The 218,675-nt window shown below is 45.5% G+C and overlaps 4 protein-coding genes across 4 annotated transcripts; 2 read left to right on the forward strand and 2 right to left on the reverse strand.

Moving 5' to 3' along the window:
- Positions 1–2,180: 2,180 nt before the first annotated feature.
- Positions 2,181–120,408, forward strand: PITPNM3 (PITPNM family member 3). The gene is made up of 20 exons (XM_055001601.1): positions 2,181–2,247; positions 42,278–42,370; positions 56,180–56,287; positions 67,144–67,191; positions 84,229–84,305; positions 85,801–86,036; positions 95,374–95,563; positions 97,046–97,165; positions 99,279–99,460; positions 102,615–102,787; positions 106,891–107,061; positions 107,487–107,675; positions 108,754–108,902; positions 109,471–109,587; positions 112,048–112,164; positions 113,511–113,659; positions 116,450–116,599; positions 118,794–118,977; positions 119,331–119,459; positions 120,075–120,408. Exons 1-20 carry the CDS (start codon positions 2,223–2,225, stop codon positions 120,381–120,383), a joined length of 2,916 nt encoding a protein of 971 aa, XP_054857576.1. The 5' UTR covers positions 2,181–2,222; the 3' UTR covers positions 120,384–120,408.
- A 9,752-nt stretch (positions 120,409–130,160) lies between these two features.
- LOC129345000 (C-C motif chemokine 14-like) lies at positions 130,161–134,281 on the reverse strand. The gene is made up of 3 exons (XM_055001947.1): positions 134,047–134,281; positions 132,426–132,528; positions 130,161–130,499 (listed from the first exon to the last, which is right to left on the reverse strand). Exons 1-3 carry the CDS (start codon positions 134,117–134,119, stop codon positions 130,394–130,396), a joined length of 282 nt encoding a protein of 93 aa, XP_054857922.1. The 5' UTR covers positions 134,120–134,281; the 3' UTR covers positions 130,161–130,393.
- A 48,026-nt stretch (positions 134,282–182,307) lies between these two features.
- On the forward strand, positions 182,308–184,747 carry LOC129344699 (C-C motif chemokine 4-like). The gene is made up of 3 exons (XM_055001537.1): positions 182,308–182,453; positions 183,655–183,769; positions 184,363–184,747. The coding sequence occupies exons 1-3, from the start codon at positions 182,375–182,377 to the stop codon at positions 184,448–184,450; spliced, it is 282 nt and encodes a 93-aa protein (XP_054857512.1). The 5' UTR covers positions 182,308–182,374; the 3' UTR covers positions 184,451–184,747.
- Positions 184,748–200,487: 15,740 nt separating this feature from the next.
- LOC129344738 (zinc finger and SCAN domain-containing protein 20-like) lies at positions 200,488–211,886 on the reverse strand. The gene is made up of 5 exons (XM_055001597.1): positions 211,772–211,886; positions 206,121–206,806; positions 205,699–205,782; positions 204,653–204,739; positions 200,488–203,379 (listed from the first exon to the last, which is right to left on the reverse strand). Exons 2-5 carry the CDS (start codon positions 206,602–206,604, stop codon positions 202,925–202,927), a joined length of 1,110 nt encoding a protein of 369 aa, XP_054857572.1. The 5' UTR covers positions 206,605–206,806; positions 211,772–211,886; the 3' UTR covers positions 200,488–202,924.
- Positions 211,887–218,675: the final 6,789 nt, after the last annotated feature.

The raw sequence follows: 218,675 nt of genomic DNA on the forward strand, positions 1-218,675 counted from the left end.
TTGCGTGAATCCTACTTGAAAGTGCAAACAGTTACTGGCGTCCCTGGTGTCCACTTAATTGTGTCAGATTTTAATTTGAAGGCTGCAAAGAGGGATTGCGACCTTGAGGAACAGAGTGTGCGGATGGGAATGGCAACATCACAGACAAGTTAAACATGCAGCCCTTCCCTCTTATGCCCGAGTCTTATGAATACACGAAGCTGCCTTATACGGAATCGGACCATTGGCCCATCAAGGTTAGTTTTGTCTGCTGTGCCCGGCAGCAGCTCTCCAAGGCTTCAGGTCAAGGTCACCTCACCGGCTGCTTGAGCCTTTCAAACTTGGAGATGCTGGGCTTTGAAGGAGAGCCCTTCGGCATGCAAAGCAGAGTCTCTCCTGAGCCACCGTGGGTTCACGCCTGTCTCCCTTGTAGTTTTGCCAGGCAAACTATTGACAGCGGCAGCCCCTTTCATGGCTATATATGGGGTTTCTGAGTCAAAGCTTCTCCCCACCTACATGTGAACCAAGGAGACTGTTTCGACACACTTTTGTTTGGCTACAGCTTTCTTTTGATGGCCTACCTGCTGCCAGCAATTGGTGTGCTCTATAATGATCAGAAAGAGCCCCCCCCCTCATTCAGGCCTGCCAGCCGTATAACTTCCACCGGGGCAAGCTCAAGGTCTCTTTCTTTCCACTCCAGCAGTCATTCGTGGTGTTGCCTCTGACTGAACAGCAGGCTCTTTATTGCCTCCGTCCTCCGAGGTATTAAAGCATACTGTCTTTCTCAAAGGACACCAGCATCTGGTTTCTCCAGCCAACTTGCTATAAACTACGGACAGTCATGTTCAGAGTCCGCCACTGCAGGGCAGACTGCCGGGGCAATGTTTTCGGGCGAGAGCATTTCCCTTCCCCCCCACGTCCATGCATTTGCTCTCAGTACTGCTTGCTCCAAAGGAAGAGTCGGGCTGTGCAATTTCCGTCACCCAGCAGGCCTCCAAACTGTCGGTCGAAAGAGTCCTCTGAAATGCTCAGGCGCATGATTGCGGTGGGACCAAGAGACCCATAAACTCCCTCCCCCTTTAACACTTTCTCCTGCTGTGTTTTCCCTTCTGTGTAATCAGTTCTCCCCTACCCATTCATCATTGGTGGTAGTGGGAAGGATATGTCCCTTTGTTTTAACAGGTCTTCCTTTAATATCCAGGGTTGTGGTTTTTGTGGTGGTTCTTCTGGTGGCTAGGAACTTGCCCTGAGCTCCCTTTTGGGCTCTGGGGGCGGGCATCACTTCAAAGACACATGTAACCATGTTTAACCAAAGGGGGGATGGAGTCTTCTTTGATATGTGCTTGAAGAGAGATTGAATTGTGTTGGGAAGGGCAGATGGTTCTATACACAGCTCTTACGGTACTTGCTTTGGAGTGGCGGCCTTCGCTAGCACTTCAGCAAGGAGGGAGGGATGTTTAAATTTCTAAGATGTTCTTTGCACTCTGCACATGCTCCTTCCTTTCTCCTCTGGCTTATGAAGAGGTCTCTGGCTGCAACTTGGTGCAGAAAGCTGGGTTTGGGTAGGGAAAGGGAGAAGATATATAGAAAAAAAGATTCAAAACAGGGTTGCCAACTCTGAATTGTGAAATTCCTGGAGATTTGGAGGTGAGTCCCGGGGCAGGGTTTGGGGCAGGGTTGGACCTCAGTGGAGTGAAATGCCGAAGTCCATCCTCCAAAACAACCATTTTATCCTGGGGAACAGATCTCTGTAATTTGGAAATCAGTTATAATTCTGGGACGTCTTCACCTGGAAGTTGGCAGCCCTAAGAGAGACAGATGCCCTCCGCATATGGCTTTCCTCAGCAGATCAACTGCGCTTAACAGAGGCGTGACAGGCAGAAATTTGGAAAGGGGAGGTGCTGGCACACCACCGCCCCCCCACCGCCCCAGATTTCTGCATAGCTCTCATAGACCAGTTAAAAGGAGGGGGGAACGTACCCCTTTAGCCACCCCACCCAAGCGGAGAGACAAGTGCGCCCACCGGCCGTGTGGGGCGGAGGGCTGCCCGGCTAACTTTGGGGAGGGGGCTCTGCCCCTCCCCACGCTTTGCCCCCTCCCCCTGGAGCGAATTGGCCGCGGCGCCTTTAAAGGAGGGGGAGGGGGGGGCGGCTCTGGCAGGCCAAGCGAGACGCAGCTCCGGAGACGGGCAGGGCGGCAGCTTGAGCAGCCCGGGCCGGCTGCGCCGCGCGGAGCAGGAGGCGATGGCGACCGGACCGCCGCCCCCAGGTGAGTGGCAGCCCGCCGGCGCCGGGCCTCCGACGGGACGCACGTGCCCGGCCGCTCGGCGTGGCCCCGGAGCCCCTTTGCAGCGCCCTCTCGCTTCGCGGGCTGCAGCGTTTTTGTGCAAAGCCAGGAATGCGCCCCCCATCCGCCCCCAAGCCGCTTCGCGACGGGATGTAGGCGTGTGGGGTGGGGGAGGTAGATGCCAATCACCTAAGCGGCCCCTTTTGCGCTAGGGAAGCAGCCCTCTGAACATGTGCAGAATGCCAAGGGGGCGCGCCGCACCTTGTAGGCGCATAGGGAAGGGGGCGCCGGGCTTTGTCCTGGGGGAGCGGCCTGCTCCCCCCGCCCCGCCCAGCTCGCCCGCCCGCTGTTGCGCGAAGGACGGGTCTGCGCTCCCTTTCTCTGCGCTCCGGTGCGGGTTGTATTTTTGGAAATGCTTGCCCTCCGGGGGCTTTATCCTGGGCTCTGCCGCAGACGAAGCTCTTTTGCACCGCCTGCCCTCACCCCTTCAAAATCCAAGCCTTGTGCATTTTGCATTTTCCTTTTGGGAGCGAAAGAAGTGCCTGGTTCAATCCGGGAGAGGTCTCTTGGCTTGGCTTCTGCCAGCGCGGGGAGAAGCCCCCAAAGCCTCTCGCAATCCAGTTAGATCTGGGTTTCCAACGCAGTGGAGAGGTCACCCCTCCCGCTGCGGAAGAGAGGCTGTGCCAGAGGCTGAGACCTGGGGGGAGGTGACCAGATGTTCTCCCAGCGGTTTGCCAGCGTTGTGGCGCTTTGGGGCAGAGCTGCCCCAGGTCCAGGCCCCAAACGGCGCTTGGCAGATGCAGGTTGACTTTTTCCAAGGGGGCTCTCGCTGTGGGTGGGGCGGCTGCACTCTAATAGGGACAGAGCCAGTGGGGTTCATGTGAAACAGCTGAGAAAGAAGGGGAGCAGGCGGGTGCCTCCAGATCAGGCAGGTGGTGGTCTGGGCACCAGCTTGCACACTGGCCTTTCCCTGGCGCTGACAGCATAGCAGTCCAGTTTCTGGATGGATCGTGGTTTGAGCCTGCAGCGTTCCTCTCTCTCTGGCCATCTTTGTGGATCTCCCTTACTTTCATTGGATCAGTAGAAGCATGCAGGTGTGAAACCTGGCGGAATCCCCAGGCTGTCTGGTGGCTCGGTATATTTTTGGTATTGACGTCTTCCTCAACAGACTGATCAAAAATGCTTTTCTCAGCTTCCAGCTTCCGCTAACCGGGGAGAAGTTTTGGAATAGCTTCAGGTTTTACTTTTGAGGAGGGAGTGGAGACTTTCAAAGGTGTTTTCGCACTTACAGAGCAATCCTACGGTGAGTTACTTTAGTCTAAGCCCATTGAAGTTAATGGACTTAGACTGGAGTAACTGTCCATAGGGCTGCACTGTTAGTTTTTGTAGCAGGTGTGGTGCTGCGGAGTATGAGATGATGGGTCCCTGCCTTGAGGAGGGACCCATCATTAAGTTTAAAGACTAGAGAGGGATAAACAGGAAAACCATTCTGTGTTAATTCCAATTGCAAATATCCAGGCTCAATAAGGAAGGGGGAGGCTGATGCATTACCCCCAAATTTTCACAGAAGGGGTAGAAACAGATAAGCAACATCACCTGGGAAGCAGTGCAAGGCACTGGGCACTGAAAGGGAAAGGGTGGCGGGAGCCTATTCAGACAGCTCAGGGTGGTGGAGGTGGGAATAAATGGGAAGAATCTGTGTTTGAAGGTCACCAGCTAGGCTAAGGCACGGAGAAGGAAATATCAGTTTTATGATCAGGTGGTGGTATTTATTGTCTTTTCAAATATGCACGCTGAGTAGAAATGGAGACGAATGAGCTCCTGTCGCAGCTGGCAGCACAATTAGCAATTGTGCTCCCCTTCCCAGGAGTGCACACCCAAGGATGCTTCTGCCAGCTAACTGCTCTGGGTCTCTTTCCAAATTCTCGATGCATCCCATCCCCTTCTCACTAGCTGGGGGATGTTGCCTGCTGAGCTCGGATTCCCAGATTCCAGACCGATTACTGCTCGTGCTGTAAGATAGTTTCAGGTGGATAGCCGAGCTGGTGTGCAATAGAAGAGCAAGATTCGAGTCCATTCACACCTTAAAGACCAAGATTTCCAGAGTATCCACTCTCAAGTCCATTCTCTCCTCTCCCGGGGTATATTTTGCAAGTCACGTCTCCAAAAACGGACCCTGGGCAACAAGACTGGCTGTGGTTGTCCTGCTCGGGGAAACTTAGCTGTGTATTGAGCCACCCTGGAACTGCTTGTGTTTCCACACCGGTGCGTGCTATTTGCACTCCGAGGGTCTGTCTCCAAACTGATTTTCGCTGTGAGAGCCTGGCCGGATCGGAATCCTGTGGGTGTTTCCCTGAAGAAGGAGGCCCAAGAGAATGGAGGAGCTGCTTGCCCTTTGCCCTGTCATGCAAAATTTTATTTACATCGTCTATAATCTGCCTTCTCAGAGGGACTCAAGGTGGATTACGCTGAGCAAGTCGATACAATGAAGAGGATGGGACATCCAGTACACAATGCGATAGGATTTGGATTGTAAGAATAGGACCTTTTTGGGTTTCTCTCTGTGCTGGGCCTTCAAAGATCAGTCTTCCGTTTGTGTCTCTGATTTTCTTCTTGATTTTAAGGGCCCCTCTTTGCTTGTTCCACCTAGCTGCTGTCATGCATTCCCCCAAAGGAAACACTTCTGTTAACAGGGAAGCAGAAAATCCCCAGTACCCCTTTCAGATGCAAAGGAGGGTGCCCTTTTGTTCCCCCGGTGGAATGCCAATGCTGCAGTTGTGTAGAACTGAGTGGACACAAGTGTGTGTCAGGCCTCTTCTGTTCATGTAACTTCAAAGATGAGGAACTGCAGCCTCCCTACCCTGTGCCTGCACTGAAGAGTAGAAGAACTCTGCTCCCCACAAGAAGCATGTTTAATATGAGAGGACAGGTCTATTGGCCTTGGCAGCTACATGGAGCCTCCATGTACAGAGGCAGTGTACCTTTGAATACCAGTCGCTGCAGAGCAACAGTCAAGGCAAGCTGTTGCCTCCCAGTTCTGCTTGTGTGCCTCCTGGAGGTGTCTTTTTAGCAAAGTAGCAAACATGATTCTGTGCCAATAAGGCTTTACAGGGCTTTTTTTCTGGGAAGAGAGGTGGTGGAACTCAGTGGGTTGCCCTTGGAGAAAATGGTCACATGGCCAGTGGCCCTGCCCCCGGATCTCCAGACAGCGGCAGGGAGTGCAATCTCAACTCCCCTCTGTCTGGAGATCCGGGGGCGGGGCCACCAGCCATGTGACCATTTTCAAGCGGTTCCGGAACTCCATTCCACTGCATTCATGCTGAAAAAAAGCCCTGAGGCTTTATCTTAACAATTGGGTTAAATCCTTGTTTGTTTACCTTTTCCTCTTTGGAGGGGAGAGCTTCCTGCTCTAACCCTATAAAGGGGGGGGGTTCATCAGCAAGGCTGCCTCTTTTATGCCATTTCCCAAGTCATTTGATTTTTTAAAGAATAAAAATCCTTCTTGGACAGTGATATTCTTCTTCTATGTTTACCTATTTTAATGGGGTGACTGGTTCCCTCGCCTCCCTTCTCTTGACTTCAGGAACAGCTTATAGTGATTCCTGCCTGTTTTCTTGGATACTTGAGACAGAGAGAGAGAGCTTAGGAGATTCTTTATGTAACAGAAACAGCCGTTTTGTTGCTTTGACATGAAGCCCTCCCCACAGAACAGGAAAAACAACTTTGTGCGCTAACTTTCCTAGGGGAAACGGAGGGAGGTTCCTCCAAGGTAGGGTGTATTAGGATTTCCTGCCTTGAGGAGGTTCAGTATAGCAGTAGGGAGGGATCCATCTATTTTCTGTTAATTTGGACAGAGATGAGTCCTTGCTGCTTCAATAACTGACTGCTAATAAGATTAAATTTGGGAAGCTTGTAGGAGGATTGCTGGGTTATTGAGCTTGGGGTGGGAACCACAGCCAAACTCTGTGACTCATTTCTACACAGCCGCACACTGACAGCTGAAGGCTGGTCTCCAGGCTCCAGAACAGAGCCCTATGCGTTGTTACAGGTCTAAGGCGTACATAAGTGCTATAGGCGTAAGCCTTGCACCTATGTTTGGGAATCGCGTTGAGGAGATCTCCAAAATCCAGAACTGTATTCATGCTAGTATTTTGGGCATTGCCTGTCTGAAATTCTGGCAAGTTTTCTCTAGAAACGCAGGAGGTACCTTGATAGCAGCTGGTGCCCTCCTGGCTTCCGTTGGCTGAGTGGCAGAGGGCAGGCGGCCCTGACCTGGATAACCCAGGTGAGCCTGATCTCACCAGATCTCACACGCTAAGCAGGGTCGACCTTGGTTAGGAATTGGATGGGAGACCTCCAGTGAAGACCAGGGTTGCAGAAGCAGGCAATGGCAAACTGCCTCTGTTAGTCTCTAAACCCCACCAGGGGTCACCATAAGTCAGCTATGATTTGAGGACACTCTCTGCCACCAGTGGGCAGGTGGGTGTTCTTCCCTTCAGATTCAAGGCAAGTCTAGGCTATGAATCTGCATTGGAAGGACTGGTGTAGCTTTCCTCCAAGGACTGTGTGTCGAGCTCCGAGGGACCTCAGTGACTATTTTCTACTCGTCCATGGAACTGCAACAAATTCAGGGATGTTGCCCCTTTATAGCTCTATAAGAAAAAAGAGCTAGAGACTTACTGTTATGACCTTTACTTTCTTTGTGTAGATATTTCTTTTAATCTTTCCCTTAACACCCTCTGGGTAGTTTGCTGCCACCAGGGATATTATATTCCAATATATTTTATTTAAGTTTTCCCTTTGGTAATGTTCCTAAGCGTCAGGCTCCTTCGTGGTTCTATGTGGCCCGGAGGATAGGAATGGGATAAAGCAATGACAGCTACTCTGGGATATAACAAAACAAAATAAACTTTTATTTAGTCAAGAAGCGTATCAGTTTCATAAATGTGGTTCTCGGTTCTTAAAGTTACTTCCTATGAACTCATTCAGACAGATCTCTTCTAAGGCTTCACACACAGTTAGCCTCCTTCTCTAACTCAATATTTCTCTCACAGAAATGCTCGAACTCCTCAGGCAGCACACAGCCAGCCTCTCTTTCTCTGACTCTCATTCACAGAAATATGAAACCTGCTCAGGCAGCACACAGCTGGCCTCCCTTTCCCTGACTGAGTGTCCTTTCACAAACAAGCTCAGTTCAGGTCCCACACAGGTTATATTTCTGTCATAAATACTTCAGTATACTCAGGCAGCACACAGCTAGCCTGCTTTCTTCTTACTGAAACTTTTCTCTCTGCCCTGTCAGTCTCAAACTGCATTCACTCTGCCCACATTCTCAGTCATCAACCAATCGTATCATTCACTCATCCCTCTCTTTCACCCCCACTCTTCACCTATCTCATCAAGCATTTAAAGATACATGCACACATTTACTTGAAATCATTACACTTACCTTTTGTTTTAAAAAGGAGTGCTGGAAATTCAGAACATGGGCATGACATATGGGGGGGGCGGGATTGTCTCCAAATGATATCCCCTCCCCACAACAGACAGGAGCAAGTTTCCTTTGAGGCATCTGACCCGCCATGTTTGGGGAAAGGGTTCACAGCTTGAGAAATGAGATCTGGTGAGTCTTAGGAATAAGCGCTGTGTGTTTGGCACATTGCCCAATTTCTCTACGTTCGGCTGTGCTCCTTCCGGATCAGGGGCACCACTTCCAGCTTGGAGAACCGTTCTACGTATTTTGGCAACCCCAGGCTCATTACATTAGCCAAAGTTAGGAAATACACTAGCAGAGTTCCAAATATGTGCACGTGGTCCTGCCGGCGTTCTCTGGTTGCTTGTGGCTTCTATGCCACAGAGAACCACTCCGTTAGCTGTTTGTGCAGCAAAAGGGAAAACTCGTGTGCTATGATCTGAGGCTCTGGGCAACTTCTGCAAAATAAAAGTTTAAAGCGAATCCCTCTGCGTACTTTTGAGGCAGCGTGCGTGGGCAAAGGAGATAAATTGCTGTATCGATCTATTGGGAAATGTCTTGTCTTAGCTCTTGCTAAATCTTGTGGGTTTTCTGCTTAAGGAAGAGAAGTGTGAGTTCACAGCTAGACTTCTGAGAGCAAAGGAATACTGAATCTAAGAGCGGTTTGATCCTTACTGGTGTGGTTAGAGAAACCTATGGTGGTGGAAAGCGCTGACAAGTTGCAGCCATCTTATGGCAACCCCACCAGATTTTCAAGGCAAGAGATGCTCCGAGGTGGTTTGCCATTGCCTGCCTCTGTGTAGCAACCCTGGGCTGGAATTCCTTGGTGATCTCCTCTCCGAGTACTAACCAAGGCTGACCATGCTTAACTTCTGAGATCTGATGAGATTGGGCTTTACTGGGCTAGCAAAATTAGGGCAGAGAAACCTACACAGAGATAAGTCTTGGACTTCTGAAATTGCAAAAAAGGAGCTGCAGAGATCCCATGGCCAGCCTAGGAAGAAGTTGCTGTTTACAGCCCTCCTGAATGACAGGCTGTTACTCTTGTTGTTGTTGCTATTGTTGGCGTTAGCTGAAATGGAAGCGTTTGTACAGTCTCCACTCTGAAACATACAACTTGGAAAGGCCAGTTCCATCTTCTGGGGCGTGTGTGAGCTTGCAGTAAAGTTCCTTCCCTGACTCTTTTTTCCTCCACTGAATTGAGAATGCAAGTGGCAGCAAACCACTGCAGGGCTTGTGCCAAGGACGTACTGGGCTTGTTACAGCAAGCTGCTGATTAGGTAAAAGGTGATGGGCTCCCCAAACCAAAGCCTTTTGTAACCTTGCTCTTTAGCTGTGGGCATGCCCTGGCATTGACATCGCTATAGGGCAGTGCCAGAAGTTGTCAGGGGTGCCCATGCTGATTGCATGCTGGCATTGAAGTGTCTGCCAGTGCTGCGGGGATCAGCTCAGGATGTTCATGTTGAGACTTGAAACAAACCGGCTTGTAGGATCTGAGCATGACGGCTAGCTTGGGGTAGCTTGCTGGAGTTTATTAAGGATCTACCTGCCCACCTGCTTTTCCTTCCAAAGGAAGGGTAGCAAGCCGAGCCAGGAAAACCCTAACCACACTGTTTCTAGCAATGCACATACAAGATGGATTATAATACAGGCTGGATTGTAATACTCCATGAACCAAACTGGACTTTAGACATGGACTTCCATTCAAACAAACTGCTCTCCTCCAGCAAATTGGGGGAATTTAATAGCACTTAGGCACCTGGAATGGGTGATGGTGGCCAGATGTTCAAAGTTGGATTTCTCCCAGTGTTACTGCAAGCCCTCTTGGATTGTAGCCGTAATACAATGGATAGTCTTTGGGATGCTGAAGTGCTATGACTGGTTTTGGGCACAACTTGGGATTTGTAGCAGGGGCTTGCGGGTGGGGCTGTGAGATTCTAAATATGGTCAGCAGCCAATGTGAGGGGTCCAGAGCAGCCAAGAGAAGTCCCTGAGGGTGCTTATGCCCCCATTGCAAATTCTTGCATAAGGTCTGCGGGAACAGAGCCACGCTCTTAGGTATCTTGGAGCCATCTGGTGAGCCAGGCAATTTTTTAAAGGTGGTGAGTTGTAGCCTTTGCTTCTAATAAGCTACATCAACATAACTTATAAAAATACAAGAGAATTAATAACACTTGCTGCTAAAATGAATGACCTCATTGGATATGTAGAGATTTAAGGCTGTAGCTCCCCTCCCAGTTCTTCCTCCAGAGCATACAAAGAGGTGCAAAGGTTGCCCGCTATGGATGAATTTTACTGATGGAAGTCCACATCGAGGTCAGGAAAGGAGTCTTTCACACAATTCGAGTCTGGCTGAGCTTCCAAAGGTTTCACCTTGCTCACCTTATAGGACCAGGATTTCCTCTTCTTGGTATTTCGGCAGTGGACTGGATTGTACACTAAACTTCAACAGGGTGTCTGGAGGTGGCTTCAGATTAACAATTCTGCCTTTGACCTGTTTCAGTCTAACTTCCCAGCTCTCATTCGGGAGTTGAGACTGAAACAGCCCTGTTGGCCTTGGTTTGATGGTCTCTGTCTAGAAGTGGATAAGGACAATTCATCACGCTCAGTACTGTTAGATCAATCAACAGCATTTGATACAGTTAACTGATATTCTGGTGGAACAACTGCATCCAGTTCTTGGGATTTATTTATTTATTTATGTATTATTTATTTATTATATTAGACTTTTAGTCTGCCCTCCCCTCCAGGTGGGCTCAGGGCTGAGCACAACATTTTAATTTACATAAAAGCAGATAAAAACATTACAATAAAATTAAAAACGCTACATACAATAAAAACTTCTCAGGTGGCAATGGAAGAGTTACTTCATTTCAGACGTGGCCCATATATCCATATCTATAGATATATATAGGGTGGTGGACAGATCTTTTCAAGTCAAATGAACTACGGCTGGCAGGGGCCCAGCCTAGCTTCCGCCATATGCCTAGTGGAACATATCTGTCTTACAGGCCCAGCGGAAGGATAATAAATTCTGCCGGGCCCTGTTTTCATCAGATAGAGAGTTCCACCACGCCGGTGGCAGGACCGAAAAGGCCCTGGCTCTAGTCGAGGCCAGGTGAGCCTCCCTAGAACTGGGGACCACCAAAAGTTTTTTGTGTGTAGAATGAAGTGTTCTCTGGGGTATATATAGGGAGAGGCGGTCCCACAGATATGCTGGACCCAGTTCGCATAGGGCTTTATAGGTCAGCACCAAAACCTTGAATTGGACCCGGTACTCAACTGGTAGCCAATGCAGCTGGTGTAATATAGGTGTTATATGTTCCCCTATCAGGACTCTTGCAGTCACCTGCGCAGCTGCATTTTGAACCAGTTGTAATCTCCAGATCAAGCCCAAGGGAAGCCCCATGTAGAGCGAGTTGCAGTAGTCTAATCTAGAGGTAACCGTTGCTTGGATCACTGCTATTAGGTCGTGGGTCGACAGGTAGGTGACAAGCTGCCGGGCTTGTCTCAGATGGAAAAATGAAGACCGAACAACTGCTGCGATCTGTGCCTCCGTAGTCAAGGAGACATCCAAGATCACCCCCAGGCTCCTCACTCTCGCACATGGCGCAAGCGGCGCTCCATCAAGAGTGGGGAGCCAGAGTCCCGTACCCATGGACCCCAGACCCACATGCAGGACCTCCGTCTTTGTGGGATTTAGTTTCAACCAACTCTGTTTCAACCACCCAGTCACAGCTTCGAAGGCACGCTCCAAGACATCCGGGGCAGTCGGGCCGTCCATCATCAGATATAATAGGGTGTCATCGGCATATTGATGACACCCAAGGATGAAAAGGACAGCCCTCTGTTGATTTTGCACTTTGCTTGTTGGTAGGAAACAAAGAGTTTTATAGAAGAGGCAGAATCAGCTAGTTGGGATCTGGTGTGTGGAGTGCCTCAAAGGTCCATTTTATCTCCACTTCTTTGTGTTAACCTTTACGGTAAACTTTTGGGTGAAATGATCAGGAGCTTCAGAGTGGGTTGTCACCAATAGACAGATGACACCCAGCTTTGTATCTCATAAGAAGCAGCCGTGACATTTTTGGGCTAGAGTCTTGAGTAGGGTGGCCAGGTTGCCTGTTCCATTAAGCGACCTCCTGTCCTTGGCCTCTACCTCCCACACACACACACTTAATAGGGCAGTGAGGGGGGAAAGTAGAGGAGGTGAAACAGTGGCCCATAACACTGCAGTGTTACTTACAGCTCCATAATCGGCAGTGGTTTTTACCATAGAGTTTTGGGGAAATCTTACAGCGTGCTGCAACACTGTGATGTCACTTCTGAGTTATGCAGTAGGGAGTGACAACATGGGACAGGATGCCGTTTTGGTTAATATTCACCCACCCAAGGGTCTGGCAACCCTAGTGTTGAGACTATGATTGAGGGTAAACCTGAAGTTTAATCCAGACAAGATGGAGGTGAGGATGGTTGGGAAAGTGTTTGGCTGGTACTGATTTACTAGTCTTAGATGGGGTTAAAGTCTTCAGTAGATCTTGGAGGTGCTTTTAGACCTGGCGTTGATGGATAAACAGGTTGGCATTGTTGCTAGGTACATCTTATATCAATTTCATCTTGCTTGTAAACTGGCATAGTGTTGAGCTCTGAATTAATAGGATGCTGCTTTTAATCTTGTGCCTGCCATCAACTCTCCAAGTGGTTGTAGACAAGCTACATTATCTGCTTCAGCTCCAATATGGGGGATACTGATATTGGCCAAACGTACGAGGTTGTTGTAAGACTTACAAATAGATAATGCCCACGAAACACTACAACTGCTGAACATGCCACATCATTGCAATATTTATTATTATTATTATTATTATTATTATTATTATTATTATTATTGGCCATTGTGAACTTGTCTGATACTTCCATCGGGGCGCAGCAGGTGGTGATGTTGCCTGGCACCATATTGTTTCTTGGTTTAAGAGCAAAGGATCAACTCTTGCCGTTGCAGTGAACATGGGGGAGGCATCGGCACTCTAGAGATTCTTCCCAGCACCCTCATACTTGAGGACAGCAAGAAACAGGCAAGATTTCTAGAGCTTTGCCTGACATCTCCCAGTTGAAAATGATGAAGAGTGCCTGCTTTCCTTGCAGGGAGGTCCCTGGTGCAATCTCAGGTGGCATCCATGGCTCAGAGGTTTTTGGGCTTTCTCTGCCTAACACCTTGAAAAGCTACTACCAGTCAGAGGAGGGGGGAGCTGACATGGACAGACCAGAGGTCTGATTTGGTATCAGTCAGCTGCATTTATTTTGGGTGGGGTCTGTAGCTTGGTGGTTGAGCATCTGCATTGTGTACAGAAGGTCCCAGATAAAGGACTCCTGGTAGCAGATCTTTTTCTGCCTGAGAACCTCGAGAGTTGCTGCCAGGCACAAGAGACAATCTTTGGTTAGGTGGGATAATGGTCTTGCTTTATATAAAGCAGCCCCATCCATTACAACCTTGTTTCTTAGCACCAGGAAGAGCGTGTCCTTGCTTTCTCCCTCTTTTCCACGCAGACCTGTTTTGTTTGGTTTAAGGTTTGCCTGCTCTAATCCACATCCTAATTTTGGAAAACTGCTTCTTGTTGATCATTTGAGGGGCAAATTTGAACGCCTATTGAAACACTTGAACAGAAAAACTGGGTCTTCTCCCCCCCCCTTCCTTTGGCAGCAACAGCATCTTGAACAAAGAGCTTTGTAGATTAAAGCGCAAGGCATGTGTCGGCTGAAGCTTCACGTTGGCAGAATTTATGGGAATGAGATGCACATGACGAAGGTTGCATGTTGATTAGATGACATGTGGGGAGCAGAAATACATCCTTGGGAAGCCAGAAAAGAAGGTACTAGGAAGTGTGGAATCGTGTGTGTGTGGGGGGGGGGAGTGATGTAACTTTGGGGCCCTCTTGGGAGTGTTGTCCCTAGAGGGAATACTCTCATGAAACAGGCTGGAAGAATCTAGGTATGTATGCTACAGAAGAGCACTTTCATAATCCTATTAAAACAGATTGGCTGATTTACTAGGGAAATTGCATACTTAGCTGAAGCTATTAATCATGCAGTGAGGCAGTTAGTGTTTGATTCTTAATAACGGCCCTGGAAGAGATGCCAAAGGGGACATTTATACATTGCCAAAAATATTTGGGTGCTTCAGAAGTTTGCTGTGAATATGGATTGCATTTCAGGGTGGCAAATGAGACCATCAGTGTTTGCCATTCCCCCTTCCCCAGCATAGCCACCAGCTAGGCTATTTTCCACAGTTAACTTGGGTCCTCTGTTCTCACCCAAGAGTCTATGTTGGTGACTCTGTGTCAAGCTACCCTTAAGTTGGCATCATTTGCGTTGGAAGGAAGGGAAAGCTTGGAGACGATTTAGCCACAGTCCTCTTTGCTCTGAGGTGAGGGACAGACAATATTTGAGCGCTGAAAGTGGCTTGAGAGAGACTTCTCTTTGAGAGCTGAAAGTGGTTTGAGAGAGGCGTCTCCTTCCATGATATGCACCTATTTCTTTTGTCCCATTGTTAGCTTCTGGTAAAACAAGTCTGGTGTGTTTTTGGCACATCACAAAAGCCTGACCTGTCTTATCGAGGTCAACAGTAGGGTAAGCATTTAAACCACAGTTGTCTGCAGTCTAACACAGCCTCCCACCAGTGCTGCTGTGCGGTTAGGGCTTTGAAGGCCTGTTGTCAAGCCCTGGATCCTTCGCTTGGAAAGGCTTTGAGAAGGCCCCAGCAACTTGGGCCCTCTGGGGCCTGTGTCCCATTGCCTTAACTGAGCCAGAAAGTGGAGGGAGGCATGATGAGTCGTCCTGAGCCTACTGCTAATGGAATGGCAGCACAGTGGTTCCCATGGCAACTGCAGGCCGGTGTGAGATCTTCATAATGAATTGTGGAGATGCAGTTTTGTTTAGGTGTGGGGGCCTCCTGTCAATTGGTTTAAGCTCTACGAGGGGACAAATGAGATTTGGCTAGGGTTACCAGCCTCCAGGTGGTAGCTGGAGATCTCCCGGAATTACAACTGATCTCTAAGTGACAGAGATCAGTTCCCCTGGAGAAAATGGCAGCTTTTGAGGATGGACTCGATGGTATTATACCATTCTGAGGCCTGTCCCCTCCCCAGAATTTGCCCTCTCCAGGCTTCACCCCCGAATCTCCAGGAATTTCCCAACCTGGACCTGGCAGCCCTAGATTTGGCTGTAGTAGTCTGCTGTGTCAGAACTGGGTTGCCAGAGACTCCCCATAAAATAGACTTAAAGATCTAGATCTGTGGTAAATTGGAAGTATATAATTCCTCTATATCACCTCAAAACATGACTGTTATCGGTATCTCCACACATCCGCTTCCACAGGCTCATGTACAACAACACATAATAGGATGGATATTCAATACAGTAAGATATAATCATTGTTATGATCGAATGTGAATTATAAATATATGCTATTTATGAATATATGAATGTATAGTAATTTAGAAAACATATACTGAATGTAACAATTGTTTATCGATACCTATCCTTGTCAAAGTTATTTGTATCATTGAGATTTTGAAAACAATAAACAGAATTTGGAAAGAAAAAAAGGATGAGTATGAGGGACAGTTTAAAGTGACGTAGAAGTGGGGGAAGTACTGTACTTTTTCTCCCCCCTGCCCACAACACTACCTCCTATCCCCTAGTAGCAGTTACTTCCCACCTCAGAACCCCAACAGGAAAAGTGCACAAGAGAAGAGTTCTGCCGGATCAGACCATGCTGGGGGGGGGGGGCGGTCTTCCAGTAACTGGTTCTGTCCAGCTTAGCCATAATTTAGAATGCCCGTAAGCCTCCTTTTACAGCTGGAAAACTCCCACCCCGGCAGCTATAGCCTAAAAGTATTTAATTCCTAAGCTGAGGTTTTGCTCTAGGGAGGTGGTTTTTAGCCCCTAAATTTGGGAGCTTTGTATGTTTCACCTCTGCTTGCTTCTCTGGAAGCCAGAAACGAACTCAGTTCTGGGTGGACCCTTGGCTTCAGGACAAAGGTTGGAAATGTGTCGGTGGATCTTGACCGAACGTCCGGCATGTTTCTTTTTTGAGTGCAGTCAGTTTATTTTAAGATCGGTGATCGTTTTGTTATATTTCTTTCAGAACAGTAGTGAAGCAAGGGCTAGTACTGGGGCAAGAGGAACTTTGAGGCCCAAGCTGGAAGTCATCCCAGGAGTTTCAAAAAGGAGTTGTCAGTTTTGTTTTGTCTCTTCCTTTGAGTCCTGTCGCTTGTTGCTATAAGTGACAGGGAGAGCCTTTTTGATCGGAACAGATGGTCTGTTTTTGGACTGCTGCTGGTTGGAGTGGCAGGATAATCTTCCCCCACCCAACACAGACTCTCACAGTTTACGTAAAAAGCGACAGCGTTTATAACTTGCATAACATAAGATGGATGAGGCTGGAAGCAGAGAGATCAGGGATAAAGTTGAGCTGCAGAGTGGAGGATGTGTTAAAATGTGAGGTCGTCCTTGGACCCAAATGCTGCTTCGTACTGGGTTTTGCAGTAATTCCAGAGGGAGTCGCCTGTCAGTCTTTTGCAGGGAAAATAAATTGAGAGCCCTGTGGCAATTTAATGACCAACAAGATTTTTTTCCAACATAAGTTTAAAAGCTAAGATTTTCTTCATCTTTAAGGTGCCAGAAGACCCCTGTTTTATTCTGGACTTTGCAGCGCTTTCTCCTGGGGTGGTTTCAGCCTTCCTTCAGCTCAGCAGAGTGGCATGTGGTCCTCTGTGGTCCTCCTCCGCTTTTCCCCACTGCCCCATTTGTTTCTTGCTTTTCACCCTTCTGCTCCAGCTCCCTGTAATCCTTGAGCTGTCTCCTTTTTGGCTGGCAGGGCAGCCCAGAGATGGATAGCTGAAAACCACTCCGTTGCCATTTGCTACTGTGTGTCTGGGCTCCAGCAGCTCCGTAATGTTTAAACAGCAGGCTGCGTGCAAGCGTGTTCCCGCACAGGAGAGAAAATAGCTCTTGAAAAATAAATATTATTTCAGGGTGTTTGAAAGTCTTGCTGCTTGGTGAATGCCAGAGGGATGCGACTTCTTGCGTGGCAGACAGCAGCGGATGCAAATGGGTGGCAAGCCTTAACGAGGCTCGTTGTCTGAGAGTATGAAACGCACGATGTGAACTTTTCAGAGGCTCTGCAGTGACCTTCTTGGTCTCAGAGGAGGTGAGGGGAGAGACAGGCTGTTGTTTAAATTGCCTGCTCCCTTTCGTTCTATGCAAAGGGTAAGGTGGGATACCATCCATCAGGGGCGGGCAGCAATTTTCCGCTTGTTATACCACTTTAATCTGTGGAAGTCTCCAAATGCTTAAGCCATCTAGCAACTTGCTTTCCAATTTGAGCATGCAGACAAAACAGCCTGCCTCTCAGTCAATGGCAAGAATGGTGATACTTCTGCTAGACTGCTGACTCGGTTCACAAGTGTAAGACCCACCACGGTCTCTTCCTGGGTTGTTTCAGACCTAAGTTACTGAGCGCAGTTGTGTTCGTTTTTTAGTACCCTGTTCAGAGCAAAATCCATCTACATCCGAGGCCAATCAGAGCAGGCCAGATTGTGTTGCAGAATATCATTATTTACTTATTTGAATATTTATATTTCTGCCTTTCTTCTGAGCAGTCAAGGACCCACGGCCGGGTAGAAAGGTACCTGCAAAACAAATACCCTCGGGTGTTTGGTATATGGAAGCAAGCCAAGCCACCCCAACCTTTTGCAGCTGCAGAGGCTTCATTTATTTTGAAAGTTCATATCCTGTCTCTCTACAAGAAGATAGTTAAAACATCTTATGCAGTCAGAATATAGTCAAGTCAGTGAGTGCAGTCAGAAATGTATTGGCTTATGCAGTCAGGTATCAGCATCCATGAGGTTTCCAGAGAATATATAGATAATACTTTCATTCATTTGTTTATTCATTTATGTCATTTATAGTCCGCCTTTCTCACTGAGACTCAAGGCGGATTACACAGTATGAAATTAGTACAATCAGTATCAAGTACATTTCAATACAGTATCAAGGACATTTCATAAACAATACCGTAGGGTAAATAGATACAAGTTTAAAAGACATAGTATTAGCAAGAATCCAATACAGAGTAGAAAAAATGCTGAAGCAGAACATAATCAATTCGACCAACAGGGCCACCTCCTTTTGCATCTTTGGTTTTCAGATCTTGAACCTCTGGGCTCACTCTCCAGGTTAGCAGCCTCAAGGTGGGGCCTGGAGTTTCCTCAGAATCACTACCAATCTCTCCACTATAGAGATCAGTTCCCTTGAAGGAAGTAGCAGCTTCAGAGGGCAGATTCTATGGTATACCATAAAATCTAAGAGAAATGGAAGTCCTAGAATGATATCACATCTCCACTGAGCTCCTGCCTCTCTCCAGACTCCACATTCCCTAGACCCTGCCCCCAAATCTCTACAAATTTTCCATTTCAGAGTTGTCACTTTATCACATCCTTTAAAAAAAAAATCACCTGATCACCCAGCTTTGGGCCTCTGCTGAACCTTTCCCTGCCACTCTTTTAGTACTGATGCCCAAAAAGTCAGAGATGCTCGTGTCTGCTGAGCTTACCAGATCTGCTTCACTGGTTGCCCTGGAGCCTATTTTGAGTACTTTCCCTTTCAGGGGGGAAAATCCCCAAGTGAATTTATGTCTTCGCTGTTGTCCATACTATGGTGGCTTTGTTTTTTGGTCTGCGTCACGCAAAAGAGATTCTGATATATGGGCCAGCTTTGCGCTCTGTGTACCCAAGTTGTGACCTGTAAGTGACAGAACTGGAGTCGCAGAGTTGCATGCTCAGCAGAGTACGCCCGTCGTTCAGTGTGTTTTGACTCTTCAGTAGCCATCGTTGTCCTGCCTGTTGCTGAGCTGTCTCTGCTTCCACTGGGATCAGAGTGTTAGGTTTGAGTTGCACAAGTGGGAAGCTGAGAGTTATGAACTACTGGTAGAACCCCTGCTATTGGCTGGCAGTAAAAAGCCCAGGGATTGGCCAAACCTGGGAACTTGGCTTTCTGCTTTTGCCTAGTCAACAGGACCGCATCTTCTGCCTCCAGCATGAGCCCCTGATGTTGGGATTTCATGGGTTAGATTTGAGTGTGGCAGCCACAGTCCAGTGCTGATGGTCCCATTCCTGGCAGAACCCCAACTGGAGCAGTAAAGGAAGCACTTTGGCCCCTTGTGCCGTAAAGGTAAAGGTAGTCCCCTGTGCAAGCATCATTACTGACCCATGGGGGATGTTGCATCATGATGTTTTCTTGGCAGACTTTTTACGGGGTGGTTTGCCATTGCCTTCCCAGTCATCTACACCTTACCCCCAGGAAACTGGGTTCTCCTTTTTTCCAACCTCGGAAGGATGGAAGGGCCATAGGAACACACAAAATGTCTTCAGGTCTGTCTGATCTAATACTGCCCAAGTCTCAGTCTTCAGGAGCGGGGAGAGGGCTTTTCAGCCCTGTTACTCAAAAGTCTTGTTACCTAGAGGTGGCAGGGATTGGGGACTGCCACATGGTTCAAAACGCTTTGGGGAGTAACTACTACCCCATTAAGCCAGTGCCCTAAATTCTTTGCCTCTGCTTTGCTAAAACAGCACACTGTTCGTCATTTCTTCCCATCCCTTCAAAGGCAAAATAAGACTCCATCTTCTCCAATGAAAGAAATGTTCCCTATTTCATTATCTGCTCCATTTTTAATCCCGCCCCTTCCAGCAAGGTCCTATGGGCAGAATACATGGGTCTGACCTCCCCAATTTATTCTTACAACCAGGGCTTTTTTTTCTGGGAAAAGAGGTGGTGGAACTCAGTGGGTTGCCAGCACAGGGGGCAACTCGTGGCGGGAGGTGGTGCCCCTGGTACCACATGTGTGTGCGCAAAAGTGCACGCATGCTCCCAGGGCCAATGACATCACTTTGGGTAAACTGGAACAAGGGGGGAGTTTTTAAAAGTTTAAATCACCCTTGGCGAAAATGGTCACATGGCTGGTGGCCCCGCCCCCTGATCTCCAGACAGAGGGGAGTTTAGCTTGCCCTCTGTGCAGACGCAGAGGGCAATCTAAGCTCCCCTCTGTCTGGAGATCAGGGGGAGGGGCCACCAGCCATGTGACCATTTTCAAGAGGTTCCGGAACTCCATTCCACTGCGTTCCAGCTGAAAAAAGCCCTGCTTACAACAACAACCCTGTGAGGTAGGCAAGGTGGCCCACCCTCACCCCAATGATCTTGTTTGGCAGAGTGGTGATTTGAACTCTGCTCTTTCCTGAGCATAGTCTGAAACCCTAACCATTGTACTATGCTGGTTCTCTGGCATTCTTTGTCTACTAACATGAACGTCAGCAGGAAGATAAGAATTGTACAGTTTGGAGGACTGGGTCTTCTTCCACACTTCCTGCCTATATGGAGATGTGGGATTCTACTTTGCAAGAAGTCTCACAATGAATTTGGCACATGTGTTTAGTGTGTGCCAATGCATGAAACAGTTGCGCATCTGGAGGTTGCTAATGCTGTGGTTTCCCATGCAGGAATCCTAGCTTCGGAGTTTAGAGGCTGAATTAATGGTGGGGGGGGGGTCAACTGAAAGCTTACCCCCCTTCTTCCTTCCTCTTTGTAAAGCTGACCTTGCCTGCCCCACCTCCTTCCTGAGACAGAGTGGAGTTTGCATCTGCAGCTCTCGAATTAGCCCCTGATGTCACACTGAAACTTGGCGTGCTTCGGTACGCAGCCGCTTGCTTGCGTCAGCCGGAGCTCATTGGCATTCTCTCCACTGCTTTCTCTCTCATCAGCATGCGCCGTGTGTCCCTGCAGTGGGTATTTTTAGCTTCCAAGTTTGAGCAGAATTAAGACTCGCCATCACAACTTCATTTTCTTCTGCTTGCATAACTTTTCTTTCCCCTTTTCTAAGCCAAAAAGGAAAAAAAACCTGGCTTAATTAGCATTCTCTGAAGGTAAATTGTGCATTGTATTTTGGGTTGGGAGACTAATTGGCAGCAGGACTCAACAAAGCACAGCTGGGGAATGGCACCCTTGAAGTAACAATAAATAGCAGAGTCACCCAGAGCATGTACAGAGAGCATTTCCCTCCTTTCTTAAGGTTAGGAGAAGGCACATCTGGCTTGAGACCCAGGCCGTCTTCTTCTAGAAACTAAGCTCTGTTGGGTTATATTTTTTGTTGCAAGCTTCATTCCTTGGAGAAACTGAAAAGGTCGAGAAGGGGCATTATGGTCCCTGGTGCGTTTTCTTTCTACATGGAAACAGAACAAGCTATTTTTGCATTTCTTCAGAATCTAATTGGGGTTTAGCACAGCCAATCCACTGGGTTTTTTTTTATTGGACCTTTGTGCCATCTGAGGAAGAAAACGTAAGACCTGCTGCAAGTAGCATATGGCTTGTTAACTGAGCTTCAGATTCAGGCTTGATCGCAGCTAACAATCGGGCTGTTCCTTTCTGCTGTCAGAGGTTGTGGTCAAGGTCTTCAGCAATTGCAGGGAGGGGAAATAGCTTGTTTTTCGTAGACCTTGGGAACCTGTGGAGCCAACAACTGCTTCAAAAGCTACAAACCCCTTGCGTAGAAAGCATGAATATGCACGCCGTAAGTGGTAAAATTTCAGGGCACACAGCTGTGCTCCAGGTTCAAGTGTTTTCTGTGAGAATATAATTGGCAGCAATAGGGCACATGTAAATATATCCAACATGCCAGAGATTCATCAGAGTCCTCACAGGATAATGAAATAAAAGCAACCTGGTTTAACATCCATTCCCTCAAACACACCCTGTAAAAAAATCCAAACTGAAGAAGATAATGGTGTAGCTTGGAAGCTTATATCCTGCATCTATTTTCAGGTGGGTAGCTGTGTTGGCCTTCAGACAGCAGGATTTGAGTCCAGTAGCACCTTAAAGACCAACAAGATTTTCAGGGTCTTAAGCTTTCAAGAGTTTAGCTCAGGAAGCAAACCAAAGAGCCTGACTAGTGAACGCTTGTACGCTGGAAATCTTGCTACTGGATTCAAATCTTGTTATCTTAATTACAGCAGTTCTACCCCAAATTTACAGTCTCATTTTCCTTGTGTCTTTCTGTCTCTGGTATGGCTTCTAAGAGTTTGACCTGTACAATAAACACTGATGTCTCCCTCTTGGGCTTAAAATCGTGTCTGTGCTCCAACACTAATCTGTCTTGATTTCAAAGCATGAAAAGCCTTGTGTACCGTCTGGAGGAAATAATGGGAAGGTTTGGAAATAATGTTGGATCGTTTGCAGAGAGACTTTTTTTTCAGAAATGTGTCAGCCAGCTACCTGAGCTTAATGGTCAGTGTTTAAATAAAACCTGGCAGGATCTTGTTGCTTTTGTCTGTTCAAAAGTAATTGCACCAATGTGTTAGAATGCAGCCGGCACATCCCTTCTGGCGTGTGCCTCCCTTTTCGGCAGTCAATAGACTTCTTGTGTTTAACATCCAGAAGCTTTGTCTATTTGAAAGCCTCCACGCTTTGCACCCTGCGGCAGTCTGCGGAAGCAAAGTGTGCCCTGTGCGGCAAACGGCAGCTTTAGGAGGAGATGTTCCATTGACGACATCCAGCAAAGTCCTGGCAAAATCCCATGGCAAGTTGTAGCAGGAGATTGATGTGCCAGAGTTGGCAAAATACCTTTTGGGACTGGAGGTCAGAAATCCCAAATATCACTCCTTCTGCTTCTAATTAAAATGGGATGTTATTTCCCAGGAGGGGCCTGGCTTCTTCGCCAAGCCCATTGAAATGAACTAAGTCGCAGAATAATAACATAATAATAACAACAGTATGCTTATATACTGCTCTTCTAGACAAACTAGTTCCCCACTCAGCAATGAACAAAGTCAGTGTTGTTATTATTACCCCCACATCTGGGGAGCTGGAGCTGAGAGGAGTGACTTACCCAAGGCCACCTGTTGGTAGTAGTAGGATTTGAACCAGCAGAGCGCTGATTTGCAGTCCAACCACTTAACCTCTACGCCAAAACAGAGTGTGGGGAAGGAGGTGGGTGCAATTGGAAAATTTGGAGCATCAGAACGGGCTGATTTGCTGAACCTAGGGGAGTCCCCTGGGGAAAATAGTTTGTGGTTAGGCCCTTTAAGGTGCTAGCTTGTTTTATCATTTTGTTAAGTTTTATACAACCCTTTGGATGGGCAAATTCTTGTTCATACTAGCAGCTGCGTTAAGCCTGCAGGTGAGAGGTCAAGATCATGTTAGTTTTACGGACTGGAAAGTGGAGGGGTGGGTGGGATAGTGGCCGTCGTCACACGGGCATCTGCTCCGTTAAATTTACAGCACATAGCGTCATCGCTGATATCGGCACAGTAACGTTTCTTTGGGTCACCTCGCGTTTCTTCACGCTCCCAGCTGTCCACACCTAAGCACTCTGTTCCGTTCTCTCTAATGGGCGCAGAAGCAGCTCCCCCCCTTTTTTAAAAAAAAATTTGGCGTTTAATTCCGCTATAACGGAATAACATTAATGTTAAAAAAAAAAACGGAAAATGACTGAACACGGCCATTTTTAGCAAGGTGTGGTTTTGGGTTAAAATAAAAATTTCTCTAATGGCAGTTCAGTCATTTTTACTTGTTTTCTTCAGCAGAAAATTTTCATTGTGTGATGTCGTTATAGCGATATAAGGACATTATTACAAAAAAAAAGAAGAGGGAGTCGCGGGAGAAATGGATTCTGGGATTGAGGAGAGAAAAAAGGGTGGGCCTATGGCATGGTGAGGCGAAAAACGTCGATGTGAGGCATTCACACTGAGGCGCAATATATTGTAACTATCAAGCAGAAAGCAGACGAGAGAAAATCGCATCAGTGTTGGAATAAGGTGGGTGTTTGCCGGGAAATTGCGCCATTTTCGCGCTAAATAGAAGCCCGTGTGACGACGGCCAATGAGTCAAGGGACTTACCCAACTTTCCAAAATTGCCTTCAGGGTCTTTGTTTTCACAAACGTGAAGGAGTAACTTTGTATCTAGACTGAACCATTTCATGGCTGATTGCCCCTCTATACCATAGAAATTCTCTGCCTGTATTTATGTGTTTCATTTATATCCTGCCTTTCTCTCCAAAGTGGCTTACATCATTCTCCTCGCCTCCATTTTATCGTCATCTGCGAGGCTGGTTTAGAGCGAAAGCACGTGACTGGCCCAAGACTGGCTAGAAAACTAGCTGAGGTGAAGATGGTTGGATGCATGAAGCTGTCTGACTCTCAATCTGTCGAAGACCAGTCTTGTCTTCTCTAGTAGACTCAGGTAGTGAAGGGCCCTTCCCGATCCCTGCCTACCTGGAAGCCATTTAACTTGAGATCTTGCCAGGGGTTGAACCCAGGACCCCCTGTGAGCAAGCCAATGCTGCTGCGCTCATGAGCTTTGGCCCCTTGCCAGGTTCTATCCTAGCCGTCTGTGCATGGGAGAACATTCCACCATGCCAGCCCTCTTATGCAGTCCAGAAACAGGATTGCCAATATCATCTGCTAGTTGTGGTCTGTGACCAATATGATATCTCCACCTGTCCAACATCTTTCCTTTATAAAGAGTTGGCTCACAAACTTTGCCTGCAGGTTCAGTCTCCATTTAAAAGATTCAGGGAGAAGTTGATGTGAAAGACCTCTGCCTGAGACCTTGGAGAACTTCCCGAAGTCCGAGTAGACAACGCTGAATGCGATAGACCAATAATAATATAAGGCAGCTTCAAGTGTCCTGTGTGTGTCACGTGTGTAGAGGGGGGGAAATGTAATGAACAATCTTGGTTTGTAGAGAACTGACTGCCAAAAAAACTAGTTGCAACTGGCAGAAGCTGAAGTCAAATTACCGGCACTGAAACTTGTTCCAAGGTCAATGAAGGCTTAATTGCCTTTGGAAAGAATTGGGACGCAAGAAGAAAGCTTGCCGACAGTGTCTATCGGATGTTGAGTAATTGGTTTTTAAAGCTTGTCTTTCGGTCCTGCCACTGATTGCTATCCAGGGATTGTCTTTGGGCACTGGCCTCATTGCCTGAAATATTTTGGGGTTAAATCCTACTGCTTTCAGGTGGGCCATGTTAAGTTTGATATGTGACACCTAGTTCAGGGGGTGAAGTTGGAGTGGGGGCTCCAAAGCAGACAGCCTACTTTGTTGACTTCTTTGGGCAGGAGTCAGTCCTGCGTTGGTTGTGTGTCCCCCCCGCCCCCCACAAAAACCACCAACACGTTGAGAACTTGTGTTACTCTTTACAGTAATTAGGGGGGTACGCCTATATTTTTTCCAATCCCACATTATGTAATCTTGTCCTTGTGTTTTGTTGGAGGTGATGGTGGTCTGATTAAGCCGAACAAAAAAATTGCTTGGATATACTTCGTTTGAGCTATTAGGCTATCTGGTCTTGAAGGCATGGAAGTGACTCTTCAAGAACATGAAAACCAAACAGTTTCCCTGTGAAAACAGACTGAGGAGGCCGAGCTCTTACCATTGTGTGGAGTGGCAGGATTTGAGTCTAGTGGCACCTCAGAGGCCAACAAGGTTTTCCGGGTAAAGGCTTTTGAGAGTTAACATTCCCTTCTTCAGATACTAAAGGTGCCACTGGACTCAAATTCTGCAGTTCTTCTTCAGACCGACACGTACACTTATCTGAAACTCTCACCATTGTGTGGAGAGGTGGTAGTTTTGGGACAGGGTAGCTTAAGTTTAGATGTCTTATCCATAAGGTGGCAATTTCAAATGGTGTGAAGGTGGAAGTATTTCTGTCTGTTGCTTGACTTACAGCTCAGTATGAGGACTTAGAAAATATGTACATGAAAAAAGTGTTTAATCCCGTGGCACAGAGTGGTAAGATGCAGTACTGCAGCCCAAGCTCTGCTCATGACCTGAGTTCGATCCTGGTGGAAGCCGGGTTCAGATAGCCAGCTAAAGGTTGACTCAGCCTTCCAGGGTCGGTAAAATGAGTACCCAGTTTCCTGGGGGTAATGTGTTGATAACTGGGGAAGGCAACGGCAAACCACCCCATAACAAAAAGTCTGCCAAGAAAACTTCATGATGTGACATCCCCCCATGGGTCAGTAATGACTCAGTGCTTGCACAGGGGAGCACCTTTACGCCCCCCCCCCAGCTGCCAGTTCAAACTATTCCTTGGGAAAAATCAGAACAGAAAAATCTTGCACAGCTTCTGGAAGATGCTTTGGTTCAGACTTTGACAAATATGCACAAGGAGGGAGATCTATAATTGGCAGCCATCCAAGAAGAGTGTTTTTCCATCCGAGTTATCTGGGAATGGGGTAGGAGTTCTACTCAATATCCTCCGTACGGACTGCAGTGCTACCAAGCTACCACCTCTGTGGGCCATCTTATCTGTTTCTGATCTTTTATGACTGGGCTAGATGGCAGGATTGGCCTCCTATGGATGACGTGGCTGGGAGTCAGTCGGTCTCTTTGGGATCCTTTGTCATTCAAATTGCCATCTTTTGTCCTCAAAACTATGGATTGAGGAGGACACAAGGGATCTCAATTCTGGGCAGTTTCTAACCCTTTCTTTCTAACTGGCTATTATTTTGCATCTTGCTAGCGTAGAAAGTAGGATGAATCTGTAGAGACTATTGGTTATTCTTTAATTTTTGCAGGGAGTTTAAAAAGGGTGCGGACTCTGTACTAGCATTGGAGACCTTTCTTTTCCTTAAATACACAGAGATGAACAGCTGCTAAAATGATGATTTTGGTGAAACTGGGGTGGGTGGGTGCTAGTGCTGGTTTTTAAAGATGCATGGGATGGGCATTTTATCCCCGACTTGTTAAATGGCCAAAGATGTAGCACAGCAGCTATTGAGCTGGCTGGCTTTCTAGCTGAGCGGCTGAAGGGGCCTTCCCAAGAGGGGGCAGTTTGTAGCCACAGCAACATGGGATGACAGTTGTGACTTCCTCTAGTTAGCATCACTATTTCAGGGTTTGCTAGTTTTCTCTGTGGTAGTATGTGTGCATCTTTTCATTTGTGTTGTCAGCATCAAAAGAAAAATACGATTTTCTCAAGCATTTTGGCCGTTTTGGTTGCTAGTCAGTTAACTGGTCAAATATTCCCTAAAGTCAAGACTTGACTTTCTTTCCAGTGGTTTCCTGAGGCCATCTGGGAGCACAGGTAGGAATCAGGGCCCCCAATTTTTGAGTCCCTTACCCCATGAGAAACCCACAACTGTGTTTAATAACTGGCATTCACATTTCAATTACAGCTTATTTTTAACTGCGATGAGAATATAATAATAATATCTGTGCTGATATACCGCTCTTCTGGACAGATTAGCGTCCCACTCAAAGTGGTGAACAAGGTCAGTGTTGTTATTATTCCCACAATACAGCTGGGCAGCTGGGGCTCAGAGGTGGCTACCTGCTGAGCTCATGGCAGTAGTGGGATTTGAACGAGCAGAGTGCCAATTTGCATCCCAATCACTTAACCACTATGCCGAATTGTTTACATCGGTAGAAGTGTAATGTGTGTTGGAAAGAGCTAGAGCTAGATCGCAATTGTTTGGATTGTGTTGTTTCATACAGAGAAGTGCTACACTCGGTGTGTAATTCAGTTGTGGAATTTACGACCAGTGGATGTAGGAATCTGCTACTGCAGATGGATTAAAAAGGAGACCGGACAGATTCAAGGAGGATAGATTTATCAATGGCTACTAGCCATGAAGTCTAAAGAGAACCTCCATATTCAGAGGCAGTCAACCTCCGAATGCCAGCGCTAAGAGACAACATCCACTGTACTTGGTTTGTTGGCCATTGTGCAGAACAAGATGCTGCATTAGATAGACTTGTGGTCCGATCCACCAGGGCACTTCTTATGTTCTTACAAGTAAACGTTTTTTTCCTCACTGGCTCAAGTTCCTCTCTCTGTCACACTTCTAATTGATCTGTGCTGTAAAAATATGTGTCAAAATCTAACCAGGAAGCTGGGCAAGTCTTTGCTCGGACCATGCCATTCTGCAAAGGGCTTGCCAGCACATGGAGTTTGCCTTTCAACTGGGGTTAGGCAAAGACTTATTGAGGAGGGGCAGGCTCCCACTCAGGGCTCATTTTGAGGGGGAATGCGCAGGAACGCAGTTCCGGCAGTTCCCGAAAGAGGTCACATGACATGTGGCCCCGCCCACCTGACTCTCAGCCATTTTGGCACGTTACAGCTTGGATTGGGGCCGAAACGGCCCAGATCGGCCTCTGACGGGTGGTGGATCACTCTCCTGCTCAGCAGCGGCCCAATCCTGACCATTTTGGGCCCCTTTTCAGCCATTTTCAGCCCCTTTTTGCTGTTTTGGGCCCAATTTCGGCCCTGAATGGCCAGGATTGGGTCCAAAACAGCCAGGATAGGTGATGTCAGGGGGTGTGGCATATGCAGATCAGCTATACTAATGGCACACTTCTGATGATGTCAAGGGGGTGTGGCATATGCTAATGAGTTCCTCTAGCTCTTTTTCTACAAAATAACCCCTGCTTCCACTAACCATTTTCACAGACTTGGATGCTCTCTTGCAAGGCCAGGTCTCCAAACTAGGTCAAAAATTACATATATCTGGGGGAGTGTGAGAGAGGCAGACTCTAAATAATGTTAAAGACTTAAATTTTTAAGAGGTATGCGATAGAGGTATGCTGTGTGCTTTCCTTCGAATTGCCGTCACTCCTGTCCTGTCTCTCTGCACACACCCTGCTTTTCAGGGGGTCCTGAAACATTTCTAGCTAGAGGAGGGAGGGCAGTGCCCTTTGGGGACAGGTGCTGATCCACTTCTGTGCTCTGTCTGCAAAAGGCCCCTCGGAAACTGGCTGGAACTGCTTTCCAGCCCTGCAGTGCTTTTGCTCAGTCAATGGAGTTCATGCCTGCAGGAAGTTCTGGTTTTCTCTCCTGGCCTTGCTTCTGCGCTGAGCTTGTTCTGCCCATCAGGGGGTTGGAGGCGTCTCTCCCAGGATCTAATTTCTTACGTTTTAGCTGCCAGAGAGAGAAAGAGCGCACAAGCCCTGTTTGGGATGAGTCATCAGGAGAGCAACTCTGAAGCAGCCCTCTTTTCAAGAAGATTGCATCTGTGATTCCCGGGACTGCGGAAGGTGAATGCCGAGTCTGAGTGAAAACCCATCAGGGGAGAGCGAAAACCCATCAGGGGAGCCTTTCTGTGCCATGGGGATACAGAGCATTAGAAAATTTCCCTTTCTGCCTTCAGGAAATTGTGGGGAGGAGGGGAGAAAATGTGGTTTTAAGACGTCAATTTTTTTTTGAAGGAGAAAGCAAATATTGAATCTCAGTAAACGCTATTGTGGCCCCCTGAGAGAAGGGGCGAGGTACGGGGGGGGGATACTTGCATTATTACGCCTTGAATGTCACATATGAGCTGTCCTCTCTGAGAGTCTGTCAACACGAGACATCTGACACGTGAAGAACACATGAGGGGAGATGCAATGGTAGCCAGGAAGGGTAGTTTAAAAAGACAGAGCTGGCAGCAGGGCAAAGGCTTTGCTATACACTGGAGCTGTGTGAAGGGGCTGTGGAATGCTGGAAGGGAAACTTCTTCCCTTTATAACCTCTCCTGGTCCAAGCTTGGCTCTGGAGGGCAGCTCCAGCCCATTTCCATTCCTCACTGCCCTTCCATTCCTCCCGCACAGTTTTGGACTGGAGAAGTAAAACTGACAGAGCCTTTGGGGAGGCGAAGATGAAGTTAACAAACCCTCTGAGGAGCAATTCCCCAGCTCTATCTTTTAAAACTATACTTCTCGGCTAACATTGCATCTCCCTACACTGGACGAACACACGCCAAGGCGACTCTAAGCTGCTGATGTTTTTGCTACACAAATACTCCTCTCCCCTTTTTGCAGATCCATCCCGCTTATTGATCAAGATACCAGCACCGTAACAGGAGGCCCAAGGTGCTATTTATTTATTTATTTATTATTTGTTATTTATTGTTTGCCTTTTTCATTGAGACTCAAGGTGGATTGCACAACGTAAATAATGCGATCACCATCTGGGATATTCAGTAAACAGTGCTATAGGGTATGCAAATGCAAAATTTGCAGAAATTCGAAAACAAGTAATCCAATATAGAGCGGAAACAGTGCTGCTGAAACAAAGCGTTAGAACAGTGACATATTAAACTGCACAGAAACCATCCGCCAAGAACATACAGCAACAGAGAGTATACAGTAGTTTTAGGTGGATAACCATGTTGGTCTGCAGTAGAACAGAAAGATACGAGTCCAGTAGCAACTTAAAGACCAACAAGATTTTCAGAGTATAAGCTTTCCAGAGTCAACACTCCCTTCGTCAGATACAGATTATGCAGTATAATCTATCGCAGGGGTCATTTCGTAGAAAAAGAGCTGGAGGAACTCATTAGCATAATTCATCAGCATATGCCACACCCCTTGCCATCACCAGAAGTGTGTCATTCGCATAACTGATTTGCGTATGCCACACCCCCTGACATCACCTATCCTGGCTGTTTTGGACCCAATCCTGGCCATTCAGGGCCGAAATTGGGCCCAAAATGGCAAAAAGGGGTTGAAAATAGCCAAAAAGTGACCCAAAATGGTCGGGATAAGGCCGCTTCTGAGCGGGAGAGTGATCCACCACCTGTCAGAAGCCCGATCCAGGCCATTTTGGCCCCAATCCAGGCTGAAACGGGCCCAAAATGGCTGAGGGTCAGGTGGGCAGGGCCACCTGTCATATGACCTCTTTGGGGAACTATTGGAACTGCATTCCCCCTCGAAATGAGCCCTGATCTATCATCTCTATTTCTTCACCAATGAATCTCTCTGCACCATTTCCTTAAAGTCCAGCTCTCCTACCCATTAAAAGAGCCCTCCTGAATAATTCAATTTTGCACAGTTGCCGAAAACCAGGACAGTGGGAGCCCTCCTAACCTCATCAGGTCGGCCATTCCATAAGTTGGTAGCCATCATAGAGAACGTGCACGTATGGGCAGTTGTTGATTTTGCCCACTTACAAGATGGCACCTGCAGATGGCCCTGTTCAGATGAGCAAAGCTGCTCTGGGGGAGCATAGGGAGAAAGGCGGTCCTGCAGATATAAGGGACCAAGGCCATGGAGGGCTTTCATGTGATACCCAATACCTTGAATTTGTAGCCTATGTTGCGACTGCTGGCTCATATGCTCTCATTAGCTCTGGCTGTTGGTTGTAGGAAGAGAATATTGCTGGTTTCCTAGCAACCTGTGCTTCCCAACTGGCCTGTGTCCACCTGAGACTGTGCTGGGTTTCCTATATGCCTCCAGAAGTTTTTTCTGCACCGACAGGTGTGGGTGAACCTTCAAGGCTCACAAATGAGGCCATATTGAGGTTCCATTGGGTTCCAAGTGGCACTCCCCCTACTTTTCTCTCATGTTTGAGTCTGTCCTTTTTAATAGAGTTGGAACATAAGGGCCTAAGAACAGCCCTGCCACATTGGTCCATTTAGTGCGACATTTCCCCCCCCCCCCACACAGCTGTCAGATAGATGCCCCAGAAGGCTGATAAGCAGGCCACGAAGACCTGAGCCTTCTGGTGTTGTTCACCCCCAGCAACTGATAGTCACAAGATCATCGCCTCTGAATATGGAGGAGAGCTGCACGTTGGCTGTGGATTTTGTCATTTTAATGAGTTTTACCAATGTTGTTGGATTTGTATGACCATTTTCATTCCCCCCCCCCTCCCCAATCTTTTTTGTTCTTTTGTATGAAAGAATGTGTTTGTCCCACCTTTTCAGTGACAGTCCTGAAATATTCTTCTTGGCCTTTGAGAGCTGGGTGATAGCGTTAAGTCCAGCAGGTGTAGCTTTTTGTTGTCTGGTTGAGCAGGGGAAAGTGACATTTGTTGAGTTTCCCCCCATCAAATGAGAACCGGTAGCCTAATTCATAGGACGTAGGGAAGATGTAATAGGATGTGGTAGTAAACGCTAGTTAGCATTAAGATGTAGCAGCATATAAAGGGATTGCCCACAATTTGAGATGTCCCAAATATGTGTGTGCTTAGCTGATAATGAAGTGTTACGTATAATTTTACTGGTGGAGATATGTAGAACATCTTCTCTAATGGGTTGGAATCCCTCCCCTTCTCTTGATAATTTAAGGAGGTTTCTGTTGAATGGGTTTTGCTAATCTTAGTTCATTGATGACGGCAGCTATTGACAACCTTGTTGGTAAGAATTCAGAATACCATCTTCTGTACTTTTCTGGCATTTCTCTCAGCAACTGGGGCAGATAACCTCTGCTCCTCTCCTGTAGTGGTACTACAGATCACATTCTAGTGGAGTAGGGCACACCACACCAGGCATTTTGGAAGCCGCCTGGGTTGCCCCACGTCACATTTTGCAGTGCAGTAATTAGCATGCTTTCTCTCTGTTATCTACCTTGCAAATCTGGAATGTTGTCCTTTGTTTAAAAAATATAAAACCCGCACAACAGGCAGCTATACCCAACATTCAACTGTACCCAAAGAATTCTGGGAATTGTAGTTGGATGAGGGTGATGAGATCCCCGCCCCCTTTTAACAGAACTGCAAATCCCGGGATTCCTTTAGAGAGAAGCCTTGGACTGCTTCCACATCAAGGTGATTTTCTGTGGTAGTTTAGTTGCTGATGCGATTCTGTGCAGTAGTGATTCCAGACAGCCCCAGGGTAATTTGTCTTCTCCCAACTTTTAGGAGTGGTTTCCACTTCAAATCTGATGTACAATGGAAACCGCCTCCCCGCCGCTATGTTGTCATGTGACCCTTAGGATTCGCCACTCTGTTTTAATTACTTTTGTTTTGTGGAGCATGGATAACACAACACAGCATAGAAATAAGGCAATCACTTTTTTAAAAACTTAACAAAAAACACGAATTTGCAGATACCACTGACAATCTCTACCTTCCCCCTGCCTTAAAGGCAGGCGGAGCAATTCTGATTTTTTAAAGAATGAGCATGAATATTGCCGGATAGGAATAACACAATACCTTTAACATCCTTTTAAAAACCCCTAGTATTTGTGGAGCTTCCAAGGATCCCTTCCCCTCTGTCTAAAAAAACGGGATTCTCTTCTATTATGGTTTTAGGTGTATAGCCTTGTTGATCTATAGTAGAAGGGAAGGTGTATAGCCATGTTGATCTATAGTAGAAGGGCAATATTCGGCTACTGAACCTAATTCATGCTCTTCCGTTATGCTAATTGCTACCTGGGACAAACTGCTTGCTGTCATCAAAAGATGAAAAGTGTAATTGACGATTAATTGACTAGCTCTTCACAGAAGTCCAGCAGATGCACTGTTTCAGAGACAAGAAGGTGCTCCTGCCCGTCACTAGTTTTTTACAGGTTTAAAATAAAACAGATTTTGTGTGTGGAAGGCAAAGGATGTTAATGATCTGTGCACAAATACAGGATGACAGCATGTGTAAATGTGAAAGAAAACCACACTAGTTGGATGGTTGAAATGGAGGAAAGTCGTGGTGAGGAAGCCGCCTTGGTTATCAAACCATTGCATCCGTGGTGTGTAAATGGACCTCTGTCTTGGCTAGCCCGGGCCACAGGCTCTTCCTCCTCTCAGGTGTGTGGAATGGCAAGCATGTGGAGAGAAAAGCTTTTGCCAGAGTGTTTTTGGCTGTCTCTCTTCTGGGGTTTCCGGATTTGAATCCTTTCAAAGACCCCGTTTCCCAAGAGCTTGTGATACTGAAAGTCAAGGATGAATAAGAGCATGTGCAGAGTACCTCTTCTTCCTGAGGACCAACAGCCCCACTCATCCATGCAAGATCCCCTGCAGTGAAGGGCAGTATGGCCCGTTCCCAGGGCTTTTTTTCTGGGAAAAGAGGTGGTGGAACTCAGTGGGTTGCCCTCGTAGAAAATGGTCACATGGCTGGTGGCGCCCCCTGATTTCCAGACAGAGGGGAGTTGAGATTGCCCTCTGTGCTGCAGTGCAGAGAGCAATCTCAACTCCCCTCTGTCTGGAGATCAGGGGGCGGGGCCACCAGCCATGTGACCATTTTCAAGAGGTTCCGGAACCCCGTTCCACCACGTTCCTGCTGAAAAAAAGCCCTTCCCGTTCCTTTCCTTCTTCTCCTCCCCCCTGCTTCTATACCCCCCTTCCCCATAACTCTCTCCTCACAGCTTCCTTTTATCTTGCTGTTCCTTCTGCCTGCCGGTTCTTCCCAGATATTCCCTCAGTTCAGCTTAATTAAAACCAGAGCTTGGCTTTTCACAGAAAGGGCCGTTTGTGGCTGATTAATTTCTATGAATTAATAGGCACTTTAAGAAAAAAAATGCAGACACTGAAGTGTTCAGATTTGCTGCCAACCTGGTTCTGGGAATAAGGTTATCAGCGTGCCGTTGTGACAGACCTGCGGAATTTAACGCACTTGCCTGTGTGTTGGTGGGCAGAGGAAGGATGGGGTGGGGGCTATATTTGTAAGTCTGTAACGATAGAACTGCGATCCTTAATGGCTACTCCTCCCCTTCTTAATAATTAGAAAGGAGTACTAATGTGTGAGTGTGAGATGAATGGTTCTATCCTAGCTGGATGAAGGGGGGAAGCTGTTATCAACTGGAAGATTTTTCAGGTTATTTATACCTCTATTATTAGGCTGTTATTTGCACTTCAGGGTTATGATTCTTGATATCCCAGGGCCAAATTGCTCCTCCGCCTGGAGACACCAGTGGGGTACGCTGAGTTCACATACTGGTCAGGTGTTAGGATGAGCACTATCGACTATATTATGGTGTCTGAAGATATGGTCCAATACATAGAGTCCTTTGAGGTGGCTCCATTCTGTGACAGCGATCATCTCCCCCTTGTGCTGAAAATAGATATGCAAAAGGCTGATTTCTGTGTGGCTAGACCCACTGACCCCTATGTTGGCACCATAGAAAGTGTCAAATATTGTTGGCCCAGATGGAAACCCTTATTGGAAAAAATTCTGGCCAAAACCCAGTCAGAGGCAACAAAAGCCATTTCTTACAGACTAGTGGCAGCAGATAATATAGATTCCTGCCTTGGAGAATACGAGCTGATCCTGGAGGAGCTCCAAAGGGTTTTGCAATCTTCCAGAGCTGGGCCCCCAGGACCTGGACCAGACAACCATAGATCTTGGTTTGATAAAGAGTGCACCAGTGGGGTAAGGCCTGGTTCCAGGGCTGGAAAGAGGTATTAGAAAGCACCCCCCGCCCAATGCCAGGTCCCTCATCACGCCCAAGCAGAGGCAACTCCAGTCATTTCCCGCCAAAGTGTCCTTCTCTCATGCCACATAGTAGAGTTGCTAACCTCTAGGTGGGTCTGGAAACCTGGAATTACAACTGATCTCCAGACTACAGAGATCAGTTCGCCTGGAGAAAATGGCTGCCTTAGAGTGTGGACTCTATGGCATTATACCCTGCCGAGGCCCTTGCCCTCTCCTAAAACCCACCCTCCCCAGGCACCACCCCTCAGGTCTCCAGGAAGTTCCCAACCCACAGTTGGCAACCCTCTTGGACAGTCTCCAGAGGCACTATATCTGCAGCCCGGCTTGGATCCCAGCCAGCCAGAGCTGTCCCTGCCGATCTGCCACCTCAAGGGGCCATTTGGGCGTTTGGGATGTTGAACCAGCCCTGCCTCCAAACTGCAGGACGTTTCTGAAGGCTGCTGACATTCACCTGCTGTCTATAAGAGATGAGCTTCCCCGGCGTTAATGCCCATCTGCTCCCCTTCTTTGCAGAAGGCAAAGCTGCTGGTATCATGAGCAAACTGACTTGGACCGGTTCTCTGTCTGCAAACAATTGTCTAGCTACTGTGTAAATGACACACAGCTATCCTCGCCCACAAGCCACTGATTCGACCGTCATCAAGGGGGGGGGGCTTCCTCCCCTCTGTGCAAGGGGGGCTGGGAGCGTCTGCCCGCTACTGGATGTTGGGTGGGTGATTCAAGAAGCAATTACGCTCCTTGATTGCCCAGAGAACCCAAGGGAAGGCAAGGCTGTCCTCACTCCTTTCTTCTGGGCTTCCGCCTGACTGGTTTGTGTCTAATTTATTTTGTGACTTTTGTGCCTGAATTGAATGGCATCTTTTAACTACTGGTGTGCCTTGCTTTGGCAGAGATGGGGCCGTGAATGAAGTGCATGCTACGCTCTGTTGCTCCCCTAAAGTTGGAGGGGTCCCTCTTAAGGGTGCAGAAGCCAAATACAGCCGTGGATTCAAAGGGGGTTAGACAGATTCATGGTGGAGAAGCAGAGTCGGCCTTGGCTAGTAATTGGATGGAAGATCTCCAGTGATGACCAGGGTTGCAGAGGCAGGCAATGGCAAACCACCTCTGTTAGTCTCTTGCCTTGAAAGCCCCAACAGGTATTGCCCTAAGTCAGCTCTGACTTGATGACACTGTCAACCACCAGCCCCGTGATTTGGAGAGTGGTGACTGAGGGCTAGGGCCTTTTTGGTGGTGGTCCCGCACCAATGGAATATTCCACCTTTGTGGTTCTCCTACTGTGTTTAAGTACCAAATGAAACTGTTTTTTTCTGCTTATGTTTCAATTTCTTGGTTTTTAACTTACTGTACTTACTGTAGCTGATTTTGTCTTTCTGCTTCACTTTGATTCTTTGGACTTGCTGAGGCCATGTGCTGCTGTTGTCTTGGGTTTTAAAGATCTGCATGCTGCCATGCATTAACAGCTGCTCTCTTGAACAGATTTTGAGTAACTGTTGAATAGTATTGTAGCATGGATACTGAGAGAGTTGGAGACCTTTTGGATAAGAGGACATTGGTGGCTTTGCTTTGGTCGCCAGTATACTTTTACGTGCTCCCCATTTCTCCAAGCGGTGAGAAGTTTCAGCGGTAGTGCCTACCTTTGTTCCCTTTGGAGAAGAGAGCTCTGGGTGCTTATGACTTTTTGTGATATTTTCTTTATTTATAAATATAAGAGAGCACAGGTGGAAAGGCAAAGAGGCACTCCTATACGGTATCGAATATCGAGAGAGAGATTGAGATCTTGTACCCCCCCCCAGGTATTTCGGCCCTCTCCCAGTGGTGTCTGTCTACCAGAGTCTATATGATTTTTCTTCACTCTCTGTTTCAGTAGGAAAAGTCGTATGCAGGTAAAAAACTACACGCAGCCCTGATCCATTTCCCCCCTGACCAAGCTGTGGCTGCTTTTTTAGGCACATTGAGGAGCCCAGTAACAGACTCTAGCATCACATGTGCTTTGACCCTCCACCTCTTTCCAATTGCTGTTTCTCTGTACATGTTCTCTTCCCCCTTCCTGGCAACACGTTTCTATTGAGGACACCTCCACAGCTGTTAAAAAACATTCCCATTGTCCTGGGCTTTCATCCCCATCAAGCGTCAAACCCCCAAGTAATAGACCTATTCAGGGCTTTTTTTCAGCGGGGACGCGGTGGAATGGAGTTCCAGCAACTCTTGAAAATGGTCACATGGCCGGTGGCTCCGCCCCCTGATCTCCAGACAGAGGGAAGTTTAGATTGCCCTCCACACCATGTGGCACAGAGGGCAATCTAAACTTCCCTCTTTCTGGAGATCAGGGGGCGGGGCCACCAGCCATGTGACCATTTTAGCCAAGGGCTATTTAAACTTTAAAAATCTTCCCCCTTATCCCAGCTGACCCAAAGTGACATCATTGTGTGGTCCTGAGTTCCACCACCTCTTTTCCCAGAAAAAAAAGCCCTGGACCTATTCATAATAACCAGAAAGCAAACTATTAAAAAAACCCAGAATGTAGTATTTTAAATATATTTAATAATGAGAATTTCAAGTCTAGAAGGACAGTAGGGTAGAAGGAGCAGTCAGAATGAATGTGGGATGCTCAGTGACCTTCAGAGCTGTTGTAATGGCTGTAACCAGGGCTGACAGGGTATTTGGGGAAGAGAAGTGAGGGTGTTTCCCAACCAAGACAATTCAGTAGGCCAGGCCAGACAGTAAATTTCTTGCCACACTGTTCTCTTCAGATCCTTTTTTGGACAGAACAGCACCTCTGTCAGAGATGCCAGCTTTCTGAGATGAGGAAGTCTCCTGGAGGTAAATCCTGAATATCCTCTTGCAAAACCTGCCGACAGTTTTCAGACACAGTCCTGGGCTGGTCGGGCCAGCAGGGGTGGCCTGATCATTGTGTCAAGGAAATACGGATTAGAGCACATGATAGTTAGTGATACACGTGTGTTCTAGTGAACTCTGTATGAACTTTACGGTAGGTTATTTTCTAGCATGTCATGTAACTACACAGGTGCTCCTTCATCTTTGACAGCCAATTAAAAATAGTGGACAGCATCAGCTAAATGTACTCTGATTGTTAGAATGGACCTGTGATGATCTGGTCACTTAACTTTTCTGGTCATCTTTAATGATTTATATCTCTTATCTTGCAGCTGGACTTTTTGGCTAGGTTGAATGTCAAATGATTGAAAATATGAATAATTAATTAAATCTCAAACCAATTGTAGTTTATGCTGTCACATGAAAAATATCTTAGATTTTTGCATAAATAACATATAAAAGTGTTAACCCACATAGCAGACCAGGGTTTTGGCTGAAAGAAGGTCTCATGAAGTTCTAGGTGAGAAACTTACTTTTGTAATATGTATTATGGGAACTCAGTGCATTTCATAGTACATTTGATTGATTTAAACTTAGATTTAATTGAAAAATGTTAGGAGACTTAATTCTTGTTGCCTTTATCTGTTCCCTCTTGGTAGGCTTTGTTGTAATAAGCATTTATATTTCAATACCTTGCTTTATTAAAAATACTAGTCTTTATTTTAATAAAAGAAATTAAATTAAACCCTTAAGATGAGTCTCTGTGTCTTGATGGGGAGAGTAAGAAGAACCCTATACGTTATTTTGTACTGACAGTTTCTCTAAAAAGAGCAAAATTTGTTTTTAGGTCTCATTTCAAGGACTGAACACTGCTCAGGATATAAGATAAAATCCTTAAACAGTTGGGAAACAATGCAACGTGGATAAGCATTCTATGACGATGGAGCTTACAGGGAAAGTTTGTGATAGACCGCTGCCTTGGAGGACTGCTGGCTCGCCTGGAGTAAGCAGAGCCCAGCCCTTGTAAGAGCCAGTTTGGTGTAGTGGTTAAGAGCGCAGGACTCTAATCTGGAGAACCAGTGCTGTTTCCAGGTGGCTTACCTGAAGCCGCTCCATGCCGCAATGTTGTGGATCGGGCCGGGGAAAACGCGAAATATCGTGTTTTCTCATGCGAGTTTTGCATAACGTCGTGCAAAACTCGCGCGAGAAAACGCGATATTTCGCGTTTTTCCCGTCACGATCCACAACATTGCGGCATGGAGCGGCTTCAGGTAAGCCATCTGGAAACGGCCCAGGTTTGATTCCCCACTCCTATGCTTGAAACCAGCTGGGTGACCTTGGGTCAGTCACAGCTTCTAGCTCTCTCAGCCCCACCCACCTCACAGAGTGTTTTGTTGTGGGGATAATAATAACATACATTGTAAACCGCTCTCAGTGGTGTTAAGTCATCCTGAAGGGCTTTATATAAATCGAATGTTGTTGTTGTTGTTATTACCAGCACTTCATTTGGTTCAGACCTGTAACGGGCTATCGTATCTGTACCTTACCAAAGATCCTACTATCTCAAAAGAAAGATTTATATTTTACTCATACTATCTGAATTTGCATGTATTATAGGTTATCTTATGCAAATATCTAAGATACTGGCTGTTTCCACACTACTCACCTTCAATCGGAACACTGCGGAACGTTGCGAACAAAACCCAGAAGATAGCATTTTCTCGCATGAGTTTTGCGTGATGTCGCACAAAACTTGCGTGAGAAAACGCTATCTTCCGCGTTTTTTTTTGCAACGTTCCGCAGCGTTCCGATTGAAGGTGCGGAAACGGCCCATGTGATAGCATAAACAAACTATGATTGGTTTGATGCTTCATTAAATATTCATGATTTCTATGTATAACCTTCTAATTAGCCAAAAATTGACGTTATATCCAACTTGCAAAACAAAAGTATAAATCTGTGGAAAATTACAGAAAGAGTTAAGTTGGTAGATCACCATTGGTTCATTTTCTGATAGAGGAACATTAATCTAGATAGAGTCCACTATTTTTAATTAGCTATCAAAGATAAAAAAGGCACCTATTTTGGTTTCCTAACATTCTGAAAAGAACCCACAGACAGTTCATGCGAAGTTGAGAAGTTCGCCCAGAATACTAGTGTATTGCTTTATACTGCTTAGTATTGCTTACGGCAATGTGCTTTTAATCTGTATTACTGCAACAACCCTTTAGAGGCTGCACTGATTAGTATCAGCTCACTGGTTCTCCTTCCCTGTCACTGGTCAACAGTGAGTGAGCTGACACCCATCACTGGTGCCTCTAACGGAATCTGAGCCCCAGTATGATGTAGTGCTTAGCGTGTCAGACTACGATCTTTTAACCTCCACTTTGCCACAGAAACTCATTGGGTGGCCTCATTGGACCTGTTGCTCTCTGCTTAACCTACCTCACAGGGTGGTTGTTGCAAGAATTAAATGAAGGAGGGAAGGACAATGTTGTAAGCTGGTTTGGGTCCTACTGGGGAAAAAAAGAGGGGTATAACTATCTAAATAAATAAATCAGAATTGAGTGGCTTATGCACTGCTGCCTTGTGACAGCACCAGCAGTGTTCAGTTTGGCTAGGTATTTTTAACTTCCCAATCTGCTCCCTGCTTGCAAGGGATGCCCCCCCCCCAAGCACAGACAGCGTCTAGTCTGTACTAACTTTTTGCCTAGGCAGCAGTTTGCATTGCATCTTCTACTGTCTTTTTTCCCTTCTTCGCACCTGTTCCCTATTTTGGGTTCAGCTTTGGCTGCCATAATCCACCTTACCATATTTCCAAAGCAAAGCCTCGGATTGCTGAATGTGGAGCAGGGCAAATACTTGCCGTCTGCCCTGCAGGGGCATGTGCTAGTCCGGTTTCTGTCATTCAGGGGAGGGCAAGCAAAACGGTGTGGGCTGCTGCTTGTTGCTAACAGTGTCAGATCAGGCCAGCCCAGTGCTCCCGGTGCTGGCATCAGAGTTAATTGGTTCTATCGCATTCACCGCTTGAAATGCAAGAGGCCGGGGAAATGGCTTGCTTTTAAAGCTGGAGATGTAAAACACCATCCTTCGGGCGGAAGTGAGCCTTAAACATTTATCCTAATCAGACGCAGCACTCAATTAGCGGAGGCTTCGTCATCTTCTCCAGCTTAATTTGAAGGGGCTCGCGGTGTGTCTGTCAGCACTTAGCGCTGAGTGGACTTTATTTAATGGAGCCGAGCGATTAGCGTTCCCTGGGTCCCTCGCCCGCTAGGCAAGGCAGCTGGAGGGATTGGCTTCCCCGACTGCCGTGGTCATTAGCAATAAGTGGATATACTGTCCATCGTGGCCAGCTGCAGGTGCGTTAAATGGGCTTACCAGGAGACATGGGAGCAGCATGGACTTGGCAGAGGGGATACCGCTGAGCTGTTGCCTGGGAAGAGCAAAGTGGAGCAACACAACAAAGAATGCTACTTTGCAAGTGTGAATGGCTTTGAGGTCATGTCCCTTCCTCTCTAAGAATCTTGGGAACTGTAGTGTCAGGAGTAGACATGGGCACGAACTGCATTACGAACCAAAAAAACCCATGAACCGCCTGATTGTTCGCGAACCGGCAGTTCGTTGAGAGTCCATGGCCAACGAACCAGCATTCGTTGGAAGCCTGGTTTGTAGCGTTCGCCCATGGTTCATGAAGCCAGACAGTCAGGCACCATCAATCAATTCCCTTGGAAATGGAGCTGGGGGAATGCCTGAACTCTGTCTGCACTTCTTCTATCGCCCTGGAAATCCGAATCGAAGCCCAGCTTACCTTGATCGACAGGTCTTCCTTCCAACCATGGAGCTGCAAATTGGTTACAATTGGTTACATGGGAGAAGACACCCGGGGGGAGGGAGAGGGAAGGGGGGTGTTCTGTAGCAATGGGCACTCCAATCTCATCCCTGCAAACCCTGATAGGCAGTTCCCTATTGCAATCTTGACCAAACTTGAGTGCTGGCTGGAGGAGAGCCTGCTAAACACTCCTTGGGAATACGGGCTCTCTAAGTCCAACGGGGGCTGTTCTGATGCCCACAAACCTCGAACCGGTTCGTCAGCGGGAAATGTTCATTGCGGTTCGCTGGTTCCGGTTCATTGTCAGCACCGAACCATGAACCGCTGGTTCGTTAAATTTTTTTGGTTCATGCCCATGTCTAGTCAGGAGAGTGCCTGAGTGTCGGAGTGAATTAGCTTCACAGTTGGGCCACTGGTTGTGCTTAGGTCTTGGGGCAGAGGTCTCTCCCAACCCTACTCACTCAGATCCTTTTTTGACCAGAAGGGCTGAGGACTGACTTTGGGAAGTTCTGCATGTGATCTGTCCCTGAACTTGCCAAATCCTTCCAACATTGCAAAGCCTGAGAGTCTAACCACCGCACCACACTGCCGCTCTCTTGCTTTGGCAACGGGCGTCTAAGAATGGTGATTTCCTAGGGCTGAGTTTTGGAGAGTGCACCAGGCACCTTCACTTTAATAACACCATTTTCTCCTTTCTGTTGCAGTTGGCCTACGTAGGTTCAGCGCCCAGTGGCACATGCAGGGCATCCTCAGCGATTCCGTGGAGAGCTCGGATGATGAATTCTTCGATGCACGAGGTTTGCAAGGTTTCTGGTTTTTTTCTTCCCTGTTGAAGTTAATTGAAAATAATTTCTCCAGGGGGGTCCTCTGCCTAATGACGACTTTGTAGAGAGCGGCTGGCAGCAAATGTTGCTCCCGCTTTTCATTTGCCAAGCATTTTTAATTTGCAGATGCTTTTGATAATCTCTGGTGTGTGTGTGTGTGTGTGATACCAGTTAATATCTTAGATAGGTGCTGCGGGGGGCATAACTTCCTGGAAGCCTCATTCTCTGATCAGGAGGTCTAGAGATTTTGGTCTGGCTGTGCTTTCTCAGCACTGGGAGAAAGGACCTCTGCTGAATGTTTTGTGTTTTAAAGGCAAGTAAGGAATTAGAGTGAGGTGGGAGAACATGTGGCTCTGCAGAACCTGCAGCTTTGCATGTTCCTCTGCCAGCTCCGTGGTAAAGGGAGATCTTCTCTTCCCTGCAAAAGGCACAAGACGCATTGCAAAGCGTTTGACTGAGTGCAGGGACTGCTCCGCACGAGTTTGGACTTCTTAGAGCCCCTGAGAGCAAAGCTAGGACCTTAGAGCATCGTCAGCCCCTGCCTGTTGATAACAACCCTGCTCAGGGACTTGGGATCCAAGAACTTAGCTTCATGTGGCAAAAAAGAACTGCAGGCTAACTTCTTGGGTGGTTTTAATGTTGTGCTTTGTCTAGATAAGGCAGAAAATGGGGGATCTTTCTCTTCAGTTTATTTCTGCAAAACGGAGGAAAAGTGTAGATTTCAAAGCAGGTGCAATGTCTGTCCCATAAGAAAATCAAAAGTGCCATGGTGATACTTTCTCAAGAAGCTAGCTAGTGGATCTGGGAGAGAGGGATAGAAAGAAGCCGTGTTTTCTCTTGCCTTTGATACCTTTGATCCTTCCTTTTACTCTAGGTTGGTAGGGGGACCTTCCAACTCATCTCTCTTTTAAATAAAAGCAGATCATGGGCAACAGATCTTGGGCAATGTTAAAAGGTGGCATGGTGGGAGATGGACCAACTTAACCCAGGGGCACAACCCTTTGGGATTATTTCCCACTGAAACAAATAGGAGTGGCACACATTAGCAATGCCATTCAGATTTCCGTCTGGGGGAACCCCCAAATGTCTTGGGTTGGCCATCTTGAGCATCTTGCAGCAACCCTCTGGCAAAGTGAGTGGCCAGCCAGGTTCCTCCAGTGTAACATCTCCTGTGCTCATGGAGTGACTGAGAGCTTCAACCTCTTGGCCCATAGAATCCCCATTCTGGTCTGGCCATGATGGAGGAGTGGAGAGCAGCATTTGCCATGCAAAGCCTTAAGGTCATGACCTTCCTTCCTATTGCAGTGCCTCCTAGCCATTCATTAGGGATGTTCAGTGTATCAGGATAACTCCTGAGTGTGGAGCCTACTGGAGCCTTTGCAAATCTTGGTTTCCTCTCTTTCCCATTTCCTTCCCTAACAAACATTGGGGTGGGGGGGAACGGGGGGTTCCTCTGCAGATGCTTCTTGGCTGAGTTTACTGAAGAACTTACCCGGCCATCTTTTTTTTCCCCCTCTGGACATCTCTGCTGCAAAGTGTGCAGCAGCTATTTCTGGGTTTGCTCAGCTAGATCTATAATTTAAGACCTGAGTGGCATCTTTTGCTGAGATGGAGGCACCGCTGCTCTCTCCATAGCAACTTTTGCGTACACAGCGACAGTAACAGTTGCAATATTTTGATGTTCAAAACACTCTTTCTTTTTAAAAAAATTGTTACACTAGATCAGCAACAGAGAATAATTATATTAATAGGAATGATGCATGATGCAGGATTCCCCATTGTCTTGGTAGGGGCAGGTCTTTGTTTTGCAGAGCTGCATTTGATCTGCTGAGAGCAAAGGGCTTAATGCATCAGACTAGGATGGTTTATTCGCCAAGACCCCAATTCCTGTTCTTGATTCCCAACAGGGTGTTCTTTTAAAGACTTGCCTGTGCAAGTGATGTGTCAAAGTTCTTTAAACCACCCGTTAAACAGACACCAAGATTTGCATGCAATTGATAGGCATGGAGCTTCTTATTAGGGGTGTGCAAAACAAAACAAGCAGGCTGGAAATGCAAAGCAGGGAGGAAATTGCTGTTTTGTTTTATTAAAGCAACTTCCCAAATAGTGAACCGAATCTGAGAAACTAAGTTATAATGACACCCTTCTACTGAAAAGTTTGTGCGTTTTGGTTCTTACTGTGCAGCAGTAGCAGCAGGCAGGCAGACGCTAGACCAGACCAGCAGCTTGTTTTCCTTATGGGCATTGTCTACCAATCAGATCCCAAGGGGAAGAGATCCCTTATGTTGTTGTTATAAGCCAGGATTCGAAACTGGAACAAAATTTTTTTCTTATCCCCCAAATATTAATTGCATGCATTTTAGCTGAATTCAGTGTGCTTCTCTTACGGTTTCATTCTTTGCTCTCCATTTCAGTTCACTTTACAGTGTGCTGGGATGGAGTCAAAGCCCATGTATTTCAAACAGAGTTCTTTTTTCTGATCATGATGGACACAGGAAGCTGGGCTCTACAAAGTCAGACCTTTGATTCATCTACGTCAGTATTGCCCACTCTGATTGGCAGCAGCTCTCCAGGATTTTTAGTTGTCAAGAAAATCTAGTGAGAAAGACATTAAATAATCAGGCTCAGGCCAGCTTCTTCTTCTATTACGTCGGTTCACAATGTGCCAGGATTTTTCCAGCTGACTAGAAAGGGAGGGGATATCAACCACTGGCTCTGATATTCTTCTGTTTATCATAGCTTCAGGTAGGTAATCATGTTGGTCTACAGTAGAACAGCAGTATTTGAATCCAGTGGCACCTTAGAGACTAACAAGATTTTCAGGATATAAGTTTTCAAGAGTCATTGCCCCCTTCTTCAGATACCTTCAGGTTAGAGATGGGCACGAACTGAAATACGAGCCAAAATTCATCACGAATCAGCTGGTTTGTGGTTTTGTGAACCGATGGTTCATCAGAGCCTATTTCTGACGAACCAGCACGAACTTTAGACCAGTTCGTTTGTTTCCTTTTTCGGTTAGTCACTGCAGACAGCCTGGCACCAATCAATCAGTTTCCTAGGCAATGGAGGAATGGGCTTTCTGCAGACCTTCTGCTAACCCGGAAGTGACCTTCTGTTGACCCGAAAGTGCTGTTTTGCTGACCCAGAAGTGACATTTTCACGAACCAAATGAACCAAGGCAGGTTCGTGAAAGTTCGTGGTTCATTTGATTCGTGAGATGCGACGAACCACGAACCGTATGGTTCTTTTTTTCACTTCGTGCCCATCTCTACTTCAGATACATTTGACTCTTGAAAACTTATTCCTTGAAAATCTTGTTGTCTCTAAGGTTCTGCTGTACTGAAATCTTGCTGTTCTGTTTATCACACTTACCCTAGAACTAAATTCTGAAAGAGAAGGAAACAAATTCTTCCCCAGTGGCTTGTCAGTGCCATTGGGAAAGAAGCAGGGAACTTGCCTGGTGTTTTGTCATATTTTTAAAAGGTGGCATAAAATGCTCCTGATGGATTAGTGCCGTGGTAGATGTTCTTCTTCCATATAGGGAGACGGAAACAAAAACCATCTAGAAATGTTTCTTTGAAATCTTTTTCATAATGGTACAGGCATTGCAAAGGAAGAGGGGGATGTTTGATTCATGCCAAGGGACGTAATGGGCACTAGCCAATAGGTGCTTGTGACTATCTCGCAACCACAGTTTGCAAGAGGGGACAAGGTCACATTTCTCTAGCAATCAGATGTTGTGGTTTATTGATGAGAGGCACAACAGGACAACAATCTGTGGTAAATTGTGGGATATTCCTTGCATAGTAGTATATTATCTGGATTTTTAAGGAGGCCCAAAGCTTCCCTCAGATGGTTGGGCCAGTTGTTTGTGTAGTCCTTCTTGGCTGATGTCAGTTGCATAATTTTTTAAAATCTGAATTTAAAATCTGAACCTCACAGTTCGTGAGAAACAGAAGGACTTGTCTCCCTGCCTTGTGTTGTCACTGCTGGAGAAAAAGTTCCTCTTCGAAAGTGGTGTCTGTTGCTTTAAAAACAAACTTAGTTGGATTTATAAACATTTGCCCCTTTGGTTTGATCTTTACTAAGCATTTGAACAGAAAGGGGAAGGAATGCACATCTGATGTATGAGTGAGAAACTGAAATAGTGATCATTCAGTGAAAAGCATATGTTTTGGAAAAATTGCTTGGTTCATATTTGGAGTTTGCTGAAAGAAGGCCATGTATCTTCTTGTATCTGCAGGGGTATGCGTCAGTATACTGGGAAGGCGGGCGTTTATTTATTTATTTATTTACTTACTCCATTTATCATCCGCCTTTCTCCTTGAGACTCAGGGTGGATAACAGAGTTTATAAAGACAATGCAGTAAATATAGTATAGTGCACACTGTGAGCAATGCAATAAAACCGGTTTGTGTGAATTAAAGAGCAATGAAATGGCAAAAGTGTAATACATCACACAAGCTGGATTTCATATTTAGCGAACCAAGATCTAATAAAAGCCAAGATCTCCAAAACTGAGGATGCTGAACTGCAGATGCAGAAAGCAATGCAGTGTAAAAGGGTGGGGGGAGGAAAAGAAGGCAGCCAAACCAAAACATAGGCAATTAAAATTAAAACTTTTATTACCTACACAGAAATTACACTCCTGCAGAGTTCCATTTTTCTACATCCCTCTTTCCCTCTGTGCAAATACCCTCTGGAACAGCTCCATTGTACACATTCTGCAAAATAATAGAACTGTGGGAGCAGGTTATTCTACAAGGTGATGTATAAACCTTCTGATACGGCTTCCCAATGCCCCATGTTTTACAGCCCTAATCCTGGTTCTGACCTTCTTGCAGCCTTGGTCAGCATCTAGTTTTGCCAAAGCCAGCTTTGCAGAGGGGGCAGGCACCAGCCTTCCTACTTCAGGGATCCGCTGCCGAGTCTTTAGCTGTCTATTTTTCTGCACTGTGTTCTTCTCTGTTTCCCCTCCCTCGGCCTAAAAAGGGATTGGAGGAGGTGGAGGAAGAAGAGAAACCGGGGATGGGAGGACTGGGGGCCACTTTCAAATTCTTTTCTGTCTCAAAGTGGCACCAGCCAAGACACCGGAGATGCCAGTTATCAGCGCTCTCAGCTGTGTCTACGTTTTTTGTAAATATGAGCCCTAGGGTTGCCAGCCTCCAGGTAGTGGCTGGAGATCTCCTGGAATTACAACTGGTCTCCAGGCCACAGAGATCAGTTCACCTGGAGAAAATGGCTACTTTAGAGGGTGTGTGTGGACTCTATGGAATTATGCCATGCCAAGGTCCTTCTCCCCCCAAACTCCACTTTCTCCAGGTTTCACCCCCCAGATCTCCAGGAATTTCCCAACCTGGAGGTGGCAACCCTAATGACCCCGTATCTGATCTGCTGGACCATGCTTCTGGTGTGGAAGGAAGGGGGGAGTAAGCCTTCTCCCCTGTGTTGCTTTCTCAACCTGAAATTAATCCTGGGAAGCCACAGAGGGTAAGATGCACTTTGCAATTAGACTTAGAGGGGGATACCATAGCCCAATGACGAAACATCTGCTTGGCATGTAGAAGGTACCAGGTCCAGTCCTTTGGTACCTTCCATGGCTCTCCAGTTAAAACAACCTGGTGTTAGGTACTGTACAATGACCCTGGAGAGTCACAGCCTGTCTGAGTAGGCCTGACGAAGAGAGCAGTTGCTCTCGAAAGTTTATGCTACAATAAAGTGGGTTAGTCTTAAATGTACTACCAGACTCCTTACTATTTTGCTACTACCGACTAACATGGCTACTCCTCAGTATAAAGCAGGGCTGCTTCTAGCATTCGAACTGGTCAGAGCTGCTTGCGGCGCCGTCATGGGGAGACCGGCTTTCAAATCTCTCACATCTGGTGGTGGTGGCTTCGACCCAGGCGGCATTGTGTCATGGCCTCCTCTGTGAGCCGCCAGGCCTGAAGGCAATCACAGTGCTGTAAAGCCTCATCTCCCTCGCAGGCACCTCCAGCAAGGCATCATTATCTCGGGTAGATAAGGAAAAGCAGGTAAAAGAGCCACAAGTCTCTGAGGACGCAGAGGAACAAAGGGAGAGGGAAAAGGCCACCTGCGGAGAGGAAGCGGGCGAGTACAAGAAAATGAGAGGAGGCTTATCGGCATGGATGGGCTCCTTTGCAGGAGGAGATGGCAGTGTCCCTAGAGCTGGTGGGGCAGGAGGGCTCTTCGATCGGTTGCCTTCCTTAACCAAGGCCTTTTGCAGCCAGAGCAATTTGGGCTGTGTAGGGTGCAGATAAACACCCATTTTTTTTTGCTACTGCAGCACTCTTAATTAGCAAAGGGCAAGCTTCCTCAAGCTTGATTGGAATCGGTCTAACAATTTATGAGTATCCTAGGAGTATGTGAGGGAGAAGGAGGCTGTGTCAAGGAGAAATCTTTTCCCAGGAGCTCTGAAATTACTAAGCAGTTTTCAGCCTCTCCCCATGAATCCAGCCCTCCTTGTCTGCGATGGTTTGTGGTTTCTCCAGGTGGTGGTACGAAAGTGGAGGGAGGGAAATCTCTTCCTACCCTGGGCATTGACCACTGCCAGGAGGGCTGAGCTTTCATCCTCTCCTAGCTACTGCCTGGCACGCTGCTATGGCAGCAGACAAGGCTTCCTAGTGGCTGGGAAATGTAAGGCTACCCTTCCAGGTGCTTGGTGTCCAGCCAGAGAAGCACTTAGGCAGCATGAAAGCTGCCAAGGTTCATCTTGAGCATGCATTTCAGTGGCCTTGCTAGTCTTTAGCAGAGTGAGGCCTTCCAGGACGCTGCGTGGAAGTCCCTCTCTTCCTGTGCCAATGCCCACTGGTGGCTTTTTGCCAAGTGCATCAACACTCCCTTATCTCCAGAAAAGAGAAAAAAGTATATCATAGAATCATAAAGTTGGAAGGTACCTTATAGATCATCTAGTCCAACCCCCTGCCCAGTGCAGGAACAGCCTAAAGCATCTTTAACAAATATTCGTCCAGCCACTCCTTGAAGACTTCCAATGAGGGGGAAACCCTCCCCCCCACATCCCTAGGCAGCTGATTCCACTGCTGAATTAGTCTTAATGTGAAGAGATCCGGAGGAGTTAGCCATGTTAGTCTGTAGTTGCAAAAAAGTCCAGTAGCACCTTTAAGACTAACCAACTTTATTGTAGCCTAAGCTTTCGAGAACCACAGCTCTCTTCATCAGATGGGGCAGGGGCACACCACTACAGCATGATGCATCTGACAAAGAGAGTTGTGGTTCTCGAAAGCTTATGCTACAATGAAGTTGGTTAGTCTTAAAGGTGCTACTGGACTCTTTACTATTTTCTTAACGTGAAAAAAGTTTTTCCTAATGTCCAGCCAGTACCTTCTCTCCTGTAGTTTAAACCCATTGTTTCAAGTCCTATCCTCTGTTACCAACAGGAACAGCTCCCTTCCCTCCCCTAAGTGACAACCTTCTAAATATTTAAAGAGAGCAATCATGCCTCCCCTCAACCTCCTCGCCTCCAAATGGAACATTCCCAGGTCCCTCAGTCTTCTGTTGTAGGGCTTGGTCTCTCATGTGGGGTGATTGCTTGTGATTTGGGGCAGGGGGCACACCACTACAGCACGATTATCTGGGTTAGTTTGCCATGGGCCCTGGCAGAGGGTAGCCAAGCATTTCAGAGACCCCTATTCTTGGCAGCGCCGCAGAAAAGGGAAGTAAGCTGACCCATCTTGGCAGCTACTAGCTGCTGTTTGGCCAGTTGTGCCTTTGAACAAACCCAGTACTTTTGTTCTTCCCATTCTTCAAAGCTGGGGGCAGAGGAGAGAGGCAATGGTGTGCTGGTTAAGTTCAGAGCCAGGCTGATGGGCAGAGAAGCCGGTTCGAATCCCTGCTCTGCCACGGAAACTCAGTAAGTTGACTGTGGGCCAGTGATTCTCAGCTGAATCTACCTCGCAGGGCTGTTGTTTGGAGGATAAGATGGAGGCGTAGAGAATGAATCTACTTTTGATCTCCATTCAGGAGAGAAGTGGGTATAATAAACAGAAATAAATGGAGTAGGTTGGTTTGTCAAGACATGGAGAAAAATGTCCTGTCCCTGTAAATAGAGGCTGAATGAGTAGAAAGGGGAAGCTGAAGCTTTTCATGGCATGGCAGTAAATAACATCACCTGGTAAATAACATTTATCCTCTGTTAAAAGGACAGGACATTTCCTCCCCTAGGCAGTTAGCAATCCTAGGTCTGTCCAGAAGAAGCAGAGAAGAAAATGAATTAAGAGCGGGGAATCTTGGGATATTAATTTTTGGAAGAGGGAAGGGGAGGAAAAAAATGGGTGGATTGCTTAAGGAAACTACTGTGGGAGGCATCCCCCCTCCCGCTAGCCAGTCAAATGCCCCTTGAGGTTCTCAAGCGGAGAGGTCCTTTCTTCGCCCTCTTGTCGGTCTCCAGCACCCGAGGTTCAGCAGTTTACTGCTTGTGGATGTGGAGGCTTTATTTAACCATTGTGGCTAATGGCACTGAACAGATCTCCTTTGTCTAAACCTTTTATCTTTTAAAAAAAAAGTTATTCAAGGTAGTTACTATCACCCCACCTTGTGGCATTGGACCCATTGAGTTGTACTGCATTGTGAAATGGCTCAATTTGCTTTTTCCTTTTTTCCTGTGCAGACGTGGGAAGCGTGTGGTGGAAGGAGCAAGGGGCATCACAGCCCTGCAGCAAATGTGGGGAGAAAAGTGTGGTTTGACACTTGGGCCCAAGTCCCAAGACCCTGCTTTTGCCCTCCGGCTGAGGCTTTTATCTTGGGAACATCTCTGGCCTCTGTCTAGCCTGACCTGGGCCATTTCCACATGGCTTACCTTGTTCCGGAAAACAGCGAAATCTCGCGCGAAATTGCGGAACAAGGTAAGCCGTGTGGAAACAGCCCTGTTCTTAAGAGCAGTCTGTTAGATGCTTCCAGAAAGCTCATAATGAAGGGAGGGAGGCCTCTCCTGTTGTTTCCCTCCATTGCTTGGTATTGACAGATATACTGCCTCTGAACATGGAGGTTCTGTTTCACTGTCATGGCTAATAGGAGAGTAGAGCTGAGATGGAGCACGGGGAAGGAGTTAGAGGTGAGTAGAACTGAGGGAAGGTGTAATGGAGAGCTGAAAGGGAAAATGAAATGTAACAGAGGGCATTTAGAGCAGAGTGGCAGAGTTGTCGTCTCTCTTCCACAATGAGCTGAAGAGTGGAGTAGGACAGTGGGCGCAAATGGCAGAGAAAAGTAGGCCCAGGAGCAGCTTGGGTTGGAAGGGATTGCCAAAGGGCAGGGCAATGTAAAGGGTGGTGGTAGCTCAGGGCCTGCAGGGGCCAGAGAGACGAAAGAGGAGGTGGATGGGTCGAATGAGGCAATTTTCACATCTTGGCTTGAATGGAACAGCTACGTCGTTGCTGAAGGTTCGGAATCAGCAATGATTTCACCCAGGCTAGCTGCTGACTCTAAGCGTAGGACTTTGGAGCGTATTGCGAGCTGTGGAAACGATGGCCAACAATGCAAGGGAAAGAGAATCTGATTCTTCCCCACCCTCCTTCCCTGCTGGTAATAAACTCTCGCAGCATCTCTCATCAGCAGGCGTTGCAACCATGCGTCTTCGGTGAATCCGTAGCAGCCGCCTGGCATTAATGAGCGTTACGATGCATGCATTTCAGCACACGGTCGATACGAGTTGACCTTGGTGTTGATAGAAGACACCGTTTCATTCAGTGAGCTCTCAGCATGGCTCCTTACAATTTTTTGCTCCCCTCCCCAGCCTGAGAGGCAAGGACAGAGTGTGGGATTTCGTGCGAGAGGGATTAAATTATTTAGGACCGACAAAAAGAGGACGTACTTCTTCACCAAATGCATCATTTAACTTGTGGAACTTTGCAGCCAAAGGACTCAGTGATGACCTGGCTTAGGGGCAAGGGGGGACTGGGAGGGAGGAAGGGCCCTGACCGCTATCAAAAGTGGGGCTGGTAGAAAGAGGATTGCTTACAGTTGTTCCGACACAGCTGGGACCCCGGGCTCACAGCAGCGACAGCTCACACCTGCCCTGTTTGGGGCAAGGTGTAAGAAGATAAATTCTTAATACTTAAATTAGCAGAAATTGTACGTTGGATTGAATGAGAACAGACACACACTCTAACTCTGTAAGAATACTTTACTATATAAAGGATAGAAATAGGGTTACATTGGAAGAAAATAAGAAATTGCTAGCTGACTACATCTTTGCTAGACAGAGAGCAGTCTTTCTTCAACAACAAAGAGCAATAAAACTTCAGTATGTACTTTACTTAACCCCCCCCCCCCACCAATAAACAGGTTGCCCAATAGAGAATCCTAATTCTACTTCATTAAGCTTAGAGACTCCCCTTTCTTTGGGGGAATCCTTACTCCAGGCCTAAGTGGTTACATGCAAATAAGTTTACTAAGTAATACAAACAGTTTAACTCTTTCGTGAGTGGAATGAAAACACTTGCTAAATCCTAACACAAGGGCTACCTCTCGCTAGATGTTGGGGTACCCCTTTTCGTCATTGGCCCCCCCTCTAGACTTTTCCAGGTGGCCTTGATGACCCATCTCCCTGTTTAGATGGTCCTAAAAAAGCAATTCACCTCCAAATATCAAATGTCATAGTCCCACTCTGTGTCCCACTTGTGGGTCTTCTGCAGCACGGGTCGCAGACTTTTTCTTTACTGAGAACTATTTCTGAATAATGAAAAACATCCCAAGCTAGTTCTCCGCTACATGTTACCAAGTTTTGTTTTGCCTTAGAAACAGAATACAGATTTGGAAGAATACCAGAAATGTAGCTATTGGCTAAGCAGAGAAAAATCCTGTGTGAAGTACAAGCTGTTTTTCTTTTAAAGTCCAAAGCAGATCTTATTGCAATCTTTTTCTGAGTCTTCTAGGGGATGCATGAGCTGGTGAGCTATGGGTAGCTCGCAAGCTCCCTATTGGAGACCCCTAGTGTATCTAGCTGTCTACCAGGATGCCAAATTTATATGGAAATTTGGTCTAATCCAGGAAGACTCTTCCTGAGTGTTTTTAATGCTGTTCACCATTGTCGAGGATTTATGGGGCTCCAAAAGGGTCAAATCAGTCCCACCCAGGCTTCCGGGAGTATAGCCAAACCATTTTGATCACTGCAGTGTTTGAACTTGAGTGAAATTGCTTTCTGAGACCAGAGGTGACATATGTGTAGAATGGGCTTCATAAATCCCCTTTGTGGTCACCTGCTGACTTCGGGGCCCCTGTCTTTGGGTCTTTCTCAGAGTACCTGTTCATGTGCTGGTTCTGCTTGTGGCTGGATGCTTTGGATCTGGCCATGCTCATGGCATCCAGGTTGCTTGCTGCAAGGGAAAGGCACACGCTCCCTTTTGTGGAGCTGCACAAACCCGTTTGCAGGAGCTCACAACATGGCAGCTGGTGCTTGCAGAAAATGAACTCGCCTGCTTGTTGGCTTTGAATATGCCCATCTCCAGCTGGAACACAAATGCCAGAGTGGAAGGCGGAGTTCTGCTTTGGGAGCCAATAGAGACACCCGCAGGCTTTTGTTCAATGGCCGTATTTTGCTCTCTTCCTTTTCCAGCTGTGAGGCTTCATCTGCACCAGAGTTCCAGAAGTGACTTCAGTAGGAGGGCTAAGCCAAGATTGCCTTTGAGCATGTGCCAAGTTCTTCCTCACCGATAGGCATAACCAAGTGCCTGGGTTGCAAATTCTTGGTAGGCCAGCTGTTTTCAGACAGAGAATTACTTCTTCCCTCCTCTCTTGGTTCCTCAGTTGGGGGGGGGGGAATTTAAGGAAGAGGAAAAGGATCTTTCTCTCTTCTTAACATTTTTCTAGGCCAAGGCAAGTGGGAATGGCTGGCTACTGCCCTCCTGTGCATCACCTGGGCAAAGAAGCAGCTTGCCTTGTGTATTTTTTTCTGAAATGAAAGAAAGGCCGCTGTTGTTCAGAGCTGAAACCCAGGACTCGGATGACCTTTTGTTTCCACCTGAGAAGAGTGGAAGGTTTCTTTTTTTAGCCAGCTAAGTGTTTTCTTTGTGGAGCAATGATGCTGTGAGAGAGGAGAGAATTGCAGCAAGGATTTGGAGGAAAGCTGAGGTTTTGCTGCTTGGAAACATGCCTGAAGCCTGCTGCTAATTGTTTGAGGAGGGCCCTAGAAGGATAGGGGGAAAAGGTGGGGGAGGCCAATGGGACCCCACTGAAGTTCAGCTGAAGTTTTATAGAAGCAGTTGAGGGGTGGGCGTGCTTTGTGGAGTGAATCCTCCCTCCATGTGCAGCCTGCCTTCATAATGCAGCTTGAGGTTTATCCTGAGGATCTGGAGTCTGCCAGGCCACAAAAATTGTACCCATTAATAACATTAATAATAACATTCAATTTATATACCAGCCTTCAGGACAACTTAATGCCCACTCAGAGCGGTTTACAAAGTATATAATTATTATCCTCACGACAATCGCCCTGTGAGGTGGGTGGAACTGAGAGAGCTCTGAAAGAGCTGTGACTGACCCAAGGTCACCCAGCTGGCTTCAAGTGGAGGAGTGGGGAATCAAACCCGGCTCTCCAGATTAGAGTCCTGCCGTTCTTAACCACTGCACTAAACTGGCTTCATCAGTATTCTGTTCCGTCAACATTCCAGGCTCTTGTGTCTTCTGCAATCATAACCAACATCTGTATTCTTGGGGGGGGGGGGCGCTGCGCTGTTCTCCAGACAGTGATCTTTGCTGTGGAAACTGATCCTCCCTTCCACATAGTTAGACTTGGCAGTAAAGTTGTATAGCTCTGTAGCCATCAGGGCTCCACAGTTCTAAGGCATGGGCTCAGCCTGAGACCACTGCTTGGGAAGGGCAGGGCAGGGCATGTGGGCAGCAACTAACCTGCTTCTCTCTCTTTGGGGCTGTGGGACAGCTAGGGATTTGCAAGACAATAACATCCAAATAAATGTTGAGGTCACCTGGCAAGGGAGCTGATGACCAACAAGGGCAAAATTATTTTCTTCCTTTCCATGGTATCTGACGAAGGGAGCTCCAGCTCAAGAAAGTTCACATTGGAGTGAATTGTCTTTAAGGTGCCACTAGACTTTGGTTTTGTGTAGCAAGAGATTGTCTGAGAATGTAAAGAGTGGTAAACTACAGATTTGGCCTTTTATACCTCGGGCGACATCTTAATAAGTTAACGCAAAGACCATCAAATGTTTTTCTGGGTTCTTTTCCGAAAAGGAATTTTTAAGTCTCACTGATTTAGAGAGTAATTTAGAGAGAGATCATTGTTGGGATTTGTTAATGCTGATGGAGTTCAATTGATGCGTTGTCCAAAAGTGCCGGGTGTAACTTGAAGCCAACACCATTAGAAGAAGCATCACCCAAACTCTTTTTCATCACATCCTGAGGAATATTCCATTCTCATGTGTTTTTGGGGGGACCTACACAGCTGCTAACAATTCCTTTCTGCAATAGCCATGCCGTGGGATGACCTCTCCAAGTCAAGACTACTGCTGTGTGTTCTCAGAAAACATTTTTGGCCAAGCTACAGGAACTTGCACTTCCTAGGAGAGGCAGCTGTGGCTCAAACTCCACCCCCTCCCCCATGCAAAAGCCAACGTGTAAATGCAGGGTAAATGCAGGTGTTTTAGCAAAGCCTTCTGGGAGAACCCCACCTCTGCAGCCCCATGCACTGTATTCCCTTGATGGGCTGTCTGATTTCTCTAATGATAAAGAAATGCTTTTGGCTTTGTCCCCTTGGCTGTCTGTTGAAATTGGTGCTTGTTTCTCTTGCTGCAGAGGAAGTGCCAGAAGGGAAGAATGCTATTCTCCTAGGAATGAGCCAGTGGAACTCCAATGACCTGGTGGAACAGATCGAGACCATAGGGAAGCTGGAAGAAAATCAAGGTAATGGTCAGCATGTGTGCAAACAAACTGACACCCTTTTGCATTTATCCCTCCCCCTAAACATTTATTATGGTGGTAGTGATCAGGGCTTTTTTTCAGGGGGAATGCGGTGGAACAGAGTTCTGACACCTCTTGAAAATACTCAGCAATAGTGCTTGAAAATAATATTATTTCAAAGAATCCCATGTGTTTCTTCCTCATTTCCCTCTTGAGAGTTCCGCCACCTCTTTTCCCAGGAAAAAAAACCCTGGTAGTGATGGAGAGTGACCTCAAGTCATAGCTGACTTATGATGACCCGTCGTGGAGTTTTCATGGCAAGAAACTAATAGAGTGGTTTGCCATTGCCTGTTTTTGCAACCCTGGTCTTCATTGGAGGTCTCCTATCCAATTGCTAACCATGGCCAACCCTGCTTAGCTTCTGAGATCTGACAAGACCAGGCTCACCTGGGCTATCCACTGAACATTTATTATCCTGCTTTGCAAAATGTCCTTCTAGGCACCTTCCCAACAAAAAAATTAAAACTGCATTAAAAATATTAAAAGGCAACAAAGGTAAAATATTAAAAGGTAACGAAGTGAAATCCTGTAACAGTCAAAGATAAAACAGCAGGCAGTTAAATCAGATAAAAAAGCACAAAACAAAGTCCTTAATTAAATGCTTGAGCAAAATAAAACCTCCACCTCAGTAAAGAAGGTGCCAAGCAAGCCTCTTGAAGAGAGAGTATGCTTGAGTTGGGGCACTACCACTAAAAAGGCTCTGTCTTATGAACTGATCCGCCTGGTTTCTGACCACGTCAGAGCATTTCTGCATGCCCAAGTCCAAGAATATTGGTGGTTCTAGTCCTTTGGAGTATCCCAGACAGCTACTTTGGATGCTTACAGAGGAGAGGGCATGTGCATGTGGGTATGTTGCTCTTGTGAAAGAATGTGCATGTTAATTCTCGGATAGCAAGGGACTGGAGTTCTTTCGGTGAGAGCAGAGTGACATGTTGACCGCATAACCCAAGTGGTGTCTCCAGGACAGCTGAACGGCTAATTGGAGAGGGGAGGGGGAACTCTGTGTTTTACAACTGCCCTTGACAGTGACAGAAAAGGCTCCCTCGTGTTCCCTGTTAATTTATTTCAATCAAGAGGTGATGATTCAAAGGGGGCCGCAGGAAGACGTCCTCTGAATTCTAAGCATCCTCCTCCTGATGACAGCCGAGGCAGAAGCAGATCAATCCGACCATTACAGAACCTTCAGTCAAAGAAAATGACTGGGTAGTTGACGCAGAGAGAAATAGAAGGCTTTTTGATTTATCCGATTTAAGGCCGAGTTATTCTGCTTAAATGGAAGCATCGTGGCGGATAGAAGTTTCCATCTACTAGTCCGCCATTAATTTTTGTATCCCAGAACATGTTCCAAATTTGACTTCTGTGAAATTTTTCCCGTGGAGTTTTAAATTCAGCTGCTCAAGTCAGAAGTGATGTTGCAGATGAATTTGAATGGAAATGAAGAAGTGCGGGAAAGAGCTTTCCAGCCAAACAAATCTTCAAAACCTCTCGAGTAACAGGAGATAAGAAGAGATCTTTCTCTGGTTGTTGTGGGTTTTCCGGGCTGTATCGCCGTGGTCTTGGCATTGTAGTTCCTGACGTTTCGCCAGCAGCTGTGACTGGCATCTTCAGAGGTGTAGCACCAAAAGACAGAGATCTCTCAGTGTCACAGATCTTTCTCTGTCCAGTACTTTGGAGAGCCATTGCCAGTTGGAGGAGAGAGCGCTGAAACTATTTGTTACTTAATTTACTTAGGGAATGTATATACCACCTCTCCAGAGTCCTGCTTAAAGCAGTTCACAAGTAAAAACAATACCATAAAATCATTTAAAAAAAATCCTACATTACTAATGTAAAAACAGAACAAGCCCTTAAAAACAAGCTATGGATATAAAAAGAGCGCAGGACAACCATTGCACATCCTAAAACAACAAAACAAAACATAAAACAAACTAGAAGCAGGCCGTAAAGCAGCTAATAAAATAAAACGCTGAGGCTGAAGAAGAAATGTTTTGACCTCACACCTGAAAGACAGTATGGTAGGCACTGTGTGAGCCTCAAGGGGAAGAGCATCCCCAAAGGTGAGGGGCTACTGTTAAAAAGGCCCTTTTACTGGTTACTTCTTGACCCACCTCTGAAGGCAGGGGCGCAGACCGCTTGAGAGGCAGGTTAGAAAAGCACAAGTGGAGATAGTCCTTCAAGCACCCCAATCCAAGCTAGATCCAGAGGAGTTAGCCGTGTTAGTCCGTAGTAGCAAAATAGAAAAGAGTCCAGTAGCACCTTTAAGACTAACCAACATTACTGTAGCATAAGCTTTTGAGAATCACAGTTCTCTTTGTCAGATGCATCTGACGAAGAGAACTGTGATTCTCGAAAGCTTATGCTACAGTAAAGTTGGTTAGCCTTAAAGGTGCTACTGGACTCAATCTAAACGAGGTAGACCAAGAACTCATTTTAGTAGAAGGTACCTTCCATGCATTCACCTGACTGTAGTTCCAATCTCTTCTCAGTCCCAGAGCTCAGCTTTGGCAGCCCTGTGCCAGTGAGCCGCGTCTCTCCGCTCAACTTGTTTTGCAGATTGCTGCAAAACAGATCTGAGAATGATGGACTAGGGAACTCACAGTGAAAGCCTAAGCAGAGTTATACCATTCTAAGCCCATTGATTTCAATGGGCTTAGACTGAAGTAACTCTGCTTAGGCTTTCACTGTCAGTGTAGTTTCTTCTCCAGTGTAATTGAACATTGCAAGCTCCAGAACTATTGAGCATCTGGAAAGTACTGATATCCTTTCCCATTTTTTTGTGTGCACATCATGGAAATCACCTGCCCGAAACATTGATCGATCTTGTCGCTGTGGTTAATCATAAGGTGTTTTGGCTGGCAACAGAATCACTGATTTAGCCAATGGCAGCCTCTACTGTTTGGCAACACACTCTTCATTAAAAATGCAGTCAGCAAGGCTGAGTGGCTAACAGTGGGGTGGGAAGGTATTGTGTCTCATTCTTTTCTGAGTTTTGCAGCCCTTCTCCATTTATGTATTTTGTTGATTTAGATGAGAAACATAAGCGAAATTAAGTGTGTGACAAAATGTCAGAATTCCCCCCCTCCCCACTCGCGATACTAATAAGTAAAGTAATTATAATTGTTGGAGTGGCAGCAGCAGTGCATGTTTTTTGTTAGCTGTTTATGTGCATTATGCAGTATGCAGCTGGGAGCTGTGTGCGGCCGGCCTGCCAGGTGTACAGTAACATAAACATGCTTCAAGACTGGCTCTGTCTCAGGCCCCGTGTTTCCAGGAACTGGTCCCTTCCAGGTATTCAGTTGACAAAGCAAACCAGTGTAATTGTATCTAGGGTTGGGGGTCAGGCAGTCAGACTAGCATTGACACTTATTTTCAAGAGCGAGCCTTTCTCAGCCTTAGAGGGAGGATCTAGCTCTTACCCCTGTGAAACAGGCAAGGACCTTGGACAGCTCCTTCCCAGCAGGACAGCAGCAGCCACATGCTGAGTCAGACGGTGGACCCATCTGGCTGCCTTCTCTGGCTGCCAAATTGTGCATCACAAGGGAGATTTGGGAAGCTGTCTCTGGGACGCATGTTTGGCGTACGGTAAGGGAGGGAAATATTTAACCCCCTACCCTGTGGTCTGTTTTTCTGATCTAAATCTCCCACCCCTAGCAGTGAGGGAAAAGATACTGAACTCATACATACACACACACACACACACACACACACACACACACAAAGCAATGCAGTTCAGGGAGATTGTTTTTTATTTAATATGAAGGTATTTATACCATGCTTTTTTCCCCCAGTGGGGACTCAAAGCATCTTACCACACTGTTCTCCCTTCCTCCGTTTTATCACCAACAAACAACTCTGTGAGGTAGGTTAGATTGAGAGAAAGCAGCTAACCCATAGTCACCCAGAGAGCATCCATGGTGGGGATTTGAACTTGGGTCTCCCAGATCATGGTCTGGCTCTCTAACCCCTGCACCATGCTGGCATTTTTAGTAGGACATTTATTTCTTATTTTTATTTTACCTTTCCTTCAAGGGGATCAGGGTGCTTTTCTTCCATTCTGTCCTCAGAACAATCCTTTGTAGTGGAGTGGGCTGAGCAAGTGTTTGTGTGTGTGTGTGTGTGTGTGTGTGAGAGAGAGAGAGAGAGTGTGTGTGAGAGAGAGGGAGGGGTGCATGGGTCCAAGGTGAGCAAGAAGCTTAAGTGCTGATTTGGACTTGTGTCTTCCTTGTCCTAGTCAGGGGTCATTTTGTCGAAAAAGAGCTGGAGGAACTCATTAGCATAACTCATTAGCATAACTCATTAGCATATGTCATGCTCCTTGAAATCACTGGAAGTGTGTCATTAACATAACTGCTTTGCATATGCCACACCCCCTGACATCACCTATCCTGGCTGTTTTGGACCCAATCCTGGCCATTCAGGGCTGAAATTGGGCCCAAAATGGAAAAAAGTGGCTGAAAATGGCTGAAAAGAGGCCCAAAATGGTCAAGATTGGGCCGCTGCTGAGCAGGAGAGTGATCCACCACCCATCAGAGGCTCTATCTGGGCCATTTTGGCCCCAATCAAGGATGAAACGGGCCCAAAATGGCTGAGAGTCAGGTGGGTGGGGCCACCTGACATGTGACCTCTTTGGGGAACTCATGAACTGCATTCCTGTGCATTCCCCCTTGAAATGAGCCCTGGCCCTAGTCCAGAGGAGTTAGCCCTGTTAGTCTGTAGTTGCAAAATAGTAAATGATGCATCTGACAAAGAGAGCTGTCGTTCTCAAAAGCTTATGCTACAATAAAGTTGGTTAGTCTTAAAGGTGCTGTTGGACTCTTTACTATTCTGTTCTAGTCCAACACTCATAACACCATGATGGCTCTCGAAACAACTCGCAGGGTAAAAGCCAAGCAACCAGCAGTACATCTGGAACTGGTAGAGCGGGAGAGGCTGTGCCTCGGTGACCCAATGCTGCTTTGCAAGCAGATGGGTTCAGATTCATTTAAATAGCATTTGCAGTTAAGAAGGTCTCAGGGAGTAGATGCTGGGAAAGTTCTTTCTCTGCCAGACACCTTGCTGTTCGGAGAAAGCAGTGCCAAGCTGATGAATGGAGGCTCTTCATAAGAATCGTCGTGCATTCATGGCGCTTGGTTGCTGCAGGGGTGCGCTGAAAATGTGGAGGTTGTCCACCAACCACTGAACATAAGTGGCTTTTTAAAAAAGGGTTATAGTGAGTTTGGGGATGGTAAATCTATTGATGGCTATTAGCCACCTCCGTGTTCATAGGCACGGATGATGCCAAGGAGGGCTAGCTCCCTTGTGCAAGCCTTCATAAAGGGTCTGTACAGTCAGTGTTCTTCTGCGAGCCCATGTTGTTCAGATACTGGTTTTGATTGCCTGAAAGCCATTTGGTTCTTTTACTGGAGAATTGTGTGTTGTGTTGCTGAAAGCACAGCTGGTGTCCTGTTTTCTGCAAAATATAGCCCAAAAGGCATTCTGGGGAGCAACAGGGCTTGGCCTCTGAGATTCTTCTCAGGCCCTTTGTTGTTACACAAAGCTGGCAGTCGCCTGCTTTCTCACAGGCTCTGCAGTAACTGCACTTCAGAATATATGCTATGGCAACATGCAGAGTTGCGCTGTGTGTTTTTCTCTCTGTCTGTGTGCGCGCGCACGTGCACACACTCTCCTCTCTCCCTCTCTCTGCCTGCTGGTTTGACCACCAATTAGTGTGTCTTACACAATGATTAAAAGCGCTACATCAAAAGATGAAAGAATAAAATAAAATAGCTTTCTTTTAGCCGTTAAGCTCGCCCACAGGAATGTTTTTCTGTGTTTGAGGGGAGACCTGACCACAAAAGGTGCAGTTGCATGCTAACAGGCTAAATTCTTGGCAATAGGTGGTGTTTAATTGCCAAACTGAGTAGTGTGGGGATCCGAGTTGCTCCAGTCTGTGTATTTTATACTGGCACTGGCTGCTTATAGGTGCATATAGGAGAGGGACCTAACCACAAGGGAGAATACAAGTGCTGATGGAGCATTAATGCCTTCCCCAACATGTGTTTCACATACATTAATCCTTCCAACAAGTCCATAAGGTGGGCCGGCGCTGTTATCACCAAGATGCAGATGAAACAGGCTGAGAGATCAGTGACTTGCCCAGGGCCACATTTGCAAATTTTTTGTGGCTGGGAACATTTGAACTCGGGACTTCCTGGCTTACGGCTCATTCTCTTAATTATCATGCATGCTCCCGAGCCTGGCTGACGAAGGGCAATTGGGGCCAAGCACAAACGAAGCTGCTTTCTACTGACTACTCCAACTGGCAGCGGCTCTTCAGGGTCTTTAGAGGATTTTCATGTCACCTTCTACCCGATCCTTTTATCCAGAGAAGCTGGGGATTGAACCTGGGACCTTCTCCATGCCAAGCAGGTGCTCAACCACTGAGTTACTGTGTTCCCCAGATGGAGCCCTGCAGTCAGAGTAAGCATCAATTCCAACTGTTTCTTCGTAAAGGCCAGTGTGGTCCACACCTCGCCACGTATGGGGTCCCTGATTGCTCCTCCTGGGTTTTGGATGAGTTAGTCTGTTAACTACAGAGTTAAAGACTAACCATCTTTACTCCAGGAGAGCTAGTTTGGTGTAGTGAGTAAGAATGGCAGAACTCTAATATGGAGAGCCAGGTTTGATTCCCCACTCCTCCACTTGAAGCCAGCTGAGTGACCTTGAGTCAGTCACAGCTCTCTCCAAGCTCTCTCAGCCCCACCCACCTCACAGGGTGATTGTCATGAGGATAATAATAACACACTTTGTAAACCACTCCAAGTAGGCATTGAGTTGTCCTGAAAGGCAGTATATAAATTGAATTTTGTTGTTGTTGTTATCATTATTATCCTAATGTGAGGATAATAAATAAATATATAAATGTATATACAATATAATTTATATATTATATGTATAATTTTATATATAGATTTATATATTATATATAAATTTATATATTATATATACATGTATATACATCTAATGTTGTTATTATTATTATTCCAGCATGAGCTTTTGTGAGTCAGAGTTCATGTCATCAGATGTGTTGAAGTGTACCTAATGGTGGAACAGACATGGTACTAAAATGGTTGGGCATAAACAAGCTTGCCACATGAAGCAGACGGCTAGGGTGATTTGCTGGTGAGCTGATCCATTCCCAGGAAAAGGTGTCTTTTCAGGGAACAAGCTGGACAGATCCCTCTCTGCCTGTTACTGTGCCTAAGATGGAAGATTCCAGCTTGCCTTTTCCTTCCTCCCAAGCAGTCCATGGTCCAGCCAGTTTAACTTAGAAGAAGAAGAGAGACAGCATCCTTCTCCGTCTTCCCCACCTGCACAGTTAAAATGGACTAAACCAGAAATGTCCTGTTGCTCTGAATTTTAGCAGTCCAAGTCCCAGAGCCAGCCTGCAGATCTACTCATAAGCAGGATTCCTAGCTTATTCCTTGGCATAGCAGACCAATGCACTTGCTCACCAGTAATCCCCATTCTGTTCTCTGTGTGCACGAACAGCGCATTGAATAGGGACCACAACTCCAAGCTTAGAGTACCTGTTTTGTATGCTGAAGGCGGGGAGGGGGAAGATCCATGGCTCAGTGGTACGGCATCTGCTCAGCATGCCAAACATCTATATGAAGCTGCAAGGAATGTTCATCCATAGATTTGGGCTGAGTTGTCACCAATATGCGGATGACACTCAGCTCCATCTAACGCTTCCAGCAGATCACAGAGAGGCTGTGCGAACCATGAACAGGTGCGTGGAGACAGTTTTGGGATGGATGAGGGCTAACAAGCTGAAACTTAATCCTGACAAAATGGAGGTGCTACTGATGGGGCCAAAGTTTGACCCAGGAATGGAGATATCTCCTCATATCTTAGGGTTGCTGCTGGACCCAGGCCTCCTGTTGGATAAACAGGTGGCAGCAATGGCCAGAGGTGTGTCTCAGCAATTCCAGCTGTGGCCCTTCCTGGCAAAGAAAATTTTTGACACTGATAACATCCAGATTAGATTACTGCAATGAGCTTCATGTGGGGCTGCCCTTGAAGACTGCCTGGAAGCTGCAATTGGTACAGAGTACTGTGGCCAGAGTGTTGACTGGAATGAGTCATAGGGACTGTCTCTCAAGCCTTGTTCCATCTGCACTGGCTCCCGATTTGCTTCTGGGCCCAATTCAAGGTGCTGGTACCGACCTTTATTAAGCCCTATACTGCTGGAGTTCAGCATACCTTAAGGACTGCCTTCTCCCATATGAGCCTACCAGTCAACTCCAATCATCTTTGGAGGCCTTGCTTCAGACGCCCCCGCCACCTGAGGATAGATGGGTGGCAACCCGAGAAAGGGCCTTCTTGGTCATGGCACCAAAACTTTGCAACTCCTTCTCCAGGGAGAATTGCCTGCCTCCCTCCATCATTGTCTTCCCCCAGCAGATGAAGACTTTTCTGTTTTGCTTGGCATACCCCCAGTAGCCTCGTATCAGCCTTCTTCCCTGGCTGTGTGTGTGTTTACACGTCAATAGGTTTTTACTGTATTGATATATGTATTTTCACTGTAATTGTAATGCTTTAATTATCTGTTGTTCGCTACTTTGAGCACCCCGTTTTGGGTGGCATGGCAGCATAGAAATATTTTAAATAAATAAATAAAGCTTGTTAAAAAGAAGGTTGTCTTCAGATGGGCCTGCGTCAACCTAGGGGGCTTCTAGCGACGGTGATAACATGTAATTTCCTGCCCTTGCAGCTAGCCTCAAAAGCCACTAATTTTGTGGCCTCTTTTTCACATCAGACATCCTTATTTCAAAAGCTAACCTGTTAATTGGTTCTAATTAAAGTAACAGGCATGTGACATGTGCAGCCACGCTCTGGATTGGAAAGGCCGCTCTCGCTGGGAACTTAGTGCTCTGTTGCTGAGAACAGCACAGGGCCTGACTTCTAAAATGGCACTTAGTGTGTTTTGTGGTTTGGGCTCTGCTCGGGAACAATGCCGGCACTGTTGCACCCCCCAGGTTGCTGCTAAAGCTGCAGACAGGGCAACACAGGACACATGAAGCTGCCTTATATTGAATCAGATAATTGTTCCATCAAGGTCAATATTATCTACTCGGGCTGGAAGCGGCTTTCTAGAATCTCACGCAGAGTTCTTTCATATCACCTACTACCTGATCTTTTAACTAGAGATGCTGGGGGTTGAACCTGGTACCTTCTGCATGCCAAGCAGATGCTCTTCCTCTGAGCTGCAGCCCCTCCCCACAATAGCCTCTCTTGCAGATTATCCCAGCACTGGATCCGTTTTTTCTTCAGGGTACAATTCAGGTGCTGTTTGTTTTTAAACCTCCAAAAGCCCTTAATAATTTGTTCAGGGACTGCAATATTTCAAACTGTGTATTTCAGGGACTGCAATATTCCTTAGTTCCACCAACTCTGATCTGCTGGATCAGACCAAAGGTCCATCTATTCCAACATTCTGTTTCCAGCCAGCAGGAATGAGCTAAAGTTTTCCCCAGATTTGTTTCTTTTCTTTTTTTCCTTCAGTCCAGGAGTCCAGTAGCACCTTTAAGACGAACCAACTTTATTGTAGCGTAAGCTTTCAAGAGCCACTGCTCTCTTCGTCAGATGCATCTGACAAAGACAGCTGTGGCTCTCGAAAGTTTATGCTACAGTAAAGTTGGTTCGTCTTAAAGGTGCTACTGGACTCTTTACTATTTTTTTTTTTATCGTTGCCTTTGTAGATTACTGTGTGTGTGCATTTTTAAATGCAACTTAAAAATGAAAATAAAATAGCAGCTGTGTATAATATTTTATAATCAAATAATCTTTTAAATGGATCTGTTTTATGGGAGGGTGATTTGGTGCAAGGAAACAGTGTGCAAATAAAGAACTGCAGGTCCAGCGCTTAGAAGGGGAAAGATAAAGTCGGTATGGCATCCTTCAGGTTAAAGCAAGAAGAATCACAGGTTTGAAATCATCCCTAGCAGTAAATTACCTAGAAGCTCAAGAGAATGACAGGAAGGGCAATGGCCTTCGTGGGTTGTCCCCAAATCTCCACACTTATCTATCAGAGATGATAGCCATTGAGATACTAGCCTTCTGTGAATTCCTCTATCACTTTTTCTTTTTAAAAAACTCCATCCGTGCCAGTAAGACTGTTTGTGGCCATGAGTTCCACATACTAATCAGGCATGTGTACAGTTGCAGAGAGGCCACGGCATGGCTGACAGCACCTTTCCCCAAACACGTTTCTTGTTCCCAGAAGGGCACGCAATCTAAATGGTCTATAATAAATATAATACAGATCCAAGGCCCAGAGCGCCGTCACCAGAACACCTGTGATTGCATCTCTGGAGGTAGCTGAGATTTTCACTGCTGCATCCCAGAATTGCCTCTCCTTTTCTGCAGCAGCACCAGCTGTCTGTGGAACATCTTCAGAAAGCTGCTGTGGGGTGTGGTCTTGGTGGAGACAGAGCTCGTTCCTGGCAACGGTGTCTCTGGGACTCTCTAGGGGAGAGGGAAGGAGCATTGCTGTCTGCGTCCTCTTTTGCCCCGTGGTTAAGAGTTGTGTGGTTTGATAAGTTTACAAATGCTACTGATGTGGCCACAAGGGGCAGCATCGCTGAGGTGGAAGACGGAGGCTGGAGAAGGCCATTGGTGGACCAAATCTGCTACCAACCTCCAAAAGCAATGGGGAGGGCAGACGATGGGCCCTTTGTTATGCAGTGGGCAGAACCAGGTGACAGTTGGCGCCTTCAAGGAGATGCTAACCTTGCTACCCTTTCTCCTTTCGGTAGGCGAAGACCCTTCGTTTTGCTCATCCGGTGTTCTGCAGGAGAAGCAACGTGAGTCTCATATTTCCTTTTTTGGCGCTTGTCGTTCTAACAGAGCCTAATGCCTGAAAACACAAATACCAACTGGGTTTAAATCCTCCGTAATGCTCTTTTCTGAGGCCATCTGGAGGCAAAAATCAGGCTTGGTTTTAGTCTTGTCTTTGGGGATTATACAGTTGATTATTTATAGCGTTGCAAACGTTCTCTGATTTACAGATTTGTGTTCAGTCGCTAACAGGTGACCATGAATGTCTTTTTCTCTTGCTCCTCTACACTCACTCTGGTAATACTCAAGTGGCCATCAGAGAAATGTCTTTCCTGTTTGTCCTCGCATGGGTTAAACTACCAGGGAAGTCAACGGGGCAAAGGGCTCCCAGACCAATCACTGACTCTGAAATCTCAGGGCAGGTACCAAAAGGGTGGTGGGGTGGGCGACCCAGCAGAGCAAAATGGAAGCCTCATCATAGTCACTGAAATTCCTCCAGCCTTCCCTAAAGGAACGTTGGACCCCATACAGTTATTATTTCTGAAAGATGCTGAAGCTTGCACCTTCAGTGGGAGGGGAGATCCGTATCTTTGCAGTCTCCCTTCTCTTTCTGCCTGTCTGTCTGCGTCTGGTGCTATAATTGAGAAGGAAGAGGCCTTGGGGGTTCTCTGGATTTCCATTGCTGCCGTGAATCATAGTCGAGCCAGGTTCAAAGGCTCTTGATTACATGTCAGTCACGCTGTGATAAACAAAAGTGGCAGACAAAACTCCACTTTCTCTTATCCCGCAGTAGTGTTTCAAAGCTCCATAGAAAGCCCGTCAGGGCCCACTGTGATACCAAAGGCATCTCTGCAGACACAGTCAAACCGCTGGCCCGTCAAGCTCACTACTATCTAACCAGTTTGACGGGCAGCAGCTCTCCAGGTTCCCCAATGAGTTCTTCTCATCCCTTGCTCTACTTTAGCCTTTTAACTAGAGCTGCCGGGGGTCGAACCTGGAACCTTCTGCATGCCAAGCAGATGCCCTGCCATCGAGCCGCCACCCCCCCCCCCTCTCCTGTGTCTAATTTTCCTCTTACATCCCTGCATCTTAGCAGCCAGCAAGTGTCTCAGCCTTTGGTTAACTTTAAATATTCTTTTATAATTTGTTAATAGAAAGCATATGTGAGCAACTGCGTGCAAGTTTATTTCTCTTTGACAGATTTGTTATTATAAACAGCCTGTAACAGTGCAACAGATGGTAGAAAAGCAGGCTGATTTCTTATGGGAATGTGAGAATAAGAGGAGTCCCTTCCCCGGAATGAGGCTGTGATGTGGTGGCTTTCCTCTATAATTTTAGCATGCTTTAAAAAAAAAAAGTTAGAATGATAGAGCTGAAAGGCAACCTCATTGGGCATTGAATGTGCACCTTCCCGCAAGCCAGAAGCTGTTGATTCCCTTTATCAAAGAATGGGGGCACTGTCATCCTCCACTGCTGGGCATGCTTGGACATACCATCTGGCAGGGGCTATAGGGGCCAAGTTACATGTGGTGGAAACCCATAATGTGAAACTTGGCTGCAAAAAGTAGCTACAGGTGGGCACGGAGTGCTAGAGTGATCAACTGGGACCTCAACGCTCAGCAAAGGAAGGCTTAACTCCTTTGTTTTAGCCTCAACATAGAAAAATATTTTTTAGTTTCAATATAGAAAAAAAGACAGGCACAATACAAGCACTTCTTTTTTTTTAAACCTACCTGAGCTAAAAGCCCCTTGTGGGAATTTCTGATTAGGAAAACAGTGCTGAAAGGACAGCTAAATCTCCCCCTTCTTTGCTAGAGCCCCGATCTGTATCATAGCTCTTCTTCCCGCTCTCCCCAGCTGCTTTTTGTGGTTGAATTGTATGTTCCAGTGTAGGCCAAGTGTAGTTTGAGTCATCCTTCAGTCTTGTCTTCTGCTTTGGGGTCTGAATCAGTCTGAACAGATTCGACCAAATGCTCTCCTAGACTCTCAAAAAGACCTCAAGCAACAAGAAGGTCTGCCACGTAACTCTTCTTCCAAATGGGCACTCCAGATCTTTTCGGGTAGAGCCTCCTCATTATTGCCTTGTCCTCAAGAATGGCAGCAGCTCCTTGCCATGCTGAGTACGGTAGTCCTTTGCGGATCTGAGCATAGTTTTTATCCAGGCCTTCCTGTTTTCCAAAAGCCCCGTTTTTGCTTGTATATGTAACTACAGCAAGCTTCTGTATATCTAACCTTAGAGAGATAAACTTCCTGGTCGAAGATTTGCAACTTTTCTAAAAGTTTGAACCTCTTCGGTTTTACAAACTAAGCATTGCGTAGTTGGTACTGGAAGGATGTGAAGGGCATAATTGAAATCCGCACGACAGAGCTGAACTGATTGAATAGTCATTCTGTCTTCCCAGGGAAATTTGGGAATTGTAGTTGGGAGTGGGGGAATGAGCAAAGAGGCTGAGATTCTCCAAACTGCAGTCCCTGGGATTATTCGGGAGAAGTTCAAGTGCCCTGAAACCAGTATTGGCTTTTAGCATAGACAAGCCCAGGGCAAATTGGCATTTGAAAAGTCTCTGCTTTCTCCTTTCCTGCCCAGAAATGAGAAATCTTAAAAGATGAAAAGGCCTCCTTGCCCTCTGTGTGCCTTTGGGCAATTTATCTCCCCTTTTGAAGAAAGCCTCCATTGCACTGTTGATCTGTTGTGGAGGCAAAAGTACAGAGCTGTCTGGCTGTGCAAGCAGCATGAGGGCTTTGAAAAGAGCCAGCTGGCAACTCAGTGGAAAGTTTTTTCACAGCTTAGGAAAGCCAGTTTTAAAGAGGCTTTTCGGGGTCTTTGGATTGCATTGTTGACTCTTGCAAAATCTCTCTGTACTTTCTGTTCCCCAGGACTCGACTTTGATTCTATGTTCTCCCCGCTGCCTCTGCGGCCTTTTAATTCCCTCTTATGGAATGTGTGACTCAGCACAAAGGGACCAATGAGTTCTGTCCTGGAGGTAAAGCTGCTTCCTCTAGGCTTTGTCCCTTCCATCTGGCCAAAGTGTTGGTAGCACAGAAACAGCTATTGCTGTTCAATCCTTCGGCTGTCAGTGTTTGGCCCCAAGATTTGCCTTCCCCTTGAGAACCGTGTTCCCGATCATGATCCCTCACTGATCTTAATTCTGCTTTTACTTATCTCTGGACTGTCTCTCATGGATCCTGGTTTGTCAGCTTGAGCCAACGCTGCCTCGGCCATATCTTCCAGAACCGCTGCCTGCTTCTGATCCGTTCACCTGATCTCTGGCCTGACACAAGTGCTTCTGTTCTGCTTGAAGTGCTTCATACCTCATAGTTTACACGAGATGTCTCGGCACATGTTCGTCAAGTGTAGGGAGACACGATGTTAGCTGGGAAGCATAATTTAAAAAAACAGAGTCGGCGGAGATCGCTTCTCAGAGGGTTTGTTAATTTCATCTTCGCCTCCCCGAAGGCTCTATCAATTTCACCTCTCTAGACTAAAACTGGGAGCGCAACCAGAGGGCAGAGAAGGGTGGAAATGGGCTGGAGCTGCCTTCCTGAGCCGGGCATGGACCTGGAGAGCTGGGCTGAAGTTTCCCTTCTGGCATTTCACAGTCCCTTCACACAGCTTCAGTGTATAGCAAAGCCTTTGCCCTGCCATTGGCTTTCAGGTCCAGTAGCACCTGAAAGACCAACAAGATTTTCCAGGGTATATAAGCTTTTGAGAATCAAGTGCTGTATCTGACAAAGGGAGCTTTGACTCTCAGGAGCATATTCCCTGGAATTCCCTGGAAAGGTGCTCCTGGACTCGAACTTTCCTCTGGAGCTGTTTTTCCCATAGCTTCATCTTGTTGTGCTGCTATGGCACCTGAAGTCTGAGAAACATATGAGCAGTCTGTTGTATGGAGTATCCCTTTGAAAGGCGGTTCCCCACAGGCTTGCCCTACCACATGTTGCTTCCAAATGCTTGAGAGATGGAGGGTATGAGCACCCCATCCACCCTTGCCTCGGCTGCCCCTCTTGCTGCCTAAGGCTTGGTCAGTGGTGACTGAACCCAGTGGCAGAGCCAGTGCGCACATTCCACTGTTGCGTATACTATAACCAGGGATCATTTCATAGAAAAAGAGCTGCAGGAACTCATTAGCATAAGCCATTAGCGTATGCCACACCCCTTGACATCACCAGATGTGTGTCATTAGCATAACTGATTTGGATGTGCCACACCCCTTGACATCACCTATTCTGGCTGTTTTGGACCCAATCCTGGCCATTCAGGGCTGAAATTGGGCCCAAAATGGCAAAAAGGGGCTGAAAATGGCCGAAAAGGGGTCCAAAATGGTCAGGATTAGGCTGCTGCTGAGTGGGAGAGTGATCCACCACCTGTCAGAGGCTTGATCCAGGCCGTTTTGGCCCCAATCCAGGCTGATACTGGCCCAAAATGGCCGAGAGTCAGGTAGGCGGGGCCAGCTGTCATGTGACCTCTTTGGGGAACTGCCAGAACTGTGCGTTCCCCCTCAAAATGAGCCCTGACTATAACAACAACAACAACAACAACATTCGATTTATATACCACCCTTCAGGATGTCTTAACACCCACTCAGAGTGGTTTACAATGTCATTATTATCCCCACAACAAAACACCCTGCGAGGTGGGTGGGGCTGAGAGCGCTAGAAGTTGTGACTGACCCAAGGTCGCCCAGCTGGCTACAAGCAGAGGAGTAGGGAATCAAACCCGGATCTCCAGATCTGAGTCCTGCGCTCATAACCACTACACCAAACTGGCTCTCCGTAAAATGTGCCCCGTGGGAGCACAATCCCATGTTTTAAAAATGCATTGATCACGCTCTTGATGAGGAGCCATTGGTACACTCAGTGGCAAGCAGAGTTTGCCACTTTGTAAAGTGCGAAACACTACCAACACAGGCAAGGTTGGATACAAATGGCCTTGTGTCTGCTTCCCTTGGAATTCACACCTTAAGGGATTGAAACAGTCAGGGCTAAAATGGCTATCAGGCATGCCCGCACCCGTCCTACAGTTCCTGTTATTTTAGCCTCACTGCAAAATTCTCTTTATCTTCTGTGGCTTTGACATGCCAGCTTGAAATCCAAAATTGTTGTAGAATTCGGACCTCCCAACAATCCCCCCCTCTCTGAAGTGTTTTTAAACCCTCTTCTTTTAAAGGGTTTCTAAGCCTTCATGACCGCAATGCACGGACAGGACGTCAATGTCCTATCCTGCAGTATTAGGGTCCGTTTCCCATGGAACGTGCTGTGTCCGTTTTTCTAATCTGAGGAGTCCTTCTCGGTAAGCTTTTTGTAAACCAGTTCTGAAATTGTTTCCTGCAAATGTAAATGAGGAAATGCTGTAAATATCCGAAGCTCCATTCTTCATGTGAGGATTAGCATATTGTTTCCTCTGCTCTGTGGCACAAATGAAAGCCTGTTCATTCAGGCAGTGAGTGTTCCCCCCCCCCCTGCTATCCCACCTTCTCTGATCCACCTGTCTAGGTCTGTCTCTCCTCACCCTCCTGGATTCATCTAACGAAAGGGCTTATATTAGTGCCGAAACCCCATAATGCATTTGCATAACAGCAGTGGCTCAACATTTAATGCAAGAGATGTCCTCTTGAGTAATGCAGGCTTCCAAAGGAAGGCCACCATCTTTTGGTAGCTTGAGTCTGTTCTGGAAATCTGGACCCCATCTGATAAACGGTAGCTATGACACAGCTCGCTATCTACAACTGTATTAGGAAGCACTCCGTGCGGGGCTCCTGGAATGCAAAATGAGGTCTGCGCCTTGGCTTCCAATTAAAAGAGCTGTCTTCTGCCTTCACAGTTTACTCATATGTTCCCTTGATGGACAGGGACGTGCATACGGACTAGGAGGAAGCTTCGCTGTTACCACTTAAGTAGTCTTGGTGGTGTTGGATTACTCACAGAAATGATTGGTTGCAACTCTGTTTTTCTAATTTTTGGCAAGGTTTAACACCTCTGGTAGGTGGCGTTTTGGTTTCCCTAGAGGAGCACAGTGATCAGTAAACGACCCCGAGCAATCAGGAAAGGCGAGCCTTAGGACAACTGTGACTAGCTGAGAATGGCTGCAGTCTGATGGTAACTGTAGAATGTTGATTGTGTAAACAGATTGTCCCTAGATTATCCCAAAGGAACTCCTGTCCAGGCAGAGCCCTGCATTCCAATCAGTGTTTCCATCTAAACTTGGCCTTGAGAAACGGGAAGGTTTGCTGCTTGAACAGCTCACGCAGCTCTTTCTTTACATCTTCCCGAGTTCAGCTTTGCAAGGCTGTTCTTTTCAGTGAAAGTTACTACACAGAATGGCTTGTGAGTTTGTGGACAACTTTTTAAATGCCTCTGTGTGTCTGTGCATGTTTGTTAAACAAGACAAACCCACACACATAAAGCATTTCAATATATAATGTAATTTTCTTTCTCATAGACTAGTTGGGGGGAAAACAAACAATGTCTTTTGGGCCCCAAATGAAGAACCACAGGCAAGGATGACTCCATCTGTTTTGTAGCTCCAGGCCTTGTTTTGGAACTCACTTGTGCCATTTTCTGTGGAAGGCCCAGGGCTTTTTTTCTGGGAAAAGAGGTAGTGGAACTCAGGGGGTTGCCCTTGGAGAAAATGGTCACATGGCTGGTGGCCCCGCCCCCTGATCTCCAGACAGAGGGGAGTTGAGATTGCCCTCCGCGCCAGCACGGAGGGCAATCTCAACTCCCCTCTGTCTGGAGATCGGGGCGGGGCCACCAGCCATGTGACCATTTTCAAGAGGTTCCAGAACTCCATTCCCCCGCGTTCCCCCTGAAAAAAAGCCCTGGGAAGGCCCCACCACATCTGTGGGTTCTCATTGACAGGGTAGGATTTGGAAATTACTTGGGATTCCCCCCCCCCCAGGCTGCATAATTAGCACCAGAACTGAGCTGCTGTTACTGATACGAGCAGCCTTCATAGTTGATCAATCCCTCTGCATGTTTTCCCTTAATGTGATTTCATCGCCCGTCCTGTTGCACCATTTCCCTGTTCATTTTACATCTTGAATTCCTTTGGCCATCTGGAAAGGCAGATCACGAGAGATGCCCAGAGTTTTTGTTGAAGGAAGGGGGGCGGTTTCTGTAGTGTTCTAAAGAGGAATTCAACCAGAGGTGAGAGGTAGGTAGAGCAAAAGGGATGGTGTGTGTGTGGCAAAAAGCCTGTCCACTGTTCTTAAGCTACAGGGTAGTTGGGTATGGTTGCCAAAATCCAAGTGGTGGCTGGAGACACTCCAGAATTACAACTGATCTCCTGGCCACAGTGAACACTTCCCCTGGAGAAAATGGCTGCTTTGGAGGGGGACTCTATGACATTATACCCCACTGAGGTCCCCAAGCCTGCCTTCTCCAGGATCTACCCCCCCCAAGTCTCCAGGAATTTCCCAACTGGCAGCTGGCATCCCTAGAAGTTGGTGATACTGTCAGTGGATGTTGAAGCATGTACAATGAGAAAGAAGGCTTTAGATTGGTGGGAGGGGGGAGGTGAGAAATTCTGTCTTGGACATACTGGCCTATAACCTCCCAGTTCCACTGAGCAAAGTTTGAACCCCTTTCCTCCAACTTAAAGGGCTCTTCCTCCAATGGGAATGGATATACAGTTCTTCTAGGCTAGAGGAACTTTTCCCAGTCTAAGGCAGGATGCAAGCACTAGCTTTGGGATGATCATGGAAGAGATGTAAAAGTGGAAATAGCAGACGGGGAATTGGAGATGTGTGGGCTCGGATGAGACCACCCCAATTGTGAAGAGGGGATAGAAGGCAGGCAGGGAAAGATGATTTAAAAAACTAACATACATCTGGAGTGGAGAGTGGGGAAAAAAGAACAAACGAGCATTTGGAGAGTTTGAACCTGTTCTTCCCAAGAGCAGTAAGAGCCTTCCCTCTTTGACCTGCTGAGCTTTTGGGGGGGAGCCAGTCTAGTGTAATGGTTAAGTGTGGCAGGACTCTAATCTGGAGAACCGGATTTGATTCCTCAATCCTCCACTTGAAGCCAGCTAGGTGACCTTGGGTCAGTCACAGCTCTCTTGGAGCTCTCTCAGCTCCACTCCACCTCACAGGGTGATTGTTGTGGGGATAATAATAACATACTTTGTAAACCAAAGTTGTCCTGAATGCCGGTATATAAATCGAATGTTATTATTATTATATTGGCCTCGCTTGGCTTAGGTATTCTATACCCGTTCTTCATGCAAAGCACAGAATGTGACATCTGGCATGAAGGATCCTACCAGGGAGGTCATAGGATTGTGAAACTGGCAGAGAGGCCTTTTCCATCTGGCATTTTCAAGCTTATTGCAGACCTTGCAATCCTCCAAATGCTCGTTTGTTCTTTCCCCCCCACTCTCCACCCCAGATGTGTGTTAGTTTTTTAAAAAATTTAGGAGCCCCCCAACACCATCTTTTTTCATAACTGTGAGCTATTATGCTTGCTGAATTCCACCTTCTGTAAGGGATTTGATTTGACCCCCTTTGTTACCGTAGTTTGCATAATGATGTAATTAGCATAAATTGCTGTAATGATGGTATAAGTAAAGATTGCCAAGGAAAACTGGTAAAAAGCAGTTACCTCACCTGGGAGGTTCAGCGAGTCCCGCTAAGCCTCGTTATAATTTTACCTCATTAAAGCTCCTCCGGTAAATAGAAAAACACATAATTTCCCCTGTAATCAGCTCCATTTCAGCAGCTAATGAAATTTCTCTGTTTTTCTGTACAATCCTCTCTCCCTTCCCCACAGAGCTCAAGGCCCTTCAGCGGCTCTCATTTTATTGTGGTGCCATCTGTGGCTGGAAATATTTTCTCTCCATTCGTACCTCCAGCATCAAGGTGGCAGTTGGCAGGATCTTGTGTTAGTAATGCTCCATACAAGGGCTCAAAATCATCTTCATTTTCTTCTTAAGAGCTTGCTTACCTGGTTAATCAGCCCAGCTCATCATGGCAAATGGTGCCAAGTTATGTAGCAAGATGTTCTTCTGAGAGGCTAACCATTTCTTGGCTTGTGGTATATTTATTTTGCTGAAAAGGGCTCTGAGGACAGTTTCCATTTCTAGATCCACAATTAACATCCAGCTTCAATGCACTCGTTAACTTGAGAGCTAGTTTGGTATAGTGGTTAAGAGCATAATCTGGAGAACCGGGTTTGATTTCCCCACTCCTCCGCTTGAAGCCAGCTGGGTGACCTTGGGTCAGGCACAGCTTCTCGGAGCTCTTTCAGCCCCACCCACCTCTCAGGGTGATTGTTGTGGGGATAAGAATGACATATTTTGTAAACCGCTCTGAGTGGGCGTTAAGTTGTCCTGAAGGGTGGTATATAAATCAAATGTTGTTGTTGTTGTTGTTGTTATTAATCTGATCTTCAAATAGGCTTTCTGGTCTTGGTCCCCCCCCCCCCCGCCCACTTGCTTTGTGTCAAATTCTCCTCATTCTTAGAGATTCTACCGAGTTGTTTTACTACCTAGCATTTAAGTCCTTCGCCTACCGTCCTCTCTCGCTTTCTCTCTTTAACTGTTAGTGAATATGTTTCTTCTAGAAGGTCAGCTTCGATCTTCAACTCCTTAGTTACCTCACATCCTCACATCACATCTTCCATGACAACTGCTAATGTCTGAGAGGTTCGCTTTGAAGCAGCCATTCACTGGAAGCAGTCCCAGCGTTACTCATCTATCGTTCTTGTCTTGGTGGTGGAGAGTGTCCTCAAGTCATAGCTGACTTGTGATGGTAAAGAAAATGGCTTTTCTGATTCAAACTGTAGCCGTGTTTGAAACTTTGGTTCAGGAAGAAAGGCCTGAGAAAGTTTACAGAGCTTGCTAGCAGCGTCAGTACACAGCAGCCTTGGAGATAAGAGCCTCCATGGTACAGCCTTGAGCCAATTAACATTCCTGAACTCAAAGCGAATCTCACACCTGTGGGAAAGAGGCTGGGACCAAAGCTGCAGATTGGTTTCACTTCCGTCCACCCACGTGTTCACCCTAGCAATGGTGACATCAGTCTTTGAGGTCCTGATTGGCTAACAGGCCTGAGCCAATTAAGTCCCCAAACCCATGAAATGTGTTAGCAACATGGAGAGTCAAGGATTCTGACTCTAAGTTAGCTCTCGAGTCTTCTGCAGGATGGCTGTCCCTCTGCAACCATCCTTGTGACTCCTGTCATGGATCTGAACAACAAAGGTCCGGTCTGTCTCTATGCAAGAAACTGTTATTTGCACCTGTGCCTAACTCGTGTTTTGCCTTCTGGAACTACTGGTACGTACAAGAGCTTAAAAGCTAAGGTTTTGTTATTTTTATCCCCACTACCTTGTCTTTTTGAATATCTTTGCACCTTAGATAAATAATTATATTTTTTATCTTGTATGGTTCTTGACCAGGGTTGGATCAAGGGGGGGTAGCCTGTCCCTGGCACTGCCAAAGAGGGGGTGCCGGGCGCGGCTGCCAGCCGCCCGGGAACGTGCGGTGGCTTGCCGCGAGGCTGAGTGCAGGGTTGGGAGACCCTCGCCAGCCCCGCCAATGGGGCAGCTGGCTTGCCGTGCGTGCAGGACCTCCCAGCCTTGTGCTCAGCCACCAGCATGGCAAGCCAGCTGCCCCAGCGCACTCCCTCGCTGCTGCCACCAGCTCGGCAGCTCACCGAGCGCTGGAGTGGCTGGCTTGCCACGCGGGCGGCACAGGGCAGCGGGGCACGCGAACAGCGTGGAGGGCCTCCTAGCCCTGCGCTCATGGCAAGCTGGCCGCCCCAGCTCATGGTGAGCCACGGAGCTGGTGGCGGCGAGGGTGTGCACTGGAGCAGCTGGCTTGCTGCGTGGGTGGCTGAGCGCAGGGCTAGGAGGTCCTGTGCATGCGGCAAGCCAGCCGGCTGCCCCAGGGCACACCCGCGCCGCCACTAGCTCCACGGTTCACTGGGCGCTGGGGCAGCCAGCTTGCCACGCAGGTGGGCATGCCTCCTGCCCTGCGTGATGACGTCATGAAAGTGACATCATCACACAGCGCCAGGAGCATGTGCGTGCTGTGCACAGAGCGCCTGGGCAAGGTTTGCACCGGGTGCCCATGCCCCTAGATCTGGCACTATTCTTGACTCTGAAACCTCAAAAGGCTAAATTGGTGTCTTGACTCTTGAACCACCTACCAGTTACTCTTGGTTTAAGAAACTCTGCTTGCAAGTCACCCTTGCAAGGTAGACCTTCTGTTTAGTTCCCTGATGGGCCTGGGGATTTGTCCTTTTGTTCCTATGCCTTGGGATAGATTAAAAGGACTGGTGGCAGCTATTGAGACTAATGTGAGAGCAGTCTCTCATTGACAGTTTTGTAAAGTTCTGTTTAACAAAGATGCGGAGCTCTGTGCGTGTTTCCCCCCTGCTGTGGGCGGAAGCGGCAGACCCCCCCCTCCCCGTGCTTCTTGATAGTGATGACCCCTGCTGCAGTTTTCAAGGCAAGAGATTAACTGAGGTGGTTTGCCATTGCTTGCAACCCTGGTCTTCACTAGAGGTCTCCCATCCAGTTACTAACTAAGGCTAACCCTGCTTAGCTTCTGAAATCTGATGAGATCAGGCTTACCTGGGCTATCCAGGTCAGGGCAGTTCTTGTCTTGCCCCAATTAAATCTTGAAGGTGGCTGAGGAGGAGGCTGGGCTGATGGAAGGCTGAATTTAATTTTTTTTTAAAACAACACAGAACTGGGAAAAAAGGTAAAACTTGATCCTAAGATTTAATTGTCAGCAACAGTAACACAACCAGTTGCTTGCTGTTAGGAGACCAGTCCTTCTGCCAGCATTCTTCAACCCTATACATCCAGAAAGTAGGAACAGCAATCTTACATCCAGAGAGACAACCTTTCCTAATATTAAGCTAACCTGAAGGGACATACCAAAGAGCAATCTAATGTCAACCCCCGAAACTGATATCCAGGCTTCATCCAAGGGAAAATCCCTTTGGCTGCGCCCTTTGGTACCTGGCCTCTAATGTCAGCAGCATCTTTCATTCATGTCGTTTCAAAGATTTCAGCTCTGATGCAGGAAATGACTCTCTGTAGCTGGATATCAGGGCCTCAGTTGACAAAGGTGGGTGTATATTGGGCAGTTGCTGCAAACTAATCCCTTTTTCTTCAGTAAAGAAGCTTGGGAAACTGATACGGCTGAGGAAGCCCAAACCCTCTTTGAGTTAAGCAACAAGTCTTACCTAGCTGGGGTCTGCTTCACATCGGAAAGGTAGCAGGTGAGAGTCCAGATTTGCTGGCCTAGCTCAATGAGGAAAACATAGACGTCCCCTCATAAAACCAAACAGAAGGGAACATGGTGATGTTGGTTACCATCTAGGTAGTCTTAACAGAGCTATTTAAAGTAATTGCTAATTATTTTTTCTCTGCTGCTTTTAAAATGTTGACTTAGCAGTTTGTGAAATGCTTTTGTACAAAAGCCAAACATGGATCCCGCCGAGTTTAGAGCTGTATCTACCTTAACATCTCCTTATTAATTTATGGTTGCTAAATTGTAAATAGTATTATGACAGCTGGTAAATTAAATGGGATTGTATCAAAAGGCATAGAGTCTAGATCAGATGAGTCTGGGATGAAATTAACCAGCGATGTGTGAAATGTGATTAATATTACGAATTATGGCAGTAATTGAAATACATATAGGACATTCTTTAATTGTTCTAAGTGTTTTTGCTGCACAGTATCTCTTGGTAATGCTGACAGTAACCCTGTAAGGAAGGCCAGTATAGTTTCCTCACACTATCCCAGAGGCTTGTGACAGAAAGGCAAGATTTGAATTGACGGCTTTCATCTCTCAGCATGCACCTCTCTCAGTGCAATCCTAAAAACCATTTCCTGGGAGTAAGAGCCATTGAATAGACCAGAGGAGGATTCTGGGTAGACCTGTTTAGGATACCTCTTTAATCACTCTGTTCTACCTGTTCTATGACTGATGCCCAATGAAATAATGGAAGTCCTTCTTCTTTCAGTTAGTACTCACAAAGCCTTTGGCCAATGTGATCAGAAAACTTTTTTAAACACATGGGAATTTAAATGTAAATCTCTCTAATCCTAGTCGGATACTCTAACCACTAACTCACGCTGCCCCTTGTCATGCATTTGACGAAGAGAGCTGTGGCTCTCGAAAGCTTATGCTACAATAAAGTTGATTAGTCTTAAAGGTGCTACCAGACTCTTTACTGTCCCATATGCATGTGTATAGGTCTGTCCTCAGACAGAAGCCACTGGAACCCAGTCCATGAGGTCCATTGCGCAAGCTGGCATGGTGTCAGCATACAAACGGGCTATGCAGACAGGTGTGGAGGGGGAGGGGGGCGAATAGTCCTGATTGCTGTCCTAAGTAAATAAGACACTCATGTCTTACCCATCAGATTCCACAGCTGTTTCTTTGGCAAAAGACAAGTGTGGGGAAGAACTGAGAAAATCATGGCGCAAAGGCCAGGGCAAAAGGAACCCCACATCCTGCATGTTCTTAGCCTAATGGAGAAAGAATGTTGGGTTAATGTGCGCCCGCTGACTAGGCCAGTGGAGGGCCAGACAAGGATGCGCCTGTGTAACATAGTGGAAGCAGGTGCCTTGCTGGTAACACGTGGCTTTGCTTTGGTGCTGCCAGTCAGAAGCAATGAGGCCAGGCAAAGCAGCCATGGCCTATCCTTACCTCGCCCCGTTCCCACTGACCAACCCAGCAAGTGTAGAGAAAGGGGTAGTGTGGGGAAGAGGAGTGGCTAGCAGAGGAAGACATGGTACCAAAGGGGAAAGGGAGGGGCCCCAGTCTACATTCTGACCCCACAAAAACCCGGTATCCGCCCTTTGCTTTGGTAGAACCTAGGGCATACCCAGGATGAATATAAAGTGTAGTTAAGACCTCAAGAGATTGAGAGAATTTTAATAATGATGGGTTGGTTTCCTTTGGAGTGTGTTTTATTGGGCATTCAGAGTCTTCGGGGCCTTGTGTTGATCATTCTGGCCATTTGATTGCAACTTTTGATGGAGTTTTCACACATCCAGTGACAATGGATACTTTACACCAGTTGTTGCGCAACATTTATCTTTAGAATAACATTGAGCAGAACACGCAGATGTGCGGGTGAAGTTGCCATGAGAGTCCATCCATGGTGTCATGTATAAACCTTAAAGTAACCACGCATCATTTAAGAAAGCAACACCTGGTTCTTCATTTTGTTATTGGCTTACTATATTCCTGGATATGTGTGTGTGTTTTTGTATATTATTTATTTTGTATAAATATTGCATTGACCACTGAGGAAGGCCTTTAGGGGCCAAAACGCATATGGTCTGTTTGTTATTGGGTAGTCCATCGATTGTTTGTGAGATTTTATAAATCTGTATGTACTTATTTTTGGTCATTGGGTAAATCTATCATTGTATATGAAATATTATAACCTGCAATGTATTTGTTATGCAATCTGATATTCAGACTTTAAAAAAAAATTAATTGCTGTTCATGTGTACAGTCTATAATGAATATTTGTCATTTTGTAATATTTTGGTATAGTTAGCTTGACCCTCTCATTTCACTCACTATTTTGGGCTGAGTCCCCCCCGCTTTTTTTTCCGTTTCATTCTGACAACACTCCTATGAGGCCAGACAGTCAGAAACTGATTTGCACTGTGCCGGAATTCTGTCTGTTGCATTTTTACCCCACCTTTCCAGTAAGGAGCTCATAGCAGCGTGCCTGGGTCTCCTTCCCAGTTTTGCTTCCTAAAAATCTTAATTTCGCTTCTTTTTTAAAAGCACGTTAGTCACCCACATGGCTGCCTGAAAATGCTTTGAAAGCATGTGTCTACTGAAATCTCGGAAGCCAGACAGATGGTGAATATGGTTGGGCCCTGGATAGCTCTTCCCTAGCAAAGCCAGAATAAATTATGCAAAACAGTAAAACAAAATCGCAGTGTAAACCACATATCTTTCCTGCCTTTGATGACCTATATAAACTGCTCAATGAGATTTTCTTGGCCCAGAATCTGTATTGCTCAGGTGCAAATCTTTTAATTTGTGTGTGTGTGTGTGTGTGCGTGCGTGTGTAAAGGAGTGTGTAGCTGTACCCATCTGGCCATTCTCAGGTGTTAGGTAAAAAGGCATACCTTCCTTCCTCAATTTGTCCTAATATTGGCCAGTTTGGGGCATTGAGCTCCAACCCTGGGGATCTTTGTCTTTTGAAATGAACCCTGGGCACAGTGCAAAGCTGAGATTGTCACTGAAAGGGACGCTCACCTGGGAGCCCCACTTGTTCCTGGCTAGCAAACACATGTGAGCTTGTTGCGCACATGTTTGCAAACACTATACTGTGTCCCCGCTATTAATTCATACTTCATATTTTCATGGGTGTACTTCCAAGAGACATAATTGTGAATCAGCTCTACCCTGTCGAGAGACCATGCCTGTCTCTTCCCTTAGTGCTGTCTCTGTTGTACACATTGGCCGGAGCACTAAATAGAGAAGCCATGCGCAGCGGGGAACTTACTGCCTGCCAGGCATCTTAACATCCAATTTGAGTCTGCGCTGCTCGACTGATGTGCTGGGGGAAAGTCAGATTCTAGTTTTGATGCCTTGTCCCTACATGCCGATGACAGAAAGCCAATGTCCTTTTCCCTAAAAAAAAAAATGGGGCACTGATTTGAAACGAGGGCTTGCCTGTGGGGCTGTCGTTTCCAAGTGGCTCAAAACGGCAGTTGGAAGAGCCTGTTTTCAAAACAGTGAGGCTGGAGTTCTTTTTATATTGATTCCTGCCGCGTTTGGCTTCTGTCTGCTTGCCTTTCTTGCGCAGTTTAAAAGCTAGAATTTTAGTTAAGGGAAACTGAGATGATTTTATAGTTTGACTGTGGAGGACCTGATTTTTTTTCTGAAAGCGCTGACTAACTTCAACGTGATTTTCTTGGGGATTGGCTGCAGTGCTTGAGCAAACTTGGCTTATCCAAACATCAGAATGAGGTGATAAACTTCTGTGGCATTAGCTACAGGGCTCTCTGTCATTTTAGGACTGTGAGGGATGGTAGCCCCATTTTGAAGGCTACTAAATAAAACATTCCCTGAAAGGAAAAAAACTGTCACCTCAGGTTGACAGGTTCTAGCCCAGCCCATTCCCTGATGTGCTCGTTCTCTGTTTGCGTGGATTTTTAAATGAGCCTTTAAAATGGCGTTCCCCAGTTGTAGTCTGAAGTAGTACATTCCATTCTAGCATTCTGGGATTTTATCAGCTCAATACAAATATTGAGGACTTTATTAATATTTATATCTATTACTGTTAGCCTCCCTTGGTAATCTAAGATTTAAATCCTTGAAATAAGCAAATCCTATTGCATGCTTGTGAAGGTAGCAGATTTTGGGGGGTGGGAAAACTGCACAGGGGCAAGATTTAAAAGCTCCTCCTCTTCCCACAGCATTTAATGTTAATTTTAAGACTTATTTTCAGTCACAGAATAACATGTGACATGTAGTTCTCACTAGGATTGGAAAACACATATTTGGGAAGGGGCAGGCTCCGTTTCTCAGAAGCATGTCAAGGAGTGGATCTCAAGAGGAGCTTGTGTGAGCCCAGCAACAAGGTGAAGGGTCAAAAGATGGAGGCAACTATATTAATTCTTCTGTGGTACACAGCTCTCTCCTTCCCCACCCTTGCTGAGGGGCTATCAGGAGAGAAAGGAAAACAAAACACAGCCAAAGACAGCTACAGTATTTAGAGAAATGGCTTCTGAGGCAAAGAAAAGCTTGTGCAAAAAATGAAACATTTACAATTGCTTGCAAGTATGCCTTTAAGACCATACAGCTTTGCTTTAAAATGCACTTAACATTTTTTTTTTAGAAAAACAGACTCTCTCCTATTTCATTCATTATGAAAAGAGCCTTTACCTGGCTATGGTCATGCCGGTGGAAAACCGACCAGTTACCAACCCCAGGCCCCACTCTAAAAGAGAATGGAACAGCCTGTCCTGCGGGGTTTTGCAATGCTGGTGCTGCAACCAGATGTGATGAAAGGGTTTTTAAAAAGGTTTTAATCAATACAGAGTTTTCTCTCTCTTTTTTCTGATTTCAGGAGAACTGTATAGGGCCTCTTTAAGGAAGCAGCGGTATCCTGCTCAAGGCAGCATTGAGATTCATGAGGACAGTGAGGTGAGACTGTTGCCCCGACATGGTTCAGGCAGCTGCTGAGCCAGCGGCAGCACTGGGGCTTTACCAAGGAAGTGACCTCAAATTCTGGTATATGCTGTAGGATTTGGCATGAGAAGGGATTTCCATTGAAAAACTGGCGAGGTGATGTCCATATCACATTTGAGCAGTGCTGTCATTTCTGTAGTTGCGGATTCCAGTTCGCATCCTACTCTTGGTGCGAAGCGGGAGGGAGCAGGAATTTAAATCTGGGTCTCCTTAATCCCAGTCTGATTACTGTACCACCCTGTCTCTTGTAGAGATGTCTAGGCTTGGCTTCAGTACTTTCTTTAATTTGTTTGATTACCCACTCCCACCCTCGTGCCTTTTCAACCCATAATAAACTAGGATTGCCAGGTCTGGGTTGGGGGAGATTTTGGGGGTGGAGTTAGGGGGAGGGCAGGGTTTGAGGAGGGGAGGGACCTCAGCAGTGTTATAAATGCCATAGAGCCCACATTCCAAAGTAACCATTTTCTTCAGAGGAATTAATCTGTGTTGCCTGGAGATCATCTGTAATTCCAGATCTCCAGCCACCACCTGGAGACTTAAACGTAACAGAATATCATGAAAACCTAACGAAATAAAGTATTCATACAACAATTACAAAGTCATTGACTCATTCTTATTATACCAATACACAATTCACCATCAATAACATAGACCATGCAATCATCCCACCCTATAGACCTATACATAAAGTGCTGGTGCATACAGTACAGTTGATGTACAATCATTTAGCACCATTCAATCTTCCTTTTATGAACAATTTAAAGTGCATAAAGTCCATCAATATCAGATAAAGGTCTGGTTGTGTAGGATGAAGGAGAAACCATCTAACAGGCAGACCGGTTCACTGAGGGTCCCATTTCTGTTTTGTCAAAGATGGTCAAGAGAGCCGACGTCAGTGTCACCATTCCTAGGCCGTTTTCACACGCTCCCTGGGAGATTGTGCAAATTCACAGCATGAAGTGTCTTCCTAGCATGATCTCCCGGCACAATCCCCTTTAATGGCCTGATGACGTCAGAAAAAGGGCCATTAAAGGGGATTGTGCCAGGAAATCACGCTAGGAAGACATTTTTATGCCGTGAGTTTTGCGCAATCTTCCGGGTGCATGGCCGTGTGAAAACAGCCCTAAAAGATCCTATTCAGCCATTGACAAACCAGACGTCAAATAATGCTCCTAAGGAAGGCTGAATATTGCTAAATGATTGTTCTTTGACTAATTGTAATTAGTTGATGAAGTAATTGTTGTATGAATACTTTATTTCGTTAGGTTTTCACGATATTCTGTTACATTACTGTTCCTCGTGGTTCTCTCTGTACTGCCACCACCTGGAGACTGACAACTCTATGAACTCACACAAAATCCCTCACACACAGCCCACCATTTCCCCCCAAATCAGTCCCAGGATGCACGGCTCTTTTAAATACGCCAGTCAGTTCTCTTTCTCTCTCTAGGAAGGAGGCCAGCAAAGGAGCTGCAAAACTCACGTCCTGTTTCTTGTCCTCCATGGGGGCAACATCTTGGATACGGGAGGAGGGGAGCCGAGTAGTAAGACGGGAGACGTCAACACTTTCACGGCGGTGTTTGAGAAGGTGACGCGAGCCCATTTCCCCGCTGCGCTTGGCCACATCTTAATCCGGCTTGTCCCCTGCCCAGCTGTCTGCTCAGAGGCCTTCTCTCTCGTGGCCAAGTGAGTCCCGTGCTTGCTTGCTTTTGCCTGCTTTGCTCAGTGGATTAGACTCGACTGAGGAGCAGAACTATCTGAGGGAAAAGGTGGCATGAAGACTCCGGGTGGAAATGTTTAGCCTGTTGTATTATTTATTTATTTCATTTATAACCTTCCTTTCTCCCCAGTCGGGACCCAGAGTGGCTTACATCGTCCTCTCCATTTTATCCTCACAACAACCCTGTGAAGTAGGTTAGGCTGAGAGGTTGTGAGTGGCCCGAGATCACCAACCAAGCTTCTATTGGCAGAGTGGGGATTCAGACCTGCGTCTCTCAGACTCTAGTTTGACACTCTAATCGCTATGCCATGCTGGCTTTCTTAAGGGCTCAGGGGACAGATGGACTGTTTTGCCCTGGGCAAGCTGCTCTCTGCCTCAGTTTCATAGATGGGAAATGGAAATAACCCTCAGTTGTTCAGGAGCTGGTGGTGGTGGAGGAAAGCAGAGGAGGATTGTAGAGCACTCACAGGCCTACATGTGCTGGCATTAGTAAATTTAAATAATAGCAACAATCTGAAGCAGTGACTTATGTGCGTAAAAGATGACTTAACAAGAGCGACATTTTAACAGACGGCTGGAGCCAAGTCAGATGGCTTTTTTTTAATGCTCTGGCTTTCTGAGGCTCCTGAAGGAAACTTTCTGAGCCCAGATTTATGGAAGTACAAAAACTGTCACTATGGCATTTCAACTGAAGAACGAGTCTCTGTGAAAATGAAATGCCGCTTTTGAGAATAGGAATAGTCAGCCTATTGCACAGGAGGGATTGGTTTAGTCTAATATTTACTGCTGTCTGGAAAGCTCGAGCATGCGGCTTAACTTGACGTCCTTGGCTGGGCATGGTCGGGAAGAGGGGAAGGTTCTGAGTGAGCAATGCAGAAACAGGGGTGGGAGGAGTTAACAAAAGACCCCCGTTTCCCCTGGATTTGAGTTGATGTTATGGGGGCAGTCACTGCATATGGGGAAAAGAGTGGGGAAAACTTCAAGAGGTACAGTTGGCCAAGGCTACTTTGTCAGATACATGAAGTGCACTCTACGGAAAAGACATCTGGTTCACAGCGGAAACACAGTTGGATCCTATGACTCCCTTCAGCTAAGATGGATTGTAGGACTAAGTATACCTTCAACAGAAAAACACTTCCTCCAGTAGAGAATTACTTTTTTCTAATAGAGAAAAGTCTTTGTTAAGGCATGTCTTTGGAGGAAAGCTTGGGGGTGGGGAGGAGTTACAGGATCCAGCTATGTGGAAAGGAGTCATAGGGTTGGATCCAGCCACCTTTTTATCTGGTGAAAAAAGCAAGGCATGGTCCCCTTTATTCACGCTAGGGGCCATACAACCTGCACAGACAAAAGCCATATGGGATTGGGAGCTGTAGTAAGGAGGAGAATTGGGCAAGTTTGAGTGCATGCTGGGTAGATCCAACCTGTAGGATTTGACCCATAGGGATTCATCACTTGCTGTGATGTTGGATGTCTGTGAGAGCCAGAGTAAATCAGGCACCCCTGGAATCAAGAGGACGCAGGCAAAATGCTTTCGCCCGTTTATGTTTCACTGGGGATGAAGGATGCCACACACTGTGGAAATTGCCTTGGCTATTTTATACTGCACAAGATGGATTTTTGCACCTTGTTAGAAGCTGCAATTCTGTCGTCAGCAAGATTTCATTCTATGCTGGTGGAGGAAGACTGGGGAAGGAGGTGGGGAACTGGTCACCTGACTGACTCTCTTTCCCCACTTCCTGGGATTTATTTTTACCTTTCTCTTCCAGTTCTGCATCCCTTCCCTTGAGATGCTTAAGCCAGAAGGCATCCCAGCATTTATGTAGAGTAATGGTAGCTATAATTTAAAATCTTAGAGCACCCTTTCAGTAGTTGTTCCATATGCTTTACATTCAGAAATAAAATTAAAAACTCTTCCTCTTCTCCTCCCCTCCCCAGCAATCAATCTCATCGATATAATTGGCAGTTAGCGGACTCTTGTGTCTAAATATACCTCCTGCTCTAATTGCTGTGTTGTGTCACATCTCTGCACCAATATTAATTTCTCCAAACTGCCAGGGAGATAGTTGGATTTTGCCGGCTTGTTCCTTGACGTTCTCTGTGTTCAGAGATTCGTCATCCAAACAGTAACATGTCCTGGGTCAGTTTGACCGAATGGCCGAGAGAACATCGGCCTGTGTTCTTTCAGGGGCAGAAACAAACGCTGTCAAGCTTGGGAAAGGACTTTTAATTGGAACCACTCTATGTCAGGAAAATTTGGGGCTGTCCTGGCAAACATGTCAGTGAGGGCTTGTGAAAATGCTTTCCTTTGAGGTCTCTTGCTCCTTTGGTCAACATTTGCCCTCAGTTATAATGATGACATCACAAACTTGAATCTGATTAGCTACATATGGTTGTGATGTCATCCCTTTTACTACATGAACCCATGAGTAGTTGACACTTTTCTTACAGTTTCTCGGTGCAATAATGTGGTCTCCCTCCTCCCCCAACTAAAATAAAACCAGTGCGTCATTTTGCACACATTTATTTCTTGGAACAAGCCAGAGAGGAAATGAACAAAATGGGGAAAGCGGCAAAGAAAATAGGTGGGATGAAAACGTTCTCAATAAATATATATAAAAACTAAAAGAAATTGCACACTTGTACTTTGCTACTATAATGAAGGAGCTGTGGGTCAGTGGTGGAGAACCCGCTTTGCATGTGACCACATTAGAGCATGTTATCTGACTGATATCACAGTCTGTAAGCTTAGGGTAGCATTTACGTCATTACACTTCCAGTCTATGCCAACTGAGATGCTACTTGGGCGATTAAAAAAAAACCCATCGATCAGCGGATATGTATCTGTGGAACCTCAACTGAGGACTTACCACACTGTGTTTTAAATTGTCCCTTATACCAGGAACCAAGGGGAAAATTTCTTGCGAATATTTTATCTGGTCTTCATCTTCTGTCTGACTTTGATAAATTAAATTTTATTCTTTCAGATACAGACTGTTTTATTTCGAATAGGATGGCCCTCTGTGCCCTGGCTGCTAGGAAAATAGGGGCAAATGTGGTAACCAGGAGAGTAAACAACACATGACATAGATTAGAAACCGTTCAGTTTTAATGTTGTTTAACGTTTACATTTTAGGTAAAATGCATTTTGTAGTAATTTTATTTATATCTATTTAACTATATCTGTATTCTTGTATTTTTTTGTTCTGTTTTTAATGAATGGTTTTAGATTGTGAAGGCCTATGACCACATATAATAAATTCGCATTTGCATGTAGAAGGTCCCAGGTTCAATCTGTGACCACATCTCCTGTTTTTTAAAAAATAGCCTTATGTAATAAGTGTTGGGAAAGATTTTTCTCTGCCTGAGAGCCTCTGTCTATTGGAGGAGAAATCGCAGTGCTAAACAGGGCAACCTTCTGACAGTACATGTTCATATAAAGCTCTTGTTAGCTTCCTGGACTCTCTGCCACCGCAACATCCTTCCAGAAATAGTTCTTTGTCAGATCTCCCTAAGACATAGTTACCTGGCCGAGTAGCTCCTCAGCTCCTTTGGCAGTCCTGCTGTGGATATTGCTTCTTGCACTAACAGTCCTGCCTCAGCAGTGAAGCAGACACGGACAGTCCATGCTCCTTGGCACCGGCATCAAGAACAGGAAAGGTGGTCTTCTTTGTTGATGTCTATGAAGCATACCCTCTGACAAGTCTCCTGCTCTGCTTTCTAAGAGAGAAACGCCAAGGATCTCAGGAAAGTTGGAGCAGGCCGAAGGCTTGATAACATTCATGGGCAGCCGTGAGGGAAGGAGCATGCTTTCCTCTTCAGAGAGGGTCAGTTATTCCTCCCAAACCTTGTGTCTGAAGAAAGGAGCTCTGACTCTCAAAAGCTTATACACTGAAAATCTTGTTAATCGCTAAGGTGCCACTGGACTCAAATTCTGCTGTTCTACTGCAGACCAACATGGCTACCTGCCTAAAACTATCCTTCCAGGAAGCTGGAAAGGGTCCCCTTAGCCCCTTCAAGGATTTCAGCCCTTCATATGACGTTATTGGTGAGAAATGGGTGTCCATGTCAGGGAGTCTAGTGTTTCAAGAGGGATCTTTTGGCACACGGACTGTGTGAATGCTCAGAGCCTTCTTTGGCACTAGGCATAATTTATGCGCAATTTCAGCTCCTGTGATTGATTGGCAGTGTGAAATGTCTGGATTGGCTTGGCCTGGTACCAATACACAGAGCTTGGCCTTTTCCCCTTGGTTGGTCAACAGACCTTCTTCTGCCTGCTACACTTCAGGCTCTGGTTCCAGCCTCTGCTCTCAGGGAGAACACCTCCTCTGGGTTGTGGTTTGGGTGCTGCCACCGTTGGCCCAGGCTGGCCCTGACAGGCTGTTCCTTGAACATCTAACAATGGGTTTCGTGAGTGAAATGATGATCGTTTCTGTCCCGCTCACGGCTGAGGCAGTATGTCGAGAGCAGCCCTAATGCAATAAAATGGGAAGAGAAATGTCAAGCTCTCAGCTGCTTCTCAAGATACCATCTTATTTCTTGTGCACTGCTGAGGGAAGTGGCTTCCGGAAAGGCTTATGGCTCTGGAACTTGACAGCAATGTGAGAGCTTCTAGATGAGGCCTGCGGGTCTCATCCTCTCTCCTCCTTCCCGCTCCTGCTGTCACCACTGATTGTCACCTCACTGAACTGTACAAAGTCAACCCCCAATTAGAGGGCAACCAGCTTCACCCTTAGCTTATCAATACTATATATGGTGAAGTGCCAGCAGGAGGAAGAACGATGGGGGGGCTGGCATGATGTCTGAAGTCATGTCTGCACTGCTGGTGCCAGCCGGTTGCGGTCCTGTGGCTGGATTGAGATTTGAGTCTCCTTAGGGCATAGTGGTTAAGTAAGAGCGGAACTACAAGTGACAAAAGGCACAGGTTGGACACTTGTCAGCTTCCCTCAAGTTTTGATGGGAAATGTAGGCATCCTGGTCTTGCATCTTGGCTCTCTGACTGCTGTCCAATGGACTTTTCAACTGTTGCTTGTCCAACATTCCTCCAAGCTGCCTACATTTCCCATCAAAACTTGAGGGAAGCTGACAAGTGTCCAACCTGTGCCTTTTGTCACTTGTAGTTCCGCTCTAAGAGCCCTCTTGGGGGGTGGGATGGAGTTTGGCAGTGGGAGATCCTGGGTAGGAGTATGTTTGGTATTTGCCATTTTGCCACATTCTACCTTGTTCCATGTGCGTCTGACTCATTCACAGCCTTACACGGCATAGCTGAGCCCGTGGCAAGGCTGTGGATGTTTTGATGTTGTGTGGCTTGTAGTCTTATCCCAGTGGGAGAGCCCCTTGATCAGGACCCTGGCCACATTTTGCCTTTAGCTACAAGCCACAGTTGGACGTGATAGACTGAACTGCATCTGTTACTATTAGGTCTCTGCTCCATCTCTCCATGCCACTTTGTAGTCAGTGATCAAAATTTGTAGGCTAACTGGGCCTCTGAATGTGATTGGATTAATTGCCCTGATGTCACAAAGGGTTGAATTTTTTTCTGGCTGCCATTGGCTGAGCTGCTGTGTTCTGAGACAGTGACAAAGAATGCAAATAACACTGGCTGCCGCAGCTAGCACCAGATGATGCTCACAGCAGAGGGTGCTTTTTGAGGGGCTACAGTGAGGTGGATCGAGACCCAGTTTGGTGTAGTGGTTAAGAGCGTGGGACTCTAATCTGGAGAACTGGATTTGATTCCCCACTCCTCCACTTGAAGCCGGCTGGGTGACCTTGGGCTAGTCACGGCTCTCTGGAGCTCTCTCAGCTCCACCCACCTCACAGGGTGTTTTGTTGTGGGGATAATAATGACATACTTTGTAAACCACTCTGAGTGGGTGTCAAGTCATCCTGAAGGGCGGTATATAAATCTAATGTTGTTATTATTATTATTATTATTGCTTGTACATAGGGCCTGGCTAATGCCCAATGGACTGCTCTCCCTGATCAAAGTAGCCTGGCTTAATTGTTCAAGCCAACGGCCCTGTCTTTCTGCATTGCACCTGCCCTCTGCTTTGCGCCCATGGAGTCTGGATTGCTCAGGTTGGTCATGGGACCTGCTGGCCTCTTAAGCATGCCGAAACTCCTTGATTCTCTGGGATCCCAGTTTCTGTCTTGGAAGTTCTGTGCCTGAATGCTTGCTTCATTGCCTTCTATGCTTGCATAGTGTACATGAATCATGGTCTTTTTCATTTTCCCTGTTGAGGGGTGTGTGTGTGTGTGTGTTTAAAATGTTTTCCCAGGTTCCATAACTATTACCCAGAGATTCTTTCTGTGTTTTGTATTTTGATGGCCTTTATGAAGCGGCAAAGTCATTCAGTTGGGAAAATGATAGAGCCTGCAGGAAAACAGCTGAGCTCCAGGACATAAAAGCTGTTTTGCTTCCTCGGGTGCAAAATGTTGTTTGGACAAGCGCCGACACAGGCAAAACACAGGACGGTTTTTCCTCCCCTTCAAGACAAATTCAGCACTGCCTACCCCCCACAAGGACTGAACCATTTACCTGACTGCTACCGAGATCAGCAGCCAAATAACGGAGAGCCCAGGGTGGGTTTTAGCACAGCCTGTGGGCCAAGACCCTTTCTGTTGGCTCCTGGCAGCATCTTACTGCCACCTTGTGGCTGCTGGCTATTCTGATGGTGCAGTGGGCACAACGCTGCTATTCCAGGGGGAAAGCTGTGATGCAATTGTGTGATGGCAAGGAAAAAGAGAGAGTAATCTGTATCTGCCTCCAGGTAGCTAGTAGTTACCAATATTTCATTTTAATGGAAAGTGATGGCTACAAGATGCTTTCTTAAGTGAAGACTGATGGCTGGTGGCAGCCAGCTACACAATGACACAGGAAGCTGCCTTATACTAAATCAGACCTTTGGTTTATCAAGGTCAGTGTGCCTAGTCTGACCAGTAGCCCCTCTCCAGGGGTTCAGGCTGAGATCTGTCATATTACCTGCTACCTTATCCTTTCACATCGCTTACCGTTTAACCCTTTCAACCGAAGATGTCAGGGATTGAACCAGGGACCTGCTGCATGCAAAGCAAATGATCTGTCATTGACTCGCACCCCAAGGTTACCAGATGCAGAGCTGGAGAGCAGCTATTTGGCAGGAACTAGCAAAAGATGCAGAATTTTGCAGATCGCTGACGAGGGCACTCAAAGTATACGCTGCTTGCTTTGGGAGAGAACTGATTCTGCTTTCGGGAGCAGCCTTGTTTCCCCTTCCTTCATATTTATTTTTATATTCATTCATTTAAATGCCACCTTTCTCCCCAATGGGACCCCCAAGTGGCTTATGTCATTCTCCTCTTTTCCATTTTTTCCTCATAACAAACCCTGTGATGTAGGTTAGACTGAGAGCTTGTGTGACTGGCCCAAGGTTACCCAGTGAGCTGTACTGAGAACCAGTTTGGTGTAGTGGTTAAGAGCGGCAGGACTCTAATCTGGAGAGCCAGATTTGATTTGCCACTCCTCCACTTGAAGCCAGCAGATCTTGGGTCAGTCACAGCTTCTCGGAGCTCTCTCAGCTCCGCCCACCTCACAGGGTGATTGTCGTGAAGATAATAATAACATACTTTGTAAACGGCTCTGAGTGAGCATTAAGTTGCCCTGAAGGGCAGTATATAAATCGAATGTTATTATTACTGTCCAGTAGTGTCCCTTTCTAGCCAAGATGGGCACAGGCATGGAGAGGAGAAGAGGAAGTATAGATTTCACTGTCTCCTTTTGCCTCCTTTCCCCACTTCTGCTTGTCCTCCATCTCCCCCTCCTCTCAGCATTCAGCGATACTTCTCTGAGGTGGTGCACCATCACTACCCACCCTTAATTCTGCAGGAACTTTTCCTGCTATGAGTGGACTTGGATTTCTCCAGCATGTTGACTTCTTACGGTGGCTGTACATTGGTGGAAGTAGTTTATTTCAGCAGGCTCTGGAGCTAAGTTTTGTGGTTTAGATAGTCAAGTCCAGCTGGTGCGGCGGGGGGAGTGTTTGCCATCAAGGCTGTCATGCGTTCGACTCCATCAGGCAAAGTCTGGAAACATACAACAGCTGCCAAGGCTGAGACATGGTGAGACGAGAGGTGGAATCGTCTGAATCTGCCCTCCAAAGCAAGTTTCTTTCTTAGTCTCTGCTTTTTCTGGAAGAGTAAATGCAAGGACAGCAGGATTTTAGCGGTACCTTAGAGACTAACAAGATTTTCAGGATGTAAGCTTTCGAGAATCAGAGCTCCTTTCTTCAGCCATGCAAGAAAACATTCCTCTATGACCTCTCAAGCCAAGCCAGTTTCTCCAAAGAGAGGGTCTGTTTTGACATTTGGGGATGTGTCTTTGAATATCTGTTCTGAGAGACTCCCTCTTCCACCTTTGAGATTGTCCGAACAATGACTGAAAACCGGGAGTAGGAAGCTGTTAAGAGCATTCTTTGTAAAGTGGGGGCTATCCTTTGGGTTCAAACTTAGAGGGGTGAATGCAGGTGGGGGCTTCCTTTGCTTGGCAAAGAGGAATCTGGGGGCGGAGGGTGCTTGTGGGCTGCCTTCAGGCACACAGAGATGTGCCTGGCAGGGCAAGACTCCATTCTTCAGAGTGACTCAGGTTGGACATTTGAGAAAACTTTCCAAAGGTAGGGGCAGAAACCTTTTAGACAATCACAGCTGGTTGGAATTGTGAGGCCTTTGTCTTTTGGAAATCTTGAGAGCGCAGACTGGGTTAGAGACACTTAGGATGTTCTAAGGAAGGTCCGAGAAGGAGAGATGAATGACGTGTGCATTGTTGTTGCCTGAAGAGGAGATGTACAAATGCACAAACATGTATGTACACACCCTGGAGATATGCTTATTTTGTCCCATTTGGCAGAATAAGTGCCTCCCCTCTTCAGAGGAACCCCAGAAAGGTGAGCCAAAGAAATCTCAAACTCTCTCTGAAATTTCAAAGCATCTCTTTTGTGACGGACCTTAACTCTTAGCTCTTAGCATTCACTTTGACTTCAGAGGCTTGCTTTATGGATAACGCAAGTCAGTCAAGAGGCAGAAATAAGTTTTAAGAGGTTGTTTTCCTTCCGAATAACCAAGTGCGTCAATGCTTGAGCACGGATATGGTCTGAAATGGGAGGGGGGGTCCTCCATTTTGGCAACATGTGATTGCAGTGTGGGCCAGCATTTTGCAAGATACAAAAACTGGGCTTAGTCTGACTTTTCCCCTCTGCACTGCTCCCCCTTATTTGTAGTATACACCTGTCAACACCAGGCCATTTGCACTGTTGCCACTTTCTTCCCTTTCAGCCTAAATCCCTACAGTTATGATGAGACATCTCTAAGCAGCAGTGAAGACCACATCCCTCTAGCCGCCTTGCCACTGCTGGCCATCTCCTCCCCGCAGTACCAGGATGCGGTTGCCATGGTGATCAGCAGAGCCAACCAGGTTTACAACGAATTTCTCAGATCTCCTGATGGGACTGGCTTTAATGGGCAGGTACGGTCCATCCCTCTGTTTGATGGGCAGGACGAATGCGAGGGTTTTGAGTGCTCCTGTGTGTCGACAAAGGTGGACTTCTCTGTTTCCAATCAGAGCATCTTCATAGCTGTACCTAATTGCTTCCTTTCTGTTTTGTTGAACTGGCATGTTTTTTTTCATGTTAATTATAAGCAACACAACTGGATATTGCTAGTGGGAAATTAAAGCATCTGTTGAAGGCTGCAGGAACCTTTTGCACCATGTTAGTAAGCTACAAGGGCTGCATTTGCTTGGGCCACAAATTCCTATTTAGGCTTAGAAAGAAATTAAGGTGTACTATATCAACCCTTTACTGCATGAAGGCTGCGGATGGGCCATTTATGGCACAAATCCAGGGAGCGTGGACATTTGCCCTTGCCTGGTCCAGAGAGTAACACCATGTTGCTTGCTGCAGTTCAGCTTCCAGTCTCCCAGCTCCAGTAATAAACCCTAAACCCCAAGAGGTCTTGGATGGGAGATATGAATCTGGTTATGGATATGGCCAGTAAGGACCTTGATCCATTCTGAAACTCCCTAACTCAAAACCTCAACAAAATGCATTTGAAATTATTTCTATGAAAGAGGTTGCTATGCAGGTAGAGAACGAGAATAAAATCAAACAGCAGCAGCGCTAAGTAATGAAGATGGCTCAAAATGTCCAAAGGGTTTTTCTAACCCTATTCTGACTCCCTGTCAAGGAGAAAGCCTCGAGAAAAACCATCTCAGTGCGTGAGTGTGTGTGTTTGTGTGTGTTTTGGTCCTTTCCCCCACTGTTGCACCCAGCAGCTTCACATTCAGGAAATCCCAATAACAAATTAAGCAAGTTATGGTGGAAAATAAGTGTTGAGCACAGTGTTGGCATTTAATAAGCATTTCACAGTCATGCTGTCTAGTCCCCCCCCTTAATTTCATAAGAGATATCATATTGCTTTGTCATAGAATGAAGATTTAATGTTTGTGTGTGGCGTGTGTGTATTATGGACCTGGGAGGTCCGGAATCTGAGCCCTGGGAAAAGGTTGCTATGGGTAAGGAGCCGGACAAGGAAGAGCCGGGAGAGAGCTCTGTGATCTAGTTTGAGCCCCTGACAGTTCATGCCAGAAGCTTCAGATTCAAGCAGATGACAAAGGAGGGGACCAGGTCTGTTGTGCTAATATACAAAATTGCTTGGGTATGTTGATGGACTTTACCCATTTGTGAATCCAAGCTTGTTTGGTGGTGTTGTGGCACCCTGGAAGACTTCCTAGTCCTCAGTAGGAGGAAAGCTCCCATCACCGTGATTGTTACCATATGGATGTGCTTGTTTGCGTGTCTTCCCAATCCACCCATGTTTTTGTGCATTAAAGAAATGCACCTTTCTTCCTGTTCTTTTCGTGCGCCAGACAGGGAGTCCAAAGAGGTGTCCGTCACTTGGCTGCCAAGCAATGTGCTTGACCCAGCTGTTCTTGTTCTTCTTCCTCCAGGTGTGCCTCATTGGAGACTGTGTGGGAGGAATATTGGGCTTCGATGCCATCTGTTACAGCACAGGGCTGGCGGACGAAAGCCAAGCAAGCAGCAGGAGGGGCAGCTCCAGCAGTGTCCAGGTAAGCCTCAGGGCAGCAGGTTTGAAAGTGGTAGAGGGGCAGCCTCATTCTTGGGAGACCTCAACTTGCTAAGCAGTAAAAAGTTGTGCAGCAAATCTTCATCACCGCCTGCCTTTTATTGCAAGGAGATAATTAGCCGAGGCTCTTCAGCCCTTCATTTATGCTGCGGACTGCCTGTGATGCTTTGCCTAATTGGTTTTGTTTTGTTTTGCTTTTTAAAAAAGGACAGATTGCACCAGTTGTCTGGTGGCTGTCTCTGGCACTTTTCTTGTTCAGTCTTGGAGGTGGGGGGGGATAGAATGAAACAGAGCTTGAAAGCCCTGTGATCTTTTCTTGGCCTGGAGCCAGCCGCACCTGTCAAATTTCTTTGCATCAGCATCAGGGTGGCTAGGAAACTAGGCAGTTGGAGGACGCAGGATCCAGCCCCCCAGAATCCAAAATACTTGGAACAGCGGGGACTGGCTGCTGTTAACTAGCAGTTTCTACCTCATCTCTTGTTTTGTTCCAAATGTTCTCTTGCAACCCGATCTTCACGCGTGATCGCTCAGAAGTCAACCTCAAGTAAATAGGCACAGGATTACAGCCAGTTTAAAAATGGGGCCATAGCTGTGATTTGTTTCTGAGCTCTGCACTAATACAAAACTAATATTTGCAAGACTCATTCGGGAACTAATGGAGTCTGCCTCTGAAAGTGGAGAAAGGTGTTACCGAAGGTTAATAAGATCCAGGCGAGAACTGACAATTAGACAGTTACGTGCCTTCGTGTCTGCTAGGCCTGCTTTTGGCAAGTGTACCATTTTATTAAAGTGATTTTCACACTCGCGTTTTTTCCCTCATTGGTACCAGACTTGTAGCGCAGACCTAAGCAGAATTATGCCCTTCTCAGCTGGCTGAAGTAAGCAGGGCTTAGAAGGGTGTGACTCTGCTTAGAATCACCCTGTTAAAACAACTCCATTATGGCAGTGTTGAAAAGGCCCCAAATCAGATCCTAGGGCTGCATTTTGAAAATGGGAGAGGCGGGGGAGGAGAGTATTTATAGAATGTTCACATTATCACCCACTTCTGACTGGTGTTTGATGAGCAAACTGGTGATAAGCCAAGGAATTTCTCATCCTAGCAGTTTATGGAGCTCTGCTTTGTACTGAATATAATTCTCAATCCCCAGTGTTGTCCAAGGCAGACGAAACAGGCCACTTGTAGCCAAACTTAGGAGGAATGTCCTAAGAAGGATAAGGAGCCTTTGATGCTTGGTCTAAATGCAGTGTGAAAACCCAATAAAGCACTGACTGATCCCAAGACGGGTGTATCTTATATTACAAACGTAATCTGGCATAGCAGGCATTTACTTATCTATTCCACTCTTTTCACCACCCCCTTGGCCAGAACCCAGGGAACTGGACACATGGGGGTGGTGGTTGGAGCTCAGCACCTAAAAACTACAATTCCCAGGATTCTTTGTTGGAGCACCGTAACAGTTAAACTGGTATGACAACCAACATACCTTTATAGTGCAGAGGTACTTCCTGAATCCTACTTTCCCTTCCTTTTTTACCCATAGTTTCCCATGTACTTTTCCTTTTCTGCTTTTTTTTGTTGTAGATTTATTCTGGATATTGATAGCTTCCTTTTGGTGATTGCAATTGTTAGGCCAATAATGAAGGAAGAGCTGTTAAGTTATTCATTTATTTACTTGATTTGTAGTCCGTCTTTCTCACTGAGGCTGGAGGAGTACAAAATTTTAAAACAATGCAATAAAAACACCATAACATATACCATAAATAATGCAATAAGACTGGATTACAGAACTGGGAAGCAATGCAATAAAAAGAGTACAAGATGCAACATACCATAAACAAAGCAAAAGCCGGTTACAAACATTAGAAAACAGTTAACTAAAAATAAGATAATACATACAATAAATACCACAATAAGTTACAACCCTCTTTCCTTTTATAAAAGCTGCCTCCTGGACAATTCCATTTTACTAGAACCCTATTCCCTTTATACAGTATTTCAGTAACCAGAATTATACTCTTCTGCATCTTGTCTCATTGAAAAAAATTCAAATCTTTCTTTTGATGTTGTTTCTTTTTCTAAAATTGCTATTATAAAGGATAACCCCATCAATGCTGAAGACTCAAATCTAGGAGACCTCAAACGTCTCAGCAAGAGCAACATTGACATCTTGGGATTGATGGAGGATGAGGAGCCCAGGCAGCCGTTGCTGCGGAAACAAAGCGACTGTTCCAGTTACGACTGTGATACCATCACGCAGCATCATGCATTCTTGTCCAGGTAAGCCAAAGACCATGTCCAGAGAAATTGCTTGGAGATGTTCCTTGCCAACTGTTGTGGAGATCTTAAGATCTATGGGTGGAATCAAGGTTTCCTGATCTAATCTGACAAGTGGCTAGAAAAAAGGTACTGCAAGACAAAACAGGTTGGGGCAAGCAGGAAGCAAAGCAGTATTTTCGTAGATGAGCACAACTTTTAAAAAATGTTTAATCTGCCTTCTATTCAAACCAGGTTATCCAAAGGCGGCATATTTGTAAAAGGCATTATAATGCATTCAGACCAGAAATCTGTGTTTGCAAAGATTCTGAACTTTACAACGATTCAAAATGCTAACTATAACAGGAAAAGAAGCAGCCAGCAACAACATGAGCCTTTCTTAAAATCGGCAAAGGAAGACCCTGTAGGACCTCTAAGTCCCTCTCAGCTACTTCCCTGAATGTAGTGGGGTGGGACCACATGGGCCTCACTTAGTGGAGAGGAGGCTGCAAGACCCAGAATGCTCTGGTCCCCATTACTGTGGAGGAGGGAAGGGCTGTGGCTCAGAGTGGATATACACATTACCAAGTACCTAGGGATACTCAAGCGAACGTCATTTCACGTGTCTCCCCTCCAGCTTCCCATGCACTCACTCGCACAGTCATGCTTCAGTTCGCTCTGTGTGAATACATTCACGCAGTCGATATCAGTTCCTCCTCAGCTGCTGAAAGCATCCCAGTTTCCCCTACCTCCCCCCTCCATTCATTGCAATGCAGATCTTGACACTTTCTCACACCTTAAAGAAATGCAAATTGGCAAGTCAAAGGAGCCTACAGTACTTGTTCTCACAGGGAACACAGAGCTGAGTTGGCACTCTGCCCTCCGGACTCACAGATTCAATCACCCAAAGGGAGGTCCCATGACAGCGGCATGAACAGCTTGCGTGTGAATTGAGGACCACACATAAAATCCTGCACTTGAGCGTCCCCAGGTACTTAGCAACGTGTATTTACACTCTCAGTGGCAGAGCATCTGTTCTGTATGCAAAAAGTTTTGAGATTCATAAGAACATGAGAAGAGTCTGCTGATCAGACCCAGCGGTCCATATACTCCAGTGTTCTGTTTCAGTGGCCAGCAACTTGCCCTGAAGGGCCAAGTGAACAGAGCATACAGGCCAAGCCCTCCTGCTGCCTCCTAGTGCTGGAATTCACAGGTTAACTGCCTCTGAATATGGAGGGTCCCTTTACTCACCTTGGCTAGTAGCTGCTGATGGACCTCTCCTTCACGAATCTGTCTTAACCCCCCTTTTAAAAGTCATCTGCGCTCATGGCCATCACCACGTCCACTGGTAGTGAATTTCACTTTGGGTAAAGAAGTATTTCCTGTTGTCTGTTCTGAACTGGTTTCCTCTCCCAAGTATCTCCATTTAAAAGGATTCGGTAGTAAGTTGAAAAACCTCTTCCTGAGACCCCAGAGAGCCTCTGCCAGTCAGAGTAGAGAACACTGACGTTGACAGACCACTGGAATGACTCAGTAGGAAGCTAGCTTTATTTATTTATTTGATTGCTCAATCAATAGATTTTTATACCACCTCTCCCTCGAACAAAGCGGTTTACAATGTTAAGAACAATTTAAAACATCAATAAATATTATATATTAAAACTAAAAGCATCAATACAATTAAGGAGTCCCACAAATACAACTAATAGTTAAAAAAAAAACCCAGGTGGCAAAGATTCCCCAGAGCAGCACCAAATTACCCAGTAGAAGGCCCCCTAGAGAAGAAGACCCTTCCCTTAACAGCCTTGTACGGACTCAGGCCATTGATTCATCTAGCTCAGTGTTGGTTACTCTGGCTGGCCAGAGCTCTCCATGATCTGGGGCAGAAAAAGTCTTGTACCAACATCTGCAGCATGAGGTGGTTTAAGTGAAGATGCTGGGGATCAGGGCTTTTTTTCTGGGAAAAGAGGTGGTGGAACTCAGTGGGTTGTCAGCACATGGGGCAACTTCTGGCAGGAGGTGGTGCCCCTGGTACAACATGCTCATGTGCAAAGTGTGCACACACTCCCGGGACCGCACAATGACGTCAGTTTGGGTCAGCTGGAACAAGGAGGGAGTTTTTAAAAGTTTAAATTGCCCTTGGTGAAAATGGTCACATGGCTGGTGGCCCCGCCCCCTGATCTCCAGACAGAGGAGAGTTTAGATTGCCCTCTGCGCCGCTCCGGCGGCACGGAGAGCAATCTAAACTCCCCTCTGTCTGGAGGTCGGGGGTGGGGCCACCGACCATGTGACCATTTTTAAGAGGTGCCGGAACTCCGTTCCACTGTGTTCCAGCTGAAAAAAAGCCCTGCTGTGGATCAAACCTGGATCCGCTTGCTGTGCTCAAAGCATGTGCTTGGCTATGAGCTATGCCACCCCCCCACCCCAACCACATAACTATACGAGGGTGCCTAGCAGCCTAGTTGCTCAGTATTGTCTGCCCTGATTAACAGCAGTTCTCCATGATCTCAAAGAAGGAAAGGTCTTTCCTATCACTTGCCACCTGAGAACTTTTTACGGGAGATGCTGGGTTCGAACCCTAGGGCCTCCCACGTGCAAAGGAGCTGCTCTGCAACTGAGCTGGGCCCGTCCGTTTGATCCCCTGCTTCCAATCTTTGTAAGGAATCCAAAGGTAAGAATCAGTGGATTAAACTGCACCTGGAAGCCAGCTGTTCTTCTCTTTGTTCCCTTCCACAACTATGGAAAATTCAGAGCAAACAGCTGCAGAAGTATGATCTGTCTTGCTTACATCTGTCTCCCCCCCACCCCCACCCCGCCCTGTGAGAGATGGTCTTTTACTCACTAACTTACAACTCGAACTGCAGGCTGCTGTCCGTGTGAACTGTGCAACTCACGGAACAGCCTCCCAAGCAGCAGGAAAAGAAGCAATAGTTTCTCCCGCTTGTAGCTGAGGGGGGGAAAGGGTCTCTTCCCCCCCCCTCCCATGCAAGTGGAGGCCATTCCTGCGCGTTTCATGAGTTCCTTTTTTAGGTCATCTGGCTGCAGTATTTTTGCAAAGTGGCATTTGGCTTCTTTTTTGTTTTTAAGCGCCCCTCTTTCTGTCTTGCTTGAATGCTGTGGTCTAGCACCCCTTTTAGCTAAGGAGGCATGTGTCTTGTTTCCCCCCCCCCCACCCCAGTATCCACTCGACGATGCTGAAAGAGGATGCGGACTTTCCCCCCATGAGTGCCTCCAACGGGTCAGATGTCAGTATGGGGCGTTTTGAATTCGAGGTCTCCGATTTCTTCCTCTTCGGCTCCCCCCTCAGTTTGGTGCTGGCTATGAGGAGGACGGTGCTCCCCAGTCAGGAAGGTAAGCAGCCAGGGTCAAGGCTACAGGTTCAGGTAGACAGACAGACACTAAGAAGTACCTTTTTGCATCATGCATAATAAACTTGTGGAACTCAGTACAGTAGCACAGGATATGGGGGCAGCTCCTAGCTTAGATGTCTTTAGGAGGGGATGAGATAAACTTGTGGAGAGTAGGTCCATCCATGGTTATTAGCCACAATCACTAAGTAAAACCTCCATGTCCAGAGGCAGTCTACTGCTGAATGCTAGTTGCTGGGGAGGAAGGTCAACAGTGGGGAAGCTTTGGCCTTTGTGCTCCTGCTCAGGGCCGATGCCACCATTGAGGTGGTGAAGTGGGTGCCACGGGCTCTGAGGTGCTGAAGGGGGCACCGGAGGGGGTGCCGGGGGCAGAGGCACGTGCCACGGAGCTGGCGTGCCTGGCCCGCAGCTGTTGCAGCCGGCCAGCCCCGCGCCGCCACTTCCACCGCCACCAACACATGCCCCCGGCCGGGCGCAGCAGCCGCAGGCCAGGCACGGCAGGTGTCCGAGGTGGCATACAGAACCTCCCCAGCCACCCGTCGGCCAGTGGGGCCAGCTTGCTGCCCGATGATGTCATCACGCGGTGATGTCATCACACAGTCCGGGGGCACGCACACATAGTGCGCACGTATGTAGGGGCAGCCGCAGGCGCCAGGAACCCTGGCTCCGCCCTTGCTCCTGCTTGTGGGCTCTGGAGCATCTGTTTAGCTACTTCCATAGCAGAGCAGGGAATTGAACCTGGGTTGCCCAGATCCCCATACGTTACTCTAGCCACTACATCATACCGATCAATCAAGTAGGGGAAAAAAGCCCAAGAGGGAATTCTAAGCAGAGGCATTTTGCCTGCTTTGCTGCCTTTTGAAGGTGGACCCCATTTTTTTTCTCCTGCTGTTGTAAGATTTGACTTCTGAAAGCTCAGCTTTCCCTAAGGAACCACGAGTTCCCAATATCTTAAATTTCCGGGTCTCAAGGCCATTTTCAAAACAATGAAACTGGAGTCCTTCATCAAGTTTTTTTGGAACGTTTTAAGGCTTTTCTTCCCATCGTCGAGGTGGTCAGGTTGTTTAATAGCAGCTGAGATGATTGCATGGCTTTGACTCTTTCCAGCTTTGCAAAATGTTCAGCGCGTTCTTGCGATCAGAGCTGAATACTTGTTGAGCCATTGAAGAGGCCCCCGAATAGCAAGTGCTGAACAGTTAAGGGGCAGATCTTGCTTCCTTGCCGAATAGCGTGAGCCCCGGTCATTAGGCCCAACCAGTAATTGAGTTCATTAATCAGCTCTCGTGGAACGAGTGTTTGCAGTCATACACTTGGCCTGTTGCTGCTCTGAGTTCTGCCTGGAGTCTTCCATTAGCAAAAGAGTTCTGCCCTGGGGAAGGCCTGTTCTGGTTTATTACAGCGCCGCTTGAGAAAGCAAGCTGTCCAAGTAACCGACAGCATAATACTAGGCAGGCAAGAGCCGGCAATTGCGCTCTCTACCAGGTAGCTGGCATGTGAACATCCTCAGATGAGCCAACAACAGCAGGCCAGAAATAAGCCTTGTTTGGAGCATAACAAGAGATGCTTGTCTGGCCTTGAGCGTGTGTGTATTTCTGGTTGGGTTCCAGGGAGTGGGTTGTCTGGGGGCGGGGTCTGTTTTCCGATGTCCTTCCTTCATTTGCTGATAGTTGGCATGACCTAACCATGAGTGCAAAAGAGCTCAGCTGCACAGGTCCCTAGGTTGAGACCCAAAGGTGCCTTAAAAGAGCCAGCCCTCTCTGGGAAAGTTGTGAAACAGGAGAATAATCCACTATCACTCCATTTAAACTGTGCCCTGTTTTGGCTTCTCGGTTGGGGTTTGCACATGGCGTCTTCATGATAGAGAGATCACAAGAGAAGAAACTGAGACCCACTAGCAGAGAGGGTTCATCTGGACGTGTTGATAGGTCATTAGAGTGAACAGGAGCCAGTGAAAAGAGAGGGGAATAGCTCAGCAGTAGATAGAGCCTAGAGCCTGTCCTCAGAGGTGCATTTCTGATTTGCTCCAAACCACTTGTTTGGTGGCACGAGTCCCCATCAGCAGCAGTGTCTCTTACATCCCTGCCTTTGATGTTATCCTTTGGATTACTTGTTGTCTGGACATTTGGACCTTCTCCCTAAGGAACTGGACTTTGGCTTAGAATGTCCATGGATAGGTATCTATAAACTCCCATATTTTACCCTCTTGGTCTACCTTCTTGTCTTTCTTGACATGTTGCTTAGCGTGTGGCCGTTTGGAATGTTTGTGTGAGTTCTGAGTAAGTATTACCATATACTTTTTTTTGGAATAAAGTTTTATTAAAATTTTTAAGCATGATTATAAAAGCATAGAAAAGAAAAAAGGACATATTTCTAAAAGATAAAACAAAGGAAGAAAAGAGCAAAAGAAGAAAGAAAGAAAAAATTATTTTAATAGGAACACATATCAATTTTCTATTTGAAAAGGTATAGCAATATTACGTATTATATACTAACTCTAAGATTATTGTAAGTAACAACTTCTCCTTTCCATCTAAACATTCTTTCCCTCTCCCTAATCTTCAAAAGTACAAATAATTAATTCATCTCTTTCTGTTTCTTGCAAAAAGTCTATAAGGGGATACCAGATAATCAGATATTTATCTAGTGTCTTTTCCCCAATCAAAGAGGTCAGTTTAGCCATCTCTGCGTAATCCATCATTTTCTCCAGCCACTCTTACTATATGCTTGCTGTCATCTAGACCGCTTAAGAGGGCTGTTTATTTTCTTCAGTAAACCGAGTCTGCTTTCACAATACTCAAGGTCTTGGTACTTCTTCCAAACTTGTGCTAGGAGACTCATTTCTGTGCTAGTGATCCCTTTGTTACCATTTGTGTGGGTCATTGCCCAGATTGAATGCATTCCCTTAACAAGCTGGGTGTAAAATCTAAGCCAGCAGCAGCTCCAAAGAGTAACAATCAATAGACGGAGTTCTAATGTTCAGGCTACCCAAGGGTGGAGTCAGAACCAAGTTGGAAAGGAGGCCCCATTCACATGGTCTAGGTAGGATAAACCTGCTCTCCTAACTACACACAGTAATGTAAGTTAAGACCTATTTATTTTCCCAGATATCTTGTTATTTTGGGACACCCTTTTGAAAGTGGCTTTGAGTTACTTGCTTTAGTGTTTGCTACTGATGACAGTTTCAGTCTTTAATTAAACTTTTATATGGTATAAACAGTGCTTCTGTTTTGAAGGGGGGCGGTTGCTGGATATTTTTATTATTTATTATTCTGTTGATATCATCATGAGTTGTCTTGAGTACCAATTTGGTAGCGATTGCTGGTAATAAACTTTGGAACAAATGGATAAATGATTTGGGTTGGAATCTGCCGAGCCTCTGGCTCACTGAGTTGCTCCTAGACAAAGGGAGATTTTAATCCGTAACCTGAGTTTCATGTCTCCTAGATCTGATGGTGTGTGGAAGCTCTGATTATGGCTGCTCTCGCATAGTTTCATTGTGTCCAGACGGAAGGAAGAGCTCTCCCATTACATAAAAGCATCATCATACCCCTAAGTTGCAAAAGTCTGTAGCACAGTGAAGGGAAATAACTTGCCAGACAAATGGCAAAACAAAATCCAGAGCTGTTATCTTGTGTGAAATTATAGTACAAGTGTGAAGAATCACACCTTTTTGGATTTGTACAGTGTGATATTTCAGGGCGATCCCTTGTTCGGAGCGTTGTGCTTGCAGGAACCCTAGTTTGGCAAGCTGTGTACATTTGCTTGTCTGAGCTTTTTATTAAAAGCTAATCAGTAGTTTATGTAAGGTGGGTTAGAAATTTCTAAATCAACCGGACTCTCAACTGTGCAAAGCTGGCAAATAGATCCCATTTAGCAAAGAATCCCATTTTGTTTCAGTGGCACCTTTATTTTTTTCATTTAATGCAACAACTCAGAATGGCACAAATTCTCTCTGGGAGTTTAGGGACTGACTGGTGGGTGAAATAAATAAAACTTGTGTTGTTGTTTCCAAACTGCAAAGAGGTTTTTGAGCCATTTCCAGTGATCCTGGGATGTCTTCTCTCCCTTTCTTTTTTTATTTCCCAGTCTCTCAGGTGCAGCCGGCTTGCAGTCAGGTCTACAGTCTCTTCCACTCTGCCGACCCATCTGCCTCCAGGCTAGAACCGCTGTTGGAGGCGAAATTCCACCTCCTGCCTCCATTCAGTGTACCAAAGTACCAGAGATACCCTCTGGGAGATGGACGGTCTCAGCTGTTAGGTATTTTCTGCGCTTGCCTGAGAACTGTTTTCTAAGACTCATTTTAGGCTACTAACAGTGCAATCCTCAGCAGAGTTACTCCAGTCTAAGCCCATTGAAACCAGTGGGCTTAGACTGGAGTAACTCTGCTTAGGATTGCATTATACATGTTTTGTGCTCTGCCTGGGTTTTAATAGTTTGTTAATTTCTAATAATTTTATTTCTAATTTTCATTTCTAATTTCTAATAACGTTGTGCCGTTTTATAATTTCGTAATGTTCATAGTTTAATTTCTAATGATTTTATGCTGTTTTATGATTTTGTGATGTTTTGCTTTGGAAGCTGCCTGCAGCATGTTCTGTTTGGAGGAGGTGGGTCTGGGGACCACGTGTGCTGTCCTCAAACCTTCCCTCTGTCTGTGTCCCGGTTTCTTTCCTGCTTTGCAGCTGACACCATCCACAGCCACAGCGCCCTCTTTGCCGAAGACGGTTCTGCAAACCCTCCTTCTTTGGCAGACGCATCAGGACCTCAAAACGCCTTGCAAGGGAAGAAGGCGAGAAGGTCAAGCTCGGACAGCAGCAGCAGTGAAGGCTCAGGGTCGACCGAGAGCTTGTTGCCTGCAAGCGTAACCAACAGTGAGTGAGGCAGAGAACAGTCCGGACAAGCACCTTACTTCAGCCACAGAAGGGACTCAGTAAAATACAATGCTGTTTAGAAGCTGTTTCTTTCTAGGGTGTCATCTTTAGGGGAAACAAAGCGGTGACCTGTTGGGGAGCTGGTTTTTGTTCCTGAAACTAAAACAGCAGCGTTGGTCAAGACAGTATGCAGAACAGTTTCAGGGTCTTTCCTTGCCCCCATCAAGGTGCTCCCATTGCCCCCCCCCCCATGCCACTACTTGCCATGGTCATGTCACTATTACAGAGGCTTGACTTGAACCTGGCCAGTGGTGGGATGGGTCTGGAAGACGATCTTCATTGCCTCCTGCACTACAAAGGCCTGAGAGTGAGCCAAACCCCCATGGTATGTTGGCAACCTTGTCATGGTCTTAACTTGAATATAGTCCTGTCCTAGCTAGCAAACATACTGGCTCTATAGTATTAGGGGTGGGGAGAGGAGGCTCTCTCTCTCTCTCTCTATATATATATAGTTTACAAGTCTGAAAAACAGCAAAGAAGTAATGAGCACTGGATGGAAAAGAACAATGCTGTTTCCAGCATTTCAAAACGATGAGGTTAACGTGGCGCACCAAGCCAGCTTCCTGTTGCGTAAAGGTTTGATTCTTACACAGCCTGAAGAGCATGGGTGCAAGGATCAGTCCAAAGGACAGTTGCTTTCCCCACATCATGCAGGTCTGCGTTGTGTGGGTTCACGCGTGAACGTGCTCAGCCCTTACAGAACTATTTTTGGAGTCTCTGAACTTGGCAACGAGCAAAGCATGCCCTGAAGTCTTTGGAAAGAGGAGAGGAGGATGTGGACATAGCAGCTTGTTTGACTTTGGACCGCAGCATATTTAGGGACTCCTGTTGCTGTTAAAAATGACAGGTTTGGGCGTTACACACTGCATCAATATTTGCAAGTTACTTTTAAAAACTAAGCAGGTGAATTCACGATTGCTTGTGAAAGTGGCATATGGGCCACATGCAAAATTGGAGCCTCCAGGAACTGGGAGAGTAATGGTTATGCTGTATGGTCTATTTTCTGTTTGTCCTTTAGTTACCTCCAAGTGGTGGGGGAACAAGCGCATAGACTACGCCTTGTACTGCCCAGATGTTCTCACTGCCTTTCCGACAGTAGCTCTGCCGCATCTTTTCCATGCCAGCTACTGGGAATCAACTGATGTGGTTGCTTTCATTTTGAGACAGGTAACCGTCTCCCCCTCCCCTTGCTTATTTTAAAATATTTATATCCCACCTTTCCTTCTGAAAATAGCAGGCACACGGTGACTTTTGAAATGTGCCGGAAAAGATTAAAAACATACAAAACAACAGATTAAACTTAGGGAAATGATGACATATGTGCACTATCATATCTAAAAAAATAGTGCCTTAAGCTGCTGCTGATATACCCATGGCCTGTGGATTCCTTTTTGGAATGCTGGATGTTCCTTCCCAGTTGTATCACTGGCCCTAGCTTGTGATCTTGCATTTTTATCCTGTTTATCCAACGCCATCTACTGGAGGTTGTAAAGAGGAACAGCTTACAAAGCCAGCAATGACTTGACACCATATCACAAATTTAGCATAAAAATAATCAGCTGCAAATGAAAAACAACAGTGTGCGGCTCCAGCTCAGACCATAGTGACTGCAGAGGTCCATTTATGCACATTCAAAATCCCTTTTAAATAAAAGGGGGGGAATAGAGAGGTACATTGTGCATATGGTGCCATGCACTCAGCTCCGTTTGCTCTCACCCTTCCTCTTTCACTTCAGGTGATGAGATTTGAAACCGTCAGTGTCAAGGAGAGCAACAGCTTGGATCCCGCAACACTCAGTCCATCAAACCCACGGGAGAAATGGCTGCGCAAGAGGACGCATGTCAAATTGAGGGTAATGATGGTGGTGTTTCTGTAGCTTCCTGCCTATTGGCAGTCAGGCCAGTTGGGTACAAAATACCATGGATCCTCAGAATAGAGAGGGAGAGGGTGTTGTATCAAGAGAGGGACTGAGTTATGGCAGAGGCCTTCTTCTCATCCTCCGGTGTGTGCCATTGCGAAGGTTGGCTCCCCAGACAGGTGAGGAAGCCCCTCCAGTTAGATTCCATAAGATATACTGGCCTTCCCTTTGTTACACACTTAGCTTGTGACACTAACAGCACCGGAGAGAGCAAATCTAGTAGGGTGCATGCCTTTCGGCATTTGGGCTAGAGCAGTTCTGCTTAGTGGTTAGGCGTTTTGTTTTTTAAGAAAGCAGAATTGTCTGGTTCTGAAAGCGGTTTCTCCTGCATGGCTTTCCCTGAGCACAGAGGTTACCCTATTTTGGACTCCATCTTTTCTGTGGTTAGATTGATAGGTCAAGAGCCTGTCATTTCCTCCCCAGGGAAGCTCAGAGGGTTAGGGATGTACTTTCATTGAGAAAAACCACAAAGACCGCAATGTTCTTCTTCTGCTAAAATTTGGAGGCCTGAAAAGGCGGTTTGTGGGGTTTGGTTTTTTTAACAGTCACACAGCCTTTATGCTTTGAGGTTTTTTAAAAGTTTGTTTGTTCTTTGCTTTTACAGTTATGAATCCTAATTGCCTTTTTATGGCCATTTTGCTATGTTGGAAGCTGCCCTGAGGCTTCCAGAGATGTTTGGCAAGACTGAAATCCTAATGTAATCCTTTAGTCGTTTGGTTCAGATCAGGCTGGGTTTTCATTCGGAGAAGTTTTTTAAAACCAGCTTTTGAAGCCCTCGGGCCTGCAGCTCTTGCTTATGGCTAGATAAGTATTGTGATTCCGCATGAATGCAGCAACTTGCACAGTCTGCTACTGAAAACAGAATTCAACTTGAGGAAGCAACTCTGCTTGATTATTTAAAAACTAGCAACAAAGCCCATGGTGGGGGGAAATACAACGGGCTCTAGAAAACTGATTTGGCTGTGCTCTGCAGTGGGCCGAATTCGCCCCAAATGGGCTCGATTTGGGCCACTGTGGAGCCCAGGAGTGCTGCTGGGGGGATGCAATAGGTCCTGGAGCACTCCTGTGCTCTGCAGCTGCCTGATTCGGCTCTGATCCAGGCGGCTATAGGCCAGGAGCATGGAGGGGGAGGAAAGGGAGGTGGCGCACTCCTGCGCTCTGCAGCTACCCAATCCAGCCCTGATTCGGGCGGCTGAAGGCCTGGGACTGTGTGGGGCGGGAGGGGAAGGATGAAATCAGCCTACTGTTGCATGCAGGGGCATACTCTCCACCAGAATGCCCAGGAGGCGCGTTCTCCTGCCTTTCCCCATCAACCAGGAAAGTGAGTGTGGGGGTGGAGGGTGGGAGCGGGGATTGGCAACCCTACCTGAGGCAGCAGGGAAGCCAGGCATAAGCCTTGGCCACTCCACCATGCTGGGCCTTCCCGCCCCCCACAGTGGCCTGCTGGGGCCTCCTCGGCAAGCCATGTAGCCAAGGACTCACCTTTCATCCCTGCAGACGGGTGTGCAAGTATAACTCCATGGGGATAAAAGATGAGTCGTCACCAATACGGGTCGCCTTTTATATGGTAGGATGAAAGCAAGTGTCTAACTCTCGTGACTCCAAAGGCTTCGCATGTTTGAAAGCTGCCCGCAGATTCTGAAATCTACAGGGAAGGAAGAGGAGGTGCAGCATTTTGAAGGACTCGAGGGAAGGGGGGACTTAACTTCATCGAGGCTAGCCAGAACCAGCATGAATTATGCAAATTGCAGAGTTAGGCTTTGCACAGTGAAGAATTTTAAGGGCCAGGGCTCAGGATTTTCATTGTGCACCTGGACTTTAAGCCAGGGAGGGCTAAAAACTTTCTCAATCAACAAACCACCCCTTTTTTTAAAAAAAAAGCACACACTTGACCTTGCTACATTCATATATTATACGCAGGTGGAGCTTTTCTCAATTTCAAACATGACAGTAAGATTCTAGCTGCTGGGACTTTAAAGAAAAGTTGACAGTAGATGCAACATTTAATAATAAAAAACCCCTCAGAAGTCTGAAGAGAGGGCATGGAGAAGACAGATACATGGAGCATTCCACTAACCCTTGCCTATGTTTTTCAATCCCCTCCATCTTCCCATTTCTCCCACCACCACCCACTCTTGATGAAAAGGTAATCTAAACATGGTGATGTTTTCAAAGGTTTATTCTAACCCTGACTGTTTTTCTTGCTTTTCCAAAAGCAGTTTTCTGGCTGCTCTCTTTTTTAAAGACCTCTGGAAGAAAAAGGACAGTCTGGTTTCCTGATACAAGGATGCATCCTTCATGAACAGTCTCAAATCAAGCTGTTGTGCCCAGTGGCCCAGGTGCCGCTTTGCCACCAAACCTTTCCAGTTGATTTCTCACCTGCTTCCCTTTCAGAATGTGACTTCGAATCACAGGTCGAATGATGTCATCGCAGCAGAAGGCGGCCCTCAGCTTCTGGTTGGCCGGTTCATGTATGGCCCTCTTGACATGGTGGCCTTGACAGGAGAAAAGGTGACCGGCTCATTCTTTCTGCCAAGACTAATGCAAAACTTCTTGAAGGCATGTAGTTCAGTAGTGGGGATAGGATGCCCTCTCTGCCAACCACTTTTCTTACAAACAAGCTATGTTTCCCATCCCCTTTTTCTTAACATAAATGGGTACTAGATCAAATCCATCCTGAATTCTCTCTAGAAGCTAAAATGACAAAACTGAGGTTATTGGTCACATCATGAGAAGACAAGATTCTTGGGAGAAATCAAGAATGCTAGGAAAAGTAGAAGGCAGCAGGAAAAGAAGAAGACCTAAAACGAGATGGCTTGACTCCATAAAAGAAGCCTCGCCCTCCAGTTTGCAGGATCTGAGCAAGTCTGTTAATGATAGGACGTCTTGGAGGTCTTTCATTCATAGGGTTGCCATAGGTCAGAGGCAACTTGACAGCACATCACACACACACGTTTCCCATCCCCTTTTACTTCACACATCAAGGGAAGGGTAATAATCGGCATCTGAGGACCAGGGAAGTTTTAGTTGCAGGTGGAATGGCAAGACTGCAAGATAACCTGTCCTCCACACTTGGTGAGGATATCAGTAGGCAGAGTTAAAGTTCGGCTTCCCCCTTGGAGCAGCCTCCAACCACTTTATTAGTTCTTTGGAGTCTTGCATAGAGCAGGGCTGCTTTTTTTTGCAGCCAGGCTAAGCCACAAACCTCAAAGAGGAAGAAGAGCGAGGAGGCTGCATCTATCTAGAAGAGGATGCGCTGCTCTCCTGCCCCCCACACAAGTATTTGGTTCCGCTTCTTATTGGCATTGCCTCTGCGGCCAGGTAATACTCGCTAGCCTTCATTTGTCCTAGAAAAGTCATGGCTGGGGAGGCTGGAGGTGAGAGAACTGTTTACACCTGTGGCCTTCTTTAGAGCCAGGCTCTGTATCCGATTCCAAGACTCCGTGCTAGAGTTAGTCTAGACTAGTACACCAACTAGGCAAGAGGAGTGAGTCTAGAGTAATACAAACATCTGAAGATGCCCTTTGATCAAACGTGCCTCCTGTTGACTGGCAGCAACTCCCCAGAATCTCTCTAGACCTTTCCCAGTACCTTCTACCTAAGATCCTATAAACAGACCCACCAGGGGTTGATCCCGTGAGCCTTTTGCAGGCAAAGCAGTGCTCTGCCACTGAGTGCTCCTGAGATTAAAGGCCTTATTCCAGGCCAGGGGGCAAAGCTTGCAGTTCGATGCCATGGTTATCTGAAGGTGCACTGAAGCCGGGGCAGCCTGTCTGTCCAAATCTCCTTGAGAGCTGATCTTTCCGCTCCCGATGGGATGACTGGATATTCACTGCTAGTTCTGTTCCTTGTTCCAGGTCGACATCTTCATCATGACTGAGCCCTCCTCTGGCCGGTGGGTCTATTTTGACACGGAGCTCACCAACAACAGTGGCCGAGTCTCTTACAACGTCCCCAAAGAGAAGAGGCTCGGAGTCGGGGTCTACCCTATCAAAATGGTGGTCAGGTAGGGTTCGGAGCTCAGAAGGGTGTCCTTAAAGTGCTGGGAAGGGGATGGTGGGCGTGCACATAGATACGCGTGCTTGTGGCTCATCTTATCATTAGAAGAGGTGGGACAAGCCAGATAGGCAAGTCTGTGGAACCTTGAAGCTTCTCTACGCAGGTTACTGTTGCACTGGATGAAGAATTTCCCTGCCATCTGCTAGCATAGAACTTGGTTTGTGTTGCAGAAGGGTAGGATGGTGCTTCAGGATCAATGTCCATACAGGGCTTGTTACCTTTAGGAAAGAAAGAGATTTCTGTTATTCTTAAGGAATAAGCGTTCTGTCCTGGATGGAGAGAGATTGCAGAGATCACATCTTGCCCTCATAATGGTTAGAAAGAAAAGCTGGAAGAAAAGGAGCTAGCCAGAAGGAAGGAACACCTGAGTGTAGCATTCTGTGTAAACAAAGCGATAGCATCAGAGCCGACGTGTCAGACTATGGATGACAGGATACAGCAGATAGATCCCTGGACCATTGCAGCAAGACACAAATTCTTGGTCAAATGGCTTTTATTCAGAAATCAGATCATTTCCATGTACAGGTCCATAGGACTACTTAGGAGCCAGGTAGCCATCTAAGCAGCAAGAGTAGAAGTTGATAGGAATTACATCATATGGGCGAAACTTCTCTTTTAACAAAGTTTGTTCCTTTCCTCCCTCCTCCCAACCATAAACAAAACTTTGGCGCTCTCCTGGTGTGAGAACGTTCCACATATTTGTGATATCAGTCGAGTTACTAGGAAGCAAGACATATCATAGTCTGGGAAGGAATACAGGGTCATAAACACTGGAAGCTGTTACAGTCCAACAGATAAACACCTGTGAAAGCCTGAGAAATAGTTATAACACTGACAAAGTGATATTGAGTTACAGCAGGATGATTCAGCACAACAGAATCAAAATTGGCATGGGTGGGGCTCAGACATGACACGACGAGGAAGGATGCAGGAACTGACCTTTTGGGCTTTACTGCCCCCTGTGAAGGACTCCTGCATACAAAGAAACATTGCGCAGGCCTAACATCCTCAGCCTGCTGCCTATCTGTTTGTAGGATGACTAGGAGTTCTAGAATTGTGGGGGCAGGTTGTAATTCTCCCTCCTTGTCCTTCATTAAGCTATGACTTTCTTGTCCTGTCCCTCCTTGGGCATTTTTTCCTCTTGTCCAACAAACTGCTGAGCAGTAATCAAACAGAAAATGCTCTTTGGAGGATTAGGTTGTTTCGGTAAGCACATTTTCAGCCTCTTAAATGAAATGCCTTAGAGTCCCAGAGTTGCTTGAAAATGACTTTTGGTTACAAGAATTGATTTCAGTAAATAGCATTGTTATTTAATGTCTGGGACCTGGGGATGCAAAAACTGCAATTTTGCAGCTGAAATTCCTTTTTTTCTTTTTTGTGCTCTCAATGTCTTCCACTGCGGGTAGTGGCCACATGGACATGAGAGTATTCTGTGGCCATATCAGAACTCCGGTGGATTTTGGAGTTCGGGAGGAAAGCTATTTGCTCTATTGGAGATTCTACGTTCGCTGGTAGAGTAAGGTTACATAGCACTTCCCTCCCCATGACTATTACGGTTTTGGAAAACAGCACGAGAGGGAAGGCGTAAGCACCCTCTCCCTGCATGCTGTGGCCCCAATCCTAACTGGGCCCTGCATGCTTGCAAATTGAATTCCCAATAAGGAACTCATAAGCACACATCTTGCTGCCAGTCTTTTTGGCAAATTCAGACCCGACCCAAGGACTGCATGGGATATCATTGTGTCTTGTCGTTGTGCCCTAAATGCAGACAGTATACTGATGGGGAGGAGCAGAGCAGAAACCTGGTGCTGGGGAAGGTTTTAGATCTCACGAGGCATCTGGTGAAAACTGAGCCTGATCTTTATGCAACAAAACGTAACCCAGCAGGGTGAAACTGGATATCTTCCTGCATTGCGCAGGAGGTTGGACTAGATGACCCCTGGAACCCCTTCCAGCTTTATGTTTCTAAGGGTCAAGCTGGTCTGCAGGTTTTTAAACTCGAGTTCCCTGCAGCTACACAGCAGCTTTGGGGAATAGCTGTTAATAATAACATTCAATTTATATACTGCCCTTCAAGACAAGCAGTTTACAAAGTGTGTTATTATTATCCCCACAACAAAACACCCTGTGAGGTGGGTGGTGCTGAGAGAGCAACGAGAGAGCTGTGACTGACCCAAGGTCACCCAGCTGGTTTCAAGTGGAGGAGAGGGGAATCAAACCCAGCTCTCCAGATTAGAGTCCTGCCGCTCTTAACCACTACACCAAACTAAACGGCCTCAGAATGCCTCCTTGGGAGAGAGGAGGGGCTCTTCCCTCCCCTCTCAAGCTGTTTCCCCCTGTCAAAAGGGCAAGGGAGGGAGTTTTCCCATGCTATTATATTACAAGGAAAAGTCTTTGGGGGGAGAGGGAAGGAAGAGCCCCTATTCCCCCCCCCCCCCGGTGAAGGCATTTTGAGACCATTTGGACTCTCTTTTTTTAACAGCCATTTACTTTTTAACTGGTGCATGGCTGTGGTAACCTGAGTTGGGCCTAGGGAACCCAGACCCAACTCTTTAAACGCCTGCTCGTCTAGCTTGGCCTTATGTTTCTGGTTAGAACGGACAGATATCCATAAGTGGAGAACCCCCATAACGTGGATCTGCCAACTTTTGTTGTGTCCTTTTGCAGCGCTGGTGTTGAATCTTTGCCAGTGCAGCTGCCGTTTTCTCACCACTGTGCTGTATCTCCTCCTCACCAGGGGTGACCAGAGCAGTGCTGTCAGCTACCTGACTGTGCTCCCGCGAGGAATGGAGTGTGTGGTCTTTAGCATCGATGGCTCCTTTGCCGCCAGTGTCTCCATCATGGGCAGCGACCCCAAAGTCCGAGCTGGAGCAGTTGATGTCGTCAGGTGAGGGCCTCTTCACAATTGTTCTGTGGTACTCAGACGGTAGGGTTGCCAGGTCAAAGTTGGGAAATTCCTGGAGATTGGGGGGGGGGGGGTAGAGCCTGGAGAGGGTAGGATTTGAGGAGGGGAGGAGCCTCGGAATGGTATAATGCCATAGAGTCCACCCTCCAAAGCAGCCATTTTCTCCAGGGGAACTGATCTCTGTCACCTGGAGATCAGTTGTAATTCCGGGAGATCTCCAGCCACCACCTGGAGGCTGGCAACCCTATCAGACGGTGTTGGGGGAAAGTCCAAATGGCTTCCAGGGAGGTGGTCAGAATGGTCCCCCTGGAAGTACAGTGTTTTTTGGCTTGGGAAACTGCTCAGGTGGGGGGTCAGCCAAAAAGTGAGGCCTCTATGAATGGTGGCCATTCCTCAGCATGAATGTGAGGCAGTATCACAGCTAATCACAACTCACTGTCTGCTAGAATTCCTCAGAAATGTTGCTATGTATGACTTAGATTGTAAAAACAGTAAGAAGTAAAGTAAATTCCTTAGAAATATGTGTTGGGGGGGGGGCGGGTATGAACCCTTCCTCTGTACTCTTTGTTCTGATCTTGTGGTCCTTTGCATCATAGGACACAGCTCAAGCTAGACAAGAAGAGACACAAATCTTTCCTCCTCTTAGCAGAGGAGCTTTCTTGGAAATACTGCAATTTTTCCAGTAGTGGAAAAGGAAGAAGGTATCATGGCTACCAAAGAATCTGACTACTAGGAGGGGAGGGTGGTAATAGTTTTAGGGTAAAACAGCAAAATAGTAGTTTCAGAGTAGGGTTGCGAGCTCCAAGTTGGGAAATTCCTGGAGATCTGGAGGGAGAAACCTGGAGAAAGTGGGGTTTGGGGAGGGAAAGGACCTTGGCATAGCATAATTCCATAGAGTCCACCCCCAAAAGTAGCCATTTTCTCCAGGTGAACTGATCTCTGTGGCCTGGAGACCAGTTGTAATTCCAGGAGATCTCCAGCCACTACCTGGAGGCTGGCTACCCTATTTCAGAGTGTTACAGTGGAAGGATATTCTTCCTTTTTTTGAGGCTTCTTCTTTACAGTTTGGTGTAGTGGTTAAGAGCATGGGACTCTAATCTGGAGAGCCGGGTTTGATTCCCCCACTCCTCCACTTGAAGCCAGCTGGGTGACCTTGGGTCAGTCACAGCTTCTCGGAGCTCTCTCAGCCCCACCCACCTCACAGGGTGTTTTGTTGTGGGGATAATGATGACATACTTTGTAAACTGCTCTGAGTGGGCATTAAGTTGTCCTGAAGGGCGGTATAGAAATCGAATGTTGTTGTTGTTGTTGTTGTTACAGCTACAGAGGCCTCTGCTTTTGGAGGACATTTTTATCACAATAACTTTGAGAGCCTTTAAGGTGATCTCTGCTGTGTTCTACTGCTAGGGGAGGATGTTGGTTGGATGGTCTCCGGAGGGCATTTTCTTTCTTTTTAAATTTAATTTTTTTTAAAGAATTTAAAAACACATATAGATTAAAAAAGAAAAAAATAGAAGCTAAAATGATTCAAAAAGGAAAAGAAGGAAGAAGAAAAAAGGGAAGAGAAAAAATAAAAGAGAAAGATGGAGAGAGAGGAAACAAGTGTCTTACAAAAGACATGTCAAAAAGGCAATCCTAAAACATTTACAATTGCAAGAGTGAAATCTGAGGAGCAGAGTTAGTTCATGTACCAGACAATAGATCAGGAAGAGATACCAGTTATTCCGGATGCTTAGCTGTGACTTCGAGGAGTGATTTTCATATGTGGGCTCACAGTTGAGTGCTGGACATACTCTCATTTTGAACACATTTAGCAATGACATGCCTCGTGACTGAGGGGGGATTTTTCAAAAGAGGGAAGGATGGTTTCCCCTCTTCCTAAGACCTCCTTGTCACGCTCCACAGCCCCATCATATTTCTAGCCCTGATCTTCCATGCTTCTCAACCTTGACCATAAGTATCTGCTGCCTACCTTTTGGGTCTCTCCTTCTCGCTCCCCTCTCCCCTTCTCTGTCCTCCACGTCCTCCTTTTCCTCTCTTACATGATTTTCCTCCCCATCACATTCATTTGTCAGTCCCTACCCCTATTCTGTCCTGCACAGCACCTAGCACTCCATAGAATCTTAATGAACATTCACTTGTAGCATCACCTCCCTCCCTCTCTCTCCTAATGCAGACACTGGCAAGATCTCGGGTACCTGATCATCTACATCACAGGGCGCCCTGACATGCAGAAGCAGCGGGTTGTCTCATGGCTCTCTCAGCACAACTTCCCCCAAGGGATGATCTTCTTCTCCGATGGGCTCGTCCATGACCCTTTACGGCAGAAGACCATTTTCCTCCGGAATCTAGTGCAAGAGGTAGTCCAATCTCTGGCTTGTATCCCCTTGTTGAAGATTTGGGAATGGCTGAGTCTCCAATGGACATGTGGCTCAGGCCAATTCAGAGGCTTCATGCAGTCATCTAGTAACAGGGGGCTGGTGTTGCATGCACCCTCTTTCCCTGCTTCCAGGCCTCAGAGCACATATGGTCCCAGGTAGCTCAAATCCAAGTCATGCTGCAAGACTCCTGGTTTAAGCCCTGGAGTCCATGATTGATGTGCGTTTTTAGAGGCTACCAGTGGTGTAAAAATGTAAAATAGTGGTGATGAAGGGTTGCCGGCCAGGCCTATAGCCAATATGGCTCTCAAAATGTCTTCCTTTCTTTGCTACAGAGCCACATAAAAATTTGCGCTGCTTATGGTTCCATGAAGGACATCTCTGTGTACAACGTCCTGGGACTCTCTCCCTCCCAGATCTACATTGTTGGTCGGCCGGCAAAGAAATACCAAATGCAGTGCCAGGTGACTCTTCGTGGGCTAGGAGGGACTGCCATGTTGTGGGATGGGTGTGGGCAGGGAAACAGGCTCGGGAATATGTTGTGGAACTTGCCGTGGGAGCAGGAGAGGATCCAAAGATTAGTTGAAGTCTCCAGAGGCTCCCAGCAAACAAGGTGTGTTTTGCTTGTGCTGTCAGTGTCCAACACACAAAATGTACACCCAAGTTAACCTGTGGTGGGTTCAGAACCTGCCTTCTCACTTGTCACCTCTTGGAGATGATTAAGTCCATGCCCCCTCTTATAAGGCTGCAGGTCCTGAGAAAGCGTCTACTGTTATTTTGGGGAGGGGGATTTCTTTCTCTAAAATTCTCTTTTTTAGATACATACATTGATTCCTCTTATTCTTTTTTAAAGGAGGGATTTTTTTCTGATTTCTCTTTCATTTCTCTTTGTAGTTTTTTGGTCACATTTCTGTGGGCCCTTTTAGAACTCCAACCCTTCCCGTTGTTTTATGTAACCACAGGGTGGTGCTCTTAGGAAGGTTTGGGAAGACACTGCTTGCTGCTGAGCATCTACAGAGCTGTGTCGCTCACTGTTTTTTCTCCCCCCTCCCCCAAATCATCTTCCCCCTCTGTTTCAGTTCCTCAGCGAAGGCTACGCATCCCACTTGGCCTCCCTGGAGTTCAGCCTTCACTCCCGGCCCAAGAAAAACAACTCACGCATGATTCTGAGGAAAGGCAGCTTCGGCCTGCACTCCCAGCCCGACTTCCTCCGCAAAAGGAACCATCTCCGGAGGACTATGTCTGTCCAGCAGCCCGACCCGCCATCCTTGACCCCCAAACCAGAGCGTGCCCAAAGCCAGCCCGAGTCTGATAAGGACCACGACCGGCATTTGCCTCCCATTGGGTGGGTGAGAGGCGGGTCTCATAAATTTGAGTCTGCTCCGTAGCAGCTGCCCAGGGTGTGGCCGGAGCTCGGGCATTTTGTGATCAGCTCGTGGGCGTGCCTCTCGAGGCTTCTTGGGCAGCTTCCGGGTCAAAGGTGAGAGGAGCCTTGCAGGCTCCATGTTCTGCCTTCCACCTCCCCACAAGGTGAACCTCCTGTTTGTTCTTCTCGTCTGTGTCCGATCCAGAAATGTTGAGAGCAGAGGAGACCCACTGCCTCCAGAGGTTGCAGCACCAGATGGGCAAAGGAGCTTGTCTTTCAGTGTTTACTTTGTTACAAAAACGTGCAACGAGAGAGGGGGAAAGCTCCAGATTTATCCAAGGAGAGAGGGTGCCTGAAGGAGAGCAATACCGGCAGTACTTAAAAAAACCTATTTCTCAGCTAAAAAGGGCAAGGCTTATGGCATACCAGTGCTGTATCAGCGGCACTCAGAGAAAGAAAATTCAAAGAGATTGTTCTGGATTGAAACCCAGGAAGCAAGCTGTGCAGGCGAGAATCTCTTGGGTGCCTTTCACCCAGGATCCATGTCTTTCAACCGTGCTGGTGACTCGAGGCCAAAAATCAGTAGATCTGTCCATTTTGCTGGAGACGCGCAGGTAGATATAAGATGAAAATGAATCTAAAAGCAAAGTGAAGAAACAGAACTTGGCCTCTTTGGGAAGACTGGCAGAAGGAAGAGAGGCCCTCAGAAAAGTGGGTCTACAGGCTGAAGATCTCTTGGAGCCGTTTTGGAGGAGAGAGACCAGCCTCCTGCCGCACCGCTGGATGTTTACGCTCTTGCTTTTGGATACGTGAAAATAAAAAAACATGCTGGAGCAATGCGTTTGACAAACCAAATAGTGTTAAAAATCTGTGCGCATCTCTTCCTCTCCCTCTCTCTCTCCGCTGAGAGCTCCGAAGCACACTTCAGTGTCGCCACCCGTGGTGACATGTCGTGTGTGTCCGAGTTGCGCACGGCTGTGGTGTCTCGTGGAGCTTGTTTGACTGTGCAGGTGTTCCCCGTGCTTCAAGCCAAGAAGTTGATGTGTCTCCTTTTTCAGTATTAAATGTGGATCTTGAGTCGACGAGGCAAGTCCCCCATTCCTCTTCCTCCCACATACCCCCAAATTGACACATTTCTCCCCTTCCCCGACTCTCATGTGTTTTCCCACCAACTTGCTGTGATGTTCCCAGAAGGTGGGCAGATGTGAATCTCCGTGGCTATCATGTCTTAAGAACGATAATCTGCTCCTCAATTTCTGTGTCTTATCTGCTACGTTTTTATCCCATCCTTCTTCAAAAGAGCTCAGAGAGGCATACGTGGGTTCTCCCTTCTTCATTGGTCCTCACAACAACCCCACGAGGTAGGCTAGGCTAAGAGGGGGAGTGGCTGGCCCAAGATCAGTCAGCAAGCTTTGCTGAGTGAGGATACCTGGGTTTTCCTGACCCTAATCTGACACTCTAACTACTATACCATACCACCTCTCACTTACGGGCTCAATCTGCTGGGAGCACTGTTGTGTTGGAGATGAATGGCAGATGCATTAGGGTGCTGGCACTTGTGATGGGTCAGGTCACTGGACCACTGAACTCAGTAACTGTTGAAATGTTCAATCTGGGTACTTTTAATTTGAGAAAAGTTTCTGGTTGATGTAGCTGCTATAGACCTGTGCCTAACTGTGAAGAGCCAGAAGGGGGCAAAAGTTGAACTGGACTCGTCTTGAATTCAAGGTGGGCTAATGAGGTCTCCTACATATAGGTAATTTGCTTGCTCCTCCATGTGTGCATAGAACTTCTTTCTCTGAACTATTTTATTTTTTTCCAACTGATTACACCAAAATCTAGAGATTCTTCCTCCCCCAAAAAACTCTTTTTGGTGCACAGCTCCCCTCCCCCTCTGCTAGCTTCAGATCAGGTTCAGGGGGACAGATCAAAAATACTTCTTTACCACAACCTATCATGAACTTATGCCTGCCATGGTATGAAGCAATGCTCATTAGCTTACCCGGCTCGAAAAGGAATCTTGAAAAATTCACAGAGATGGGGATCTTTCAGTGCTTGCTTAGCCACAATGGTGGGATAAAACCTACATGCGCCGAAGCAGCGTACCTCCAAACACCTGTTGCTAGGAGGGCAACCACCCGAGGAAGACGTCTGTGTTGGCCTCTGTAGGAAACAGAATGCTGGACCAGACAGACCCACCTTCATTTGATCCAGCAGAGGTGCTGATTGTAAATTCATTTATCATTAGATGAATAGGGGATGTGACAAAAAACGACTATCGTATTTGAAGATTTTCCCTGTTGTCAACCTCTTCCCCGTCTGTTCTTCTTTCTGATTAGGCACTCTAGAGTCTGTAGGGGAGAGAATTGTTTCTCCCACCATGCCATTTAAGAAGCTATGCCCCTCTCTGGCATTTTTTTTCTCCCTTGTGCCCAAAAGCACCATTTTCTTGTACTTTCCTTCATGCAAAATTTTTTTCTTGTCCCCAGATCATTTCAGTTGCTCCTTTTAATAACCTGTCTAGCCCCCATCTCATGGATTTTCCAGTGCGGTGCCCTGTGGGCAGAATTTTTGGGAAGGGGCCATATGCGTGGAGCAAGGGGGCTAAATACTGCAGGATCTTGTGTGAACCAGGTGTTTCTGGTTTTAGATCCCAAGCAATGCTGCAAGAGTGGAACATGCTTGCACTGGTTCCCATCCCTCAGCAAATTTGCTGACAACGTGTTTTTCCTTAACGATTCTTCATGCTACACCCTTGCACACGGTGTGGGATGAAGTGTGATGGTGGACTTGATGATTCTTCTTACCAGAACCGACCGATCTTGACATGGCACAGACTGTCAAGGGAGCAAACAGGTTAGCTAAGTAAGAGCGGTATCATTTCCAGCAAGCATTCGACCCTCTTAGCTTAGATCTGCTGGAATGTCAGATTACATTTAGAGAAATTGACTGTTGACGACCACAGGATTGTCAGCCGGTGCTCTTAGGGGTTCCCCTTATCGCTCTGAGTTACATTTTGTGTATTAATAAATTCACCTCCTTCTGCCTTGCAAAATTCCAAGAGTCTTGAGAAGGCAGAAGCATGGCACAGAACTTGCAGGCATTTAGCAGTGATGCTGATCTCAGTGGAAGGAAAGGGAGAACGTGTATTTTCAGCACTGCAAACCACCAGCTTGTGCTCCCCGGTTAGTACTCTCTGTGGTGCTAGGTGTATCTTGTCATCCCAGACTAGAGCCAAATTAGAAAGATCCAGACTTCCTATTTCTTAGTTTTCACAAAGAGGAACAAAGCTTCACAGGAGCTCTCCATTATCTTGGGTCAACGTATTAACTAGAAGAACGGGCATTCCAACAGGAGTGGGGGGGGGGGGAGTTTCACAGATGCTGCAATTTGCTGTTCCCTGCTTGGGCCCATACCCCATTTCTCCAGTCTGCTGTGCAGACAACAACCACATTGCTGGTGGGATTCTGATGCTTTGAGATAAATCTGGAGAAGGTGAAAAAGGCAATTGAGAAGGAACACCTAGAATTATCAGAGAATAAGATGTAGGGAGCCCTGACCTGGATAGCCTAGGAGAGCCTGATCTCGTCAGATCTCAGAAGCTAAGCAGGATCAGCCTTGGTTAGTAATTGGATGGGAGATCAACAAAGGCCAGGGTTGCAGAGGCAGGCAAATGGCAAACCACCTCTGTTCGTCTCTTGCCATGAAAACCCCACCAGGGGTCGCCGTAAGTCAGCTATGACTTGAGGGCACTCTCCACCAAGATGTAGGGAAGGGAAATTGTCCTTGTTTGTTATCACCTGTCACCATCAGTGACAGGTCTCTGCCCTGAATAGCAGGTCTCTGAATGTGAATACAAGGAAGAGTACAGAGGAAGATGGAAAGTGCGGATAAACAGAAGCAGACTCTGGATTCATTCCAGCCCCTTTGGCTTAGATTGGGGCTTGGTCAATGGCTTCATGGAAAAAGCTGAGGAGGGATCCTAAGCAAGCAAGAGAAGTTGTGTCACATAGGTGATGGGTGTGAGCTTAAGCGTAGTGCCAGGAAGAGCTCATCAGCCTGCAAATACACAAGGGTTGGCTGAGCATGGGATCGGGCCCAGTACTGCCTTCTCCTGAGCCAGGCATACATACGACGGGCTCCTTGGACGGCCAGAAAAATTCGGGCTGGACTTCCGGCAGAAACGTTCTCTCTGAATGGCTGGCTGAACAAGCCGCTGAGGGAGGAGCGTCTTGAAACAGCAAGCCTCGTCTTTGCAGGCTGGACAAACCTAGACGGCAGTTCTAAGAGGCTGGACTAAATGTGACCCTTTGTGGTCGTTTCCCGCCTTGCATCCCAGGAGAAGAAAGAAGCCTGCAAGGGTACCTTTTCAGTTATTCCATGAGATGCCGAATTGGCACCTGCCTCCCTCTCAAGGAACCGGCACGTCCTTAAACCTGCTAAATGCCTCGTTACTGGTTTTCTCTATTCTGGAGACCCACTTTTTTTCACTCGAGTTTTTAAAATGGCTGTGAATAACAACAGTGGGTTGCTTAACGTGCGTTCTTGTGTAAGGCACTTCCACAACTGTGTGGTGTGTTTTGTGTTTGGGGCTGTGTGTGTGTGTGCTCAATACCTTCAGTGTTTTGGTGTAGCTTCTGCTGCCAACTTTGTAATTCCATTTTTATACTCGCTGTTTTGTTCGAATTTTTGTTGTCCTGCGGTAGCATTGTATGGAGAAGCAGACACTGTTCTGGGCACAAATAGCATAGCATTGTTCATCCAGACTGGAGCGCTCACTTGTAAGAAGCGTTGAGAAATTGTCCGTAGGAGCAGCCTCAGCTTGTGCTCTGGGGTTGCCCGGTTGGACTTGACCAAAGTATTTCACGACAGGTTTTGCCAAGTCAGTCTCCATGTTTTGTCAGATGCTCAAAGGCTGGAAGGGATTACCATTCCTCTCACTCACTAGCCTTCACAGGTCAACACCCTTCCCCACCCCATGATCTGCTCCCTAGTTTCTCACCTGAGAGAACTTGAGCCACAGATAGTGTTCATTTACTTGGCGTTTTCTCTCCTCCTTTTGTGCTTTATTCCTGACCTGGATGAGCAGGAAGCGATGTTTATGAAAATCAGACCGTGCCTCTGCCTCGGTTTCCTTTTGCCAGGACTGCATTTTGCATTGTGCAAACTGCAGTGCAGGTTTAGAAGCTCTTGGTGTGGAATGTTCCCCCAACTGAAGAGCTATTCCAAGCTCATTTGCAATTTATTTAACCTTCGAATGCGTTCTGCACGAGTATTGATTGCATCTGAGTTGGCATCGAGGCCAGCCACTTGACTGCCAAACAGAGAAATATTTAGCAGTGGGTTGAGTAGAGGAGAAGATCTTGGGAGAGGTTTGAGTGATGACTCTCTCCTGAAAGGAAAAGGGTGTGCTTGGAAATAACATGCAGAAAAACTACAGTCACACCACAACCTCTGCATTATTAATAGAGATTAAACAAATTTGCTTCTGAAAAAAATGTATCCTCAAAGTTCGTTTGCAAACATTACAAGTGCTGATTTTAGACAGTTCCGATTTTGGACTGCCAGTTTAGCATTTGACAGTATTAACACCTTAAACTCAACAGTGTGTCATAGCATGCTTCTTCCCAGGGAATGCTTTCTACGTCCGTGTCTGCCACAGAATCCCTCAGTGTTCCGCAGAATTTTAAAGCATATGCTAGGAAAGAATTTTCTTTCTCTGCCCAAGATGGCTGCCAGAGGAGAAAATAGCGAGCGAGGGGGCCCAATGGTCTGACTTGATATAAGGTGAATATTTTACATCAACACAATGATCTTCCACCTTTCCCAGTAAGTGACAAACATGTGTCGGGTTGGACAAATCCAGAGTTACGATCTCACTGGTATCAAGGCCAGGACCGTGGGCTGCAGACCGAAAGAGCGTGGAACAGGAAACAAGCCACAGCGAGGGGTTCCGCAGTGAGGAACAAGTCAAAGCCACAGCCATGGAGGAGTCTTTTCCCAGGGCTGAGTGACTCCCCCCTGCCATCCCACTGGTCTTCTCAGCAAGCACAGAAAGAGAGGCCAGAGGCATGGTGGCTCCCTTGCTTGTTATGTGGCAGGACCTTCCAAAAGGCAGCAAAAAACCTGACAGCTCCATAGGGGCTCACGATGCAGCAAGCCCCTCCTGCCCAGCTTGTTGCTTTTTTTGAAGATGGGACTGTGGCTTGGTGGTAGAGCATCAGTTTTGCACGCAGAAGGTCCCAGGTTCAGTCCTCAATATGCCCAGGTAGAAGGATCTAATCAGTAACAGGAGAGATTTCCACCTGAGACTCTCGAGAATTGCTGCCCGTTAGGATAGACAGCACTGACCTTGATAGACCAAGGATCTAACTCTGCATTGGGCAGTTTCTTGAATACATGAATGTAGCGGGAGGATCATATCAGAGGGTTCCAGCCACTGCATTAATGAATGTATCTCACTCAAGACTGGCAAAATTGGAAACATTTGATGAACTTTGACAGTACTGGGGGAAATTTATTTCATCTCTTGTGTTCAAACTAAGCCCAGAAGCCACATTCCTAACTCTTGGGTTGTTTATGAGTGGAGGCAGGTGAGACAGTAGCATGGACCGATGGCGCATTTGTCCCATGGGGTCCAGTTGAGGGTAGGAACCACAAGAGCTTCAGGACAAACAGCAACGGAAGATAGAAACCTACATTTTAAAGAGGGCTGAAGGTGGTTGGAAAGTAGGATTCGTACAAGGAGTGTGTGAGCATTCGGTGTCTAGAAAATGGTAGGTTTTTTTAAAGAACAGGAAGAATGTGCATGCCTCACAAATAGCCTCTACCCCACCATTTCTGTTCTCAAAGGGCCAAGCTACACATGACGAATGACACTTGAACGGCAAGTGGATTGAGTGGAGGGCAAGTGAACAGGGAGAAATACACTTGCCGTTCAAGTGTCATTCGTCATGTGTAGCTTGGCCCATATTCTTCTACATCATTGTTTACACGGTGAGGGGAGGACTCCAGAATGTTTTCTTAATTTTCCATCCACAGACTTAAACCAGTTTCCAAGCCCTTGTGACTCCCCCCCAAAAACCCCTGAGAACTGTGATTTGGCACCTTTAGGAAACAGATGTTTCCAGTGGGAAGATGCAAACACATCCAGTTGGGTGAGATGAGAGTTGAGAATTCTTGACTAGAGCAATGGTGAGGGCGGGAGAATATCTCAGGGCCAAGCTAGAAGTGACGAGTTACACTTGAATGGCAAGTGAACAGACTCACATGTATTCCTTCCTGTTCACTCGCGCTCCACTTGCACTCCCCTCGATCACTACTTGAGTGGAGTGCAAGTGAACAGGGAGGAATACTTGTGAGGGCCAAGTTGCAAGTGACGAATGACACTTGAATGGCAAGTGAACAGACTCACGTAGTGATTGAGTGGAGGGCAAGTGAACAGGGAGAAATACACGTGAGTCTGTTCACTTGCCGTTCAAGTGTCATTCGTCACTTGTAGCTTGGCCCCTTGAGCATCTGGCTGCAAATAATTGATGACCCATTTTGATGGCAGGGGTGGGGATGAAACTCACTAGGGAAGCTTCTCCTTTCCATACATACCAAGGGTCCTGAATCCAACCTCTGGTGGCATCTCCAGTTACAGCATCTCAGGTAGCAGATGTTGGGAAAGACTGTTGTCTGCTTTGAGAGCAGCGCTAGATGGTTAGACCTGTGGTCTGACTCCGAGCAAAGCAGTTTCATGTGGCTTAAGGTAAAGATTTTTATTTTATTTTTATTTGCTTCATTTATTCCCCAACTTTTCTCCCAGTGGGGGCCCAAGGCAGATTACATCAATCTCCTCTCCTCCATTTTTTCCTCACAACAAACCCTCTGAGGTAGGTTAGGCTGAGAGTGTGGGACTGGCCCAAGATCTCCAAGTGAGTTTCCTTGGCAGAGCAGGAAATCGAACCTGATCACCCAGATCTTAGACCATCACTCTTGCCACTACTTTACACTGGCTCTTTTTTTTGGCAATAAAGCTCTTTTTTTAAGGTTTTGATTGCACAAAAAAATCCTGTGGCGTTTCCCTCCATCGAAATGGAGATATTTCGATGTTCATCTTCTACATTTCTGGATGTCAGACTGCTGTTGAAGAGGGACAGGTAAACTTCTAAGAAAATAAAGTTTATACGCAGCTACTGAGTTGTACTTCTAACCCCCTGTCACCTATTGTGAAGCGCATGTACCCAATCAGGCACACATTTTTAAGAACTGGAATGCCAGGGAGAGTTTGTGTCAAAGTCTTGTTCTTGGTTCTGTGGTGATTTACTTGCCGGGAGACCCCTGAGTGTGTGAATGTGGTCTTTGAGTCTTGAGTGTGCTTCTCCAATGGCAGCGAGAAGGGGCGCCAGAATGTTTTAACCTCCTTAGGGCTGACTGACTATTCAAAACGATGTACAGCAATTAATTTCTTAAGCAGAAGCTTAAAAGGGGCTAGGGGAACTGAGATTTTTACAACTGGTACAAATTTTGATGTTGAGCTGGTTTTTAAAAATCTTCTAACGATGTTATTAGTCACTGCGAATTAACACCTTCCTTGCCTTTTCAATGTATATCTTTTCAGTTATTTTCTTGGTGTGGGTGGAGGGCTTCCTCTTGGGGACCTCCTTTCACTGAGATGCTTTAATGATTTACAGATTTATGAAATAAAGCACTGCACCTTACCAACCAGACTGATTTGGGTGGTTGTTGTTTTTACCACCACGCATGCACGTGCGCAGACAGGCAGAAAACTGGCTTGTAAGTGAAAATATGTTTCCCCTTTTTGAGCCTGAGGCAATCTGTTCCATCAATTCCCCAGGGCTCTTGAGCCTTCATAGCTGGTTCACCTGAGGCACCTTCTCCCCTCCCTGGTGGATAGGGCCTGGTCGGCCTAGCCGTCTATCACATTTTTCTCCCAACCTTCTTCCAAGGAGCTGAGGTGGGGCAGGGTGCATGGGTCTCTCTTGTGATTTCTAGAACTTTCTGCGTTGCTGAACAGGCCAAATAGCTCCTCCTGAACTCGAGGAACGGCCAGCCGCAACTTGAAATGCTACCCTTGATCACAAGGCACCTAGCCAGCATAACAGAGGGGGGAAAGAGCCCCAAATAGCTTGGTGGGGCTCTGAATTCAGACTAAGATCCATCCATCACATTTTGATCCCACTCTTCTCCCAAGAAGCTCAGGGTAGCTTTACACAGTTCCCCCTTTCCTTGCTCCAGTGACTGAAGCAAGGCTGTCTGATGAGATTCGTGGCCGTACATTCTCCATTTCTGCATCCTATAATGGAGCTAAAATTATTATTGTCTCTTGGACACAATGCATTCTTTTTCTGAGGTACTTTGAGACAGATTGAGCCTGGAGAGGCCATGGTTTGGGAGGGGAGGGACTTCAGTGGGTTGTAATGCCATAGACTTCACCCTCCAAAGCGCTCGTTTTCTCCAGGGGAACTCGCCTCTATAGCCTGAAGATCAGTAGTAATTCTGGGAGATCTCCAGTAACCGCTGGAGGTTAGCAACCCTTCTAATAGCTCCCAAATTATTCTTACAATTATGTTTGGTGTCCTGATTTTATGTATTTTGGGGGACTCTCTTATATTTGAGAAGACAATTTACATCTCTCTTGAAAATTGTGAAACCAGGAGGGTTGCATGTGAAGAATCCTTTGAAACTTCTCTTTAAATATTACCTCAGTCTTCACTAGGAAAAGATACGCTTCCTATCTGATAAGCCTCTTCCCTGGGGATCTTGGACTGAAAAAGACTGGAGCACTCAAGAATGAATTTGCCCTGAGGTTTATTCACAAGTAAAACCTTTGTGGCATCACATCACAAAAACTTTTTATCTTCCCTGCTTTTAGAGTATAAAAATGCAAACATTCTTAAAATACATAAGAAGTCATAAATAGAATACATTATTAGTTGTATTTCACAAATAAACATTCATGAGACATGTATGTACAGTTATTAAGATAATTATCAAATGTGGCCTTTCCCAGTCCCCTCAAGTGGTTCAGGGAGTTGTCTGTTGTCCGTTTTCTGGGAGTTTCTGAATGCGGTCCTGGGTCCACGGCGCTTGGGGATTAGCACAATACATCTTATTGGCTTTAGAGTAAAACCTGCAAGAGGAGAAAAATCTGATTAGTGCCCAGGCAGCAAGCTGGGAAAAAGCTGTTCCCTGCATTGTGACTGACCCAGAGTTGGCTCCCACATAAAGGACTTTCTCTCTTCATCTAGATCTTCTAAAATCAGCCTCTGTTCTACTATTCTGCATTTTATCAGATATATCCTCCTATAGAAGTTCTGACTTATGGGTCTTTAAAATCATGGAGACCCGCAAATCTCACTGACCAGCCCATAGGGAAAAGGTCTGTGGCTCCAAAACAGAGCAACCCTTTGGCATTCAAAGCCCCCGGTTCACTTCCTGGCATTTCCAATGCAAGGATCTCTGGTAAGGGATATGGAAAGAACTTCTTCTGCCTGAGTTCTGGAAAGGGTCTGCCAGATGGAGTAGGCAGTAGTCACCTGGCTGGGACTCGAGACAATTTTCCTATGTTCATGTTTTGCTTCTGGGAGTCTTAATGATGAAAGATACTCAAACATTTAACACTGAAGCAATTGTCCTTAGTGCTTCACAGGCATTACCGGGGAAAATCTGACAACATCCCTGAGGTTTTTAAGGAAGTCCTTTTCCAGAGACCCTTGAGTGGAAGGCTACGAGTTTGCTGATTTTGTGAGCTTTAACTCTAGGGTGTGTTGAGTCTGAATGCTTTTAAATTGGTCAGTTGGGAATTGTAATCTGTTTTAGTTATTGTCGAAGGCTTTCACGGCCGGAGAACAATGGTTGTTGTGGGTTTTCCGGGCTGTATTGCCGTGGTCTTGGCATTGTAGTTCCTGACGTTTCGCCAGCAGCTGTGGCTGGCATCTTCAGAGGTGTAGCACCAAAAGACAGAGATCTCTGTCTTTTGGTGCTACACCTCTGAAGATGCCAGCCACAGCTGCTGGCGAAACGTCAGGAACTACAATGCCAAGACCACGGCAATACAGCCCGGAAAACCCACAACAACCATTGTTTTAGTTATGTTAATGTATGCCTTTGTAATTTGGCTGCTACATTGTGCTGTAGCCATGAATCCAAGGAGATAAGGCAGGATAGAAAAGTTTTGAATAAATTAATCAACCTGTGAGGCTCAGAGACGGTAGCGGCTAGCAGAAGTGAGATTTGTACTTGAGACTTCCTGAAAATAATACAATTGGGACGGGGTGGTGTATTCATGTGTCTGATGTGTGGATTTACACTAAAATCCACTCCCCTCCAATAAAATGAAACCGACTAAGCTACAAAGAACCTTGCAGATTAAAACAAAATGGAGTCTTAGTGCACCTGCAAAGACTATTCTGGCAGAATCTTTCATGGACTAGTGTCCACTTCCTCAGATGCATAAAACAGTGTCCTCTGTTAGCCAAGAGCAACACTTTGCATCTAAGGAAATGGACTCTGGTCCACAAAAACTTCTGCCGCAACAAATCTATTCTTTATGGTGACACGAGACTCCTTTTTGTGCATGCTGCCACAGCTAAACACAAAGTTTGGTGTAGTGGTTTCCAAGTGCAGGACTCTAATCTGGAGAACTGGGGGCCAAACTACACATGACGAATGACACTTGAACAGCAAGTGTATTTCTCCCTGTTCACTTGCCCTCCACTCAATCCACTTGCCGTTCAAGTGTCATTCGTCATGTGTAGCTTGGCCCTGGGTTTGATTTTTCACTCCTCCACTTGAAGCCAGCTGAGTGACCTTGGGTCAGTCACAGCTCTCTTAGACCTCTCTCAGCCCCACCCACCTCACAGGGTGTTTTGTGGTGGGGATAATAATGACATATTTTGTCATTAAACCGTTCTGAATGGGTGTTAAGTCATCCTGAAGGGCGGTATATAAATCAAATATTATTAAAGTGGTAAGTAAGGGACCAAGTCAGATACATTTTTTAAAAGGAACTTGACCAAGCTGAATTATTTTAAAAGGTGATTTTTTCAATACTCACACAACAGCTGGTAGGCTGCACTTGCTTCGGATCTCATAATGTGTCAGGAGCCTCAACGGGATGGGCTTTTTTACGTAGCTAACACAGCAGGCAGAGGGTTGTTCTGAAAGAGAGGAGGACACAGAGTGGGTTTCTTTTCAATCAGCTTTTCCCACTTGGCAAATTTACTGCCCCTTGAGCTGCCAGACCCAGAAAAGAATTTAGAAGTCTTTCTGGTCTTATGACCGGATCTCATTGTCTACCATGTTGCATCCGAGGATTTTCCAAGAGCCATGAAGCAATCGCCTTTAGCCCGTGAATTCCAGAGCCACCCCAGGGATCCAATTGCCACCTCCTGTGTGCCATTTTTTAAAAAGGAGCATGATGCTGACATTTAAATTCAGGTATGGAAACGGCAAAAGGAAAATCCAGCCTTGGGTTTTCCAGAATTAATAAAAAGTTGAATGACAGGTTGCTGTGATGTTGCGTTCTACTAGTCTAGCTATCTGCCGTCCTCTTTACTTGGTTGTTTAGATATTTACACCCTGTTCTCCCTTCCAGTGGGGAAACCAAACATTGTTCCCTCCCCCTTTCATTTAACCTCACGCCAACCACACTGTAGGCTAGGCTGAGAGAGTGCAACTGGCCCAAAGTCACCCAGCGTCCATAGTGGAATCAAGGATTTAAACCTGGTTCTCCCAGATCCTGGTCTCTTAACTACTATGCAATGCTTTGCCGCTGCAACGGAAAGCCAGGTCATGCAGACAGGTCATGAGAAACAACCACCCCTGGTCTATAGAAATGGTGGTGATATGAGCACAGGTGACTCTTATGAAACTGCCCTATGAGACAACCAGCTAAGAACAGTCTCCTCTGGCTAGCAGAAAGTATAAGGTAGATTCCAGGCAGACAAAGATAATTCCTAGCCCCAACCAACTGAGCCCCTTTAACTGGAGATTCCAAGGACTGGATTTCTGCTTGCAAAGCAGGTGCTCTGCTGCTGAGCCAATGCAAATGGGGTTCTATTTGAGAGGATGAGCCCATGGCTCCATGGCAGAACATCTGCTTTGCATGCAGAAGGTCCCAGGTTCAATCCCTGGCATTGCCAGCTAAAGAAGAATCAAATTGTAGGACTCCTGATCCTCTGGAGTTCTGCTGCCAGTCAGAGTAGGCAATGCTGACCTTGATAGTCCACCCGTCTGACTTGCTGGAAAAGTAGCCTCATGTCTACCCCTCTAAGGGGTTACACTGCAGGATGTAGCTTCTGCCTCTCCCGTACATGCAAAGGTACATTCCCTTCCCCGTTTGCCTTTCCCCACTGGGTTCACTAAGGTCTGAGAAAGATAATTGACAGTGCTCTTTGCAGAGAGGCATACTTCTGGCCCACTGAAGCCACTCAGAAAGGAGGGGGGCTGGGTTACATCCTTTCCCTGCCCACATGAACAGGGCACATGATGCACCACATGCCTCTTCCTCTCAGCCAGTTCGGCCAGAAGTGGCACAACTAAGCCGTGCAAGAAAACTGCATATGCTGGTGGCGCAAATGGCCATTCAAGGCTTGCTAAACTGAAGCCGAGGGTAGTGGAAACGGAGCCTCCATTTCACCCTTGAACGTGAGAGAGAAAAGAAAAGGACAACTTACCAGGCTGAGCCTGAGTTTGAAATAAGACAACGGCGACCAGGAAAAGCATTAGGGTGGTCATGGAAGAGTTCATCCTTGCAGCTTGTAGTGGAAGTGTGGAGTGCGAGAGCAGAAGCAAGGGGGTCCCTGTTGCCAGTCAGCTTTGCTCCTCTCTGAACCCATGGAGCGGGTCCTCCTTTTTTCAAGGCAGGGGAAAGTGGGGGTGGAGATTTCTTGGAAATAAAACCAGTATTTCATATGAGAGAAGTGACGTTCCCCTCCCAAATTTGCAAGGTCTGGAGAACCGGAATGTGGAAGTGAAACTCTTTGGAAGCGGTTTCAGCAATTCGGTCTGGGCTTGCCAAGGGGGGAAGGTATCCAGCCAAGAATGAGAGGCAGTTTCGTTTTGGCTTGGGCTTCGGGATTCGACTTCAGTGCAGGAACTTGGAAAAAAGGAAAGGCACGCCTGCCAAGAGGATTTCTTTCGAGCTGCTTCTCAAAGGAGGTTTTTCCTATCTGAGCATCACCCACTAGGTCGGGAACATGTACACCTCTAAATCTCACGGGTGTTTGCGAAGAGTACGGGTACGCATTTTGCCACCACACCAGATGCTGGAGCATACTGCTAGCTTTACCAAAAGGCCATTTTGGGAATGGGGGCAAAGTCTCTCCCTGGAGCCTGCTGTTCTCTCCTGTGGCCACAAATGGCTCTCCTTTACACTCTGTTTTTGGAAACCAAGGGACCAGGTTGCAGCTGCTGATCCTACGCACTGCCAGTGTATAACTTTTGCAAACAATATTTTCTTACAAAGCTCGAACAGGGAAGGGAAAAATCTTGTGCACCAAAACACTCTGAGCCAAATTACATGTCAGTGGAGGCTGTGTGTCTCTGTGCCAGGCAGCAGTCACTGAAGTGGTGAACAAGCCAGTGACATAACCAGGCCTATCGCCAAACAAAAGGCATGCTGAGACGGGGACATCATCTTACTTTTCTCATTGACAATAACAATACGACAGCACAGACAATGCTGAGCTAGATGGGCCAGTGGTAGAGAGCAGCTTCAGGTGCTCAGAGGGCTGCCAGTCAAGTCCAGCTTTCACCTTTCAGTTTACATGCCTGGCTGATGTTCAACAAGCAACAGTCCTGACTGCTGTTTGGGCCCACCACCACTAAGGCCCTGCAATCCTGCTGCCCGTCTCCAGCCCAATATCCTGTGTGCTCTGCAGGAGATGCTCTCACGACTTCAACCCCTTTTGCAAGATGGTGGGTGAGTTGGCCATGCCAGTGCAATTGGCCACTGCAGCCACATTTGGCAAGGCTGCTTTGCATCTGGAATGGAAGGCTTACACTGGGGCTACATTGACCAGTGGCCAGATTAGAGAGAAGGCAGTTTCATATGGTCATGTTTAAACCCTTGGATGGCCCAGCATTCTGCAGACACTTGCTAATTGGAGCCCTCAAGCAGTGGTTTCAATTTCCCACAATTGCTCTTAGGCACAAGCAACAATCTCAGAGGGGCTGCTTGGCCATTAAGCCCACCAGGAAAAGTCCCAGTGGGCCAGTGGCCTGGGGGGCCACCACTACCCCACTGATGTCACCCCAGCCCCATGTGAGGCACCGCTCCTATGAGCCAGCAGTCACAGTCCTGTGTGAGGTGAGTGAGAGCTTCCACAATCCAGCAGCCCCCACCCTGCAAGAAGTAGGTGTCCTGCGCTACCTTCTTCCTCCTCCACTCCATTAGGAGGGGTCCTTTTGCCTCCCAGTCCACCCCTGTGATCCTACATTGTGGCACCTGCTAAAACAATTTGCACGCATGCCTGCATTTTTGCATCCTCATATAGACTGCAGCTTCCCATTGTCCCTTTCTGGGCAGGTACACACAGACTTTTAAAAAAGAGTGCCCATGTGCACTAAATGTTGCAGGTTTTCTGCCAGTGCATAACACCTGTGCCTGTCAAAACTGGAATGGTTGCAGATGCACTAGCAACCCTTAGCTCACTTGTGCTCTGTGGGACCTGCATGCCCACTAAATCCCTAGTTCAGACAAAGGCACCAAATCAGCTATCGAGGATCTGGTTGGGCCCTTGTAGGCCCTCATAGACAAGACAGCCCCCCTTAACTGTCTGTAGAGGGTCAATTGAGACATTCTCAGTGCAAGTGGAGGGAGTTAAGGAAAGGTGCCTGAGTTCCTGGGGGCAAGCTCTCTTCTGGTGCACGCTGGGCTAGGATGATCAATGTCAGCACTCTTGCCAATCTGGCCAGATCTCTTCTGGGACAGGCTGTGGCTCAGTGATAGAGCATCTGCTTGGCAAGCAGAAGGTCCCAGGTTCAGTCCCCGGCATCTCCAGTTAAAAAGGGCCAGGCAGTAGGTGATGGGAAAGACCTCTGCCTGAGACCTCGGAGAGCTGCTGAAAGTCTGAGTAGACAATACTGACCTTGATGGACCAAGGGTCTGATTCCGTATAAAGCAAGTTTCATGATCTGGAAGCTAGGAACAGAAACCTCCAGGGTCATTGCAGAGGCCTGTGTGACATGGTTTCACTCTGCACCAGGCTCAGCACCGTTACAAGACCCTCCAATGGATGCCTTGGATGGTGGTGGCCGCTGTAAGACGACAGCGTGATTTGGGGTCGCTTGTACTCTTGCAGCAGGTTCTCAACAAAGCCAACCTGCCCACTAAGCACCAGCGGTGGAGGAGTGCCAACGAGCCCTGTGGCATTGGTGTCTTCTGCAATTAGTGGAGATGCTCCTAGATCTAGTGTCCTTTCCCTCCCTTTTCCTTCTCCCCTCCCAGCTGATGTGTAGGAGGGCGAGGAGGGAAGGCAGCAGCTTCTCATCTTGCTGTGCCTTACTACAGTGCAGGGAGATTAGGAGGGCAGTAGCTCCTCTACAGCACAAGGGGGCAATGAAACCCTTTGCTACCTAGGGCTCCAAAAATCCTTGGCCTGCCCTGATTCTAAGGGTCTCACCACCACATGAGACAAAATACATTTATTTATTTATATTTATTTATTTCAAATTTCTATTCCACCCTCCCCGCGAGCGGGCTTAGGGCGGATAACAACATATTAAAATACAATAAAAAATGCATCTCCATTAAAACAACAGTGGATTAATACACATTTAAAACAGGATGGTGGGCAGCCTTCACGGGGAGGGTTAAGATTTAATACACCCCTTTCTACACTCAAATTACATGGGTAATTCAAGTGTATTTTGTATTTGAGTGTAATTCAAGTGTATTTTGTCTCGTGTGGTTTGACCCTAAGGCACATGCTCTGTCCAGTAGGAAGCCACGGTTGTTAGTGATGGCTACATGTAGGCTGCAACAAGTACATGACTGCTGGTACCAGCTGTAGATTATAAAAGACTCGAGGAATGCCAAACCACCCATTGATCGAAAAGAGCAAGAGTCCAGTTTCACCAAAAGAGTAACAAAATTTGTGGTAGGGTAGGAACTTTTGTGAGATACAGCTTCAGATATCTGGTATCTGAAGTAGTAAATCTTCTAAGTGCGACTGGACTCTTGATCCTTTCTACCGAGACAGACAAACTGTTAGGATTTTTACAAGTGTCATTCTCTTCCTTCATGAAAGAGTTAATCTGTTTGTGTTTAGTTAGGCACAGCTAGTTAGCATGAGGCCAGTTAGATGTCGAGTTGTTCTTCCCGCCAGGGCAAAGGTGAGTTGCATGCTTAATGAACAGATCTAGGATTGATTATTGGCTGACCAGGTTTATTGGGGGCAATTAACATTCTTTCCTTTTTCCTTTGGACGCCATTGCTTTGCTCTCCAGTGATTTAGACCGTTATCTCCATCATGTAAGGATGTAGGAACTAAGTTAGCTCTTCTTTATTTTATCTCCAATGTAACCTTTATTATTTTACCCTACATGTAGTAAACATTTATTTTAGAAGCTGAACACACATGTGTCTGTGATTCTTTATCTGCTGTGCAAATTCTCTACTCTGCAAACTGGATTTACCCAACACAAACAAGGCTACCCACTTTGAGCTATACCCATTGATAGGAAGCCATATCAGACACAAAACAACTGAGTCATGGTGAATGCAGAACTAGCCCATGAAGGGGATGTATTGAAAGGGCCTTTGGCCAGCGTTGGCAAGATCAGTGCCTGCCAGTTTCTTCACCTGAGGCTCACTTTTCTTGAGAAATGAGTGGAGTTCAACTGAAATCGGAAACCCGCTCACAATCTTCATGCATTTTTGACACAGGGACACTCCTGTGGCTTCTGGGCTCCAAGATAAACACTCAATTGGGGGCGGAAGGAATATCGCAACATCTTTTATTGTTCCTAAGAAGTGGATCAAAAGCTGAGAGTCCAATTTGCCCTTCTTTAGGCTCCAAAAATATCTGGTGCTCACTGTCTCCGGATTTTTCTGTAGCTACAGCAGTTGTTCTTGAGCCAAATGCAATTAGTTTAGCAGTTTTTTTAATCTTTCAAGAAAAGCAGTTAACAAATAATGAAATGGATAAATAAATGAATCCTGCTGGAGTTACAGAGAAGTGATCTTGGTTTACGCAGTTTTGGGTTGATTAGCAGACCAAATTTGTTTGCCCTCTACATGATCCCCATATGGGTTGGTGGATGGGAATCAGTATTCATTAGGAGGGATGCTTTTGGATTTAGGAATGTTAACAAAAACAAATCTCTGGCCCCTTTCAGTGGGAATTATACAAGAAAAGAGATCTGACTGTATTTCATTACAGAGCTAGGCACACATTATTGAGCAACTTAGAACCCAGTAAGTCGTAGGGTCCAGATGGCGTCTTCATCAATCCAGATGTGAAATTGTTGATCTATGTGTAAATTATGTGTACATTTTTGTTAAAATCAACCAGAGGACTGGAGAATAGCAAACGTTGCACTGATTTTTAAACAGGTGTCCAGAGGAAAATTACAGGCTAGTTAGCCTAACATCTGTCCCAGGTAAATTAGTAGAAATTGTTATTAAGGTTAGATTTGTTAAACTCAGAGAGAGAAAGAATGCTTGCTGAGAGAAAATCGGTGTGGCTTCAGCAAGAGGAAGTTTTGCCTCAACAACTTTTGGAGTCCTTTGAGAAAGTAAATGCTAATTCGGGGAATGATAACTTGGTAGACATTATATTCTAGGACTTCCAAAAGACTTGACAAACTACCTCACTGAAGACTCCTACTTAAGCTTAGTGTTCAGGGGATAACGGGGCAGGTCCTTTTATGAATCAAAGGTTGGCCAAACAGAAGGAAGTAGAATTGGGAATAAAGGGGAAATTTTTGCAATTATCTGGAATTTGGGATGAGCCCTGTAGAGGCCATGTTTGCCAATTACACAAAAAATATTCAGGATGGTGAAAGCCAAGGCTGACTGTGAAGAACTCCAGGAGGACTGGGTGAATGGGCAAAAATGTAGCCAAAAAGGTTTAATGTAGGTAAGTGCAAAGTGATGCACACTGAAATGAAACAATCCCAACTCTTAAGTATATGCTGATGGAGTCTGGACTTGCTGAGAAAGGAAAGAGACCTTGGGATCATAGTGGTTAGTGAAATGGAAACGTCTCAGTGTGCCACATCAGTGAAAAAGGCAAACTCCATGATGGAGATTATTGGGAAAGGAGTTGGAAATTAATAGCCAATATATATCCCGAAACCTTATGCTTCAATAAAGTTGGTTAGTCTTAAAGGTGCTATTGGACTCTTCACTATTTTTAAATATAACATTTGAATTAATGCATTGACTGTTTCGCTTGGAACTTGGAACCAATAAACCAACCTCAGTATCACTCTTAGAAATTGAGGGCTGTGTCCTGTGAAGATCGAAAATTATAAAGGAGCATTGGATGGCCCTACAGCACTGTGACTGAGTGGTTAATTCATTGTTTTAATTCAATCAAAGAAGTTCTAATCTCCATGTGGCTGTTTCAAGTAATGTCCTCGCACAGGTGGGTCCAAGCAACTTCTGCAACTGGCCCTCCGGAGTCACTGGCTGTCTACTGTGTGACACAAGAGTGCTCGCCTGGACGGACCATTGGTCTGATTCAGCAAGACACTTCTTGACATTCTTATGTTCTTAGGCCTATAAATGACGACAGGGCAATCCTACACAGAATTAGGCCATTTCCAGAAGTGTATGCAAATAAAAATTGCAAAGCTAATTAAAATGTGGTCCATCCTTAAACCTAAAAGGGGAGCTGTGTTCCTGATGACTCACCCTTTAATGTGGTGCAGGGGCTGTGAGTGTGTGAGTGTGTGTTAGGGTTGCCAGCGCTGAGTTGGGAAATTCCTGGAGATTTGGGGCATGAAGCCTGGAGAAGGCAGGATTTGGGGGGGGAGGGGTGAAACAACCTCAGCATGGTATAATTCCAGACAGTCCTCCTTCCAAAGCAGCCATTTTCTCCAGAGGAACTGATCTCTGTAGCCTGGAGATCAGTTGTAATTCCAGGAGATCTCCAGCCACCACCTGGAGGATGGCAACCTCTGTGTGTGTGTGTGTGTGTGTGTGTGTGAGAGAGAGAGAGAGAGAGAGAGAGAGAGAGAGAGAGAGAGAGAGAGATGCCATCAAGTCTCTTCCGACTTATGGTGACCCTATGAATTAATGACCTCCAAAATGTCCTGTCGCTAACAACATTGCTCAGATCTTGCTAACTGGAGGCTGTACAAAATACAAAATGGTGCAGAGCTCTGCAAATTCCTGCTAGTTGCTACAACGACATCAGGTTTAGATTTTCAAAGCAGGGACCTCCTTTTGAAAAGATGGTCAAGTTCACGTTGGCAAGAACTGGACTTGCTTGCGCATGAGAAGTCCCAGTGGATCAAGTCTGCAGTCATAAACCACAGGGATACTTGTTCAAAAAAACACTTACTGAGCATTGCCTGGCTGCTTTTCAGCCTGCTGGCATTCGTGGCTGTTAGAGGGTGAGTCAGACCATTGAGCAGAATATGTATCGACTTAATTACACGCTGCCCATCAGATTGATTCTACCATTTCCATTTTTACCTTGGAAAAAGACCTGTGGACAACCAAGGGCTGCATTCCTTTTGCATGCAAGGTGTGGCTGTGATTCATGTGTGGAAATGGATCTTGTAGTAGTTCTAAGTGAAACAGCAGGGCTTTATATCTGGGAAAAGTGGTGGTGGAACTCAGTGGGTTGCCCTCGGAGAAAATGGTCACATGGCTGGGGTCCCCGCCCCTTGATCTCCAGACAGAGGAGAGTTTAGATTGCCCTCCGCACTGCTCAGCACCGCTCGGAGGGCAATCTAAATCCCCTCTGTCTGGAGATCAGGGGGCGGGGCCACCAGCCATGTGACCATTTCCAAGAGGTTCCGGAACTCCATTCCACCACGTTCCTGCTGAAAAAAAGCCCTGTGAAACAGTAAAGTGGCCCTAGAACTTGCTCAGGAAAGAAGAGGCTTTGATGCCTGCTGCTGCTTGCACTGTTCCGGCCGTTGTGCAGAAAACCATACTTGGGTGGGTGGAGGTCATTGTTGCAGTGGATTTATAAAACTTCTTAGGGGCCTTCTCCACCTCTTGGCAACAGCCTCCGAATGACTGGGCTAGACCAGAGGTGGCCAAATAACATCCTGAGGATCAAATCCAACATGGCCAAGCTTTTCTTCTGACTCTCAAACTGCTTCACACTTTGGCAGAAGCACGGGCCTACCAGACAGAAGTAGCAGCTAGTCAGCGATACTCCTAGAAAAACCGCTGAACAGCTCAAAGGCTGAGTGCCATTGAAAGCCACAGAATGAGAGGGAGAGACTCACAAGGAAAATGCTGGCACTGAAAGGGAAGATCTGCCGTTCAATTCAGAGCCCTCGAAAATTGATAGAGACCCAGATGTGGCTTGTGGGCCAAAAAAAGACCCACTCTGGACCACTCTCTGAGACGTGGATCTGAAATGGAAAGACAGTAAAAATGCTCGTCACGTGGGCTGCTCCAAGCCACCAATAGGGCTGCTCCAAGCCACTATATTTTCCAGGTGTGGCACATGGGGGGGAGGTCACTATGGGTTAACTTCTACAGAGGGGGATGAAGTGCTGTAGGACAATATGCAATCTTAATATTGAGGCAGAAGGTGGTGAGATCTAATGATAATTAAAAGTTTGGTTTTATTTATTTTTGTAAGCCCCCCAAACACCACCATCAGCAAATCTCTTCTTGATGCTAGTTGCAGTTGTCGGCTCTTCATGCTAGAAGAAAACCCAGGATTGCTTCATTAGGAAAGAGAATCCTTGGTTCACTTTGGATACCTCCTGGGAGGCAAAGCGAGTCTTTGTAATATCTCTTATCAGGATGGTCCCAGAAGGGGGCAGATGGTCAGCATAGCAGGAAGCTTTCGAGAGGCCAGAATTCTTTGGCTCATATCCTCTCTTTTGCAGGAAGAATAAATTCCTTTATGTTACTAAAAATATTTATAGCCCACCTTTCTCTTACCACCAAAGGATCCAAGACTGATAACCATATAAATTAAACAACAATTATTGGAGACAAATCAATAAAATCGAGAGGCAGAGGTTTTTATTTTTACTTTTTATTAAATTATGAAAATAAAACTTAAACTTTTAACAATTAACAATTTGAAACAAATGAGTGGGTTATAAATCTTAGTAACAAGCTAAATATATATAAACAAAGACAATATTATAAGGAGTGGGACAGTATAAGTCAGAAAGGTTGATAATATTACAATAACATAGATAACAAATTATAAAATAAAAGGGTCAATCAATTATGATTTGCCATATACTCTAAAACGGGAAACCAAATTTCTAGAAAGCTTGAGTGGTACTGACCCAAACTGATGCGAGCAATTTGATCAGCGATCTTCTCCCATGAAGTAATGGTCCCAAATTTTCTTGTGCCATAAAGTAATGAATAGAGGATTAGGGTTTTTCCAAACTGTGGCTATAATTGATTTGGCTACAGCCAGAAGGATAGCTATTAATTTTTTCGTTTTCTTTGGAAGATCTGTATTTGACCATAAATTAAGTAATATCAGTTCTGGCTTCATTGGAAGAGAATTATTATTAGAGTAATGTGAGATATTATGTCATGCCTACATTTCTTTTTTACTTGTGCAATACCTCCAGCAGTGTAAAAAGGAACCTATTCCACCACGTGACTTCCAACAATAAAGAGAAATTGATGGATTTATATGGTGTAATGGGGGGAGGGTTGGTACCATCTAGTTAGCAATCTTATAGATTGGGTTCTAATATTGATTGAGCTTGTAGTAAAGATATATGAACTCCAAATTTTTGACCACCGTGGTTCTGAAATTACAAGGTTATAATCAGTTTTCTCATAAGGTCAAGGTTGAGTATTCTTTAAAGATTAAAATTTTATAAAGCTCTGAGATGGAACCTTTATAATTTAATACATTTTCAAAATCAGTTGTTTTGTGAGAAAATGTTTTCTTTATATCAGGGTGATTCAACAAATGGCTAATGTGGAGGTATTAATACCAGTGGGTTGTTTTTTTTTTGCCAATCTGAGATTCCAGCTCCAGTTTTGGTAATAGTTTCCCTTTTTTGTAACATCTATCAAGCACGTTAATCTGTTGGTTCCCCACGATTTATAGGAGTCTGATGTTCGACAGATATGAACCACTTTTGCCCCAAGAAATGAGTAAGTGGAGATATCGTATGGGCTAATCTGTGTCTTTTTCTGTCCTAGATTTGCAAGGTATTGGTTTTAAAAAATTGCTTGTTATGTTTGGAGGACAATCGGCCTTTTTATTCCAAATTACTTCCTGTAGTGTTTTTCAATGTATATAAAAGCTTTCTATTGTCAGCCAGTGTGGTTGTTGTATATAATTTAACATTGTTAGCAAAAAAAATTAAGATTCGTAATATAATTTCAGATCAGGGAGGTCGAGGCCACCTAATTTTGAGCAGTAATGAATAATTTGGAAGTTGTTTGTCAGTTTGTCAGTTCCTTAATAATTTAATGGGAATTGGTATAGGGATGGCTCTAAAGTAAAATAAAAAAAATTGGGAAGATCATAGATTTAACTTAATCCTTTCCATCCAGGTCAAAATTAGAGTGTTCCAATCTTTTAAGGTTAAATTTGTAGAGTGTTGTAATTCCAGCTGATTATATTTCAGATTGTTTAAATTTAAATGGATTTTCATGCCTAGATATTTCCAATATTTTGTGATCCATTTATAGAGAAATATATTTTTAATATTTTTGCTGATTGATGGTGTTAGATTAATAGGATATAAATCTGTTTTAGACTGATTGACAGATAATCCAGTAATCTGGCTGCAATGAGAGAGTATTGGCTCTAATGTTTGTAAAGAGTTCACAGAGTCAGATAAATAAAGCAACATCTATAAACAAACTTCTTTTAAACTCTCTGTCTTTAACTAATTTGTGGATGGAGTCTAATTGTAGAGGTTAAGGGTTCTATTGCAGTAGCAAAAGGAACAGGAGAAGGAGGGCACCCTTGCCTTGTGTCTCTTGATAAATAAAAGTCTGCAGAACAGGCTCCACGGATTTTAACTAAAGCTTTTGGGGCTGTCAAAAGGCAGTTTAAAAAAACAAACGATAATTATGATCAAATAAAGAAAACCAAAAGACAATTTTTTAAAAAGGACCATAAACCACAGCTGTGTAAAACAGTATTTTTCTGTCCGATCAAACTTGCCATGATCTTCAGAAACCATTCAGAAAGCTCCAACTTCTCTCCTTACAAACTTGGTTTTGCAAACTCCCCAGAATGCAAGCCAGTTAGCTGCTTCCCTTACTTCTTCCCAAAGCCTATTCTACTACTGAGAAAGCTTTCATACAAACTATGGCTGAATGCATCAAGGGAAGGGAAAGCACTGAAGTCCGGAGCGGTCCAGAAGGATAAAGCTGCTACATGGGTTCCTGCAGAAGGAGGGAGTCCTTCTATGAAGGGCTTTAAAGGTCAAAAAAAGCACCTTGAATTGAACTAACAGTCATCAACCAATGCAAACCATAGAACAGGGGAAATATAATCTAAATAACTCCCCTCCTCCTAGCTATCAAATAGACTGTCATGTTCTAGACCAGTCGAAGCTTCTGCATTGTCTTCAGATCTATGCTTAAAGATTTAATCAACGCACTATATTAATTAACCAACTGCCCATTTGCAGCATTGAGTGGGAATTTCTCCGCCACAAAGTGATACCCCTGAAAGCAATGAGTCAATCAGCGGAAAGGCAAAGGAGAGGGTCAAGGCCGGTTCCAAGAGGTCCAGTTCTCTGCAAGAGGAACCCTAGAGAAGGACTTTCTGGTATCAAGGTTCCTCTCTAACCCAAATATAGCAACACTGTGTTGATGAGTCAGGCAACCACAAAGGGCTGCCGTTTCCGATCGCCGGAACCTGCATCAATCGTTCCAAAGACGAGCATGAAAAAGTCGCAGTCAGACTTGCAGAATGAATGGAAATTTCAGCTCATCCTGCTGGGGGTTGCACCATCCAAGTGATCCTCCCATACATGAATGAATGACGATGAATCTGGCCAATGAAGGAGGGCTTCGATTTAGGATGACTGACTTGATGTCGGTAATCGTACAGGGAATTGTCAGCACACAAGGATAATGATAATAATTCCAAGGAATTCTCTCTTGGTTATGTTTTTAAAAGAATTATTGAAAATATCCAACTGAATAAAGTTGGAAGAATATGATTTTAGGTAGATTAACTGATCTCAGACTGCTGTAACACAGTGGTTAAGTGGTAGGTTGCAAATCAGCACTCTGCTGGTTCAAATCCCACTACTGCCGTGTGAGCTCAGTAGGTAGCCTTGGGAAAGCCATTGGGGTCAGCCTCAGCTCTCCAGCTGTCTTGTGGGGATAACAATAGCATTGCCTTTGTTCACAACTATGAGTGGGGCACTAATCTGTCTAGAAGAGCAATATATAAGCATTGTTATTATTGTTACTATTTTTATTATTATTTAGTGAATCTGTGAGGAAAGGGTCTCCATCACTGCAAAGGCGTCACCAAAAATGCATCTTTGGCTACCGTCATAGCAGCTTTGAGCACAAAGGATTGCATTAAGAAGACACTATTGGTTGGGTTGCCAGGCTGTTTGACATGTTGAGGAGGGGCCATGGCTCAGTGGGTAGAGAATCTGCTTTGCATGCAGAACGTCCCAGGTTCAATCCCCAGCATCTCTGTTTAAAAGGATCATGAAGGAAGCAATGTAAAGACCTCCATCTGAGATCCTGGAAAGCTTCTGCTACATAGAGTAGATAATACTGACCTTGGTGAACCAAGGAACTAAATCAGTAGAAGGTAGATTCATACGTTTCTCTATTGAACACAGACTCAGGGCTCATTTCGAGGGGGAACGCACAGGAACGCAGTTCCATCAGTTCCCCAAAGAGGTCACATGTTAGGTGGCCCCGCCCACCTGACGGCCATTTTGGGCCCGTTTTGGCCTGGATTGGGGCTGAAATGGCCCAGATCGAGCCTCTGATGGGTGGTGGATCACTCTCCCGCTCATCAGTGTCCTGATCCTGACCATTTTGGGCCCCTTTTCAGCCATTTTCACCCCCTTTTTGCCATTTTGGGCCCAATTTTGGCCCTGAATGGCCAGGATTGGGTCCAAAACAACCAGAATAGGTGATGTCAGGGAGTGTGGTATATGCAAATCAGTTATACTAATGACACACTTCCGGTGATGGCAAGAGGAGTGGCATATGCTAATGAGCTATGCTAATGAGTTCCTCCAGCTCTTTTTCTATGAAATGAGCCCTGTACAGACTAAATCGGATCTTGTTGGACACTAATTTTTAATACCTATCCATGGTCACATATTGAAATCAAGTGTCATTGGATGTCAAATTACAGACAGCAAACATTCAAAGAATTGTCAGGGACTCACCTAGCTACAGAATGTATAGAAAATACAGGACGCCAGAATCCGGAGGTGAGAAGCTAGCAGGCAGGGGAAATGTTTCAGCTCTAACTTTCACGGTATGTTACCCCTCTCCAGCAACCTTGGAATTTAGAACACATTAAGAATGGAAGTGAAATTCTGCAATGTTTTGAAATCTAATGGATTTTCAAATATGTGGCAAATACCCCTCAGCTTCAAGAAGCGAGAGAGCACCAAGAAATGCATCAGTGGTTCCATTGAACCCTTGGGCACTGAGGATGCTAATGGATGTGAAAGGGAGAGGTACAAGAGGATTGGTTTTTCTCTGTGATTTGCACACTGGAAGAGAGAACAGGGTTGGCAATATTGTTGAGTCAGTCTTTGGGAGGGTGTCGGGATACACCCTTGCCACGGATTCTCCTTTGGCTCCGAGGTCATGATGACAACCAATCATGCACTGTCATTCTTGTGCTGAATGGAAAAAACTTTTAATCTAATTATGAAAGTAAAGGGGAAGTTTTTGGTGCTCATTGCACTCAGAAGAACGAGAGGAAGTTACACTGCAAGAAGAAGAGGAAGGATGTGAGATAGTTTGCTTTGGGATGACGGCCACAGCGAGGGCTGGATGCTTGTGGTCCCTATTTAATTTCTAGTTTATTTACAGATGTGCAAACAAACCAAAAATGGCAGCAAAAAAGCCCTCATCTTGGGGACAAAAGGTCCCCCACAGTGCATCATAGTGATGACGTGAGCCACCCTGAGCCCATTTGTGGGGAGGGCAAGATATATGTCAAACAAAATAAATAAATAAATAAACTGCTGCAGCATCCTAGTTTCAACAAACTCTAGACTGAAATTCTCCATGTTGCCTCTGTCCAATCCCAGCAGAAGAACCACTGTTCCCAACAATCTAGTTGGCTGGGCTGCCCCATCCATGTAGGCAAACCCCCCGTTTATTGAGTTCAAAATCTCAAACACACATTGTCCCAACCAAAGGCTTGAGGCTGCTTGCTGTGTCACAATCCTAACACCTGTAAAAACATAACATACACACAAACCCAGCTCAGGGAGCCTTAATGATAAAACACCACATCAATAAATGATCAGAAGAAGGATCGGGGCTTTTTTTCAGCAGGAACGCAGTGGAACGGAGTTCCGGCACCTCTTGAAAATGGTCACATGGCCGGTGGTCCCACCCCCTGATCTCCAGACAGAGGAGTTGAGATTGCCCTCCGCGCCACTTGGTGCGAAGGGCAATCTAAATTCCCCTCTGCCTGGAGATCAGGGGGCAGGGCCACCGGCCATGTGACCATTTTCACCAAGGGCAATTTAAACTTTAAAAAACTCCCCCCTCATTCCAGCTGACCCAAAGCAACATCATTGTGCAGTCCTGAGTTCCACCACTGAGTTCCACCACCTCTTTTCCCAGAAAAAAAGCCCTGAGAAGGATAACAGGCGACTGAATTAAGCGAACGTGTGTGTTTATCAACAGTCAATGATGAGAAAAACACTGAGATAAGGGTTGCTAAACACAAAAAAATAATTACGAAGCAATGCAAATCATTCTTATTCAATATTGTGTGTATTGTGTGTATCCAACATGCAGTGCATACTATCCAATCCACATACGTGTTCAAATACTGCCAGATAGTCAAATAGCATTATAACTAAGTAAATGTAACAATCAAATACAATTTAAACACTTTGTGTTGGGTCGAAACACTCCAAACGTTCTCAAAAACTCTCTTTTAATCTTCCTTCTTCCTTGACGAGCTTCAGGATTATCTCTTGTTTCAGTGTCTTCCGCAGAAGAGGAGTGAATACTTATAATAACCCGTTCAGATATTTTAAAAATGTAGTCAGGATAAAACAGCTAAAGCATTACACGGAAGGTACCAATCAACTATTCTTCCAAGAGACCAGACTTCAAACATTCATTCCCACTGGCGAAGCCAAGGCATTAAACTCTGTTCATCTTGTTACTGGATAATTATAGAGTTCCAAACAAACCTTTATCTATAAGGCATTAACAGGCAAAAGAATCCATGAAGGCAGAAAGGCAACAGAGGGATAGAAGATATTGCTCACATATTGCACAGAGTGCTGCGTATACAGCTATTTGCTTGCTGGGCAGAAGTTGTGGATGTGTGCTCAGCACAATGAGTTCTCGGTTCTCAAGAAATGATTTCATATCCTTCAGACTGCTGACTATGGCTGTTTCTATTCACATTTTTTCCCCAAATTCTGTTTATTGTTTTCAAAATCATCAACAATACAAATAACTTTTACAAGAATAGGTATCTATAAACGATTATTACATTCCATATATGTTTTCTAAATTATTATTATACATTCATACAATCATAAATAACATATTTACAATTTATATACAATCATATAGCAATCATTATATCTTACTGTATTGAATATCCATCCTGATATGTGCTGTTATATCTGAGCGTGTGGGAATGGATGTGTAGAACTAGTCGTGGAGATACAGAGGAATTATATACTTCCAATTTACCACAGATCTAGATCTTTAAGTCTTTTGTGGATTTCTTGTTGTTTCATTAGGTATTCTAAGATTGGGTACCAGCTAGGTATAAAGTCTCTAGATGTCTACACATGAGAGATTATGGCCATTTCCACATGGCTTACCTTGTTCCGGAAAACAGCAAAATCTCACGTGAAGATGCTATTGCATGAGAAGACACGATAACAGTGTCTTCTCATGCAATTTTGCGCGAGATTTCGCTGTTTTCTGGAACAAGGTAAGCTGTGTGGAAACAGCCTAGAATGGCAGCCATAGTATAATTGTCCCATAATTGTTTATGCCTTAGAGAAAGATTTGGAGCATTTATATTTTTCCAGCTAGTGGCAATGGCTGCTTTGGCAGCCGATAACAGGATCGATGTAGTTCACGTCTTAATCTGTGTACCTCCTGTTAACGCCCATGTGTTTAGGAGCAAGGTCTCTGGCAAAATGGGATTATGCATGCCTGCGATTGTTTTGATTTCATTTATAACTCTTTCTCAGAATGTTGCTACTTTTTGGGACAGTATAGCCGGCAGTGAAGGTAATCTCCTATCTCATCACATTGCTTCCAGCAGGTCGGAATGGTGGCTGGTATGACATGGGTTAATTTTTTAGGGGTCATGTACCTCTGTTCACATTTTTGATCCTCCGGGACTTGCTTTCTGTTTCTGGGAGCATCTGCATTACATTGTCCTCTACTTGCCTTGTTTCCGTGTTTCCCCATGCTTTGCTGTGATCTTTCCTCTAGAGCTACTGAAAGAGGCAGAGAATGATGTTAATGGCCTGCTAGAAGTGTCCCATTCCCATGGCAATAGCTCCTCTGCTGTCAAGAAGGAGATGAAGAGCATCAGGAGTAACAGGAGGTCACACTGGAAATGGGTGGAAAGCTCTCCCAGAAGGGATCTATTCCTTAGATACAGAACTGACATCCTCTTGCATTGAGGACTTTGGATAGCTGTATCCAGGGCTTTTTTTCTGGGGAAAGAGGTAGTGGAACTCAGTGGGTTGCCAGCACAGGTGGCAACTCCTGGCAGGAGGTGGTGCCCCCAGTACCACATGCGTGTGCGCAAAGTCTGTGCACGCGCCCAGGACTGCACAATGACATCATTTTAGGTCAGCTGGAACAAGGAAGGCGTTTTTAAAAGTTTAAATCACCCTCGGCAAAAATGGTCATGTGGCCAGTGGCCCCACCCCCTGATCTCCAGATGAGCGGCGCGGAGGACTATCTAAACTTCCCTCTGTCTGGAGATCAGGGGGCGGGGCCACCAGCCATGTGACCATTTTCAAGAGGTGCCGGAACTCCGTTCTACCATGTTCCAGCTGAAAAAAAGCCCTGGCTGTATCAATCTATGGTCTATGGCCCAATGTGATTGCACAGTGACTTGCTTGCCTGGACTGAAGTTCGGGAATGGGGACATTATGTATTGTCCAGGTATGGCTGGGAGATAGCACAGGGAAGGAGACTGTGGTTGCGGTGCACAGCTGGAAAGCGTTCACTCTGTGATTCTGGAGGAAAATGTACATTGCTAAGCAGGAGGTTAAAATCTGGGGTCTCTGAGGTGGCATCCTCTGAGATGCAGCCTGTTCTTCCTGCAGTTGGAGATTATGGACCCCAATGAGACACTGGTGCAAAGAGGAAAGTTTTAGGTTTGTTTCGAAATAACCAGGATCCCTATGCCTGGCACAATATAAAAAGGGTGTCTAAAATGAACTCCTGGGGGAAAGCCTCAAAAGCCTTTAGCTGAACATTAGGAAAAACTCTCAGGGTAGTAAAAACTTTCTCAAGGTAACTGAAATTCAACAATGGAACCAGTCACCTAAGAGAGTGATGGGTTCTCATCGACTGGAAGTCTTTAAGCAGAGGCTGGCCAGCTGCCTGTCAGGGCTGCTTTGGATTCCCTGCCCTGAACAGCTGGCTGGCCTACAAAACCCAGCAGCGTGGCTCTGTGATTCATAGGGTTGGGTTACTGAAGTGTTTTGAGCTTGTGAGAAAAAGGTGATCAAAATATCAATCAAGGTTTCTTGTCCTTCAGTTTACAGATTGCCAACTCTGGGTTGGGAAATTCCTGGAGTTTTGTGAATGGAGTCTAGGGAGGGTGGAGGCTTGGGGAGGGGACAGACTTCAGCAAGGTATAATGTCATAGAGTCCACCTTCTGAAGCAGTCGTTTTCTCTAGGGGAACTGATCTCTGTAGTGTGGAAATCAGTTTAATTCTGGGAGATCTCAAGGCCTCACTTGGAGCCTGGCAATCCCAATTGATTGATTCTGCTGTGCCTAGTTTAGCAGACAAAATGCTTCCTGGACGTCTTTTGAAAGCTGGTGGCAATGTGAAGCCACAAAAGTGTGTGTCCCAAGTCTCCTGCTTGGGCAGAAGTTGAAGGGACCAATTTTTCCCTCTGCATTTAGTAGCCAAAGGAATGAAAAAAGAACGCAGAAGCTTTTCCTGTAGCTGCCTGGCCAGAAACAGCCTCAAGGTACGGCTGTTTTGCCATTGCTTCTAGAAACTGAGAGCCAAGCTACATCTGACACAGGTTGGACACTTGTCAGCTTCCCTCAAGTTTTGATGGGAAATGTAGGTATCCTGGTCTTGCAGCTGTAATGGAGAGCCAAGCTGTAAAACCAGGATGCCTACATTTCCCATTAAAACTTGAGGGAAGCTGACAAGTGTCCAACCTGTGTAAGGCATAACTTGTAGCTTGGCTCTGAGGCTCCTTGAAGAATTTGTGCTAAGCTGGTAAGTTCGTAGGAAAACAGTTCAGACAAACAACACAAGTCTTTCACTCTCAGAAGGAACCTGTCCCTAAAGGTTGCCCTGCATCGTACTTCCTGAAAGTGGCAGACAGTGTATCATCTCATCTCAGAAACCTGGGAGACTTTGTTCTGGCAATTAAGCAGTGAGCAACCCTTGCGATATCTTAAAGCCCACTGAAATGCCTTTCAAGAGACTCGCCTGCTTGTGCTGGGCTGGATTCCAGGGAAAGTCTGCCTGAGTCACACTGGCCGCTCGTTCTGACTATTGTTATGTGCCAACTGAGATTTGCAGTTTCTGCTTTTGTTCCTTTGGCATTCTGGAAAAACCACAATAGGAATGCCCAAGCAGGACCGGAACGAAAAAGAGAAGTCACAGCAAGGCTTGGAAGAATCCTCCTAGAATTCTCTGCAGATCTCAGTGTCTGGACAATGTCTTTTCGGAGTAGAGGCTGGGGCAGGGGGTGTAGGTTATGACCGGCTGCTTCTTGGACTGTCGTTCTTTGGAAATGCAAAGTCTGGTTCCAAGCAGAGAGGATCTCTTCCGAGCAGAGTTCACAAGGCACAGTGTAGGAGGAACAACAAGGTGTAGAATACCGAGACAGACATTTCACAGTAAGCTGTAGGCAGAACCAGAAGATGAAAATTGGGCATTAGTGAGGTTAAGCTGAACTGGCTGATGTCCATATCTCACAGTGGTGCCATCAGGGCTGGACTTCAGGGTGGGTTGAGCCCTGGCTCACTTCTGCACTAACTGCAATTCCTTCTCCACCAGGAGTCCAGTCTTCCTTGGTTCATATGGTCTTTATCAGTTACTTAGGGTGGAGGGCACACCAAGAAGACTTTGGCAACAGTGGAAGACAGCTGTTGCCTACATCATGCCCAATTTGGGGTACTTCTGGGAGCACCTGTGGGATGCAAGATGCTGGACTTGATGGTCTGTTGGTCTGATCCAGTAGGGTTTTCCCAGCATGTGATGGCCCAGGTGTAGGCTTGCCAACCTCCAGGTGGGCCCTGGAGATACCACAGAATTAGATCCGAACTCCAGGCCACAGGGATCAGTTCCCCTGGAGAAAATGTAGGTCACCAACTCCAGGTTGGGAAATACCTGGATATTTTAGGGCGGAGCCTAGGAAGGGCAGGTTGGGGAGGCACCTCAGCAGGGTATCATGCTACAGAATTCATCCTCCAAAGCAGCCATTTTCTCCTGGGGAACTGATTTTTGTTGCCTGGAGAGCAGTTGAAATTCCAGAAGATCTCCAGGCCCCATTCTTAGGCTTATGGCCGTTTTGGAAAGTGAACTCTATAACATTATACCCACCCTCCCCAGGCCCCATCCCCAAATCTCCAGGAATTTCCCAGCCTGGATTTGGCAACCCTAGTGAGTTGTATAATACCCCTTCCCTTAGAGTGTCTCTCCCACTTGTTGTCTTACATGTTTGTCACACTTTATACATTAAAGGCTTGAGTGGGTTGGGGAAGAAAGAGTGCTGAACAAAGGGGGCTCAGAGAGTCCCCAGGAGGAGAGGGCTCATTTGGAAGCTCTTGAGCTGAGCCAAAGGAGGTGGAGTGGAGCCAAGGCATAACTAGTGGTGATTTGAAGTCAGAATGGCTTTGGACAGCCTGTGAGGAAAGCCAGGCCAGACTTTAACAGGGTTGCCAGCCTCCAGGTGATGGCTGGAGATCTGGAATTAGAACTGCAGAAAACAGCTGCTTTGGAGGATGATCTCTATGGCACGATACCCTGCTGGCGTCCCTCCCCTTCCAAAACCCTGCCTTCCCCAGGCTCCACCCCCCAAATCTCCAGGAATTTTCCAGCCTGGAGCTGGCAACCTTACTGGACCACTGGAGGATTGGCTGGTTGGCCAAAAGGAGCTCTAATAAAGGAAGGTGGCAATCCTGCAGTGGTGGGTCAGCCCTCTGGGTCGATTGCAAGGGGGTCCAGGAAGGGGCAGCAGAGAACAGTTGTCTTGTTCTCTGTTTCTGCCAGAAGTGCTGCTGGCGCTTTTCTCACGGGGAGATACTGGAGATCAAACCCAGCTGATTTAGTCCAGCAGTGTGCCTTGGCAAGTGGCCCGACCATGCTAACACCTAATGTCAGCCATGACCCATTATGTTTTTGGGCAACACCTGAGTCAGCTCTGGAGCTCATCAACCAGGGCTGAATGGTTTGGGGATGACTTTTGGGCCAAAGCGACACTTCTTAAGTTGATTCTGAACCAGCAAACATGCTTGCTTGGCTCTTTCTCTTCTAAGGGCCAAGCTAGAAGTGACGAATGACACTTGAATGGCAAGTGAACAGACTCACATGCATTCCTCCCTGTTCACTTGCACTCCAGAGTGGAGTGCAAGTGGAGTGCAAGTGAACAGGGGGGAATGCATGTGAGTCTGTTCACTTGCCATTCAAGTGTCATTTGTCACTTCTAGCTTGGCCCGAAGACTGTGTTGGGCTGCACAGAGCCCTTTCCCAGAGCCTCCCATTCTGCTCTGGAATCCCAGGAAGAGGTCTGGATAGGGGAGAATGCAGAAAGAAAGGCAGCGGTATTTTTCAAACCCAGCAAGAGATCTGCAGGATCAGCAATTGGGCTTGGATAAATAACAGTTTGCAAATGGCTGGTATATAATAATATTCTATAGCATAGTTCCTTTAGTGGTCTTTTGTGATTCAGAGGACAAAACCTGGTATTAAAGGGATACACATGTTCAAGCACGCCTGCACAGAACTCAAGTCCTCCCAAAGCCACTCTGCATCTCAAGTGGTTTCCGGATCTTCTTTGATCACATCAGCGACACATTGTAAGCTTGTATCAGTTTATTCTACAGAAAGTGCCATGGCTTCTTCCAAAGAATTGCACTTTGGTGAGGTGCGGAGAGTTCCATTAATGCTCCTGTCACCCAAAATGCAGTTCCCACAGAGAGGAAATGATTGCTTCAGCTCGCAGTTTTGATCGTGAAACCACATCGGATTATTTGGCTTAGAGACATTGATACTGAAAGCTACTTTGGCAGCTAAAGGCTTGTTTACCGTCATACTGTCGCTGAGAGCCAACTTTTGGGGTGTTTGAACCTTTTTAAACATACACACGCACCGCATATTATTTTCCGGGGAAATTCCCAAGGCTGGAATCCAAGGCAGAGCTCAAGCCCTGCAGATCCTCAGTGGAAATTTCCTCCGCTGCAAACACTTTGGCCTAGCAATGCATCTGGTATGCAGCCAGCCGCTATGTAAAGCCCTATGGTGATTTTTCAAATCTGCTGTAAAATGCTCGTTTGTCTCAATGAACAGAAAGTCCGACTCATGAGCTGTTGTAATGAGCAAGGTGGCTTAGCTAAGATACAGAATTTGCAGGACGCTGATTGAGAGCTTGCTCATCGAAGTCAGCAGACATGCTCCCAAGCAGCTGGCCTGCCAACCCCCAAGGATCCTCGTGCCACAGCCCTGGAGTCTGCTCTGCAACCCAAAGGGAGAGCAGCAGACATTCATCCACTTGGAAAAGAGAGAAAAATTCAACAGCAAAGACATTGCAGAGATTCAGGTGTATCCTTAACTCTCTATAGAACTTATTTTGATTTTCCATTCACATGCCGTGGAAGCCCCCTAGCTGTGCACATCAGGAGCATGAAGGTCCCCGTGTTGCACCTGATACACACAATTGCCAACTCATGCGATTTGGACAATGCGCAGGTTTTCCATGAGGGTACAGCTTCCATTTGCCTGAACCCGTACCCTGGTTTTCCCAGGTTCTGGTCTGCATGACTGGTAACTATATCTGCATGGAAAACTCAAAGTATTGTCCTTTTCGTATGGTACAGCAATCATGGGTATTGCACTCCCCAAACATATGACTGACAGGGTCCCACATTGCATGAATAGAAAACAAGTGTAACCTCTGGCCCAGGACTTTTCATTAGACCACAGTCTTTCTCCATGGAATTTATCTAATTTTTTAAAATGGCATCTAAGTCAGTGGCCACATCTTGTGGTGGCAAACTCCAAACATTCATTATTCCTTGAAGCAGTAGCAATTCTCTAAGGCAGTGATACTCAGTGGCCCGGGAGCAACGTGCAGCAATTTGATGAACCACCTGAGGCTCTTCTGAGCATCGTTCTGCAATATGGCACCGACCCCACATTTCAGGAAATTGAGCAAGGCCTGGCACAAGGGGGTTGTGGTTGGCAGTTGGTTCCCAACTTCAAACAGCATCCCCAAAAGGAATGAGTAAGCTGTGAGCCTTCCTGAGGTGCACGCATCACGCCAGGCTTGGCAGTAAATGTGTGCTCTTTGGGTTGGTGGTAATTGGTAATGTGGGTCTCTGTGAGCTGCTCTAAGGGGACACGACTCATTTTACAACATCCATCAAATGGACATTTTGTTAGAGCGAGTGTTAAACAACGCTGCAGAATTAAACGCCGAGCTGGTTAGAGAGGCAAAAGCTTTATTTGAGGAAGTTACATACTTGAGGGAAAAAGGGGAGAGATAGATCCTAGCTATCTGACTACATCTTGCAGAGAGAGAGAAGAAGTGTGGCAGGAGAGAGAAGAAGCAGGATATTGCCCTGTTTAGCCCAATAGGAGACAAGACAAGGAAATGACCCCCAGGAAACAAGAGAGGTGCTACTCTCACTGTCCTAACTAAGTGATCCTTGCTGCCCCCTGCATGGTAGGCTCTTCTTACTTCTTGCTGCTGCAGTACACCAGACATTGTTATTTCTAACACATTTCCACTCTATGAATCCATAAAGATTCAGAAAAGGGTCAGTTCGGAATCTTGTGTTGCTGGTTCTTCCAGAGATGTTTGCACCAGGTTGTGTAGTTTTTTTCTAACACATTACTTTTTCATATTTTTTTTAGGGAAGGGGTAATGTCCCTCATAATCTCCACTTCTAAGTTGTCCATCTGTCCGGCCATCCATCCCTCCATCCCTTCCTCCAAAGAACTGACTGGCAGCAACTCTTCAGGTCAAGATCTTCCATCTCATGTCCTACCTGATGTATCAATGGACTACCTGATTGAACCTGCAGTGTTCTAAGCAGATGATGTGCCATGGTCCCTCTTGAGGGAGACTTGGAAATGCAGGTGTGCAAAGGTCAGCCTTCTCTCTTTTGGTAATGGAAATTGTGTGAGGACGCACACATCAGAGTTTCCATCTCCAGAATAGGGCACTGATGTCATGGGCTGACTGATTCTGCCGCAAAGAGGGGGGAAAAAAAGAAGTTGCAAGAGGCCACCTTAGCAAATCACAGGACCCAAAGAAAAGGCCAAGTGCTTCATTCAAAGAGTGGTTTTCACACCACCTCGGCAAAGGAGTGTTGCCCGCAAGGCAGGATATGAATTCATCACAAGGCAACCAGGGACATTTTTAAACAGCTTCTCCAAAATAGAGTGACGAGAGCCTTTTGTGGGTCAATGTTGCTGCAGCTCAACAAACCCTGCCGTTTCTGTGGAAACAGACATCTGAGGGGAGACAGAGAGTGCTCACGGAAAGGTCATGGGCCTAGCAAGGCAGTTGAGTAACCACGAGAAAGTAGCAGCAAAGGTTGCACAAAAGCAGGCCTCCAAATGACAATTCTTATCACTGCCTTCTTTGCTTTTACATTTTACTGCCTCACAAAGGGGTTTCGAATGAGTGCCATGCAATGGCAGTACGGCAGAAAGGAACGCTTCTCCGTCGTGTGGAGCCTCCAGTCAGCTCTTGTGGCGAATAGCCAGAATGGCAAAGTTGCCTGGTGAAGACTTTGCACCGCCCGGCTGAGGTGACAAATGGGCGTGCTGTCCGTTCAAGGATGTGTATTTATTAGGGGGGAAATGGAAGGATTTCTTTGACTATCTAGGCTAAAATTAAAATTAATTAAGGTAACTCAATACAAAGATAAAAAGATAAAACACAGGGAAATTATTAATTAAAATTAGTTGATCTTAAAGTTTGGGTATAAGTAACTAAGGAGAGGGAAGGAGAGCTATTATACAATTAAGTTGTGTTGTATTTTCTGATTATATCTTTCTATTAATTTCATCTAATTTCAAATGTAGTATTAAAAAAGTTAAAAATAATAATAATAATTTCAAATGTAGTGCCTGTATACTGGGCCGGCTCCAGCGTCGCCAGCACCCACCAGCACCTGAGGCAGCTTAATGCTCCCTCTGTGTGTGTGCACGCGTGCGCACACAAGCACACAAGCTTTCCAGCCCTCCCATTCAGTTGCTCTGTGTGCCAGGTGCAGCCGGCCGCCCTGACCTCTGGCTGCGCCTGGCCCACAGAGCAACTGAACAGGAGGCTGCCTGCTCAGCTGCCCCACGCTGCTGCTGCCAGCACGTTCTCCGGGCCGGCGGCGGCAGCAGCTCCATGGAGCGCGCCCCTGCCCCAGGCCAGCGCCCCTCTGGCACCTTAGTACCCTGAGGCGGCTGCCTTACTGGCTTCAATGGATAGGCCGGCCCTGCCTGTATAAGTTTTTATGCACTTTCTACTGTTATATATTTTCTTTTAAAATATATATATTTTAAAGGATGTGTGATTATTTGTTTGGAACAGTGATACTCAGTGGCTTGGGAGCTACACGTGACTCTCTAGTTATTTAAAACATTTATTAACTGCCTTTCCACTTTGCAGGAACTCATGGATGCTTACAAAATAAATAATGACAGCTGGGGCTTTTTTGAGTACCTCTGCCCAATATGCTCTGTTTCAATGAAGTCAGCAAAGCCATTATCCAGTGGAAAGTTGTTTCCGGCTTGAAACGGTTCATACCAAAGGGGCTGGATGATGCGCAAGCCTCAGGTCCCATACTAGAGAGGGAAGAACATCGTGTGGAAGAAGCCCATTTTATAGTTTTATAGTTCTATTTTTGTATTATTGCATGAGTGTATTTTGTACATGTTGCCCTTCTGTACAGTAGTATTTTGCATTTTTATATTTTATTTTGTATTTTTTAAATTTTATTATATTTATTTTGCATTTGTACTGTATTTTGCACAGTAGTCATCATCATCATCATCATAATTTTATTACAGTACCAAGACCAATATACAAAAATTATGTTACCAAACCACTTATCGATAAAAAGAAAAACCATCCATTTTTAAAAAACTTTTAAAATACATTTCACACCGTTTGAAAATTAATATACAGAATCTGGCGACTTGCCATGTGATCATGTGCTTTTTATCAGCTAAGAGCCAGGAGTGCTTTGCTTTATTTGAAGTTATATGACTGGGAATCCTATCTAATAGCAGAGTAATAATTTTTAAGCGAACCTCTCCATAAAATGGGCAGCTGAAGAACATGTGCTCTGCAGACTCTACCTTTTCCAAAGGGCATAGACACAGCCTTTCTGCATAGGGGATTTTGTTGTACTTACCCTCAACAACCGCTGATGGAAAAGCAGAACACCTGGCCAAAGAAAATGCCCTTCTGAAATTATTTACTTCCACAGAGGCCAGATAATTGGCTGGCAAGAGTACCTTTATCATTTATCAACACCCGCATTTTAGATGCGCTAGAGATGTCAGATTGGTGCCCTATGTCTTCTATGCTTTGTTTAATTAATCCTTTGGCTCGTTTAGCCCCCTGAGTTAGGAGCACTTGGGGAGAGAAACCTATTTTTGCAATATACCTATAAACCACCTTAAGCCAACTGGATTTAAATTCGTCATGGAAAATCAGGGGGAGCAAACCTTGAGGATAGAAAAAAGCTTTCAGCCACATACGAATGGATTGGATACCCACCCTAGCTTCAAATCTCAGGTCTCCAGACTCCAGCCAAATCCAGGTGTTAGATACACCCTTGGGAACTTGTAGCACAGCTCTCAAAAATTTGGACTGTGCTCTTCCTTGCGGATTGAAACAAGAGGAGGGAGGACCTAAAAATGTTCCATATAGCATCTGCGCTAAAGATTTGGCCTTATACAGCTTTAACGCTGCTGGAACAAAATAGCCACCCTGGGTACGAATTTTTTTTAAAATGGCATTTGCCGATCTTTCCCCTTGTTCAGCGACATATTGGCTGTGCTTAACCCTTGAGCCATTTGCTTGTACAATCACACCCAAGTATTTAAAGCTATCTACTTGTTTAATCTGATGGCCATTGATAGCCCAACGTCTTTGTTTCAATCTACTCCCGAATGCTATGATTTTGGTCTTCTGATAATTGATATCCAGAAGCTCAGTTTCGCAAAACATAGCCATTTTCCCAAGGGCTCTCCTTAAGCCAACTGGGATTCTGGATAGTCATGTAGCCCTTTTGGTTTATGGTAATCGGGCACGTCATTCTCTGCAAGAGTACCGCTGGTTTAGAGAATTTTTAACCTGCCTTTCACCAAAACTGGGCTCAAGGATGGTTACAATGAAAAATGCAAACCATATACAATTAAAATCAACCATTTTGGAAAGCAAGAGTCATGGGTTGATGGGAGTGTGTTGACCGTTTTTAAAAAATATCAAATATCTATAGCTATATTCCTCTGCAAAATTAGAATAAAATACGATTTTAGAGTCTTTTCTTGCCCAAAAAGTGTAATAATTCTTATGGAGGTGCTGGTGAGAATTCAGATCTTCCAAGTCTCCCAAATGTTGAAGTTTGAACGGCTTGTTCAGTGATCCTTCTCTGGCTATATGTATAATGTACATGGACTGCATTACAGTGTTTACATGCTGCTTTTCTGCAGCAGTTTTTTGAAAATAGAGTTCTGGATTTCTATTTCTATTGTTGCCTGCTGGAAACAGTCAGTGGGGCAGGGCTACGCAGTCATAACCAAGCAGCCACATAAAATCACGCTCAATTAAGGATGACTAAGCTGTCCTTATCTGATGGTCCTTCCAAAGTGTGACTTTCATGTCTAGGTGTTCTGCCAGGCCAAACAAAATTAATAAGCATACATTGCCATTGACGCAACGGGCATCCAGGAATGTGCCAGATGTGAGACAAGAGGAAAACAGAAGCCAGGGCAATGAATTTCTGTGAAAACTCCTCCAAGATCAATTGCTTCTGAGACCCAGTTCTTTTTTCAGTGGAAGGGGGGAGAAAAAAGGAATGCTGTTTAAGAGAGCTCGAGTTGGGAAAGAGCCAGATTCCTTTGTTTTTCCAAGGAAATGGTGAAATTAATGGCTAATACCTCAAAGATCCACAGGAAGGTAACTGATGGTTTCTGATTTGGCACAGTTGGCTTTCTAGACAGGGCCTCCAAAGATCTCTCCAATTCTGAAATGGTTTCAAGCGGCACACGATCAGGGACAGTTTGATACAATACAGTAAATGTGCAGAATTTGTGTTCCTTGAATCCCCTTGACATCCGTCTAATATTAGAATGACACTTTCCCCTAGTTTGTGTGTATATACCTCTCGCAAGATGTAACTAATGCCTAGGGATAATGGAGTGAAGAAGGCCTCTTTTCAGAATTCCACTGGTGCCAATGTACATTGGTAGGGTTGCCAGCTCCAAGTTGGGAAATTCCTGGAGATTTGGGGATAGAGCTTGGGAAGATGGTTTTGGAGGTACCAGGGACCTCAGAGGGCTATAATGCCATAGAGTCCACTCTCCAAGCAGCCATTTCCTTCAGGGGAACTGCTCTCTGTCATCTGGAGATCATTTATATTTCTGGGAAATCTCCAGGCCCTACCTGGAGGTAATTATGAGACAAAAGGACAATTGCAAACAGTAATCGTGACTAACGAAGACAATTGTCAATCATAATATATAATATATCATTTATTCATACTTAACACAATCCTTTGTAAGTTTCTTCTTATGGTTAGACACGCATAGATAACACCCAAGGCTGTATAAAGTGCTGGTGCAATATTCCTACAGCAATACGAGAATTCCTATGGACAATATTCAGTGCCAATAATAGTATTGTTGCAATAATCCTCTAAACACCTCACAGGGTGTTTTATTGTGGGGATAATAATGACATTGTAAACCGCTCTGAGTGGGCATTAAGTTGTCCTGAAGGGCGGTATATAAATCGAATGTTGTTGTTGTTGTTGTTGTTGTTGTTGTTGTTGTTGTTGTTGTAAAGTGCCACGTGCAAAGGCGACAAGAACTCATTAAGTATCTATTTACACAATGAAATTGGCGTCCTTCATAGATATGCAAGGTCCATTTAGTCCAAAGGAGTCCACTTTCAAAACCAGCTCAAAGGTGCTTGCTTGGAAGGAGTGTGATGAATTCAGACAAGCAGAGCCATCTAACGGGTGGACTGGTTCTTATTCAAAGTCCCGTTTCAGGTCTTTGTCAAAGACGGCAAGGCAAAAAAAGGGGGACTGACATGCTTCCAACTCACTTGCTAAGCCTGGCCCCTAACTCAACCCAATACATAACAGCCTCCAGGCTGGTGCCAAATAGGTCTGTCAGCTCAGGGCATGGTTCAGACCCGGGTGAATAAGGTTGCCAATTCTGGGACTGGAAATTCCTGGATATTTGGGGTGGAGCCTGGAGAGGGCAGTTTGAGAAGGGGAGGGACCTCTGCAGAGTACAATGTCATAGACTCCACCTTCCAAAGCAGCTATTTCCTCCAGGAAAATGGCTCTGTATGGTCTAAAGACCGGTTAATAACAACAACAACAACATCTGATTTATATACCACCCTTTGGTACAACTTAACGTCCACTCAGAGTGGTTTACAAAGTGTGTTATATTATTATCCTCACAATAATCACCCTGTGAAGTGGGTGGGGCTGAGAGAGCTCCGAGAAGCTGTGACTGTCCCAAGGTCACCCAGCCGGCTTCAAGAGGAGGAGTGGGGAATCAAACCTGGTTCTCCAGATTAGAGTCCTGCCACTCTTAACCACTACACCAAACTGGCTCTCTGTTTTTTAATTCCAGGAGATCTCCAGGCACTAGCTGGAGGTCAGCAGTTCTACTAGTGAATGTAATGGGGGTGCGAAGTCAAGCTCTCCAACAGGCAGCTACTTGCTCCCACTCGGTGATGCCTTTCTGGTGTGTGGCCAAAAGTCCTGGGGTCTCTGAAGAATAGGACAGAGTGAAATTCTGGCGCTGGGATCATGGATATGCCCGAGGAGCTCTCTATCTTCTCCTACAGGGGCCAGTTATAGAGCCGCTACTCCCTCCTACTCTGGTTCTAGACCCTTGACATCCTCAACCGTGGAGTCTTCCCGCATGGCACCAAGTCAGAGTTCTGATCCATGACTGTCTCTGATCTGAAGGGTTGAGGGGAGCGTTCACACAACCATCCCAGCCTTGGGCTGCAGAAGGAATATTCCAGTCCATGTAAACTTCCTGCTGCACCAGCCTTTGGTAAAGAAGATCGCTAGCATCCAGTTGCTGTACATGGGATCCTGGCACTGTTGGAGGTCAACTGGAATGGCCTGTTTCTTGTTGCTTGTAAGAACATGCTGCGATGCTTGTGAGAATGGGACCCCTAAGCCAAGCGAGTAAACTGCAAAGGAGTTAGAACGAAATTTACATTCTATTGCTCGCTGCTAGATCGAGCCACAATCGTCTTCCCCGCCGCCTCCGCACAGTTTGTGATGTGGCTAAATAAAGAGGAGATCACAAGCACCACAATGACAAAGGAGTTTCAGTTGACCTAACTTTGGTTCCTTACTCTGCATTTGCAGAAAACAATCCTCGAAAGCAAATGCTTGGAGGTGACCCAGTTCAAGCTGGATGCAGTTCTCTCGTTTTGGCCTGGATGGACTTGAAAGCAGACAGTACTTGGGGTGAGCAGACAATGGTCAAGGGAGAAGATCAGGAGAGAACGTTGGTAGGTCACACTGGAGATCCATCCACTATCCAATCTCCAACAGCAGCAAGCCAGATGGTTCTGAGAAGTCCGCAAAGAAGGCAGGAAGTCTAAGGGCTTTGTCTGTTATCAGCATCCAGCTCTCAAAGAGACACTGCCCCTGAATGTGGAGGTTCTATTTAATTATCATGATAGGTATGGAAAAACTCTGGAGTAGAACAATATCATGTCTTTAAATAAATAATAAAGGAGCCTCATGGCGCAGAGTGGTAAGCTACAGTACTGCAGCTCAAGCTCTGCTCACGACCTGAGTTTGATCCTGGCAGAAGCCGAATTCAAATAACTGGCTAAAGGTTGACTCGGCCTTCCATCCTTCCAAGATTGGTAAAATGAGCACCCAGTTTCCTGGAGGTAAAGTGTAGATGACTGGGGAAGGCAATGGCAAACCACCCCATAACAAAAAGTCTGCCAAGAAAAGTCGTGATACGACATCCCCACATGGGTCAGTAATGATGGCTCCATGCTTGCACAGGGGACTACCTTTACCTTTTAAATACTAGTTCACATTTCTGGAGCAGCCTTTGAAGCTTAATTTATCTTGTTAAGGGAAACTTACTGCAGACTTGCACATAGCAAGGCAGGTGATGTATGTATTGGAGCTAATTCGTGTTTATTAAAAGGCATCATGCAAGCTTTCAAGTTGTGCAACGTTTTTCCTCAGGCTGAAGGTTAAAAAAACACCACCCCACCAATAGATAGATGCTCTTGTACTAACATAACATGTCACTATCCTTCCCCCCATTATTTAGTGGGAGGGAAAAATGCCTGCAGGCATAGGTTGGCTGTTGTAGCATAACATTCACTCCATGAACTTTTACCTCAGAACTCTCTTGCTCACTAACTTCTCTGAAAAGTGTTAAGGATCTTAGTTTGCATATAAGTGAACTCAGAATCTTCTTTCTAACCGTTTCAAAACCAGGAAGAAAGTTGTTTCAGAATCCTTCCCTGTCATGTGGTTACATTCTCTAGAATATCCTCCTGTTTTCCAAGTATTTATGGGTGAAAGAAATTATTCAAATGTACATTCTTCCAACGGACACTCATATTTTCCATACACAAAGGAAGTCTGAGGGAAAGTCAACTATCTAAGCTGCAGGAGAGCATTACAAAACAGCTTTGGGGATCTCTCTACTTTTGCAAAGGGAGCCCTTTCACAGAAAAAATGTGCCAAAATACAAAATAAACATACTTTGCTGCGACTCACTGTATTTCATCTGAGTGCATTCCCAGAAACACTCAGTCACATTTTCCCCTCATAAGGATGATGATGCATTTAAAGGTGTAGAAAATAAATCATGCTTTTTGACTGCTCAAAGACAGCTTCTTTGATTTATTGTTTTATGTATTTTGTAAGCCAGTTTGTCCTTTGATATTGGATAATGGAGTAGACAAATGGGTTCTGGCCAATTACAGGGTTGTGCTGAACTTGTCATTTATAAGATGATCTTGAGAATGTGTTGGCAGCACTACCCCAGGGTTTCATGGATGAGTATTTTACCCTTGACCCTTTTCAGTCTGGCTTTAGGTCTCGTTATGGCCCAGATTGTTTGAAAGTTGGGTACAGGTAATGCCTCCCTGTTTGTTTTTATTAGGTCTGTTGGCTACTTTTGACCCAGTGGATAATGCAGTCCTGTAAAGGTGCTTAGAATATGGCACAGGATATAGGAGGGCAATGCTTACGTTTTGGGAGATAGTTTCAGACCAATACCAGAAGACTGTCATGCAAGCAGGGCTTTTTTTCTGGGAAAAGAGGTGGTGGAACTCAGTGGGTTGCCCTCGGAGAAAATGGTCACATGGCTGGTGGCCCCGCCCCCTGACCTCCAGACAGAGGGGAGTTTAGATTGCGTGGAGCAGAGGGCAATCTAAACTCCCCTCAGTCTGGAGATCAGGGGGCGGGGCCACCAGCCATGTGACCATTTTCAAGAGGTTCTAGAACTCCGTTCAACTGTGTTCCCACTGAAAAAAAGCCCTGCACGCAAGACTCTGAGTTGGCAATTGGGGAGATGTCTTGTGAGGTGCCACATTTGTCCCTCCATATCACCCACTTTGTGATGCTGCCCTTTCTCAAAATTCTAGAAGTACCCACAGGCTCAACAAGTCCAAGGACCCATTGCGCAGATTTAAAAGAAAAAAAGAGGTCTTTCTAATACCAAGACAGAAGGATTGGGAAACTTTTGCAATTGTACCTTTGCAGGGCTTTTTTTCTGGGAAAAGAGGTGGTGGAACTCAGTGGGTTGTCAGCCCACGGGGCAACTCCTGATGGGAGGTGGTGCCCCTGGTACCACATGCTTGCGCGCAAAGTGCACACACGCTCCCAGGACCGTGCAATGATGTCACTTTGGGTCAGCTGGAACAAGGGGGGAGTTTTTAAAAGTTTAAATTGCCCTTGGTGAAAATGGTCACATGGCCAGTGGCCCCGCCCCCTGATCTCCAGACAGAGGAGAGTTTAGATTGCCCTCCGCACCGCTCCAGCAGCGCGGAGGGCAATCTAAACTCCCCTCTGTCTAGAGATCAGGGGGCGGGGCCACCGGCCATGTGACCATTTTCAAAAGGTGCCAGAACTCCGTTCCACCGAGTTCCAGCTGAAAAAAAGCCCTGGACCTTTGGATCCCGTGTCGATAAACTGAGTCAAAAATGCTATATTGACTAAAAGATACACTCTGTTTTAAGGGCTGCTCTCCTTCTGTGAACATTTGCAGGTATGGCATGCATCTGAAGATGAATAGAAGATGAACAGAGCAATATTTGAAAAGAGCCATGGGGCCAAAAGTGCTTGCATGGGGCTGTTGTGGAGACAGCAGAGGAGGCAGTTCAGAACGTGAATGTGGCAAAGTTGTAGGAGGCCAAAGTTAGTTCCCCATTCCTTATTTGCCCTTCCTTGGTCCTTATTCACAGATCCAACTGCATATATTGATGATACTCTAAAAGCTCTGTACCCCCAAATAAGCTTTCAATCACCACAAAACATACATTGCATCATTCAGGGGAATCTGCCCTTTGAGAAGACATGGTGTTCTATGGTCAAAGCCTAATTTTGGTGCTAACTGCTCCAAAGTGGGGTGTCCCCAGCAGAAATGCAAATAAAGAAACTGAGGGGTACCTGTACCCTCCCCAAAAGCTTTGGCCACCCAAAATCATACACACACTGTGACTTGCCCTGGTGCCTGGTCCAAATACTGGTTCTGGCCCCATAGCTTTTATTTCTAGTGCACCCAAGAAATCTCTATGATTATAATTGAAAGATGTCCTGAATAAGGAAGTGGGAACTAACGTCAGCCTCATAAAAATGTGCCTGTGGTAGCTTTTCTCATTCTCTATTAATGGGCAGAGTTCTCGGTTTGAGACATACCACATGACAGTTGTGATTGCTCAAATATGTGTGTGTGAACATTTCCGACAACAAGTTTAACATTTAAAACTTCAAGATCCAGGAGGTTGCTAGGTGTCACTTGAGCCCTGAATGGGCCAACTCCAGTTCAAGGCAGCCTCTAGACTTGCTTTTACCCACCTGCGTTGGTAAACCCCGGCCCTCAGCCCCAATTGCCTGTCCTCAAGAAATTGAGGGGGAAAATAGCTGGAAAATGGCCTCCATGGTGACGCTCTAGGAACTTCCTTATGACTTTACCATTGAAATCAGGGGAAAGTCCTAGAGCGTCCCTTGAAAGTGATGTTACATCCTCTCCAAACTCCACTCTCCCTGGCATTGCTCTCAAAAGTTCCCGGCACTTGCCAAGGCAGTGGTAACTCTAGCTGCTTCATGCATTACTGTGTTTTCTAATGCACACACTTAAACAATGTAAAAGTGTGGAAGCAACATATGCTGGCAGGTGTTGCAGTTGTGCCCTCCATGGCAAACTGGTCATAATGTGCAAAAAGGCCACATCAGAAACTCGGGACTGGCTCTGTCCGTAAGAATGAAGGACCTTTGCCCTCTTGAGGCCTCAGTCATCCTGATGGAAGCAGCCTCATCTTAATGCCCCCAAAATCAGTCTGGTCTAATAAAGAGAGTTGCCAACATTTCCAGAAATCATAGCAGCTGTGCTTTGATCATGTCTGCAGGCCATGCTGCTGTTCATGGCCATTTTCACATTACTAACCTGCTTCCATAATGTGGCGGAACGTTGTGCAAAAAACGCGGAAGATAGCATCTTCTCACAAGAGTTTTGCGCGATGTTGCGCAAAACTTTCGCGAGAAGATGCTTTCTTCCGCGTTTTTTGCACAACGTTCTGCAATGTTACAGAAGCAGATTAATAGTGTGAAAACGGCCCATGTTCACCTCCAGAGCGTGAACGGTTTTTGACTTCTGATTTCTGCAAATCAAGTTGCTCTTAAAAGCAGAAGAGCATTTTTTGCCCTGGTCAGTTGGCAACTCTAATAATAAAGTGAGGTGAAATCGGAGACTCCATTTCCCAGTGCTGGATACCCCAGATCCTCAAGAGTGGAGGGGTTAGGAGAGCGCTTTGTTTATGGGGAATACCCAGAAAGAGTTTGGACAGGGCCAGATGAAGATGTCAGTGCAAATCAATCAAACAGGGGAGCTTGTTGGATGTTCTGTTCAGTGAAGATTCGGTGTTTCTTTCAAATTCCTTCAGGGCTTAGAAGAGTGCAAATTAATTCCAACCTGCTGGAAAGAGGCCTATCTGGAAAATCCCATGGAAACAGAAAGTGTCTTCTGAGTCAGTGACCTCACAGGAGAGATTGCTGGCTGCAACCCAAACACAGCCACAGAGAAACAGAAAATAGCTCTCGAAAACACGGAGGCTCGGGGACCGAAATAAAAGCATGAGAAGGATGCAGGCTAGAAACAAATCCTGCCCTGTGGGGAGTTCATATCTCTGCTGAAGCTGATGCAATGGCTGCAGCCAGTTTTTAATTATGGCATCTCCTTAAGCTTGCCAACCTCCAGATTGGCTAACCGAAGGGGGTCCCTCCAATATACAAACTGTAAAGCTCAAAACAACTCGGAGGTACTGATATAACTGCAATATGAAATATGAAATATATTGAATTTAATAAAGTGCTAAGTGCAACCGTGTTGTGTCACAATCAATTAAAGCAATATCATAAATATTTCATATACCACATCTCATGAATAACATTCACAAAGAGTTAAGATACACAGAGCTAGAAGCAATATAGCCATCTATGTAGTTCAAACAGTGTCTATTCAGACAGTAGTTCATACAGTGTCTATACAGGCAGTAGTGCAACCGGTGAAGAGTCCATAATACATATGAAGAGGCAATGACGATGGAAGACAACCTGGAACTGGAACTCTTTTTTCGAGGACCACCAGGAGTTGGTCAGATAGAAAACGACCTTGAGCTGAATCTCACACCAAGAACAGCCCTACGGGTCTAAGCCAGCAATTTCCAATCCCCGTTTCGTGCTGGAACTTCCTCATGGGCACAGTATGTAGTCTCTTTCAGCCTCTGACATTCACATCACACAGTTGGTAGGAGCCGACGGGACAATGCCGAACCCCCAGATTGGGCCAGGAGATCTCCCAGAATTACAACTGATCTCCAGACTACAGAGATCAGTTCCCCTGGAGTAAATGGCAGCTTTGGAGGGCAAGCTCTATGGTGCACCATAGTGTCCAGAAAAAAGGTAAATCCTCAAGTGAGACAACATCTCTGCTGAGCATCCTCCCCCAAACCCCTCCCTCCCCAGGCTCCGTGCCCAAATCTCCAAGAATTTCCCAACCCAGGATTGGCAACTGTACATCTCCTGGCTGAAGCTCTCAAGGCCAGTGTCCACAAATAAAAATGCACTAAAAATACATCGCCAATAAAAGCAAAATGACAACAATGGGTACAGATTAAGGAGACCAGCAAAAAGAATGACATGTTTTTTTGCCTCCCGGCTTAAAAGGAACCTAATAAGGGGATGTGGCTTATTCAGGAGATGCCACGGCTCTGTGGCTAGGCCCGTGGACTTCGGAACAGGCCCCATATAGTTTTGTTTTTAACTCCAGCATGATCCAGAGGTGTTCATGGATGGTAGCCAAGAAGCTTCACCTGCTACTTTGCATATCAGGCCAGTTTCTCCTGGCATCTCCAGTTATAAAAGATCTCAGGTTGCTGAGATGAGAAAGGACTTCCATCTTGAAACCTCTAGCTCAGCAATATAATTTTTCCAAGACCTGGGACCCAATGAGCTACAAGCACATGGCAGGAAGTTATCAGAGTCATGTGACGGGAAGAGGCGAGGCAGAGTAATGACTCCACTGGTGTCAAGGCCAGGACCATGGACAGCAGACCAAAAGTCCTGGGATAGGAAGTACAAGCCAAGCACCAGGAGCTGTACCATGGTGAGAAACAAGCCAAGAGTCAGTGAGAGCATGCACACAAACAGTCTCTCTACACATTACGAAGTACCTAGGGATGCTCAAGTGAACCTCATTTCACATGTCCCCCCGCCAATTTTCTATGCCCTCACTCACACAGTCACACTTCAATTTGCTCCACGTGAATATATTCGCCCGTTTGATATCAGTTCCTCCTCAACTGCGAAAAGTATCCCAGTTTCCCCCACATCTATTCCCTGAAAAGCAGATCGTGACACTTTCTCACACCTTAAAAGAAATGCAAATTGGCAAGTCAAAGGAGCCTACAGTACTTGTTCTCACAGCGAAAACAGAGCTGAATTGGTGCTTTGCCCTCCAGAATCACTTGCAGATTCAGTCACACAAACAGAGCACTCGTGAAAGCCACATTCACATGTGCAGATCAAGAACAGCCTGCCTGTGAATTGAGGACTACAATACAATCCAGCACTTGAGCATCCCTAGGTACTTAGTAATGTGTAAAGAGACTCAAAGAGAGGCAGGTGGTCTGGACCCCTTGTGTCCATGCGGCAGTTCTCTTCCAAAAGGCTGAAAAAAAGGTGTCGGCTGCATACCACCAGGAGGGGCTCTATTACCTACCAAAGGATCCTAAGTCATGGACCGAAGGCTACTTTTTTTCTAGCTTTACTCTACAACTGTCAGCTTTGCTTCTAAATTAAACTACTCCAGTGCTCCTAAGGAAAAACGGTTCCAAAGCCTTGCCCCTTTTGGTTACCCTTTCCCCCGTCCTAATTATAAAGGCTTGGAATCTCAGCCTGACTGCACCATGCCATTCTGTGATGGATCCGCAAAACAGACACAATGAAGTTGCATGTCAGCATCTTCGCAGCTAGACAGAATAAAGGAATTCCCCCGGGGAAGGAAAAAGAGGAAGGAAGGAAACTGGCCAGTCTGCTTACAGCAGAAAAATCCATGGCGTTTTGGCGAGGAGCTGTTTCCCCCTTTCTTCCCCCTCTGACATGTGGTTTGACTCAAATTCGCTCAAATGATACAGAACTCGATTCTCTGCTGACAGCTGACATCTCAATAGTGGACCATTGCGAGGGAATGGACACTTTAAGCCCGCCTGAATCCATAAAGTCTCCATTGCAAGCCTGAAGTTTTCTTAAATAATTTATGGAGGAATGTTATTAAAATTTGCAAAGATCAGGGGGCCTTTGTACTCATTGGCTGGAACACAGAACGGGGCAATGTCTTACTGAGCAAAAACATGGCCTGAGGTTTTTGCAGGGTCCAGAAGTAAAAGCACAAGAGGGTTGCTTTCAAAGAAAAAAAAGAAACACCCTGAAAATTCAGGAATGTGCAAAATCCCTGGGGGAATGCAAGTTCTCCCCCAATTTTGGGTTATAGCCTTACTCTCCCCCATCATTTCTAGCTGCTTCAAAGTAAGGGTGGGCTGGAAAGTGAAAATAGTCCTGGTGTGTGGTTGCCAACCCCCAGGAAAGGCCTGGAGTTCACTCAGAATCTCAACTGACCTCCAGACTACAGGAGAAAGTTCCGCTGGAGGAAATAGCAGCTTTGGTGGACTGTATGGTATTACATCCTTGTTAAGCCTCTATACTCTCTTCTCCCCAGGCACTACCTCCCAATCTCCAGGAATTTCTTAACCTGGAACTGGCAACCCTACCAAGCTGAGTGGCACCGGTGGCATTCCAAGCCAGCACTTCAGAGCACCTCAGCTTAGTCCTGCCAACAATAGGCAGTCATGCGGGAGGAGACCTTTGACGAGCTGAGATAGTCATCATTGTAGCTGAACCAAGTGGCCCCAAGGCATTGGCAAAGTTGGTGGGTCTTGGCTCTGCCTGCTCCTTTCCACCAGTAGCCCTCTAAGCCTACCAGGACTTTCCCCTGTAAATTCAATGGCCACTTTGTCCCTACTCCAAAGCATCCCAGGCAAATCACCCCACAGCTGTCCAAATCATCCAGCCACCCCCGTGCATTGTTGTAAAACCAATGCTGGAATCTGAGTCAAAAGTTCGAGTAATGGTGATGGACAAGCTAGGTCTACAATTCGCATAACACAATTGGCTGCTAGAGAGTTTTTCTCAGTGGCATGTGTGATGGGGTGGACCTCCGGGGTGCTGTGCTGTTGAAAGAGTTCTTTTTGCTCACACCAGTGCAATTTACAATAAAATCTGGAGAGATTCCTGGTATCTACACCCAGAGCTCCTCCTATCTGGAGGCTGCTGAGCAACTCCAGCTGCGGATGCCGTTTCCCTGGCTCACAGAGGCCCTTCTGGAGAGAAAATCTTTGGAATGCAGCGGCTGTGGGCTGACTTACTGGGAAGCAGCCACTTCCTCTCCTCCGTCTCCGAAACATTTGAGCTGGCCTGGCCTCAACATCTGGATGAATCTGTTGCACTGTCATCCTTCAACACAACCCACAGGTTCCAGGTGGTTTGCAACCGCACCACTCAAAACCCACGATGGGAATTTTCTGTCCCACTGGCGTGGTTAAAACCGGTGCACACCACAAAGTAGCTGCTTCGCACAAATGACTTGCCAGTCTATAAAATCTTACTGTCTCCACACCATAATATGTGAACTGAAATTGGGGTGTGTGTGTGTTTAACTTTATTTTTCATTTTTAACAAGATATATAACATATAACACATGTAACTTTTTCTCAACATTGTCTAGAATTCTTTGTGTTTTGTGATTTTAGTTTCTTTGAGAGCTTTTTCAGAGGTAGAATTTTGTGGTGTACTATATTGAACTTTATTTGCTTGGTTAGGGAGCCTTTGGTTGGTGAAACCTTTTGTCATCTTGAGTAGTGTTATTTGATAAACTGTATACTTTAATAAATAAGTGAACGATATATTTGTGTTTCTGGTTGTACATCGTTGGCAGTGATGAATTCAAAAAATGGGTACCATTTCTCTATGAAGTCGGTTGGGTTGGGGTAGATCTCAGCTTTAGTGAGGCCATCAGTTACTTTTTCAATTATGAAAAGTTCCCATACCTTATTATACCAGTTTGTTAATGTAGGTGTTCGAAATCAGGGTTTCTTAGCCTTTTCCCCTCCCGGTACATGGTGCATATGAACACATGAGGCTGCCTTCTCTTTGTTCTGTGAGGGTTCCCCACCCCCCGAGCCCCCAGAGTGGAGATTAGAACCGAGCAGTCTAACCACTTCACTACATGAAATGCATGAATCTGTGTGCCAGCACAGTGTAGTAAAGAGTGTTGGACTAGGATCTGGGAGAACCAGGTTCAAATCCCTACTCTGCCATTGAAGCTCACTGGATGACCTTGAGCCAGTCACACAATCTCAGCCTAACCTACCTCACAGGGTTGTTGAGGGGATAAAATGGAGGAGAGGGGAATGATATAAGTCACTTTGGGTTTCCAACAGGGAGAAATGTGGGGTATAAATAAAGTAAATACACAATAAAATAATAACATTATTCATCCCTGCAGTTCCTCCTTGCAGTATTTATGAGCCTTTGAAAAAGCATTTTGCCAAAATGGGATAATGTAATGAACTGTACGGACAACAAAGACTTTTCAATGATAGGTGTACTGAATATGACCATATTGTGTATTTTTGTATTGTGAATTTATTAACTGTACAATTGCACTACTGCACTTTTGCACTTTCATATGATATACAGAATATACAACTATCGTGAATTGGTTCCCTGGTGTTGTTGTTTTTTCCCAAAATGGGATAACAGGCTGGCAGAACTCGTCAGGCTCTTTAACCATAATTATCGGTCTTCAACTGTAACCACTAGATTACATTGTCCTTTGAGGAAACGCCACACGGGAATCAAAGAACAGAAAAAGGATTTAACACTATGAACTACATCTCTGGAGGTTTTACTTCATCACCTTAATGGAGAAACTATACCGGTTGGACTCTTGATTGCATTTATATGTATTTTTGCATGTATTTATTGGATATTTATATGTAATATTTATTAGGAATTATATATTATCACTTTGGCACTTTGCACAAAAAATCTGCACAAAAAAATTTATAAAAATGTATTAATTTAATTTCCGGTGTACCTCCGAGGTTTTTCTTATTGTAATTGGGTACCTTTAGAAAGACCTGCAAAGGTTACTGTGTTTGAAAGGGCCAAAGGACTCGATTGATCAAGGGCTCTCTGCTTAGCTGGTTAGGAAAGTTTGTAGGTCGCTACAGCGGGAATGATATGGGGTCTTCTGTTGCACATAACGTGTTGCTGTCTTCTAAGTGTAGGCTGAAGTGTTCATTGTGTTTATTGTGACGTGTCAGGAGCTGTCCACTCCACTGTCCACTGTCCACTGTCCACTGTCAGGAGCTGTCCACAGTCCACTGTTTTGGTGGATTATGCAGGATACAAATGTAAGTTGCAGTCATATTGAATGGATTTGGCAGAACCACAATGGAGAGATTAAAACAGAAATCAGGTGGCACCTGCAAGACTAACAAAGTCTATTTCGGTTTATGCTTTCGTGAGTCAGATCTCAGTTTTCCAGATTCACTGGAAATGGACATTACACACAAATTTTTATAGCCAAAATTACTGGGGCGGGGGGGGGGGGCAAAGAGAAAGACCTGTTGTAAATCTGGTTGTAAATCATTCCAGTGTGAATCCCTACATGAGAGTCCAAAACAGAATTGGTTGTCACACTTAATGATTGTTGAACAAGGTTACAAGTTTTAGTTACAGAGAGAGAAATGAAGTCTGAGCCAGGAAGTTGTGGTATAAAGCATAAGAAAAAGCTTACAGTAGGGTTTCCCAGCCTTTTTGAACTGTGGACACTTTTGGAAGCCTGACACAGTGTGCTATATACAGCTACAAAATGACTGCCCGAAATTGCTGTTGTAGTAGGTGGAGCCACTCTCAAAATGGCTGCCCTTCCGTCACGCAGTGAAGATCCTTGTGCTGTGGTGGCAGGTGCTGCCAAAGCAACTTTTTTAAAAAAAATCTGAACAGTCAATTAAATCTCCAGTAGCCAATCCAAAGTCTTGCTGGCAAAAGCCCACCTGACCCCACCCACTTTTAAAAAGCACTTGGTGGGGGCCATGTTGCCCTAGGCACCATGTTGGGGACCACTGCCTTACAGTGTGGTACAGTATAATAAAACGGTAACTGTTGCCTCCCCCGGTTCTGAGGCTTGGATTCTGCTGAAGGTTGAAGGTTTGACTCCACTGATCAATCCAAAGTTAATCGCAACTGGTTCTTACTTTGTGAAGTCCAAAACAGAGACTATCCTGGATAGCTTATAGGCTGCCTTCTCTCATAGGGTCCTGCCTGAAAGTTAAGATCAGGTTTCTTTCCTCAACTCCCCCCCCCCCCCCGCCCGCCCCCGCTCCACAAGGCAAGTACTGAGATGCCCTTTGTCTGCAGAGGTGAAATTGACTAGACATGCCAAGAACTCTCTTTGAGAGGGGAACAGAAGAAAGGGATACAGCGAAGGCAATGTCAGCAGGTCCAGTGATGGCAAAACAGGTCCCAGGTCTCAAGCTGTTAGACCACAACAAGGAGTTCAGCTTTATTCCACCACCACCCCCCAGAACACACATAAGATTCCTTTCCGCTGCCACCACCAAGTTGAGCTTTAGATATGCTTGTCTAGTAACCGCCAATGAAGGCATTCTCGTTCTGTCTCTTAGGATATTTTTCTATCAATTGAGATTTAGCTTCTTGCTCCAAACCACCTTGAAAATCTGACATTAGTGTCTTTCAGGTCCCTGCAGACGTCTCTGTGCCTTCTCTTTGGACCCTGGTAAACATGAGTCCAAGACAGGCTTTTCTGCAGGTGCAACAGACTACCATAAATGCCATTTTCAGAAAAAAAGAAGTTTATCTTTACTTGCCTAAGCTGTCATGTGTTACAAATGGGGAAAGCATATGGCTGAGCTATATGGTTTCCCCATTTGTAATGCAAAATGAGTAAGACACCTGCAAAATTAGTAAGACTTGCATTTTTATTTATTTAAATATTTATACCCTGCTTTTCTCTCCAAACTGGCTTACAACATCACTCGGTCTTCCTCCATTTTATCCTCTACCCTGTGAGGTAGGTAAGGCTCAGAAACTGACTAGCCCACGGTCACCATTCAAGCTTCCATGGCCAAGCAGGGATTCGAAGACTGGTCTCCCATATCCTAGACCAACATGTTCACCGCTACACCTAAAACTAAAACTCCCCCCCACCTCCTTTGATGATATATTAGGAGGCTGGAAGAATAGTTGTAAAGTTTCCAGATTTCTGTTCAGGCTGTTCACGTCTGTCTTCCCCCACCATTTTGTTAGTCCTTCCTTTGAGATCTCACTCAGGCCTGCCACTAAAAGAATTCCTCAGTCTTTCTTATTGCTCTTCTTTCTTTCTTTACCCCCATAGGAATGTATTTATTTAGTATATTTTAATGCTGCTTTTCTCTCTGATAGGGACCCGAAGCAGTTTACAAAAAATATACTAGGTCTGCTATTGAGCCTAGCAGACCTCTCTCATCCTGACTAGGGGAAGCTACCATCCAGTTCCCCAAAGGATGCTGCAAATTTTATTGATGAGTGAAATTCCCAGGGTCCAAGGAAAAGTGTTTTTCTTTACCTGGATGATCCCATCAACATATGAATTGACATCCTGCGTGCTTGGCAGACTGAACGCTTGATAGAAAAACCTGTTCTGCCTACCCGTGAAGGTGGTTTTAGGTTAACCACTGAGCATTCCCAAAGTGCAAATCCAACATTTACCTTGCAAGGCTGTACATTTTTGCACAGATGACTTGGTGCTTGCACAGGGGGTAACGGGGGGGTAAAGTGTGATTTCCCTTCACAGGTAAAGATCATTGCAACTTACACCTCCAAAGCAGACGATCTAACAGCCCTGTGTCAGTTTGCACCCCAAAGCTCATCGTTGAAATGGAAGCGCTAAAAATGGGTCCAACCCAAACTTGAAAGAAACAAAAGTGACAATAAGAGGGAAGATGCAGGAATGTGATAGGTTTGGGGAAAATGTTTGACAAGGTTCTCAGGAATATAAGTGTACGCAAATGGTGTCAGTTCTGGGAATATAGTGTGGAAGCTACCATTTGACTAATTTAAGCTGGATTGTAATCTGTTTTTGGAACGGAGCTTGTCTTTATTTTCATTGAAATTAAAAGGGTGAGTAAAGGAACAATCACAAGCAAAGTGACACCATTTAAATCCCATTAGTTTAGGAGGGTGTAACAGTTTAGGAGTATTCTATAAAAGTCATGGTTTGTCATCATTTTTTTTTTTGCTCGGTCATTGCAGATTTCAATGAAATTCATTTCATTGAAGTATTTTTATGCTTACTCACAAACTTTGGCTTCTTGAAGAATGAGTCATATTGCCACTGTTTTAAAAAGAACTTGATTCAAGTCATGAATTGGCACTGATTTATGTCTTATTAGTGACTGCAAGGATATCAGTTACCCTGTAATAGAAAATCATAAAGTGACATCAGTTAAATTGTGGGGAAATGAGAATTGGACGGTTATAAATTACTTGTAATAAACATAGTTTTTATTAAAGAGAGGATTGGATAAGAAGTAACAAGGCTATGGAAGTTATAAATTCAGTACTGAGGTGTAATAAAAGTGGATTATAATGCAGATTTGAGACAATATTTAATTGAAATATTCAAATTGTTTAGAAACTCTGTTACAGAGTTCTTCTATGGATGTTTGACTGTAAGTTTTACTTGGACGTAATGATGTTTTCAATATGAAGTCTGTTCTCTTTTTAGGTATCTATGACTACATTTTTATCCCATGGCTTTTCTCCTAAATTGCCTTTCTCTCTCCAACTCCACTGAGACTATAACAGATTGTTATATTCCTATTTTATCTTGAGAGTGCTTCTGAAGATTATAAGCTGCTGTAGCATAGTGGTTAAGTGGTTGGGCTGCAAATCAGGACTCTGTTGGTTCAAATCCCACAGCTGCCATGAGCTCAGCAGGTGGCCTTGGGTCAGCCATTCCTCTCAGCTCCTGCTCCCCAGTGGTATTGTGGGGATAATAATAACACTAACTTTGCCCACAGATTGTTGTAATTCTATCCACAAAATTATGCAGGTGCAAATTAAAATTATATTGTTAGACTAAAACAAGAATCTTCCATGTCTCATCATATCCTAAGTCTGGTAGTAAGCCATTTCTTTTCTCTTACACAGTAATGTGGTCCACTGAAGCAGTAATATATTCTATCTAGGCATTTTTACACAGACTTTCCGTCAAAGAGCTCATTCTGTGAGGTAGGTCTGGTTGACAGAAAGGGATGGGGCCAAAGTCATATCAAGCTTCATGGCAGAATAGGAATTCGAACCTGGGTCTCCCAGATCCTAGTCTAACCACTACAACACACTGGCTCTCACCTTAGGGAGAAAGCACTCCTATCGGGGGCTGATAAAATTAATTCTATTATATTAGAATCCCACTGTTCAGGCAAAAAGTTCTCTCGCTAAGTGGTTCACAGTAATTGAAATTCAACAGACTGGTCGTAAGTAAAAATAAGATTGTGGGTTACAATTACATAACAGAAAGGGAGGAATATCCACTTGACCAACCAGAATAAAGTGGCGCCTCCTTCCAAGGCATTTATTTCCAGCTGCGGCCAGGTTGATCCTTCCTTGCCGGTGGTGTGACTATCCCAGCAGCCCTTAGTCTCCTGGCTAGTGATATAGTAGTGTCCTTTTCCTCATCTGTGTAGTAGTGACAAGCTGTTTTGAGTGGGCATTAATCTGTCTAGAATAACATTGTTGTCACCATCATTATCCTCATCAACTCACCATTGCTTATCCACAACTGTCCCCATACATCAAAGGTTAGGAAGCAAAGGTCAGAGGCTGAGCTCAATACCTCTGTCTTCATAGGTTAACTGTATCCCTTGCAGCTTTATGTTTCTGAGTTTCTGTCTCAAGTCTCATGTCAAAGGATAATCTCAGGGCAGCATTCAAAACTAGGCCCATTTAGGTTCCACACAGATCTGGTCACTGTTGATGTGAAACTGAAAGTGCAATCCTAAACAGGGTTATATCTTTCTATCACCATTAAAATCAATGAGCTTAGAAAGGAGAAACTATTTGGGACTGCACTGCTGGAAACGTGAATGAATGTGCCCAAATGGCATTATTGCCCAGGGATCTGGGCTAATTATGCTGGAGAACTGAAGAAATTTCAGATCTGTCAGTGCCGTGGTTCTAGGATGGCATCCAATGAATTGGATCCCTCTTCATCAATTATATTATCTATTTGTGAATCCTACAGTAAGGCAAGCTATGACCAGAAAGATGACGAAATTCGAAAAGATCTTAATGCAACATATGTCCTGCACAAAAGGAATAACTTCCAAAATATATTCTCATTTTATTGAAATAGATACAAGCACTTTAAATGGATTGAAAACAATTTGGGAATGCAGAAGAAAAATATTTACAGGAGAAATACAGAGAATTTCACTATATATTGGTGTGAAATCTATTTAAGTGGCAGAGCAAATATTCATCTTCAAAAAAATATAACAATTTGGGGAAATGATACAGGGACAAAAATAGAACAAAATGTATGGGGGAAATTATGGATAACTTAAATAAGGAAAACAGTATCAAGAACCCTCAGGGAAAATTCCTTGAAGTTAATTCACAGAAGGTATATCACCCCAGTACGTCTTGCCAGAATAAACAACACAAATAATGTTAACTTTTAGAGAAATTGTGGTTAACAAGGTAACTATACTCATATGTGGTGGTCATGTCAGGTCGTATCAAGATTATGGACAAAAATATTCATAGAAATGAAAATATCACATCAAGTTATCTATGCCACATCACCATTACCCTATTAACAATCTGGGGGGAACAAAATCGAAAATGTCATCAAAGGGGCTGATTGCTGATGGCAGCATTTAAGGGTATAGCAAAGTGCTGGAAGTTGGCAGAATCTTTATCATTGCATCTTTGGTACTCTGAAATATGGCAAATTGCAATGGTGGAAAAACTGGCGTACCAACTCAGAGTTGTCAAAGATAATGCTAGAATGTTGGATTTTTATGAAATGTGGCAAGACTTTATTACATATACTAATTCGAAAAGTACCTGACACCAACATTTATCTGAACCCTTCCTCAAACTATGGAAAAGATATTAGATTTGTAGCATACATGGAAATGCTCTAGAAAAAAGGAAAAAATCCCATTAAAAATTTCTTCTCTGAGTTCTATATAGTGCAAGATAAAGTTGAAAAGTTAATAGGTTGATCCAACACTGCCTGTTTTCTTTCTTTCTTTTCCTTTCTCCCCCTCTATTTTGTTCTTTTTTTCTTTTATCACACATGTTTTTCTTTCTCTATTCCCTTATGTAACTTTGAATGTTATGTCAGTGGCCTAAATAGTGTTTTTTAAAATAATTTAAAACTAATTAAAAAATAAGATGGCTGTAGAAGCAGAAATCAGATTTCTGTTCTTTCAGCAACCTCAAGGCTTGCGTGCATGAATATTTCCACATCCTTATGAGCTCAAGGAAAATCAGACATATGAGTTCGGTTTCTCAATGATGTTGCAAATAATGTATCAAGAATTAAAAATTTACTTCATTTCAACAAGGTGGATGGTCTTCCTCTTGTTCTCAAGAATGGTGATATGGGGTGAATATCCTGCTTTTGGCAATCTGTCTGGACTTAAGTTGCCAATAGTATTCCTAAAGTGGAACTCCCACAGATTTATATGATTGCATTAGGATTTCTAATTTTTAATGTCCTTTTCCTAATAATACCCAGGGCTTTTTTTCAGCGGGAAAGTGGTGGAACGGAGTTCTGGCACCTCTTAAAAATGGCTGGTGGCCCTGTCCCCTGATCTCCAGACAGAGGGGAGTTTAGATTGCCCTTCGCGCCGCTTGTTCCAGCTGACCCAAAGTGATGTCATTGTGCAGTCTTGAGTTCCACCACTGAGGGCCAAACTACAAGTGATGAATGACACAGGTTGGACACTTGTCAGCTTCCCTCAAGTTTTGATGGGAAATGTAGGCAGCTTGGCGGAATGTTGGACAAGTGACAGTTGAATAGTCCATTGGACAGCAGTTGGAGAGCCAAGCTGCAAGACCAGGATGCCTACATTTCCTATCAAAACTTGAGGGAAGCTGACAAGCGTCCAACCTGTGTCATTCGTCACTTGTAGATTGGCCCTGAGTTCCACCACCTCTTTTCCCAGAAAAAAAAGCCCTGATAATACCTAATGTGAAATGTGCCCTTTTCACTCTACATTTTCACTGAGATTTCCACTGCAATCCCAAGACCTCTTTCCAAGACAGTTCAGATCCCATTTGTGAAGAGTCAATTTTTTTGTCCCAAATGTGCATAGCTTTCCTCTTTTTTGCCTTACACCTCATCATTCCTTCTGTTGCCCATTCACCTGATCTGAAGAGATCCTTTAGGAGCTTTTTGCTGCCTGTTTTGGATTTCACCCTTTTGAATAATTTGGAACTTATCTATAATCTTGGCAACATCTCTGTGCTCCCTTGATGTATTTATTTTAAACATTTCTCTCTCACACAAACACACACAATTTAAATAAACTTATTGTTTTTTCAATGACAACATCCCTCCGTCTCATGCCTGTGCCACAAAAATCCCCCCCCCATCTACTTTTAGCTTCGCTGTTCTAAATGAAAAATGAATCGGAAACAACAATTCTCTCTGCATTTGGCCAGTTTCCTAGATTGCGCAAATAAGTGTTCTCCACTTTCTTTTTTGGTAACACAGCAAAGTATTGTTTGCTGGGGGGAGATTGGAGAGGGGGGGACAACCATCTCCCCCTCCTCGTGAGCTAATCTACTCTCCCCCCCCCCTTGTCTGACTTCTGGTAAAATGCAAAGAAACTTGCAGTTTAGGCTTTGAGGGCTCCTCTGTAACAAGATGATTCATAGACTTCCTCTGCTATAGCAGGTGATGAATTATTTTTTTTCTGCATCGCTTCAGGGTGACATCAGCTGGAAATTCCGTTGTTTCCTTTGCTCATTCTTTCTAGCTCTGGTTCATTATAAAAGAGGGGAGGATGCTTGGAGTTGCTACCAGACATCAGAACAGCCTCCAAGAGACCCTTGGGCCTGTCTAGCTCCCGACACTCCACTCCACCCACCAGGAACATGAAGGTCTACGCAAGCGCCTGTGCAATGGCTCTCTTGCTTCTCGTTGCCCTGTGCTCCCAGACCCTCTCAGCTCCAGGTCAGTTGCTTTCCTTTTCTGTTGGCGTGAGATTTGGGTGGTGGTGGGGAGACCCTTTTCCTCCTAGCCCAAGATGTATTTTGACCAGAGGAAGAGCCTAGCCCAAGTCATACCCCTACCCTCTCACTAATTCACACAGCTCACAATCAGCTGAGAAGTTCTCCTGCACAAGCCCTGTTGAAACAAGCAGGAGATGCATGAGAGCAGCGCCTATTCATTTCATCCAGAGGAGTCAGCCGTGTTAGTCTGTAGTAGCAAAACAGGAAATAGTCCAGTAGCACCTTGAAGACTGACCAACTTTATTGTCACATAAGCTTTCGAGAAGCTCTCTTCATCAGAGGCTTTCATTTCAGTGGGTCTCATGTTGCAAAAGTTACGGGAGAATTGTGGCCTGGATTTAAAAATATCGCATGAAGTTGAAGATTTGCCAAAGAAAGGAAGTGGGGAGAAATGGCCAAGCTACTAGATAGGGGCTGCTAGATTTATCACCGAAATCTTTTCTATTGGAATTCACCCAAAGATAATAGTCTGGAATCTCCTTATTTGTAGATCAACTGCAACCAACGGTAACATGCCATGCTCAGTGGCTTCAAAAGTGCTGAGAGGTCCAGCAGAACAAATAGGGGCATGCTTCTCGACAAAGAAACCGTTGCCTGTCTCCATCCTTGGATGAGCTTCTCTCAGGGTGGAGTTAGGTCAATGCTCCCCCCTCCCAGCTCTACTTTATTCTATTTTTCATGGGCTGGTGATGCTCTTGGATCCCTTGGGCATGCCAGGGGGCTCTGGGGATTAGCCCCTGACCCTGTTTTCAGTGGCAGCCAAAACAAGCAAAGATAACATCAACCACAGACTATGTGCCTTTGTAAGCATGTGCAGAACAAACCTTCTCAGCATCACTAAATAATTATGTATGATGTTGCCAGGGTTGGACCATTGGTCCACCTAGCTTAGTATCATCTGCTGGAGAAAGCAGGGTCTTCCCCAGGGTCTGCAACCTGGGATCCTTTAAACAGAGACACCAGTGCTTGAAATCGGGACTTTCTGAATGCAACGTAAGGACTCTGCCATGGAGCCACTGCCTTGCCTCCAGATCGGCTAATGGATCCAAAGGCAGGAATTTTCTGATGGACTTTCATTTTAGTATCCCAGGATTGTTTCTGCAGTAGTTTCTTTGCTAATTTTGTTTTCTCATCTCTTCCAGTGAGCGCTGATCCCCCAACTTCCTGCTGCTTTAGCTATACGGCAAAGAAAATCCCACGCCACTTGGTGGCAAAATACTACGAAACCAGCAGCAGGTGTTCTCAACCAGCTGTGGTGTAAGTAAAACTATCATACTGTTTTAAGCAACGGAGAAGGGAGAGGCAGGTGTGCAGCACATCTTGCATCTGCACAAGAGCTCTGAGTCTTGACAGATGAGGGACGGAACCCATTTGTTTGTCCTTTGAAAAATTCTTTCCAACATTCTTTTGATGTGTTGATCAGTTTTAGTAGAGTTGGAAAAGTTTACATGTGTGTGTATGAAAAATGAATGGATGTTTTCCATTAACTTTGGCTACTTCCATATAAGAATCTCTTGACACTGCAGACATATTACTATTCTGCAGAATGCTGGAAGTAGAACTGTAGCTGGGGTTTCACACGGTTTGTGTGTCAGTATTCGGGATGCATGATTTGCAGAGGTTCAGAGATGGACTAAATGTTCAGGTAGATTGGTGAATGGAATGGACAATGCTTGGCATTGTACATTTCTTTCATGCTTAATGCAAGAGGAAGGGAGGGATATGGAGATCTCAGAGAACAGGCAGGATGCTGGAAATTCTCTCAGGCACGGAATCTCAAATGGCCTGAGGTGCAACTGGTATCAGAAGGGAATGAGAAGATAATCTTGCCTTTCTATGATTCTTTCCAGGTTTGTTACACTGAAAAACCGGGAGATCTGTGCCAACCCCACGGAGAAATGGGTCCAAGACTACATGACATACTTGGAAATGAACTGAGTGGAGCTGGGATGGAGCCACTTCCAGTGGGGTCAAAGGCTGAAGGGTGTTGTGTGTCCATAAAATTTCCCGTCAAGTCAAGCAAAAGTATTACCTAGAAGTCTGCACTGCCATTTTTCCAGTGGGGGAGGCTGTTGTTACATATTGACCGACTCAGGGATTTGTGATATTTATTTAAGTTGTTTTGCCCAAGCTGAGACTATCATTCCTATTAATTATTATATTTAAGTGAGCGGCCTTTTTAAATGTTATGTGTGTATTTATATGTGTCTATATGTTGTGTGAAATGGAATAAACCAGAAAACAATTTCCCACAATAAATATCTATTTTTTATTATATTGGTTTCTTCATTTTGATGTGTTGTCCCCTCCAAAACTCTGCACCTGACACTGCATTGCAGAATGGCTGCTTCTGGCCCACTGAAGGGTGTTTTGCCCTCCCCCTTTTGAGCAACCGATGGAGATGGAGGTGATGATAAGGAGACAAACCTGCGTTCAGTTACACACACTCAGGCTTACCTTCAGTTGGGGAAGGGCGCTGAGCAATTGCCCCAGATGCCAAAGTTCTGAGATTTTGAACAAAGAGAGGGATTTGAGGAGGGATTGACTGAAGAGAGAAGTGAGAGCAGAGCCAGAAGTGACAAAAGGCACAGGTTGGACACTTGTCAGCTTCCCTCAAGTTTTGGCGGGAAATGTAGGCAGCTTGGCGGAATGTTGGACAAGTGACAGTTGAAAAGTCCATTGGACAGCAGTCAGAGAGCCAAGCTGCAAGACCAGGATGCCTACATTTCCCATCAAAACTTGAGGGAAGCTGACAAGTGTCCAACCTGTGCCTTTTGTCACTTGTGGTTCTGCTCTGAATATTCTGCTAGGGCGTTCCAGATATCAGGACAGGAGTAGTAAGATAGAGAGGGCTAAAGTTGCTGGAAGAAGCAGGAGATCTTCAAACGGCTGTGAAGTGGCAGAGTGCCATGGAAAGTGAGGGTCAGGTCCCAACGCCAGCCTCCAGGTGGGAGATGGAGTTCTCTTGGAATTGTCACTGCTTAGGGATGCCAAGTTCCCTTACCCTCCTGATGAGAGGGGGGAACCCAACAGTTACCTGTGGGGTGTCCTTATGCACACACAAAGTGAACACGTGCTCCAGTTTGGGTGAATTGGCCCAGTACGAAACCCAGCAGCACTCCCAGGGCCTGCGTGATGGCATCACTGCTGGAAGTGATGTCATCATGCTGCACCGAGAGTGCTCCCCAGGAGGCCCATTTCCATGCCTTTTCCCCTACCAGCCAGGTGAGTGGTGGCAGGGGGAGGGGATGGGAGCAGGGGATCCCGTGCCCCCACCAGGGGACCAGCAACCCTACAATTCATTAACATGGACTGTAGAAACTCGTATAAAGTGCTAAGTGCTTAGGCCTATGACCATACAATTCAAAAATCATTAATAGCTGGTACATGTACAACAAACATACACTGAAAGTGCTAGGTGCTTAAGCAAGAAAACTGTTCATATCATCGTGGAGCTCTTACACGAGAGCATGTACGTCCATGAGTAATCCATTGGCAGGTCTACGTGGTGTAGCAGCAAGGAGGAGGGGTCCAATCAACAAAAAGCCATCTGACGGATGGATCGGTTCCTAAGCAAGAAGCCGTTTCGATTCTTTCTCAAAGATGGCAAGACATGGCAAAAGTGTAGGAAAATATAGCAGATTGTGCAAAGATTGCGCATTGGAAATAATGAGAATAGATTCACACGCACACTCCAGTGCAGCTCTGAAAAATTACTAAAGGATAAAAATTAGGGTTACGTTTGGAGAAAATAATAAATTGCTAAGCTGACTACATCTTGCTAGAAAGGTAACTCAAGAGTAGACTAGAGACAAGAAGTGAAGAAGTGGAAGTGAACAAAGAGCAATAAAACTTCGGTACATAACATCAATTAATTGCCCCCAATAAACAAACTGCCCAATAGAAAATCCTAATCCTACTTCATTATGCTTAGTGACTCCCCTTTCTATGGTGGGAATCTTATTCGAAACTCTAATGGTTACATTCAAAGTATGTTTACTAATTAAGTAGGTAACACAATCAGTTTAACTCTTTCATGACTGAAATGAAAACACTTGCTAAATTCCCACAAAAAGCAGGTACTGACGCTGGTCCTATTCAAAGTATTTCAATTCCACAGTTTAACAAGCACATCAAACCCTCTCCTTCAAATGATGGCAATGCAGTGCGGGAAACACAATTCAAAGCAGCTGGGAGGTAGGTCTGCCAACTTCCAAATGGGGCCTGGTGGTTGTGCTGCCAACCTCCAGGTGGTGGTTGGAGCTCTCCCAGAAATATAACAAAGCTCCAGAGAGCAGAGATGAGTTCTCCTGGAGAAAATGACAGCTTTGGAGGTTGGACTCTAGGGCATTAGACCCTGCTGAGGTCCCCCCACCAAAAACATCCCTATCTAAGCTCCACTCTCCAAATCTCCAGAAATTTCTCACTTGGAGCTGGCAACCCTAGGATCTTCCAGAATTACAACTAGGGTTGCCAGTCTCCAGGTGGCGGCTGGAGATATCCTGGAGTTGTCGCTCATCTCTAGGTGGTGGTGGGTCAGTTCCCTTGGAGAAAATGGCTGACTTGGAAGGTGGATTATATGGCATTGTGCCCGGCTGCTGTCCATTCCCTCACAGGTTCCAACCCCCAAATCTCCAGGAATTTCCCAACATGGACCTGGCAAGCCTGATTACAACTGACCTACAGTACAGTACAGTACAGTACAGTTCCCCTGTACAAAGTGCCTGCTTCGGAGGGTGGATACTATGGCATTCCACATCCCACTATGGTCTCTCCCCACACTCCACCCCCAAATCTCACGGAATTTCCCAAGCCAAAGTTGGCAACCCTAAACGGGAGGCTATCTGGGAAATGTAGGCCCAGCTGGAAAATTTATAGCAAGGCCCCAGGCCTTGGGAGAGACTTCTCTGAGGCCTACAAGCTGTTCCATGAACTAGCCTTGAACCCAGGAAAGGGAAGGCAGCATCTCTTTATTTATTTTTATTTTTTACTTATTGCGAGTCAGTGTGTTGTGGTGGCTGCTAGAGTGACGGATTAGGATCTGAGAGACCCAGGTTCGATTCCTCACTCTGTCATGGAAACTTGTTGGGTGACCTCGGGCCAGTCACACACTCTCAGCCTAACCTACCTCACAGGTTTGTTGTTAGGAAAAAATGACATGAGAATGCTATGAGCCTTTGGGTCCCCATTAGAGGGAGAGAGGTATAAATGAAGTAAAATAAAAAATATTTTTTATAAAATTCCAAGGCTGTTGTGTAATCAAAACAACAAGAAAAGGAGAAAGACTGAGACAATACTGTAGGAGAGTACAGAAATTCTAAAAGTAACATCTGTGCATGAAGGTTCCTGAGAAGGGGTGTACGAAAGGTTAAAGACCCCTTAAATTTTGTTTAGAGCTGCAAAAGTTTGAGCCTTTGCAAAAGTTTGCACAATGTTTATCTTGTGATCCCAGCACTCTCTAGTTAGTCCGTTTTATTTGTATATTTGTTATGTGATTGGTGCTCTTGCCTTGCACATCCAGTCAGCCCAAAGCACACGATCTTCTTAATATGCTCATTCACCATTTTATATGAATAAGGCAACGTGTTATTTTTCAGCTTTGATATATGAAAATGTATACTCTAAATAATCTGGGTTTGTGTTCCTGAAGCTGGAAAACATGCACACCACCCTGTTCCCACAAAATGGCAACTGCAAATATTCAGAGGTTTGTGCATTACATCTCCTGATACTTAAGAAGGCTTTTGTACTCAACTTCTTTTTTGCTAATTGTCCTCACTGCACATGGGGATGCAGAGTCCAGCTCCTGCGTGAAGAACTTTAGATCTGTATTTGGTGGATAGCAAGAGCAGAAGTGGGGTGGGAGGGAAGGATTGGGGATAGAGAGGTGCCTCTTTTCTCACTCACTGCTTGAACACACATGAAACTGCCTTATCTGGAGTCGAGACATTGGTCTATCAAGGTCAATCTTCTCCTCTGATAGACAGCAGCTCTCCTAAATCTCAAATTCTGAGTCTTTCACTTCACCTGCTACCTGATCCTTTTAGCTGGAGATGCGGGGATTGAACTGGGGGACCTTTGGCTTGCAAAATATGCATATCCCTGAGCCATGTCCTGTCTGCCACTTACTGGGTGATGCTGTCGCACAGTGCACATCTAACCTCTGACTACAAAACCCACAAGTCACTGAAAGATGAAGGCAGAGGTGGATTCTTATGTCAGTGATTCAGAGACCTCAGCAGCGGACGCTGAACAGCAGGAAGAATGCTGGCATCTGGAAGCTGCTGTCTAAGAGCACCATCTAGTGAATATTGTTAAAAGAGTTCTTCTAGGGGAAGGAGATGGAAAACGGCCTTTCTGAGCAGACCAGGGATCCATGTGTATGTTGTCCTTCAAGCGGTGGTTGTATAGTCTCACAAAGCCAGAAGAAACACAAGTCTGTCTAGCCCTACTCCCATGTCTATGGTGGTATCTTCTGTGCACAAATACACAACCAGATGGGTGCAGAGAGGGCAAAGGGGGTGCAGGCTGATAGTCCTACAAGGCTGAAGTCACCAACATATTTGTTCTTGTTGTCTAAATATAATGGACAAACCTGGTTCTTGCTTTTTGATCTACGGTCAACGGCTTAAAGAATCAAATAGGATGCTTGTTTACTTATCTAGTGAATTGGCATTCGTGACTCTTTAATGAATCTTTAACCCCAACTCAAATGTGGATCTTGCAAATCCTGGCATAACTGATTTAGATCCTGCCTGATTCCAAGATAATATTGGTTTATTTAAATATTTTCAATTTAAATATTTTGAAAGTCGGGATGAGCCACAATTATATTAGAAGCACCAATGATGGTTTTTTCTCCCAGCATTTAATATTGTCTTTAGAATGCAATTAAAGATGGTGGTGGTGAATATCTTTCAAAACCTAAACTTTTTAGACTGGTGCAGTGTATACCAAGGGGCTTGCCTGATACCTTATTTTTAATGTAAGGTGATGGATGGTATGTCTGTTTCCGGTAGTGTGTGGTTAAGTTGATGTATTGTTGTTTACCCTAACCTCTACTCTTATGAACAAGCTATCCTCCAGCCAGCAAAGCACAGCAGCCATAATCTGCAGCATAGTTTATTCTAGATATGTGCTCATGTTTTGTGCAGTGTGAAATAACTTTCTGTGCACTTAGGCATATGGGACTCAACAAGGAACTAGATTGTTTCTTTTAAAAGAAATAGATGGCAGCATTTGTTAAATTATTTTATATGGGAGAGGAAGAAAACAAGAGTTAAGGGTGCTAAAGAAATGGAAAGGAGTGGCTTAAATATCCCAAATTAACGATTGTATAATGAGGTGGCAAAGCTTTCTTAGATCATTAGATGGGTTGTAGAGGGGAGATACATCAGAAACTGCAATTGAATTGGCATTGTTTACACAGATCACAGTTACCAACTAGAGTTATTGACTAAGATCTTTTTTAAAAGTGGGGAAAGTTACATTTAAATATTTATAAGGATTTAATAGAAGAGAATAGGGTTTTGGCGTTTGATCAGATCTCTAATTCACAGATAAAGAGTTTCCTTTCTAGGTTTATTGTGACGGGCCAAATCCTTAGGGACTATATAGAGTTTGAGAAACTAACACTGTTGTCAAAGAATCGTGTTTTCTCTAAATTTTATAATATATTGCTTAGAATTAATTTAATCCAAGGCCCAACTTTCAATCAAAACGAAATTTAGCCTATTAAGTTCTGGATGAGGTATGGCACTATATAATATCTTGCGGTTCTTTCTTTTTTTTGATGCTCTTTGTTTAAAAAAATATGAAAATCATACCCCAGTGGCACCTTTTACCTAAGAGAATAGCAAAAATTTATAATCTTTCTTTTGATTATTGTTGGTTGTGTAAATGTCCCAGTGCAGATTTTTGTCATATGTGGTGGTCTCATCTGCAGGCAAAGGAATATTGAGATGGGAGGTAATAACTAAGAAACTGAAAATAGCATTTCATCTAGATGTTCCTCTAAGACCAGAAATGTTTTTGGTAAACTATGTCTCTATGGTTGCATGAAAGCTGGAAGTTGTTCTTTTTAATCTTATTTATTATTTATTTTATTTTTTTTGAAAAATTTTTATTGGGTTAGAATCCATTATTTCCACATTTACATTCAATTTTCCCCAATTTTTTCATCTCTAACCCCCTCCCTTTCCCCCCCCTTTTTGTTGACTTCCAACAGCTTTCCAACCCTTTGTCCCCTTTCCCTTACTTTTATTAGCTTCCTCTATCTAAAACAAATATATATTCTCCATTATTCTAAGCAGTACATCCTTAACTATTTTTAACATTATATGCCCAAACTGTAAGTCTTTGTTTCCATCTTAGATAAACAATTTATCCCAATTTTTCAATTTCAGATATTTCTATATATCATAAACCATATAGATCATACATTCGTTTATATCAAACAATTTGACTTATTCTCTCTATATATTACTCATTCTATCTTTTTATAATAGTTCTATATATCTCTCCTCACGTAGTCAATCAATTTGACCCATCTATATCTTCAGACATTCAGTTTGGTACAAAACTTGTCAGAAAAAAAAGAAAATATTGTTAGTTAATCGCTCCTTATATTTAGTCCTTATAATTAATTATTTTCTCTATGTTCTGTTTGTTAACCTATATATATCTATATATATGTCAATCTATTAATCTGACTGCTTATTAATTCACATTTATCTCTTCTCCCCCCGGTAAAGTCTCCCCCCTCTACTTCAATACTTCAGTAGTTCTCAAACTGCCACAGTTTTCCTCCCACCTCCCATTTCTTCTCCAGGTATTGTTTCAGCTTCTCCCAGTCTGTGTTGAACTGCCCTGAGTCCAGATCTCTCAGTTTTCTTGTCATCTTGTCCATTTCAGCCATATACAGCAATTTGTAAGTCCAATCTTCAATAGTTGGCACTTCTTGTACTTTCCATTTTTGCGCATACAAAAGTCTAGCTGCTGCTGTCATATAAAATATCAACGTCCTGTGTTGGGCTGGAATTCCCTCCATTCCCAAGTTCAGTAGCAGGAGTTCTGGGTTCTTATTAATTTGAAATTGTAAAATTTCACTCATTTCTCTTATTATTTCCCCCCAGTACTGCCTGGCTACCTCACACGACCACCACATATGATAGAGGGAGCCCTCATGCTTCTTACATTTCCAGCATTTATTAGAAGTATTCAAATTCCCTAGCGCAATCTTCTTTGGTGTCATGTACCAACGATAGATCATTTTGTAAATGTTCTCTTTGATATTAATACATGTCGTTGTCTTCATTGTAGTTTTCCACAAGTATTCCCATGCCTCCATTGTTATTTCTTTATTAAAGTTTATAGCCCATTTCACCATTTGTGTTTTAACTATCTCATCCTCGGTATACCACTTCAACAGTACTTGGTATACCTTGGATATTCTTTTCTTATCTTCTTTAAGAAGGGTCTGCTCTAGTTCCGAATTCTCTATTCGTATACCTCCCTTTACAGAGTCCGAATTATACGTTTTGTTATCTTCGCAAATTTTATTTATTATCTTCTTTTCCCTTTTCTTCTTCAATTGCCATGCCAGGTACTTCCCAGGTTTATTAGCACCCTCAAACGCTTTTTGATTCAGTCTTTTGAGATTCCACTCCAATTCTTTATTGCTCATTGCTGTTAGCTGTTCTTGAAGTATTTTAATTTCCTGGTATACCTTCTTTTTCCCTGGTCTCTTTTTTAGCTGTATTTCTTTGGCTTTTATTTTCTCCTCAATCTCTTGTCTTTTCTCCTCTTTCTTCGCTCTACCATTTAAGTCCATTAGTATGCCCCTTACAACCGCCTTGTAAGCATCCCAAACTTTATTGGTTGGTACTTCTTTATTCACGTTGTATTGTATAAAAAACTTTGTCTCTCTTCTCAGTATTTCCATATTCTCTCTTTCCTGTAACAAGTCCTCATTTATTCTCCATGCTTTCCTTTTTCTCTTTTTTCCAAATTTCCACATAATTGGGTTGTGATCTGAGCCTACCATAGGCATTATTTCTACCTCCTTAGTCCATAATGCTAAGTCTTTTGAGGCCCAGATCATATCAATTCTCGATAATGTAGAATGCCTTGCAGAATAAAAAGTAAACTGTCTGCTTTTAGGATATTCTCTCCTCCATACATCTTCAAGAGTCTCTTGTTGAATCAACTCAAAAAAAAGCTTTGGTAATAGTCCTCTTTTCTTTTGTGCCGTTGTAGTCTTTTTGTCTAGTTCCAAGTCTGTCACTCCATTGAAGTCTCCAGCAAGAATTATCTGGTCATATGCAAGATCGTCTAAATGCTTCCTTAAATCCTCAAAGAAGCTTTCTTTTGCACCGTTAGGTGCATAAAGTCCGACTACCAACACTCTCTTTAAATTCCAAATACATTCCACTGCTACAAATCTAGCTTCCACATCTCTCATAACAAATTTTGGCTGTAGCTCCTCTTTTATGTACAACACCACTCCTCTTTTTTTCTTGTTGGAGGCCGCTACAAATTCTTTGCCCAGTTTTCCAGATTTTAAATATTTTACATCCTGCTTTCTGATATGGGTCTCTTGCAAACAAACAATGTCACATTTTTGTTTTAGTAGCCAGTGAAAAGTATTTTTCCTCTTATTCGGTGAGTTTAGTCCATTTACATTCCAAGATAATACTTTACACTCCATACTCATGATCTTGTTGGTAAGTCTTTTTCATTGTCCTTAATAAATCGCTCCATCTCTCGCTCAGGTCTGATGCGTTTTTTGGCCCCTCCAAACTCAAAGGACACTCCTTCCGGTAACTCCCATCTGTACCTGATTTTCATGTCCTTCAAAATCTGAATTAGCACTTTATATTTTTTCCGGTCCAGTAACACTGATCTGGGCAGTTCCTTCATTATAATAATCGTCTTGCCATCAGTCTCCAATGGATCTTGAAACTGTTTTGTCACAATCCTCTCTTTCATATTTCGTGTTGTAAACTGCACAATCACATCTCTTGGTAGTTTCCTCTGGGTTGCTATTCTCGAATTCACACGGTATGCCACATCTAGGATAGCCACAACTTCCTCCTCCTCCTTCCCCAGGTACTCAGCCAACACCTCAGTCATCTGTTCTTGCGCTGACTTTCCTTCCACTTCTGGCAAGCCACGAAAACGTAGCTGCTTCTCCATATGTTTAGTTTCTGCAACTGACATTCTCCCCTTCACCAATCTCATCTCTGTTTGTTGCGTGTCTGCTAAATTCTCCATCGCGTCTTCTACTGTTTTAACTCTCTGCTGCGTTCCTTGTAATTCACTTCGTATTGTTTCCATACCTTTTTTCACTTCTGACAGCTCCGATTTTACTGTCTGTGTAACCTCTTTAACCTCTTTTATCAGCTCCAATTTCGTGTCCTTAAGTTCTTTAATCATATCTAAAAGTTTTTTGTCCAGGTTTTTATCCAGGTTTTCTATTGCCGATTGCCACTCTTTTTTTGACATCGTGGGGCTTGCTTTAGCTCGCTCCCACGAATCCGCTCTCTTCCTTAACTCCGTGGCGTAAAATTTAACGTTTTTCTATTTTAAATGTCCCGGTCTTCTTATAGAAATTAAATTTTAAAGAGTCCAAAATGTCGGGCGTCTTTTCTCTATGGTTTCTCTATGATTTTGTAATCCAAGATGGCCTACTTCCTCTTCCGCTGAAGCCGCGACCCTTCCCCTTTCAAAAATGGCGATTCCCTACTTCCTGCCCTCCAGCAAGGGCCGCTTCTCTCCAGCCACTCTATTGTTATTACGCACTTCCTGTCTCCCGTCTTCCCACAGCAGATCTCGCGATGGTGTCTTTTTCTCACAGCTCCAAAGCCACAGGTATTCAAAACAATAGTCCCATTTCTTTAATAACTTCTTTAAACTTAGTCTCTTTTTAAATTCAATTCCTGCCGAGTCTTCCCCTCCTTTTCACTAGTCTGTTGCAGTTTAAAAATCTACTTTTTTTCCTCTCTGTTTTTATCAATCTGTCCCGTCTCAGAAGATAATGATCTTTACCTTCTCTTCACTTTTCTCGGGTTGTAATCGCTGTTTCGATTTTAAGTTCACCTCTCAGCTTCTTCCCCCAATCGAAGCTTGGGTATGTAGGTCTTATGCCAGCCGAATTGGCCCCAAAACTGCCGCAGAGATTATAGCCGACCCGTCGCAAGGTGGGACCTCAAGGATCGGGAGGGGACCCATTGTGTAGAGCCCCCCCTCGTCTGAGATCTAGCTCACCCTAGGGTCTTGAGCGTTCTTTGCCTGCTCCCCGCCTGAGAGCAGTCGGCCGCGGGCTATTTTCACCCCGCCGGCCGGTTAAAACGGCAGTCCGGTCAGCTCCGCAAGTGGAGCTGCGTTAGACCTCCATGGATCCCAAACAGGAAGTCTTAATCTTATTTATTATTTATTTATTATATTAGATTTTCAGTCTGCCCTCCCCACTAGGCGGGCTCAGGGCGGAGTACAACATTTCAGTTTACATAAATACAGTTAAAAACAGATAAAAGTATACAAATAACATTAAAACAACTTTATACAATACAGCTTCTCTTCAGATGGCGATGATAAAATACTGCTTTTCAAGCCCTGGCTCATATGTAGGGTGGTGGACAGATCTTTAGTGTGGCCAGTGTGGGGGCCCAACCTAGCCTCCACCATATGCCCGGCGGAAAGATAATAAATCCCGCCGGGCCCTGGTTTCCTCAGACAGAGAGTTCCACCAGGTCGGTGCCAGGACCGACCTGGATCACTATTGCCCATATTGTTTTTGCAAGAGTCTGTGTCAGATACACCTAGGGTTGCCAGCTCCAACTTAGGAAATTCCTGGAGATCTGGGGGGTGAAACCTGGAGAAAGTAGGGTTTGGGGAGGGAAAGGACCTTGACATGGCATAATTCCATAGACTCCACCCCCCAAAGTAGCCATTTTCTCCACGGGAACTGATCTCTGTGGCCTGGAGAACAGTTGTAATTCCAGGAGATCTCCAGCCACTACATGGAGGCTGGCAACCCTAGATACAGCCCTGTATATCTGCCATGATTGGGTCTATGCATAATGTCCTGATTCTCTGAGAATGTGTAGAGGGATCCTAATTGCTACTTGGCTATTAGTTGCTTATCTTGCAAGTGTTTTGCTTTTGTTTTCCCAGCCAGCTTGAGAACATGGCCTTGGAGAGCTGGCTGAAGCCAGTCCTCCCTGAGAACTGTGATGAACTCAACCCTTCCTGTTCCCTTCTCCCCCCAACCCAAGCCTGGACCCTTCACGCCAAAACCCTAATGGTCTCCCATTCCCAGGGGTGGGAATGTTCCCCTATCATTAACACTGCTCGTCCACCTTTCATCACTTCAGCCAATGACCCTGTCTGAGTACCTTGATACTGATATATCTCTAATAAAGCAACTTTAACTTTTACACACGAGTGTCTGAAGTGAAGTGCTTGGGGGACTTATCTGGCAAGATCTGACATTCTGGAAATCAGATGCCTTTCCCAAGCTTTGTCTCTGGCTGAAAAAATTTAAGGAAACATCTTTGATGGTGAAACTAACTGCTTTACAGAAAGGTATCAGTTTAAAAGATGTTGATCCACTTTGGGATATTTTGATTCAGCATCCAGAAGTGGACTTAAATTCATCAGCCTGATTGGATGGAGTGTGTTGTATTTTGGAATCTTGATGTAAACTAGGATTGCCAGCTGCACACTGGGAAATGCCTGGAGATTTGGGGGGTGGAGACAGGGAAGGATAGAGTTTGAGGAGGGGCTGGAGCTCAGCAGGTTCTAATGCCATAGAGTCCACCCTCCGAAACAGCCATTTTCTTGAAAGATCATACCTTGGAAATCAAGCTGGTCTTTAAGGTGCTACTAGACTTGAATCTTGCTCTTCTACTACAGACCAACACAGCTACACACCTGAAACTGACTTAGGTTGCCAATTCACACTTAGGAAATGCCTGGAGTTTTGGGGGTGGTATTTGGGGAGAGGAGGGACTTCGGCAGGGTATGATGCCATAGACTACGGGTACAATCCTAAGGTCGCTTTCCTGGGAGTAAGCCTCATTGAATAAGATGGAACTTACTTCTGAGTCGACCCGCTTAGGATTGTTCCTTACACCGTCAAAAGCAGCCATTTTCTCCAGGAGATTTGATCTCTGTTGGCTGGAGATCAGTTGTAGTTCAGGAAGATACCCACCTCCCACCTGGAGGCTGGCAACCTGTTTTATTGATGGTGGGAATTGTTTATTCTTATGCTCTTTATGCTGTTTTTTGTATTTTTGGTATTTGAGCTGCTTCAACACGGTTAAGTAGTTCGGCTGTGAACCAGCATTCTGCTAGTTCATATCCAACTATTGCCATGAGCTCAGTAGGTGGCCTTGGGTCAGCCACTCCTCTCAGCCTCAGCTCCCCAGCTGGATCGTGAGGATAATAATAACACTAACTTGTTTACTGCTCTGGGTGAGGCACTAATCTGTTTAGAAGAGCGGTATATAAGTGCAGTTGTTGTTAATTCATTGTGGCTATTTTAAATTTCTTTTAATGTGTTCTTCTATTTCTTTTTCCTGGTACACTGGTTGGACACCTGTTTTGGGAAGGGGGGATATACATGTTTTAAACAAAATATAATGTATAAATGCCCTGGGCCTAACACACCTTGGAATAGATTGCATTGGTTTAGTGCTATGAGAAATGACTGCTAGTCTTTTCTGGATTCTTTAGAACTTTGAACGCAGGTCAAAATTGATTGTCAGCAAATAAGAAACCTAATTAAAATGAAAGAAAACAGCACCGTTTTTGTTTTACCCTGCTGCCCCCCAGCTTGCAGCGGTTTGCCAACTTAACCAAGAAAAGGCGTCAGGATATTTGGAGAACGGAGACAGCAGTTTCTCAATTTCTCAGGAAAGAGATGCCATTTGACCCCAGCAGCTGCCAACTTCCTTCTCAGGAAGCATTGCGCAACATTTTCTATTCAAAAGTTGAACTTGAGCTACGCAGCTGTTTTCTGTCATCATCACCAGCGGTACATAAAGCAATGTCTTTATTTATGAGCTTCATTCCAGATGGCAGCAAAGTTTTACTCCTCAGGGTTTAATTTTGTTGTGAAACACTTGCCAAGAAATGTTTGCAAGACAATAATGGGTTTGGAGCACAAAATACAATGTGTGCGGCCAAATTCATGGGAATTGTAGCCTTGAGGGCCACGAAATCATGCTCTGCCACCTTTTCTCCCTGGACTTGCTCCTATGCCATTCACTTCAGCACAATCCCATAGAAACCTAAACTATGGAGATACAGGTGTTTTCTACATGGAAACAACCTTATGCGTTTCACCTCTTGCATATTGCAGCAGCAACATGGGGAACACATGGCACATTTCCTGCCGCAATCTCCTGCAGCACTATGCTTTTCAACTCCAGGTTGGGAAATTCCTGGAGATTTGGGGTAAAGCCTGGGGAGGGGAAGGTTTGGTGAGAGGTGGGACCTCAGTGAGGTATAATGCCACAGAATTAAGCCCCCAAAGCTGCCTCTTTTTTTCTTTTTCTTTTTTTTGGCAAGGGAACTGTATGGAGATCAGTTGTGATACTGAGAGATCTCCAGACCCTGCCTACAGGCTGACAACTCTATGTGGCACCCAATCCCACACCCACACCCACCCCGCTTTTATTTTTTGTAAATTGTCAGTGGACATATTGTTATGCCCTGACCTGGATAGCCCAGGTAAGCCCAATCCCATCAGATCTAGGAGGCTAAACAGGGTCTGCCTCGGTAAGTAATTGGATGGAAGACTTCCAACAAAGACCGGGGTTGCAGAGGCAGGCAATGGCAAACCACCTCTGTTAGTTTCCCGCCTTGAAAACCCTTGTAGACATTGCCATACGTTGGCTACAACTTGACAGCAGTTCCCACCACCATACTGTTAGTGTTATAATGTTATAACAATCTGTTTATCATGTTCTCCAGATTCCCATCTTTCATTTTTTTTAAAAAAGGCCCTAGCCCTTTTTGTTGCAGAGATAGAAGGGGAAAGGCATATTACTGCAACAAAAGGTGCTAGAGTCTTCTTTTTAAAATTGAAATGTGGGAATTTAGTGAGCCTGCTATAACCTTATACAAATGTATTTAATGCTATATGTCAAATGCTGCTTTTTAAAAAGGGGGAAAGAAAAAAGCTCTCTAGTGGTGAGAAGATAGCAGCTGCAGGAGAGTGGGGCAGCAAAAATGACACTAATGCAAGAGGAGGGTTATGGGAAGATCTGGACTTTCCTGTCCACATGGCTTTACTACAATCTTTCCCATGAGGTGGTCTTAGCTATGGGGCAGCCGGGGCAATTGACCCAGGCCTCAAGCTGGAAGTGTGAACTCTGACAGCCAGTAGGGGTGATATACTTACTACAGGCGTTGACAAACTCCTGCCCTCTCCCAACACCAACAGGACTGGCTCCCGTGTGCTAAATCCATGCCTAAACGCTAGGCTGGAGTGCTGCTTTATAGGTTGGACTAAAGTGAAATCAAACAAAAGTCCCTTGGCTCCTAACATTCAGGGCTTTTTTTCAGCGGGAACACGGTGGAACAGAGTTCCGGCACCTCTTAAAAATGGTCACATGGCCGGTGGCCCCGCCCCCTGATCTTCAGACTGAGGGGAGTTTAGATTGCCCTTCGTGCTGCCGAGCGGCATGGAGGGCAATCTAAACTCCCCTCTGTCTGGAGATCAGGGGGCGGGGCCACTGGCCATGTGACCATTTTCGCCAAAGGCAATTTAAACTTTAAAAAACTCCCCCCTTGTTCCAGCTGACCCAAAGTGACATCATTGTGCGGTCCTGAGTTCCACTACTTGAGTTCCACCACCTCTTTTCCCAGAAAAAAAGCCCTGCTAACATTTATTTCCATATGAGCTTTCAGGAGGCAAACAGCTAACTTCCTCAGATATGTGTCCTCAGATACCAGTCTAGCTTCTTCTGTCACCCTTTGCTGGAGTTGCCAACCTCCAGGTGGTGGCTGGTTATCTCCGAGAATAACAACTGTTCTCCAAGGCACAGAGATCAGTTCCCCTGGAGAAAATGACTGCTTTGGAGGGTGGACTCTATAGCATTATACCTCCCTCCCCTCCTCAAACACCGTTCTTTCCAGGCTCCACCACTCAAATCTCCAGGCATTTCTCAACCTGGAGCTGGCAACCCTACTTTTCCTTTTAAACACAGTTCCTTAAATCAGCGCTCAAGTCCAACCCACAGGGCTTTCAGCTGTACCAAAAGCCATGCCTAACAGAGAATCTGGAGTGCTGGTTTTAGGTGCAGGACAGGAGCTGCCTGCCCAGTTCTCTAACCAGCCATCCACCCTGTTTCTACTCAGCTCCAGAATTTCTTTCCCATCCAGCTTCTTCTCCAGCTCTCCTCCCTACTGGGATTGAGCTGGGAAACACAACAGCTGAAACCACTAGGAGAAGGATGCGCCTGAAAAGCCAACACTGTGGGCCAAGCTTGAAGTGATGAGTTACACTTGAATGGCAAGTGAACAGACGCACGTGTATTCCATCCTGTTCACTTGCGCTCCACTTGCACTCCACTCAATCACTGAGTGGAGTGCAAGTGAAGCGCAAGTGAACAGGGAGGAATACACATGAGTCTGTTCACTTGCCATTCAAGTGTAACTCGTCACTTCTAGCTTGGTCCTGAAAAGCCCCAGAAACAAGAGCCAAGATCCAGTGCCTGTTACCTAGGAATGCTTCCTTTCTGCCCCCGCCTTATCTGCCCTCCCTTTATATTTTTAGACATTGCCTGAAAAATAGAATTATTAATGATGAGATTGGTTAAAGAGGACAGTATTTTCTTCCTATCTTTTACAGTGCTGTACTGGAATCAAGACAGCTTCAAAAAGTTAACTTTTGACTTAAATTTATCCTTGCCAATAAATCAACTGCAACTTTGTTCACTAATCAGTTTATTGAAGGTGGGTCCAGTACTTTTATAATATTTGCAATTAGCTAATGGAAGCAACCAGGGTGAGGGCAGGCATATAGTCCCTCTATTAACCACTTCTAAAAGAAAAACTACAGTGCTTGCTAACCAGATGCAATACATTTTCAGTCATAATACCTGCCAAGAGTCTATCATTTGGCTTCTCATTTGATCTCTTCCCACCTTTTCACAAAAGAACATAATTTTTTTTCATCAAAGAACGGGGCCGTTTTCACCTGGCCGTTCATTCTGCCAGTTTAGCGCCACAAATCATTTTCTGTGATATCACAATCAGAATGGATTCTCCCAACTTGTAACGACTAGTTGCGCTTCCACAAGTTCACATTTCATAGGCAGAAGCACAAGAGGGGGCAGTCGAAGTGCTTGGGTTGCTGCATACAAAAACACATTCCTGCCCACTTAATTTTTAAAAAATTTTTGCGCAGTTTTGCACTATATCGCACTTTCCCAATACCAAATTTGCATTCGCCCACCCTCAACCTTCCTTGTGATAGGCAGCAGAGTTTTCCTGCCCATGGACTGCTGAAAAAATTGGTTGAACCAAATTTTAGCCATATTTGAATGCCCTTAAATAGCCTTGGGGCTTCCCAAATTGACTTGTCTGATGATGAGATCCTCCTCTCCTAAGACTCAACCATGTCCCTACAGAGAGTGTTGCTGCTTCTGTTGGCGCAGCTGGTTGGATACCTGGTGCAGAGCTCGATGGCACTGTGTCAGGTGCATCTGCACTCGATCTGTCGGAGAAGAGTAGCCGCTAGTCTTTTCCTATCTTCAAGAATACCTGCCGCTTCAGACTGACACCTTAGAAAGGCCAGAATAATAATAATAATAATAATAACATTCGATTTATATACTGCCCTTCAGGACAATGCCCACTCAGAGCAGTTTACAAAGTGTTATTATTACCCCACAACAATCACCCTGTGAGGTGGGTGGGGCTGAGAGAGCTCCAGAGAACGGTGACTGACCCAAGGTCACCCAGCTGGCTTTGTGGAGGAATGGGGAATCAAACCCGGCTCTCCAGATTAGAGTCCCGCGCTCCTAACCACTACACCAAACTGGCACCAAACACGAAGGAGGCTTCGTGATCATTGGCATGCCCTCACTGGAATGAATGTCCCCAGATTTTGGGTCTGAGAACACAGTCGGGACTGGTGGGACAGGATAGTCCTGACCACTTGGGACAATAGCCAATGGATCGAGTGTTTCCGTATGGACCGAGAAACATTCATGGATCTGGTCAGGGTGCTCTGGCCCAGATCGGAGTGATGTCGCGCAAAGGTTTTGCGATGTCGTGCAAAACTCGCGTGAGAAAACACTATCTTCCACGTTTTGTTCACAACGTTCTTCAGCATTCCGAATGAAGGTGAGTAGAGTGGAAACGGCATCTGTGGATGTCGCTCCCCAATTCATGCGGGCAGCCAGATAATGCAAACTATAATCAGCTCTATCAGTGTCCACTGTCACATTTCCAAATTGACCTCTCCCAGGGTTGAACTATGAGATGTCTGACACTGTGGCTATACCTCAGAAGTTCTGTCCCCGTTGTCATGCCAGGGCACTTGGCACATGCGTTGGAGGCTTGGGGGAGGGTCTTAATCTGCAAACATAAATTGGGATGCCTGCCCCCTCAGTGGCCCCTCCGCAAACAATCTCTATGTTCCACCAACATCCAATTTTGAACTCAGGCCTCAGGGGCCTCTGCAGTGAGGTTAAATAGTATGTTAGAAATTATTAGACTTGCTGATGCAAGCATCCCTTTCGGAAAGAACACCAAGCAGCAACCGACTTTTTCATTTCAGACTACAGTGACGGAGAAGACCAGGGAACCGAGGAGTCGGAGCCCACTCCATCCACTAGTGGGATGCCTGCCCAATGGCCTGCACTGGGGAATTAGCAACTCCCCAATTTGGAGGCCATCCTTTCCGCGGTACAGGCATCAGAGGGCAGAATAATGACCTCCAGTCAGTTGTTTTATTTAATTTTGTTTGGTTAATCCACTATCTCCGTGGAAGAAGTGTACATCTCTCTGTTTTTCAGTTTTTTTTAATTGAACACCTCGCAGAGCCCATTTGCAACTCCGGAGGCACGCGTGTCATGGCAGGGGCGCAGGCTGCTTGCTATTGAAAGAAGGGAGCGGCGGAGGGAGCAACAGAGAGTCCAGATGCTGTCTCGTGGGCAGGACCCATGAGATGACCACCCAAAACATTGTATATAGTTTGGTTTTGGTTTTGGGGTGGGTTTTCTACACCATCTCTTTGTAAATAGTTATTTGTTTAATAATAATAAGATTTTTCTGTCTATCCAAAAATCTTTGAATTGCCAATCTTTTTCCCCCTGTCCACCCCTCCACACTGCACAGACACTTGTTTGACAAAAGGTTACTCGCCAAACGGATTGGGGTTTTATTGTTGACCTAAAGGGTCAAGCGCTCCCTGGCTTTCCCCACACAGGAGCGCTTGGGTGCCCCCCTTTTTGGAAACTCAATGTTGCTCTCTTGTTGCCTAACAGTGACCGAATCAGCGACTGTTGGTTGACGCTGCATAAGAATTGCCTCTCCTAGTGTTTTCAGCGTTCCCACAGCAACACGCATAACTTCCAGGTGTTCTGTCCAAGATTCTTGGAACATCCTTCGCTCCTGCCTGTTCTCCTCCATGAACTCGGCGTGCCTGCGTCTCTCCTCCTCACGCCACTTCCTGGTTTCCTCTTGCTCCTTCCTCCGCTGAGCCATCTCCTCACGGTGCTCCTCAGATGACTGGGTCATCAGTTTGTCCACAGCATTGCTGATCCCGGAACACCCCCTTTTCCTACGCCTGATGTTAGCCAGGCGTGTTCCCGGAGAGAACTCTGCTATTGTTGTAGTTGGAGTTCCTAAGAAGATATTAAAAAAAAAATTGAGTGCAGCATGTGTCACACACCCTCACAACCCATCACTGACATGCAATTATATTGCAATCAAAAGTGGGTGCCCTTTTCCAGCAAATAATACATGAGAAGTAAGAAGCCATGATCTCAATAAAGGAAACTGACAAAGGACGATGTCCACAGAAACGTTGGCACTCACTGTGCTCAAAGCAACTTTACATAATTAAACAATTTTTACAAAGTGCAAATGCCTCTTATTTCTACAATAAATACATAATGCCTCCAAGTACAAATACATGAATAACAGCAGCGCAGTGCAGCAATGGTAACTGCAATACAACTCGGTTCAGGTAAAGTTCTTTTGCTCATTCAATTAATTTTCCTTCCAGTCATTCCCCAGGTGATATGGACTCCGGGATGGGGAGTGGGAACCGCCACGCTCAATCTGGGGCCGACTACGGACGCAGATTTCGTGCCACCTTCATCAGGAGCGTGCCATCTGTAGTTAACACAACCTGGCATCCCACGGAAAACTATTCTCTTCCACGATTTACTATGCGATTTATTAACCAGGTGGAAAGAGAGATGTGATGGTGATAGTTTTCCGTGGGATGCCAGGTTGTGTTAACTACAGATGGCACGCTCCTGATGAAGGTGGCACGAAATCTGCGTCCGTAGCCGGCCCCAGATTGAGCGTGGCGGTTCCCACTCCCCATCCCGGAGTCCATATCACCTGGGGAATGACTGGAAGGAAAATTAATTGAATGAGCAAAAGAACTTTACCTGAACCGAGTTGTATTGCAGTTACCATTGCTGCACTGCGCTGCTGTTATTCATGTATTTGTACTTGGAGGCATTATGTATTTATTGTAGAAATAAGAGGCATTTGCACTTTGTAAAAATTGTTTAATTATGTAAAGTTGCTTTGAGCACAGTGAGTGCCAACGTTTCTGTGGACATCGTCCTTTGTCAGTTTCCATTGTAAAACAGCAGAAACAGCCATCCGTTTTTTTCCCAATGATCTCAATAAAAGCAGTAACAGTATCTAGCTGGCTCACTAATGCATAGTATAGGTAATGGATGTGCAACTAATCCATGCCATTGTCTAAATCAATGGGGTCACATACTTATGGCATAGGTTCCTGGTTGCACATTCACAACATCTCATAGTGGTTGATCTGATTCTTCTGTCCGAAGTGCAGTGCCATCCTGTCATTACTGATACCAGAAAGTAACACATAGGACATTCCTGTTTTGCGCAAGAGCATAGACAACCTACTGTCTGCTGCGGGCCGTGGTGAGGGTGGGCTGTTCTCCTTATCCTGCCAGTTCTCCTGCACGCTTCTGAAGCGATCCTCAGTCTCTGCTGATAGAAAGGTAACCGCAAAGTCACAAGCAGTAATGAGTAAAGGTTTTTTTGGTTAGTCATTGATTTTTCCTGACAATACTGAGTTATCAGGTCCAATTTATCATAGATCTTAGCAAGGGTCTGACTTATTAATACTGTTTGTTTGGCTAAATAGCCCAGGGTTTCTGCCTTACTTAATTCTGATCCTTCATTTCCTGATGGCAGAATTTCAGAAAGATCACTAAAATTCAGTTCCTTCTGACTTTCATCTAATTGTAGGTGTTGCGGATTGGAGATTGGAAACAGCCCTAACTCTTCAGACAGACGCTGGTATCTGTTTGTCTGTCTAATACAGTTTGAGAGTCCCTCTGGGAAGAAATCTTCCATTTTACTTTGCTTGGAGCAGGGAGCAGGAATATCATTAAATGGGCAGCCCCGTTTCTTTCCCATTTACTATATTAAATTCCAAGTATAGGTTTTGCTTTTAAAGACAAGTTAAATACATTATAATGGCACAGCAGTAGCCTAAAATTCAGCTTCCTAGAGTTATCACAATACAGCTGTAAAAATAGGTGTAGCTGGATAGTGCTATCAGCTATGTAGTTAGGATGCAACAAGGTCTTACTAATAAAGGGTTTTTTTACAGAGGGAGCAGAGACCCAATCCTTTTATTAGAGAAGGACACCGCCAGCTCCTCTGTATCTCCAGCACTCATGCCACCACAACATACTTGGTGCTGGTCATGGTTGCCAGGAAGCAATTCTCAACATTGGAACCGATACTGACAGCCAGATGGAACTGCAGGTAATTTACTGCACAAAATATGTTTTGTGTTTTCTTTGAAAGGAGGATCTCTATCAAGCCGCACAATCCAACCAGCAAGCACACAGTGCCCTGGCTTCTGTGTGCCACCTTGTTTACAAAGTCAGGTTCAGGGGCACCCCCATGGAATAACAGGTGTTATGAATATTTCTCACCATTTTTCCCCAGACCGTCTGTTGTGGCATCCAGGTCTCCTTCCAGCACATACTGGTTGTCATCAGTCTGGTTGGTGGAGTCTCCTAAAATATAAATATGGAGAAACAGCTTTATAGTGTTTAGTGACTTGACTATGTAGGATCCGCTCAGTCAGAAAGGGCTTCTCTCCCATCGCAATGCTGGTCTGCCTGCAGGTGTTGGCAAGAATTTCTCCCATAATTCCTGGTCAGCCCGTTGCAAGCGTGGCAAGACACCATGGGGAACAGTTGTTTCAATGACTTTTCATTTTGTATTACTCCCCAATGATGCCCACCCCCCGAACCCACATCAACCACTCCCCATCCCCTCACTCCATTCTCCAGGTGATCTTCAACAAGAATTATGCTAGCCCACCCTTGGTCCAGATTTGCTCTGATCTTACCTGTTTGGCAAGGTGAGGAGCTCCTTAAGTCCTCAGCATTTATAGTTTCGAGGTCATGGGAGAAGAGCTCCTCCAATCTCTCCTGTATGTCCACTGGTTCTGTCCTAATTTGACCCATCACCTGAAGAACCGTGCTTCTTGCTAGGCGTTTTGGCTTCACGTTAGCATCTCCTCTAAGTATACTTTCCAGCTCCTTGTAGTAGGGGCAGGTGATGGGTGCATTGCCAGAGCGGCTGTTGTGTGCAACCACCTTCTTATACTCTAGACGCATGGTCTTGGTCTTGGATCTGCACTCAAGAGCCGATCTTCTATGGCCCCGTGTTGCCATCTGCTCCGAGATTCTCTCAAAATAGTCCAAGTTTCTGTGCGTGTTCCGTAGGGCCTCTTGTATTTTCTTCTCACCCCAGAAATGCAGCAGATCTAAAATCTCTCTATGCCTCCAAGAAATTCCCCGCTTGACATAGCTGTTGTCTCTGTAAGCCATGTTTTTTCACGCCAGGTGAGCCAACAGTGGAATCTGACTCTAGTAGAATTTCGCAGAAGATGACCGCACTTGCCTGCCAAAATATTGCTGCAGATGCTGCTGGACGAGTTGGAGAAGGCTCAGCAGTGTGGTGATTTTTGGTTGCCTTGAAAACAAAAATGGATGGCGCATGCTCCACGGACGCTTAACCGCGGTTTGGTTCCTGTGAAAAAAAGTAACAGTCTGCAATTAAGATTTGCGCTACTGCGATATATTATGAAATATTTTTTGAAATGTGGTCATGCAGCACAAAATCAACAGCTGCAGAAGACATTTTTCAGATCAGAAACATCTGTATATTTGGGAGGATTCTGCACTGCTGTTCTTGACTAACAGTACATTGCAATTGCGCAATACAGCTTCCTTTTTTAAAAGAAATTTTTTCGCTTTCTGGTGGAGCGTGCATTGGCTTGTGGGAGTCTTGGGTGGGAAAATTTCTTTTGACGGTTCAGAAATTTTAAAAGGTGGGATGGGTAACTTGGGAAGCAGCTGCTTTTGCATTACAAATCATTCATAACTGCTCCAGGCTGTTCACGTGGAAGCCATTACTGCCAATGGGGTCCAAACTGGCGGACACTGACCAAGAGACAGATCTTGGAGTCGTGGTAGATAACTCACTGAAAATGTCGATGCAGTGTGTGACAGCAATGAAAAAGGCCAACGCTATGCTGGGGATTATTAGGAAAGGAATTGAAAACAAATCAGCTAGTATTATAACGCCCCTGTATAAATCAATGGTACGGCCTCATTTGGAATACTGTGTACAATTCTGCTCACCACACCTCAAAAAAGATATTATAGCACTGGAAAAAATGCAGAAAAGGGCAACTAGAATGATTAAGGGGATGGAACACTTCCCCTATGAAGAAAGGTAAAAGCGCTTGGGGCTCTTTAGCTTGGAGAAACGATGACTGAGGGGTGACATGATAGAGGTTTACAAGATTATGCATGAGATAGAGAAGGTAGAGAAAGAAGTATTTTTCTCCCTTTCTCACAATACAAGAACTCATGGGCACTCAATGAAATTGCTGAGCAGTCAGGTTAGAATGGATAAAAGGAAGTACTTCTTCACTCAAAGAGTGACTAACACAGGGAATTCACTGCCACAGGAGGTGGTGGCAGCTTCAAGCATAGAGAGCTTCAAGAGGGGATTGGATAAACATATGGAGCAGAGGTCCATCAGTGGCTATTAGCCACAAGGTATAGATGGAACTGTCTGTCTAGGGCAGTATTCTTGGTGTTTGGGGGGGCAATCAGTGGGAGGGCTTCTAGTGTCCCTTCCCCACTGACAGACTTCCTGATGACACCTGGTTTTTTGGCCACTGTATGACACAGAGTGTTGGACTGGATGGGCCATTGGCCTGATCCAACATAGCTTCTCTCATGTTCTTATGTTCTTATGACATGAAGAATCACAAAGCGGATTTGAAGGAGAATGGACAAAACGTGACAGAATTGGAATGAGGTGAGAATTCTGCGGGAGGAGGCACTAGCTAAGCGCTAAATTTAGGGCGTGTGAAAACGGCCTGGATGGCTTTGTGTTCTCTTCATAAATAAATTTTAAAAGATGTTCCACGGAAACTTCCTGGACGATCTATGGCTCAGCCTGTAATGAGTATAAAAGGGAGAAGAGAAGAAAGATGTAAGCTGATTTGGATCTCCATGGGGGACAAAAGTGAACGAGGTAAAGTAAATTCCTAAAGTAAATTAATCATTCAGTAGTTTATGAAGTAAGTTTCAGAAAACATATATGCTGTGGCAGCATTGCTACCTCTCCATGATTTGGCCTTTGGCGCAGTATCCTTCAAGATATTTGTTTGGCTTCCTCCTCTTCAGATATCCGGCCAAGAGATTCTTGTTCCTGAAGCTGTTTGCAGGCAAGTGAGCGGCAGATTCACAAATCTTTTTCAAAGGATAGTTTGACACAGCTGGTTTTTGTTGTTTTAATTTGTATGCTTTTCATGTCAATTAATGTTGCGGATGTTGTTGTTTTTCTGGTGGAGTGCCTTGGGCTCTGTTTGTTTAGGGCAAGGGTTGGATACAAGGATCTAACATGTTATAAATAATGCAATTAAAATATGGATGGTCGTGTTCTGCATTTCAAAAGTGAGTCCCAGCTTGACTCCTACACTCGTTTTGAAGAGAGTCAGCCTCCGGTAGATGTTAAACATGCTGTAACGTAACGTGTTCTTGAGGCACTGCACTTGGAGTCTGTTTATGTGTATGCCATAATTTTATTTTTGATGTTCTTGATCCCCTTCACCCACTCCCAATGGTATATGAATAGGGTAACAGGACAGAAGGAAAAATCCATTCATTTACAGTTTCCAACCTCCAGGCAGGACCCAGAGATCTCCCAGAATTACAACTGATCTCCAGACAACAGTGATCGGTTCCCCTGGAGAAAATGGCTGCTTTGGAGGGTGGCATTATATCCTCCTGAGCTCTCTCTCTCTAGGCTCCACCCCCCCCAAATCTCCAGGAATTTCTGAAACCAGAGCTGGCAATCCTATTCTGCTTGCGGGATTACAGTGAAAACTAGTGTCTGTGTAGGATAGCATCCGTTCATCCCACACAGCTGTTTTGTTTTATTTTTTTACACTTTTTTACATTTCTGCCAGATATAACCACAACATACATTCAGCATATAAATAAAACTCAGCGTACCAAGGGTCGTCTCTAAATTTGAAGGGCTGTTATACTTTTCTGGGTTTCCAGCCTCCAATGTTCCCAAGAAAAAAATTATACCGTTGTGGAGAAAAAATTGGCAAATATAGTACATTTTTATCTTGCAGTTTCTCTAAGGCAAGAGCAGGGTAGATCAGGCATCCCACCCTTCATTTTAACCTCATGAGAGCCTTGCAAAGTAGATGGGCTAAGTGAGTGGGCCGAGGGTAACCCAGAAAGTTTCAGTGGGGATTTGAAAATGGATTTCCCAGATCATAGTCCAGTACTTGAACCACTACACCAAGGAAGAAAAGTGGAAAGTACAGCATAACCTCAGATGCAGTAAGTAAATATCCTTGTCTATTTCCTTCTGGAGTAAGCAGTGTCTGGTGTAGAAGAAGAGAAAGGCAGCAAAGAAAGGGCTAGTCAGATAGGAAATTGAGTTAGGGTTATGGTTAGCACCTTCTGCCTTTGATAAGTGTCAGTCTGTCTGCAGATTGCAGCTCTTGTGTCTATATCCTCCTCCTCAGAACTTCCACGCAACAGAACTCTCTCTCAGCTAGCAATGTAGGTCAGATCCGATCTCTCTCTCTCCTCTTCCCCATCAAGTATGTTAGTTCCTGAATAAAGCTTTTCTTGACTCTTTAATCAGCGGACCTGGCCACTGCTGAGCAATCTCTTCTAACATTTCTACCTTTGGAGTAGTTCTCACATTCATGCCAATGTATGAAACAGACAATAACAAACTTCCTAGGACACAGCAGGCTTTGGGGGGCCTATTGCTTTACTCAGAGTCTCTGTTGAGTTTATGTACTCCTAATGGCAAAGTCCCTGACCTCAAGGGACAGAGTTAGGGCGGTATTGTAGGGAAGGGGTCTCTGATGTTTTGCGAATGAGTTAGGAACCATAGACTTCACCATTATGTTGCCTTACATATTATCTGTTGCTTTAAATATGTACTCCTATATACTACCTGTGCTTCATGTTGTTTAATGTCAGTTCTAGAATTGATTAGGTTGTTTCAGCAATTCTTCAACCCCATATTGGATCCTTGCTAATACTATGTATTTGTAAACTTGCATTTATTTACCCTATGACATTGTTTATGGAAATGTTCTTGACACTGTATGGAAATGCCTGCTCCTGTCCTTGCTACTGATTGTACTAATCTCACACTATGAAATCCGCCTTGAGTCTCAGTGAGAAAGGCGGCATATAATTGACATAAATGACAAATAAATGACAAATATTTTCAGTAAAACTGTTTCTTGTGGGCCTTTTGAATATTACAGCTTTTTAAGCTTATCGTTCAACGTAAGAGGGCAGCAGAGGGCAATGCTATGTTTTCTCTCTCGCAAGAAAACACAACTGTTGGATGTCCTTTCCCCATTAGTCTTGGCTCAGTGACAACAGTGGGTGTTTGGAAATGTGTAAAGGTCCTTTTAAGTGGACTGGCATCTTAAAAAGGAACTGACACACTAGCTGGATATTCTTTCTGGTCCATGTAGTGCACAGTGGAAATGCTGGTCAGTTACTGATGTGGTCTGGTTCATATGATAACTATATTTATGCAGTATGGGGAAAATAGAAAGAGAGAGGATGTGTTTCACAGTGGTTATATGTACTCCTATAGAGTGGGGACGTTCTCCTGCATTCTCCCTACTAAATTCTCCCTGTTAAAACCAACAGGAGCCGCACAAAAGAAACTATCATATATTTCAATGGGGCTGGCACTGCAGAACAGCCTGGAAAGTTTGTGCTCTGCCTCAAAGGGTGAAACATCCCCTGGTTTTACCCTTTGAGGCAGCTGACCCTGAGCTCTCCCATCCATTTTTACAGTCCCCTGTCCATTTTTACTGATGAGGTGAGATCTAGACACACAGAAGCCTTGGAATCAAACATGCCATTTTAAGGCAGGAGACAGATTTTTTTTACTGAGTTGAACACAGTTTGGAAGAGGGTTTGATGCTCATGGAATGTGGATGGGCGTTACGGCTAGGAAAGGGGGAAAGTGACTTTCCTTGCTGGGAACGACCTTAGACCAAGGGTTCCCTGGAAAACAATCGGGTAGTTGCCTGCCACCACTCAGGTACCTCCTGAGAACAGCTAGACTGATCTGCTGGGAAGCAGCTCTTCCAGCTCAGCCCTAGCAAAATAACTAACAGGGTGGAAACCCTGAAAAACTGTCTTATAGCAAACTGTGGGTAGGGCCAAAGCAATCTGGCACATAGGGAAGAGAATCAAAGAAATATCCCAGAGAAATGGATTGTACCAAGGAAGCCAGAAATGCCTGAAAAGAAAGATTTATTATAGAAAAAAAGGGGAAATGGTGTGTGAATTTAAAAGGAGTAGGAAGGAGGACAAAATACAAAACACAGGGATGAGCACACTATCACACGGCATACAGTCTATGAAATAAAACAATGATGTTGTTGAGCTAACTCAGCTAAGCACACTTTACCTAAATTGTAGAAGGTTCCTCAGAGCATATGCAGTACCGAGATAGTGGAGGAGACCTTAACCCCTGGCCCACTGGTCTTGGGGTCTCCAGATGTTCCAAAGTGGGGACAAAGAGAAGTCCAGAGCTCAATGGAGTCTGACCTAAGCCAGCCTCCTTGATGAGATTGACTAGCAAATCTAACCAATCGCAAGCAAAGCTCCATCTCTGATGTCAGAGACTATTTCCACCAATCAGAAAATCATTAGAGGGTGGTCCCACCATTTTAATGGTTCTGCACTAACATGACAAAAAGGGGATCTGGCTCAAACCGGTTGCCCTTTGTCAAAAAAGGATTAAGTTGGCCAGGTAGCCCTAACGTAAAGTGGAGTGTAAAGTGTTGTTCTCACGTAAGCCCCAGGGATCCAAGAACCCTGATGCTCTAGGTGGCACTCTTGAGCCATATGGAGCTTAGGGTTCTGTCCCAGGGAGTCATCCCATTTCTGACTTTGGTAAATAGGTCTGGCAGCCTTTATAATGTTTTTAAACTCTTGAAGCTCACACATAAACTCTTGAAGCTCACACATAAAGAGAGCCAGTTCGGTGTAGTGGTTAAGAGCGCAGGACTCTAATCTGGAGAGCTGGGTTTGATTCCCCACTCTTCCGCTTGGAGCCGGCTTGGGTCAGTCACAGCTTCTAGCTCTCTCAGCCCCACCCACCTCACAGGGTGTTTTGTTGTGGGGATAAAAATAGCATGCTTTGTAATCCGCTCTGAGTGGGTGTTAAGTCATCCTGAAGGGCGGTATATAAATCAAATGTTGTTGTTGTTATTATAAACAAACCCCCTTAAGAGTGAGAACTGAGACATCTCTCCAAAAGCTGTCAACTTTCTTCAGCCTTCCATGATGCATAGAGGTAGAGTGAGCCATCAAATCGCAACCAATTTATGGCAACTCCATCATGGAGTTTTCAAGGCAAGACATGAGCAAAGAAGGTTTGTCATTGCCTTCCTCTGCGTAGCAACCTTAGTCTTCCTTGGTGGTCTTCCAGCCGAGTATTAACCTGCTTAGTTTACAGGCTCTGACAAGATCAGGCTAGGCTGGAACTATCTATGAGCCAAACTACAAGTGACGTCTTACACAGGTCGGAAACTAGTCGGCTTCCCTCAAGTTTTAATGGGAAATGTAGGCATCCTGGTCTTGCAGCTGTAATGGAGAGCCAAGCTGTAAGACCAGGGCGCCTACTTTTCCCATCAAAACTTGAGGGAAGCCGACTAGTGTCCAACCTGTGTAAGACGTCACTTGTAGTTTGGCGATATTCCATGATGCATACACATGGAGTTTTTGTATGTGTTCTACTGTTGGGAACAGGTTTGAGAAGTTTTTTCTCGGGGGGGGGGGGAACCTGCTGAACCTGTTTGCCAGAAGTGACAATAGAATGGGGCTGAATCCACACACCCGCGGAGCATCCCGGCGTTGCGCTAAATATTTGCTAAACACCCTGAAGTGTAGCGTCTTTCTAGCATGATTTCTGAAAATCTTGTTTGTCTTTAACGTGCGACCAGACTCAGATTTTGCTCTTCTACCAAGACCAACACAGGTACCCACCTGAAACTAGACATTTCCTGTTGAATTTCAGGACTTTTTTTAAAGTACTCCTCATTTTGAAGACCCTCTCCCGTCAGATCCTTGGTTGTCTTTCTTAAGCTTATGCTATTAACACCAAAGTTTGTCGTCTGTGATTTGCAACAGTTTGCAGAAATGACTAAGTTTTCAGGCAGATTGGTGGATGGGATGTCATTATTTTATGCTTGACATTATACATTTTTTCATGCTTTGGAGAGTAATACAAGATAAGGGGGGGGGAGGAAAACTGAGATCCTCAGGGGATGGGGAAGGTGCTACAAATTCCCTGAAGTGCAACTGGAGTCAAAAGCAAATAAGAAAAATAATATTGCCTTTTGTGGGATTCTTTTAAGGTTTATTACCAGGGGAGGCCGGCACCTCTGTGCAAACCCTGCAGATCAATGGGTCCAAGACTATGTCAATTACTTCTCTCAGAACTGAACAATGGGGACAAGGAGTCACTTCCACTGAGGCCAAAGGCACATAGGATTTCCCAAGAACAAGTATTTCCACAATAAACATTTGTCTTTTGAATGCTGACTTTTTTCCCATTCCAAAAGCAATGCAAAAGAAAATTCTGTCCATAACACCACATCACAGAAGGGCTGCTTCTGGCACACTGAGAGACTTTTCTCTGTTCTCTGTGGTTGCTATTGCCATCAATACCCCATCAGGTGCCAGGTCCTTTATACGGTGCAAGAATGGAGGCCCTTGCCCTGAGGAGCTTACCATTTAAAATGCATAGGGAGGGAGATGGAGGCGGGAATAAAGGAGGGAAGAGTTTGCATTAATTCACTTACACACACTGGCAGTTAGTTTCAGTTAGGGAGGGGGGTGTCATGTCCCCCTCTGACCACCCCAGTGACTGATATCTCTCTACATGAGACATATGACATGTGTGTTGGGAGATGCAATGTTAGCCGGGAAGCATAGTTTAAAAAGACAGAGCAGGCGGAGAGCACTCTTCAGAGGGTTTGTTAATTTCATCTTCGCCTCCAGGAAGGCTCTGTCAGTTTCACCTCTCCAGTTTAAATCTGTGTGGGATCACAACCAGAGGGCAGCGAGGAATGGAAATGGGCTGGAGCTGCCTTCCAGAGCCAGGCTTGAACCTGGAGAGGTTATCATGGGCTGAAGTTTCTCTTCTGGCATTTCACAGTCCCTTCACAGAGCTCCAGTGTATAGCAAAGCCTTTGTCCTGCCGCCTGCTCTGTCTTTTTAAACTACCCTTCCCGGCTACCATTGCATCTCCTGACCTGTGTTCTTCATGCGTCAGTCGTCTTGTGTAGAGAGACTCATTATGTCTTCATCCAAAAGTACCTACCTGTGACCTTAGATTCTTGGCTGGGAGCCTTATTTATGTGTCCATAGTGATAGAAGCCAGTAAAATGATTTCCCCCATGACACAGCCTCTCTCAGGACATTTGTTTAGCCTCTTCATCCTCGGACATCAGACAAGACATTCCTACTCCACTCGCATTTGGAAGTGCTTGAGCTGATGCTTTGAAGCTGTGGGGTTTTGCTGTATTTAATTTGTATGCCTTTCCTATGCATTAATGTTGTACATTTTATTGTATTCCTACTGTATGTTTTAAGGATGAGCCTTGAGCTCAAATCATCTAGCAGAAATGTTGGCTGGCTCCAAGCATCCTAAACCCACCAAACAAAATAAGAGTGGATGGATGTTATGCCTTGTTTGGAAGGTGAGGCCCGGCTTGATGCCAGCTTCCATTTTTTAAGAGACTTAGTGCTTCAGATAGTTGTCAAACATGCTGTGATGTACTATAGAGCCAAGCTAGAAGTGACGAATTACACTTGAATGGCAAGTGAACAGACCCACATGCAGGGCTTTTTTTCAGCTGGAATGCAGTAGAATGGAGTTCTGGCATCTCTTGAAAATGGTCACATGGCTGGTGGCCCCACCCCCTGATCTCCAGACAGAGGGGAGTTTAGATTGCCCTCTGCACCGCTCGGCGCAGAGGGCAATCTAAACTCCCCTCTGTCTGGAGATCAGGGGGTGGGGCCACCAGCTATGTGACCATTTTCGCCAAGGATGATTTAAACTTTAAAAAAACTCCCCCCTTGTTCCAGCTGACCCAAAGTGACGTCATTGTGCGGTCCTGGGAGCATGCACACACTTTGCGCACGTGTATGTGGTACCAGGGGCACTACCTCCCACCAAGAGTTGCCCCCTGTGCTGGCAACCCACTGAGTTCCACCACCTCTTTTCCCAGAAAAAAAGCCCAGCTCACATGTATTCCTCCCTTTTCACTTGCACTCCACTTGCACTCCACCCAATCGTGATTGAGTGGAGTGCAAGTGAAAAGGGAGGAATACATGTGAGTCTGTTCACTTGCCATTCAAGTGTAATTCGTCACTTCTAGCTTGGCCCACAGTCTTTAACAGGAAGGGACAGGGACGTTAAAACAGCCATGGTCCTAGTTTAACACCGAGTTGCCCCCGTGATGCTGGCAGTGTCACAGGATCTGCATGGATAGGACCCAGATTGTGGTGACACTGACACTGGATGTTTATAATCCTACATCCCTTAGCATTATGGCCACGGCCTGGATCCAAGCGGCACAGACCCTGAGGCACCACTAACACTACAGGGGCCATTTGGCCCAGCTTGCTCCTGGCCTCTGAGTCTCTCCAGGGGAACAGCCTCCAGGAGCTTTCCCTGTCTGTTAAAGGGCCAGTCCACCCTGTTCTTTGAGCATCAAGAGATTGCATTGAAATCCGATCTGTATATTTATAGCATAATTTTCTGTTTGAAGTTCAAACGCCAGCTCTCCAACACCTTAGGGACAAGAAAGAAGAAAAATACCCGGACATTTGCTCCCCCTCTTGAGCACTGAGAGGTCACAATGGAAATTGGTCTGTGATGTATGAGAACATCAGCTCAGCTTCCTACAGCTTCTTTCTCTGTGAAACATTCCTCCCCTCCAGATATAACCAGAGCATGCATTCAGTGTATAAACAAATCAGTGTACAGAGGGTATTCTGTAAATGTGCAGGGCTGTCATACTTTTTTCTGGATTGCTAGCCTCCAACTTTCCCAAGAATAATCACACCATTGTGTGTTTGGGATGGGGGACTGGAAAAATTAACATAACCTTTGCCGCACTAAACAAATATCCTTGTAGCTTTCTGGCTTAGAAGGAGTTTTCTTTTCATGTCACGGTATGGAACGAAAGGTAACCACATTCCCAGGAAGCAGTCCGTTCTGGCCTCTTGTTATGCAAATTGGATCTGTTCAGTTTATTTTCCCATAATTGCAAAGTCCATCCCTAGACACAAGGGGTGAGAGTTAGACATGTTCAGTATAACTATTTATTTTGGGTTTCTGGAATGCTGTGCTTTCGTTGCTAAGTCTGACATAAGATGGCAGCAGAGGGTAAAGTCATGTATATGCTCTCTCTCTCTCTCTCTCTCTCTCTCTCTCTCACACACACACACACACACACACACACACACACACACACACACTTATTGCTGGTCCTTTCATTTCACTCTTCCCTCCTGGAATTTATTTCATTTACATTATTTATAGTCTACCTTTCTCACTGAGACTCAAGGCAGATTACACAGTGTAAGTCAATATGATTGACAACTGGGACATTCAATAAACAATATAATAAGGTATGGATTGCAGAAATCTGAAAACAAGCAGAAATTCAAATACAGAGCTGAAACAATGCTGAAATAAAACATAAGCAATTTGATATGACATAATAAATGACACGGAAACGACCCAGTAGGGGCATATTTACACAGCAACGGATGGTACGCAGTAGTATAGTCTACAGTTCTTATCTCTTTACCAAAGCATCTCTCTGAACCATTTCGCACAGCACAGCACAGCACAGAATATTATCTCCACAATACAGGTGGGGAGCTGGGGCTTAGAGAAGTGACTTAACCCAGAATCACCTGCAGAGTTCATGGCAGTAGTGGGAATCAAACCAGTAGAGTGCTGGCTCAGAGCTTAGCCACTTAACCACTAAACTATGCTACAGTAATCTTCTCTTACACCTATGTGTTTAGTTATAAAAAATATTGTTATATTGTTTTGTGTGTTGGAGGGCTTTGACTCAAAGAAATATATTAACTTACATTGTCTTCCAAGGTCTGTTCCTGATTTAGAACTCAAAACAGGCAGAGGTTATACATGCAGTCCAGGAGTGCTGCACTTGCTGTTCTTTATTTAAGCAACTTAATTTGTTTGTTTCATTTATAGTCCGCCTTTCTCACTGAGACTCAAGGAAGATTACACAGTGCGAGATTAGTACAGTCAGTATCAAGGACATTTCCATAAACAATGCCCTAGGTTGGAAAAATACAAATTTACAAGATATAATATTAGCAAGAAACCAATACAGAGTTGAATAAATGCTGAAACAGTACATAAACAATTCTAGGGTGGACATTAGACAACATGAAGCACAAGTAACACATTGGAGCACATATTTAAAGCAACAGGTAGTACGTAAGGCAACATAGTGGTAGTCTATGGTCCCTATCTCATTAGCTAAGCATCTGAGACCCCCTCCCTACAATGCAGCCCTCCTATCTAAGTAAAAAAACCTTCTTGAATAGTTCGGTTTTGCATCATTTGTGGAAAGCCAGGACAGTGGGGGCTCGTCCTGACTTCCTCAGGCAGGCCGTGCCACAAGGTAGAGGCCACCACAGAGAAAGCCCATGTATGAGCCGCTCTTTGCCCATGTGCAGCGTGGCACCTGCAGGAGACCGGGCTCACTCTCTTACGGAGGGACTCATGGTGAATTAAAAGCATATAACGCCCCCAAAATGTTATGAACATTCAATCAATAAAACTCCCCAGTATAAAATATCTATTGTTTTTTTTAAAAACAGCAGCATTAACAGCCTACAAAAATTAAAACAGGAGCAGAGAGCTTAAAACACACACACAGCACCAGCAGCACTGATAGCCTAAAAACTATTAAAATTAACAAAACTCCTGGGTAAATTAAAAAACAATTGTGCTAGTGCTGAAAGCAAATGACTTGGTGCCCACTGAAGAGCCATGGGAGAGAGTATTGCACGACATATTCCATGCTGCGGTTACAGCAACGTGTACAGAGAAAAGCATTAACAAGCTAGAACTCTGCCCCATGGCCTGTACAATCTGAAGGCCGACAATGGGAATTTGATGACAAAGGGATCAATACGAGCAAATGCTGTTATTCTGGCAGGGGAGGGGTTCAAAAAGGGGTCAGGCCAAAGCTTTGCAGAAGAGGGAAGGTTTGAGGAAGGATTTACAAGAAATGAAAGAGGTGCCACCT

Source organism: Eublepharis macularius, chromosome 17 (genome assembly GCF_028583425.1).
Source record: "Eublepharis macularius isolate TG4126 chromosome 17, MPM_Emac_v1.0, whole genome shotgun sequence".
Lineage (NCBI taxonomy): Eukaryota > Metazoa > Chordata > Lepidosauria > Squamata > Eublepharidae > Eublepharis > Eublepharis macularius.

Excerpts from the sequence above, each read along its gene's own strand:
- LOC129344738 (XM_055001597.1), bottom strand. The coding sequence starts at position 206,604 with ATGGCTTACAGAGACAACAGCTATGTCAAGCGGGGAATTTCTTGGAGG. Across the intron at positions 205,783-206,120 it reads CTCCTCACCTTGCCAAACAG|GAGACTCCACCAACCAGACT; the intron begins GTAAGATCAGAG and ends TTTATATTTTAG. Across the intron at positions 204,740-205,698 it reads AGACGGTCTGGGGAAAAATG|CAGAGACTGAGGATCGCTTC; the intron begins GTGAGAAATATT and ends CCTTTCTATCAG.
- PITPNM3 (XM_055001601.1), top strand. The coding sequence starts at position 2,223 with ATGGCGACCGGACCGCCGCCCCCAG. Across the intron at positions 99,461-102,614 it reads CATCATGCATTCTTGTCCAG|TATCCACTCGACGATGCTGA; the intron begins GTAAGCCAAAGA and ends CCCCCACCCCAG. Across the intron at positions 107,062-107,486 it reads TGGACGGTCTCAGCTGTTAG|CTGACACCATCCACAGCCAC; the intron begins GTATTTTCTGCG and ends CCTGCTTTGCAG.
- LOC129345000 (XM_055001947.1), bottom strand. The coding sequence starts at position 134,119 with ATGAACTCTTCCATGACCACCCTAATGCTTTTCCTGGTCGCCGTTGTC. Across the intron at positions 132,529-134,046 it reads TCAAACTCAGGCTCAGCCTG|AACAACCCTCTGCCTGCTGT; the intron begins GTAAGTTGTCCT and ends CCTCTCTTTCAG. Across the intron at positions 130,500-132,425 it reads TGCAGCCTACCAGCTGTTGT|GTTTTACTCTAAAGCCAATA; the intron begins GTGAGTATTGAA and ends CTCCTCTTGCAG.
- LOC129344699 (XM_055001537.1), top strand. The coding sequence starts at position 182,375 with ATGAAGGTCTACGCAAGCGCCTGTGCAATGGCTCTCTTGCTTCTCGTT. Across the intron at positions 182,454-183,654 it reads CCAGACCCTCTCAGCTCCAG|TGAGCGCTGATCCCCCAACT; the intron begins GTCAGTTGCTTT and ends CATCTCTTCCAG. Across the intron at positions 183,770-184,362 it reads TGTTCTCAACCAGCTGTGGT|GTTTGTTACACTGAAAAACC; the intron begins GTAAGTAAAACT and ends GATTCTTTCCAG.